Raw genomic sequence first — 243,793 nt, forward strand, 5'->3', positions numbered from 1 at the left:
GGGCGTATTTGGGCTCTGCTGAGAGTCCTGACATGTTTTTAGAACGTTTCCCGGCGCTCCTTGGCCCAAAAGTGTTTTTTGACCGTTTTTGAAAAATGAGTAAGTACCCCCCCTTACATAAAAGTCAAAAATTGACTTTTCTCAAAAGTCAACTGTTTTGGCAAATTTGGGCAGTGCCGAGAGTCCTGACATGTTTTTAGAACGTTTCCTGGCTTTCCTTGGCGAAAAAATGATTTTTGACCGTTTTTGAAATTTTAAAAAATGCGTAAGTACCCCCCCTTACAAAAAAGTCAAAAATGGACTTTTCTCAAAAGTCAACTTTTTGGGCATATTTGGGCTCTGCCGAGAGTCCTGACATGTTTTTAGAACGTTTCCCAGCGCTCCTTGGCCCAAAAGTGATTTTTGACCGTTTTTGAAATTTTGAAAAATGCGAAAGCACCCCCCCTTACAAAAAGTCAAAAATGGACTTTTCTCAAAAGTCAACTGTTTTGGCAAATTTGGGCTGTGCCGAGAGTCCTGACATGTTTTTAGAACGTTTCCTGGCGCTCCTTGGCGAAAAAATGATTTTTGACCGTTTTTGAAATTTTAAAAAATGCGTAATTACCCCCCCTTACAAAAAAGTCAAAAATGGACTTTTCTCAAAAGTCAACTTTTTGGGCATATTTGGGCTCTGCCGAGAGTCCTGACATGTTTTTAGAACGTTTCCCAGCGCTCCTTGGCACAAACGTTTTTTTTGACCGTTTTTGAAATTTTGAAAAATATGTAAGTACCCCCCCTTACAAAAAAGTCAAAAACTGACTTTTCTCAAAAGTCAACTTTTTGGGCATATTTGGGCTCTGCCGAGAGTCCTGACATGTTTTTAGAACGTTTCCCGGCGCTCCTTGGCCCAAAAAATGTTTTTTGACCGTTTTTTAAATTTTGAAAAATGCGTAAGTACCCCCCCTTACAAAAAAGTCAAAAATGGACTTTTCTCAAAAGTCAACTTTTTGGGCATATTTGGGCTCTGCCGAGAGTCCTGACATGTTTTTAGAACGTTTCCCGGCGCTCCTTGGCCCAAAAGTGTTTTTTGACCGTTTTTGAAAAATGAGTAAGTACCCCCCCTTACATAAAAGTCAAAAATTGACTTTTCTCAAAAGTCAACTGTTTTGGCAAATTTGGGCAGTGCCGAGAGTCCTGACATGTTTTTAGAACGTTTCCCGGCGCTCCTTGGCCCAAAAAATGTTTTTTGACCGTTTTTGAAATTTTGAAAAATGCGTAATTACCCCCCCTTACAAAAAAGTCAAAAATGGACTTTTCTCAAAAGTCAACTTTTTGGGCATATTTGGGCTCTGCCGAGAGTCCTGACATGTTTTTAGAACGTTTCCCAGCGCTCCTTGGCACAAACGTTTTTTTTGACCGTTTTTGAAATTTTGAAAAATATGTAAGTACCCCCCCTTACAAAAAAGTCAAAAACTGACTTTTCTCAAAAGTCAACTTTTTGGGCATATTTGGGCTCTGCCGAGAGTCCTGACATGTTTTTAGAACGTTTCCCGGCGCTCCTTGGCCCAAAAAATGTTTTTTGACCGTTTTTTAAATTTTGAAAAATGCGTAAGTACCCCCCCTTACAAAAAAGTCAAAAACTGACTTTTCTCAAAAGTCAACTTTTTGGGCATATTTGGGCTTTGAAAAGAGTCCTGACATGTTTTTGGAACGTTTCCCGGCGCTCCTAGGCTCAAAAGTGATTTTTGACCGTTTTTGAAATTTTGAAAAATGCGAAAGCACCCCCCCTTACAAAAAAGTCAAAAATGGACTTTTCTCAAAAGTCAACTTTTTGGGCGTATTTGGGCTCTGCTGAGAGTCCTGACATGTTTTTAGAACGTTTCCCGGCGCTCCTTGGCCCAAAAGTGTTTTTTGACCGTTTTTGAAAAATGAGTAAGTACCCCCCCTTACATAAAAGTCAAAAATTGACTTTTCTCAAAAGTCAACTGTTTTGGCAAATTTGGGCAGTGCCGAGAGTCCTGACATGTTTTTAGAACGTTTCCTGGCTTTCCTTGGCGAAAAAATGATTTTTGACCGTTTTTGAAATTTTAAAAAATGCGTAAGTACCCCCCCTTACAAAAAAGTCAAAAATTGAGTTTTCTCAAAAGTCAACTTTTTGGGCATATTTGGGCTCTGCCGAGAGTCCTGACATGTTTTTAGAACGTTTCCTGGCGCTCCTTGGCACAAACGTTTTTTTTTACCGTTTTTGAAATTTTGAAAAATGCGTAAGTACCCCCCCTTACAAAAAAGTCAAAAATGGACTTTTCTCAAAAGTCAACTTTTTGGGCATATTTGGGCTCTGCCGAGAGTCCTGACATGTTTTTAGAACGTTTCCCAGCGCTCCTTGGCCCAAAAGTGATTTTTGACCGTTTTTGAAATTTTGAAAAATGCGAAAGCACCCCCCCTTACAAAAAGTCAAAAATGGACTTTTCTCAAAAGTCAACTGTTTTGGCAAATTTGGGCTGTGCCGAGAGTCCTGACATGTTTTTAGAACGTTTCCTGGCGCTCCTTGGCGAAAAAATGATTTTTGACCGTTTTTGAAAATTTAAAAAATGCGTAAGTACCCCCCCTTACAAAAAAGTCAAAAATGGACTTTTCTCAAAAGTCAACTTTTTGGACATATTTTGGCTCTGCCGAGAGTCCTGACATGTTTTTAGAACGTTTCCCGGCGCTCCTTGGCCCAAAAAATGTTTTTTGACCGTTTTTGAAATTTTGAAAAATGCGTAAGTACCGCCCCTTACAAAAAAGTCAAAAACTGACTTTTCTCAAAAGTAAACTTTTTTGGCATATTTGGGCTTTGCCAAGAGTCCTGACATGTTTTTGGAACGTTTCCCGGCGCTCCTAGGCTCAAAAGTGTTTTTTGACCGTTTTTGAAAAATGAGTAAGTACCCCCCCTTACATAAAAGTCAAAAATTGACTTTTCTCAAAAGTCAACTGTTTTGGCAAATTTGGGCAGTGCCGAGAGTCCTGACATGTTTTTAGAACGTTTCCCGGCGCTCCTTGGCCCAAAAAATGTTTTTTGACCGTTTTTGAAATTTTGAAAAATGCGTAATTACCCCCCCTTACAAAAAAGTCAAAAATGGACTTTTCTCAAAAGTCAACTTTTAGGGCATATTTGGGCTCTGCCGAGAGTCCTGACATGTTTTTAGAACGTTTCCCAGCGCTCCTTGGCACAAACGTTTTTTTTGACCGTTTTTGAAATTTTGAAAAATATGTAAGTACCCCCCCTTACAAAAAAGTCAAAAACTGACTTTTCTCAAAAGTCAACTTTTTGGGCATATTTGGGCTCTGCCGAGAGTCCTGACATGTTTTTAGAACGTTTCCCGGCGCTCCTTGGCCCAAAAAATGTTTTTTGACCGTTTTTTAAATTTTGAAAAATGCGTAAGTACCCCCCCTTACAAAAAAGTCAAAAACTGACTTTTCTCAAAAGTCAACTTTTTGGGCATATTTGGGCTTTGAAAAGAGTCCTGACATGTTTTTGGAACGTTTCCCGGCGCTCCTAGGCTCAAAAGTGATTTTTGACCGTTTTTGAAATTTTGAAAAATGCGAAAGCACCCCCCCTTACAAAAAAGTCAAAAATGGACTTTTCTCAAAAGTCAACTTTTTGGGCGTATTTGGGCTCTGCTGAGAGTCCTGACATGTTTTTAGAACGTTTCCCGGCGCTCCTTGGCCCAAAAGTGTTTTTTGACCGTTTTTGAAAAATGAGTAAGTACCCCCCCTTACATAAAAGTCAAAAATTGACTTTTCTCAAAAGTCAACTGTTTTGGCAAATTTGGGCAGTGCCGAGAGTCCTGACATGTTTTTAGAACGTTTCCTGGCTTTCCTTGGCGAAAAAATGATTTTTGACCGTTTTTGAAATTTTAAAAAATGCGTAAGTACCCCCCCTTACAAAAAAGTCAAAAATGGACTTTTCTCAAAAGTCAACTTTTTGGACATATTTTGGCTCTGCCGAGAGTCCTGACATGTTTTTAGAACGTTTCCCGGCGCTCCTTGGCCCAAAAGTGTTTTTTGACCGTTTTTGAAATTTTGAAAAATATGTAAGTACCCCCCCCTTACAAAAAAGTCAAAAATGGACTTTTCTCAAAAGTCAACTTTTTGGGCATATTTGGGCTCTGCCGAGAGTCCTGACATGTTTTTAGAACGTTTCCCGGCGCTCCTTGGCCCAAAAAATGTTTTTTGACCGTTTTTGAAATTTTGAAAAATGCGTAAGTACCCCCCCTTACAAAAAAGTCAAAAATGGACTTTTCTCAAAATTCAACTTTTTGGGCATATTTGGGCTCTGCCGAGAGTCCTGACATGTTTTTAGAACGTTTCCCGGCGCTCCTTGGCCCAAAAGTGATTTTTGACCGTTTTTGAAATTTTGAAAAATGCGTAAGTACCCCCCCTTACAAAAAAGTCAAAAATTGACTTTTCTCAAAAGTCAACTTTTTGGGCATATTTGGGCTCTGCCGAGAGTCCTGACATGTTTTTAGAACGTTTCCCAGCGCTCCTTGGCCCAAAAGTGATTTTTGACCGTTTTTGAAATTTTGAAAAATGCGTAAGTACCGCCCCTTACAAAAAAGTCAAAAACTGACTTTTCTCAAAAGTAAACTTTTTTGGCATATTTGGGCTTTGCCAAGAGTCCTGACATGTTTTTGGAACGTTTCCCGGCGCTCCTAGGCTCAAAAGTGATTTTTGACCGTTTTTGAAATTTTGAAAAATGCGAAAGCACCCCCCTTTACAAAAAAGTCAAAAATGGACTTTTCTCAAAAGTCAACTTTTTGGGCGTATTTGGGCTCTGCTGAGAGTCCTGACATGTTTTTAGAACGTTTCCCGGCGCTCCTTGGCCCAAAAAAATGTTTTTTGACCGTTTTTAAAATTTTGAAAAATGCGTAAGTACCCCCCCTTACAAAAAAGTCAAAAATGGACTTTTCTCAAAAGTCAACTTTTTGGGCATATTTGGGCTCTGCCGAGAGTCCTGACATGTTTTTAGAACGTTTCCCGGCGCTCCTTGGCACAAACATTTTTTTTGACCGTTTTTGAAATTTTGAAAAATGCGTAAGTACCCCCCCTTACAAAAAAGTCAAAAATGGACTTTTCTCAAAAGTCAACTTTTTGGGCATATTTGGGCTCTGCCGAGAGTCCTGACTTGTTTTTAGAACGTTTCCCAGCGCTCCTTGGCCCAAAAGTGATTTTTGACCGTTTTTGAAATTTTGAAAAATGCGTAAGTACCCCCCCTTACAAAAAAGTCAAAAACTGACTTTTCTCAAAAGTAAACTTTTTGGGCATATTTGGGCTTTGCCAAGAGTCCTGACATGTTTTTGGAACGTTTCCCGGCGCTCCTAGGCTCAAAAGTGATTTTTGACCGTTTTTGAAATTTTGAAAAATGCGAAAGCACCCCCCCTTACAAAAAAGTCAAAAATGGACTTTTCTCAAAAGTCAACTTTTTGGGCGTATTTGGGCTCTGCTGAGAGTCCTGACATGTTTTTAGAACGTTTCCCGGCGCTCCTAGGCTCAAAAGTGATTTTTGACCGTTTTTGAAATTTTGAAAAATGCGAAAGCACCCCCCCTTACAAAAAAGTCAAAAATGGACTTTTCTCAAAAGTCAACTTTTTGGCCGTATTTGGGCTCTGCTGAGAGTCCTGACATGTTTTTGAACGTTTCCCGGCGCTCCTTGGCCCAAAAAATGTTTTTTGACCGTTTTTGAAATTTTGAAAAATGCGTAAGTACCCCCCTTACAAAAAAGTCAAAAATGGACTTTTCTCAAAAGTCAACTTTTTGGGCATATTTGGGCTCTGCCGAGAGTCCTGACATGTTTTTAGAACGTTTCCCGGCGCTCCTTGGCACAAACGTTTTTTTTTACCGTTTTTGAAATTTTGAAAAATGCGTAAGTACCCCCCCTTACAAAAAAGTCAAAAACTGACTTTTCTCAAAAGTCAACTTTTTTGGCATATTTGGGCTTTGAAAAGAGTCCTGACATGTTTTTGGAACGTTTCCCGGCGCTCCTAGGCTCAAAAGTGATTTTTGACCGTTTTTGAAATTTTGAAAAATGCGAAAGCACCCCCCCTTACAAAAAAGTCAAAAATGGACTTTTCTCAAAAGTCAACTTTTTGGGCGTATTTGGGCTCTGCCGAGAGTCCTGACATGTTTTTAGAACGTTTCCTGGCGCTCCTTGGCGAAAAAATGATTTTTGACCGTTTTTGAAATTTTAAAAAATGCGTAGTTACCCCCCCTTACAAAAAAGTCAACTTTTTGGGCATATTTTGGCTCTGCCGAGAGTCCTGACATGTTTTTGGTACGTTTCCCGGTGCTCCTTGGCCCAAAAGTGTTTTTTGACCGTTTTTGAAATTTTGAAAAAAAAGTAAGTACCCCCCCCTTACAAAAAAGTCAAAAATGGACTTTTCTCAAAAGTCAACTTTTTGGACATATTTGGGCTCTGCCGAGAGTCCTGACATGTTTTTAGAACGTTTCCCAGCGCTCCTTGGCCCAAAAGTGATTTTTGACCGTTTTTGAAATTTTGAAAAATGCGTAAGTACCCCCCCTTACAAAAAAGTCAAAAACTGACTTTTCTCAAAAGTAAACTTTTTTGGCATATTTGGGCTTTGCCAAGAGTCCTGACATGTTTTTGGAACGTTTCCCGGCGCTCCTTGGCTCAAAAGTGATTTTTGACCGTTTTTGAAATTTTGAAAAATGCGAAAGCACCCCCCCTTACAAAAAAGTCAAAAATGGACTTTTCTCAAAAGTCAACTTTTTGGGCATATTTGGGCTCTGCCGAGAGTCCTGACATGTTTTTAGAACGTTTCCCGGCGCTCCTTGGCCCAAAAAATGTTTTTTGACCGTTTTTGAAATTTTGAAAAATGCGTAAGTACCCCCCCTTACAAAAAAGTCAAAAATGGACTTTTTTCAAAAGTCAACTTTTTGGGCATATTTGGGCTCTGCCGAGAGTCCTGACATGTTTTTAGAACGTTTCCCGGCGCTCCTTGGCCCAAAAGTGAATTTTGACCGTTTTTGAAATTTTGAAAAATGCGTAAGTACCCCCCCCTTGCAAAAAAGTCAAAAATTGACTTTTCTCAAAAGTCAACTTTTTGGGCATATTTGGGCTCTGCCGAGAGTCCTGACATGTTTTTGGAACGTTTCCCGGCGCTCCTAGGCTCAAAAGTGATTTTTGACCGTTTTTGAAATTTTGAAAAATGCGAAAGCACCCCCCCTTACAAAAACGTCAAAAATGGACTTTTCTCAAAAGTCAACTTTTTGGGCATATTTGGGCTCTGCCGAGAGTCCTGACATGTTTTTAGAACGTTTCCCGGCGCTCCTTGGCACAAACGTTTTTTTTGACCGTTTTTGAAATTTTGAAAAATGCGTAAGTACCCCCCCTTACAAAAAAGTCAAAAACTGACTTTTCTCAAAAGTCAACTTTTTTGGCATATTTGGGCTATGCCGAGAGTCCTGACATGTTTTTAGAACGTTTCCTGGCGCTCCTTGGCGAAAAAATGATTTTTGACCGTTTTTGAAATTTTAAAAAATGCGTAAGTACCCCCCCTTACAAAAAAGTCAAAAATGGACTTTTCTCAAAAGTCAACTTTTTGGGCATATTTGGGCTCTGCCGAGAGTCCTGACATGTTTTTAGAACGTTTCCCGGCGCTCCTTGGCACAAACGTTTTTTTTGACCGTTTTTGAAATATTGAAAAATGCGTAAGTACCCCCCCTTACAAAAAAGTCAAAAATGGACTTTTCTCAAAAGTCAACTTTTTGGACATATTTGGGCTCTGCCGAGAGTCCTGACATGTTTTTAGAACGTTTCCCGGCGCTCCTTGGCACAAAAGTTTTTTTTGACCGTTTTTGAAATTTTAAAAAATGCGTAAGTACCCCCCCTTACAAAAAAGTCAAAAATTGACTTTTCTCAAAAGTCAACTTTATGGGCATATTTGGATCTCTGCCGAGAGTCCTGACTAGTTTTTAGAACGTTTCCCGGCGCTCCTTGGCACAAACGTTTTTTTTTACCGTTTTTGAAATTTTGAAAAATGCGTAAGTACCCCCCCTTACAAAACAGTCAAAAATGGACTTTTCTCAAAAGTCAACTTTTTGGGCATATTTGGGCTGTGCCGAGAGTCCTGACATGTTTTTAGAACGTTTCCCAGCGCTCCTTGGCACAAAAGTGATTTTTGACCGTTTTTTAAATTTTGAAAAATGCGAAAGCACCCCCCCTTACAAAAAGTCAAAAATGGACTTTTCTCAAAAGTCAACTGTTTTGGCAAATTTGGGCTGTGCCGAGAGTCCTGACATGTTTTTAGAACGTTTCCTGGCGCTCCTTGGCGAAAAAATGATTTTTGACCGTTTTTGAAATTTTAAAAAATGCGTAAGTACCCCCCCTTACAAAAAAGTCAAAAATGGACTTTTCTCAAAAGTCAACTTTTTGGACATATTTTGGCTCTGCCGAGAGTCCTGACATGTTTTTAGAACGTTTCCCGGCGCTCCTTGGCCCAAAAGTGTTTTTTGACCGTTTTTGAAATTTTGAAAAATGCGTAAGTACCCCCCCTTACAAAAAAGTCAAAAATGGACTTTTCTCAAAAGTCAACTTTTTGGGCATATTTGGGCTCTGCCGAGAGTCCTGACATGTTTTTAGAACGTTTCCCGGCGCTCCTTGGCCCAAAAAATGTTTTTTGACCGATTTTGAAATTTTGAAAAATGCGTAAGTACCCCCCCTTACAAAAAAGTCAAAAACTGACTTTTCTCAAAAGTCAACTTTTTTGGCATATTTGGGCTCTGCTGAGAGTCCTGACATGTTTTTAGAACGTTTCCCGGCGCTCCTTGGCACAAACGTTTTTTTTGACCGTTTTTGAAATTTTGAAAAATATGTAAGTACCCCCCCTTACAAAAAAGTCAAAAATGGACTTTTCTCAAAAGTCAACTTTTTGGGCATATTTGGGCTCTGCCGAGAGTCCTGACATGTTTTTAGAACGTTTCCCGGCGCTCCTTGGCCCAAAAAATGTTTTTTGACCGTTTTTGAAATTTTGAAAAATGCGTAAGTACCCCCCCTTACAAAAAAGTCAAAAATGGACTTTTCTCAAAAGTCAACTTTTTGGGCATATTTGGGCTCTGCCGAGAGTCCTGACATGTTTTTAGAACGTTTCCCGGCGTTCCTTGGCCCAAAAGTGAATTTTGACCGTTTTTGAAATTTTGAAAAATGCGTAAGTACCCCCCCCTTGCAAAAAAGTCAAAAATTGACTTTTCTCAAAAGTCAACTTTTTGGGCATATTTGGGCTCTGCCGAGAGTCCTGACATGTTTTTGGAACGTTTCCTGGCGCTCCTAGGCTCAAAAGTGATTTTTGACCGTTTTTGAAATTTTGAAAAATGCGAAAGCACCCCCCCTTACAAAAAAGTCAAAAATGGACTTTTCTCAAAAGTCAACTTTTTGGGCATATTTGGGCTCTGCCGAGAGTCCTGACATGTTTTTAGAACGTTTCCCGGCGCTCCTTGGCACAAACGTTTTTTTTGACCGTTTTTGAAATTTTGAAAAATGCGTAAGTACCCCCCCTTACAAAAAAGTCAAAAACTGACTTTTCTCAAAAGTCAACTTTTTTGGCATATTTGGGCTATGCCGAGAGTCCTGACATGTTTTTAGAACGTTTCCTGGCGCTCCTTGGCGAAAAAATAATTTTTGACCGTTTTTGAAATTTTAAAAAATGCGTAAGTACCCCCCCTTACAAAAAAGTCAAAAATGGACTTTTCTCAAAAGTCAACTTTTTGGGCATATTTGGGCTCTGCCGAGAGTCCTGACATGTTTTTAGAACGTTTCCCGGCGCTCCTTGGCACAAACGTTTTTTTTGACCGTTTTTGAAATATTGAAAAATGCGTAAGTACCCCCCCTTACAAAAAAGTCAAAAATGGACTTTTCTCAAAAGTCAACTTTTTGGACATATTTGGGCTCTGCCGAGAGTCCTGACATGTTTTTTGGACGTTTCCCGGCGCTCCTTGGCACAAAAGTTTTTTTTGACCGTTTTTGAAATTTTAAAAAATGCGTAAGTACCCCCCCTTACAAAAAAGTCAAAAATTGACTTTTCTCAAAAGTCAACTTTATGGGCATATTTGGATCTCTGCCGAGAGTCCTGACTAGTTTTTAGAACGTTTCCCGGCGCTCCTTGGCACAAACGTTTTTTTTTACCGTTTTTGAAATTTTGAAAAATGCGTAAGTACCCCCCCTTACAAAACAGTCAAAAATGGACTTTTCTCAAAAGTCAACTTTTTGGGCATATTTGGGCTGTGCCGAGAGTCCTGACATGTTTTTAGAACGTTTCCCAGCGCTCCTTGGCCCAAAAGTGATTTTTGACCGTTTTTGAAATTTTGAAAAATGCGAAAGCACCCCCCCTTACAAAAAGTCAAAAATGGACTTTTCTCAAAAGTCAACTGTTTTGGCAAATTTGGGCTGTGCCGAGAGTCCTGACATGTTTTTAGAACGTTTCCTGGCGCTCCTTGGCGAAAAAATGATTTTTGACCGTTTTTGAAATTTTAAAAAATGCGTAAGTACCCCCCCTTACAAAAAAGTCAAAAATGGACTTTTCTCAAAAGTCAACTTTTTGGACATATTTTGGCTCTGCCGAGAGTCCTGACATGTTTTTAGAACGTTTCCCGGCGCTCCTTGGCCCAAAAGTGTTTTTTGACCGTTTTTGAAATTTTGAAAAATATGTAAGTACCCCCCCCTTACAAAAAAGTCAAAAATGGACTTTTCTCAAAAGTCAACTTTTTGGGCATATTTGGGCTCTGCCGAGAGTCCTGACATGTTTTTAGAACGTTTCCCGGCGCTCCTTGGCCCAAAAAATGTTTTTTGACCGTTTTTGAAATTTTGAAAAATGCGTAAGTACCCCCCCTTACAAAAAAGTCAAAAACTGACTTTTCTCAAAAGTCAACTTTTTTGGCATATTTGTGCTCTGCTGAGAGTCCTGACATGTTTTTAGAACGTTTCCCGGCGCTCCTTGGCACAAACGTTTTTTTTGACCGTTTTTGAAATTTTGAAAAATATGTAAGTACCCCCCCTTACAAAAAAGTCAAAAATGGACTTTTCTCAAAAGTCAACTTTTTGGGCATATTTGGGCTCTGCCGAGAGTCCTGACATGTTTTTAGAACGTTTCCAGGCGCTCCTTGGCCCAAAAAATGTTTTTTGACCGTTTTTGAAATTTTGAAAAATGCGTAAGTACCCCCCCTTACAAAAAAGTCAAAAATGGACTTTTCTCAAAAGTCAACTTTTTGGGCATATTTGGGCTCTGCCGAGAGTCCTGACATGTTTTTAGAACGTTTCCCGGCGCTCCTTGGCCCAAAAGTGAATTTTGACCGTTTTTGAAATTTTGAAAAATGCGTAAGTACCCCCCCCTTGCAAAAAAGTCAAAAATTGACTTTTCTCAAAAGTCAACTTTTTGGGCATATTTGGGCTCTGCCGAGAGTCCTGACATGTTTTTGGAACGTTTCCCGGCGCTCCTAGGCTCAAAAGTGATTTTTGACCGTTTTTGAAATTTTGAAAAATGCGAAAGCACCCCCCCTTACAAAAAAGTCAAAAATGGACTTTTCTCAAAAGTCAACTTTTTGGGCATATTTGGGCTCTGCCGAGAGTCCTGACATGTTTTTAGAACGTTTCCCGGCGCTCCTTGGCACAAACGTTTTTTTTGACCGTTTTTGAAATTTTGAAAAATGCGTAAGTACCCCCCCTTACAAAAAAGTCAAAAACTGACTTTTCTCAAAAGTCAACTTTTTTGGCATATTTGGGCTATGCCGAGAGTCCTGACATGTTTTTAGAACGTTTCCTGGCGCTCCTTGGCGAAAAAATGATTTTTGACCGTTTTTGAAATTTTAAAAAATGCGTAAGTACCCCCCCTTACAAAAAAGTCAAAAATGGACTTTTCTCAAAAGTCAACTTTTTGGGCATATTTGGGCTCTGCCGAGAGTCCTGACATGTTTTTAGAACGTTTCCCGGCGCTCCTTGGCACAAACGTTTTTTTTGACCGTTTTTGAAATATTGAAAAATGCGTAAGTACCCCCCCTTACAAAAAAGTCAAAAATGGACTTTTCTCAAAAGTCAACTTTTTGGACATATTTGGGCTCTGCCGAGAGTCCTGACATGTTTTTAGAACGTTTCCCGGCGCTCCTTGGCACAAAAGTTTTTTTTGACCGTTTTTGAAATTTTAAAAAATGCGTAAGTACCCCCCCTTACAAAAAAGTCAAAAATTGACTTTTCTCAAAAGTCAACTTTATGGGCATATTTGGATCTCTGCCGAGAGTCCTGACTAGTTTTTAGAACGTTTCCCGGCGCTCCTTGGCACAAACGTTTTTTTTTTACCGTTTTTGAAATTTTGAAAAATGCGTAAGTACCCCCCCTTACAAAAAAGTCAAAAATGGACTTTTCTCAAAAGTCAACTTTTTGGGCATATTTGGGCTGTGCCGAGAGTCCTGACATGTTTTTAGAACGTTTCCCAGCGCTCCTTGGCCCAAAAGGGATTTTTGACCGTTTTTGAAATTTTGAAAAATGCGAAAGCACCCCCCCTTACAAAAAGTCAAAAATTGACTTTTCTCAAAAGTCAACTGTTTTGGCAAATTTGGGCTGTGCCGAGAGTCCTGACATGTTTTTAGAACGTTTCCTGGCGCTCCTTGGCGAAAAAATGATTTTTGACCGTTTTTGAAATTTTAAAAAATGCGTAAGTACCCCCCCTTACAAAAAAGTCAAAAATGGACTTTTCTCAAAAGTCAACTTTTTGGACATATTTTTGCTCTGCCGAGAGTCCTGACATGTTTTTAGAACGTTTCCCGGCGCTCCTTGGCCCAAAAGTGTTTTTTGACCGTTTTTGAAATTTTGAAAAATATGTAAGTACCCCCCCCTTACAAAAAAGTCAAAAATGGACTTTTCTCAAAAGTCAACTTTTTGGGCATATTTGGGCTCTGCCGAGAGTCCTGACATGTTTTTAGAACGTTTCCCGGCGCTCCTTGGCCCAAAAAATGTTTTTTGACCGTTTTTGAAATTTTGAAAAATGCGTAAGTACCCCCCCTTACAAAAAAGTCAAAAATGGACTTTTCTCAAAAGTCAACTTTTTGGGCATATTTGGGCTCTGCCGAGAGTCCTGACATGTTTTTAGAACGTTTCCCGGCGCTCCTTGGCCCAAAAGTGATTTTTGACCGTTTTTGAAATTTTGAAAAATGCGTAAGTACCCCCCCTTACAAAAAAGTCAAAAATTGACTTTTCTCAAAAGTCAACTTTTTGGGCATATTTGGGCTCTGCCGAGAGTCCTGACATGTTTTTAGAACGTTTCCCAGCGCTCCTTGGCCCAAAAGTGATTTTTGACCGTTTTTGAAATTTTGAAAAATGCGTAAGTACCCCCCCTTACAAAAAAGTCAAAAACTGACTTTTCTCAAAAGTAAACTTTTTGGGCATATTTGGGCTTTGCCAAGAGTCCTGACATGTTTTTAGAACGTTTCCCGGCGCTCCTAGGCTCAAAAGTGATTTTTGACCGTTTTTGAAATTTTGAAAAATGCGAAAGCACCCCCCCTTACAAAAAAGTCAAAAATGGACTTTTCTCAAAAGTCAACTTTTTGGGCGTATTTGGGCTCTGCTGAGAGTCCTGACATGTTTTTAGAACGTTTCCCGGCGCTCCTAGGCTCAAAAGTGATTTTTGACCGTTTTTGAAATTTTGAAAAATGCGAAAGCACCCCCCCTTACAAAAAAGTCAAAAATGGACTTTTCTCAAAAGTCAACTTTTTGGCCGTATTTGGGCTCTGCTGAGAGTCCTGACATGTTTTTGAACGTTTCCCGGCGCTCCTTGGCCCAAAAAATGTTTTTTGACCGTTTTTGAAATTTTGAAAAATGCGTAAGTACCCCCCTTACAAAAAAGTCAAAAATGGACTTTTCTCAAAAGTCAACTTTTTGGGCATATTTGGGCTCTGCCGAGAGTCCTGACATGTTTTTAGAACGTTTCCCGGCGCTCCTTGGCACAAACGTTTTTTTTTTCCGTTTTTGAAATTTTGAAAAATGCGTAAGTACCCCCCCTTACAAAAAAGTCAAAAACTGACTTTTCTCAAAAGTCAACTTTTTTGGCATATTTGGGCTTTGAAAAGAGTCCTGACATGTTTTTGGAACGTTTCCCGGCGCTCCTAGGCTCAAAAGTGATTTTTGACCGTTTTTGAAATTTTGAAAAATGCGAAAGCACCCCCCCTTACAAAAAAGTCAAAAATGGACTTTTCTCAAAAGTCAACTTTTTGGGCGTATTTGGGCTCTGCTGAGAGTCCTGACATGTTTTTAGAACGTTTCCCGGCGCTCCTTGGCCCAAAAGTGTTTTTTGACCGTTTTTGAAAAATGAGTAAGTACCCCCCCTTACATAAAAGTCAAAAATGGACTTTTCTCAAAAGTCAACTGTTTTGGCAAATTTGGGCAGTGCCGAGAGTCCTGACATGTTTTTAGAACGTTTCCTGGCGCTCCTTGGCGAAAAAATGATTTTTGACCGTTTTTGAAATTTTAAAAAATGCGTAGTTACCCCCCCTTACAAAAAAGTCAACTTTTTGGGCATATTTTGGCTCTGCCGAGAGTCCTGACATGTTTTTGGTACGTTTCCCGGTGCTCCTTGGCCCAAAAGTGTTTTTTTACCGTTTTTGAAATTTTGAAAAAAAAGTAAGTACCCCCCCTTACAAAAAAGTCAAAAATTGACTTTTCTCAAAAGTCAACTTTTTGGACATATTTGGGCTCTGCCGAGAGTCCTGACATGTTTTTAGAACGTTTCCCAGCGCTCCTTGGCCCAAAAGTGATTTTTGACCGTTTTTGAAATTTTGAAAAATGCGTAAGTACCCCCCCTTACAAAAAAGTCAAAAACTGACTTTTCTCAAAAGTAAACTTTTTTGGCATATTTGGGCTTTGCCAAGAGTCCTGACATGTTTTTGGAACGTTTCCCGGCGCTCCTTGGCTCAAAAGTGATTTTTGACCGTTTTTGAAATTTTGAAAAATGCGAAAGCACCCCCCCTTACAAAAAAGTCAAAAATGGACTTTTCTCAAAAGTCAACTTTTTGGGCGTATTTGGGCTCTGCTGAGAGTCCTGACATGTTTTTAGAACGTTTCCCGGCGCTCCTTGGCCCAAAAGTGTTTTTTGACCGTTTTTTAAATTTTGAAAAATGCGTAAGTACCCCCCCTTACAAAAAAGTCAAAAACTGACTGTTCTCAAAAGTCAACTTTTTTGGCATATTTGGGCTGTGCCGAGAGTCCTGACATGTTTTTAGAACGTTTCCTGGCGCTCCTTGGCGAAAAAATGATTTTTGACCGTTTTTGAAATTTTGAAAAATGCGTAAGTACCCCCCCCCCTTACAAAAAAGTCAAAAATTGACTTTTTTCAAAAGTCAACTTTTTGGGCATATTTGGGCTCTGCCGAGAGTCCTGACATGTTTTTAGAACGTTTCCCGGCGCTCCTTGGCCCAAAAGTTTTTTTTGACTGTTTTTGAAATTTTAAAAAATGCGTAAGTAACCCCCTTACAAAAAAGTCAAAAATTGACTTTTCTCAAAAGTCAACTTTTTGGGCATATTTGGGCTCTGCCGAGAGTCCTGACATGTTTTTAGAACGTTTCCTGGCGCTCCTTGGCACAAACGTTTTTTTTGACCGTTTTTGAAATTTTGAAAAATGCGTAAGTACCCCCCCTTACAAAAAAGTCAAAAATGGACTTTTCTCAAAAGTCAACTTTTTGGGCATATTTGGGCTCTGCCGAGAGTCCTGACATGTTTTTAGAACGTTTCCCAGCGCTCCTTGGCCCAAAAGTAATTTTTGACCGTTTTTGAAATTTTGAAAAATGCGAAAGCACCCCCCCTTACAAAAAGTCAAAAATTGACTTTTCTCAAAAGTCAACTTTTTGGGCATATTTGGGCTCTGCTGAGAGTCCTGACATGTTTTTAGATCGTTTCCCGGCGCCCCTTGGCCCAAAAGTGTTTTTTGACCGTTTTTGAAATTTTGAAAAATGCGTAAGTACCCCCCCTTACATAAAAGTCAAAAATTGACTTTTCTGAAAAGTCAAATTTTTTGGCAAATTTGGGCTGTGCCGAGAGTCCTGACATGTTTTTAGAACGTTTCCTGGCGCTCCTTGGCGAAAAAATGATTTTTGACCGTTTTTGAAATTTTAAAAAATGCGTAATTACCCCCCCTTACAAAAAAGTCAAAAATGGACTTTTCTCAAAAGTCAACTTTTTGGGCATATTTGGGCTCTGCCGAGAGTCCTGACATGTTTTTAGAACGTTTCCCGGCGCTCCTTGGCCCAAAAAATGTTTTTTGACCGTTTTTGAAATTTTGAAAAATGCGTAAGTACCCCCCCTTACAAAAAAGTCAAAAATGGACTTTTCTCAAAAGTCAACTTTTTGGGCATATTTGGGCTCTGCCGAGAGTCCTGACATGTTTTTAGAACGTTTCCCAGCGCTCCTTGGCCCAAAAGTGATTTTTGACCGTTTTTGAAATTTTGAAAAATGCGTAAGTACCCCCCCTTACAAAAAAGTCAAAAACTGACTTTTCTCAAAAGTAAACTTTTTGGGCATATTTGGGCTTTGCCAAGAGTCCTGACATGTTTTTGGAACGTTTCCCGGCGCTCCTAGGCTCAAAAGTGATTTTTGACCGTTTTTGAAATTTTGAAAAATGCGAAAGCACCCCCCCTTACAAAAAAGTCAAAAATGGACTTTTCTCAAAAGTCAACTTTTTGGGCGTATTTGGGCTCTGCTGAGAGTCCTGACATGTTTTTAGAACGTTTCCCGGCGCTCCTAGGCTCAAAAGTGATTTTTGACCGTTTTTGAAATTTTGAAAAATGCGAAAGCACCCCCCCTTACAAAAAAGTCAAAAATGGACTTTTCTCAAAAGTCAACTTTTTGGCCGTATTTGGGCTCTGCTGAGAGTCCTGACATGTTTTTGAACGTTTCCCGGCGCTCCTTGGCCCAAAAAATGTTTTTTGACCGTTTTTGAAATTTTGAAAAATGCGTAAGTACCCCCCTTACAAAAAAGTCAAAAATGGACTTTTCTCAAAAGTCAACTTTTTGGGCATATTTGGGCTCTGCCGAGAGTCCTGACATGTTTTTAGAACGTTTCCCGGCGCTCCTTGGCACAAACGTTTTTTTTTACCGTTTTTGAAATTTTGAAAAATGCGTAAGTACCCCCCCTTACAAAAAAGTCAAAAACTGACTTTTCTCAAAAGTCAACTTTTTTGGCATATTTGGGCTTTGAAAAGAGTCCTGACATGTTTTTGGAACGTTTCCCGGCGCTCCTAGGCTCAAAAGTGATTTTTGACCGTTTTTGAAATTTTGAAAAATGCGAAAGCACCCCCCCTTACAAAAAAGTCAAAAATGGACTTTTCTCAAAAGTCAACTTTTTGGGCGTATTTGGGCTCTGCTGAGAGTCCTGACATGTTTTTAGAACGTTTCCCGGCGCTCCTTGGCCCAAAAGTGTTTTTTGACCGTTTTTGAAAAATGAGTAAGTACCCCCCCTTACATAAAAGTCAAAAATGGACTTTTCTCAAAAGTCAACTTTTTGGGCGTATTTGGGCTCTGCTGAGAGTCCTGACATGTTTTTAGAACGTTTCCCGGCGCTCCTTGGCCCAAAAGTGTTTTTTGACCGTTTTTTAAATTTTGAAAAATGCGTAAGTACCCCCCCTTACAAAAAAGTCAAAAACTGACTGTTCTCAAAAGTCAACTTTTTTGGCATATTTGGGCTGTGCCGAGAGTCCTGACATGTTTTTAGAACGTTTCCTGGCGCTCCTTGGCGAAAAAATGATTTTTGACCGTTTTTGAAATTTTGAAAAATGCGTAAGTACCCCCCCCCCCCTTACAAAAAAGTCAAAAATTGACTTTTTTCAAAAGTCAACTTTTTGGGCATATTTGGGCTCTGCCGAGAGTCCTGACATGTTTTTAGAACGTTTCCCGGCGCTCCTTGGCCCAAAAGTTTTTTTTGACTGTTTTTGAAATTTTAAAAAATGCGTAAGTAACCCCCTTACAAAAAAGTCAAAAATTGACTTTTCTCAAAAGTCAACTTTTTGGGCATATTTGGGCTCTGCCGAGAGTCCTGACATGTTTTTAGAACGTTTCCTGGCGCTCCTTGGCACAAACGTTTTTTTTGACCGTTTTTGAAATTTTGAAAAATGCGTAAGTACCCCCCCTTACAAAAAAGTCAAAAATGGACTTTTCTCAAAAGTCAACTTTTTGGGCATATTTGGGCTCTGCCGAGAGTCCTGACATGTTTTTAGAACGTTTCCCAGCGCTCCTTGGCCCAAAAGTAATTTTTGACCGTTTTTGAAATTTTGAAAAATGCGAAAGCACCCCCCCTTACAAAAAGTCAAAAATTGACTTTTCTCAAAAGTCAACTTTTTGGGCATATTTGGGCTCTGCTGAGAGTCCTGACATGTTTTTAGATCGTTTCCCGGCGCCCCTTGGCCCAAAAGTGTTTTTTGACCGTTTTTGAAATTTTGAAAAATGCGTAAGTACCCCCCCTTACATAAAAGTCAAAAATTGACTTTTCTGAAAAGTCAAATTTTTTGGCAAATTTGGGCTGTGCCGAGAGTCCTGACATGTTTTTAGAACGTTTCCTGGCGCTCCTTGGCGAAAAAATGATTTTTGACCGTTTTTGAAATTTTAAAAAATGCGTAATTACCCCCCCTTACAAAAAAGTCAAAAATGGACTTTTCTCAAAAGTCAACTTTTTGGGCATATTTGGGCTCTGCCGAGAGTCCTGACATGTTTTTAGAACGTTTCCCGGCGCTCCTTGGCCCAAAAAATGTTTTTTGACCGTTTTTGAAATTTTGAAAAATGCGTAAGTACCCCCCCTTACAAAAAAGTCAAAAATGGACTTTTCTCAAAAGTCAACTTTTTGGGCATATTTGGGCTCTGCCGAGAGTCCTGACATGTTTTTAGAACGTTTCCCAGCGCTCCTTGGCCCAAAAGTGATTTTTGACCGTTTTTGAAATTTTGAAAAATGCGTAAGTACCCCCCCTTACAAAAAAGTCAAAAACTGACTTTTCTCAAAAGTAAACTTTTTGGGCATATTTGGGCTTTGCCAAGAGTCCTGACATGTTTTTGGAACGTTTCCCGGCGCTCCTAGGCTCAAAAGTGATTTTTGACCGTTTTTGAAATTTTGAAAAATGCGAAAGCACCCCCCCTTACAAAAAAGTCAAAAATGGACTTTTCTCAAAAGTCAACTTTTTGGGCGTATTTGGGCTCTGCTGAGAGTCCTGACATGTTTTTAGAACGTTTCCCGGCGCTCCTAGGCTCAAAAGTGATTTTTGACCGTTTTTGAAATTTTGAAAAATGCGAAAGCACCCCCCCTTACAAAAAAGTCAAAAATGGACTTTTCTCAAAAGTCAACTTTTTGGCCGTATTTGGGCTCTGCTGAGAGTCCTGACATGTTTTTGAACGTTTCCCGGCGCTCCTTGGCCCAAAAAATGTTTTTTGACCGTTTTTGAAATTTTGAAAAATGCGTAAGTACCCCCCTTACAAAAAAGTCAAAAATGGACTTTTCTCAAAAGTCAACTTTTTGGGCATATTTGGGCTCTGCCGAGAGTCCTGACATGTTTTTAGAACGTTTCCCGGCGCTCCTTGGCACAAACGTTTTTTTTTACCGTTTTTGAAATTTTGAAAAATGCGTAAGTACCCCCCCTTACAAAAAAGTCAAAAACTGACTTTTCTCAAAAGTCAACTTTTTTGGCATATTTGGGCTTTGAAAAGAGTCCTGACATGTTTTTGGAACGTTTCCCGGCGCTCCTAGGCTCAAAAGTGATTTTTGACCGTTTTTGAAATTTTGAAAAATGCGAAAGCACCCCCCCTTACAAAAAAGTCAAAAATGGACTTTTCTCAAAAGTCAACTTTTTGGGCGTATTTGGGCTCTGCTGAGAGTCCTGACATGTTTTTAGAACGTTTCCCGGCGCTCCTTGGCCCAAAAGTGTTTTTTGACCGTTTTTGAAAAATGAGTAAGTACCCCCCCTTACATAAAAGTCAAAAATGGACTTTTCTCAAAAGTCAACTGTTTTGGCAAATTTGGGCAGTGCCGAGAGTCCTGACATGTTTTTAGAACGTTTCCTGGCGCTCCTTGGCGAAAAAATGATTTTTGACCGTTTTTGAAATTTTAAAAAATGCGTAGTTACCCCCCCTTACAAAAAAGTCAACTTTTTGGGCATATTTTGGCTCTGCCGAGAGTCCTGACATGTTTTTGGTACGTTTCCCGGTGCTCCTTGGCCCAAAAGTGATTTTTGACCGTTTTTGAAATTTTGAAAAAAAAGTAAGTACCCCCCCTTACAAAAAAGTCAAAAATGGACTTTTCTCAAAAGTCAACTTTTTGGACATATTTGGGCTCTGCCGAGAGTCCTGACATGTTTTTAGAACGTTTCCCAGCGCTCCTTGGCCCAAAAGTGATTTTTGACCGTTTTTGAAATTTTGAAAAATGCGTAAGTACCCCCCCTTACAAAAAAGTCAAAAACTGACTTTTCTCAAAAGTAAACTTTTTTGGCATATTTGGGCTTTGCCAAGAGTCCTGACATGTTTTTGGAACGTTTCCCGGCGCTCCTTGGCTCAAAAGTGATTTTTGACAGTTTTTGAAATTTTGAAAAATGCGAAAGCACCCCCCCTTACAAAAAAGTCAAAAATGGACTTTTCTCAAAAGTCAACTTTTTGGGCGTATTTGGGCTCTGCTGAGAGTCCTGACATGTTTTTAGAACGTTTCCCGGCGCTCCTTGGCCCAAAAGTGTTTTTTGACCGTTTTTTAAATTTTGAAAAATGCGTAAGTACCCCCCCTTACAAAAAAGTCAAAAACTGACTGTTCTCAAAAGTCAACTTTTTTGGCATATTTGGGCTGTGCCGAGAGTCCTGACATGTTTTTAGAACGTTTCCTGGCGCTCCTTGGCGAAAAAATGATTTTTGACCGTTTTTGAAATTTTGAAAAATGCGTAAGTACCCCCCCTTACAAAAAAGTCAAAAATTGACTTTTTTCAAAAGTCAACTTTTTGGGCATATTTGGGCTCTGCCGAGAGTCCTGACATGTTTTTAGAACGTTTCCCGGCGCTCCTTGGCCCAAAAGTTTTTTTTGACTGTTTTTGAAATTTTAAAAAATGCGTAAGTAACCCCCTTACAAAAAAGTCAAAAATTGACTTTTCTCAAAAGTCAACTTTTTGGGCATATTTGGGCTCTGCCGAGAGTCCTGACATGTTTTTAGAACGTTTCCTGGCGCTCCTTGGCACAAACGTTTTTTTTGACCGTTTTTGAAATTTTGAAAAATGCGTAAGTACCCCCCCTTACAAAAAAGTCAAAAATGGACTTTTCTCAAAAGTCAACTTTTTGGGCATATTTGGGCTCTGCCGAGAGTCCTGACATGTTTTTAGAACGTTTCCCAGCGCTCCTTGGCCCAAAAGTAATTTTTGACCGTTTTTGAAATTTTGAAAAATGCGAAAGCACCCCCCCTTACAAAAAAGTCAAAAATGGTCTTTTCTCAAAAGTCAACTTTAGGGCGTGTTTGGGCTCTGCTGAGAGTCCTGACATGTTTTTAGAACGTTTCCCGGCGCTCCTTGGCCCAAAAAATGTTTTTTGACCGTTTTTGAAATTTTGAAAAATGCGTAAGTACCCCCCCTTACAAAAAAGTCAAAAATGGACTTTTCTCAAAAGTCAACTTTTTGGGCATATTTGGGCTCTGCCGAGAGTCCTGACATGTTTTTAAAACGTTTCCCGGCGCTCCTTGGCCCAAAAAATGTTTTTTGACCGTTTTTGAAATTTTGAAAAATGCGTAAGTACCCCCCCTTACAAAAAAGTCAAAAATGGACTTTTCTCAAAAGTCAACTTTTTGGGCATATTTGGGCTCTGCCGAGAGTCCTGACATGTTTTTAGAACGTTTCCCGGCGCTCCTTGGCCCAAAAGTGAATTTTGACCGTTTTTGAAATTTTGAAAAATGCGTAAGTACCCCCCCTTACAAAAAAGTCAAAAACTGACTTTTCTCAAAAGTCAACTTTTTTGGCATATTTGGGCTGTGCCGAGAGTCCTGACATGTTTTTAGAACGTTTCCTGGCGCTCCTTGGCGAAAAAATGATATTTGACCGTGTTTAAAAATTTTAAAAATGCGTAACTACCCCCCCTTACAAAAAAGTCAAAAATGGACTTTTCTCAAAAGTCAACTTTTTGGGCATATTTGGGCTCTGCCGAGAGTCCTGACATGTTTTTAAAACGTTTCCCAGCGCTCCTTGGCCCAAAAGTGATTTTTGACCGTTTTTGAAATTTTGAAAAATGCGTAAGTACCCCCCCTTACAAAAAAGTCAAAAATGGACTTTTCTCAAAAGTCAACTTTTTGGGCGTATTTGGGCTCTGCTGAGAGTCCTGACATGTTTTTAAAACGTTTCCCAGCGCTCCTTGGCCCAAAAGTGATTTTTGACCGTTTTTGAAATTTTGAAAAATGCGTAAGTACCCCCCCTTACAAAAAAGTCAAAAATTGACTTTTCTCAAAAGTCAACTTTTTGGGCATATTTGGGCTCTGCCGAGAGTCCTGACATGTTTTTAGAACGTTTCCCGGCACTCCTTGGCACAAACGTTTTTTTTGACCGTTTTTGAAATTTTGAAAAATGCGTAAGCACCCCCCCTTACAAAAAAGTCAAAAATGGACTTTTCTCAAAAGTCAACTTTTTGGGCATATTTGGGCTCTGCCGAGAGTCCTGACATGTTTTTAGAACGTTTCCCGGCACTCCTTGGCACAAACGTTTTTTTTGACCGTTTTTGAATTTTTGAAAAATGCGTAAGCACCCCCCCTTACAAAAAAGTCAAAAATGGACTTTTCTCAAAAGTCAACTTTTTGGGCATATTTGGGCTCTGCCGAGAGTCCTGACATGTTTTTAGAACGTTTCCCGGCGCTCCTTGGCCCAAAAGTGATTTTTGACCGTTTTTGAAATTTTGAAAAATGCGTAAGTACCCCCCCTTACAAAAAAGTCAAAAATTGACTTTTCTCAAAAGTCAACTTTTTGGGCATATTTGGGCTCTGCCGAGAGTCCTGACATGTTTTTAGAACGTTTCCCGGCGCTCCTTGGCACAAACGTTTTTTTTGACCGTTTTTGAAATTTTGAAAAATGCGTAAGCACCCCCCCTTACAAAAAAGTCAAAAATGGACTTTTCTCAAAAGTCAACTTTTTGGGCATATTTGGGCTCTGCCGAGAGTCCTGACATGTTTTTAGAACGTTTCCCGGCACTCCTTGTCACAAACGTTTTTTTTGACCGTTTTTTAAATTTTGAAAAATGCGTAAGCACCCCCCCTTACAAAAAAGTCAAAAATGGACTTTTCTCAAAAGTCAACTTTTTGGGCATATTTGGGCTCTGCCGAGAGTCCTGACATGTTTTTAGAACGTTTCCCAGCGCTCCTTGGCCCAAAAGTGATTTTTGACCGTTTTTGAAATTTTGAAAAATGCGTAAGTACCCCCCATTACAAAAAAGTCAAAAATTGACTTTTCTCAAAAGTCAACTTTTTGGGCATATTTGGGCTCTGCCGAGAGTCCTGACATGTTTTTAGAACGTTTCCCGGCGCTCCTTGGCACAAACGTTTTTTTTGACCGTTTTTGAAATTTTGAAAAATGCGTAAGCACCCCCCCTTACAAAAAAGTCAAAAATGGACTTTTCTCAAAAGTCAACTTTTTGGGCATATTTGGGCTCTGCCGAGAGTCCTGACATGTTTTTAGAACGTTTCCCGGCACTCCTTGGCACAAACGTTTTTTTTGACCGTTTTTGAAATTTTGAAAAATGCGTAAGTACCCCCCCTTACAAAAAAGTCAAAAACTGACTTTTCTCAAAAGTCAAATTTTTTGGCATATTTGGGCTGTGCCGAGAGTCCTGACATGTTTTTAGAACGTTTCCTGGCGCTCCTTGGCGAAAAAATGATTTTTGACCGTGTTTAAAAATTTTTAAAAATGCGTAACTACCCCCCCTTACAAAAAAGTCAAAAATTGACTTTTCTCAAAAGTCAACTTTTTGGGCATATTTGGGCTCTGCCGAGAGTCCTGACATGTTTTTGGAACGTTTCCCGGCGCTCCTTGGCACAAACGTTTTTTTTTACCGTTTTTGAAATTTTGAAAAATGCGTAAGTACCCCCCCTTACAAAAAAGTCAAAAATGGACTTTTCTCAAAAGTCAACTTTTTGGGCATATTTGGGCTCTGCCGAGAGTCCTGACATGTTTTTAAAACATTTCCCAGCGCTCCTTGGCCCAAAAGTGATTTTTGACCGTTTTTGAAATTTTGAAAAATGCGTAAGTACCCCCCCTTACAAAAAAGTCAAAAATGGACTTTTCTCAAAAGTCAACTTTTTGGGCATATTTGGGCTCTGCCGAGAGTCCTGACATGTTTTTAGAACGTTTCCCGGCGCTCCTTGGCACAAACGTTTTTTTTGACCGTTTTTGAAATTTTGAAAAATGCGTAAGCACCCCCCCTTACAAAAAAGTCAAAAATGGACTTTTCTCAAAAGTCAACTTTTTGGGCATATTTGGGCTCTGCCGAGAGTCCTGACATGTTTTTAGAACGTTTCCCGGCACTCCTTGGCACAAACGTTTTTTTTGACCGTTTTTGAAATTTTGAAAAATGCGTAAGCACCCCCCCTTACAAAAAAGTCAAAAATGGACTTTTCTCAAAAGTCAACTTTTTGGGCATATTTGGGCTCTGCCGAGAGTCCTGACATGTTTTTAGAACGTTTCCCAGCGCTCCTTGGCCCAAAAGTGATTTTTGACCGTTTTTGAAATTTTGAAAAATGCGTAAGTACCCCCCCTTACAAAAAAGTCAAAAATTGACTTTTCTCAAAAGTAAACTTTTTGGGCATATTTGGGCTCTGCCGAGAGTACTGACATATTTTTAGAACGTTTCCCGGCGCTCCTTGGCACAAACGTTTTTTTTGACCGTTTTTGAAATTTTAAAAAATATGCGTAAGCACCCCCCCTTACAAAGAAGTCAAAAATGGACTTTTCTCAAAAGTCAACTTTTTTGACATATTTGGGCTCTGCCGAGAGTCCTGACATGTTTTTAGAACGTTTCCCGGCACTCCTTGGCACAAACGTTTTTTTTGACCGTTTTTGAAATTTTGAAAAATGCGTAAGCACCCCCCCTTACAAAAAAGTCAAAAATGGACTTTTCTCAAAAGTCAACTTTTTGGGCATATTTGGGCTCTGCCGAGAGTCCTGACATGTTTTTAGAACGTTTCCCAGCGCTTCTTGGCCCAAAAGTGATTTTTGACCGTTTTTGAAATTTTGAAAAATTCGAAAGCACCCCCCCTTACAAAAAGTCAAAAATGGACTTTTCTCAAAAGTCAACTTTTTGGGCATATTTGGGCTCTGCCGAGAGTCCTGACATGTTTTTAGAACGTTTCCCGGCGCTCCTTGGCACAAAAGTTTTTTTTGACTGTTTATGAAATTTTAAAAAATGCGTAAGTACCCCCCCTTACAAAAAAGTCAAAAATTGAGTTTTCTCAAAAGTCAACTTTTTGGGCATATTTGGGCTCTGCCGAGAGTCCTGACATGTTTTTAGAACGTTTCCTGGCGCTCCTTGGCACAAACGTTTTTTTTGACCGTTTTTGAAATTTTGAAAAATGCGTAAGTACCCCCCCTTACAAAAAAGTCAAAAATGGACTTTTCTCAAAAGTCAACTTTTTGGGCATATTTGGGCTCTGCCGAGAGTCCTGACATGTTTTTAGAACGTTTCCCAGCGCTCCTTGGCCCAAAAGTGATTTTTGACCGTTTTTGAAATTTTGAAAAATGCGAAAGCACCCCCCCTTACAAAAAGTCAAAAATGGACTTTTCTCAAAAGTACACTTTTTGGGCATATTTGGGCTCTGCTGAGAGTCCTGACATGTTTTTAGAACGTTTCCCGGCGCCCCTTGGCCCAAAAGTGTTTTTTGACCGTTTTTGAAATTTTGAAAAATGCGTAAGTACCCCCCATTACATAAAAGTCAAAAATTTACTTTTCTGAAAAGTCAACTGTTTTGGCAAATTTGGGCTGTGCCGAGAGTCCTGACATGTTTTTAGAACGTTTCCTGGCGCTCCTTGGCGAAAAAATTATTTTTGACCGTTTTTGAAATTTTAAAAAATGCGTAAGTACCCCCCCTTACAAAAAAGTCAAAAATTGACTTTTCTCAAAAGTCAACTTTTTGGGCATATTTTGGCTCTGCCGAGTCCTGACATGTTTTTAGAACGTTTCCCGGCGCTCCTTGGCCCAAAAGTGTTTTTTGACCGTTTTTGAAATTTTGAAAAATATGTAAGTACCCCCCCTTACAAAAAAGCCAAAAATGGACTTTTCTCAAAAGTCAACTTTTTGGGCATATTTGGGCTCTGCCAAGAGTCCTGACATGTTTTTGGAACGTTTCCCGGCGCTCCTTGGCACAAACGTTTTTTTTTACCGTTTTTGAAATTTTGAAAAATGCGTAAGTACCCCCCCTTACAAAAAAGTCAAAAATGGACTTTTCTCAAAAGTCAACTTTTTGGGCATATTTGGGCTCTGCCGAGAGTCCTGACATGTTTTTAAAACGTTTCCCAGCGCTCCTTGGCCCAAAAGTGATTTTTGACCGTTTTTGAAATTTTGAAAAATGCGTAAGTACCCCCCCTTACAAAAAAGTCAAAAATGGACTTTTCTCAAAAGTCAACTTTTTGGGCGTATTTGGGCTCTGCTGAGAGTCCTGACATGTTTTTAAAACGTTTCCCAGCGCTCCTTGGCCCAAAAGTGATTTTTGACCGTTTTTGAAATTTTGAAAAATGCGTAAGTACCCCCCCTTACAAAAAAGTCAAAAATTGACTTTTCTCAAAAGTCAACTTTTTGGGCATATTTGGGCTCTGCCGAGAGTCCTGACATGTTTTTAGAACGTTTCCCGGCGCTCCTTGGCACAAACGTTTTTTTTGACCGTTTTTGAAATTTTGAAAAATGCTTAAGCACCCCCCCTTACAAAAAAGTCAAAAATGGACTTTTCTCAAAAGTCAACTTTTTGGGCATATTTGGGCTCTGCCGAGAGTCCTGACATGTTTTTAGAACGTTTCCCGGCACTCCTTGTCACAAACGTTTTTTTTGACCGTTTTTTAAATTTTGAAAAATGCGTAAGCACCCCCTCTTACAAAAAAGTAAAAAATGGACTTTTCTCAAAAGTCAACTTTTTGGGCATATTTGGGCTCTGCCGAGAGTCTTGACATGTTTTTAGAACGTTTCCCAGCGCTCCTTGGCCCAAAAGTGATTTTTGACCGTTTTTGAAATTTTGAAAAATGCGTAAGTACCCCCCCTTACAAAAAAGTCAAAAATTGACTTTTCTCAAAAGTCAACTTTTTGGGCATATTTGGGCTCTGCCGAGAGTCCTGACATGTTTTTAGAACGTTTCCCGGCGCTCCTTGGCACAAACGTTTTTTTTGACCGTTTTTGAAATTTTGAAAAATGCGTAAGCACCCCCCCTTACAAAAAAGTCAAAAATGGACTTTTCTCAAAAGTCAACTTTTTGGGCATATTTGGGCTCTGCCGAGAGTCCTGACATGTTTTTAGAACGTTTCCCGGCACTCCTTGGCACAAACTTTTTTTTTGACCGTTTTTGAAATTTTGAAAAATGCGTAAGCACCCCCCCTTACAAAAAAGTCAAAAATGGACTTTTCTCAAAAGTCAACTTTTTGGGCATATTTGGGCTCTGCCGAGAGTCCTGACATGTTTTTAGAACGTTTCCCGGCGCTCCTTGGCACAAAAGTTTTTTTTGACTGTTTATGAAATTTTAAAAAATGCGTAAGTACCCCCCCTTACAAAAAAGTCAAAAATTGAGTTTTCTCAAAAGTCAACTTTTTGGGCATATTTGGGCTCTGCCGAGAGTCCTGACATGTTTTTAGAACGTTTCCTGGCGCTCCTTGGCACAAACGTTTTTTTTGACCGTTTTTGAAATTTTGAAAAATGCGTAAGTACCCCCCCTTACAAAAAAGTCAAAAATGGACTTTTCTCAAAAGTCAACTTTTTGGGCATATTTGGGCTCTGCCGAGAGTCCTGACATGTTTTTAGAACGTTTCCCAGCGCTCCTTGGCCCAAAAGTGATTTTTGACCGTTTTTGAAATTTTGAAAAATGCAAAAGCACCCCCCCTTACAAAAAGTCAAAAATGGACTTTTCTCAAAATTACACTTTTTGGGCATATTTGGGCTCTGCTGAGAGTCCTGACATGTTTTTAGAACGTTTCCCGGCGCCCCTTGGCCCAAAAGTGTTTTTTGACCGTTTTTGAAATTTTGAAAAATGCGTAAGTACCCCCCATTACATAAAAGTCAAAAATTGACTTTTCTGAAAAGTCAACTGTTTTGGCAAATTTGGGCTGTGCCGAGAGTCCTGACATGTTTTTAGAACGTTTCCTGGCGCTCCTTGGCGAAAAAATGATTTTTGACCGTTTTTGAAATTTTAAAAAATGCGTAAGTACCCCCCCTTACAAAAAAGTCAAAAATTGACTTTTCTCAAAAGTCTACTTTTTGGGCATATTTTGGCTCTGCCGAGAGTCCTGACATGTTTTTAGAACGTTTCCCGGCGCTCCTTGGCCCAAAAGTGTTTTTTGACCGTTTTTGAAATTTTGAAAAATATGTAAGTACCCCCCCTTACAAAAAAGTCAAAAATGGACTTTTCTCAAAAGTCAACTTTTTGGGCATATTTGGGCTCTGCCGAGAGTCCTGACATGTTTTTAGAACGTTTCCCGGCGCTCCTTGGCCCAAAAGTGATTTTTGACCGTTTTTGAAATTTTAAAAAATGCGTAAGTACCCCCCCTTACAAAAAAGTCAAAAATTGACTATTCTCAAAAGTCAACTTTTTGGAGATATTTTGGCTCTGCCGAGAGTCCTGACATGTTTTTAGAAAGTTTCCCGGCGCTCCTTGGCCCAAAAGTGTTTTTTGAACGTTTTTGAAATTTTGAAAAATATGTAAGTACCCCCCTTTACAAAAAAGTCAAAAATGGACTTTTCTCAAAAGTCAACTTTTTGGGCGTATTTGGGCTCTGCTGAGAGTCCTGACATGTTTTTAGAACGTTTCCCAGCGCTCCTTGGTCCAAAAGTGATTTTTGACCGTTTTTGAAATTTTGAAAAATGCGTAAGTACCCCCCCTTACAAAAAAGTCAAAAATGGACTTTTCTCAAAAGTCAACTTTTTGGGCATATTTGGGCTCTGCTGAGAGTCCTGACATGTTTTTAGAACGTTTCCCGGCGCCCCTTGGCCCAAAAGTGTTTTTTGACCGTTTTTGAAATTTTGAAAAATGCGTAAGTACCCCCCCTTACAAAAAAGTCAAAAATTGACTATTCTCAAAAGTCAACTTTTTGGGCATATTTTGGCTCTGCCGAGTCCTGACATGTTTTTAGAAAGTTTCCCGGCGCTCCTTGGCCCAAAAGTGTTTTTTGAACGTTTTTGAAATTTTGAAAAATATGTAAGTACCCCCCTTTACAAAAAAGTCAAAAATGGACTTTTCTCAAAAGTCAACTTTTTGGGCATATTTGGGCTCTGCCGAGAGTCCTGACATGTTTTTAGAACGTTTCCCGGCGCTCCTTGGCCCAAAAAATGTTTTTTGACCGTTTTTGAAATTTTGAAAAATGCGAAAGCACCCCCTCTTACAAAAAAGTCAAAAATGGACTTTTCTCAAAAGTCAGCTTTTTGGGCGTATTTGGGCTCTGCTGAGAGTCCTGACATGTTTTTAGAACGTTTCCCGGCGCTCCTTGGCCCAAAAGTGTTTTTTGACCGTTTTTGAAATTTTGAAAAATGCGTAAGTACCCCCCCTTACAAAAAAGTCAAAAATGGACTTTTCTCAAAAGTCAACTTTTTGGGCATATTTGGGCTCTGCCGAGAGTCCTGACATGTTTTTAGAACGTTTCCCAGCGCTCCTTGGACCAAAAGTAATTTTTGACCGTTTTTGAAATTTTGAAAAATGCGAAAGCACCCCCCCCTTACAAAAAGTCAAAAATGGACTTTTCTCAAAAGTCAACTTTTTCGGCATATTTGGGCTCTGCCGAGAGTCCTGACATGTTTTTAGAACGTTTCCCGGCGCTCCTTGGCACAAAAGTTTTTTTTGACTGTTTATGAAATTTTAAAAAATGCGTAAGTACCCCCCCTTACAAAAAAGTCAAAAATTGAGTTTTCTCAAAAGTCAACTTTTTGGGCATATTTGGGCTCTGCCGAGAGTCCTGACATGTTTTTAGAACGTTTCCTGGCGCTCCTTGGCACAAACGTTTTTTTTGACCGTTTTTGAAATTTTGAAAAATGCGTAAGTACCCCCCCTTACAAAAAAGTCAAAAATGGACTTTTCTCAAAAGTCAACTTTTTGGGCATATTTGGGCTCTGCCGAGAGTCCTGACATGTTTTTAGAACGTTTCCCAGCGCTCCTTGGCCCAAAAGTGATTTTTGACCGTTTTTGAAATTTTGAAAAATGCGAAAGCACCCCCCCCCTTACAAAAAAGTCAAAAATGGACTTTTCTCAAAAGTCAACTTTAGGGCGTGTTTGGGCTCTGCTGAGAGTCCTGACATGTTTTTAGAATGTTTCCCGGCGCTCCTTGGCCCAAAAAATGTTTTTTGACCGTTTTTGAAATTTTGAAAAATGCGTAAGTACCCCCCCCTTACAAAAAAGTCAAAAATGGACTTTTCTCAAAAGTCAACTTTTTGGGCATATTTTGGCTCTGCTGAGAGTCCTGACATGTTTTTAGAACGTTTCCCGGCGCCCCTTGGCCCAAAAGTGTTTTTTGACCGTTTTTGAAATTTTGAAAAATGCGTAAGTACCCCCCCTTACATAAAAGTCAAAAATTGACTTTTCTGAAAAGTCAACTGTTTTGGCAAATTTGGGCTGTGCCGAGAGTCCTGACATGTTTTTAGAACGTTTCCTGGCGCTCCTTGGCGAAAAAATGATTTTTGACCCTTTTTGAAATTTAATAAAATGCGTAAGTACCCCCACTTACAAAAAAGTCAAAAATTGACTTTTCTCAAAAGTCAAATTTTTGGGCATATTTTGGCTCTGCCGAGAGTCCTGACATGTTTTTAGAACGTTTCCCGGCGCTCCTTGGCCCAAAAGTGTTTTTTGACCGTTTTTGAAATTTTGAAAAATATGTAAGTACCCCCCCTTACAAAAAAGTCAAAAATGGACTTTTCTCAAAAGTCAACTTTTTGGGCATATTTGGGCTCTGCCGAGAGTCCTGACATGTTTTTAGAACGTTTCCCGGCGCTCCTTGGCCCAAAAGTGATTTTTGACCGTTTTTGAAATTTTGAAAAATGCGTAAGTACCCCCCCTTACAAAAAAGTCAAAAACTGACTTTTCTCAAAAGTAAACTTTTTTGGCATATTTGGGCTTTGCCAAGAGTCCTGACATGTTTTTGGAACGTTTCCCGGCGCTCCTAGGCTCAAAAGTGATTTTTGACCGTTTTTGTAATTTTGAAAAATGCGTAAGTACCCCCCCTTACAAAAAAGTCAAAAACTGACTTTTCTCAAAAGTCAACTTTTTTGGCATATTTGGGCTGTGCCGAGAGTCCTGACATGTTTTTAGAACGTTTCCTGGCGCTCTTTGGCGAAAAAATGATTTTTGACCGTTTTTAAAAATTTTTAAAAAATATGTAAGTACCCCCCCTTACAAAAAAGTCAAAAATTGACTTTTCTCAAAAGTCAACTTTTTGGGCATATTTGGGCTCTGCCGAGAGTCCTGACATGTTTTTAGAACGTTTCCTGGCGCTCCTTGGCGAAAAAATGATTTTTGACCGTTTTTAAAAAATTTTTAAAATGCGTAAGTACCCCCCCTTACAAAAAAGTCAAAAATTGACTTTTCTCAAAAGTCAACTTTTTGGGCATATTTGGGCTCTGCCGAGAGTCCTGACATGTTTTTAGAACGTTTCCCGGCGCTCCTTGGCACAAACGTTTTTTTTGACCGTTTTTGAAATTTTGAAAAATGCGTAAGTACCCCCCCTTACAAAAAAGTCAAAAATGGACTTTTCTCAAAAGTCAACTTTTTGGGCATATTTGGGCTCTGCCGAGAGTCCTGACATGTTTTTAAAACGTTTCCCAGCGCTCCTTGGCCCAAAAGTGATTTCTGACCGTTTTTGAAATTTTGAAAAATGCGTAAGTACCCCCCCTTACAAAAAAGTCAAAAATTGACTTTTCTCAAAAGTCAACTTTTTGGGCATATTTGGGCTCTGCCGAGAGTCCTGACATGTTTTTATAACGTTTCCCGGCGCTCCTTGGCACAAATGTTTTTTTTGACCGTTTTTGAAATTTTGAAAAATGCGTAAGTACCCCCCCTTACAAAAAAGTCAAAAATGGACTTTTCTCAAAAGTCAACTTTTTGGGCATATTTGGTCTCTGCCGAGAGTCCTGACATGTTTTTAGAACTTTTCCCGGCGCTCCTTGGCCCAAAAAATGTTTTTTGACCGTTTTTGAAATTTTGAAAAATGCGTAAGTACCCCCCCTTACAAAAAAGTCAAAAATGGACTTTTCTCAAAAGTCAACTTTTTGGGCATATTTGGGCTCTGCCGAGAGTCCTGACATGTTTTTAGAACGTTTCCCGGCGCTCCTTGGCCCAAAAGTGAATTTTGACCGTTTTTGAAATTTTGAAAAATGCGTAAGTACCCCCCCTTACAAAAAAGTCAAAAATTGACTTTTCTCAAAAGTCAACTTTTTGGGCATATTTGGGCTCTGCCGAAAGTCCTGACATGTTTTTAGAACGTTTCCCAGCGCTCCTTGGCCCAAAAGTGATTTTTGACCGTTTTTGAAATTTTGAAAAATGCGTAAGTACCCCCCCTTACAAAAAAGTCAAAAACTGACTTTTCTCAAAAGTAAATTTTTTTTGGCATATTTGGGCTTTGCCAAGAGTCCTGACATGTTTTTGGAATGTTTCCCGGCGCTCCTAGGCTCAAAAGTGATTTTTGACCGTTTTTGAAATTTTGAAAAATGCGAAAGCACCCCCCCTTACAAAAAAGTCAAAAATTGACTTTTCTCAAAAGTCAACTTTTTGGGCATATTTGGGCTCTGCCGAGAGTCCTGACATGTTTTTATAACGTTTCCCGGCGCTCCTTGGCACAAATGTTTTTTTTGACCGTTTTTGAAATTTTGAAAAATGCGTAAGTACCCCCCCTTACAAAAAATTCAAAAATAGACTTTTCTCAAAAGTCAACTTTTTGGGCATATTTGGGCTCTGCCGAGAGTCCTGACATGTTTTTAGAACGTTTCCCAGCGCTCCTTGGCCCAAAAGTGATTTTTGACCGTTTTTAAAATTTTGAAAAATGCGAAAGCACCCCCCCTTACAAAAAGTCAAAAATGGACTTTTCTCAAAAATCAACTTTTTGGGCATATTTGGGCTCTGCCGAGAGTCCTGACATGTTATAAGAACGTTTCCCGGCGCTCCTTGGCACAAAAGTTTTTTTTGACTGTTTATGAAATTTTAAAAAATGCGTAAGTACCCCCCCTTACAAAAAAGTCAAAAATTGAGTTTTCTCAAAAGTCAACTTTTTGGGCATATTTGGGCTCTGCCGAGAGTCCTGACATGTTTTTAGAACGTTTCCTGGCGCTCCTTGGCACAAACGTTTTTTTTGACCGTTTTTGAAATTTTGAAAAATGCGTTAGTACCCCCCCTTACAAAAAAGTCAAAAATGGACTTTTCTCAAAAGTCAACTTTTTGGGCATATTTGGGCTCTGCCGAGAGTCCTGACATGTTTTTAGAACGTTTCCCGGCGCTCCTTGGCACAAAAGTTTTTTTTGAACGTTTTTGAAATTTTGAAAAATATGTAAGTACCCCCCTTTACAAAAAAGTCAAAAATGGACTTTTCTCAAAAGTCAACTTTTTGGGCATATTTGGGCTCTGCCGAGAGTCCTGACATGTTTTTAGAACGTTTCCCGGCGCTCCTTGGCCCAAAAAATGTTTTTTGACCGTTTTTGAAATTTTGAAAAATGCGAAAGCACCCCCCCCTTACAAAAAGTCAAAAATGGACTTTTCTCAAAAGTCAACTTTTTCGGCATATTTGGGCTCTGCCGAGAGTCCTGACATGTTTTTAGAACGTTTCCCGGCGCTCCTTGGCACAAAAGTTTTTTTTGACTGTTTATGAAATTTTAAAAAATGCGTAAGTACCCCCCCTTACAAAAAAGTCAAAAACTGACTTTTCTCAAAAGTAAACTTTTTTGGCATATTTGGGCTTTGCCAAGAGTCCTGACATGTTTTTGGAACGTTTCCCGGCGCTCCTAGGCTCAAAAGTGATTTTTGACCGTTTTTGTAATTTTGAAAAATGCGTAAGTACCCCCCCTTACAAAAAAGTCAAAAACTGACTTTTCTCAAAAGTCAACTTTTTTGGCATATTTGGGCTGTGCCGAGAGTCCTGACATGTTTTTAGAACGTTTCCTGGCGCTCTTTGGCGAAAAAATGATTTTTGACCGTTTTTAAAAATTTTTAAAAAATATGTAAGTACCCCCCCTTACAAAAAAGTCAAAAATTGACTTTTCTCAAAAGTCAACTTTTTGGGCATATTTGGGCTCTGCCGAGAGTCCTGACATGTTTTTAGAACGTTTCCTGGCGCTCCTTGGCGAAAAAATGATTTTTGACCGTTTTTAAAAAATTTTTAAAATGCGTAAGTACCCCCCCTTACAAAAAAGTCAAAAATTGACTTTTCTCAAAAGTCAACTTTTTGGGCATATTTGGGCTCTGCCGAGAGTCCTGACATGTTTTTAGAACGTTTCCCGGCGCTCCTTGGCACAAACGTTTTTTTTGACCGTTTTTGAAATTTTGAAAAATGCGTAAGTACCCCCCCTTATAAAAAAGTCAAAAATGGACTTTTCTCAAAAGTCAACTTTTTGGGCATATTTGGGCTCTGCCGAGAGTCCTGACATGTTTTTAAAACGTTTCCCAGCGCTCCTTGGCCCAAAAGTGATTTCTGACCGTTTTTGAAATTTTGAAAAATGCGTAAGTACCCCCCCTTACAAAAAAGTCAAAAATTGACTTTTCTCAAAAGTCAACTTTTTGGGCATATTTGGGCTCTGCCGAGAGTCCTGACATGTTTTTATAACGTTTCCCGGCGCTCCTTGGCACAAATGTTTTTTTTGACCGTTTTTGAAATTTTGAAAAATGCGTAAGTACCCCCCCTTACAAAAAAGTCAAAAATGGACTTTTCTCAAAAGTCAACTTTTTGGGCATATTTGGGCTCTGCCGAGAGTCCTGACATGTTTTTAGAACTTTTCCCGGCGCTCCTTGGCCCAAAAAATGTTTTTTGACCGTTTTTGAAATTTTGAAAAATGCGTAAGTACCCCCCCTTACAAAAAAGTCAAAAATTGACTTTTCTCAAAAGTCAACTTTTTGGGCATATTTGGGCTCTGCCAAGAGTCCTGACATGTTTTTAGAACGTTTCCCAGCGCTCCTTGGCCCAAAAGTGATTTTTGACCGTTTTTGAAATTTTGAAAAATGCGAAAGCACCCCCCCTTACAAAAAAGTCAAAAATTGACTTTTCTCAAAAGTCAACTTTTTGGGCATATTTGGGCTCTGCCGAGAGTCCTGACATGTTTTTATAACGTTTCCCGGCGCTCCTTGGCACAAATGTTTTTTTTGACCGTTTTTGAAATTTTGAAAAATGCGTAAGTACCCCCCCTTACAAAAAAGTCAAAAATAGACTTTTCTCAAAAGTCAACTTTTTGGGCATATTTGGGCTCTGCCGAGAGTCCTGACATGTTTTTAGAACGTTTCCCAGCGCTCCTTGGCCCAAAAGTGATTTTTGACCGTTTTTAAAATTTTGAAAAATGCGAAAGCACCCCCCCTTACAAAAAGTCAAAAATGGACTTTTCTCAAAAATCAACTTTTTGGGCATATTTGGGCTCTGCCGAGAGTCCTGACATGTTATAAGAACGTTTCCCGGCGCTCCTTGGCACAAAAGTTTTTTTTGACTGTTTATGAAATTTTAAAAAATGCGTAAGTACCCCCCCTTACAAAAAAGTCAAAAATTGAGTTTTCTCAAAAGTCAACTTTTTGGGCATATTTGGGCTCTGCCGAGAGTCCTGACATGTTTTTAGAACGTTTCCTGGCGCTCCTTGGCACAAACGTTTTTTTTGACCGTTTTTGAAATTTTGAAAAATGCGTTAGTACCCCCCCTTACAAAAAAGTCAAAAATGGACTTTTCTCAAAAGTCAACTTTTTGGGCATATTTGGGCTCTGCCGAGAGTCCTGACATGTTTTTAGAACGTTTCCCGGCGCTCCTTGGCCCAAAAGTGAATTTTGACCGTTTTTGAAATTTTGAAAAATGCGTAAGTACCCCCCCTTACAAAAAAGTCAAAAATTGACTTTTCTCAAAAGTCAACTTTTTGGGCATATTTGGGCTCTGCCGAGAGTCCTGACATGTTTTAAGAACGTTTCCCAGCGCTCCTTGGCCCAAAAGTGATTTTTGACCGTTTTTGAAATTTTGAAAAATGCGTAAGTACCCCCCCTTACAAAAAAGTCAAAAACTGACTTTTCTCAAAAGTAAAAATTTTTTGGCATATTTGGGCTTTGCCAAGAGTCCTGACATGTTTTTGGAATGTTTCCCGGCGCTCCTAGGCTCAAAAGTGATTTTTGACCGTTTTTGAAATTTTGAAAAATGCGAAAGCACCCCCCCTTACAAAAAAGTCAAAAATGGACTTTTCTCAAAAGTCAACTTTTTGGGCGTATTTGGGCTCTGCTGAGAGTCCTGACATGTTTTTAGAACGTTTCCCGGCGCTCCTTGGCCCAAAAAATGTTTTTTGACCGTTTTTGAAATTTTGAAAAATGCGTAAGTACCCCCCCTTACAAAAAAGTCAAAAATTGACTTTTCTCAAAAGTCAACTTTTTTGGCATATTTGGGCTTTGCCAAGAGTCCTGACTTGTTTTTAGAACGTTTCCCGGCGCTCCTAGGCTCAAAAGTGATTTTTGACCGTTTTTGAAATTTTGAAAAATGCGTAAGTACCCCCCCTTACAAAAAAGTCAAAAATGGACTTTTCTCAAAAGTCAACTTTTTGGGCATATTTGGGCTCTGCCGAGAGTCCTGACATGTTTTTAGAACGTTTCCCGGCGCTCCTTGGCCCAAAAGTGATTTTTGACCGTTTTTGAAATTTTGAAAAATGCGAAAGCACCCCCCCTTACAAAAAGTCAAAAATGGACTTTTCTCAAAAGTACACTTTTTGGGCATATTTGGGCTCTGCTGAGAGTCCTGACATGTTTTTAGAACGTTTCCCGGCGCCCCTTGGCCCAAAAGTGTTTTTTGACCGTTTTTGAAATTTTGAAAAATGAGTAAGTACCCCCCCTTACATAAAAGTCAAAAATTTACTTTTCTGAAAAGTCAACTGTTTTGGCAAATTTGGGCTGTGCCGAGAGTCCTGACATGTTTTTAGAACGTTTCCTGGCGCTCCTTGGCGAAAAAATGATTTTTGACCGTTTTTGAAATTTAAAAAAATGCGTAAGTACCCCCCCTTACAAAAAAGTCAAAAATTGACTTTTCTCAAAAGTCAACTTTTTGGGCATATTTTGGCTCTGCCGAGAGTCCTGACATGTTTTTAGAACGTTTCCCGGCGCTCCTTGGCCCAAAAGAGTTTTTTTCGACCGTTTTTGAAATTTTGAAAAATATGTAAGTACCCCCCCTTACAAAAAAGTCAAAAATGGACTTCTCTCAAAAGTCAACTTTTTGGGCATATTTGGGCTCTGCCGAGAGTCCTGACATGTTTTTAGAACGTTTCCCGGCGCTCCTTGGCCCAAAAAATGTTTTTTGACCGTTTTTGAAATTTTGAAAAATGCGTAAGTACCCCCCCTTACAAACAGTCAAAAATGGACTTTTCTCAAAAGTCAACTTTTTGGGCATATTTGGGCTCTGCCGAGAGTCCTGACATGTTTTTAGAACGTTTCCCGGCGCTCCTTGGCCCAAAAGTGATTTTTGACCGTTTTTGAAATTTTGAAAAATGCGTAAGTACCCCCCCTTACAAAAAAGTCAAAAATTGACTTTTCTCAAAAGTAAACTTTTTGGGCATATTTGGGCTCTGCCGAGAGTCCTGACATGTTTTTAGAACGTTTCCCAGCGCTCCTTGGCCCAAAAGTGATTTTTGACCGTTTTTGAAATTTTGAAAAATGCGTAAGTACCCCCCCTTACAAAAAAGTCAAAAACTGACTTTTCTCAAAAGTAAAATTTTTTTTGGCATATTTGGGCTTTGCCAAGAGTCCTGACATGTTTTTGGAATGTTTCCCGGCGCTCCTAGGCTCAAAAGTGATTTTTGACCGTTTTTGAAATTTTGAAAAATGCGAAAGCACCCCCCCTTACAAAAAAGTCAAAAATGGACTTTTCTCAAAAGTCAACTTTTTGGGCGTATTTGGGCTCTGCTGAGAGTCCTGACATGTTTTTAGAACGTTTCCCGGCGCTCATTGGCCCAAAAAATGTTTTTTGACCGTTTTTGAAATTTTGAAAAATGCGTAAGTACCCCCCCTTACAAAAAAGTCAAAAATGGACTTTTCTCAAAAGTCAACTTTTTGGGCATATTTGGGCTCTGCCGAGAGTCCTGACATGTTTTTGGAACGTTTCCCGGCGCTCCTAGGCTCAAAAGTGATTTTTGACCGTTTTTGTAATTTTGAAAAATGCGTAAGTACCCCAAGTACCAAAAAAGTCAAAAACTGACTTTTCTCAAAAGTCAACTTTTTTGGCATATTTGGGCTGTGCCGAGAGTCCTGACATGTTTTTAGAACGTTTCCTGGCGCTCCTTGGCGAAAAAATGATTTTTGACCGTTTTTAAAAATTTTTAAAAATGCGTAAGTACCCCCCCTTACAAAAAAGTCAAAAATTGACTTTTCTCAAAAGTCAACTTTTTGGGCATATTTGGGCTCTGCCGAGAGTCCTGACATGTTTTTAGAACGTTTCCCAGCGCTCCTTGGCCCAAAAGTGATTTTTGACCGTTTTTAAAATTTTGAAAAATGCGAAAGCACCCCCCCTTACAAAAAGTCAAAAATGGACTTTTCTCAAAAGTCAACTTTTTGGGCATATTTGGGCTCTGCCGAGAGTCCTGACATGTTATAAGAACGTTTCCCGGCGCTCCTTGGCACAAAAGTTTTTTTTGACTGTTTATGAAATTTTAAAAAATGCGTAAGTACCCCCCCTTACAAAAAAGTCAAAAATTGAGTTTTCTCAAAAGTCAACTTTTTGGGCATATTTGGGCTCTGCCGAGAGTCCTGACATGTTTTTAGAACGTTTCCTGGCGCTCCTTGGCACAAACGTTTTTTTTTACCGTTTTTGAAATTTTGAAAAATGCGTTAGTACCCCCCCTTACAAAAAAGTCAAAAATGGACTTTTCTCAAAAGTCAACTTTTTGGGCATATTTGGGCTCTGCCGAGAGTCCTGACATGTTTTTAGAACGTTTCCCGGCGCTCCTTGGCCCAAAAGTGAATTTTGACCGTTTTTGAAATTTTGAAAAATGCGTAAGTACCCCCCCTTACAAAAAAGTCAAAAATGGACTTTTCTCAAAAGTCAACTTTTTGGGCATATTTGGGCTCTGCCGAGAGTCCTGACATGTTTTTAGAACGTTTCCCAGCGCTCCTTGGCCCAAAAGTGATTTTTGACCGTTTTTGAAATTTTGAAAAATGCGTAAGTACCCCCCCTTACAAAAAAGTCAAAAACTGACTTTTCTCAAAAGTAAACTTTTTTGGCATATTTGGGCTTTGCCAAGAGTCCTGACATGTTTTTGGAACGTTTCCCGGCGCTCCTAGGCTCAAAAGTGATTTTTGACCGTTTTTGTAATTTTGAAAAATGCGTAAGTACCCCAAGTACCAAAAAAGTCAAAAACTGACTTTTCTCAAAAGTCAACTTTTTTGGCATATTTGGGCTGTGCCGAGAGTCCTGACATGTTTTTAGAACGTTTCCTGGCGCTCCTTGGCGAAAAAATGATTTTTGACCGTTTTTAAAAAAATTTTAAAATGCGTAAGTACCCCCCCTTACAAAAAAGTCAAAAATTGACTTTTCTCAAAAGTCAACTTTTTGGGCATATTTGGGCTCTGCCGAGAGTCCTGACATGTTTTTAGAACGTTTCCCGGCGATCCTTGGCACAAACGTTTTTTTTGACCGTTTTTGAAATTTTGAAAAATGCGTAAGTACCCCCCCTTACAAAAAAGTCAAAAATGGACTTTTCTCAAAAGTCAACTTTTTGGGCATATTTGGGCTCTGCCGAGAGTCCTGACATGTTTTTAAAACGTTTCCCAGCGCTCCTTGGCCCAAAAGTGATTTCTGACCGTTTTTGAAATTTTGAAAAATGCGTAAGTACGCCCCCTTACAAAAAAAGTCAAAAATGGACTTTTCTCAAAAGTCAACTTTTTGGGCATATTTGGGCTCTGCCGAGAGTCCTGACATGTTTTTGGAACGTTTCCCGGCGCTCCTAGGCTCAAAAGTGATTTTTGACCGTTTTTGTAATTTTGAAAAATGCGTAAGTACCCCAAGTACCAAAAAAGTCAAAAACTGACTTTTCTCAAAAGTCAACTTTTTTGGCATATTTGGGCTGTGCCGAGAGTCCTGACATGTTTTTAGAACGTTTCCTGGCGCTCCTTGGCGAAAAAATGATTTTTGACCGTTTTTAAAAATTTTTAAAAATGCGTAAGTACCCCCCCTTACAAAAAAGTCAAAAATAGACTTTTCTCAAAAGTCAACTTTTTGGGCATATTTGGGCTCTGCCGAGAGTCCTGACATGTTTTTAGAACGTTTCCCGGCGCTCCTTGGCACAAACGTTTTTTTTGACCGTTTTTGAAATTTTGAAAAATGCGTAAGTACCCCCCCTTACAAAAAAGTCAAAAATGGACTTTTCTCAAAAGTCAACTTTTTGGGCATATTTGGGCTCTGCCGAGAGTCCTGACATGTTTTTAAAACGTTTCCCAGCGCTCCTTGGCCCAAAAGTGATTTCTGACCGTTTTTGAAATTTTGAAAAATGCGTAAGTACACTCCTTACAAAAAAGTCAAAAATTGACTTTTCTCAAAAGTCAACTTTTTGGCAAATTTGGGCTGTGCCGAGAGTCCTGACATGTTTTTAGAACGTTTCCTGGCGCTCCTTGGCGAAAAAATGATTTTTGACCGTTTTTGAAATTTAAAAAAATGCGTAAGTATACCCCCTTACAAAAAAGTCAAAAATTGACTTTTCTCAAAAGTCAACTTTTTGGGCATATTTTGGCTCTGCCGAGAGTCCTGACATGTTTTTAGAACGTTTCCCGGCGCTCCTTGGCCCAAAAGTGTTTTTTGACCGTTTTTGAAATTTTGAAAAATATGTAAGTACCCCCCCTTACAAAAAATTCAAAAATGGACTTTTCTCAAAAGTCAACTTTTTGGGCATATTTGGGCTCTGCCGAGAGTCCTGACATGTTTTTAGAACGTTTCCCGGCGCTCCTTGGCCCAAAAAATGTTTTTTGACCGTTTTTGAAATTTTGAAAAATGCGTAAGTACCCCCCCTTACAAAAAAGTCAAAAATGGACTTTTCTCAAAAGTCAACTTTTTGGGCATATTTGGGCTCTGCCGAGAGTCCTGACATGTTTTTAGAACGTTTCCCGGCGCTCCTTGGCCCAAAAGTGAATTTTGACCGTTTTTGAAATTTTGAAAAATGCGTAAGTACCCCCCCTTACAAAAAAGTCAAAAATTGACTTTTCTCAAAAGTCAACTTTTTGGGCATATTTGGGCTCTGCCGAGAGTCCTGACATGTTTTTAGAACGTTTCCCAGCGCTCCTTGGCCCAAAAGTGATTTTTGACCGTTTTTGAAATTTTGAAAAATGCGTAAGTACCCCCCCTTACAAAAAAGTCAAAAACTGACTTTTCTCAAAAGTAAATTTTTTTTTGCATATTTGGGCTTTGCCAAGAGTCCTGACATGTTTTTGGAATGTTTCACGGCGCTCCTAGGCTCAAAAGTGATTTTTGACCGTTTTTGAAATTTTGAAAAATGCGAAAGCACCCCCCCTTACAAAAAAGTCAAAAATGGACTTTTCTCAAAAGTCAACTTTTTGGGCGTATTTGGGCTCTGCTGAGAGTCCTGACATGTTTTTAGAACGTTTCCCGGCGCTCCTTGGCCCAAAAAATGTTTTTTGACCGTTTTTGAAATTTTGAAAAATGCGTAAGTACCCCCCCTTACAAAAAAGTCAAAAATGGACTTTTCTCAAAAGTCAACTTTTTGGGCATATTTGGGCTCTGCCGAGAGTCCTGACATGTTTTTGGAACGTTTCCCGGCGCTCCTAGGCTCAAAAGTGATTTTTGACCGTTTTTGTAATTTTGAAAAATGCGTAAGTACCCCAAGTACCAAAAAAGTCAAAAACTGACTTTTCTCAAAAGTCAACTTTTTTGGCATATTTGGGCTGTGCCGAGAGTCCTGACATGTTTTTAGAACGTTTCGTGGCGCTCCTTGGCGAAAAAATGATTTTTGACCGTTTTTAAAAATTTTTAAAAATGCGTAAGTACCCCCCCTTACAAAAAAGTCAAAAATTGACTTTTCTCAAAAGTCAACTTTTTGGGCATATTTGGGCTCTGCCGAGAGTCCTGACATGTTTTTAGAACGTTTCCCGGCGCTCCTTGGCACAAACGTTTTTTTTGACCGTTTTTGAAATTTTGAAAAATGCGTAAGTACCCCCCCTTACAAAAAAGTCAAAAATGGACTTTTCTCAAAAGTCAACTTTTTGGGCATATTTGGGCTCTGCCGAGAGTCCTGACATGTTTTTAAAACGTTTCCCAGCGCTCCTTGGCCCAAAAGTGATTTCTGACCGTTTTTGAAATTTTGAAAAATGCGTAAGTACACCCCCTTACAAAAAAGTCAAAAATTGACTTTTCTCAAAAGTCAACTTTTTGGCAAATTTGGGCTGTGCCGAGAGTCCTGACATGTTTTTAGAACGTTTCCTGGCGCTCCTTGGCGAAAAAATGATTTTTGACCGTTTTTGAAATTTAAAAAAATGCGTAAGTATACCCCCTTACAAAAAAGTCAAAAATTGACTTTTCTCAAAAGTCAACTTTTTGGGCATATTTTGGCTCTGCCGAGAGTCCTGACATGTTTTTAGAACGTTTCCCGGCGCTCCTTGGCCCAAAAGTGTTTTTTGACCGTTTTTGAAATTTTGAAAAATATGTAAGTACCCCCCCTTACAAAAAATTCAAAAATGGACTTTTCTCAAAAGTCAACTTTTTGGGCATATTTGGGCTCTGCCGAGAGTCCTGACATGTTTTTAGAACGTTTCCCGGCGCTCCTTGGCCCAAAAAATGTTTTTTGACCGTTTTTGAAATTTTGAAAAATGCGTAAGTACCCCCCCTTACAAAAAAGTCAAAAATGGACTTTTCTCAAAAGTCAACTTTTTGGGCATATTTGGGCTCTGCCGAGAGTCCTGACATGTTTTTAGAACGTTTCCCGGCGCTCCTTGGCCCAAAAGTGAATTTTGACCGTTTTTGAAATTTTGAAAAATGCGTAAGTACCCCCCCTTACAAAAAAGTCAAAAATTGACTTTTCTCAAAAGTCAACTTTTTGGGCATATTTGGGCTCTGCCGAGAGTCCTGACATGTTTTTAGAACGTTTCCCAGCGCTCCTTGGCCCAAAAGTGATTTTTGACCGTTTTTGAAATTTTGAAAAATGCGTAAGTACCCCCCCTTACAAAAAAGTCAAAAACTGACTTTTCTCAAAAGTAAAATTTTTTTGGCATATTTGGGCTTTGCCAAGAGTCCTGACATGTTTTTGGAATGTTTCCCGGCGCTCCTAGGCTCAAAAGTGATTTTTGACCGTTTTTGAAATTTTGAAAAATGCGAAAGCACCCCCCCTTACAAAAAAGTCAAAAATGGACTTTTCTCAAAAGTCAACTTTTTGGGCGTATTTGGGCTCTGCTGAGAGTCCTGACATGTTTTTAGAACGTTTCCCGGCGCTCCTTGACCCAAAAAATGTTTTTTGACCGTTTTTGAAATTTTGAAAAATGCGTAAGTACCCCCCCTTACAAAAAAGTCAAAAATGGACATTTCTCAAAAGTCAACTGTTTTGGCAAATTTGGGCAGTGCCGAGAGTCCTGACATGTTTTTAGAACGTTTCCTGGCGCTCCTTGGCACAAACGTTTTTTTTTACCGTTTTTGAAATTTTGAAAAATGCGTAAGTACCCCCCCTTACAAAAAAGTCAAAAATTGACTTTTCTCAAAAGTCAACTTTTTGGGCATATTTGGGCTCTGCCGAGTGTCCTGACATGTTTTTAGAACGTTTCCCGGCGCTCCTAGGCTCAAAAGTGATTTTTGACCGTTTTTGAAATTTTGAAAAATGCGTAAGTACCCCCCCTTACAAAAAAGTCAAAAATGGACTTTTCTCAAAAGTCAACTTTTTGGGCATATTTGGGCTCTGACGAGAGTCCTGACATGTTTTTAGAACGTTTCCCGGCGCTCCTTGGCCCAAAAGTGATTTTTGACCGTTTTTGAAATTTTGAAAAATGCGAAAGCACCCCCCCTTACAAAAAGTCAAAAATGGACTTTTCTCAAAAGTACACTTTTTGGGCATATTTGGGCTCTGCTGAGAGTCCTGACATGTTTTTAGAACGTTTCCCGGCGCCCCTTGGCCCAAAAGTGTTTTTTGACCGTTTTTGAAATTTTGAAAAATGCGTAAGTACCCCCCCTTACATAAAAGTCAAAAATGTACTTTTCTGAAAAGTCAACTGTTTTGGCAAATTTGGGCTGTGCCGAGAGTCCTGACATGTTTTTAGAACGTTTCCTGGCGCTCCTTGGCGAAAAAATGATTTTTGACCGTTTTTGAAATTTAAAAAAATGCGTAAGTACCCCCCCTTACAAAAAAGTCAAAAATTGACTTTTCTCAAAAGTCAACTTTTTGGGCATATTTTGGCTCTGCCGAGAGTCCTGACATGTTTTTAGAACGTTTCCCGGCGCTCCTTGGCCCAAAAGAGTTTTTTTCGACCGTTTTTGAAATTTTGAAAAATATGTAAGTACCCCCCCTTACAAAAAAGTCAAAAATGGACTTTTCTCAAAAGTCAAATTTTTGGGCATATTTGGGCTCTGCCGAGAGTCCTGACATGTTTTTAGAACGTTTTCCGGCGCTCCTTGGCCCAAAAAATGTTTTTTGACCGTTTTTGAAATTTTGAAAAATGCGTAAGTACCCCCCCTTACAAAAAAGTCAAAAATGGACTTTTCTCAAAAGTCAACTTTTTGGGCATATTTGGGCTCTGCCGAGAGTCCTGACATGTTTTTGGAACGTTTCCCGGCGCTCCTAGGCTCAAAAGTGATTTTTGACCGTTTTTGTAATTTTGAAAAATGCGTAAGTACCCCAAGTACCAAAAAAGTCAAAAACTGACTTTTCTCAAAAGTCAACTTTTTTGGCATATTTGGGCTGTGCCGAGAGTCCTGACATGTTTTTAGAACGTTTCCTGGCGCTCCTTGGCGAAAAAATGATTTTTGACCGTTTTTAAAAATTTTTAAAAATGCGTAAGTACCCCCCCTTACAAAAAAGTCAAAAATTGACTTTTCTCAAAAGTCAACTTTTTGGGCATATTTGGGCTCTGCCGAGAGTCCTGACATGTTTTTAGAACGTTTCCCGGCGCTCCTTGGCACAAACGTTTTTTTTGACCGTTTTTGAAATTTTGAAAAATGCGTAAGTACCCCCCCCTTACAAAAAAGTCAAAAATGGACTTTTCTCAAAAGTCAACTTTTTGGGCATATTTGGGCTCTGCCGAGAGTCCTGACATGTTTTTAAAACGTTTCCCAGCGCTCCTTGGCCCAAAAGTGATTTCTGACCGTTTTTGAAATTTTGAAAAATGCGTAAGTACCCCCCCTTACAAAAAAGTCAAAAATTGACTTTTCTCAAAAGTCAACTTTTTGGGCATATTTGGGCTCTGCCGAGAGTCCTGACATGTTTTTATAACGTTTCCCGGCGCTCCTTGGCACAAATGTTTTTTTTGACCGTTTTTGAAATTTTGAAAAATGCGTAAGTACCCCCCCTTACAAAAAAGTCAAAAATAGACTTTTCTCAAAAGTCAACTTTTTGGGCATATTTGGGCTCTGCCGAGAGTCCTGACATGTTTTTAGAACGTTTCCCAGCGCTCCTTGGCCCAAAAGTGATTTTTGACCGTTTTTAAAATTTTGAAAAATGCGAAAGCACCCCCCCTTACAAAAAGTCAAAAATGGACTTTTCTCAAAAGTCAACTTTTTGGGCATATTTGGGCTCTGCCGAGAGTCCTGACATGTTTTTAGAACGTTTCCCGGCGCTCCTTGGCACAAAAGTTTTTTTTGACTGTTTATGAAATTTTAAAAAATGCGTAAGTACCCCCCCTTACAAAAAGTCAAAAATTGAGTTTTCTCAAAAGTCAACTTTTTGGGCATATTTGGGCTCTGCCGAGAGTCCTGACATGTTTTTAGAACGTTTCCTGGCGCTCCTTGGCACAAACGTTTTTTTTGACCGTTTTTGAAATTTTGAAAAATGCGAAAGCACCCCCCCTTACAAAAAGTCAAAAATGGACTTTTCTCAAAAGTACACTTTTTGGGCATATTTGGGCTCTGCTGAGAGTCCTGACATGTTTTTAGAACGTTTCCCGGCGCCCCTTGGCCCAAAAGTGTTTTTTGACCGTTTTTGAAATTTTGAAAAATGCGTAAGTACCCCCCCTTACATAAAAGTCAAAAATGTACTTTTCTGAAAAGTCAACTGTTTTGGCAAATTTGGGCTGTGCCGAGAGTCCTGACATGTTTTTAGAACGTTTCCTGGCGCTCCTTGGCGAAAAAATGATTTTTGACCGTTTTTGAAATTTAAAAAAATGCGTAAGTACCCCCCCTTACAAAAAAGTCAAAAATTGACTTTTCTCAAAAGTCAACTTTTTGGGCATATTTTGGCTCTGCCGAGAGTCCTGACATGTTTTTAGAACGTTTCCCGGCGCTCCTTGGCCCAAAAGTTTTTTTTGACCGTTTTTGAAATTTTGAAAAATATGTAAGTACCCCTCCTTACAAAAAAGTCAAAAATGGACTTTTCTCAAAAGTCAACTTTTTGGGCATATTTGGGCTCTGCCGAGAGTCCTGACATGTTTTTAGAACGTTTTCCGGCGCTCCTTGGCCCAAAAAATGTTTTTTGACCGTTTTTGAAATTTTGAAAAATGCGTAAGTACCCCCCCTTACAAAAAAGTCAAAAATGGACTTTTCTCAAAAGTCAACTTTTTGGGCATATTTGGGCTCTGCCGAGAGTCCTGACATGTTTTTGGAACGTTTCCCGGCGCTCCTAGGCTCAAAAGTGATTTTTGACCGTTTTTGTAATTTTGAAAAATGCGTAAGTACCCCAAGTACCAAAAAAGTCAAAAACTGACTTTTCTCAAAAGTCAACTTTTTTGGCATATTTGGGCTGTGCCGAGAGTCCTGACATGTTTTTAGAACGTTTCCTGGCGCTCCTTGGCGAAAAAATGATTTTTGACCGTTTTTAAAAATTTTTAAAAATGCGTAAGTACCCCCCCTTACAAAAAAGTCAAAAATTGACTTTTCTCAAAAGTCAACTTTTTGGGCATATTTGGGCTCTGCCGAGAGTCCTGACATGTTTTTAGAACGTTTCCCGGCGCTCCTTGGCACAAACGTTTTTTTTGACCGTTTTTGAAATTTTGAAAAATGCGTAAGTACCCCCCCTTACAAAAAAGTCAAAAATGGACTTGTCTCAAAAGTCAACTTTTTGGGCATATTTGGGCTCTGCCGAGAGTCCTGACATGTTTTTAAAACGTTTCCCAGCGCTCCTTGGCCCAAAAGTGATTTCTGACCGTTTTTGAAATTTTGAAAAATGCGTAAGTACCCCCCCTTACAAAAAAGTCAAAAATTGACTTTTCTCAAAAGTCAACTTTTTGGGCATATTTGGGCTCTGCCGAGAGTCCTGACATGTTTTTATAACGTTTCCCGGCGCTCCTTGGCACAAATGTTTTTTTTGACCGTTTTTGAAATTTTGAAAAATGCGTAAGTACCCCCCCTTACAAAAAAGTCAAAAATAGACTTTTCTCAAAAGTCAACTTTTTGGGCATATTTGGGCTCTGCCGAGAGTCCTGACATGTTTTTAGAACGTTTCCCAGCGCTCCTTGGCCCAAAAGTGATTTTTGACCGTTTTTAAAATTTTGAAAAATGCGAAAGCACCCCCCCTTACAAAAAGTCAAAAATGGACTTTTCTCAAAAGTCAACTTTTTGGGCATATTTGGGCTCTGCCGAGAGTCCTGACATGTTTTTAGAACGTTTCCCGGCGCTCCTTGGCACAAAAGTTTTTTTTGACTGTTTATGAAATTTTAAAAAATGCGTAAGTACCCCCCCTTACAAAAAGTCAAAAATTGAGTTTTCTCAAAAGTCAACTTTTTGGGCATATTTGGGCTCTGCCGAGAGTCCTGACATGTTTTTAGAACGTTTCCTGGCGCTCCTTGGCACAAACGTTTTTTTTGACCGTTTTTGAAATTTTGAAAAATGCGTAAGTACCCCCCCTTACAAAAAAGTCAAAAATGGACTTTTCTCAAAAGTCAACTTTTTGGGCATATTTGGGCTCTGCCGAGAGTCCTGACATGTTTTTAGAACGTTTCCCAGCGCTCCTTGGCCCAAAAGTGATTTTTGACCGTTTTTGAAATTTTGAAAAATGCGAAAGCACCCCCCCTTACAAAAAGTCAAAAATGGACTTTTCTCAAAAGTACACTTTTTGGGCATATTTGGGCTCTGCTGTGAGTCCTGACATGTTTTTAGAACGTTTCCCGGCGCCCCTTGGCCCATAAGTGTTTTTTGACCGTTTTTGAAATTTTGAAAAATGCGTAAGTACCCCCCCTTACATAAAAGTCAAAAATGTACTTTTCTGAAAAGTCAACTGTTTTGGCAAATTTGGGCTGTGCCGAGAGTCCTGACATGTTTTTAGAACGTTTCCTGGCGCTCCTTGGCGAAAAAATGATTTTTGACCGTTTTTGAAATTTAAAAAAATGCGTAAGTACCCCCCCTTACAAAAAAGTCAAAAATGGACTTTTCTCAAAAGTCAACTTTTTGGGCATATTTTGGCTCTGCCGAGAGTCCTGACATGTTTTTAGAACGTTTCCCGGCGCTCCTTGGCCCAAAAGAGTTTTTTTCGACCGTTTTTGAAATTTTGAAAAATATGTAAGTACCCCCCCTTACAAAAAAGTCAAAAATGGACTTTTCTCAAAAGTCAACTTTTTGGGCATATTTGGGCTCTGCCGAGAGTCCTGACATGTTTTTAGAACGTTTTCCGGCGCTCCTTGGCCAAAAAAATGTTTTTTGACCGTTTTTGAAATTTTGAAAAATGCGTAAGTACCCCCCCTTACAAAAAAGTCAAAAATGGACTTTTCTCAAAAGTCAACTTTTTGGGCATATTTGGGCTCTGCCGAGAGTCCTGACATGTTTTTGGAACGTTTCCCGGCGCTCCTAGGCTCAAAAGTGATTTTTGACCGTTTTTGTAATTTTGAAAAATGCGTAAGTACCCCAAGTACCAAAAAAGTCAAAAACTGACTTTTCTCAAAAGTCAACTTTTTTGGCATATTTGGGCTGTGCCGAGAGTCCTGACATGTTTTTAGAACGTTTCCTGGCGCTCCTTGGCGAAAAAATGATTTTTGACCGTTTTTAAAAATTTTTAAAAATGCGTAAGTACCCCCCCTTACAAAAAAGTCAAAAATTGACTTTTCTCAAAAGTCAACTTTTTGGGCATATTTGGGCTCTGCCGAGAGTCCTGACATGTTTTTAGAACGTTTCCCGGCGCTCCTTGGCACAAACGTTTTTTTTGACCGTTTTTGAAATTTTGAAAAATGCGTAAGTACCCCCCCTTACAAAAAAGTCAAAAATAGACTTTTCTCAAAAGTCAACTTTTTGGGCATATTTGGGCTCTGCCGAGAGTCCTGACATGTTTTTAGAACGTTTCCCAGCGCTCCTTGGCCCAAAAGTGATTTTTGACCGTTTTTAAAATTTTGAAAAATGCGAAAGCACCCCCCCTTACAAAAAGTCAAAAATGGACTTTTCTCAAAAGTCAACTTTTTGGGCATATTTGGGCTCTGCCGAGAGTCCTGACATGTTTTTAGAACGTTTCCCGGCGCTCCTTGGCACAAAAGTTTTTTTTGACTGTTTATGAAATTTTAAAAAATGCGTAAGTACCCCCCCTTACAAAAAGTCAAAAATTGAGTTTTCTCAAAAGTCAACTTTTTGGGCATATTTGGGCTCTGCCGAGAGTCCTGACATGTTTTTAGAACGTTTCCTGGCGCTCCTTGGCACAAACGTTTTTTTTGACCGTTTTTGAAATTTTGAAAAATGCGTAAGTACCCCCCCTTACAAAAAAGTCAAAAATGGACTTTTCTCAAAAGTCAACTTTTTGGGCATATTTGGGCTCTGCCGAGAGTCCTGACATGTTTTTAGAACGTTTCCCAGCGCTCCTTGGCCCAAAAGTGATTTTTGACCGTTTTTGAAATTTTGAAAAATGCGAAAGCACCCCCCCTTACAAAAAGTCAAAAATGGACTTTTCTCAAAAGTACACTTTTTGGGCATATTTGGGCTCTGCTGTGAGTCCTGACATGTTTTTAGAACGTTTCCCGGCGCCCCTTGGCCCAAAAGTGTTTTTTGACCGTTTTTGAAATTTTGAAAAATGCGTAAGTACCCCCCCTTACATAAAAGTCAAAAATTTACTTTTCTGAAAAGTCAACTGTTTTGGCAAATTTGGGCTGTGCCGAGAGTCCTGACATGTTTTTAGAACATTTCCTGGCGCTCCTTGGCGAAAAAATGATTTTTGACCGTTTTTGAAATTTAAAAAAATGCGTAAGTATCCCCCCTTACAAAAAAGTCAAAAATTGACTTTTCTCAAAAGTCAACTTTTTGGGCATATTTTGGCTCTGCCGAGAGTCCTGACATGTTTTTAGAACGTTTCCCGGCGCTCCTTGGCCCAAAAGTGAATTTTGACCGTTTTTGAAATTTTGAAAAATGCGTAAGTACCCCCCCTTACAAAAAAGTCAAAAATTGACTTTTCTCAAAAGTCAACTTTTTGGGCATATTTGGGCTCTGCCGAGAGTCCTGACATGTTTTTAGAACGTTTCCCAGCGCTCCTTGGCCCAAAAGTGATTTTTGACCGTTTTTGAAATTTTGAAAAATGCGTAAGTACCCCCCCTTACAAAAAAGTCAAAAACTGACTTTTCTCAAAAGTAAAATTTTTTTGGCATATTTGGGCTTTGCCAAGAGTCCTGACATGTTTTTGGAATGTTTCCCGGCGCTCCTAGGCTCAAAAGTGATTTTTGACCGTTTTTGAAATTTTGAAAAATGCGAAAGCACCCCCCCTTACAAAAAAGTCAAAAATGGACTTTTCTCAAAAGTCAACTTTTTGGGCGTATTTGGGCTCTGCTGAGAGTCCTGACATGTTTTTAGAACGTTTCCCGGCGCTCCTTGACCCAAAAAATGTTTTTTGACCGTTTTTGAAATTTTGAAAAATGCGTAAGTACCCCCCCTTACAAAAAAGTCAAAAATGGACTTTTCTCAAAAGTCAACTGTTTTGGCAAATTTGGGCAGTGCCGAGAGTCCTGACATGTTTTTAGAACGTTTCCCGGCGCTCCTTGGCACAAACGTTTTTTTTGACCGTTTTTGAAATTTTGAAAAATGCGTAAGTACACCCCCTTACAAAAAAGTCAAAAATTGACTTTTCTCAAAAGTCAACTTTTTGGGCATATTTGGGCTCTGCCGAGTGTCCTGACATGTTTTTAGAACGTTTCCCGGCGCTCCTAGGCTCAAAAGTGATTTTTGACCGTTTTTGAAATTTTGAAAAATGCGTAAGTACCCCCCCTTACAAAAAAGTCAAAAATGGACTTTTCTCAAAAGTCAACTTTTTGGGCATATTTGGGCTCTGCCGAGAGTCCTGACATGTTTTTAGAACGTTTCCCGGCGCTCCTTGGCCCAAAAGTGATTTTTGACCGTTTTTGAAATTTTGAAAAATGCGAAAGCACCCCCCCTTACAAAAAGTCAAAAATGGACTTTTCTCAAAAGTACACTTTTTGGGCATATTTGGGCTCTGCTGAGAGTCCTGACATGTTTTTAGAACGTTTCCCGGCGCCCCTTGGCCCAAAAGTGTTTTTTGACCGTTTTTGAAATTTTGAAAAATGCGTAAGTACCCCCCCTTACATAAAAGTCAAAAATTTACTTTTCTGAAAAGTCAACTGTTTTGGCAAATTTGGGCTGTGCCGAGAGTCCTGACATGTTTTTAGAACATTTCCTGGCGCTCCTTGGCGAAAAAATGATTTTTGACCGTTTTTGAAATTTAAAAAAATGCGTAAGTACCCCCCCTTACAAAAAAGTCAAAAATTGACTTTTCTCAAAAGTCAACTTTTTGGGCATATTTTGGCTCTGCCGAGAGTCCTGACATGTTTTTAGAACGTTTCCCGGCGCTCCTTGGCCCAAAAGAGTTTTTTTCGACCGTTTTTGAAATTTTGAAAAATATGTAAGTACCCCCCATTACAAAAAAGTCAAAAATTGACTTTTCTCAAAAGTCAACTTTTTGGGCATATTTGGGCTCTGCCGAGAGTCCTGACATGTTTTTAGAACGTTTCCCGGCGCTCCTTGGCCCAAAAAATGTTTTTTGACCGTTTTTGAAATTTTGAAAAATGCGTAAGTACCCCCCCTTACAAAAAAGTCAAAAATGGACTTTTCTCAAAAGTCAACTTTTTGGGCATATTTGGGCTCTGCCGAGAGTCCTGACATGTTTTTAGAACGTTTCCCGGCGCTCCTTGGCCCAAAAGTGATTTTTGACCGTTTTTGAAATTTTGAAAAATGCGTAAGTACCCCCCCTTACAAAAAAGTCAAAAATTGACTTTTCTCAAAAGTCAACTTTTTGGGCATATTTGGGCTCTGCCGAGAGTCCTGACATGTTTTTAGAACGTTTCCCAGCGCTCCTTGGCCCAAAAGTGATTTTTGACCGTTTTTGAAATTTTGAAAAATGCGAAAGCACCCCCCCTTACAAAAAGTCAAAAATGGACTTTTCTCAAAAGTACACTTTTTGGGCATATTTGGGCTCTGCTGTGAGTCCTGACATGTTTTTAGAACGTTTCCCGGCGCCCCTTGGCCCATAAGTGTTTTTTGACCGTTTTTGAAATTTTGAAAAATGCGTAAGTACCCCCCCTTACAAAAAAGTCAAAAATTGACTTTTCTCAAAAGTCAACTTTTTGGGCATATTTGGGCTCTGCCGAGAGTCCTGACATGTTTTTAGAACGTTTCCCGGCGCTCCTTGGCACAAACGTTTTTTTTGACCGTTTTTGTAATTTTGAAAAATGCGTAAGTACCCCAAGTACCAAAAAAGTCAAAAACTGACTTTTCTCAAAAGTCAACTTTTTTGGCATATTTGGGCTGTGCCGAGAGTCCTGACATGTTTTTAGAACGTTTCCTGGCGCTCCTTGGCGAAAAAATGATTTTTGACCGTTTTTAAAAATTTTTAAAAATGCGTAAGTACCCCCCCTTACAAAAAAGTCAAAAATTGACTTTTCTCAAAAGTCAACTTTTTGGGCATATTTGGGCTCTGCCGAGAGTCCTGACATGTTTTTAGAACGTTTCCCGGCGCTCCTTGGCACAAACGTTTTTTTTGACCGTTTTTGAAATTTTGAAAAATGCGTAAGTACCCCCCCTTACAAAAAAGTCAAAAATAGACTTTTCTCAAAAGTCAACTTTTTGGGCATATTTGGGCTCTGCCGAGAGTCCTGACATGTTTTTAGAACGTTTCCCAGCGCTCCTTGGCCCAAAAGTGATTTTTGACCGTTTTTAAAATTTTGAAAAATGCGAAAGCACCCCCCCTTACAAAAAGTCAAAAATGGACTTTTCTCAAAAGTCAACTTTTTGGGCATATTTGGGCTCTGCCGAGAGTCCTGACATGTTTTTAGAACGTTTCCCGGCGCTCCTTGGCACAAAAGTTTTTTTTGACTGTTTATGAAATTTTAAAAAATGCGTAAGTACCCCCCCTTACAAAAAGTCAAAAATTGAGTTTTCTCAAAAGTCAACTTTTTGGGCATATTTGGGCTCTGCCGAGAGTCCTGACATGTTTTTAGAACGTTTCCTGGCGCTCCTTGGCACAAACGTTTTTTTTGACCGTTTTTGAAATTTTGAAAAATGCGTAAGTACCCCCCCTTACAAAAAAGTCAAAAATGGACTTTTCTCAAAAGTCAACTTTTTGGGCATATTTGGGCTCTGCCGAGAGTCCTGACATGTTTTTAGAACGTTTCCCAGCGCTCCTTGGCCCAAAAGTGATTTTTGACCGTTTTTGAAATTTTGAAAAATGCGAAAGCACCCCCCCTTACAAAAAGTCAAAAATGGACTTTTCTCAAAAGTACACTTTTTGGGCATATTTGGGCTCTGCTGTGAGTCCTGACATGTTTTTAGAACGTTTCCCGGCGCCCCTTGGCCCATAAGTGTTTTTTGACCGTTTTTGAAATTTTGAAAAATGCGTAAGTACCCCCCCTTACATAAAAGTCAAAAATTTACTTTTCTGAAAAGTCAACTGTTTTGGCAAATTTGGGCTGTGCCGAGAGTCCTGACATGTTTTTAGAACATTTCCTGGCGCTCCTTGGCGAAAAAATGATTTTTGACCGTTTTTGAAATTTAAAAAAATGCGTAAGTATCCCCCCTTACAAAAAAGTCAAAAATTGACTTTTCTCAAAAGTCAACTTTTTGGGCATATTTTGGCTCTGCCGAGAGTCCTGACATGTTTTTAGAACGTTTCCCGGCGCTCCTTGGCCCAAAAGTGAATTTTGACCGTTTTTGAAATTTTGAAAAATGCGTAAGTACCCCCCCTTACAAAAAAGTCAAAAATTGACTTTTCTCAAAAGTCAACTTTTTGGGCATATTTGGGCTCTGCCGAGAGTCCTGACATGTTTTTAGAACGTTTCCCAGCGCTCCTTGGCCCAAAAGTGATTTTTGACCGTTTTTGAAATTTTGAAAAATGCGTAAGTACCCCCCCTTACAAAAAAGTCAAAAACTGACTTTTCTCAAAAGTAAAATTTTTTTGGCATATTTGGGCTTTGCCAAGAGTCCTGACATGTTTTTGGAATGTTTCCCGGCGCTCCTAGGCTCAAAAGTGATTTTTGACCGTTTTTGAAATTTTGAAAAATGCGAAAGCACCCCCCCTTACAAAAAAGTCAAAAATGGACTTTTCTCAAAAGTCAACTTTTTGGGCGTATTTGGGCTCTGCTGAGAGTCCTGACATGTTTTTAGAACGTTTCCCGGCGCTCCTTGACCCAAAAAATGTTTTTTGACCGTTTTTGAAATTTTGAAAAATGCGTAAGTACCCCCCCTTACAAAAAAGTCAAAAATGGACTTTTCTCAAAAGTCAACTGTTTTGGCAAATTTGGGCAGTGCCGAGAGTCCTGACATGTTTTTAGAACGTTTCCCGGCGCTCCTTGGCACAAACGTTTTTTTTGACCGTTTTTGAAATTTTGAAAAATGCGTAAGTACACCCCCTTACAAAAAAGTCAAAAATTGACTTTTCTCAAAAGTCAACTTTTTGGGCATATTTGGGCTCTGCCGAGTGTCCTGACATGTTTTTAGAACGTTTCCCGGCGCTCCTAGGCTCAAAAGTGATTTTTGACCGTTTTTGAAATTTTGAAAAATGCGTAAGTACCCCCCCTTACAAAAAAGTCAAAAATGGACTTTTCTCAAAAGTCAACTTTTTGGGCATATTTGGGCTCTGCCGAGAGTCCTGACATGTTTTTAGAACGTTTCCCGGCGCTCCTTGGCCCAAAAGTGATTTTTGACCGTTTTTGAAATTTTGAAAAATGCGAAAGCACCCCCCCTTACAAAAAGTCAAAAATGGACTTTTCTCAAAAGTACACTTTTTGGGCATATTTGGGCTCTGCTGAGAGTCCTGACATGTTTTTAGAACGTTTCCCGGCGCCCCTTGGCCCAAAAGTGTTTTTTGACCGTTTTTGAAATTTTGAAAAATGCGTAAGTACCCCCCCTTACATAAAAGTCAAAAATTTACTTTTCTGAAAAGTCAACTGTTTTGGCAAATTTGGGCTGTGCCGAGAGTCCTGACATGTTTTTAGAACATTTCCTGGCGCTCCTTGGCGAAAAAATGATTTTTGACCGTTTTTGAAATTTAAAAAAATGCGTAAGTACCCCCCCTTACAAAAAAGTCAAAAATTGACTTTTCTCAAAAGTCAACTTTTTGGGCATATTTTGGCTCTGCCGAGAGTCCTGACATGTTTTTAGAACGTTTCCCGGCGCTCCTTGGCCCAAAAGAGTTTTTTTCGACCGTTTTTGAAATTTTGAAAAATATGTAAGTACCCCCCATTACAAAAAAGTCAAAAATTGACTTTTCTCAAAAGTCAACTTTTTGGGCATATTTGGGCTCTGCCGAGAGTCCTGACATGTTTTTAGAACGTTTCCCGGCGCTCCTTGGCCCAAAAAATGTTTTTTGACCGTTTTTGAAATTTTGAAAAATGCGTAAGTACCCCCCCTTACAAAAAAGTCAAAAATGGACTTTTCTCAAAAGTCAACTTTTTGGGCATATTTGGGCTCTGCCGAGAGTCCTGACATGTTTTTAGAACGTTTCCCGGCGCTCCTTGGCCCAAAAGTGATTTTTGACCGTTTTTGAAATTTTGAAAAATGCGTAAGTACCCCCCCTTACAAAAAAGTCAAAAATTGACTTTTCTCAAAAGTCAACTTTTTGGGCATATTTGGGCTCTGCCGAGAGTCCTGACATGTTTTTAGAACGTTTCCCAGCGCTCCTTGGCCCAAAAGTGATTTTTGACCGTTTTTGAAATTTTGAAAAATGCGTAAGTACCCCCCCTTACAAAAAAGTCAAAAACTGACTTTTCTCAAAAGTAAAAATTTTTTGGCATATTTGGGCTTTGCCAAGAGTCCTGACATGTTTTTGGAATGTTTCCCGGCGCTCCTAGGCTCAAAAGTGATTTTTGACCGTTTTTGAAATTTTGAAAAATGCGAAAGCACCCCCCCTTACAAAAAAGTCAAAAATGGACTTTTCTCAAAAGTCAACTTTTTGGGCGTATTTGGGCTCTGCTGAGAGTCCTGACATGTTTTTAGAACGTTTCCCGGCGCTCCTTGGCCCAAAAAATGTTTTTTGACCGTTTTTGAAATTTTGAAAAATGCGTAAGTACCCCCCCTTACAAAAAAGTCAAAAATTGACTTTTCTCAAAAGTCAACTTTTTGGGCATATTTGGGCTCTGCCGAGAGTCCTGACATGTTTTTAGAACGTTTCCCGGCGCTCCTTGGCACAAACGTTTTTTTTGACCGTTTTTGTAATTTTGAAAAATGCGTAAGTACCCCAAGTACCAAAAAAGTCAAAAACTGACTTTTCTCAAAAGTCAACTTTTTTGGCATATTTGGGCTGTGCCGAGAGTCCTGACATGTTTTTAGAACGTTTCCTGGCGCTCCTTGGCGAAAAAATGATTTTTGACCGTTTTTAAAAATTTTTAAAAATGCGTAAGTACCCCCCCTTACAAAAAAGTCAAAAATTGACTTTTCTCAAAAGTCAACTTTTTGGGCATATTTGGGCTCTGCCGAGAGTCCTGACATGTTTTTAGAACGTTTCCCGGCGCTCCTTGGCACAAACGTTTTTTTTGACCGTTTTTGAAATTTTGAAAAATGCGTAAGTACCCCCCCTTACAAAAAAGTCAAAAATAGACTTTTCTCAAAAGTCAACTTTTTGGGCATATTTGGGCTCTGCCGAGAGTCCTGACATGTTTTTAGAACGTTTCCCAGCGCTCCTTGGCCCAAAAGTGATTTTTGACCGTTTTTAAAATTTTGAAAAATGCGAAAGCACCCCCCCTTACAAAAAGTCAAAAATGGACTTTTCTCAAAAGTCAACTTTTTGGGCATATTTGGGCTCTGCCGAGAGTCCTGACATGTTTTTAGAACGTTTCCCGGCGCTCCTTGGCACAAAAGTTTTTTTTGACTGTTTATGAAATTTTAAAAAATGCGTAAGTACCCCCCCTTACAAAAAGTCAAAAATTGAGTTTTCTCAAAAGTCAACTTTTTGGGCATATTTGGGCTCTGCCGAGAGTCCTGACATGTTTTTAGAACGTTTCCTGGCGCTCCTTGGCACAAACGTTTTTTTTGACCGTTTTTGAAATTTTGAAAAATGCGTAAGTACCCCCCCTTACAAAAAAGTCAAAAATGGACTTTTCTCAAAAGTCAACTTTTTGGGCATATTTGGGCTCTGCCGAGAGTCCTGACATGTTTTTAGAACGTTTCCCAGCGCTCCTTGGCCCAAAAGTGATTTTTGACCGTTTTTGAAATTTTGAAAAATGCGAAAGCACCCCCCCTTACAAAAAGTCAAAAATGGACTTTTCTCAAAAGTACACTTTTTGGGCATATTTGGGCTCTGCTGTGAGTCCTGACATGTTTTTAGAACGTTTCCCGGCGCCCCTTGGCCCATAAGTGTTTTTTGACCGTTTTTGAAATTTTGAAAAATGCGTAAGTACCCCCCCTTACATAAAAGTCAAAAATTTACTTTTCTGAAAAGTCAACTGTTTTGGCAAATTTGGGCTGTGCCGAGAGTCCTGACATGTTTTTAGAACATTTCCTGGCGCTCCTTGGCGAAAAAATGATTTTTGACCGTTTTTGAAATTTAAAAAAATGCGTAAGTATCCCCCCTTACAAAAAAGTCAAAAATTGACTTTTCTCAAAAGTCAACTTTTTGGGCATATTTTGGCTCTGCCGAGAGTCCTGACATGTTTTTAGAACGTTTCCCGGCGCTCCTTGGCCCAAAAGTGAATTTTGACCGTTTTTGAAATTTTGAAAAATGCGTAAGTACCCCCCCTTACAAAAAAGTCAAAAATTGACTTTTCTCAAAAGTCAACTTTTTGGGCATATTTGGGCTCTGCCGAGAGTCCTGACATGTTTTTAGAACGTTTCCCAGCGCTCCTTGGCCCAAAAGTGATTTTTGACCGTTTTTGAAATTTTGAAAAATGCGTAAGTACCCCCCCTTACAAAAAAGTCAAAAACTGACTTTTCTCAAAAGTAAAATTTTTTTGGCATATTTGGGCTTTGCCAAGAGTCCTGACATGTTTTTGGAATGTTTCCCGGCGCTCCTAGGCTCAAAAGTGATTTTTGACCGTTTTTGAAATTTTGAAAAATGCGAAAGCACCCCCCCTTACAAAAAAGTCAAAAATGGACTTTTCTCAAAAGTCAACTTTTTGGGCGTATTTGGGCTCTGCTGAGAGTCCTGACATGTTTTTAGAACGTTTCCCGGCGCTCCTTGACCCAAAAAATGTTTTTTGACCGTTTTTGAAATTTTGAAAAATGCGTAAGTACCCCCCCTTACAAAAAAGTCAAAAATGGACTTTTCTCAAAAGTCAACTGTTTTGGCAAATTTGGGCAGTGCCGAGAGTCCTGACATGTTTTTAGAACGTTTCCCGGCGCTCCTTGGCACAAACGTTTTTTTTGACCGTTTTTGAAATTTTGAAAAATGCGTAAGTACACCCCCTTACAAAAAAGTCAAAAATTGACTTTTCTCAAAAGTCAACTTTTTGGGCATATTTGGGCTCTGCCGAGTGTCCTGACATGTTTTTAGAACGTTTCCCGGCGCTCCTAGGCTCAAAAGTGATTTTTGACCGTTTTTGAAATTTTGAAAAATGCGTAAGTACCCCCCCTTACAAAAAAGTCAAAAATGGACTTTTCTCAAAAGTCAACTTTTTGGGCATATTTGGGCTCTGCCGAGAGTCCTGACATGTTTTTAGAACGTTTCCCGGCGCTCCTTGGCCCAAAAGTGATTTTTGACCGTTTTTGAAATTTTGAAAAATGCGAAAGCACCCCCCCTTACAAAAAGTCAAAAATGGACTTTTCTCAAAAGTACACTTTTTGGGCATATTTGGGCTCTGCTGAGAGTCCTGACATGTTTTTAGAACGTTTCCCGGCGCCCCTTGGCCCAAAAGTGTTTTTTGACCGTTTTTGAAATTTTGAAAAATGCGTAAGTACCCCCCCTTACATAAAAGTCAAAAATTTACTTTTCTGAAAAGTCAACTGTTTTGGCAAATTTGGGCTGTGCCGAGAGTCCTGACATGTTTTTAGAACATTTCCTGGCGCTCCTTGGCGAAAAAATGATTTTTGACCGTTTTTGAAATTTAAAAAAATGCGTAAGTACCCCCCCTTACAAAAAAGTCAAAAATTGACTTTTCTCAAAAGTCAACTTTTTGGGCATATTTTGGCTCTGCCGAGAGTCCTGACATGTTTTTAGAACGTTTCCCGGCGCTCCTTGGCCCAAAAGAGTTTTTTTCGACCGTTTTTGAAATTTTGAAAAATATGTAAGTACCCCCCATTACAAAAAAGTCAAAAATTGACTTTTCTCAAAAGTCAACTTTTTGGGCATATTTGGGCTCTGCCGAGAGTCCTGACATGTTTTTAGAACGTTTCCCGGCGCTCCTTGGCCCAAAAAATGTTTTTTGACCGTTTTTGAAATTTTGAAAAATGCGTAAGTACCCCCCCTTACAAAAAAGTCAAAAATGGACTTTTCTCAAAAGTCAACTTTTTGGGCATATTTGGGCTCTGCCGAGAGTCCTGACATGTTTTTAGAACGTTTCCCGGCGCTCCTTGGCCCAAAAGTGATTTTTGACCGTTTTTGAAATTTTGAAAAATGCATAAGTACCCCCCCTTACAAAAAAGTCAAAAATTGACTTTTCTCAAAAGTCAACTTTTTGGGCATATTTGGGCTCTGCCGAGAGTCCTGACATGTTTTTAGAACGTTTCCCAGCGCTCCTTGGCCCAAAAGTGATTTTTGACCGTTTTTGAAATTTTGAAAAATGCGTAAGTACCCCCCCTTACAAAAAAGTCAAAAACTGACTTTTCTCAAAAGTAAAAATTTTTTGGCATATTTGGGCTTTGCCAAGAGTCCTGACATGTTTTTGGAATGTTTCCCGGCGCTCCTAGGCTCAAAAGTGATTTTTGACCGTTTTTGAAATTTTGAAAAATGCGAAAGCACCCCCCCTTACAAAAAAGTCAAAAATGGACTTTTCTCAAAAGTCAACTTTTTGGGCGTATTTGGGCTCTGCTGAGAGTCCTGACATGTTTTTAGAACGTTTCCCGGCGCTCCTTGGCCCAAAAAATGTTTTTTGACCGTTTTTGAAATTTTGAAAAATGCGTAAGTACCCCCCCTTACAAAAAAGTCAAAAATTGACTTTTCTCAAAAGTCAACTTTTTGGGCATATTTGGGCTCTGCCGAGAGTCCTGACATGTTTTTAGAACGTTTCCCGGCGCTCCTTGGCACAAACGTTTTTTTTGACCGTTTTTGTAATTTTGAAAAATGCGTAAGTACCCCAAGTACCAAAAAAGTCAAAAACTGACTTTTCTCAAAAGTCAACTTTTTTGGCATATTTGGGCTGTGCCGAGAGTCCTGACATGTTTTTAGAACGTTTCCTGGCGCTCCTTGGCGAAAAAATGATTTTTGACCGTTTTTAAAAATTTTTAAAAATGCGTAAGTACCCCCCCTTACAAAAAAGTCAAAAATTGACTTTTCTCAAAAGTCAACTTTTTGGGCATATTTGGGCTCTGCCGAGAGTCCTGACATGTTTTTAGAACGTTTCCCGGCGCTCCTTGGCACAAACGTTTTTTTTGACCGTTTTTGAAATTTTGAAAAATGCGTAAGTACCCCCCCTTACAAAAAAGTCAAAAATAGACTTTTCTCAAAAGTCAACTTTTTGGGCATATTTGGGCTCTGCCGAGAGTCCTGACATGTTTTTAGAACGTTTCCCAGCGCTCCTTGGCCCAAAAGTGATTTTTGACCGTTTTTAAAATTTTGAAAAATGCGAAAGCACCCCCCCTTACAAAAAGTCAAAAATGGACTTTTCTCAAAAGTCAACTTTTTGGGCATATTTGGGCTCTGCCGAGAGTCCTGACATGTTTTTAGAACGTTTCCCGGCGCTCCTTGGCACAAAAGTTTTTTTTGACTGTTTATGAAATTTTAAAAAATGCGTAAGTACCCCCCCTTACAAAAAGTCAAAAATTGAGTTTTCTCAAAAGTCAACTTTTTGGGCATATTTGGGCTCTGCCGAGAGTCCTGACATGTTTTTAGAACGTTTCCTGGCGCTCCTTGGCACAAACGTTTTTTTTGACCGTTTTTGAAATTTTGAAAAATGCGTAAGTACCCCCCCTTACAAAAAAGTCAAAAATGGACTTTTCTCAAAAGTCAACTTTTTGGGCATATTTGGGCTCTGCCGAGAGTCCTGACATGTTTTTAGAACGTTTCCCAGCGCTCCTTGGCCCAAAAGTGATTTTTGACCGTTTTTGAAATTTTGAAAAATGCGAAAGCACCCCCCCTTACAAAAAGTCAAAAATGGACTTTTCTCAAAAGTACACTTTTTGGGCATATTTGGGCTCTGCTGTGAGTCCTGACATGTTTTTAGAACGTTTCCCGGCGCCCCTTGGCCCATAAGTGTTTTTTGACCGTTTTTGAAATTTTGAAAAATGCGTAAGTACCCCCCCTTACATAAAAGTCAAAAATTTACTTTTCTGAAAAGTCAACTGTTTTGGCAAATTTGGGCTGTGCCGAGAGTCCTGACATGTTTTTAGAACATTTCCTGGCGCTCCTTGGCGAAAAAATGATTTTTGACCGTTTTTGAAATTTAAAAAAATGCGTAAGTATCCCCCCTTACAAAAAAGTCAAAAATTGACTTTTCTCAAAAGTCAACTTTTTGGGCATATTTTGGCTCTGCCGAGAGTCCTGACATGTTTTTAGAACGTTTCCCGGCGCTCCTTGGCCCAAAAGTGAATTTTGACCGTTTTTGAAATTTTGAAAAATGCGTAAGTACCCCCCCTTACAAAAAAGTCAAAAATTGACTTTTCTCAAAAGTCAACTTTTTGGGCATATTTGGGCTCTGCCGAGAGTCCTGACATGTTTTTAGAACGTTTCCCAGCGCTCCTTGGCCCAAAAGTGATTTTTGACCGTTTTTGAAATTTTGAAAAATGCGTAAGTACCCCCCCTTACAAAAAAGTCAAAAACTGACTTTTCTCAAAAGTAAAATTTTTTTGGCATATTTGGGCTTTGCCAAGAGTCCTGACATGTTTTTGGAATGTTTCCCGGCGCTCCTAGGCTCAAAAGTGATTTTTGACCGTTTTTGAAATTTTGAAAAATGCGAAAGCACCCCCCCTTACAAAAAAGTCAAAAATGGACTTTTCTCAAAAGTCAACTTTTTGGGCGTATTTGGGCTCTGCTGAGAGTCCTGACATGTTTTTAGAACGTTTCCCGGCGCTCCTTGACCCAAAAAATGTTTTTTGACCGTTTTTGAAATTTTGAAAAATGCGTAAGTACCCCCCCTTACAAAAAAGTCAAAAATGGACTTTTCTCAAAAGTCAACTGTTTTGGCAAATTTGGGCAGTGCCGAGAGTCCTGACATGTTTTTAGAACGTTTCCCGGCGCTCCTTGGCACAAACGTTTTTTTTGACCGTTTTTGAAATTTTGAAAAATGCGTAAGTACACCCCCTTACAAAAAAGTCAAAAATTGACTTTTCTCAAAAGTCAACTTTTTGGGCATATTTGGGCTCTGCCGAGTGTCCTGACATGTTTTTAGAACGTTTCCCGGCGCTCCTAGGCTCAAAAGTGATTTTTGACCGTTTTTGAAATTTTGAAAAATGCGTAAGTACCCCCCCTTACAAAAAAGTCAAAAATGGACTTTTCTCAAAAGTCAACTTTTTGGGCATATTTGGGCTCTGCCGAGAGTCCTGACATGTTTTTAGAACGTTTCCCGGCGCTCCTTGGCCCAAAAGTGATTTTTGACCGTTTTTGAAATTTTGAAAAATGCGAAAGCACCCCCCCTTACAAAAAGTCAAAAATGGACTTTTCTCAAAAGTACACTTTTTGGGCATATTTGGGCTCTGCTGAGAGTCCTGACATGTTTTTAGAACGTTTCCCGGCGCCCCTTGGCCCAAAAGTGTTTTTTGACCGTTTTTGAAATTTTGAAAAATGCGTAAGTACCCCCCCTTACATAAAAGTCAAAAATTTACTTTTCTGAAAAGTCAACTGTTTTGGCAAATTTGGGCTGTGCCGAGAGTCCTGACATGTTTTTAGAACATTTCCTGGCGCTCCTTGGCGAAAAAATGATTTTTGACCGTTTTTGAAATTTAAAAAAATGCGTAAGTACCCCCCCTTACAAAAAAGTCAAAAATTGACTTTTCTCAAAAGTCAACTTTTTGGGCATATTTTGGCTCTGCCGAGAGTCCTGACATGTTTTTAGAACGTTTCCCGGCGCTCCTTGGCCCAAAAGAGTTTTTTTCGACCGTTTTTGAAATTTTGAAAAATATGTAAGTACCCCCCATTACAAAAAAGTCAAAAATGGACTTTTCTCAAAAGTCAACTTTTTGGGCATATTTGGGCTCTGCCGAGAGTCCTGACATGTTTTTAGAACGTTTCCCGGCGCTCCTTGGCCCAAAAAATGTTTTTTGACCGTTTTTGAAATTTTGAAAAATGCGTAAGTACCCCCCCTTACAAAAAAGTCAAAAATGGACTTTTCTCAAAAGTCAACTTTTTGGGCATATTTGGGCTCTGCCGAGAGTCCTGACATGTTTTTAGAACGTTTCCCGGCGCTCCTTGGCCCAAAAGTGATTTTTGACCGTTTTTGAAATTTTGAAAAATGCGTAAGTACCCCCCCTTACAAAAAAGTCAAAAATTGACTTTTCTCAAAAGTCAACTTTTTGGGCATATTTGGGCTCTGCCGAGAGTCCTGACATGTTTTTAGAACGTTTCCCAGCGCTCCTTGGCCCAAAAGTGATTTTTGACCGTTTTTGAAATTTTGAAAAATGCGTAAGTACCCCCCCTTACAAAAAAGTCAAAAACTGACTTTTCTCAAAAGTAAAAATTTTTTGGCATATTTGGGCTTTGCCAAGAGTCCTGACATGTTTTTGGAATGTTTCCCGGCGCTCCTAGGCTCAAAAGTGATTTTTGACCGTTTTTGAAATTTTGAAAAATGCGAAAGCACCCCCCCTTACAAAAAAGTCAAAAATGGACTTTTCTCAAAAGTCAACTTTTTGGGCGTATTTGGGCTCTGCTGAGAGTCCTGACATGTTTTTAGAACGTTTCCCGGCGCTCCTTGGCCCAAAAAATGTTTTTTGACCGTTTTTGAAATTTTGAAAAATGCGTAAGTACCCCCCCTTACAAAAAAGTCAAAAATTGACTTTTCTCAAAAGTCAACTTTTTGGGCATATTTGGGCTCTGCCGAGAGTCCTGACATGTTTTTAGAACGTTTCCCGGCGCTCCTTGGCACAAACGTTTTTTTTGACCGTTTTTGAAATTTTGAAAAATGCGTAAGTACCCCCCCTTACAAAAAAGTCAAAAATTGACTTTTCTCAAAAGTCAACTTTTTGGGCATATTTGGGCTCTGCCGAGTGTCCTGACATGTTTTTAGAACGTTTCCCAGCGCTCCTTGGCCCAAAAGTGATTTTTGACCGTTTTTGAAATTTTGAAAAATGCGTAAGTACCCCCCCTTACAAAAAAGTCAAAAACTGACTTTTCTCAAAAGTAAACTTTTTTGGCATATTTGGGCTTTGCCAAGAGTCCTGACATGTTTTTTGAACGTTTCCCGGCGCTCCTAGGCTCAAAAGTGATTTTTGACCGTTTTTGAAATTTTGAAAAATGCGAAAGCACCCCCCCTTACAAAAAAGTCAAAAATGGACTTTTCTCAAAAGTCAACTTTTTGGGCGTATTTGGGCTCTGCTGAGAGTCCTGACATGTTTTTAGAACGTTTCCCGGCGCTCCTTGGCCCAAAAAATGTTTTTTGACCGTTTTTGAAATTTTGAAAAATGCGTAAGTACCCCCCCTTACAAAAAAGTCAAAAATTGACTTTTCTCAAAAGTCAACTTTTTGGGCATATTTGGGCTCTGCCGAGAGTCCTGATATGTTTTTAGAACGTTTCCCGGCGCTCCTTGGCACAAACGTTTTTTTTGACCGTTTTTGAAATTTTGAAAAATGCGTAAGTACCCCCCCTTACAAAAAAGTCAAAAATTGACTTTTCTCAAAAGTCAACTTTTTGGGCATATTTGGGCTCTGCCGAGTGTCCTGACATGTTTTTAGAACGTTTCCCAGCGCTCCTTGGCCCAAAAGTGATTTTTGACCGTTTTTGAAATTTTGAAAAATGCGTAAGTACCCCCCCTTACAAAAAAGTCAAAAACTGACTTTTCTCAAAAGTAAACTTTTTTGGCATATTTGGGCTTTGCCAAGAGTCCTGACATGTTTTTGGAACGTTTCCCGGCGCTCCTAGGCTCAAAAGTGATTTTTGACCGTTTTTGAAATTTTGAAAAATGCGAAAGCACCCCCCCTTACAAAAAAGTCAAAAATGGACTTTTCTCAAAAGTCAACTTTTTGGGCGTATTTGGGCTCTGCTGAGAGTCCTGACATGTTTTTAGAACGTTTCCCGGCGCTCCTAGGCTCAAAAGTGATTTTTGACCGTTTTTGAAATTTTGAAAAATGCGAAAGCACCCCCCCTTACAAAAAAGTCAAAAATGGACTTTTCTCAAAAGTCAACTTTTTGGGCGTATTTGGGCTCTGCTGAGAGTCCTGACATGTTTTTAGAACGTTTCCCGGCGCTCCTTGGCCCAAAAAATGTTTTTTGACCGTTTTTGAAATTTTGAAAAATGCGTAAGTACCCCCCCTTACATAAAAGTCAAAAATTGACTTTTCTGAAAAGTCAACTGTTTTGGCAAATTTGGGCTGTGCCGAGAGTCCTGACATGTTTTTAGAACGTTTCCTGGCGCTCCTTGGCGAAAAAATGATTTTTGACTGTTTTTGAAATTTTAAAAAATGCGTAAGTACCCCCCCTTACAAAAAAGTCAAAAATTGACTTTTCTCAAAAGTCAACTTTTTGGGCATATTTTGGCTCTGCCGAGAGTCCTGACATGTTTTTAGAACGTTTCCCGGCGCTCCTTGGCCCAAAAGTGATTTTTGACCGTTTTTGAAAATTAGAAAAATGCGTAAGTACCCCCCTTTACAAAAAAGTCAAAAATGGACTTTTCTCAAAAGTCAACTTTTTGGGCATATTTGGGCTCTGCCGAGAGTCCTGACATGTTTTTAGAACGTTTCCCGGCGCTCCTTGGCCCAAAAGTGATTTTTGACCGTTTTTGAAATTTTGAAAAATGCGTAAGTACCCCCCCTTACAAAAAAGTCAAAAATTGACTTTTCTCAAAAGTAAACTTTTTGGGCATATTTGGGCTCTGCCGAGAGTACTGACATGTTTTTAGAACGTTTCCCAGCGCTCCTTGGCCCAAAAGTGATTTTTGACCGTTTTTGAAATTTTGAAAAATGCGTAAGTACCCCCCCTTACAAAAAAGTCAAAAACTGACTTTCCTCAAAAGTCAACTTTTTTGGCATATTTGGGCTGTGCCAAGAGTCCTGACATGTTTTTGGAACGTTTCCCGGCGCTCCTTGGCACAAACGTTTTTTTTGACCGTTTTTGAAATTTTGAAAAATGCGTAAGTACCCCCCCTTACAAAAAAGTCAAAAATTGACTTTTCTCAAAAGTCAACTTTTTGGGCATATTTGGGCTCTGCCGAGAGTCCTGACATGTTTTTAGAACGTTTCCCGGCGCTCCTTGGCACAAATGTTTTTTTTGACCGTTTTTGAAATTTTGAAAAATGCGTAAGTACCCCCCCTTACAAAAAAGTCAAAAATGGACTTTTCTCAAAAGTCAACTTTTTGGGCATATTTGGGCTCTGCCGAGAGTCCTGACATGTTTTTAAAACGTTTCCCAGCGCTCCTTGGCCCAAAAGTGTTTTTTGACCGTTTTTGAAATTTTGAAAAATGCGTAAGTACCCCCCCTTACATAAAAGTCAAAAATTGACTTTTCTGAAAAGTCAACTGTTTTGGCAAATTTGGGCTGTGCCGAGAGTCCTGACATGTTTTTAGAACGTTTCCTGGCGCTCCTTGGCGAAAAAATGATTTTTGACCGTTTTTGAAATTTTAAAAAATGCGTAAGTACCCCCCCTTACAAAAAAGTCAAAAATTGACTTTTCTCAAAAGTCAACTTTTTGGGCATATTTTGGCTCTGCTGAGAGTCCTGACATGTTTTTAGAACGTTTCCCGGCACTCCTTGGCCCAAAAGTGTTTTTTGACCGTTTTTGAAATTTTGAAAAATATGTAAGTACCCCCCCTTAGAAAAAAGTCAAAAATGGACTTTTCTCAAAAGTCAACTTTTTGGGCATATTTGGGCTCTGCCGAGAGTCCTGACATGTTTTTAGAACGTTTCCCGGCGCTCCTTGGCCCAAAAAATGTTTTTTGACCGTTTTTGAAATTTTGAAAAATGCGTAAGTACCCCCCCTTACAAAAAAGTCAAAAATGGACTTTTCTCAAAAGTCAACTTTTTGGGCATATTTGGGCTCTGCCGAGAGTCCTGACATGTTTTTAGAACGTTTCCCGGCGCTCCTTGGCCCAAAAGTGATTTTTGACCGTTTTTGAAATTTTGAAAAATGCGTAAGTACCCCCCCTTACAAAAAAAGTCAAAAATTGACTTTTCTCAAAAGTCAACTTTTTGGGCATATTTGGGGTCTGCCGAGAGTCCTGACATGTTTTTAGAACGTTTCCCGGCGCTCCTTGGCCCAAAAGTGATTTTTGACCGTTTTTGAAATTTTTAAAAATGCGAAAGCACCCCCCCTTACAAAAAGTCAAAAATGGACTTTTCTCAAAAGTCAACTTTTTGGGCATATTTGGGCTCTGCTGAGAGTCCTGACATGTTTTTAGAACGTTTCCCGGCGCCCCTTGGCCCAAAAGTGTTTTTTGACCGTTTTTGAAATTTTGAAAAATGCGTAAGTACCCCCCCTTACATAAAAGTCAAAAATTGACTTTTCTGAAAAGTCAACTGTTTTGGCAAATTTGGGCTGTGCCAAGAGTCCTGACATGTTTTTAGAACGTTTCCTGGCGCTCCTTGGCGAAAAAATGATTTTTGACCGTTTTTGAAATTTTAAAAAATGCGTAAGTACCCCCCCTTACAAAAAAGTCAAAAATTGACTTTTCTCAAAAGTCAACTTTTTGGGCATATTTTGGCTCTGCCGAGAGTCCTGACATGTTTTTAGAACGTTTCCCGGCACTCCTTGGCCCAAAAGTGTTTTTTGACCGTTTTTGAAATTTTGAAAAATATGTAAGTACCCCCCCTTAGAAAAAAGTCAAAAATGGACTTTTCTCAAAAGTCAACTTTTTGGGCATATTTGGGCTCTGCCGAGAGTCCTGACATGTTTTTAGAACGTTTCCCGGCGCTCCTTGGCCCAAAAAATGTTTTTTGACCGTTTTTGAAATTTTGAAAAATGCGTAAGTACCCCCCCTTACAAAAAAGTCAAAAATGGACTTTTCTCAAAAGTCAACTTTTTGGGCATATTTGGGCTCTGCCGAGAGTCCTGACATGTTTTTAGAACGTTTCCCGGCGCTCCTTGGCCCAAAAGTGATTTTTGACCGTTTTTGAAATTTTGAAAAATGCGTAAGTACCCCCCCTTACAAAAAAGTCAAAAATTGACTTTTCTCAAAAGTCAACTTTTTGGGCATATTTGGGCTCTGCCGAAAGTCCTGACATGTTTTTAGAACGTTTCCCGGCGCTCCTTGGCCCAAAAGTGATTTTTGACCGTTTTTGAAATTTTGAAAAATGCGAAAGCACCCCCCCTTACAAAAAGTCAAAAATGGACTTTTCTCAAAAGTCAACTTTTTGGGCATATTTGGGCTCTGCTGAGAGTCCTGACATGTTTTTAGAACGTTTCCCGGTGCTCCTTGGCCCAAAAGAGTTTTTTGACCGTTTTTGAAATTTTAAAAAATGCGTAAGTACCCGCCCTTACAAAAAAGTCAAAAATTGACTTTTCTCAAAAGTCAACTTTTTGGGCATATTTTGGCTCTTCCGAGAGTCCTGACATGTTTTTAGAACGTTTCCCGGCACTCCTTGGCCCAAAAGTGTTTTTTGACCGTTTTTGAAATTTTGAAAAATGCGTAAGTACCCCCCCTTACAAAAAAGTCAAAAATGGACTTTTCTCAAAAGTCAACTTTTTGGGCATATTTGGGCTCTGCCGAGAGTCCTGACATGTTTTTAGAACGTTTCCCGGCGCTCCTTGGCCCAAAAGTGATTTTTGACCGTTTTTGAAATTTTGAAAAATGCGTAAGTACCCCCCCTTACAAAAAAGTCAAAAATTGACTTTTCTCAAAAGTCAACTTTTTGGGCATATTTGGGCTCTGCCGAGAGTCCTGACATGTTTTTAGAACGTTTCCCGGCGCTCCTTGGCACAAACGTTTTTTTTGACCGTTTTTGAAATTTTGAAAAATGCGTAAGTACCCCCCCTTACAAAAAAGTCAAAAATTGACTTTTCTCAAAAGTCAACTTTTTGGGCATACTTGGGCTCTGCCGAGAGTCCTGACATGTTTTTAGAACGTTTCCCAGCGCTCCTTGGCCCAAAAGTGATTTTTGACCGTTTTTGAAATTTTGAAAAATGCGTAAGTACCCCCCCTTACAAAAAAGTCAACTTTTTGGGCATATTTTGGCTCTGCCGAGAGTCATGACATGTTTTTGGAACGTTTCCCGGTGCTCCTTGGCCCAAAAGAGTTTTTTGACCGTTTTTGAAATTTTAAAAAATGCGTAAGTACCCCCCTTACATAAAAGTCAAAAATTGACTTTTCTCAAAAGTCAACTGTTTTGGCATATATGGGCTGTGCCGAGAGTCCTGACATGTTTTTGGAACGTTTTCTGGCGCTCCTTGGCGAAAAAATGATTTTTGACCGTTTTTGAAATTTTGAAAATTGCGTAAGTACCCCCCCTTACAAAAAAGTCAAAAATTGACTTTTCTCAAAAGTCAACTTTTTGGGCATAATTGGGCTGTGCCGAGAGTCCTGACATGTTTTTGGAACGTTTCCCGGCGCTCCTTGGCGAAAAAATGATTTTTGACCGTTTTTGAAATTTTGATAAATGCGTAACTACCTCCCCTTACAAAAAAGTCAAAAATTGACTTTTCTCAAAAGCAGAGGTTGCGCTGGACATTTTCGTTGTCTGTCATTTTGACTGACAGGGTCATAAAAATCCGGTCATAGTCTATTTTTACCCGTCACTTAAATTTTCAAAATGATAATGATGACATATTCAATAGTATTTAGTTTACATTCATTTTTAATTAATATTGTAACGCTTGCTTGGCGGCGAAAAATTAGACACGGAAGTCGTGGTATTTTTCTCCCTTTTTACTCTGCATATCGCCAACAACTCCGCCCCCAATGAAAAGGAGGCAACGATATAGACCCCAATCACCAACGTCACACAATGATCTTAATTGTGGTTGTCAGCCCAAAATCTTCTAAATATATATTAAATGCATCTTACCAGATATAAAAAGACTACTACATAGTCTGTGGTGATCGTTTGGTGCACAGATTTCATGTCGAATTACAGCAGTCCATCTCGCTCTCATCTTCGCGTCTCTCAGAATACGGTAGAACTTCAAGTCTCTCCGTCTATCTTCTCTGTTACAGCAACCAACCGCCACACACGCCTTCACCATTTTGATTATTAATATTAACGAGCAGAAAAACACGCCGTAATAGGAGGCATGTACGTAGCGGTAATGTATAAACATGACGGGCTGACACACAATATGGCGGCTCCGGTCAGGGGGGCGGAGTTGTGACGTCATGTGATTGGGGTCTATACACAGGCGGCAATCTTGTCCATCAATTGGATGACGCGCTGGCACACCGGGTGCACCAATAAGAACCTCGCGTTGATGTGTCAATCACGGTGCCGCCGCCAGACCCCGGTTACATTACAATATTCTGACAGAATAGCCAACGACGTCATGCATTAAGAGAGACAATAGCTAATTAATATGCTAACTCGCCACCCTGTGGTCTGGGGTGTGAATTGCAACCTGTCAAAATGACTGACGGACTTCAGTTTTTTCCGTCACCGTTTTAAAAAACCGGTCAACGACGGAAAATTTCCGGTTAACGCGACCCCTGATCCCAGGCAATAGTAGGTGGTTTATTTACCTGACATGCTTCAAATCATAAAAATAATAACAGCCTATGTCTTACCAATCTTGTAATCACGATGGGCCTTGTCTCCATTCCATGTCAGGTAGTCTGGGCACATTGTTTGCATCCTGATTAGCGTCTGGCTAATACATGTACGGTCCAACATAAAATTCCAACCTCCTCCTCTTCCTCCAACTCTTCAAAAACTTGTATCTCCTCACTTGCGCTCGATCTATCGCTTATATCGCTGTTTGAATCATTGTTTGAAGGGCTTTGTATGACGGCCGTATGGAGCGCTGCCATCGCTGTTCTCGGTGTGACGTTTCACTTCCGGGTTCGTCCCCTTTCAGGGTCGAACTTCGGAAACGCGATTATTTTATCAAATATACAACATATAAATTATTTTTTCATGCTTTATTTGTTGGACAATGTTTAATTACTTTAATTGTGACCCTTTTTGGCATTTTACGAAATTACTTCACATTTGGTCTTTAACACGACAGGGCTAAATACAAATGTTATTTTATATTTTCTGTATTTTTCCGCCGCACATTGCCGGTGTTCTGACAAATTAGGCATGTGCATAATGTTAAAAATGACTGCGAATGCAGCGATTCCAAAGTACACACGACAAACTTTCTTTAAAGAAAGGAATATTGACTTACGTTTGCCATGTTAGCTGAACACAACAACTGCACGCATCTCTCTCACTTAACAACTTCACCATGTCGTTAAGCATTAATTTACACCATTTTCGTGTTGCACATGTATGTTTATGATGTAAATAGTTTTTTAGCACCGTTGGAGAACATTGAGAGTCCAACTGAATATAAAAGAGGTTTCTTTTCACCGCCACAAAAGCTTTGGGAGCAAAATTTTTTAAGGGTGCAAAATTTGACAACACCGGTCCGGGAAAAAAAAGACCCAAATCACACCGGTCCGTGGTGCAAAAAAGGTTGGGCACCCCTTTGCTAGGGCATCAATTCAGTGTCAGTCTGCCAAGTGGGTTGACTGCAGGGGATTTTAATGTCCAGCAGGTGTCAGTATTCAATGACACAGTTTCAACACAGTGTGATTGTGTCGAAACGCTTCAAGAGGCCTCAAAGACCCATCGCAGCGATCAGACCCATCGCAGATAAACATGGCGCCCTCTGTAGGTCAAAACATGTAAAGTACTACCGTAATTTCCTGAATATAACGCGCACTTTTTTTTCCCCAAAATCAACTTGTAAAATCATGGGTGCGCATTATACACGGGTACATGGATGGAGACAGAAATATATATATATATATATATATATATATATATATATAAAGACAGATTTTATTTGATCTTTATTGACACGGCCATGTTGTGTTGAAGAAAACGTATGCGGCCATCCGTTGCCGACCATTACGGTACATGACGTCACCATTTTGTTTCGGTAATACTTGTTTCGGTAATACCACACAGATTGGTCGAATGACTTCGTCTGTGTTAAATTCTGCTTTTTTCACTCGTTATAAAGCACAGAATTTAGTTTCTTGAACTCATTTGAGTCAACGTTTATTGCAAATCGGCAACTCTGACCATAACAAACGTAACACAACACTGAGTTCCTGTGTCCGTCAACTATATCTGTCCCTTGGGAAACAAACCCAAATAACAATAGTTCCTCTTGTTACAGTCCACAGCGATGCGCTTTTTCTGTTTTCCGACTTCAGTCCCCACTTTTATTTTACCGTATCAATCCATGGAAGAAACATTTATTCATCATGATGAAACAAGCAAGTTATACAGCAGCCTTTGAAAGAAAAGTCACATCTGTTTTGTTTTCTCCTAAATTCTGGTAAGTTGGAGAAGTTGTCAAATCATATTATTACCGTAAATATTGTCAGTTTATGGTAATGTTTTGAACTACCAATGTGCTATGCTAGTGCTGTGTTTCACCAGTCAGTAAAATGACATTTCTGTATCTGTACACGAGCTCTGTTTTCTTGTATTCTTCTATTTATTGGTGCTAAAATTAGGGTGCGCGTTATAAACGGTACAATAATTTTCCCTTGTTTTTTCAAGTAAATTTGGGGTGCGCATTATACACGGGTGCGCCTTTTATTAGGGAAATTACGGTAAATATTATACATTTTTAAAACAGTGCTAGCCCCTTCCATTCAAACTAGATCTGACGTCGTGTGGTCCCTCAAATTGGTGGGGGAAAAAGAAAAAAAACAAACAAAATTAGAAAAAAAAAAAAACTAGAATCATACCTTGTTCTATTTCAAATCAGTTGTAATGTTGTCTTTAAACAAAATTATAAAAATGGATATGTGCCCTCTTATAGCATGATTTTTTTTATCCATATGTTGACAATGTTGCATTAAAAAGTATGGCCGGGCAATGGTTACTAATTTTAATCATGATTAATCACATGAGAATAATGAATCCAAAAATGGTAATCGGCACACTTTTGTTTTCAATGTACTGCCAAACAATAATCTATATTGACACGCTGGCTGTCATTGACGGCCAAGGACGTCCAATCTATTTGAATAACTGTGATGAGAGACAATGACATCTTCAGCCTCTAACATATATTTTTAATCTTTCTAGGTCATAATACAAATTGTACAAAAGGTAAATAATGTCAGGGTGGCAATTCAAACTTGTAAACAAAACCAAGTGTACTCAAAACAAAGGAGGGTCTCCAATGCAAACAGAACTCAACCAGACATCACAAGGACAGATAATCTTCACGACATGGAACTGGTAAATTGGCCACTGAGTGCCCTGGCCAAGATCTTACAATGCGGCCAAAACCTGGATCGAATCAACTGAATAAACTACCCGCTGAATTATGAACTAATCTACTGGATCTAATCAACATAACGAGCACATGGACACGATCGACATGGACTATTGGGAAAATGAACAATCAAGGAGGATGGTTAAATACCAAAACAAAAAACTAAAAAAAAGACCTTGTAATCACTACGCAATCTGAATGTCAAAAATTATTATTCGATATTTTCTGTGTCCTAAGGTATACTGGGGGCGGGTTTAAATAAGCTTCGGCTTCTCCCGTCTGCCCTTGTCTCTTCAGGTTGAATTAATTGGAAACACATATAAATGCTGTATGCTTGTTGGATTTGTCATGCCTGAGGGGAAACAAATAAAATAAAATAAAAATAAAAAAATGATTTGATTCGCAAATAAGAGAATTCACTGAGTTTAATTGCGATTACTTGCATTCTGTAAAATAATGAATTCAAAAGCAGTGTTAACCACTTATTCCAAAAGTTCTGTCATTTATTGAAATATTAATCGATATTACCTCACAATCAGATAATGTGTTAATGTGCAGTTAAAATAAGTAACTGTGTTGTGACTTCACTCTGAGTTAACGCACCCGTTTGAATCTAGGTAAATGGTGATTGTAATTTTAACTCAAGAGTTTGCCACCAATTTATGATGTTTTTTTTTTTTTTTTAATTTAATGGAAGAGTGGTAAGACTTCGGTATTTAAGAGGTCATGACTTGACAGCGACGCTCACTAAAAATCCTGAAGGGGGCAGTAAGCCCAAACAGTGTTTGTCGGCATGAATGGTCCTCGTATTTCTGAAATGATAATTTGACACATTTGTGACCTCGACACTCATGTTCCACACCACTCGTCCTCCTGCGGCTCAGAATGGCTCCTGTGGTACGCTTCCGTCCCATTGTGGTGGTCCCAGGAGTTTGTCTTGAGAGCCAGAGGTAGATCCTCGTTGTGATCTCTGCTGCAGATCTCAGCGCATTTGTCTGGAGATTGAAAATACTGTACTGTCAATGTTGACTTACATGACTTATGATGCCACTGCATAGGACATGCTATTTTCATGTTTTAATGAAAAAACAAACCACATAATAAACAATAATGACATTTTTAATAGACATAGGAATAAGTGGTGTGAAAAATAAAATTAATGATGTATGAAATAATGTATCTTATTATTAAAACTAGGGTAGTCCGCATTTTTACACCTGTTGTCAATGGCAGGAAATGGGTTAAGGAAAAAAAGCGCACCCAAATGTAAAATAGTTATCATGCTTGCATGATGCTATCTTACCCCTGGCTTCCCACAACAACTAGCACGATGTTCTCCTACCAGCTGTGTTTATTTCCACTGTTTCCGGCTGTGTTTGGATGTTGCGTAGTATAAAACATCTTTTGGTTTCTTTTTATAATATACTTGTGCATGTTGATTATGTTGTTGCTTTTCAGTTTTTGAAAATTTGAAATAAAAATGAAGACCAATCTTTCTTCTCATATTAAAATAATCACATCTATGCAAATTTTATTGTCCTTTATAGGGATCCACGGATAGAAAGACTCGTAGTTCTTTAAAGATAAACGTTATTATGAGTTAAAATAATTTGATATTGAAACCCCTCTTGATGCTTTCGTTTTTATACAGTTTGTAAAATTAAGTTTTACTAGTAGGTTGCCATTGTTGTTGATGACGCAGGGCAGTGACGTCACATGGTTACGCTACCGGGCTTCCACAGTATGACTCTAGCGACATAAACATGTCATCTGTTCAACCCTTTCAATTTGAACCCGAGAGGAACATTAATGAGCATGACAGGACAGTCGATTTTTCACAAAACGATTAGCAAAAGCAAAATGAACTGCAAAGACGGGATTAGACGAGAAGAGAGTAGGGGGAGAAAACGGCGTTCTGCCAAATTGTGCTACACCGGTGAAACGTCTACAAGAGGCAAATTTGACACTCAAAGTACTACCGTGCGCTTTCAGCTTGTTTTATTTGGATGCATACAGACAGAACATACTAAAGATGCCTTAAGAAAATACTTAAACGTAATAATATCAAATAAGGGTGGTTTAAATATGCTACGGGCCTAATGTGGTCAACAGATCAACTATCTGCTTTAAAGCTACCACAAGAAAACACAATGTTTAAAATTATAAGAGGGATACACATGCAAAAAGTATTTTGAGGCAATGAAAAGGTAATAAAAGACTCAATAAAAACATAAATAGTAAGTACTCGCCACTTTTAAACGATGAGCGCATGTGTTGAACGCGTAGAAGGAATTGCAATAACCTCTAGTAATCAAGTGACAGTGACAATCTACGTCATCACCCCGAGCGTCCATTGCGCAGATAAAACATGGCCCCCTCTGAAGGTCAAAACATATACTAAATATTATAGATTTTTAAATCAATGGCAATCTTTTATGTGTTTTTAATAACATATTTTAGTAAAAGAGATCAATTGTATTTTATTAGAGCCTACAAGTTTTTAAGTCCGAGGTTCCATTTAAGGAATGCCACTTTATTTTAAGCCATTTTATTATATAATTTACAGAATGTTGCATCTAGATTTAAGTGTGAGCTGTTGTTTTATATATACCGTATTACACTTCATCTTCTTTGAAGTAACTTCTCCTGTTTGTCAATGTTTATGACACATTTTGGTTTGAATCAAAATATGGATGAGTAAATTAACAAATTGGTGGTATCATATATTTTACCCATGTTGAGCAGCGTAAATTGGCAGGCCTGTGTGAAGTCGCTCTTTTGATCCTGATCAAAAATTTTGGGAGTCGGTGGAGGAGGTTCCGGCAGGCCCTCAGGTGTGTTCCTCACATCATGAATGGCAGCATTTGATCTGCCTTTGGACACAACATGCATAATTACAGTCATTTATTTATTTATAAAAAAAATTGAATCAAAAATGGCAATTTTATGCATTATTATTTACGCACATACAGTGGGGAGAACAAGTATTTGACACACTGCCAATGGGAAAACCCATTGGCAGTGTATCAAATACTTGTTCTCCCCACTGTACATGTAGCTCTACCTAAATACAGTGTAAAAGTACTTACAACCCTTATGACAACCGTACAGTGCTGCTCGAAAGTTTGTGAACCCCACAGCGATGGTCAGATTTTTTGTAAAAAAAACTAAAATAACCTTATTAAATGTTAAGTTATACCCAAATCCACAATACTGACATTCCAAATAATGGACTGAAACAAAAGAAATAGTTATATTGTCATTCTTTATTTAACAAAAGTGGTTGATTTAAGAAAAACTCAGATATCATGTGTGCAAAACTATGTGAACCCCTTCAGTTAATAGGATATTGCGCCTCCTTTTGCAGAGATTACCTCAACCAAACGGTTTCTGTAGTGACTAATCAGCCTCTCACATCTACTTTGGGGGATTTTTGCCCATTCTTCCTTGCAGAACGCAGTCAGTTGAGAGAGGTTTGATGGGCGTCTGGCATGAACTGCTCGCTTCAGGTCCCGCCACAGCATTTCAATGGGATTTAGGTCAGGACTTTGACTGGGCCAGTCCAGAACACAAATCTTCTTCTTTTTCAGCCATTCCTTGGTTGTATTGCTGGAATGCTTTGGATCATTATCATGTTGCATGATCCACCTTCTGCCAAGCTTTAACTTCAAAACAGATGGCGGCAGGTTATGTTCTAGGATTTGACAATATTCCTCAGAATTCATGATTCCCTGGACTATGTGGAGTTGTCCAGGTCCTGAGGATGAAAAGCAAGCCCAGATCTTGACATTCCCACCTCCATGCTTCACTGTTGGGAGAAGGTTCTTTTGGTGGTATGCAGTGTTGACTTTTCGCCAGACATGGCGGTTTTGGTTGTGACCAAACAGTTCAATTTTGCACCTACATCAGTTGATGAAAACTCTTTTTAATTTAGTCTCGACAACACAACTGTTAAAAAAACAAAAAAAAACTACTGAATTGATTGATTAGGAAATCAGGTTGAAACAATAGAAAATTCCAAAATGTTGAGGGGGTTCACAAACTTTTGAGCAGCACTGTATATGATAAAATCCCTAAACTCCTTGCAATTGTGCGTGGAGGAACAGTGTCTTTAAACTGTTAAAATTATTTTCTCACGCACTTGTTCACAAAAAGGTGAACCTCACCTGATGAAAATTCAGGAAAGCTTCTTTAAACCCAATTACGGTTAAGTAATTTTACGAGATTAAAGTAGTTATATCACATTTCTTTACGGATGGATGCATCTTGGCTAATTTTGCTAAATTAGCTACTACTAGATTCTTTACATGGCAATACAATGAGGCTGTATTTTAGAATCATTTTCATAGATAAATGGTAAAAATCTTTTGATGCAGATAAATCAGTTATAATCAATATAAGGATATATACTAATGCGTCACATAGCTCTGAATTTATTTGTCCATCTTAACGGAGCCAGTCCAGCGCTAAGTAAAATACGTAGCAGCTAATTTAGCCACAATGCCACCATACAGTACATACTGTATTATGTCATAGACTTCATAGTGGTATTGACCGGTCACATCCGTCAGGCACTGCGCAATGCCTTCAAGAAGGGTGCCGTCCACCAGTCCGCTTCTGTTATTCGCAGTCGGTCACAGTTAGTCAACACATGCAGCTGTCCAACGCCGGATTTAGGATGAAAAAGTACGAAAGCTGTACCCCATACAAACAGGGTGGATTGTCTCAGGAGTGATTTGTTCGAGGATTCAAGGTAATTATTACATTTTTGTACCATGCATGCATTTGTAAACGTTGTGGAAAAAAAACAATGGGAAAAATTACCTGCTACGGACTAGCATCATTCTTCGACATATTTACGTTAAATAAATGCTAACTGCACTTTTTTGGGGGGTTTTTTTTTTTTTTGCTTTTAACCAAGAATTTAGACTGTTTTACACCCATAGCTATAAACAATTTAGGGATTTAAGCATATATTCACAAGAATTTTCACCGAAAAAGCTCTGTTTACATATGGCGGCCGCCACAATGACTAACAGACTAGCATCATACTTCGACATATTTACGTAAAATAAATGCTAACTGCCCGTTTTTTTGCTGTTTTAACAACGAATCGAGACTGTTTTATGTCCATATCTATAAAGAATTCAGGGATTTAAGCATTTATTCACAATAATTTTCACCAGAAAAGCTCTGTTTACATAAGGTGGCTGGCTGCCACATTGACTAACAGACTAGCATCGTACTTTGACATATTTAAGTAAAATAAATGCTAACTGCCCTTTTTTTTGCTCTTTTAACAAAGAATTGAGACGGTTTTACGTCCATATCTATGAAGAATTCAGAGATTTAAGCATCTATCCACAAGAATTTTCACCAGAAAAGCTCTGTTTACATACGGCAGCTGCCACATTGACAAACAGACTAGCATCGTACTTCAACATATTTACGTAAAATAATTGCTCACTGCACAGGTTTTTTTTTTTTTTTTTGACACTGTTTTACATCCATATCTATAAAGAATTCAGGGATTTAAGCATTTATTCACAAGAATTTTCAACGAAAAAAGCTCTTTGTCTGTGATTCCACTCTGTCAGCTTTGACGGCCAAGCCAACAATCCAGGCCCCCTATAATTCGGCCCCGTGTCCTGTCAATGCAAAAATACCTACAGTAACGACCAGTGTTGTTAATAACAGCGTTAGAATATAACGGCGTTACGAGCGGCGTTATTTTTTTCAGTAATGAGTAATCTAATTAATCACTTTTCTCATCTTGGCAACGCCGTTACTGTTACTGAGGCGGGAAAGGCGTGCGTTACTATGCGTTACTAAGTTGGTTGAATAAAAAAAGTGAGAGAGACGGACGCACGGAGACGAGAGAGCACAGCAGGAGTGGGGAAGACCCAAACGCGATGCTAGGTGTCTCCAGCCTCCAATAATACCTGACTGTAGCCATAGCTTACAAACTACGCCCACATGATACGGTAGATATCAATTATTATAGAACTAGATGCAAATGACAGACACGGCTGCATTGGCAACATGTCTTAAGGAGTACATGCGTTAGTAAACAGCCGCCATCTTAAAGCAGTAGACCTCTCAGGAAGGCTCTGATGTAGAGATCCTCCTAGCGGACCTAAGTAACTTTTTTTTTTTTTTTTTTTTAATCTAAAATGATCCTAAATCGGCAAAATCTTGACTTAAATCTATCTTTAAATGATGAAACAATTTTAAAACTTACACATGTTGAAAGTAGACAGAAGGGACCTAATGCAATAACGGGAGAAATTTTAACAACTTTAACGGTTGATTCACAACTTTAAATGACTTCCACACATAGCAAAGGTTACTATCTAGTTATCACAATACCATTGTGTCTAGTTAAGTGGAGGGTAAAGAATTGGGCTAGGGCCAATTGTCCCCAAAACCCTTTAAACTTCACATTGTGTGACCTGTTTTTTGTGTGTGTGTTTTTTTTGTTTTTGTTTTTTTTTTTGAGAAAAAAAAAAAGAAACTTATCACTAGTTACTTTGCCAAGTAACTAATTACTTTTACATTCAGGTAACTGAGTTACTAACGCACTTACTTTTTGGGAGATGTAATTTGTAACTGTAATTAATTACTTTTAAAGTAAAATTAACAACACTGGTAACGACTTTAATCTTGTTGCATTATGACTTATTTCTCGTAATATTATGACACGAATCTCATATTTTTTTTCCCTCACAATATTGCGACTTCAAATTCAGAACATTACGACTTCTATACTGTAATATTACTTTAATTTCATAATATTACAATGTATGACTTCATTCTCGTAATATGATGACTTTTTTCTTACAGCGTGTGACTTATTTCTCGTTCAACTTTAATCTTGTAATATAACTTTCTTCTTATGGCCCTTTTTTTTTTTCATTCATTGTTTGGCCCTAATACTCTGTTGTATTTTTGGAACAAGCCTCAGCCATAACATTTTAAGTAAAGGATTATTTTTTAAAAAACATTATAATATTGTTCTCCAAACAGAATCAAAGACAACAGGTATGTAAGCTTCTTCACACACACAAATTCTCTTGCGTCTGTAATTTCCAGACTGGTTACATGTACACGTTAAATGTCAATTAAAACAACCTTTGGCACACATGTAGGTCGATATACCGCCGTCAGGTGCTGGTGACGTGTAAATCATCTGACTGCTGCGTTATTGTGTTAAACTGAAAATGTGCCGGATGTGGTTTTCTTGGTATTTATTGTACATCGACCGCGAGAAAATGCATATTCAATGTTAACCTTAGTGACAGTGTGCTGATTTGCTGTTGACAATACTGACAAACAGTAAAGGAAGCAGTGGGAGGAGTATTGTCACTTAAAAGAATGTTTTCGAAATAAGCAAGTGTATGAAAAATTTGCAGGCACATACTCATTTTGTGTGATTTGCGTTTGGTCATCCAGCACATCAGTAGTAAAACAATGAGTAAGGTCAGCACGAAGCCCAGCCATAAGCCAGCAGGTAAAATCCATGGGCACCCTGCAAAAACAAAAACTATGACCTTAAGATCAAGTATTTTAAGGCATTAGTGACAAACTTGCAGCCAAAGGGCCACTTCCGGCTCGCAACATCATTTTCTCTGGCGCACCAAAGTAAACCATGTGCAATGATTATATGTTTTAATTTATGTAAAATTTCTGTAGTCCGCAATGTAAAATCAAGCACTACAGAAATCAGAGAATATTTACTGTTTTTCGCCCTTTTTTTTTTTTTACTTTTAAAAAAACCATTTTTCAGAAACTAAAAATTAGAGCCTGACACTGTTTTTGATTATTATAATTTTTCAAAAAGTTTTTACCTTTTTTGTTTAATGAAAAAATCATTCACAAATAACGTTTTTTTTTTTTTTTTTTTTTTTTTTTTTTTTTTTTAACCTTCATATAGGGCAGTGGTCTTAAACATACAGCACAGGGGCCAATTTTGGCCAACAGGACAATATTTGGGGCCACCATTTGACATCTAATTGTAGGGTTAGTGTTTAAAACAAAAAACAAACAAACAAAATAAAAACAAAAAAAAAACTAATATATTTATATAATTTTATTTAAAAAGAATTAGTTAACTGAAAGATCTATTTTGGAAAATATTAAAATTAAAAAAGGTAACAAAAAAAAAAACAATGTGAGTAGTAATGATATGGATTAGTCTTCATAAAAATAATTGTAAAAACTGGAAAAAAAAAATTTTTTTTAAGATTTGTGGCGGGTGTGTATTTAGCTCTAGGAATTTTATTTATAGTTTGTTTTCATTCATTTATTTTCTGTACTGTTTATCACAGGTGTGCTGTAGCTTATGGCATATATTTTTGTCCCTTTTTTTTTATTTAAAAACAAAAAAATAAACAAATACAAAGACAATATTTACTTTTGCCTCTTTTAAATGTATGGGAAATTTAAATTAATACAAAAAATAAATAAAAATTTTAATAGAAAAGGAACCAAATATTTACTGTCCCCACTTTTTTTTTTAAATGAAAAAAAAAAAAAAAAAAAAAAAAAAAAAAAAAGAATAAAGCTCTCGGAAGGAACCAAATGAGTTTGACACCCCTTGTTTGAAAATGACACTGAAAGTGAAAGCATTTTACCAGATTTGAACTCCCCACAGATGGCATCACTGGTGGAGGTTCCTGCAGTTCTTAACACTCGACCCAAGTCCTCACATCTATCAGCAATAACACACAATATCAAAAAACTGCATGTACACTATTAGCGGCCATTGCCGGCGATAGATGCCAGTCGATACTCCTCAGTCGAAATGGATTGAACATCTATCGCCACCAACGACACTGATCATCCAAATTTTGACCTGGTGTGTGTTTGGCAAGCCGAGTAGGAGTCAGAAACGTTGCTGTACGTTCCATTTACACACGGAGTGCAGATCGTATCGTTTGCCCCGCTCGCTATAAAAAAAATAATAATAATAATTTCATTTCACTTGTAGAAATTGAACTTAAAACACATGTTTAAAAGAGTCTTACGTTCAACCTTAACCCCTGAACCTAAAGGACAGGAGGTACCCAGCATGCAGTGGTCGCAGGTATCACCACTGCAGAAGTAGCCTGATGCACACTTGCACACGGTGTCCTTGTTGGGAGCGCATTCTTTCTGCGTAATCTGGTTGTTACCTACAGCAGAGATATAACGCTCACACTAAGCTTCTTTCAGAAAAGTACTCGTCAGGGAGAACAGGGTTGGTTGAAATTCTGACGGTATGATAACCTTAAGCCAAAATATCACGGTTTCACAGTACCACTGTATTGCATACAGCTCTAAAATGTGTTAAACACATCTAGGTTTAAAAAAAAAAAAAAAAAAATCCAGTTGAAGAGGATTTTTATTTTTCAAAACATATTAGAAAATTGGAAAATAAGTATATATGTTAAGAAAATAATTTTTAAAATGACAAAGTATTCCAAATAAAATCAAAATAAATGCACTCCTTTTGGTGAGCCTAAACCCACAGCCACATTTCAACATTATTACCATCAGAACAAAAACAATTGAATTTCTTTTCATAAAACGCACGTGTGTATGACTTGTATCATGTTTACATTATACACACACTCTCTCTTTCTCAACACAGACAGTTGCCAGAGAGAAAAAAAACATATGTTTGACCATGGCTAGACACACTAAGCACGCTGGAGTTAACTCTAGTAGCTGGAGGAAACATTCACGACAGTTTTTACTAACCTTTAATTTCGTATAAATACCAAATCATATTGGAAGTATTGCCTCCTCGGCAGCCACCCTCCTCAAACATGCTTTACATGTCGGTTGGCCCTCCTCATTTAAGCCGCGGACCTCTGTAACTTTTCTGTAGCTGAAGTATTCCCATACCAGAGATTTTGTTTTCTTCAATTGGGGGAAAAAGTTCAGGAGTTTCACCAACTCCAGCCATCGTGGTGCACAGCTGACTCACTGACACGGAGAAACAACCAGTAGGGGAGAGTTGACCTTGCAAATGCAAGCGAGGGATTTCTCCTTGTATTTTTGGGACATAAAAAATAGCAAATACCCTAGGGACGGTATGACGGAAAATTTTTACGGTTTTGAAACCGTGACGTTTTCATTCCGCGGTATACCTTGAAACCAGTAATCGGCACATGTCTAGTTGGTTGTCACAATTTTTACTGTTTGCTGATTATTCATATTACAGGAAAGCTGAATATCTTGGGTTAGATTTGACATCCTTTTAATTTTTCAACTTTTATAATAGTAAATGATTAGTTACAGTGAATTATCACTGCCAACTCTGCCAGTCAAAATGGATTGGACCGGATGACAAGTGCCATTGATAGCACTGAAACATGAGCATTCACAACTAGTCTTCCTGGTTTAAATGAATCGGACGTCTACCGCCCTGACTGGCATGCAATGAGTTAAAAGCAACTCTTCGTAACTTTTCAGTTTTGGTCGATTTTAGCGACGCCCGTGGACAAAAGCGGCAGTGTTTTGCCTTAAAGAAGACTGCGTTTCCCATGAGGACCAGCGCACACCCGCATAGTGTCATAAGATCATGATGGTCGCCTGCAGATGGATTAAACAACATTTCTGTTTCCAGCAGCAGTGTGAAAGCTGAAATGTATTAAGGTAATGAATCCTGTTTTGGCTAAACAATATCATATGACAGTTACCAACTGTGAGGCTTAGTGTGGCCAACTACCCCACCCCACCCGAACTCATCAGCACTCGGTTGGCGAGCGGGGGGTTGTCACGCCAGCGCATTAAAGCCAGGCTAATGTTTCTTCTGTACTTCCTGGTAGACTCACTTTTTCCTCTTTACACAAAACTTTTTGTCTCTGTTGCGTTAGCATTGACTTCCGTCTTTATAATGAATAGTGAAAGGGGGGATTTGACGTATGCTGTAAAGCAGTCAGCACATCTGGAGTTTTTTTTGTGTGGAACCATCCTCCTCAAAGTTAATTAGCGCCAGTAAAAGCTATACAGAGCCCCTCGAGATATAAAAGAGGTGTCATTCAACTAGTTGTCAGTCGACATATCATCATAAATGTTATGAAAATATTTTATAAAGGTTTAAAAATTTACCTAGTGTTCTTTTAAAAACTATGAAAAAAAAGTCAATTTTACAAAGTTACTTGGGGCTGTAGTAATTTTTTTTCAGAATTTTTGTTTTTATTAACATTGTATGAATTTCTAAAAGTATTTATTTTATTAAAAAATACAATAATGATTCATGATTCATCTTCTGAACCTTATCTTCAAGAGGGTCGCGGAGATGTTGGAGCCTATCCCAGTGAACAACGGGCAGGTACACCCTGAGCTGGTTACCAGTCAGTCGCATGGCACATAGAGACAAATAGCCATGCACGTACACGCTCACACCTACAGACAATTTGGAGTGTCCACAATAATGAATAATAATTAAAATTATAACAAGAATGGCTCATATTATTTTTTTTTTCAAATGACCAAAAATAGTCACTTGCCCAGAAAGTATTCAATTTCTTAGAATTAAAGAGTCCAAATTTTTTTTTTTTTTCAAGATTACCCAAAGTTTTTACTTGCTCCATAAAGGGTTAATGGATTTAAGTGTTAAAAAAAATAATAATAATACTAATAAGGGTTAAAGGTCTTACGTGTCATATTCCGAATAGCGGTCCACCGTAGTGATCAGTCCCCGAAAGGGTTAGGTCGAAGCTTGGTTTGATTTAGCTCTAGAGATGGGTAGTTTTAATTTTGACAGCACAATTTGCATATTTAATATACTGTATAGTACTGTATATACAGTATAAATCAGAGCATTAATACAGTATGTACATATTTGTATATATATGTATGTACAGTATATTGTATACTAATATTAAGGTCTCAAACAGTCAAAATGGAGCATGACTGTCTTTCGAAATGCCACTTTTCATACAAATTACTTTGGAATGAGACCCTGGAGAGCGTAACTTACTGGCACTACACGACCTGCACACACGGCACTGACGGAGGTGATTTTTGGTGGCTGTGTAGAGCCCCTGTCTGCAGACTTCACACCAAGTCTTGTTGTTGTGATCGCAGTCGGCTGCCACAAAGCTCCCTGGCAAAGGTGAACATAATGTGGGTCACCGAAAAACATGAGAAGATCCCGTCGGACAGATGTTCCGTGATCTCCAACTGACCTGGTGGGCAACGATTGCAGCATTTTCCAGCTTGACTCCGGTACATGTCCTCTACGTTGCACTTTAACATTTTCACTAAGATCTCCACAAGTGTTGTTCTCTGACTTGCTCTCAAGCTTTGGTTAAAGTGCTTCCCTGAACTCGACTTCTAATGAACAAATTTTCCCTCCTCACCTTAGTCATCCCACACAGTGGAACTCCTACTGACCCCTCATCTTGCCATTTTGCAATCTCATTTACTGTCTTTTTGCCATCCCTCCTCTTATTTCCTTCCTGTCCCTCTGTCCTCCCCCTTTGCTTGTACGGTGTAACCTGCAAGTGTTTCCTCCACTGCTGTAGACTTTGTTGATGTTGGCTGCATAATACAATGAGGCTCTGCTACACCCTCTTCCTCTATCGCCATCATCGCCCATTGTATTCCCTGCACCTTTGTCCCAAACAGGGTTACCAGATCGGAAAGACTGTATCAAACCCAATCACACAGTAAAACCCGCCCAATTCAATAAAAAACAGCCCAAATTACAACGTCCAGTTGAAGATGAAAGGTTTCCCTTTTTACTACATACGCGGAGATTACAATGGGGCCGAAAATGTCATTGCATGTAATTCATTTTCCTATATATGAATTTAAAATTAAGACTTCTCTGGTAAAAATGCTGTCTATATAAGATGTAAAACATTGAAATAAACAACAAAAATGAATGAAATTAACAAAAAAATATATTTTTATAATGGGTCCAAATTATTTTTCAAACAGATCATGTGACTAGCACCTTAGACACGATCATTTGCTTTGCTTAGCCCAAAAAAAACCCACCTGAGGACAGAAGCGGCAAGATGGGTATACGTAATTTTTTCAAACCTAAGCTCTCAGCAGCGACAAAAACCACTGAGCGAGAGCCAAGGATTGAAGATGTGGACCATGAAACACCGGAGAGCACCGCCAAAATGGTGAGCGGAGTTTCAGTTTGCCCCACTAAAGACGTTAATTGTATAACAGAGCCACCACCGGGCGTACCATATCCAATGGACCCGATCTTGGCCAAAATCAAGTGAGTACACCCCTCACATTTCTGCAGATATTTAAGTATATCTTTTCATTGGACAACACTGACAAAAATGACACTTTGACACAATGAAACATACGGTAGTCTGTGTGCAGCTTATATAATAGTTAATTTATTTTCCCTCTAAATATAGCCATTAATATCTAAACCCCTTCCAACAAAAGTGACTACATCACTTAGAAACTACATCCCTAAATGTCCAAATTGAGTACTGCTTGTCATTTTCCTTCCAAAATGTCATGTGACTCGTTAGTGTTACTAGGTCCAGGTGTGGGAGTAGGTGTTGTTTAAATTTGTAGTGCAGCTCTCACACTCTCTTATACTGGTCACTGAAAGTTCCAACATGACACCACATGGCAAAGAACTCTCTTGGGATCTTTAAAGACGTATTGTTGCACTACATGAAGATGGCTAAGACTACAAGAAGATTGCCAACACACTGAAACTGAGCTGCAGCACAGTGGCTAAGATCATCCAGCATTTTAAAAGAGCAGGGTCCACTCAGAACAGGCCTTGGGTTGGTCGTCCAAAGAAGCTGAGCGGACGTGCTGAGCGTCACATCCAAATGCTTTCTTTGAAAGATCGTCACAGGAGTGCTGTCAGCATTGCTGCAGAGATTGAAGAGGTGGTGGGTCAGCCTATTAGTGCTCAGACCATACACCGCACTCTACATCAAATTGGTGTGCATGGCTGTCACCCCAGGAGGACGCCTCTTCTGAAGACGGTACACAAGAAAGCCCTCAAACAGTTTGCTGAACGCATGTCAGCAAACCAATTGGATTACTGGAACCATGTCCTATGGTTTGATGAGACGAAGATTAACGTAATTTCCCGAATATAAGGCGCACCCAAGTATAACGCGCACCCCAAATTTACTCGTAAAATCTAGGGAAAATTATTGTACCCCTGTATAACACGTAGCCTAATTTTAGCACCAATAAATAGAAGAATACAAGAAAACAGAGCTCGTATACAGATACAGAAATGTCACTTTACTGACTGGTGAAACACAGCACAAGCATAGCACATTGGTAGTTCAAAACATTACCGTAAACTGACAATATGTACGTATTTATAATATGATCTGATAACTTCTTGAACTTAGCAGAATCCAGGAGAAAACAAAACAGATGTGACTTTTCTTTTAAAGGCTGCTGTATAACTTGCTTGTTTCATCATGATGAATAAATGTTTCCTCCATGGAATGATACGGTAAAATGAAAGTGAGAACGTAAGGCGGAAATCCGAGAGAGCTCATCGCTGTCGACATGACAGTAACAATAGGAACTATTGTTATTTGGGTTTGAGTTTCCCGAGGGACAGATATAGTTGACGGACACACACATGAAGTCTGTGTTGTTACGTTTGTTATGGTCCGAGTTGCGGAGCTGCAATAAACGTTAACACAAATGAGTTCAAGAAACTAAATTCTGTGCTTTATGAAGAGTGAAAAAAAGCAGAATTTAACACAGACGAAATCATTCGGCCAATCAGAGTGAAATATTACCGAAACAAAATGGTGACGTTACGTACCGTAATGGTCGGCAACAGATCGCCGCATACGTTTCTTCAACACCACATGGCCGTGTCAATAACAAAAAAAAAAATCCATTTTTATTAGAGCTGTCAAAATTATCGCGTTAACGCGCGGTAATTAATTTTTTTAATGAATCACGTTAAAATATTTGACGCAATTAACGCATATGTCCCGCTCAGACAGTATTCTGCCTTTTGGTATGTTTTACAGCAAGGCTTTTTTTGCTGTCTAACAGCGAACTCTTGTGGTCGCTTTGCGACATGGTGTATTGTGTTCTTGCCAGTTCAATATGGCTGCACGACGTCTCGGGCTGACGCCTACGTTGTAATATTGTGCTTATATGATCCTTGGACAAGATTTGTCCGTAAGTATGGTTGTTGTAAAGAATGTACATATTATGTTAGTAAGCGAAATGTTATATTTTTTGTATGAGACGCTTTTTGTTTATGTTTAGTGAACCTGTATAGCGTGCTAAGCTAACGTTGTTGCTAATGCAATGCTTGTGTACTTTTTTTTGTAGTTTTACAATGGTCTAAAGAGGACAATTGTTTGAGACCATTTTATTAATAAATCAGATGAGAAAGGAAGAAGTCTGATTATTAAGGCGTCGTTCACTAGCTGTCTAGCTTTGGAAAAAGTAGACGCTTCGGAGTGAGGACAGCATAGACAGATTTAAATGACTGTAGAGTGAAATGCCCACTACAGTCCTTATGTACCGTAGGTTGAATGTATATATCCATCTTGTGTCTTATCTTTCCATTCCGACAATTTATTTTACAGAATATATATATAATTTACAGAAAAATATGGCATATTTTATAGATGGTTTGAATTGCGATTAATTGCGATTAATTACGATTAATTAATTTTTAAGATGTAATTAACTCGATTAAAAATTTTAATCGTTTGACAGCCCTAATTTTTATACATATATAATATATTTCTGTCTCCATCCATGTACCCGTTTATAATGCGCACCATGATTTTACAAGTTGATTTTGGGGGGAAAAAGTGTGCGTTATATTCGGGAAATTACGGTAATTTATTTGGTTCCGATGGTCTCAAGGATGTGTGGCGGCGACCAGGTGAGGAGTACAAAGATAAGTGAGTCATGCCTACAGTGAAGCATGGTGGTGGGAATGTCATGGTCTTGGGCTGCATGAGCGCTGCAGGTGTTGGAGAGTTACATTCCAATTGAGGGAAAAGTGAACTCCAACATGTACTGTGAAATAATCCCTCTGGTCAACTCCATGCCCAAGAGAGTAAAGGCAGTTCTGGATAATAGAGGTGGCCACACAAAATATTGACAGTTGACATGTTGTATGTTAATATTGACAACTTTCACTAAGGGGTGTAGTGTACTCACTTTTGTTGGCAGGGGTTTAGATATCAATGGCTATATTTTGAGGGGAAAATAAATTAACTCTATTATATAAGCTGCACACAGACTACTTTTCATTGTATCAAAGTGTCATTTTGTCAGTGTTGTTCCATGAAAAGATACACTTAAATATCTGCAGAAATGCGAGGGGTGTACTCACTTTTGTGATACACTGTAGCTGTCCTAAGCAGCCTGATTTAGAATTCCCTTAAAAAAATGATAGGAAAAAAACCTGCTCATTTCCAACGTATTATTATCAATATTCCTTGCTGGAATATTCAGTCAAAAAGGATGCGGTGTCTACTTCTCCACTAGGTAAGAAAAAAAAATGTGCGCGCTCACACACACAAGCACACCCCCACACACACAGCTGGGATGCCTGTATGTACAAGCGTGGGCTAAGCTACTATCCGAGCATATACCTGTATCTTGCAAGTTAATTTTATTGCTGACACTGCGTTTCGGGGTCATCAACATGTTTTACCCCCCCACCACAGAAGTCAAACTCCGCCTATGTTTTACTATCCTATGTATTATTTTGTTATTTTTTACATTGTCATGACTGGAAACTTTGCTGTTTCGCTGATAAGCAACATGGGAGATGTAGTTCTTCTAGAAAATGTTAAAACAATTGTGTTTTTGTTAAAATTAACAAATGAAAAATTAACTATGTATGTATTCATTGTTAAATAACCAAAAATGCATGTTTTTCAACAGATATTACTGTCCAAGTACAAGAGACAAACATTCAATTCCACCATTCTGTATGCTCAAGCAGGGGGTAAAGGCCACGGCAGCGTTGAAGTCTCTGTTTTGCGTTCAATAAATGCAAATAAACATTCAGTGGACAAACTGGCGAATGTTTACGCAGCCAACAGCCAAAGACTGAGAGCAGGAGACTGACATCAGGGCCTCACTTTGTTTTCTAATAGCAAATGACAGAATGGAGTTGACTTCCTCAATCATGGGGTGAGTTCAGATTAATATTTTTTTATTTTAAATCCACACAAATTTCCCTATGCCTAGAACAATATGGTCAAACTTAGTGCTGCAACAATTAATCGATTAACTCGAGTGTTTAGATTGGGGAAAAAAGCTTCGAATCAAATTTTGCTGCTTAGAGGATTCATTCAGTTAGAGTGACTTTGTAATGGTTTGTTTGGAAAATGTTGCATTTAGTTTTATAGATTTGGGTGGATAGACTGCCCTCTAGTGACAACAGTGAATGTGCCATAACTTGTCTAATATTGCTGAATCCAGCTGCTCCCTGTTAGGACCAACATAAGGTATTTTTTTGTTAGCTAATATGATTTTTTTTATGCATTCGTTGTTTAGTTTAGAAGTATATTTAGCAGTGTTTTGTTTGAATGATTTGTTAAGAACATTGTAAAGAAACGTTAGCATTTTATCGCATTTAAGCTAAGGGACTTCTGCTGTGCAAGTTAGCCAATTGTGTTCCTATGTTGTACTTTGATCCTCATTTATAATTTTTTTTATACCATTTGAGGCTAAGATAGGGTATTTCATTTTTAAATGCATTTATTGTTCTTGTGAAATGAAAGTGCAATTCTTCAACGTTTGGAAAATCACAACAGATTTTTTTTTTTTTGTATTAGTATTTAATGCTCTTTTGAAAGTGCAGTTCTAAAATTTATTTTGCAATGCATTAAATGTTCCTAATCGATTACTCTATTATTCGAACTAACTAGAATAGATTAATCGATTACTTAAATCAGGGGCCCCCAAACTTTTTCCTGTGAGGGCCAGTTTGTAACAGAAAAGGTCTGACGATTGCAGGAGTGCCTAAATTTAAAAAATTATTGTTTTTCAGAAAGCCACTATCAAATAACTCTTTCTGGATTCTTCACGGAACAAAAGTAAATGAAAAAGAAATATATATAATATAATATAATATAATATAATATAATATAATATAATATAATATAATATAATATAATATAATATAATATAATATAATAATAATATAATATAATATAATGGTGTTATACTTATATAGCGCTTTTCCACCTTTCAAGGCGCTCAAAGCGCTTTACACTACATCGCCATCTACCTACTAGTGACGCAGCACCAGGAGCAATGTGGGGTTCAGTAACTTGCTCAAGGACACTAAGGCGAGTTCATCAGGGCAGAGAATCGAATCCACAACCTCTGGGTTGGGGGACAACTACTCTACCACTGAGCCACGCCATCCCCCGCCAAATAATAACACTATTAATTAAATAGATAATAACCAAATAAGCCTTTCAGGGTTCTTCACAGAAAAAAAGCCAGTAAAAAATAATTATTTTTCAGAAAGCCACAATCAAATAACTCTTTCTGGATTCTTCACGGAACAAAAGTAAAAACAATTAAAAAAAAAAATATATATATATATATATATATATATATATATATATATATATATATATATATATACAGTGCTGCTCGAAAGTTTGTGAACCCCACAGCGATGGTCAGATTTTTTGTAAAAAAAACTAAAATAACCTTATTAAATGTTAAGTTATACCCAAATCCACAATACTGACATTCCAAATAATGGACTGAAACAAAAGAAATAGTTATATTGTCATTCTTTATTTAACAAAAGTGGTTGATTTAAGAAAAACTCAGATATCATGTGTGCAAAAGTATGTGAACCCCTTCAGTTAATAGGATATTGCGCCTCCTTTTCCAGAGATTACCTCAACCAAACGGTTTCTGTAGTGACTAATCAGCCTCTCACATCTACTTTGGGGGATTTTTGCCCATTCTTCCTTGCAGAACGCAGTCAGTTGAGAGAGGTTTGATGGGCGTCTGGCATGAACTGCTCGCTTCAGGTCCCGCCACAGCATTTCAATGGGATTTAGGTCAGGACTTTGACTGGGCCAGTCCAGAACACGAATCTTCTTCTTTTTCAGCCATTCCTTGGTTGTATTGCTGGAATGCTTTGGATCATTATCATGTTGCATGATCCACCTTCTGCCAAGCTTTAACTTCAAAACAGATGGCGTCAGGTTATGTTCTAGGATTTGACAATATTCCTCAGAATTCATGATTCCCTGGACTATGTGGAGTTGTCCAGGTCCTGAGGATGAAAAGCAAGCCCAGATCTTGACATTCCCACCTCCATGCTTCACTGTTGGGAGAAGGTTCTTTTGGTGGTATGCAGTGTTGACTTTTTGCCAGACATGGCGGTTTTGGTTGTGACCAAACAGTTCAATTTTGCACCTACATCAGTTGATGAAAACTCTTTTTAATTTAGTCTCGACAACACAACTGTTAAAAAAACAAAAAAAAACTACTGAATTGATTGATTAGGAAATCAGGTTGAAATAATAGAAAATTCCAAAATGTTGAGGGGGTTCACAAACTTTTGAGCAGCACTGTATATATATATATATATATATATATATATATATATATATATATATATATATATATATATATATATATAAAATATAATATAATAATAACACTATTAATTAAATAGATAATAACCAAATAACCTTTTCTGGGTTCTCACAGAAAAAAAGCCATGGATTAAATAACACTATTGGGAAAAAAAAAAACAAAAAAAAAATTATTGTTCAGGGGGCCGGACCAAATGGGAGGGCCGTAGTTTGGGGACCCTTGACTTAAATAATCAATAGCTGCAGCCCTAGTCTAACTTTATAGATTTAACACTCTTATGTTCTAGGTTGATGGTTTGGTTGGGCTTTGAGTCCTGGAAACAAATCAATTTGGAGCCTTTAATGCATGGCAAAGTCCAGTCACCCTGTTACCCGCAACCCTACCCGCCCAATATAACGAAGCAGTGGAACCTGAGGGTGCCAGAAGGTTATCAACTACGTCTCACCTTCACCCACCTGGACATTGTTGCGTCTGCACGCTGCTGCTACGACAGCATTACAGTCAGGAACCTTGTTTCAATAAAAATGTAGCTATTCATTGATAGGTTACTTTCTAATCAGGAACTATTAATAGGTATTTTATGGCAAAAGGATCCTCGGGAAGTTTTGTGGCCATGAGAACTCTACAACTATCTTGTCTCCGGGAAATAGACTCACCCTCGTGTTCCAAGCAGGAAGCAGCAACAACAAAGGACAGAACGTGGGCTTCTCGGCTTACTACCAGGCTATGGGTAACACTTGGAGTGTTAGCAATGTTTGCAAATATCTCATAATTTCCTCCCAGATGGATGTGAAATATTACAAGAGAGTTCAAAAGCTGTGCGTTCAATTCCTTTCTCAAGCTTTCCTTGTAGTGTTCATCTCCTTTGTCCATTGCAAGTATCCTGCGGCAGGGATATATTTCACGAAGCAGAAGGGCACCTGTCCAGCCCAGGATACCCCAACTCACCCCCTCACACCGTATCCTGTCAGTACGTAATCTCTGTGAAACCTGGCTTCGCAATCTCTCTCAACTTCAACGACAACTTCCACATTGAGAGCACATCAATAGCACAGGACGTAGTCTGTCATCATGACTGGCTTCAGGTAAGTGGAGGGCGTAGCTTCCATGGCTGTTGACTGCCTTTTGGATTTGAACTTCCTCTTGTTAGGTGACCATCTCAGGCAGTGATCCCTTCAGGGTGTGTGGTATGAGGAGCCCAGCAATGATAGGTACAATGTCCAACAGGGTCACTCTGGACTACCACTCGGATGGCAAAGCCCCAAATACCAGCTGGAGTTTGGACTACAGGACACACAGTTAGTTGGTTCATGCTCAACTACACAAGGCTTCTTCATGCATTTATTTTGGTTTATGGGGTATCCAGGAGTCAGGTGTCAGCATCCTGGAAGGGTTACCAATGGTATAGTCCCACATATATGGACAGACTTCTTCTATGGCGATTACATCATTGTGCAATGTGACCAAGGACACAAGCTGATGATGGTATGATCTAAATCTTGCAATTCCTAGATTAGCTTGATACCTTCACATAAGAGGTTATGGTTATCATTGTCAGGATGGTCAAGAGTTGCAGAGTTTCTCAACAAGGTGCCAACAGAATGGAATGTGGGATCGCCGCCTGCCAGAATGCCAACGTATGCCCACGACAAAACTGTCTAGAGTATTTTCATGTGATGTCACCACACTTCCACCCATATAGTATGCCGCCATATTGGCCGTCAAACAAAGCATACGGTACACAGTACATTAAACACTATGATGTATATAGTACACAAATACACATTTATCATGCTACAACAGTGGTCTTTAAACTATTCCACATAGGGCCGCAGTGGGTGCGGATTTTGTTCCAATGAACCAAAGCTACGTCTACACTAGGACAGATAATTTTCCCCAGGCTATTTTGCCGACTATTTTTATACCTGTCCACACTTTGTTTAAGATGCATTTAAGGGCCTCCCCTCTTCTGCAAGATACGCCTGCATTTGGGCAAACTACGCATGCGTAAAAACGAGAAGCCTCATGTGTAACGTCACGCCCGCGTGGTTTACCTCTGAAACAGAAACTCATTCCTAGCCCACGGCAAATTTTGAAATTACTACACCTTCTTCTAGACTGTCATTATTTTTTATCCCTGTTTTTTTCGTGATCGCAATTAAACGCATCACACAGGAGCGAGAGTGGAAGGGAGAGCGCGCTCTGCATTTATGAGCAGGCGCCGTGTTGTGATTGAAATAAATCTTTATAAAACAACGAAAGCCTGACATTATTACTTGGAATGTTACAATCGATGCTCAGTTGCACTCTCACCACTTGGAATATAACAAATAGAAGCATATGGTGTGTCGCTGCGTATATTTCCTGGAAGCCGCAACGAGGACTGCTTGTGCATAAAAGTGGCGATCCTCGAAGTGGCAACAGTTTTGACAGGCAGAAATGTCTGGGGGAAAAAAACTGATCGCGTGCCTCTTTGAATGGGGGGGGGGGGGGGGGGGGGGGTTGTGCCACTCAGGTCACTTTTCAGGGTTTAATTTTCCTCTACGCATTTTCATATACAGTACTCATCGGTATTGAGTTGGGAGGGGCCAGCCCAGCAGCTGGCTGATCGGAGACAACTCGGAAGACGAGCTCTGTAAAATATGCTCATCTTCACCTCATCCGCGATGGGAGGACCCCAAATGGGCACTGAATTTAAGCATATTATTGAGACGTAGTTTGAAGTTTCAAGAAAAATGTGTGGAAAAGAGCAGGAATGCCACGTCTGGATCGTCCGCCTTCATTGTTTACGATGCTGTCATGCCGAACTAAAAACAGTGACGGCATGATGTCCCTTCCCGAGTATCCGAATGTTGTACGGAGACAGCAGTCCATATTAGGCGGCGCATACGGCGGGTAACATTACCCGCCTACATTATAGTTTATTATCATAGTCTATTATTATATTGATAATAGGCATACTAGTGTAGCCGACATGCTGTATAGTCCAACTAATTACACGTTTAAGGCCATTATCCGTCCTCGTGTAGACGTAGCCCAAGACGACACCTTTGCACCAATCTGGTGTGTTACAAGTGTAATCAGTTGATTGTAGTCAGGTGCTGCCAGTGGCGCGGAAGGTGGGGTGCTGAGGGTGCTCCAGCACCCCCTGGTGTTGGGGAGAAAAAAGTTGGTAGATTCTTTTTTTTTTTGAATAAATCAATATATAAAACATTTTGAAACAATAGCGTCTTTAATTTTGGGGATTAAATAAATATGTTGAAAAAGGTTTTTTTGTTTGTTAATAACATGGTCACAACCTGACAGCTTGCTTGTGTAACCCCTTTTTCTTTGTCTACTGCGATTTGGACTCCTGGACTCTGCGTTGTGTTTTAATATAGTTCCAGGAGACGTGGATGGTTTCGACTTTTTATTGTCTGCACAACACATGGACACGATGCGAGCTGGTCACTCTCACAGGCCACGCCACAATGTGTTAAAGAACAATTGAAATGGTTAGCTCTGTGGCTCTAAGCTAATAGCAACTTAGCAATGCTATCCAACTCATCTTTGCTGATGACAAATTACAACTGGCGCAATCTGTGAAGCACCCAATTTATAGTCACTACATGAGTTGGGGGCGCTATTGTGCCTTTCAATGTGGACAAGTGGAATCACACATATCCATAATAACATTTGCAACCTGGTCACGTTCAATAAGGCGCTATTGGAACGGATAAGTTAACTGTTGACGGCGGGGGCGTTAACATGGCGCAAAAAAAATTTGCAATAAGCTGCAGATTTACACCGGGGAGAAACTTCAAATACCATGCATTGTAGCCATATTATTGTTTGTTGTTGCTGTTGAGCTGCCGTCGTGCAGAGTGCCGTTGGAAATTTGTGTGCAATTTATTTTGAGTGTTGTGAAAAGAGGGTGTTAAATAGAGGCTTACTGGACCTTTTAGTTTTCAGATGTGTTTGTGTCATTATGTCGTCTGGCTGAGGGAATTTGCATTATAATACACAGGCGCTTATTTCCAATACAAAAAACTGCAACACACACTGTAAGTGAAATAGAAAGCAGTCTTTGTAGTAGCCTAGTAGTAGTACGTAAACTATCCAGCACGTGTGTGTACTGCCATTGTGCACACCTTGTATGGAGAAAAAGCACGCGCATGACAAATCTGGACCGAAACGATAAAATGAACGACAAAATAAGATCCTACGCATCCGCTGCTGTGAGTGACTTCCAGCGCCCCTGGGTGCTGCTTGTTTTAGCAGAAACCTCATTGGTTAAACTGTCTGTGCTCGATCGGTAGGCACAAAACCCAGGACACACAGCAGCCCCTTGAGGACTGGTTTGGAGACCCCAGTGCCAGAACATCTAATTTTTTCATTCTTACTGACATAAAACAACAAAGAAGGGGCATCGCGCTACACATTACGACAGTCTTCAAAAGTTCATCAGCTTTAGAGCCTTTCAAATTTTTATTTCCCCAAACATTGGGTGAGTCGGAAGAACATAAGGTGGGCAAGGACTGTCTTGCAGAAATTGGGAGGATAATATAAAAATCTGTTCTTTTATCATAATTATTCATGGTATTTATACCGGTAATTATAAATGTCTGCGTATACCAAATCTAGCACTTCGTAAGCCAGCAAAATGTCCTTCAAACACGTTTTCGGCAACAAATACGGATTTGTCGACCCAATCTGGTTAATTTTGGAAAAGTCCCACTGCCGATACATAAACGTTACCCGACCTGTATTGTCCGATAACACGATATTCTTCATTTTTTTCCCCCAGTCTTGATTGCTTGATTGATTGATTAGCTGCTTGTTCTGCTCTCACTCAGAAGTAGTAACATGTGAAAAACCGGAAACATTGCAGAATGGATGGATGAAGTACTTATCTGGTTCTCACAATGAGTACCAGTCTGTCATCCAATATGGCTGTAATTCACCATTTTATACTCTCCAAGTTGACAATAATGGTGAGATGCTTGCATATTATGACAAATATTATTTCCATTCATTTTTGACATCAAGTAACTCATTTCACAATATGATATAAGATTGTTGTTATATTTGTTCCTGATGCTAAATTCCTACATTCCTGACTATCTTACTCTATCTCTGTTTCTCAGTTACATTCACGTGCCAAGTGGACGGACAGTGGAAGTCAAATATGGGAAATATTGTCACCCCTATATGCACATCAGGTATTGTTTGCATACAAATCCACAATTCGAAGAGAATACCTAGTTTAGAGCAGGGGTGTCCAAACTTTTTTCACTGAGGGATGCTATAAAAAAATCGGTTTTTAAAAATGTATTTCCCTTTTTTAAGTACTAACTCATTGATTGAAATTGACTGATTTTTTTTTTTTTTTAAGTTTTTAAGCACTTCAAATGTAAAAAAATATAAGTTTGAAACATGTTACTGTCCATCCGAATTATTTTTAAACAATAAAGTAGAAAAATACTTTTCTTTATCATACGCTTCATTGCGTGAGTCCACTCAAATCCGCTCAAACTGCTCACTCACACACAATGAGATGACACAGCAAGTGTTTAACAAGCTAAACGATGATTGACGCATGCGGCGCGTTGAGATTTCGGCTTCCAAGCATCTCTGGCAAGATCAAACCTTAACATCTGTCGATCATCGTTAACTTTAGTAAGCAATTCCAGTGCACTGCCTGACCAAGAAAAGCAGCAGGAGGGAGAGTGAGACTATGTGATCAGATCGGGACAACTCATTTGTAGTTATTAACTTTTTTTTTAATTGAAAAAAATACGTGATGGACTGAGGGTGCGAAGTAGCGAGGGATCACCGTCAAACGATTAAAATTTTTAATCGAGTTAATTCCAGCTTAAAAATTAATTAATCGTAATTAATCGCAATTAATCGTAATTCAAAACATCTATAAAATATGCCATATTTTTCTGTAAATTATTGTTGGAATGGAAAGATAAGACACAAGACAGATATATACATTCAACACATGGTACATAAGTACTGTATTTCTTTATTATAACAATAAATCAACAAGATGGCATTACCATTATTAACATTCTGTTAAAGCGATCCATGTATAGAAAGACTTGTAGTTCTTAAAAGACAAGTTATAGAAATTTCATATCAAAACCCCTCTTCTTGTTTTTGTTTTAATAAAATTTGTAAAATTTTCAGTCAAAAAATAAACTAGTAGCCCGCCATTGTTGATGTCAATAATTACTTACACAATGCTCATGGATGCTGAAGCCTATAAAATCAGTCGCACCAAAGCGCCAGCAGAGGGCGGCAAAACTCCGAAAAACACAACAAGTACACCTTTCACTGTGCATTTTAATCTGTTTGAGCGGGGCATTTGCGCGTTAATTGCGTCAAATATTTTAACGGGATCAATTTAAAAAATTAATTACCGCTCGTTAACGCGAAAATTTTGACAGCCCTAATATATATATATATATATATATGTATATATATATATATACATGAACACACAGTATTTATATTACATATTATATACATTATATATTACACAACTAACAAAGTTTGCAGAACAAAGAGAAAATGTCAATGAAATCACAACCAAGATAGTTATTATTGGTTATTTTTTTAATATCAGTTTGTGAACGTAAAACAAAATGCAGAATTTTTACATTTTCTTACATTAATTTCAATTTGTTGTCAAGTTTTGACTCCTGAGCTAATTTAGGAGCACTGTTTAAGTGACTAGCTCCAGCAAGTGTTCAAGATGAGAAGTGCAAAAGGTTGTAGGCTGAATTTGAGCATTTTGTGCAAGCAACATTTAATTATATTTGCATAATTTGCTGCGGGCCAGTAAAAACTGGGCGGCTTCAAGTAGTTTGGACACCGCTGGTTTCCACTGAGAAGCAGTTTACTAATACATGGACACAGTGCCACATTTTCAGTCATGGAAAAGCTTCCTAATTGTTTTAATTTTAATACGTTCTCATTTTTGGGGGCTTGTTTGTCATCAAGTGTGTGGGCGGCCTACCACGTCCATCCTTGCTAATCCAGGTAATGTTGGATTGGCTCCTGAAGGCTCCATTCCGTGGCAAGTGCACATCTCTTCACATGGATCGAGAGCAGGTGCAGTGGTGATTAGTGACCGCTGGCTCATGACTGCAGCACACTGGCTGATCCATTTTGAAGAAGAAGATCTGAAGGTAAAGTAGGCTTCCTGACAAGTACAAAATGCTTTCTTACTTCACTCAATGTTAAGCTATCTGTATTTTTACTTGTGTGTTTCTTTTTTGGACATTTGTTCTGCCCTCCATGTGTGTGAGCTGCAGATATTTATTGGACATACGGACATATACTCAATGCTGGGCTCACCTTTATCGGCTGCTTCATTCCACATCCACCCTGGTTTTGACACAAGTGACAGGTTCAACTTCAACAATGACATCGCCTTGATCAAACTGAACGACGCACTTACTTTCAATGGATCTGTAATGCCGTTGTGCTTACCAACAGATGAGGCCCTATACAACAGCGGCAATTTGGGGTAAACACTCTATTGCTTATGTGCTATAACCCCAGCTCAGGGCCAGCACTGCGTGACAAGGTGCCCTAGGCAAAAGTAGCTATAAGAGCCCCCCCCAAAAATCACAATACAGTATTTTTTTTTTTAATAGTGTATATTTGGTAAATATTGTATTGTCACAACTTAAAGGTTGTACGTCCGTCGCTGTTTATGGTTCACCATAGACTCCGCAATCAGTTGATAAGACAGCTCCCACAGACATTGTGCCACGCTTTCTCATAGGAGGCCGACCAGGCTGAACGTTGAGGTGGTTTTCACTGTGATAAACTCAAACACACGCTCCGCTCTAACGCCGGATTTAGGTAAATAGGACAAAGGTTATACTGCAAACGAGCAGGCAGGAGTGTCTCAAGAGTGATTTGGTTGAGGATTCAAGGTAATTATTAAATTAAATGGAAAAAAACTGAACCATGCGTGCACTTTAAAACGTGAAAAAAAAAAAAAAATCAATGGATAAAATTTGTATAGCTTTGGCTTGAAATATTTACGTAAAATGAATTATAACTGCCCGTTTTTTGCTTTTAACCAAGAATCCAGACTGTTTTACGTTCATATCTATAGAAATTCTGCGAGTCGAGCATTTATTTACAAGAATTTTCTACTTAAAAAGCTCTTTGTTTCGTGACGGCGGCCATGTTGGATTACACAATACCGTAACTTTTGCTTGAAATATTTACGTACAATGAACGATAACTGCCCGTTTTTTGCTTTTCACCAGGACTCTTGACTGTTTTATGTTCATATCTGTAGAAATTACGCAATTTAAATATTTATTTACAAGAATTTTCAAATTAAAAAGCTCTTTGTTTCGTGACGGCAGCCATGTTGGAATTTGTACTTCTACACAAAAGTGGAATCCTATCTAAATAAGTTGATTGATGTATAGAAAGATTTAGCTTTTGTTGAGTAAAATTAAAATGATTCTGCATTTTTTCCACAAGCATTAAGTTTCAGATGTAAAAATTGAGTGATTTATTAGCTGTTAAAAACAAAAACAAAAAAAACATTTTGGGCAAAAACTTATATGTTAAATATTGCTATTGATCCTGAAAATATAGGTGATTATCTCTTTATTTTGTGATTTTTGTGGATCTAGCGTAAAATTAGTAAGAATTCTATCGCCATTTTAAGTTTTGTTATACTTGTGTCAAAAATAATCGGGATTTCATTAGGAAACGACTTTGAATTTTTTTTTATGTCACTGCTCATGGACACTCATATATGCCAAAGGGAGGTGCCTGTTTTGGTTTTTGGTCACTAGCGGCTTTGGCTTTAAAAATATTTGAATTTTAAGTTTTTGAAAATAGGCCCCAGACGGAACGGCCCTGAGCCTCGTGTCCCGCTAACTGATAGTGAAGTCTATGGGTTCACCTAAAACAAGTGATTAAAAGTTCCACCCCATGCAATAAAGTCCCATTTAAAGAATTGAGATATTTATTTATCGATAGCGCTATCAGCTAACACAGTGAGATGATGCGCAAACCCTCCCCTAACCTTTCAGTGTCATCAAGAGCGCAATAGAAAAAAAACAAGTGCAACAAAAGGTTCAGAGCGCCAGGTCATAAGCTGACTCAAAGTCGCAGATTCAGACCAGAAGTCATTATGTAAATAATTAATATCATATATATTTTTATATGTATATTGAAATGTACTTGATATGTTAGAAAAAGTTTGGGAAGTGAAGCTTGAGTGTGTGTCCCCCTGAGTATAATTTGAATTCCGAAAGCGAATTGGGTGCCCCTTCCACTAGATGGGGCCCAAAGCAACTGTCTACCTTGTCTATGCTGATGGCTGGCACTGCTCTAGGTTGGACAACCAACTTCGTTATTTTTAAAGTTCAAATTTGTCCGCTGGTCAGATTTTAAGGGAGGTCAAAGACAGAATCTTACTTATTTATAATTATTACAATAATTTAACATGGCTATGGTATTTGAGGTTAAAGGAGGAAACACCACTGATGTGCATACCAGCAGAAAGAATCTTGTTTAATAAATTGAAAAAAAAAAAAAAAAAAAACACAGGCCGTAAGTATGTACGTACGTACTTAAGTACAGGATAAGGCGCAAATTAACCACTGCATGAAGTTGACTTTTCCTGGCTGTTGTCTTTCCCTTTAAATCTGTATTATGCTCTTTTTTATAAGTCTTAGCTCATTTTCAGCTGATGTACAATCATTTGGGGATTTGTGTGTTGTTTTTCCCCCCAGAGTGACTTCAGGCTTTGGCATGATCATGAGTGACAGTAAGTTTAGGATTTCAAATGAGCTAGTGTACACGCACATCCCCGTGGTTGGCCAGGACACGTGTCAAGATTCATTCAAAGAGATCTTCACACGGAAACGCTCGGACCTCTTCCCATCACTGACCAACAACATGTTTTGTGCTGGACACCCTAACCGTGGGAATGACTTGTGCCATGCTTTCAGTGGTGGACCCTTCGCCGTGCAATACAACGGCTCCTACTGGGCTGCAGGCATTATCAGCTGGGGGGTTGGCTGCGGTGTGTCGGGGAGCTATGACGTACATACCAAAGTTATCAACTATATGGACTGGGTCAGAAGAACAATGCAGGAAAACTGAAAGGATCCATGTTCACAAATGTTGATAGTGGTAATGATAGACAAAAATAAAGGATGTGACCTCTGCTACAATTTTTGTGGGAACCTGAGAGTACATGCTGATTTCTATGTTTTTTGTTACCCTCACTCACTACACTTTAATAGAGAATGACAATGTCTCAGCAACAATGTTGACTTTGAATTAGAGTCCGATAATTACTTTTTAAATGATAACCGATACCTTGATGCTGTCCCCTAACCCTAACCCTAACTCCAAAATCCGCTACCAATATATACGGTCTTGGATTTAACATATTATTGCTAATTGTATAATTGCAAATGCCCCACTGGATGCTTAAATAGTGATAAAGTGACAAAGAATTGCAAATACGGGCAGGAAAACATAGGACATACACTGCTGGCCAAAAGTATTGGCATCCCTGCAATTCTGTCAGATAATGCTCAATTTTTCCCCAGAAAATGATTGCAATTACAAATGCTTTGGTAGTAATATCTTGTTTGCAATGAAAAAACACAAAAGAGAATGGTTTGGCTTAAAGTTTACTCAAACTCTGTCCTTTGTCCTTGTGTGTACCACATTGAGCATGGAAAAAAGAAAGACCAAAGAACTGTCTAAGGGCTTGAGAAGCAAAATTGTGAGGAAGCATGGACAATCTCAAGTCTACAAGTCCATCTCCAAAGACCTTAATGGTCCTGTGTCTAGCGTGCGCAGTGTCATCAATAAGTGTAAAGCCCATGGCACTGTGGCTAACCTCCCTAGATGTGGACGGAAAAGAAAAATTGATGAGAGATTTCAACAGATTGTGCAGATGGTGAATAAAGAACCTTGACTAACATCCAATTAAGTTCAAGCTGTCCTGCAGTCCAAGGGTACAACAGTGTCAACCCGTACTATCCGTTGGCATCTGAATGAAAAGGTACTCTATCGTAGGATACCCAGGAAGACCCCAATTCTGACCCGGATAAATAAAAAAGCCAAGCTGGAGTTTGTCAAAACCTACCTGTGAAAGCCAAAAACGTTTTGCAAGAATGTTCTCTGGTCAGATGAGACAAAATTAGAGCTTTTTGGGAAAAGGCATCAACATAGTTTACAGAAGAAAAAAAAACGAGGCCTTCAAAGAAAAGAACACGGTCCCCACAGTCAAACATGGCAGAGGTTACCTGATGTTTTGAGTGTGCTTTACTGCCTCTGGCACTGGACTGCTTGATCATGTGAATGGCATTATGAAGTCTGAAGACTACCAACAAATTTTGCTGCATAACGTAGGGCCCAGTGTGAGAAAGCTGGGTCTCCTCAGAGGTTATGGGTCTTCCAGCAGGACAATGACCCCATAACACATTAAAAAGCACTAGAAAACGGTTTGAGAGAAAGCGCTGGAGACTTCTAAAGTGGCCAGCAATGAGTCCAGATCTGAATCCCATAGAACACCTGTGGAGAGATCTGAAAATGGCAGTTCGGAGAAGGTACCCTTCAAATCTCAGAGACCTGGAACAGTTGGCCAAAGAAGAATGGTCTAAAATTCCAGCAGAGCATTGTAAGAAACTCAGTGATGGATACCGGAAGCGGTTGTTCGCAGTTACTTTGTCTAAAGGTTGCGCTACAAAGTATTAGGCTGAGGGTGCCAACACTTTTATCCAGCCCATTTTTGAAGTTTTGTGTAAAATGATAATGATTTAATTTTGTTTTCATTCTCTTTTGTGTTTTTTCATTGCCAGCAAAATAAGGAAGATATTACTACCAAAGCATCTGTAATTGCAATCACTTTCTCGGAGAAATCGAGCATTATCTGACAGAATTGCAGTGTATGGATTAAAGTGAAAACAGATTTATTTATTTTTTAATTATGTGTTTAGTTACTTAGTGATTATTTCTTTCTGGTGACGCAGTACTTATATGTGATGAGTTCATAACTCGTTATTTTTCATTTATTGTTCATTTTTATTTGAGCACCATGAGAGTCTTACCTCAGTTAACAAATCCCAAGTATCCCAATTCACCCAGGACCAGCCTGTTGTTCCATAATACTGGATGTTGCTGCCATCTATTGGGGAAAAGTATTTACTAAATAGTATATACTAAATACTATTAGACAGTGTTTTTACCTTAACCCTTAGAAGTGACTATTTTTGTTATTTGAAAAATTTTTAAACACTTAAGACCTTTTAGAGGGCAAGTGACTATTTGTAGTCACTTTTAAAAAAAATCTTAAATATTAGAAATTAATATCACATCAATTTTTAAATTATTAATCATTATTATTTTTTCATATTAATATTTTTTATCATAAACAAATACGTTTTTAAATTATTACAATCTCAATAAAACTGAATGAATGAAAACAAAAATCCACACCGGTTACAGCCCCACTAAAGTTTTTGTCCCTAACCCCCACCCACCCCCCCGCCGCCCACCCATCGTGTCTCATTGATGGCGAAAGACGGGAAATCTTGGTGTGAATGCTCATTTTGTGAGTGCCATGGGCGGCGGTAGAATACAATCCAAGTCAAAATGGATTGGACGTCCACTGCCGTCAATAGCAGCCAAAGATTTAAATGAGTGTTCTGTTAGGGTAAAACAAAACACATACTTTTTGCTTGAAGGGGTTGTTTTGGTAATAAACAAATGTATAAGAAGTTTTGGGTTGATTAAAGTTCAACATTTGCTCTAAACCTGTAACGAGTAAGTACATCAAGTTAAGAAATACCGGCGTACTTGATGATTTAACCAAGATTCAGTTACACTTTTTTGCACGCATCCAACTTTGACTATCTTGCTGTGGAAAAACTGTGATGAAATACCCAAACATTACACTTTGCTAACATAATGCACAAAACAAGACGAGCTACATGTAAATATTTTTGATGATGGTGATACAAGAATGCTTGTAACTGTAACATTTTAACTAGCATTTAGCCACACTGTTAGCTCTTAAAATATGCCTACAACTAGGTATTTTTCTTTTAACATTTCATTTGTCATATCACTTAAACCAACTCTTAAAAATTCATTTGTGTGAGTTTTTGAGAGGCCGGTAGGAGGCGCTCGTCGGTCTCCAGACCGACTAACCGGGTGTGAGACTGTGAGTCTTTCACTTTCACTCTTTCCTCTGCTTATGTCAAACAATACAAAGTTTTCTTGTCATCCCTCGTCTGTATCAGGTTAGTAACTATTGCTGTACTGTACTATAAAAATATGTCGTCTGACTTAAAAACTGCTATTTGAAAGTTCTGACGTGTAACTGAGTTCATTTAACATAATTTTGCATTGTGTTCATAGGCTATCAAAAGTGAAAGAATGAAAACGCATTTCTCATGGTGCTCTTATTTACCAAGAAGAGACGCCATGACTGTTACCGGAATTATTTTGTGTGGATTCTTTACTACCTACGTGTGCGGTAAGATGTTTGTATCAGTCACCAATTCAAACTTGAAAGATTTTGGCTAGCATGAATGAATGGAAACCAATCTTAACTTTCTATCACTGTGAGAGAAAGACAACACCTAGTATAAATGACCTTCCAGGTGTAGACAATGAGGGAAATTAGCTTTTGTAGTTCACTGGCCTCTAGTATCCAAACCAACGCATCAGATATTGATCCCATTAATCACGAAAAAGAACAATTTGCTTGAATAACATGAATAACATTTATTTATTTTTTCTGTTAGATTTAATGAAACGTGCAGCAAAACGGTGCAAAAACGTGAATCTAGTGCAAATATATGATGTACAAACAAGAACCAGCGGAGTGCTGTCATCCCACACAGATTTTGAGTCCATTGGTCACATGACCAGGGAGTTTTTGCACTAAAATGATGTTGACAATATATTAGGGCTGTCAAACGATTAAATTTTTTAATCCAGTTAATCACAGCTTTAAAATTGATTAATCACAATTCAAACCATCTCTAAAATATGCCATATTTTTCTGTAAATTATTGTTGGAATGGAAAGATAAGACGAGATGTATATATACATTCAACATATTGTACATAAGTACTGTATTTGTTTTTTATAACAATAAATCCACAAGATGGCATTAACATTATTAACATTCTTTCTGTGAAAGGGATCAACGGATAGAAAGACTTGTAATTCTTAAAAGATAAATGTGAGTTTGTATATTGTGACTAAATATTGCCATCTAGTGTATTTGTTGAGCTAAACGAAATGTTTGAATAGAGTTTGACCATAGTCTCAGTATTATTTTGCATAGCTATTTTGATTGGGAATGCCAGTTCTCTTTGCATTGATTGCTTTTCTGTTTGTGAACATTATTTTTATGGAGAGATAGGAATATTATTTTTGTTGTGCTTTCAGTAAATGATACTGTAGCGACTTAACTGTTCTGCCCAAATGCATGATGGCAAGTTGGGCAACCATGACTGTTAGTGGTGGCTGCAAATGGTATATCTTCTCTGCGCTGTGTTCAATACAGGGTGTGAAGAAAAAGCTCATCTCCTGTCATTCTCCCCCACGTCGCTCGCCACAGTAGTTATAATTGTTGTGGAAGAGAAGCCAAAGTTTTTCCAATAAATAGCATGGCCCCAATGAATGCCTGTGTCCACTCCACTCGCTTGTCTCTGCCTCTTAGCTCTCAATATACGTTAAACGGCGCCATTGTAGTCTGTTTGCGGCAATGTGTGAGTGGCGCATGCGTTAAATGCGTTAAATATTTTAACGTAATTAATTTAAAAAATAATTACCACCAGTTAACGCGATAAATTTGACAGACCTAATAAATATAAATATATATGTTTTTTTTTTTTTTTTTGGATAACATTTGTGTGTAACAAACTGGTGTGTAGTGTCAGCATTTACCTGTTTTCAACTTCACGGCGTGGGAACACAAATAACACAACTATAATGACCACTTACACATATTTTAACGTTTTCGGGAAATAAACACGTGTAGGGCTGTCCCAAACGACTAATTTTCTCCCGATTAGTCAGCCGACTATTTTTACGATTAGTCGACTAATCTAATAATTAAAAAAATATATATATATATATATTTTTTTTTTTGTTTTGTTTTGTTTTTTTTTTTTGTTTGTTTGTTTGTTTGTTTACTAATTTAGCAATGAAATTTTTGTTGACGCTTATCAATTCACAAAAAAACATACTGGAACACTTAAATTATTTATTAAAGTATAAATAAACACGTAAATAACAATAATAAATCACAAATAAACAATGAGTTCAAATGCTGATAGAATTAACTAGTGTAGCATCCCGATTGAAAAGATGGTCTCTTAAACTGATAGTTTACAACTTTTATTCCATCCTTGATATAATCACACCGTAAGAGCTACGGTGCACACAAATAAAACAACACAATTAGAAATTAACGAAAACTTTTTACCTTTTTCCTTTTAAACCTTATTTATATATCAATGAATTGCCTATATGAATTGCCTTTACCTTAATTTATTACCTTATCATTGACAATCTCTCCCTTGAGTGCAATCACTGTATATACTGTTTATATTTATGACCTTTTAACCTTATATAATTTTCTATACCATAACATGAAATAAACCTTTCAGTTACCATTAAGAACAATACTAACAGCACTTCACTTATAGGCCCAATGTCAATGAAACATTATTATTTAGTAAGGCGACAGCACCCTCTGGTGTACAAAAAAAAAAAAAAAAAAAAATTACAAACGGTGACGGCGCTTGAGGTGTTAATTCACGGCCGACGTGCCGCCAAGCTTGGCATTGAAGAGACAGGACAGAAGAGTGTACCCTCCTTTGTTTCTTTGAAATAAGTCAATGTTTTGGACACTCTGGTGCGCTTTTTTGGCTTTGTGCCGCTTTCCCCGATTGCATACAGAGCATCCGACATTCTGAACTTTCCGCGCGTATATTTTTTTAACCCTTCATTAACCGTCGACGGGATGTTGTGCTCGTCGACGGATTTACGTCATCGATGACGTCGACTATGTCGACTAGTCGGGACAGCTCTAAACACGTGCCTGGGTGAAGCTTTCATGTCTTCTCCGTACTGCCCTTTGGAAGTCTCGCCCGGCTTGGCTGTCGTGGCAACAATTTAGAAGTCAAAGGGAGGACTAAAGCCCCTTTCATACATACCTGAACTCTGGTTAAAAAATATGAGAAAGCAATTTCATGGGTCGACTGACACGGACATTTACCGGGTCGCGTCCTAGTATAATGTCTGGGACTTACACGGGATGCTGCATGTGTGAAAGCATGCGTTTAATTCCCGGGTCAAAGCGCGAAGGCTGATGACATAAATATCCTGGTGGGTTGATCATCATTTCTTTTTTTCGCAGTAAGACGAAAAGTGGTAAACAAACATAGCAATTATCAACATGGCAAACTGGATATAGCTAAATTAAACTGGAAACATGAAGAAATTAAATTGCTACTGGATCGTACAGCCGATGTGTGGTTTATTTTGGTGCAGATGTTACGCTCCGCAACTGCGGAAACAAGGTTGAACCTCAAAGCAGACAGCAACTGAGGGATGCGTTTAAATACAAGCAAAAATACATGCGATCGCAGAAAAGGGGGAGTAGTAAAATGGGTCTGTCGACAGTAGGTCGACAGGGATATAATAATACTAACCTAAGCGGTAGGCAGAAACTGATAAGACAACAAAACAAATACACTCAAATACCAGCACAATGTAGGGGATTTCAAAACAAGGGTGTCAGACAAACAAGCTAGCAAATGCACGAGATTTGAGAGTACGAGGTGCAGAATGGCGACCAGCAAGTTAATATCTCAGCACCCTTCTCTTGGATCTCCTGGGCGTAAATACAGTCTTAATGAGCTTGAATTGGCTGCAGGTGCGACATCAGGAACACTTCCACAACTGGCTCTGTAACAAAACACAATCTGACCAAAAAAGAAGTAATGTCCGGGTTATGAAAATCTCGCCAGCCGCCCTCCCCACACAGAGAGCAGTGAGTCGCCAACACGGGACAAGTCTGTAAAAGTCTAACCCGGGTTATTCCTCTGACATTTCTCCATGTCTGAACGCCATGATGCGGTTAAATCCAGCATCACTTTACGCAGGAATTTACCGGGATATACGTCTGAAAGGGGCTTAAAGCAGTTATGGCTGATCTGCACACCTCACAGTAAACCTTGTTTTTTTGTCTCATCGTAGCTGAGCCTGTTCCAGCGGTCTCGCCATTGGGTTTAAACTTTCTCTCGCTTTTCTTTTCATATTGGATTTCACTTTCCCTCAACTCCTCCAGTGACTTTCGCTTCCTTAAGTGGTCGTTTTTTTCCCAGTGCTTGGCAAGGTGCTGGGGGTTTCAGAAACATGTCGCCTTGTAGTATAACGTTCATGTGTTGGTGGGTACTGAGATACTGACAATCAATTAGCAGCAGTAATCAGGTTGCGTGCGTTCATGTGCGAGCAAGCGAGCAAACGAAGTGTGTTTACGCCCCATTGAGAGCAACGGCTGCTGCAGAGACTTTATAGCGTAACATCATCAAAACACCGAACCACTGGGAATTAATGTGAAGTAAGATTTTTTTTTCACCCGATCTTCTAAAAATGTTTTAATACATTTTTGTGTTTCTTTTGACGGTGTCATTGTACTATTGTACATTGTATTATTTTGTTGCTTTGTGCCCTTGAAACAAAAAAAAGATCTTAAAAATTCAATCATTTTTACCCGATTCCAAGCTTCTAAAAATGACATGTCCCGGTCTGTTTTCCGAGCATGTGATTGGATCGGGGACATCCTTAGTATTGAGTATTGTTTTGCCTATAGATAGTGACATTAAAATTTTAGGATCCTGACAACAGTACGACTGTGTATAAGTAGTGTTCCCGATTGGCTCACCATGTCAGTCTAAATATCTGTCATCTCTTCGTGCAGCATCTGAGGTTGCAGATGTGGTTTTGTCCTGTGAGTTCATGGAAGACTCAATCGAGCCGCAAGCGAACTCTGCCTTCACCAGAATTCCTGCAACTCTCATCTTGAGGGAAGTCTTCATTGGTCCAGATGAATCCCTTGAATCGCTCACTCCATTTGTCCCGCCGCCCAACCCAGATCTTCGTGCCATTATATTAGAATCCAAAGGTTCTTCTTCACTGTTGCCACCAAACAAACTGAATTCAAGTCTTAACTGTCCCTCCATCTGTTTTAGCATCATCATTCGAGATTCCCAACGCAAACGTTCTCCTCCATGCGGACTGCAACGAACAGGAAGTGTTGTGTGAAATTAGCAGGTACGCCCCCAACGGCTTAAGGGAAAGGTCCGGATCGGACCATTTCCTGGTGTCCCTCGATGTGAAAGGTGGGGATTTCGGCGCTTTGTTGATACTGCGTGCTGTTTCGCCGGTGGACGGACAGTTGGGCCTGACACACAACGAATTGGGCTTGCCTCTCAGCAACACCGGAACACTGCTGACTGAGGGTAAAATACAATCTGCCTACAATCCATAAACAATTTAGTACACAAGTAGTGATGCACGATAATGCATTTTTCAACCGATACCGATAACCGATAATTTCCTCCTCATTCCAAACGATAACCGATAATGTCAAGCCGATAATTCTATTAAAAGATTTATGTAAAATTTTAAAGTATACACAAAAGAAAATATTACTGTGCAAAAATATAATTTATTGCTCTTTTTTTTCAACATAAAGTATGAACAAGTCGTCAATTCAAACATCTGAATAATGACAGATTGTCTGACATTGTGTAATGGTAAACCTTTGGCAACAATTACAGAGTAAATACCTAAGTTACACAAAAATGCGTTTAAAAGTAAGCCATTCCTAACATATATAACATTAATCCGCTGCAAAACACACCTCCTTAAAACTAGTCAGTTTTAAGTGTAAATCTATTGGCAATAAGTGAAATTATCTGCGATCGCTTCAAGTGTATTTCAGATTTCTTGGAAGAAAAATAGCTAGCTGAAAATAATCTTAACAGCCTTGTTTTAAGCAATACATTATTATACTTAATCCTAAAAAAAAAAAAAAACGAAGAAGGAAAGATTTTGAATAATATTTGTGGCTACAGAATATTGATTTAAGAATTTGATTATCTACTGTGACTGTAATTGAGCAGACAAATAAGTTAAATAATTTGAAAAGTGATTGCTAATGTTATATGCTTTGTTGCACACTGTGAAAATGATCACCTCAAAAGAGCGAGATGTCATGTACCCAATCTGCAGCGCTTTGTTTACATTTGCGGCTTTCACGACATTTGCGTTACAGCAGCTAAACTGCTACACGGCAGTACTATTTGGACGGAGTTGGAGCTCGCATCCGCGTGCGTGTTGTTTTGTGCCTGAGTTTTATTAAGCCGAAAATAAAGGCAGCGTTACAAAGTCATCTGACCGCTCGTCATTTCACATTCTGAATGCATTATTGACTGGCTGACTTCGTTTTCTCCATGTTTAAATGATCTTATAACCACTGTGCCGTCATGATAAGCTTGCTTACCGGACATCACTTTTTCATGAAGAATGGTGGTCGTATAAACTGCATTATTTCTTTTATCCAGGGCTTTGGTTCTCGGGTCATTAAGGTAAAAAAACAACAACATGTGTCTCGTCTTGGCGGCGGCGGCGGCAGCTACATTCGTACCAGATAATCCGCCCGCCCTGGCCGGTTCACCGCGGCGTATTCGGGTCCTGGCTCTGCTCGCACGCCGTGGGGGAACGCCGGAGGTCCAGAGGCCGGGGAACCGGGCTCGGCCCGCCCCGCCTATGGCGAGGCGGCGGCGGCCTGCCAGACTGGCCAGAGCGGCGGGCTCCGTCGGAAGACGGCTGCTTGCCGACTATCGGTCTCCAGTAGTGCCGGTGTTTAGCCTTAGATGCGGATTTACCACCCGCCTTGGGCTGCATTCCCAAACAGCCCGACTCTGTATCGTCACAAGCCCTGTAGTTTAACTTAGTGTTTACAATAGCTTTAGCATTCCTGCTAGCAGCAGCCTCGTATTTGTTCCAAAATTCTTTATGATGCATTTTTAAATGGCTGCTGGGTTAGTGGTTTTGAATGAGGACGCGTTCTTTCTGCCTCGTGGAACTTATACGGTACATGTTTCGCAGATGGCGAGAGCGTCGTTTTTTTAGTAACAGCCGCCATAATATTCAACTACTTCTTGTCTTGTAACTCCGCCTCCTCAACCCCTCCTCCCTCAGGGTCTTCAGAGAGGGGAGGGGTTGAGGAGGCGGTGTGCTGAATTCTTTGGTTGCGCACATTTGGAGGCAAAATCAAGTATATAATTATCGGACTGCATTATCGGTTGAATTTTTTTATTATCTGGATTATCTGTGTGACGTCATAATTGCCATTATCGGCCGATAATTATCGGTGACCGATATTATCGTGTATCTTTATATACAAGCCAACTGTCCCATTTTTATTGCCCGCAGCGAATTATGAAAATATTAAATATTGCCCGCACGAGAAGCTTCAGTTCAGCCTACATTCTGTTGCTTTTTTCAGCTTCAACATTAGATAGAGCTAGTCACTTAAGTGCCGTGGTACCTCGACATACAATCCTTTCAACATCCGATGTAAAATTTGACTTGTCATTTGTCGCAACATAGGACGACATGCTCGGAATTCGACGATTTACAACAGCATCGCAGTTTCATTGTTTTCCCGCAAGACAGCTGTACGGCGGATTTTCTTGTGAGAGAAATTAACGTGGGTTAATGCTGGTGGTAAAAAAAGGTGACGCTTACCATTGAAATTAAAGATTAAATATGTCTACGATCTCAACCAGTCTTCATAAGTTAAGGTTGCAATTATTATTATTGTAACATATTGTAACAAAAGTCGGCGGCTTCGTCAGGTTTTTAATCATTTATTTCAGAACTTGTGCAACGCAACATGGCTGCTGTCCGCTGTAGCCATCGCTAACAACAACAGAACATGAAAAGTAAAAGTTAAAACTCTTCTGCACCTCTCTCATTGCCTGGCACGGCCAGACTGTTCTCCCTGTATTTTTCAAACACTGAGAGAAAAGTCTGGGAACCAGCCCATTAACGGCCTCTCGAGCAGGTACAAAATCAATCGACAAATCAGATTCGTTTATTTGCGTGACGTGTTCTTAACGAGCAACGTCACTCTTGCGCGTCGGAAGTCGTCTCCACAACACACAGATGGTGAACAGGAGAGCCGAGAATATGTTCCAATCCAAGGCAAAATCAGTTTTAAATTACCAAAAACACATCGACACGAGTCATTGACAACAGTCTGTCTCGCGCTAGCCATGTTGAATAAACTCCGCTCTCCGCTTATGTTTCCTTTCGCGCGCAAGTCCCTCGTCCTGCCCTAGGCGTTTTACTAACGTCACGTCTGCCCGTCGCTGATTGGTCCACTCCGCTGTCTGTTTGCTGTGGCTTGCTCCACCCTGGAAATTGTATCCGCCGAATGGTGGCCAGACTCAGTAGCTGGAACAGCGGTGAGTCTGGTGTACCAGGCAACCTCTATCACTCTTGTCTGTCGTCGTCTGTGCTGTTCAGGAACAGCATGCAAGACACAACTGCCACATTAGAGTCGGATTCGTTAGATTATTATTATTGTTATATCTTTATTGTTCGGATTTGCATTTGTTTGTTTTGCTATGTGTAATTGCTATTCGTAATCGTACCTGCATTATTTATAAAGGATTTAGCACCGGTTTTTGGGCTGTGGAACTAAATAATCTAATTATAATTATTCTTATGGGAAAATCCCGCTCGACATATGACCATTTCGACTTACGACCCAGGACTGGAAAGAATTAAATTCGTATGTAGAGGTACCACTGTAGTTCCTCTCCATTAGCTCAGGGGTCAAAAACTGACATGCTGAAATCAATAAAGGAAATCGTGTAGAATGTCAGTATTATTTTGTACACCAATTAATTTATGTATAAAAAAAACAATAATACAATGTGATAAATTGAGTTAAATTGCTTATATATAAATATTAGGGCTGCAGCTTATTTAAGTAAACGATTAATATATGAATTGGTTCAAACAATCGCGTAATCGGATTAGGAACATTTAATGCGTTGCAGAATAGATTTTAGGAGATGTAAAACACAGGCTTGCTCAGATTGCACTTTCAAAAGAGCATTAAATGCAAATACAATATAAAATTCCTGAATGTGTTTTTCCAAACTATGCAGAATTGCACTTTAATTTCACAAAAACAATAAATGCACTGAAAATAAAACACCTGATCTGTGATTTTTTTTTTTTTTTAACAAGTTACAATGCTCATCACAAATCGTTCATACACATATTCCCCACAAAAAAAAAAACGCTAAATATACCTCTAAACTAAAATTTCGAATGCATAAACAATCATATTAGCGCAAATAAAAACTTACAATCTTATGTTGGTCTTAACAGGGAGCAGTTGGATCCAGCCATGTTAGATGAGTGATGTCATATTCATTGTTGCCACTAGAGGGCAGTGCATCCACCCAAATCAATACATCTAAATGTGAACACTTTCAAAACAAAATCATTACAAAGCCACTCTAACTAAACGAATCCTCGAAGCAGCAAAATTTGATTCGAGCTTTTTTCTAATCGAATTACTCCAGTTAATCGATTAATCATTGCAGCACTAATACTTAATAGGGGCATCCCTAAATTTGAACACACTTGATGTCGTGGAAGTTGACTTTTAAAGATGCCTCTGTCTAATAGCTGTTGTCATTTCAGTCAATTTTCTAGTGTTTTCCACCCTCAAATCTCTATCTGCGCCTCTGAGAGGTGCCGGTCTCCTCACTTGTGGCTTCAAGCATAAGGACATGCCGCTTGATGAGGAAGTGCAAATCGAGTGGAGGCAACAGCATCGGGGACAAGGACAGAAAGTCATGGAGGTGATGGCGAAGTTAAACGATCTGGAAGGGAGCGCAGTGGGTAAGCCAGGCGTAAACACCGTCGACCGAAGACAAAAATGTCGTGTTGACGGTTGTGATATTTCCGGCTCGCCAGTGCATCACGTGAGCAGGGACTCAAGCATCGACACCACCCGAATTTTAAGTGAGGGGAACGCTTCTGTGACTCTGAACAACTTAAAGGTTACGGATGAGGGCTCCTACATCTGCGCCATCAATATTGGTTCTTTCTACGGTCAGCAGGTGGTCAATCTCAACGTGGTTCGTAAGTTTCACCCAAATATCAGCTCGAAAAAAGTTGTAATATTACGAGGGGAAAAAGCCGTAACATTACGAGATTAAAGTCGAAATATAGTACAAGAAAAAATGTAAGATTACGAGATTGAAGTCAGTATCCGAAGTGTCTGTTTCTTCTTCTTTTTGCAGAACCACCAAGTGTTTCACTCTCAGAGGAGAAGATAGTTTTAAAAGCAAATACCGAACAAACCCTCAGCTGCCATTGCAGTAAATACTATCCTCTGGATGCTCAGGCAAGTCTACAATTAGAAAATACAGCTATACCTTGACTTACGAGTTTTTACTTATTACTTGACCGTTTCTTTACACTTCGCTAAAATGTCTCGAAAATAGGTACCAAACCCCCGGCCCTGGGGCGAGATCCATCCCGCCAGAGTAAAACAAATGCATCAACTTTTTCATTAAAATAAAATTGGAAATCAAATTTATGTTGTCCTCAATGACAGATTGAGATCATTTTTCGAATTTTAATAAACTAAGAGATGATGAATAATTTTTTTTTTTTTTTTAATGTAAAATAATAATAAATTGTTTAATTAATCCAAAATTAAATGGATATTTTTAAACTTTTTCCCCTTTTTGTTTTTCAAATTAAAAATGTAAAACTATAATGAAAAAAAAAGAATATTTCTAAATAACGTTTTGATTAAAAATATGTGCATAAACATTAAAAAATGAATGAAAAAGTAAGTTAAGTAAATTTTAACTAATAAAAAGGATATTTACATTTTTCCTTTTTAAATTAAAAACAAAAAAATTAAAAAGAAAAATGAAAAGAATATTACCCCTTCTTTAATTTTTTTTCTTTTTTTTTTTTTTTTTTTTTTTTTTTTTTTTTTTTATTAAAAGCAATAGACAAATAAGAAAATGCTTGCAATAACAGGCCCTGTTTAGCTCCACAAAGTCTTTAAAGGAACCACGGATAGAAAGACTTGTAGTTCTTAAAAGATAGTTAGTATGAGTTAAAATAATTTGATATTTGAAAATCCTTCTTGACGTTTTTGTTTTTATGCAATTTATAAAATTGGTTTAACTAGTAGGTCACCATTGTTGTTGACGTCGCAGGGCGCTGATGTCACTTGACTACGCTGCCGGGCTTCCAGAGTATTACAAGTGACATAAACATGTCATCTGTTTAGCCCTTTCAATTTGAACCCAAGAGGAACGTTAATGAGCAGGCCAGCACTGTCAATATTTCACAAAATGAACAGGAAAGAACGGATGCCACGAGACGAGAGTAGGACTAATCTGGTGTTCTTCCAAAGTGTGCTGCACCTGCAAAATGTCCTACAAGAGGCGAATTTGACACCCAAAGTACTACCGTGCGCTTTCAGCTTGTTTTATTTAGATGTATACAGGCAGAACATACTAAAGATGCTTTAAGAAAATACTTAAACGTAATATCAAATAAGAGTGGTTTTATATACGCCATGTGACTAATGTGGTCAACAGATCAAAAATCTGCTTTCAAGCTACTACAAGAAAACACAATGCTTAAAAGTATGAGAGGGAAACACACAAATATTTTGAAGCAATAATAAGGTAATAAAAGACTCAAGCAAGCAAGCAGGCAAGCAACGAAGGGATCGAGAATGCAAACTGTCAAATGGCAGCAAGTCAATATCTCGGCAACCTGCCTAGGATCGGTTTAAAGGCACTGCTGATGAGCTGGAATTGGATGCAGGTATGACATCAGGAACTCATCCCAATGCTCTGTAAAAAGCCAATCTGACCAGCAGCGGAATGTGACAAAATCATGCCAGTTGTCATACTAGCTTCGCTTGCTGGCAAGCACAGCTATAGACCCTACTCACATGACGTCACAACCACGCCTCCGCGCCATATTGCCCGTCAACTCATCATGTTGACACATTACCGCTACGTAAATTCCTCCTATTATGCCGTGTTTTTCTGCTCGTTAACATTAATCAAAATGGTGAAGGCGTGTGTGGCGGTTGGTTGCAATAACAGAGAAGATTGACGGAGAGACTTGAAGTTTTACCGTATGCCAAGAGACCCGGAGAGGAGAGCGAGATGGACTGCTGCAATTCGACGACAAAACGATTACCACAGATTATGTAGTAGTCGTTTTATATCTGGTAAGATGCATTTAATATATATTTAGAGGGTTTTGGGCTGACAACCACAATTAAGATCATTGCGAGGCTAATCGCCGACAACATAGTTTCAAATTCAAGATGCTTATTTCTTCCACCATCATTATATTTTGAATAATATATAGCTGGTACCAAGTGAAAGAAGCTGGCCTCGTCTACGGATCATCAGTTAAACAGGTGTGTCCAAATCTTTTGCAAAGGGGGCCAGATTTGGTGTGGTAAAAATGCGGGGGGCTTCCTTGGCTGATTTACATAGAACAATATATTTAAACAAATTTTAGCAAGCCCTTCTGTGTGTCACATTTGCTTTATTATTTTTTTTAATTCATAATTTCAACAGTCTCTTCTTTGTGGCGTTCTCTTTTGACACTCGGGCTCTTGCGGAATACTGCTGCTGTGAAATTAAACTAGCTTCAGGTTGCTATAATTTCTCGCTGCGTATCTTCCCTATAATGTCGTACATGTCAGCGTGTCTTGTTCGGTAATATCATTATCGCGTCACATTGAACTCTTTGAAAACAGCGCCTGTCTCTTTGCAAATGAGGCAGACACAGTTGTTGCATGTTTTATTGAAGAAATAGTCCAATATCCACCTATCCTTGAAGCGTCTGCCATCGCAGTCAACTTTTTTTTTTTTTGATTGTCGCCATTTTAGAAAATTGGAAGTAAAGGGTCACACGGGGTAATGTTGCTTAGAGTGCTGCTCTTAAAGTTTATCAAACTTTCGTGAGAATAGGCTAATTTTGTGTGGACAAGATAGTTGTAGATATCAGGGTAGCAGATGTCAGGCAGAGAGAGCGAAGACAGCGGGTCGAAAAGTATCGATTTAGGCATCAAATATGGATCTGGCGAATGGATAGACAGAAGGTTTTCCACATAACGCCTTTTATGCAACGCATCCAATGAGTTTACAGCGTCTGAAAGCACCGGGGCTTCCATGAATTGCACTATAAATAGCACGACAAATTGAAACTATTGAGAATACGGATAAACAATGACGGACAATATGGCGGCCGAATACAGCGACACGTCATTCTGTGACGTTGGTGAGTAGGGTCTATTCTCCCAGTCCAGGCCAAGTATGTTATCACCCCGAGCGTCCATTGCGCGCATAAACCTTGGTGCCCTCCATAGGTCAAAACCTGTATTAAATATTATAGAAATTTAAATCAATGGCAATATTTTATGTGTTTCTAATAACATATTTTAGTAAAAGAGAACAATTGTGGCTTATTAGCGCCTACAAGTCTTTAAGTTCCCTTTAAACGATTATTTGACTATCAAAATAGTTGTTGATTCATTTGATCGTTTTTCGATTAATTATGTCAGCCCAAGTTTGCAGATATAATATTCCTATAACGGGAATCAAAATTACAATGTGGTCGTCAAATATGAGTTTGAAAAAAAAAAAAAAAATCCAAACACCCACATCTGTGTCCTTTATGTTACTTCAGATGGAGTGGCTTTCACAATCGCCCACTGACGAGGAGCCCATCGTCTTCCCGCATCAAGGCTCACTATCCAGCCACCGGAAGCAAAGCGACGGCACTTACTCACTCTCATCCCACCTTGTTGTGCCTTCTGACCTCACCCCGGGAACACGAATCATCTGCAAGGTGTCCCACCCAGCCCTGGACTCGCCGGTTTCTGTCAGTCTGCTGGTGGAACAGCTAGAACCAGGTACAGACTCGGTCATCAAATGAGAGAAGGGTCCAGCTGCGGCCTGCAGTACAAACCAACTGTACCCCCTGCTTTCAACAACCAATCAGATCAAGCGTTCGTCATCCGTTAACAGCACCCCTTGCTTTCAACGACCCTAACCGTTATATAAGATTGAATACATGTGTGGATTATGTATTATTATTGTATGTATTATGTATTATTATACATGTAAAAGCTTTTTATTAAGAACCTGATTACCCACAATTCACTATAAATTTAACTAGTTATCCTTATAAATACCAAATTATTTATTTATCTAGCCCTAAACTTAGCTAGCCTTCCTTATAAATAGAAAATTATATATTCTTTTTGCCCTAAACTTAACTAGACCTTGCAATATTATGATTTATATAATCCCATCGAATTTTACTATATATCTGTAAAGCATTAAAATATCTAAATCAGTGGTTCTCAACCTTGCTAAAGGTACAGAACCCCTCAAGTTTCACATGTGGATTCACCGAACCCTTCAGAATTAGATAATAAAGCAATTTTTTTTCAAATTCAAAACATATATCAAAGCTAGCAAACTAATAATTTGGCAAATTCCCATTCAAAACACTTCTCATTTTGATAGCATGTTTTATAAACACAAAAAATTTGAGACCACGCTGCCCATTGGTCTATTGTATTCCCTCATACCAAGTGCGAGTCAATCTTCCACTGAGCAAACCAGTTTCTCTTCCCATCAGATTGAGGACTAGCAGTTAAAAGAAATTGAATAAACCTGTAAATTGTAAGCAAACCAGTCCAAAACCTGGGCTAAAAAGCCACTTTGCCTAGAATTAATCGGCATGCGAAATTAGGACTCTGCGTTTCTTTACCTTCACCGAACCCCTGGGGTTCGATTGAATCCAGTTCAAGAACCACTGATATATATCTAAATCAGGGGTCTCAAACCGGTCCTCAAAGGGCCGCAGTGGGTACTGGATTTCATTCCAACCAAACGAGAACAATCCCTTTTCACCAATCTGGAGTCTAACAAGTGTAATCAGTTAATTGCAGTCAGGTGCTGCTTACTTTAGCAGAAACCTCATTGGTTGAACTGTCTGTTTTGGATCTGTTGGAACAAAGACCAGGACCCACTGCGGCCCTTTGTGGAATCGGTTTGAGACCCCTGATCTAAATATATCAAGCTCTTGCTTTCAACGACCAATCAGATCAAGTTTTCGCCATCCGCCAACCATGTCCCCTGCTTGAGTACTGCACGCCGCAGCTGGACGTACTTGTCAAATGACAGTAAGCGTAAGGTGTTTTTTCCATAAATTGAGCAATGTTTGTAATTCTTTAGATGACTACCGGTGGATGTTGTCACTCCTGGGCATCACTGTTGTGTTCTTCTACCAACTCATGAAGTAGAAACACTTATTTTTTCACCTGGTTTCACTTAAAGTGGGTCATTTGCTGTATTTACTATAAAAGTGAGATATAATTTACTGTACACTGTAAGGTCGCTCTGTCTACAATCATCTATGTTATTTCTTACCAGTTACGTGTCATTGAGACCAAATCATTGCCCAACTTAGCACAATAGTGGGGATCATTGGGGTGTAAAAAATATTTTGGAACAATTTTGAATCTGAAAAAGACATCAGTTTCTCTTGTTCAAGTCACACATTTAAGCTAAGTTTATGATCTTTGGACTGTTTGTTTATTTCATCTACTTCAAAGCAAAAATACCCATTCATATGAACCAAAACATTTTTAATGTAGCCTCAGTTTGACCCTTTAATGCAAGAACTATATTTTCATTACATAGGACAGGTATTTCAAAACTGTGGCAGAGGGGCCGATTGTGGTCCGCAGGACAATGTATTTGGGCAACCATTTGACATCCAATTGTAATATTACTGTTACATGCATTTATTTTGCAATGGGCATTAGAAAAAAAATAAATATATAAGGTTAAGTAACACAATTGAAGGATCCATTTTTTGAGGAAAAAAAACAAAAACTTATTTAAATAGTAATAAATAAAGAATGAACAAACTCATAAAATATAAATTAAAAAATGAAATTTAAGAAAAATTAAATATTCAAAAAATAAATTAAAACTTTGTAGTAAATTGGGAAAAAAATAAAAATTGAGACACAAATTCTAATAAGTGTGGCCCATGTGTATTTTGCTCTGAGAATTTAATTTTTTTGCATTGTGACCTCATATAGCTTAAAGTGCCCATGACACCAAAAAGCATGTTTATTTCATACTTTCCGCGGTATTTTATGCTCCTGAATGAAACAGACCGCTTGGATGTGTGTGGAAGCGATCGTTATATTTATTCAGTTTTTTGAATCCCGCGCTACGAAAATGACAGACTTCCGGCTGTGATCTCGGATTTAGGAAGAAGGCGGATGTGACGTGTACGGTAGAAGACCTCTTCGCTAGCTACCCGTGCTGTTGTGTGAGAAGGACTGCGGATTCGTCTAATTTAGCAGAGTATTTCCTTTATTTTTCGCACCATGCCGAAACGATGCGTTGCAGGCTTTTGTTCCAACGTCACGGGGAGTGATGTGAGCCTTTTTCGGTTCCCAAGAGATCCCGTTCGCCGGGAAGCATGGGTAAAGCAAGTACAACGAACGAGGGACAATTGGTCACCATCCAAATCCTCAGCGTTGTGTTCGGATCATTTTACTGAAGACTGTTTCGACCCTGTTCCTCTGCGGAAAGTTGAGATGGGACTTTCAGTGCAACATGCCAGAACCCTACTTGACACAGCTGTGCCAACAATTTTCCCCCGTCCTCAACATGGAGCTAGCGGCAGTGGGCAAAGCGCTCACAAATCTCTGAAGAGGAAGTCCGCTGCCATTGATAAGCGGACGAAAAAGGCTGCAGTTGAAGTAAGTAAGCGTTGTGTTTTATATAATGTAAAATACTGTAAACCCATTTCAGTGTGCTGCCAATAAATTAGCTTTAATTAAAAACCATCAAACAAAAAAATCACATTTGTTGCTGCTGTAATTATTTGCTGAATTATTCGCGCTTTACTATCAAACAATTCGTCTTGTTGACCTCAGAGGCTAGTGGTTATGGTACCTCATTTCATGCTTTAAATGATTTCTCTCATCACGTTTTGTGAATTTTGCGGGCTGCTAGCGCTAGCTGCGGGCTACTAGCGCTAGCTAGCGCTAGCTAGCGCTAGCAGCCCGTCTCCTACAATTGTAATCGCGCGGCGTTTATTCGAGTGATTGAATTGTGTCCTTTTCTTTTCAGTCGATGATACAAGAATACCAGGCCCATTCAAAGACACAGTGCGAAAGTGTTAATCCAGACGCGGATAATCCTGAGTTGGAAGAATTTGCCGCTGGGCCAGCTCCTAAATCGGTACGTGTAATGTGTTTTACAAAATGTTATAAAACATTTCCACTCAAAATATGACTTTTGACACCTGGTGTATGTGTCATAATAACATTCCCTAAACCTTTCTGTCTTTGGTTTTGGGGAAAATTCTTATTTTGCCATCTAGTTATCAAAATATGATTACATAGTCAATACATTTGAGGCTAATGAATAACTATAAACTTGATGTTGTCTGTGTACCCATAGGTCGACGAGTCCTGTCAGGTTTGTCTTTTGCCACCAAGTCAGACTGTTGCTGTTAGTGCTGCTTTGCAACCTCAAAGACGACATAAAGGTAATTCGAAGTACATTTTCAGTTGCTTCTAATTTAAGGAATTACCTATCGTTGCTATTAACAAACTTTCAAAACATCCATTTGACTTGTGCTTATTGAATTAATATAATACAGATTAAAGAAACATTTTTTTTTTAATATATATATATATATATATATATATATATATATATATATATATAAAATACCGAGTAAGGGCAAAGTGTTTACTATCATTATAATGTTTAAATGATTAACCTATAATAGGTTGGAACTTATCCAGTGTAAGTTTTTCATTGTCATAGCTGCCTTCCAAAATACATCACAGGCCAAATGTTTGGACACACCGTCTCTCATTAGTGCGTTTTCTTTATTTTTGTCACTATTTACATTGTAAATTCTCACTAAAGGTAATAAAACTATGTGCAATTATGTACTCAGCCAAAAAATGTGAAATATAACTAAAACATATAATATTCTAGTATCTTCAAAGTAGCCACCCTTTTCTCTGATTATTTTATTTTATTTTTTAGAATATAAAATAAAAAATAATAATATAATTTTCAAGTCTGATTGTTTTCTAATTCATTTGTTTGACAGGCTTACATAAAATCTAAACTCTACTGCGGTTAAAATGAAAATTTTTATTGGGTTTCTCACACAATCATCAACATGTTATAGCAATAGGGGGAAGAAGATTGTGATCTATTGTGTGTATCTTTCAGGTGTCCAGACAACATCCGGGCCCCTCATGATGACTGTGGGTACCCAAACCTGCGTTGTTCACTCAGAGCTGAATGTTACCATCGACAGCTGGGACTCGGATGAAGAAATGTTGGTGTGCGAGGCTGATTCTGAGTATGACCTACCCACCGCACCTTCTGACTGCGAGTCCAGCGAGTCCGATTGTCCTGATATGGCTGCGGCCGACCCTGCGCCAGTTCCCAGCCGGGTATATCTAATCTACTGGGTCGCCCTCATTCAGCTCATTAGCCAGTGGGTCAGTTGTCCTGCGTGTGCCTGCAAGAAGGTCAACTGGGTCCCTTCTGAGGTCGGTACCATGTTGGTGCTGGCCTTGAAGTGTGCTGAGCCTGGATGTGGTCACACCGGAACATGGAACTCCCAACCATATGTCGGCAGAATTGCTGCTGGAAACATATTTCTTTCTGCAGCCATTTTATTTGCTGGTGCAACTGTGGGCAAAGTTCTGCGTGTGTTATCTCACATGGGTGTAGCTGTTTACTCCACTCGGTCGTACTTTCGCCATCAAGAACGCTACCTTCACCAAGCCATCAAAAGCGTGTGGCGAGAGCGGCAAATCTGGCTGTTGAGCCATCTACAAGCTGAGGGAGAGGAAATTGTTTGTGGTGGCGACGGACGAGCTGACTCACCCGGTCACAGTGCAAAATACGGGACTTACACGATGATGGAACTGCGGAAGCTAACCATCTTGGATGTGCAGATTGTGCAGGTAAATTAAACTTGTGAACAAAAGATGTTCGATATAAGCCTAATTCTTTATATATCATACTGTATGTTGCTTTGTTTTTTCCCAAATCTCAGAGTAACGAGGTAGGAGGTAGCTACCACATGGAGCCCGAAGGACTGGTTCGGTCACTGCGTGTGCTCGAGGAGTTTGTGCGTGTGGGAACTCTGGTGACAGATCGACATGTGACTGTCAACAAGCTCGTCCGAGAACAGTTCCCACACATTGAGCATCTTTTTGACATCTGGCATATTGGCAAAGGTAATAAGATTCATTATCACAGCTTTATTTCTAGCATATTTTACACACCTACATAATTGTCTTTCCAAGGTTTGAAGAAAAAGTTGCAGAACCTCTCTAAGCTGCGTGGATGTGAAGCCCTAAAACCCTGGATTGGCAGTATCATCAACCATTTATATTGGTCCGTGGCGTCAACGCGACCTGGGGACCCCAGACTCATCCTCGACAAGTGGGAGTCAGTACTGAGCCATGTTCAGAATGATCACTCGGGCTTCAAAGGCAGTTTCCCCAGGTGCAGCCATGGTCCTTTGGAAGGTCGGGAACGGAAAAAGCCTTGGCTCACGCCTCGTAAGTTTGCATTCCATTACAATAAGCACACTTATACTATTTCGCAAAATGCTTCTCTGTTCAAGTACAAATTTGATTCTGTCTGGTATTTTGCAGACACCAAGTTGACCAATGAGCTGGAGAAGCTGATCTGTGGCTCCAAACTGTTGGCTGACATTCGCCGGCTGTCTCCAGTCTACCAGACTTCCCACCTGGAAGCCTTCCACAGTCTGGTGAACCATTTTACACCCAAAATGTTCGCCTTTTCTTACGAGGGGATGCTCAGCAGGTATTATTGTAACAATTTTCTGCTGATTTATCCAGTATATTATCTCATGTCTTTGTTTTTTGTTGTCCCAATCACAATCTGATCGATTAAGACATTTTCAATATGAATATTAATATGGAAATACTATTCCATCCATGTTTTTTTTTTTTTTTTTTTTAAGGACGATTGTGGCTGCTCTTCACTTCAATGAAAACGCCCATCGAGCCCACAGCTTAACCCGAGACGGAGTGGGGATTTATAGCATCCACTTTCCAAAATCAAAACAAGGCGGCCATGTTGTGCGCAAAGTTTTGGAGAACCCTACATTTGGTAAGTACGCATTACTAATCCTGTCAATTGAACTCATTGTTGTAAATTATTGGGTGTCATCGTAATGTACAAACCTTTGGACACTTTATTACTGGATACAGTGTCAAGTGTGTTTTTAGAATCTGTCCCATTTTTGCTTGATATTTGCAAGATAAATGGAATGGATTTCATGTGGAATTATCTCTGTGCATTTGTCAGTACCATTTGCTTCCCTTGTTATCAGAGTATGTTAGCGAGCTGATGTCGGCGGTGGAGAGGCTTGTGCAGGACGCGAGTGATGTAGAGCCGGATGAATTGGAGGCGATACCGGCTGTGCCCGAGGCCGGGAGGTTATCCCTCAGCAGCAGCTTTCAGCGACCTGACAAAGAACAGGCGGTCCGGGATCATGTCACACGTTTTAATGTGCCATGATTGAACCTTTAATTTTGTATAATTGTGTTCCCCAGTTCTTTCGTTGTCATCTTTTGAAAATGTGAGCTAGTTTTTTGAATTTATAAGGTATTATTGGTTCGAGCCCTGTGTAAATATGTTGGTATATATAAAATATAATGGCACACTTAAATTCCGGTGAATAAAACCATTTTGTGTATTTTTCCAAATCATTGTCTTGAGCTTGATACAGTAGCAATTGTTTTTTACTTGTATCAGCATGTCAGAAATAAGTATCTTATAACGTCCTTGCATTTGTCATATTTCCATATTCCATTCAGTACAATACTTTGTCATGGAAATATAATTTTTGTATTGCACTTAGCAAATATGTAATAAGACTAACCACTGAGGCTTGCAAAAATATTGAAGTAGAGATATTCTTTTAAAAATCACATCAGGATGACTGTATAATGAAACGATTACAATATTTTATTCAACTTGGAGTTTTAGGGAGGATTACAAGGTTGGTATCCAACAAACTCCGGTGATGGGAAGCTTGTCCTGATCTGCGCGACCACACAGGCTGGTAGAGGAACCCTGATCCTCCGCCCCAGGAACTCGTACACCCAGCGCACAAACTGGCGATACGCCGTGTAACGTTTCCAGCTGAAAGCACAATAGGATGGGGTCATTCATTTCCTTTTCCATTTGAAAACCAACACAGTAATGCAAACCGTTATTTTACATTGTAATTTGTGAGACAATGCTAACTAGCCTAAGTCACTGCCGATCACAAAAAAGGTTGGTTTATGAAATTCTGATCAGTGCATATATATGACACATACTTGTTTCCTGACTGGTCCTCATAATTTTGCCTGTAGGCATAATAGGCTGTCTGAAGGACGTCTACGTTCAGGCACACGGGCTGAAATCCAGGGTGCTGGGTAATACATTGGACCCCAGCCCCCTCCATCTTCTCCCTGACTCGCTCCTGTTCACCACAGCAAACGCACTCATCTACTGTGGGCATCACTGCACAGCATTCACATGAACACCTTCAGAAAAATAAATGAAATTTTAAATCTAAATGCAGAACATGGATTGTAGTGAAAGACTCCTTGCAAGAAAAATGTATTTTCTCAGGTCTCCACAAATTAAAACTAATAACAATGAAAATGTCACTATAAAAAAATGAAGAGATACAGTAGGGAGAACAAGTATTTGAGACACTGCCAATGGGTTTTCCTATTAGCAGTGTCTCAAATACTTGTTCTCCCCACTGTGTATGTGAATAAAACAGAATATACCAAAACCGATTTAATTTTCAGCCACTCACCATGCAGTGTTGCCCAGTCTGCTGTGGTCATCCTGGGAGTTTGGCTCAGTCTCGTCTGTGTCGCTGCTTTCTGATTCCATATCTTTTTCCTCCAAATATGGCTCAAACCTATATGGCTGTATGGCACATACTTCCTCTGGATCGCCAATTATGTTTGAAAATTCCAAACTTGAACCAGAATCGCTGGAAAATGTTTCCTCCTCCATTGGGCTCAATGCTAAAGCTGCCTGAAATCGTTCTACCGCTGACGTCATCAGCAAGATGGCGGCGCCAGCGGGCTTTAACAGGAGGAGGGGCCTAACAGCACATTAAAAGTCTAATTTCTCGTTATCTGTGCTTTGCAAATTTGCTGTATATAGTCGAATCGTCTCAAAATATGATTCTAATTCACACAATAATGCTATTTAAGACTTTTTTTCTCGTGTCATATGCTCTTTAACTCTCTGGCTGCCATTGAAATGGATTGGATGCCTATTGCCTCTTTTACTAAGTACCACAACAGATCTGTGACCATTTATGGTTAAACGGTGTTTTTAACCTGTGATATCAATTTTTTACTTATTTTAACCTGTGATATCAAATTTATTTTACTTATTTTCACCCCCCTCCTCCCCCTTTATTTACAGTCTTTTTTTTTTTTTTTTTACTACGGCACTATAAAGAGGGCTATTTCGGGGAACAACACGTAGTTTTAAATCACCTTTAATGTGAAAGACAGTGGCTCTAAGTATCTAAGTATGTAATTTGCAAATTTCATGAGCCTCTGATAATGAATGAAATGATATTTACACACACACAAAATGACTCCGCTTACGGGCGCAGCCATTTTTTGACATCATTTATACCCACGCACATAAACACTGATAAGCACAGGTACAGTGCCTTGCAAAAGTATTCGGCCCCCTTGAATCTTGCAACCTTTCGCCACATTTCAGGCTTCAAACATAAAGATATGAAATTTAATTTTTTTGTCAAGAATCAACAACAAGTGGGACACAATCGTGAAGTGGAACAACATTTATTGGATAATTTAAACTTTTTTAACAAATAAAAAACTGAAAAGTGGGGCGTGCAATATTATTCGGCCCCTTTACTTTCAGTGCAGCAAACTCACTCCAGAAGTTCATTGAGGATCTCTGAATGATCCATTGTTGTCCTAAATGACCGATGATGATAAATAGAATCCACCTTAGTGTAATCAAGTCTCCGTATAAATGCACCTGCTCTGTGATAGTCTCAGGGTTCTGTTTAAAGTGCAGAGAGCATTATGAAAACCAAGGAACACACCAGGCAGGTCCGAGATACTGTTGTGGAGAAGTTTAAAGCTGGATTTGGATACAAAAAGATTTCCCAAGCTTTAAACATCTCAAGGAGCACTGTGCAAGCCATCATATTGAAATGGAAGGAGCATCAGACCACTGCAAATCTACCAAGACCCGGCCGTCCTTCCAAACTTTCTTCTCAAACAAGGAGAAAACTGATCAGAGATGCAGCCAAGAGGCCCATGATCACTCTGGATGAACTGCAGAGAAATACAGCTGAGGTGGAAGAGTCTGTCCATAGGACAACAATCAGTCGTACACTGCACAAATCTGGCCTTTATGGAAGAGTGGCAAGAAGAAAGCTATTTCTCAAAGATATCCATAAAAAGTCTCGTTTAAAGTTTGCCACAAGCCACCTGGGAGACACACCAAACATGTGGAAGAAGGTGCTCTGGTCAGATGAAACCAAAATTGAACTTTTTGGCCACAATGCAAAACGATATGTTTGGCGTAAAAGCAACACAGCTCATCACCCTGAACACACCATCCCCACTGTCAAACATGGTGGTGGCAGCATCATGGTTTGGGCCTGCTTTTCTTCAGCAGGGACAGGGAAGATGGTTAAAATTGACGGGAAGATGGATGCAGCCAAATATAGGAACATTCTGGAAGAAAACCTATTGGTATCTGCACAAGACCTGAGACTGGGACGGAGATTTATCTTCCAACAGGACAATGATCCAAAACAAAGCCAAATCTACAATGGAATGGTTCAAAAATAAACGTATCCAGGTGTTAGAATGGCCAAGTCAAAGTCCAGACCTGAATCCAATCGAGAATCTGTGGAAAGAGCTAAAGACTGCTGTTCACAAACACTCTCCATCCAACCTCACTGAGCTCGAGCTGTTTTGCAAGGAAGAATGGGCAAGAATGTCAGTCTCTCGATGTGCAAAACTGATAGAAACATACCCCAAGCGACTTGCAGCTGTAATTGGAGCAAAAGGTGGCGCTACAAAGTATTAACGCAAGGGGGCCGAATAATATTGCACACCCCACTTTTCAGTTTTTTATTTGTTAAAAAAGTTTAAATTATCCAATACATTTTGTTCCACTTCACGATTGTGTCCCACTTGTTGATTCTTGACAAAAAATTAAAATTTTATATCTTTATGTTTGAAGCCTGAAATGTGGCGAAAGGTTGCAAGGTTCAAGGGGGCCGAATACTTTTGCAAGGCACTGTACATGTGATAATGGGTATTAATGACATCACAAGAAAGGGCAGGCAATCTGGGATGCTGAATTTAATTGGCTCTAATACTACTGGCTTTGATAAGGGAGGCCATTTCCTGGAAGTACTGGCTTTGTTTTGTTTTTCTCACTATCTGTCACTATCACACGTCTGAAAAATCAAATTCTGTGAAGCACTGGGAAGCGAATGATAAAGGCGTTGTATGTCCTTTTAAATAAAAAACAAACTTGAAAACCATCCCGAGAAGTTTCGTTCACTTCTTTTATTGGCATCAGCAAAATTGTCAAGCATGCAATTATTCTTGCAAACATTTTCACCCTTGCTGCATTTTTCCTGTAAAACACAAAATGTGCTCACTGTCAAATAATACCCTTTTTTAAGTTGATTAGTTTGTCAGCTAAAGCTAAGCAGAAATGTATGTAACGTGATCCACTTGAAATTAGTCTTAGATGGGGGGAAAAAAGGAGCCTCTTAACTATAGGTTAACTACTTCACACAGAAATATCTTGAAGATAGATCTAAATGTACTGCTTTTTTGTCAGCACGGTCTACGCTACATGATGTTAACAGTTCAAAATTGTCGACTTTTGGCACTCGTGAGTTTTTATCGGATGGAGAGCGTGTGAAACTCACAAAAACAGTTAGACAAATAAAGACTCGATGCAATAATGTCGCGATTAGGACAGAAAACGACCACGTTTGCCATGCAAATAGGAAACAAACATCAGTTTGGACTTTGTGTTAGTGCAAGTGATATGGCAGCAACATTGTCGTTGACGTTGTTGAATTTCTATCGGAGTGTAAATGTAGAAATGTGATTAAATGCTTTACTCTAACCTTGACCATTAAAATACTTCCTCTTCCATACAAAACAATCGTATCTATGGCTCATATAATTTTTGCATTGCAATCGTGTAGATTGTCTTTTAGTGGCTGTAACTCTCTGTATAAAACTATTAATCACGGATGTAAACTATGTAAATGCTCAAACAGCTTTCTATACGTGCTTCAATTTCTAAGTCGGGGGTGTCCAAACTAGGGCTAACATTAACCACCATTTATTGGCTCGCAGAAAATTATGAAAAAGAATAATTGAATATGACCCACACAAGAAGCTTGAGTTCAGCCTAAATTCTGCTGCACTTCTCAGCTTTAACACTAGATGGAGTTAGTCACTTAAAAAATTGCCTTTTCTATCACCGTCAGTGGCAGCCAATGAGTTATTACTTGGGGGGGGGGAACCCTTTTTAAAAACCTGATCATTTTTACCCTAATCCAATCCACTGATAGTGATGTAATCGTGCCCGATTCCCAATCGCGTGCTCTGGTGGGGACATCCCTAACATCTGAAAGTACAGGAAAAAAATTGGACACCCCTCCTCTCAGCAGATGTTCTTCTTTCTCCTTTCCTTCAATAATACATGAGTGATGATGAACCCAAGCGGAGTTTAAACTGAAAACTGAGGCGGAAAAAAGAGGACAAGCAAGTCAAGAAGAAGGTCAGGAAAAAAAGACGTTTAAGGAGAGGACGGTTAAAAGGGTGGATTTTTTTTTAACGTTCTGTCATCCATCTCATCAACAATCTCGAAGTCCATATTCATCCTTTTGACGGGCCAAGCTCAGTAGAAGAAGTACACTGCAGAGAAGAGAGGAGAGAGACGAAGTCATTACTCTAATGGTCTCTTGCAATACATCAAATCCCCTCACACAATAAACAAGCCAGATAGGCAGACAAAAATCCAACTGGAGATGCGGTCATGTGTACTTACAGAATATTATTCCCACCACGATGACGCCAATGATGCCCATCATAATCATCATCTGAAAGGAGAAGGCATTACTAGTAATGTCACCAATAAGCAGTGTTGAACATTATCAGTACAGTGATTCCTCGCTACTTTGCGCTTCAAACTTCGCGCCCTCAGTCCATTGCGGATTTCTTTTCAATTAAAAAAATCAATGCAGTATTTTATAGAGCTGTCCGGATTTGATCATGTTTTCTCACTCTCCTCCTGCCGCTTTTCTTGGTCAGGCAGTGCACTGGAGTTGCCTATTAAAGTTAACGATGATTGACAGACGTTAAGGTTTTATCTTGCCAGAGACGCTTGTAAACCGAAACCTCAAAGCGCCGCATGCGTCAATCATCGTTTAACAGGTTAAACAGTTGCTGTGGCAACTCATTGTGTGTAAGTGAGCAGCTTGAGCAGATTTGAGTGGACTCACTCATTTCAGCATTTAATAAGTATAAGCATTTTTATACTTTATTAATTCAGTGGGACAGTAACATGTTTAAAACTTATCATCATTATTACATTTGAAGTGCTTAATAACGATTTAGTAAATAAATGAATAAATATATATATACCGTATTGGCCCGAATATAAGATGGCCCTGATTATAAGACGACCCCCTCTTTTTCAAGACTCAAGTTTGAAAAAAGACTTTTTGAACACTAAATTAATTTTTATACAGAAAATAATTAAAGTACATCTGAAACATGATTATAACAATATATTTGAGAGAAAAAGCATGTTATATTGCCTCATTAAAATCTTAATATCTGAACATTTAAATATGTAAACTAAAGTGCAATCACATTCATAAATGAATGGCTTCTGGTTTTTGAAATGTAAATAAACCAATCTATTGTGATAAAACAACAAAATTGCAATAACTGCATGAACCATCAAAGTGAAGTCTTAACTGTAGCTGTAGTCTTGAAACAAATCTGAATAAGGAAAAACATTGCAATAAAATAATGCAAATTGGTTAAACTTGAGAGTAGCTGAGATCTTACATGACAGAACATCGCTTCAATTATATCTGGCGCCATTTAGTGTCGTGAATGGGTATAACGTCTAGACCGCGAATATAAGCCGACCCCCACTTTTTCAGCCTTATTTCAATGCAAAAAAACGATATATAAAGGGAAAAATGAAAAAACGTCTTATATGTATCTTTTTCCAATGATAAATTTGAATAAATACATTGAACACAAACAAATGTTAGGTTCATGGCTTTCAGGTGGGGACAATTAATTGAAAATAATTGTTTTCCTTCCTGTTCAGTATGCATTTTCATCACCAAGTGAGCATTGTCCTTGTAAATGCTACAATATAATAACAATTTGTTTTAGTTTTTTATTAGCAAAAATAATCACTTGCCCTAAACTTTTCTTGTATGACGTATCCATAAACCGTGTGTCATTTTTTATTTTATTTTTTTTTTTTTTTATCAAAACAACTAACGCAAAGATAGAAGAGGGAAGACATTCAGAGCCTGGATATTGAAAAATATATATTAGGGGTGTGATGGTACACACAAGTCATGGTTCAGTACAACAGGCAAAAGGCTTTTTTTCTCTCACAGCGTTTGAAACTTGTATACCAGTAACTCATATTAGGGCTGGGCGATATGGCCTTAAGTACGTATCACGATAAATTGAGCAGATTTACCTCGATAACGATAAATGACGATAAATTCGCCCAAGTGGACTGTTATATAATTTGAATCAATGCATGGAATACAAATTAACCGTTTCTCATTAAATTTATTTAACCAGCTTTCAATTTAACAATTGCACATGCAGTCTAAACATTATTTAAAAAAATCTTGTAAACAATAAGAATTCTAGTGTGAACATCTATAACAGCTTGTATGACTTGAAAAATGTACAACATTAAAAAATCAATATAACGACTGTGCAAACATGTCATTCTAACACAAATGACTTGCAGCTTTAACAGTACACTTCAGACAACTTATTGGTAATGGCTGCTGTGACATAATTATTCAACACAAGTGTTTACGTCAAGGTTTCAGTACCCCCCCACCCTGACCCCCCTGAAATTTTTTTTTAATACATGCACCCCCACACAGACACAACCAGATTAAAGCTGTATTGCTCTGATTCCAATGAAACATTTAAGGTTTTATGATGGCAGAATAAAGCAAACACATACAGAAACTAGTTGTGGCCATTAAACTGTCCTATTTATATATAGGCTTCACTGTTGGATTATACTTTACACTGAGTGCTTTACCATCATGAAAGCTTTCAGAGAAATCACACAGAGATGCCAAATAACGCGACATGATGATTGCTACATGAAGTCCGTGTCCAGTCCACTCATTAATTTCAGCCGTTTCGACAAGGTTAGAGCCGCTGTCCGACTCTTTCACGTTCATTTGTAGCCGTTGTTAGCTGCTAGCGTTAGCCTGTGGCTTGGCTACCAGAAGAAAGCACTGAAAGCATCCTCTCCTAATATCGTGAGAACCAGGGAGGACAGCGGATGAAAGCCCGTCTGGAACCCGCCAAGAGTTTACTTAATGTCGGGTGAAAGTTTGGCGAAGCTAACTTAAGCCCGACTCCATCCCGTTTACTTGTAGCGTTAGCCGCTAGAGTTAGCCTACCGGGCTTCTGTTTGATTGGCTTCCTGAAAACCACGTGACTCCATACGTAAGCACACTGTCTGCTTTCTTAAAGGGGCATGAACATAGCCAAACAACACAGCGTCAAAGCGGGATAAAAAGACTATTTTCTTGTTTTATTAAATTACCGAATTTACCGACATGGTCAAAATTACGTCGGTCATCGTGAAGAATTTCGGTGACGGTAAATTTTCGGTTTACCGCCCTGCTCTAACTCATATAGGTGAAATTTTTAAAAATGGTAAAGTCTGACCTGTTTTTTTTAAATGAAAAAGACAATTCCGTTCAATCAGCTACTATAAACATATTAGATGTGAAAGACGTTATAGAATGTGTTGAGCCGCCTGGTGTCGGGCTGTTCATCTCTCACCTCGAACGCGACGTCATGATCTCCATCTTCAGCAGTTTTTCTCGCTCTGTCCGGTTTGTCCTTGTGTCTGCAAGTGGCGTCTTTGTGCGTGTCAGTTTTGCAACGACTACACCATGTCTGTTGTCGACATGATTTCGCACGGTGGCCTTTGATCCCACATTTGAAGCACACCAACTCTTGGTCACGAGCGTTTGCTTTTGTGGTTTGCTTTGAAGCTCTTGCTTGAGTCTTCATCACTCTGTATAATTCTTCAGTTTCTCCAAAACTTCGGAGTTTGGTTTTGAATTCAACAAATGTCATGTTCTCATCGGTATGCGCCACATTAACTGCAAATGGCGTGTAACTTTCTGGCAGCCCCTTCAAGACCATTGCGATAAGTAGACCATCTCCCATTGTTTCACCTGCATTTCGCAATGCTGTGATGGCGGTCTCAGCTCTTATTATGTAGTCCACTATGCTTTCTTTGTTTCCCTTTTGAAGAGATGTTAGCATGGTGTACAAATTTATAATCCTGGGTTTTCCCTTCCCAGCATAATATTCTCTTAATATTTTCAGAGCTTTTCTTCCATCATTTGGCGCATCTCTCATTATTAACGAGAGGCTTTTATCATCAAGAAGTTGTATCATTTCAGCATAGGCGTCCGCATTTTTCATTTGATCATTTTCTCTCTCGGCTTCAGTGGTTGGTCCTACCAGCACTGTGTTCTTTAGCCCGATTAGATGAAAATGTACCAGCATTTTAGTTTCCCACAGTTTATATTTAGCTTCATCTCCGTCAAATGCCAGTCGAGTCAACCTACTTGTTCCTCGTGGATCCATGTTTCTTGTTAGCTTTTTCCGCTAATCAGCAGTCCGTGAGCACGCTGTCCTTCACGACCTTCTACACGGAGGAAACTTGACTTTATTTTCGAATGACTCCTGGGCCAATAACCTATTGAGGTGGTTGCAGCTCAACGTTGCATTCGTAGGAAAAATTGACGGAGAATAAGTTGTCTTTCAGCCAAAACTCGGCGTATTTAATTTTCATCGACATGCGGATGCATCCTCTCTCATTGCTGTCTTCCTAGGCAATCCCACAAAATCAAAGTCGACATTCGGATGCATCCTCTCTTTGCTGTCTTCATAGACAATCCCACAAAATCAAAGTTATCAAAGTCAAACAAAAAGAAGTAATAAAAGTAGCACTTCAGACAATTAAGTCCCATCCTGCCATCTTGTGGCGAAAAGATGATACGTCAATAATAACAAGCAATAGGAACATTATTTCAACATCAACTGAGGACACATTTATGAATACAAAACATTTCTTCCAACATTTCTCTCAACACCCCCGCTTGTTCTCATGTTGACGCCCTTTTTAACAAACAAATGAACTTTTACATTTCAAATTCCAAAAATAACACTGTCAAACCTCCTCAATTTTAACTTTGTTACAGGTTTTGTCATGATATCAGCTATCATGTCATCTGTTGGACAATACGTCAATGTTACTCTTCCCTGATTCACAGTATATCTAATAAAATGATATTTTATATCTACGTGCTTGCATCTCAGTCTATTAACAGGATTTTTGTCAAGAGCGATTTTCCCTTGGTTGTCATCGTGTACAGTTGTTGGAGCGTACTGATAATGATCAATGCTACCTAGTAATTGTTCTAAATATAGGCATTCTTGTATGGTTGAAGCCAGTGCCATATATTCAGCTTCACAGGTAGACAGTGCGACGGTAGGTTGTTTCTTTGTTTTCCAAGAAATTGGAGAACTATTCTTGCTGAAGAAAACACAGTATCCTGAAGTACTGCGCCTGTCGCTAGTATCATCTGCCCAGTCAGCATCACTATATGCCTGTATACCAAGTTTCGCATTGTCGTCTCTTTTGAAACTAAGGCTCTTTTCGGAAGTACCTTTTAGGTATCGTAAGACATGTTTCACAGTAGTCCACTGCTCTTCCGTGGGTTCAGTAAAGTACTGCGATAACCTGCTTACCACATAGCTTAAATCTGGTCTTGTGCAAACCAAAGCTATTCCCATTCTCTGGTTAAATCTCTTAGCCACAAATCGTGCTTTGTACTTGTCTCTCCCATCTTCATTCTTTTTGAGTGCGTAACCCATTTAACCCCCACTGTTTTCTTGCCTTTTGGCAGTGTTGTCAAGGTAAATGTTTTATTTTCGTTTAGTGACTGAATTTCTTCATCCATGGCTTTTGACCAATCTTTTGAGTTATTTGAACTCATGGCCTCTCATATGTTTGAGGTATACCAACTACCATCCTGTAACAGTGGTATACAGTAAACTCCATCACTATCTCTGGCTTCTGTTATGAAGTCTTTTAAATGACTCGGTTTTGTCCTCTCTCTTGAGGGATACCTTCTACTCTCAAGTTCACATTTTGTCACTTCTTTTGGACTCTCTCTATGTGCACTTGGCTCTACAGGATCTTCAATTGTTTTTGACCTCTACATTTGTTTGATCAGAATTTGGTAACCTTATCATGTTCTATTCTTCATCTTGATCCATGTCACATGTCTGTGTCTGTTTTTCTATGACTTCCTTGTTCACAAATTTTACCAGCCTATGGTTATTGTACTCTCTTTGTGTCTGGATAGTAGACTAGATATGCTGGACTGTTTTTTTGTCATAGCCAACAAACTGTCCTTGGTCACACTTAGAATCCAATTTTCCCTTGTCTTGTTTGTATCTGTAACATACAGACCCAAATTTTTGCATTCTGGAAATATTTGGTTTCTTGTTTGTCAACATCTGGTAAGGAGTTTGCCCTGTACGTCTATTATAACATCTGTTGCAAACCATTGCTGCAGTTTGTACTGCATAGTTTCTATTGACATGCGGATACATCCTCTCTCATTGCTGTCTTTACAGGCAATCCCACAAAATCAAAGTAATCAAAGTCAAACAAAAAGAAGTAATAAAAGTAGCACTTTAGACAATTAAGTCCCATCCTGCCATCTTGTGGCGAAAAGATAATATGGCAATAATAATAAGCAATAGGAACATTATTTCAACATCAACTGAGGACACGTTTATGAGTACAAAACATTTCTTCCAACATTTCTCTCAACAGAATGAATCATGTAATAATTTGTAGAACATGAAATGTAACGTGAGTTACTTTGCCAAGTAAGAGTTACTAAATTACTTATTGGGATAAGTAATTTGTAACTGTAATTTTTTTTTTTTTTTTTTTTTTTTTAGGTAATATTAACAACACTGATTGTGCGAATAGCAAACTTGCATTGTCTTGACGGTAAAACGTCACATCACTTTGAGGTAAGAGACAATTACTTTTATTAAGGTCAGTTTCAAAATGTTAAGATCTTAAATATTCTTTTTATGGACTTATACACAAAAAGGTTTCTAGTTATGAAAAGGTTGCTATTACTATTAAAAAGCATGAAGACAATGCTACAGTTTTAATTGTTATTAATCTAGCTAATTTCTTGCTAGCTGTTAGTTTAGCTTTTAGCCAGAAACAAGTGTTGAGGTTTGTTGTAACAATTCGAATTTTTAACGGTTGCTTCCATCTTTTAGATTTTTGGTCACTTCCTAATATTTTTGAGGGCATTTTTGGGGTCGCTTCCATGTTAACTAATTGGCTACCGTTGATGGCGCTAGACGACCAATCCATTTTGACTGGAAGGGGGTAAATGAACAAATGCGCTCAGTAAAAATGGATTGGGTGTCTAGCACCGTCAATGGCACTGAACGATGAGAATTCACAGCCAGTCCTCCCAGTTTAAATGAATTGGATATCTATCGTTGTAACGAGTTAATTTTGGGTCACTTCCTTGTTAATTTTAGGATATTTACAGGTCAATTCCTATTGATTTTGGGTCATTTTTTTACTCATTCCGGAGTCACTTCTACTTTTTGGGTTGTGTCCTGTTTATTTCAGGGTATTTCTGCACCACCTCCTGTTCATTGTCACTTCCTGTATATTTTGGGGCTTTTTTTGGTCACTTTTTGTTGATATTTGGTCACTGTTTCCCACTGGAAATGAATTGTGACAGTGGAATGTTTTTGACGAATTTTTGTGCAATAGTACATTTTTTTGGCAAAATAAATGAAAGTCTATTCTAACAGTAAAAACTGTGACAATCAATCCCGTTCTCCCCTAAAGCCTGCTCAATAGACTTGCACTAGTGTGCCTACCTTGCAGTTCTTCCACCAGTACTTGTTCTTGAGCTTAGCCGCGCAGCTTTCGAACTGCGACGCGCCCGCTTGGAGAGCATCCGCTCGGTCGTCCAGCTCTGAGAGCTTCTGGTCCCGTTCCAGAACCTTGTCCACATTCACCCTCATGATGTCCACCACCTTAATAGGTAAGCATTTGGTGAATTGGGGAAAAATGGGAGTTACTGAGTATGTTGTACCTCCTCCACTTGGGCCTGCGTTTGCTGTAGCCTACGGTTGCTGGAGGTGTTGGGTGGTGCAGGAGGTCCACCTCCTGGGGCGGCACCATCTGCACCGGGGGCTCCTGGGGCGCCAGGAGCTGCGGCATCTGGGGCGGACCTAAAAAAAAAAAAAAAAAGTAGGGCTGTCAAACAATTAACATTTTTAATCGAGTTAATCTCAGCTTAAAAATTAAATAATCGTATTTAATTGCAATTCAAACCATATATAAAATATGCCATATTTTTCTGTAAATTATTGTTGGAATTGACAGATAAGACACGAGACGGACATATACATTCAACATACTGTACATAAGTACTGTATTTGTTTATTATAACAATAAATCAAGATGGCATTAACATTAACATTCTGTTAAAGCGATCCATGGATAGAAAGACTTGTAGTTCTTAAAAGATAAATGTTAGTACAAGTTATAGAAATGTTATAATAAAACCCCTCTTAATGTTTTAATAAAATTTGTAAAATTTTCAAACAAAAAATAAACTAGTAGCTCGCCATTGTTGACGTCAACAATTACACAATGCTCATGGATGGTGCCATAAAATCAGTCGCACCCAAGCGCCAGCAGAGGGCAACAAAACACGAAAAAACACAAGTAACAAATGGACATTACACTGTCATTTTAATCTGTTTGAGCGGGGCATGTGTGTTAATTGCATCAAATATTCTAACGTGATTAATTTAAAAAATTAATGACCGCCCGTTAACGCGATAGTTTTGACAGCCCTAAAAAAACGTTTTTTAAATCAATCAAACTAGAGACAGACTACTTTCCTTGGCTTCTGATAACACTTTCATGCACAAAATATGATTATGAAAATATGAAGGGAAAAAAATCCATTCGTATACGACAGGGATCTCAAACTTCAGTCCAGGGGCCAATATCGGGACAATATTTTGCGGCCCCCAATTGATGTCCAATTGTAGTTTGACGCCATTTTGGAGGAAAAAATTATTTAAATAGTAATGAAACAGAATTTTAAAAAATACGCTAAATAAAAAAAATGTCCTGAGTTTAAATTTTTGGCTGCGATTGACTGCAATAGACGTCCAATCCATTTTAACTGGTTGAGTGATATTTCCAGCTCCTCCCAATTGAAATGCCATCAATAGGTATTTTCAATATCAATCTTCCTCTTTTTTTAACTACCACAGCACAGACTCTGTGACCTGGGCTGGCAGTGAATGAGTTAAGCTAATGATAACTGTTGAATCGATGTCCACTGTCATGAAGACTATTCTTGAACGGGTCAAAAATATCGTTTTGCTGTCCAATGAATCGATAATGTATCAGCACGGTATTGTATATTTACTGTATATACAATAATTGTAACTCCTAGTATCTATTAATTTGTTATATGTCAGTGCTTCTCAAACTTTGGATACCAAGTACAGTAAAAGTACCACCGTCATTGCCTACTGCATGTGACCTAAATACTTTAAAACCTACTGAAATATTCCCTAAAACTAATCAAAATACTTAAAGCTGTACCACAAAAAAAAAAGTTAGCAGAACACACAGGGATCTCCTCAATGCTTCTTAAAAGTTAGCGCACATCCCTAGTATTTAGGTATCTCGTTTAACCGCCAGCTCATAATCAGACGTTTCATATTTTACTAGTTGATTAAACGGAGCATCATGCATTTCAAGCCCCTTTCAGACATACGCTGAACTCCGGGTAAATCCCGGGATTTAAACGGGCCACCTATATGTCCGAAAGCAATTTCCCGGGTCGACTGACACGGACTTTAACTGAGTTGCGTACCAGTATAATGTCCGGGACTTACCGGGGACTTGGTGTGTGAAAGCAGCCTTTTAATTCCCCGGTCACAGCGCGAAGGCTGATGACGTAAATATCATGGTGGGCCGACATCGCAATTATCAAATGGCAAACTGAAAACAAATCAAAATTGAACTCGAAACTACAGCCCAGCCCAACATCCATCTTTGCAAATGTGAGGTCAATTTTGTTGCTGATGCCGACCAAAAATCACGTAATGTCCGGGTTATAAAATCCCGGCCCTTGGCTTCCACTCACAGAAAGCGCCGAGTCGCCCACACGGGACAAAGTTTGGGGAAGTTTTGGCGAACATATCAGGAATGTATATCTCTTTCAATTGTTTACCTTTATTCAGATAGTGTTTTTTTTTTTACATCAATAGAACTGAAATAAACAACTTGTCCTGAATGTTTGGGCTAAAATAGCTCATAAATACACGAAACATTTTAAACTTTTTATTTAATATGTGTATTAAATAGTGACTTTTCTTGCTCATAGACTAATCGGCAGGGAAATTCCCATCCCAACTGAAAACACATATCTGAATATAGAAAATGTAGATTTAATTCTGTGGTGTCTTCACGTACCGCTAGAGGGAAGCAGCGTACCATCAGTGGTTCTCATCACCCTTTGAGAACCAAATATTTATATAGTTTCAGTCTTCTGAGAAAAAACGCAACTACAATGTTCAGGCCCTCATTAACTCACTGCCAGGCCAGGTATATGCATAGTATTTAAAGTATGTGTTATGGTAGTTACTAAAAGAAGAAAGTACTATTCATGAAAAACACCTTTTAACGGCAATAGACGTCGAATCAATTTTGACTTTCGCTCACTGCCAACCCTTCCAGTCAAAATGGATTGGACGTCTTTTGCTGTCAAAGGCAGCCAAAGAGTTAAATAGCACTCATACAATGATGCTCAAAGTGACTTCAGCACTATCATAGTACACGTTCAAGGTTTTCATACTGAAGTCAGCAAAGAAAGAAAGCAAACCGGAAAAAAACAAAGTTGAGAAAAATGACCTAAGCTTTTAATTCAGTACATTAACCCTGCTTCTTAATAAATCAATCCAAATCCGCATAAACACTCACATTTTCTATGCAGCTGCTCGTGCTGACTCAGCAGAGAAGGAGGTACTGGGAGGTTCCAAAGTCCAACGATGAAGCCAAACGCACAAGAATCAACCCAAAACAACACAAAATAAAGAAATCTTAGAGAACTTCCCCCCCAAACAACATCAAAGTGCCGCAGTGCAGCAACCCCCCCAAAACAAGCGAGTCAGCAAATAGAAGTGAGCTGAGTGATCCTGAGTACTTCTCCTCAGCATCCACTTCCTTAAGGAAGAGGGGGGAAAAAGCAAAAAGCCACTGACTCAGTGTACGAATATCCTCTCTAGAAGCTTGTGAAGATGATTTGTTGTTTGCTTCTTTCGTTCTGAGGCTTGTGTGCGCCTGCGTGGAAAAGCGAGAGTGATGCGCCGGCTGCTGCTGCTGCAGTAATGCGTCGAGTTCCTCTACCACCTTTCCCCACTTGGATTCAGAAGCTACAGTGCGGTACTACCCCCACTCACACGTTCCCTCCTCTCCTTCCCCTTCCCCCACCTGCACACTTTGCAGTACTGCAGCTACACTTCTTGTGAAAGTGGACATCACTGCAGTGCATGTTTGGAAGAGGGGTCCTCGCTTTACGACGTTTTGAGCTGATAGTAAATCAATGTTATTTTTGTGAACAAAAACTAACAAGAAGAGGAACATTTGTATTCAAAACACTTTTTGTTAACTAAAATAAAAACTGATTAAAAACGGGTGGAGGGTGGGGGACACAAGCCCGTCGACGTGGGGGGCAACTGGGTATGTTATCCCGGGCCTCAGGACCATAGGGGCCCCTAAATGACTCTTAATTTTTTTTTTTTTTTTTAACATTCATAATTTCACATATTTCTTTTTTTATTTAAATCATTGTCTGATTAAATATTATGTTGTACTCGATATATACTTAAAAACTTTAACATATTAAATATTTCAAATACCGTATTGGCCTGAATATAAGACTGCCCTGATTACAAGACGACCCCTCTTTTTCAAGACTCAAGTTTGAAAAAACACTTTTTGAACACCAAATTAATATTTATACAGAATATAATTATAGTACATCTGAAACAAAATATTATAACAACACATTTGAAAAAAAAGCATGTTATTTTGCCTCATTCAAATCTTTATATCTGAACATTTAAATATGTAAACTAAAGTGCAGTCACGTTCGTAAATGAATGGCTTCTGGTTTTTAAAATGTAAACAAACCAATCTATTGTGATAAAACAACAAAATTGCAATAACTGCATCAACCATCAAAGTGAAGTCTAACTATAACTGTAGTCTTGAAACAAATCTGAATAAGAAAAAACATTGCAATAAAATAATGCAAACTGGTTAAACTTGAGAGTAGCTGAGATCTGTCATAACAGAACATCGCTTCAATGATATCTGGTGCCATCTAGCATCGTGAATGGGTATAATGTCTAGCCCGCGAATATAAGACAACCCCCACTTCTTCAGTCTTATTTCAATGCAAAAAACACAGTCTTATATTTGGGCCAATATGGTGTATATTTCTTTCTTTTTTTGCCCCCCCCCCCCACCACACACACACATACTTTTTTGCAGGGAATGGTTTGCCCCCGCTGTGGCGCACTCAAGTGCAACGCATTTTCTTGTCTTTGCAAGTGACTAGCTGGAGGAGCGCGAGCCTTCAGAAAAATGAAAATAATACAAAACTACCTATGCTCCACCGTATCACAGGCAGGCTTAACAACCTAGCCATGCTCTCCAGTCTCCATTGAGTGTGAGCTTGCTCAAAAACTGCATTTCACTGATGTTATAAATGACTTTGCCGTCAAAAAAATCTAGGCGGATCACTGAGGGCTTGAAAACCCCAAGGATTTGGAGGGGACAGGCACAGGGTGTTTAGTAGAGATGTCGGGTCCGATCACGTCATTTTCAAAGTATCGGAATTGGCAAAAAAATATCGGCCATGCCTTTTTTTAATATAGAAATTAAAAATCTGTAACAACGCCACTTTACCTATAAAATGAGATAAAAGGCAGCGCTAAATGAGTAGAGTGAATTTTGGCAGCCTTTGGAGCATTTTTTCAATTGGCTAAAACTTTGCAATCCCTCTCCCAATGATTAGAATTATCATGGGAAGCAATGTGGGGAAGTAAGGTGGCAACTGATCTTTGTCTTAACACCTTAAGTTATTTCCCAAAGCAGAGAAGATATATCCATTGGTAGCACGACGCACAGTCATGGTTTTACTTCCCATCATGGTTCCACTTCCCATCATGCATTGGGGCATGGCTGCAGTATCATTTACTGAAAGCTCAACAAATACACTAGATGGCAATATTTAGTCACAATATACAAAGTCACAAGTCTTTGTATCCGTGGATACCTCTCACAGAAAGAATGTTAATAATGTAAATGCCATCTTGAGGGTTTTTTGTCATAATAAACAAATACAGTACTTATGTACTGTGTGTTGATTGTATACATTCGCCCGAGTTTTATTCATTTTTTTCTTAATGCATTGCCAAAATGTATATGATGGGGAAAAATTATCGGGAATGATTGGAATTGAATCGGGAGTAAAAAAAAAGCAATCGGATCGGGAAATATCGGGATCGGCAGATACTCAAACTAAAACGATCGGGATCGGATCGGGAGCAAAAAAACATGATCGGAACATCCCTAGTGTTTAGTTATACTGTTTTGATGCTTAGCAGGCAGGCATAGCACTCTCAGTTGTATTGTATTGTAACCTACGTGGGACAATAGATCGAAATTGTTTATATTGTGTCACATCACATATTTGTCTGTTAAATTTAACTGTCCATCTCAAATTAAATCATTTGAAAATTTGCACTGTCATTGCTTGCAAAGCGTTAAAGTACTGCGTACTGTATGTTGTCCTGACAAGCCGGTGGCAGGGATGTGATGGGGGGGGCTATAGAGCTCTCTTGTCCCCGGACCCCAGCAAGTCTGTTGACAGCCCTAGGGGGGACACAATAAAAGTAACTAAAACATTTTTGCATATTATGTCCGGAAGCAGGATTTACTAATGGGTGGGAACCTCTGGCTACCCCTCAATACAAATTGCGATAAACATCTCACGATCAAGGGCGTAGGTTTGCATAGAGACGGTAGAGACATAACACTACCAACTTTTCAGGATGCTCAAATTGTCCCCACCTACTTTTAAGCAACCTTCCCAGATAGCAGACCGCCATTGAATAAACGTTGATTTTCCATCAAAATCATCAGTATGCGGTTGACATTGAAATTTTCGATGTCAAGTGACGTTGAAACAACTTACTTCTATGGTATGTCAGGCAATGATTGGATTAACATTGTTTTATAGTTGATTAACTAATGTTGACAAATAGTTGATTTATGATTGACCGGGAAATATGATTGAAAAGTCATTAAATTATGGACGAGCGGGCGTTTTGGTCGAAAACATAACATTGATTCAGCGTTGTTCCAATATTATTAATAATCGAAATGACGTTTAGGTTTCGTAAGGATTTGAAGGTTGAAACAACATTAATAGAGGGTGCAAAAGTGTCGTCGATTCAACGATATAAGATCGACAGCGGAATGTTGATCCAACATCTTTTCAATGTCGGTCTGCTGTCTGAGTTATATTCATTATAATTACTTCAGTTATATAGGTAAGTTAGAATATCTTCTCATATTTTGTAAGGATAGAATTGACCCTATCATTATTAATCGAATTATTTTCATTATGTTCACTTACATATTTTGACTTGCTGAATGTGCCAGTCTGTTTTTCCCCTTAAACACACGTTTGATTGGCTGATGACTTGACCTCCGCAACACACGCACTCACAGCCCTGAAAGAAATACAACACGTCAACAACATGCCACCTCCTCCAACCCCTTCCAAGTTTTTTTTCCCGAACACCACCAGTAGCAGCAGCTGCAGCCACTGAAGGAATGTAAAAAGACATCAATGTTGTGGAGGTGGGGAACACACCACTAATTTGGTACTGAAAGTCCAATCCCAGAGTTAGCATAACATTAAACTATGTGAATTTGCTAGCCTGCAAAACTCGAGTAGGAAGCTGCTTAGAACGACATGTCGTCCTGTATGTTTTCTACTGTTAATGTTAGACTTACTAACTTCTATTTTTGTTATTCACTGACTAAGAACTTTTTTCAGTTATATTTAATTTCTTTATTTAGACAGACAACGTTGAGTGATCTTAAGACAAATGTTTATTTTTTTGCATTCCTGGATAGTTAAGAGATTATTAGCAAATGTATTTTAATATAATTTATGTTCAAATATTGCAATTTAAATTTGCTAATAAAATCCAGACATTTATTCTGGAAGTTTTCAAAATGTTTCTCTAGATTTGAAATCAAAGGTTTGAATCGAACGGTGTATCACCTGAACCAATACACATGAAATTTAGTTAAAGTCATTACAGATTTATCTTGCATTTATAATTTAGCCTATCAGTTAATTAGGTTCATATTCGTGAGAAATATAGCCCTGACCCCAATTCGGTCAATCTGTTTGGTCTTATTAATGTCCTGTCCCCAGCAAAAAGTGTACATGTCGGTTATGCTTTTATATTGTCCCTACCAATATTGAGACCCGCCCTTGCTCACGATAAATTTCTAACAATATGGCAATACAACAATTGTCGATACAAGTCAGTTGAAAATTGTAATTTCCCATTAAAGAGGAAAAACTATTTCTAAATGTGAAAATAATCGGGTTGTTTGCCCCGTCACGGACAATCTGTCAAAACCTTTTGTCCATTTAAGACTTTGACAATATTTCTGTAAAATTGATTGCCACTAGGTGGCGGCAAACGAATACTTAAATAACAATGAGTGAGTTTTTTCCCCCCCATACTACAGTACCCTACTGGGAAACAATTTTTACCGACTTAAGTCTGACAACTGGTTATATCGAATTTTGGGTGCTGAATCCAAACCTGATCTCATTTTCCCCCTTCTATCATGTTTAACTACTGCATCACCGTTTTCTTCTAAAAAAAAAAAAAAAAAAACCTAACACATGCATTTTATTAAAAATAATAATAAAAATAAAACATATGGTCATACGATGAAATATGAAAAAAAGACAGAACTGAAATTTCAAACACTATTATATATTTCATATATTTATATATGGAGTGTCATAATAGTGTCCAAATAGTAACAACATAAAAATAATCAACTTTACTTCCTCTAATTCCATAATTCAGAGCACATGTACATTGTCAGGCAAACAATGTTTCACAAGAAGTGCTTCCTTGTCAACACGTGTTTATTGATCAACATACAATTATAAAATAAAGTCAAATACACGACAGCATCAGATGCCTTTGCGACATGTTAGCGATGTTTGCCATAACGGTTGAAGCGTCTATAGAGGAAGCGGATCCTCTTCTCCATGTTGTGTTTTTCCAGGGTCATCATTCGGTTTCCCACCATCCTCTTCTTCCTGATGAGACGCTGCAGCTCGTTGCCCTGGAAACCCTTCAGCCAAACGGGGGCGATGATAAGGTCTTTGGGGTGAGCTTTGAAATCTCCTGCAGAGACAAAACAACGAAAAACAATTTTGATTTGTTCCCTGAACAAGTTCTAAACCAAAAGGACTTGGAAATAAAACACACACAAATCCCTATATATATTACCATGCTGTGTGAGCGCTGAGAGTGTGCAACCATAAAAACATAGCCTAGCTACCTCGTCAGGACGCAAACAATGAAAGAGGCAGGCTAGATACCACAAACGGCTGCATTTGCCCACTGGAAATACAGCAATTACTTCCTAATTTTGTCCAGTAAAGATGACAAAAATATTTCCGTGCATTGCAAACTTTGCACTGGCTCAAAAACACAGTCGACCGCTAAAAACTCCCCATCCAATTCAAGGAACCACTTGGAATTACAGCACAGCACGACACAACTCGAAGCAACGCCTACAGTTAACAAGACAGTCAGCTCTTCTACAGTTTGTTACCAGCCTTTCCGTACATTTAATAGAGCTTGTAACCATAGGCGGAGTTTGACTTTTATGGGGGGGGGGGGGGGGGGGTCACAAAAATATGTTGAAGACCCTGAAACAATGTGTCAGCAATAAAATGAATATACAGTGGTACATAAAAAGTATCGGAACCTTTTGGAATTTCTCACATTTCGGCATAAAATCCCTATCAAATGTGAGCTGATCTTTGTCAAAATCGCACAGATGAAAAAACTGTCTGCTTTAACTAAAACCACCCAAGCATGTATAGGTTTTCATATTTTATTGAGGATGGTATGCAAACAATGACAGAAAGGGGAAATAAGTGAACCACCACGTTTTATATGTTGTGGCTCCCCTCTCGCAGCAATAACTTCAACCAGACGCTTCCTGTAGCTGTAGATCAGTCTGGCACATTGATCAGGACTAATCTTGGCCCATTCTTCTCTACAAAACTGCTGTAGTTCAATCAGATAAGATCAGCCACAGCATCTCAATGGGGTTCAAGTCTGGACTTGACTTTGCAACTCCAGAACGTGTATTTTGTCCTTCTGAAACCATTCTGAATTTGATTTACTTCTGTGTTTTGGATCGTCTTGTTGCAGCATTCATCCTCTTTTTAGCTTTAACTGTCTGACAGACGGTCTCAGGTTTTCCTGCAAAACATCCTGATAAACTTTTGAATTCATTCTTAATGATTGCAGGTTGTCCAGGCCCTGAGGTAGCAAAATAGCCCTAAATGACGATGCGCCCTCCACCATACTTCACGGTGGGGATGAAGTAGAGCAGGGCGGTAAACCGAAAATTTACCGTCACAGAAATTCTTCACGATGACTGACGTAATTTTGACCATGTCGGTAAATTCGGTAATTTAATAAAACAAGAAAATATAGTCTTTTTATCCCGCTTTGACGCTGTGTTGTTCGGCTATGTTCATTCCCCTTTAAGAAAGCAGACAGTGTGCTTACGTATGGAGTCACGTGGTTTTCAGGAAGCCAATCAAACAGAAGCCCGGGAGGCAAACGCTAGCAGCTAACGCTACAAGTAAACGGGATGGAGTCGGGCTTAAGTTAGCTTCGCCAGACTTTCACCCAACATAAAGTAAACTCTTGGCGGGTTCCAGACGGGCTTTCACCCGCTGTCCTCCCTGGTTCTAAATATAGTCTTTTTATCCCGCTTTGACGCTGTGTTGTTCGGCTATGTTCATTCCCCTTTAAGAAAGCAGACAGTGTGCTTACGTATGGAGTCACATGGTTTTCAGGAAGCCAATCAAACAGAAGCCCGGTAGGCAAACGCTAGCAGCTAACGCTACAAGTAAACGGGATGGAGTCGGGCTTAAATTAGCTTTGCCAAACTTTCACCCGAAATAAAAGTAAACTCTTGGCGGGTTCCAGACGGGCTTTCACCCGCTGTCCTCCCTGGTTCTCACGATATTAGGAGAGGATGCTTTCTTCTGGTAGCCAAGCCACAGGCTAACGCTAGCGGCTAACAACGGCTACAAATGAACGTGAAAGAGTCGGACAGCGGCTCTAACCTTGTCGAAACGGCTGAAATTAATGAGTGGACTGGGCACAGCTATTTTTCTGTATGTGTTTGCTTTATTCTGCTATCATAAAACCTTAAATGTTTCATTGGCATCAGAGCAATACAGCTTTAATCTGGTTGTGTCTGTGTAGGGGTGCATGTATTAAAAAATGTTTCAGAAAAGTAAGTAAATAAATAAACTGAAACCTTGACATAAACACTTGTGTTGAATAATTATGTCACAGCAGCCATTACCAATAAGTTTTCTGAAGTGTACTGTTAAAGCTGCAAGTCATTTGTGTTAGAATGACATGTTTGCACAGTCGTCATATTGATTTTTATAATGTACATTTTTCAAGTCATACAAGCTGTTATAAATGTTCACACTAGAATTCTTATTGGTGGTGTAGTCCTCCCATGAACACCATTCTTGGCCATAGTTTTACATATAGTTGATGTGTGCTCAGATATATTGGACTGTGCCAGTGATTTCTGTAAGTCTTCAGCAGACACTCTAGGGTTCTTTTTTTAACCTCTGAGTATTCTGCGCTGAACTCTTAGCATCATCTTTGGTGGACAGCCACTCCTTGGGAGAGAAGCAACAGTGCCAAACGCTCTCTATTTGTAGACAGCTTCTCTGACCTTCGTCTTTTAGAGTTGGTTTTGTATCCTTTCCCAGCTATATACAAATCAACAATCCTTGATCACAGGTCTTCAGACAGCTCTTTTGAGCGAGCCATGATGCACATTAGACAACGCTTCTCATCAAGACAATTCTTACCAGATGTGTGTTTTATAGTGGGCAGGGCAGCTTTAAACCGTGCATCAGTGACTGGGCACACACCTGACTTAAATTGTTTGGTAAAAATTGGATTCAATTACTTTAAGTCTCCTTAGACAGAGGGTTCACTTATTTTTTCCCCTTCTGTCATTGTTTGCATGTTATCCTCATTAAAATCTGAAAACCTATAAATGTTTGGGTGGTTTTACTTAAAGCAGACAGTTTTTACATCTGTGTGATTTTGACAGAGATCACATTTGATGGTGATTTTATGCAGAAATATGAGAAATTCCAAAAGGTTCAGATACTTTTTCATACCACTGTACACATAAGTATATGTATATACTACAGTACAGGCCAAAAGTTTGGACACACCTCATTATTTGTGTTTTATATTTTCACTACTATTTACATTGTAAATTCTCACTGAAGATATCAAAACTATGAATGAACATGTGGAATTGTGTACATGGCAAAGAAAATGAAATAACTGAAAACCGTTTTTATATTCTATTTTCTTCAAAGTATCCACCCTTTGCTCTTATTACTTTTTTGCACACTTCTGGGACCCTCAATATGCTTCAAGCTGCAGACACCTGAAGAGGCAGCCAATAGCTCTAAATAGTATAATAAGGAACAATACACATATTGAAGTATATCTGACACACTTACCTAAAATTCCTATATTGTCATATACTCCATACATGCTTCTTTTCTCATTCCACCTGTCTACCACTTTGGGCTTGGGCATGGCATCCATCTTTCTGTGCTGACATGTACCTGCAGATGTCACAAGAACCCATTTAATAACGAGTTTGGATATAAAACAAACTTAACCAACACTGGTCTTAATATACGCCATTTGAATTAAAATACAGTACGGACTGAGCGTGCATTTTCTCAACTCTTACATGTTAAAACCGTCGTAAATTGATGTTCAGTACTTACCGGTGGAAAAGCTTCGAGATGCGTCCAGCAGAGCACCCGCCGACCGACAGAAAGAAACTCCAGCTCGTAACAAGCCGCACACGGCAAACATGTTTTGTGCTTGAAAAAAAAAAAGTGTTAAACTTGTGGTTTAACACTGTACTAGTAGTTTACCACTTGAGAATAGCACGTGATCTTTAAGGTCTGTGCCCTAGGATGTACATTGAACCTACTTGTAGGTCGAGCTAGCGCGCTAAACAAACGTTTGAGTATTAGTAGGAAAAAAAGATCGCAGTGTCACGCTGCAGAACGTATTTACCTCTTCTCAATTGCACTCCAGTTGAATATTTAGTTACGAGAACGATAAACACGACAATAAGTAAAGCTCGACGCTTTAGAAGCTACGTTATTGACATTTTAGCATGCTGTTCAAGGATGCAGCCATCTTTACTCATTGTCCCACAATGCATTGCGTTCGTTAGTGGCAAACTGTTAAATTACAGTTAATATAAAAAGCCAACGCACTCCTGTTTGAATGCAATGTTTATGTTATAAATCTAAAAAAAAAAAAAAAAAAAAGTTAAATTAATATGCATTAATCAGTGAAATGCATGATCAGTCACGACAGATAGATAAAGTTTATTAAAGACTAGATGTCTCGGTTGGCGTAAGGTGAGTAATTTTTGCTATAATTCTTGATAGGTTTACAAATAGTGTGGTTAACTGCAGAAAAAACCGTACCGACGTCGCTATGGTTCAGGCGGGATTTTAAGATAACGTTATAAATATTTTTGATTACACAATTATTATTAGGCTCGAGCGTATGACGTGGCACTCGCGAGGTTTCCGCCGCTATCGCCATTGTGGAAGATAAACTGAGGCATTTCAACACAGGTCGCTCTTTAAAAATGGTTGGAAATTATTGTGCGGTAAAGAATTGCAACAACCGATCGAATAGAAAAAGGAGAATGTACAGCTCGACGGAACACCATTGAGTTTCTTCCGGATCCCTACATGGAGAAAAGGCGAGGGAAAGCTCATATCTGAACTTACCAAACGTCGAAGAATGGCATGGGTGGCCTCGATTAGAAGGAAGGGCATAACGTTTGATTCTCCAGTTACACACTGAGTTTGCTCTATGCACTTCCACTCCGGTAAGTTAATTTCGTTTGTTTACGCAAATTTCAGTAACTTTACGCCCTAAGTCGGCCTGTTGTTAGCTATTGCTACAGCTAAACAACTAGCATGCATACATGTGCATTGTCTTCATAAGACATAATTCATGTCGTTGCTAAATGAAAAAGCTGTAATATTTTGACGTGAGAGAGTGGCAAAGAATTTGTACACAGGCTACATTTTATGCAGCAAAAGTTTTGTACATCCGTGGTCACAGACTAATGTAAACACACATTGCCTACCTTTGCTAGAAAGATGGTGTTGCCGTTTGCTATGGTCATAAAGTGAAGATCCTGCACCCATCCGCAGCAAAACTGTTCGTAGCTTTGTAGCGATTTGTATTTTCGGAATTGCTGATGAGTGTAGTAACATATACCAAACACTAAATACAGCATGATGTCCATTTCGCGTAGTGGTGGAAGCTTGTCGACATCTTTATTCCATTTGTGTTCGGCTTGCTCGTGAGGGTCAACATTGTTCACATCCTTAAAACTGCTCACATATCTGTCCTTCGCCGTGGTAACAAGTTTGTCTCTGTATCGAACTGGCAAGTATTCCTTACTTTTTTCCATCTTTGGTTGCCGCTAAGTTTAAATGTCCCGTGATGCTTCCGCAATGGTTGCGTTGTCGCAAATCTCGCATGATCCCGTGCTGCTGTGACGTAAACGCTCGAGCCTAATTATATAAAATTGTTGCATCTCTAACGTTTAAAACAATGTCACTGACGCAAAATGACCGATAAGTGACGACGCCCGTCTCTGTTGGTAGACAGCGTGCACCTGACATCTAGCAGCATATGTTATAACATTTCACATATCCATCAATCCAGTGGCGTTGTTAGGGGCGTTTTAGGGGGGGTTCAGCCCCCCTGAAATATTGTAACCCCCCCCCCCCCCCCCCAAATAATTTGGTGTTGTTTTATTTAAAAAAAAAAATGCTGACATATTCACTATGAAGTTGACAGAATATTAGTTGTATTTAGTTCATTTTGTCTACACTTATAAATTATGAATCTTGTTGTTTTACCTGACATGTTTGGACGACTACTTCCGGAAGTAGTCGCCAAAACGTCAGGTAAATAAAACAACAGAAAAAACAATTAGTCTGGGATAAAAGAAAAAATCATAATCATTTGTCAGGATATTAGTTTGAATCAATAATCATATAACCTGTCATTATTAACGTAAATATAATTATAAATCTGTCAGTTTCCCCTTCACAGAGTAAGGTAGAGAGCCCCTTCAGTGCGTCGCTATCCAATCCACGCCACTTGTTCATATAGAGAACGCCCACATCTCTAAAAATTCAGTCCGCATTTTCCCTGTGACCTACCTAGCAGTCAGTACTACATTTTCTTTTTCGCAGTCGACCCCTGCGCACATCTTACTTTTGTTGTTTTGCGGTCTAAAGTTCTATCCCAGCTCAAAAATAAAGCTGCTACATAGCTGCTGCTAGCTAGTTAGTCTGAAATGCATTATAAAGGTCCTATTTAAGTGTGCAATCTTGGTACAGCTATCTTTGAGGTGACTTTCTTCTGGAGCGTCAGGTGTGTTTCTCACTTTACACAGATGAGTACAGGAGCTGAGCTATGATTATCATAAGTGATTTTCATCAGTGAATAATCATAATAATACAGTAATAATAATCAGTCCACCACCTTTATTTACATGGAGCAGTCAGAGCAGAGGAGCAAAGAGGGTGACGGGAGAGACCCTTACTAAAAAGGTGAGTAGGAGATTAATGATTAGAAAGTGGAGAAAGCACAGAAGACGATTATATATACATACATACATACATATATACATACATACATACCCCCTCCATCCCTACACCACACATACACACACGCACACACACACCCCTTCACACACATACACAGTACAGGCCAAAAGTTTGGACACACCTTCTCAGTAGTGGGTTTTCTTTATTTCCATGACTATTTACATTTTAAATAAGCCCCCCCCCCCCCCCCCCCCCCCCCATTCTTAACACCCCTGTATACGTTTATCTTTGTTAGCTGTTTGTGAAGTTTTGTGCATATAAGCTACCTTCACTTACATCCTGTGTAACTCCTGGCTCCCTGTGCTTAAAACCTTGTGATGCCCTGCATCAATCCATCCATAATCTACCACTTAATCTAAGGCAGAGTGTTTTTGAACAGTTCTGATTGGTTTAAAAGAAAAGCAGTAAAGCAGGATGATGCAGCAGTGGCATGAGAGTAACATTACATGGAAGCACTAGAGTAATATTGTAAAATAAAGTAACATTATTATGGAATGTGTTTTTTCCCCTGATGGAAATACACATGTACTCCATCCATTCCATTAGTAAGAATATACTGGACTGTCTCAGAAAATTAGAATACACAATATTCTAATTTTCTGAGACAGTCCTGTACATTAATCCACCATTTAAAGCAGGGGTGTCCAAACTTTTTGCAAAGGGGACCAGATTTGGCGTGGTAAAAATGTGGGGGGCCGACCTTGGCTGACGTCCTTTACATAGAACAATATACAGGACTGTCTCAGAAAATTAGAATATTGTGTATTCTAATTTCCTGAGACAGTCCAGTAAATATGCAATACTAATGCTGGTTTAAAGTGGCAGTTTGAGGAGAGGTTTCATATCCTCCACATAATTGACTAACACTAACCATAGTTTGAAACCCTAATTACAAACCCTAAACTGTGTATTAAACCCTACTTCGAAACCCTAACCCTAGTGTCAGACGTTAATTTGAAACCCTAACCTTAGTTTGAAAATTTTATTAGGGAATATAAATTTTAAACACTACTTTGTAACCAAATAGTGTTTTTTAAACCCTACATTAAAAGCCTACAGTGGGGCAAATATTTAGTCAAACACTAATTGTGCAAGTTCTCCCACTTGAAAATATTAGAGAGGCCTGTTATGGTCAACATGTGTAAACCTCAACCATGAGAGACAGAATGTGGGAAAAAAACAGAAAATCACATTGACTGATTTTTAAAGAATTTATTTGCAAATCATGGTGGAAAATAAGTGTTTGGTCAATACCAAAAGTTCATCTCAATACTTTGTTATGTACCCTTTTTTGGCAATAAGTGAGGCCAAACGTTTTGTGTAACTCTTCACAAGCTTTTCACACACTGTTGCTGGTATTTTGGCCCATTCCTCCATGCAGATCTCCTTTAGAAAAGTGATGTTTTGGGGCTCCCTCCTCACCCCGTGGCGTCAAAATGATAACAAGAACGGTGAGCAAAAATCCCAGAACCACACGGGGGGACCTAGTGAATGACCTACAGAGAGCTGGGACCATAGTAACAAAGGCTACTATCATTAACACAGTGCGCCACCAGGGACTCAAATCCTGCACTGCTAGACATGTGTTCCCCTGCAGAAGAAAGTACATGTCCAGGCCCGTCTGCAGTTCGCTAGAGAACATTTGGATGATCCAAAAGAGGATTGGGACAATGTGTTATGGTCAGGTGAAACCAAAATAGAACTTTTTGGAGATACACAGATTCTCCTGTTTGGAGGAGAAGGAATACTGAATTGCACCATACCCACTGTGAAGCATGGGGGTGGAAACATCATGCTTTGGGGCTGTTTTTCTGCAAAGGGACCCGGACGACTGATCTGTGTAAAGGAAAGAATGAATGAGGCCATGTATTGAGAGGTTTTGAGTGAAAATCTCCTTCCATCAGCAAGGGCATTGAAGATGAGACGTGGCTGGGTCTTTCAGCATGACAATGATCCCAAACACACAGCCATGGCAACAAAGGAGTGGCTTCGTAAGAATTTCAAGGTCCTGGAGTGGCCTAGCCAGTCTCCAGATCTCAACCCCATAGAAAATCTGTGGAGGGAGTTGAAAGTCCGTGTTGCCCAACGATAGCCCCAAAACATCACTGCTCTAGAGGAGATCTGCATGGAGGAATGGGCCAAAATACCAGCAACAGTATGTGAAAAGCTTTGTGAAGAGTTACAGAAAACGTTTGGCCTCTGTTATTGCCAACAAAGGGTACATAACAGAGTATTGAGATGAACTTTTGGTATTTTCCAAATACTTATTTTCCACCATGATTTGCAAATAAATTCTTTAAAAATCAAACAATGTGATTTTCTGTTTTGGTTTTTTTTTCTCCACATTCTGTCTCTCATGGTTGAGGTTTACCCATGTTGACAATTACAGGCCTCCAATATTTTCAAGTGGGAGAACTTGCACAATTAGTGGTTGACCAAATACTTATTTGCCCCACTGTAAATCTAGATTGAAATCCTCATTTAAAACCCTAACCCTAGTTTGAAACCCTAATTGCTAATCCTAGGCTGTGTTTTTAAACCCTACTTTGAAAGCCTAACCCTTGTGTAAAACCCTAATTTGAAACCCTAACCCTAGGTTAAAATTCTCTATTAAACCTTAATTATCAACCCAATGTTTTAAACCCTACTTTGAAACACTAACCCTAGTTTGAAACCCTAAACTGGGGTTTTAACCCTAATTTGATACCATACCCCTTGTGTAAAATGCTAATTTGAAACTTTAACACGAGTTTGAAAACCTGATTTGGAGTACTCGTACCACAATTTTGTTTTTTAGAAAATGGAAAAAAAAAAAAAAAACAATGTATCATAGACACACATCAACATACGAAAGTGCTGACATGACTACAAAATGTTTTCTGTGCCAGGAACTGTCAGTGGAACATTTCATATCATCAACATCAGTTTCTATTGAGTACTAGGTGACATACACCTGATTAGCATATCACTCGTGTAAAGTTTCTGCAAGTTCAAAGCCCAGCCCTTTCCACGTGAGGGTATTTTTCCTCTCCCACTCTCATGAGCAGTGCTTAAAACGCCCCCCTTGGGCTGGATGTCATGAATTACTGTAGCTGAAAGTTCCAAAACAATAATAACATGGGCAGTGATTTAAAAAAAGATCACTCTGGTAGTTTTAATTTTGTAGCATATTTATACTATCAGACTGAGCAGTTGGTTATGGTCACCATAATCTGACAAAGGGTCCTTTGTTGCATATATTACATATACTGTATTACATCCACTGTAGATTACTTGACATTTAATAGACAATGGAGTTGATGAATCACTTATGATTATATACGTAACCGCAACGCACTTGTTTGTTGTTTTGGAACTTCAAGGCTTTACTGGTGATGATGTCGGGTCTTGTGAAAGACTGCGGGTCGACAGTGACGGAGGACACATGAGGGTGACAGATTTGTGAAACTGAGGTGTGAACGCTAAGTTATGTAAGTGACGTATTTGAGACAATGTTGCATCTTATGAGTCTAATTGTAAGTGGAAACAAAAGCTTGGCACAAAAATAATTTGATTTATCTTATTTTGAATTAAATAATTTAATTGGTATTTTTCTAGGAATATATAGCATATTGTACGTACTGTATGCAGTAGTTAGTTAAAGAATAACTAAAAAATACATAATGTATTTTATTGAATAAAAAAACATTATTAAACATGTTTAACCCCCGTGTTAGTTTAGTATTTTGTTGATTTATACATTTATTTCATTGTAAAACAATTTTTTTTTTAGTTATATATATATGTGGTATATAAACACAGACGAGGCTGAAAAAGCAGTTTCTGCTCTTGCACCCCTCTTTAAAATAAACTGCTGTATTTTAAGCCAAAAGAACTGTTGTGTTTGATAAAACAGTATCTTTATGCTGCAGTAGCAGTTTCATAGCGCATTAAGCTACCAAAATATTTTTAATTTGTCCGTTTTACCCTGGAGACCCCTGTTTACAGACACTGCGCAACCGCTTTTGTTTCACCCCAGCAATAAAAGAAGGTAAGTAGATATATTTATTATTCGGAATGTCAATCATTTTTAGCTTAGAATGATTAATTGATGTCTAATATTGTTAAAAAAATATATATATATATATAATTATTCACGCGCATATTTTAAAAAAAATTACGTCACGATCAAAAAATAGTGTCTGTAAATAGGTCACGGATATCTACCTCATAACTATCTCTTAATTGTATTTTTTGTTACTGTCGCATTTTCCCTGATATTTTAGATGATAAATAATTGATCCAAACAAATAAAAATTGGGGGAGGAACATTTAAAAGGGTAAATGTTTGAAAAAGAAAATCTTGACCACTCCTTGATGGTTGCAAATTTGTATAGGTTTTTTTCTGAGCTATAAGGCGCATCGGAGTATAAGGCGCACCTTTAATGAGTGGCCTATTTTTTTTTATTTTTTTTCTTCTTTTTTTTCTTATTTCTTTATTTCTTATCCTATTTTCTTTTTTTAAATTCATATATAGGACGCACTGCATTATTGTTTTTTTTATTTCGAGCAGTTATAAAAGAAATACATCAACAAGAGAAGAAAAACATTACTAATTACAGCCGAATAATGATCACAACAAAATATATTTGGCGGAAAACGCTCAGGTGACTTGAAGTTATGCTCTGAGACCCCCAATTTGGCCAAATTTCCAAATTGTCCGATATGCATGTGTGATACATCATTAGAAAGCTTAAAATCTATTTTCTGGGGGAAGAAAATTTTTGAACAGGAGGGCGTTAAAAAAAAAAAAAAAAAAAAAACCTAACTAGAGGTGAGAGCATGAGAGAGCATAATTAAAGACACCATGATTTTAACGAAATATTATCGCGTATTTACCCTTGTTTCGATCCAAAAACTCTGTGTAGCATGTCTCACCGGGTGTCAAGACACTGCTGCGAATGGCCACAGCCGGACTTTTTGGGGATTTTATGGGTGAAACACGGTAATATAACAAAGGTCGCAATGCAGAAATCGCAGACATCAAGGAGTGGTTGAGATTTTCTTTTTCAAATATTTACCCTTTTAAATTTTTATTTTTTTTTTCCAATTTTTCTTTGTTTGGATCGATTATCATCTAAAATATCGGGGGAAATGCGACAGTAACAAAAAAAATACAATTAAGCGATAGTTATGAGGTAGATATCCGTGAGCTATTTACAGACACAATTTTTTTATTGTGACCTAATTTGTATAAAATATGCGAGTGAATAATTTTATAAAGTTTCTTTTTTTTTATCTAAATATTAGACATCAATTAATTATTCTAAGCTAAAAACAATAGACATTTCGATTAATAAATAGAATTACCTTCTTTTTATGACTGGGTGGAAACAAAAGCGGTTGTTGCGGTGTCTCTAAACGGGGGTCTCCACAGTGAAACGGACAAATCAAAAATAGTTTGGGGGCTTAATGTGCCATGAAACTGCTATGGCAGCATATAGACATATTGTTCTATCAAACACACGAGTTCTTATGTCTTAAAATACAGCAGTTTATTTTGAAGTGGGGTGCAAGAGCAGAAACTCCTTTTCAGCCTTGTCTGTGTTTTCTGCCATACAGTATATGTAAATATGGCAGAAAAAACTCAGGGGACTTGAAGTTCCGCTCTGAGACCCCAATTTGGCCAAATTTTAAAATTGTCCTATATGCATGTGTGATACATCATTGGAAAGCTTGAAATCTCAATTTTCTGGGGGCAGAAAATTTTTGAACAGGAGGGCATTTTGAAAAAAAAAATTTTTCTTTCAAACAGCAAAACCTTAACTGGAGGTGAGAGCACGCGAGAGCAGAATTAAAGACGCCACGATTTTAGCAAGATATTGTCGTGTACTTACCTCTTTTGGATCCAAAAACTCCATGTAGCATGTATCACCAAGTGTCAAGACACAGCTGTGAATGGCCAGAGCCACATTTTTTGGGGATTTCATGGTTGAAACATGGTCACATAACAAGGGTCGCGATGAAGAAATCGCAGACATCAAGGAGTGGTCGAGATTTTCTTTTTTCTATATTTACCCTATAAAACGTTTTTTTTTTTTTTTTCATTTTTCTTTGGATCGATTATTTATCATCTAACATATCGGGGAAAATGCGACAGGAACAAAAAAAATACAATTCAGCGATACTTATGAGGTAGATACCCGTGACTTTTTTACAGACACCATTTTTATCATTGTGACGTAATTTGTTTAAAAGTTTAAAATATGCACGTGAATAATTTTTTAGTTGTTTTTTTAAAAAAAAAATTTTAAACGAAATATTGGACATCGATTAATGATTCTAAGCTAAAAATGACAGACATTTTGAGTAATAAATAAAATTACCTTTTTATGGCTGGGTTGAAACAAGCGGTTGTGCGATGTCTGTAAACGGGGGTTTCCAGGGTAAAAGGGACAAATTAAAAATGGTTTGGGGGCTTAATGCGCCATGAATCTGCTACAACAGTTTTTTGGCTTACAATGGAGCAGTTTATTTTATAGAGGGTTGCAAGAGCAGAAACTGCTTTTTTAGTCTTGTCTGTGTTTTGGGCGGAAAACACTCAGGTGACTTGAAGTTCCGCTCTGAGACCTCCAGTTTGGCCAAATTTCAAAATTGTCCTATATCCATGTGTGATACATCATTGGAAAGCTTAAAATCTCAATTTTCTGGGGGCAGAAAAATTTTGAACGGGAGGGCATTTTAAAAGAAAAAAAACAAATAAATTAAACAGCAAAACCCTAACTTGAGGTGAGAGCATGCGAGAGCATAATTAAAGACGCCACGATTTTAACTAGATATTATTGTGAACTTACCTCTTTTCGATCCAAAATCTCCATGTAGCATGTATCACCGAGTGCCAAGACACAGCTGTGAATGGCCAGAGCTGCATTTTTGGGGGATTTCATGGGTGAAACATGTTAATATAGCAAGGGTCGCGATGCAAAATCGCAGACATCAAGGAGTATTCAAGATTTTCATCTTCATATATTTACCCTTTTAAACGTTTTTTTTTTTTTTTTTTTTGGATCCATTATTTATCATCTAACATATCGGGGAAAATGCGACAATAACAACAACAAAAAAATACAATTGAGCGATAGTTATGAGGAAGATATCTGTAAATTTTTTTACAGACACCATTTTTTTCATCGTGACGTAATTTGTTTAAAAGTTTAAAATATGCGAGTGTATATTTTTTAAAGTCGTTTTTTTTTCTTTAACTAAATATTAAACATCAAATAATGGTTCTAAGATAAAAATGACATTTCAAATAAATACGATTACTTACCTTTTTATGGCTAGGTTGAAAAAAAAAGTGGCGTCTGTAAACAGGAGTTTCCAGGGTAAAACGAACAAATTAAAAATAGTTCGGGGGCTTATTGCGCCATGAATCTGCTATGGCAGCATATAGACATATTGTTCTATCAAACACAACAGTTCTTTTGGCTTACAATACAGCAGTTTATATTATAGAGGGTTGCAAGACCAGATACTGCTTTTTCAGCCTTGTCTGTGTTTTCCGCCACATACATATATATGCAGCTCGAAAAGGGTGGGAAGAAGCCGAGCTTTTTTGGGTCCCACGCCCTATTCAGTCCTTAAAATTTTCAAGGGGGCACAGTCACTTTTCAGTATCATCATCATCATGACCACTGTCATCACTACCACCACCAAAATCATCGTCATTGTCCCCATATATTGATTGTACATTCAAAGTATTTATAATAACAAATTGACTGGTGCTCATGGTGATAACCATTGTTCTAGAGGTGTTTGTTACCCATTGTCCAATGTTATTTGTGGACCTGCTGTCATAGGGAGGCAACCCCCAGGCAACAGGACCACCCATTACTTAATGTCCTAAATGTGCAATAAAAGACTAGATTTGAGGTGCTGTCCTGTTTTTATCATTTTTCACATTTTACAGTCCATTTGACATCCTTTGATTTTATTTCATTTGAAGGTTTCTCTTCTACTGTGGATTTCAGACAGAGAGCGAGAGAAAATCCGTGGGTGGAAGTGAGTCTCCTAATATGTGTCTTATAGTTTCCATGTTACCAAAACCCCTCCCCCTCTACTATATTAAACACCTATTCACGCAACATTACCAAAAACCTCACACGTTAAGAAAAGATTTGACAAAGAGCAACTCGACATGCTGCTGCTGTGTTGGATCTTTACTTTCATGATGTTTTCAGGTATTGCTTAACTTTTCAAATGTTGCAATTTTTTTTTTTTACAATTTTCTAATGCTTGAATTTTGAATTTCATCCAGAGGGTCGTTATGAAGTACAAGAGATTTTTGCAGAATTCAAATCCCAGGTTGTTCTTCCCTGTGACTGCCACGCGTGGTCATCACTCTCCATCACCTGGACCAAAGATGATCAAGGGTGAGACAAAATGAAATCTACATTGCCATTGACGCCGATATACCTGAATTCATTTTGAACTGGAGAGCCTGGTAGCGAATGATTGCATTAGTAGCAATAAAGTAGTAAAGTGATAATGAAAAAAAAAAAGGATTTATCCAGATCACATGCATATGACAGAATAAGACGTTAAAGTGTCTGTGACAGCATTAAAAAAAAATTTAAATAGCATTCTTATATGAATTAGAATCATATTTTGAGACGATTCGACTATATACAACAATTTGGTAAAGGCAGATGACGAGAAATTCTTTTAATCTGACGTTTAGACCTGCCTGTTATAGCGCTTTAGCATCCCCAGCTGGATGACGTCAGCAGGGTCATGATTTTTTCTGATTTAGAATTCAGCCCATTGAGGGGGAAGATTAGGAACGAGGAAAATACGACAGAGAGCAGCAAAATGTCATTATTGTTTCAATCCCTCTACTCCAATATTTTCATTGGATATTCTTTTTATCTAAGTATTTTTACCCAGTTGCGAAATAAATGGTATGGTCATGACAAATAACAGTCTTGTGCTAAATGGAATATGAAATTTAAAAAATGCATTTATTCAGTACGACAGGGCAAAATTACTGCCGACTTCTTAAACCTCCCGAACAGTATTTTATGCCACCGTAGTTTGTCTGGCAGGGCAAAATTACTGCATAATGGTCAAAACTGCCGACTTCTTAAACCTCCCGAACAGTATTTTATGCTACCGGAGTAAGTCCGACCTTTGTCATTTCCCTGCCCCGGCTTCGGAAACGGAGGAAAGAGCGTAAACAAAACAGGAGGCGAGACAGGTAGCCAACATGTTAACCCGAACCGAGCAGCTTTTCCAAGTCTTATTCTCGCCTTTCGAAAACGGAAAATCACACAAAACTACCCCGACTCATGTCACACACAGCGGTAGGGTTGATTATCTTCACCGATCAGCCAGCCCCTTGCGGCGAGCAAGTTGCGGCTCATTGTACTGCTGCGGCCACTGCGGACTGGCAGTGCTCGTCACCGGGAATGAACGCTGAAAATTACCCATTCTCGGTGGACAAACTGGCCAACATCGGAGTTACGGGGCTGCTCGTGGCAAAGCTGAAGAAAGCGCATTCTCAGAGAGCACGCGAATAGGACCGAGGGGGCGGAAGTGACCATGGTGTGACAAGCCGCCAGTCATCGGCCGAGTGGCCTTCTCGGTGGACATTAAGCATTGTCCCCCCAAAAAATGCAAGCCACCTCCTTATTAAAATGTGTGCCACGATTCAGTGTTTGACATGATATAAAACACGTAGCTTACTCACTTCCTCATCAGTTTTATGGTCCCACAGTTGTCACACTTGTTTTGGCCATTATCCGCGGTCAACAGGAACTTTTTGAAACCCAAAAAGGCTCATACGTCTCTCCCTGGTGCAGCAACAAAAGCCTGCAGCACATTGGGCTGGCATAATACGAAAAATAAACGAAATAATCCGCAACATCAGTTGAATCCGTAGTCGTTCTGCATACTGTAGTATTGGCTGTATACTGAAGATGATTAACCCGCTGATATCACATTTGCATTCTTCGTAAATCCAGGAAGTCATTCATTTTAATGGCGCGGGATTCAAAAAAACTAAATAAATATATGGATCGCTTCTACACACATCCAAGCGGTAATTGTCTCCACCGATCGGCTAGCCCACGGCAGCTGGCAGGCAGTGCTCGTTGCCGGTGAGAGAAGTGAAAATGCCGAAAATGACAAATCACACAAAAATTCCCCAATTTCATGTCACACATGGCGGCGGGGTTGATTGTCTCCACCGATCGGCCAGCCCATGGCGGCGGCCAGGCAGTGTTCGTCGGCGGCGAGAGAAGCGAAAATGCGAAAAACGACAAATCACACAAAAATACCCAAACTTATGTCACACACGGCGGCGGGGTTTATTGTCTCCACTGATCGGCCAGCCCATGGTGGCTGGCAGGCAGTGCTCATCGCCGGGAAGAGAGGGGGAAACACCGAAAATATAAACAAAACAGGAGTAGTATTATCACCCACTAAATGCAAGTCACCTCCTCATTAAAACGTTTGCCATGATCCCAGTATTTGACATAAATTAAAACAAAACACCAAGCCTACTCACCTAGTCATCCGTCCAATAGTCTCTTGATTGTCAGACTTGTTTTGCCCATCACGGTGAACAAGAATCTTTTGGAAATCCATAAAGCCTCACACCACTCTCCCTTGTGCAGCAACAAAAGCCTGCAGCACATTGGGCTGGCGTGATGTGAAAAATAAACGAAATAATCCACAAAATCAGCTGAATCCGCAGTCCACCTGCATGCTATAAAGTTGTGAGATACTGACCCGGGTGACGTCACATTCGTATTCTAGCTCAACCCGAGACTGGACCCGGAACTCACTCATTTTCATTGCGCGGGATTCAAAAAATTGAATAAATAAAACGATTGCTTCCACACACATCCAAATGTTCCCAATGTTACAAGAGACAGGAGTGAATACCCGTCCCCAAATATGTCACTAAGAGGAGTTTAATGTCGCTGAAGCTCAATGTGAACACCCTGCATTCTCTTCATCCGCAGCACCGTGTGGAGACAGGAAAGAAGCGGCTTGCAGTTTTGGGGCTTCAGATGGCTGCAGAGAGGTCAGCAGCGTGTCCGATGCCCCCGCTGCCAGCTACCGGGAGGTGACTGCAGCTTACTAATGAGCAATGTCAGAGAGCATGACGACGGCGTCTACACGTGCAAGTTTAAGAGCGGGGGACAGTTTTTCTCGCGCTCTCTCAGACTGAGGGTCATCAAAGGTGACAAACAGTAACTTCATTAGGATTTATTAAGGCCATTGGATGGTATTGACGGGGATAGACGTCAAATCTACCTAAAGAAAAGTCTTGAATATTTTTTAAAATTTTGTACTCGACTGAATGCCACAGTATTCTTCAATCCTGCTTTTTATACTGACTCCAGTGGTAGGGTCATTTTATAATGTCAAACTTTGGGGGTTATGATTATTGATGTAGTGTATATTGTTTTGTCAATTCAAATGAAAACCTGATCCATCATTTCCAATGACAGATCTGTCTGTCAATTCTAATGACAGAAATGTCCCTCAGTTTTATTGAGAGCTATAGCCATTCATTTTGAAGTGGTTTATATATATCTGTCTAAACAGATTTTGGACCAATGGAAATGGTCAAAATAAGTGGAAACAGGGTGTTATCAGGCTGGGGGGAAAACCTGTTACCTTTCCCCCCCCCTCCTGTTACTGATTTACAGGTTTTCTAATTTTTTTTCTGAGAAAGGCATGTGGAACGCGAGTGCACATTCGAGCTAAGTGTAGCCACCTGTTGAGATGTGCAAGGAAGTGTTGATCATGAACGAACATAGCAATAGGTTGGAGACCCTACATGTGCGGCCGTTTCGTAGCTTTGCCGTTGCAACGGCAAGTAGTCATCGCTCCTGATTGTCCTTGCGAAGTCGGCAAGCATTGTTTACATCATATTCGTGTTGCACATTTAGGCCATGAGGTGACGTGTACGTTTCGCATCTTTGGGATGTGTTGTAAGTCCGAATGAGTGTGAAACCATTGTTGCCGACACGTTTTGTAGCCAAATTGACCGCGTGTGTGCACTGCGTACTTCCGGGGTGTGCGTGCGCATTCGCGCCCGCCCCCGCCTTTGTGTTTATTGCACTATGCAATTCATTTGTGTGTTGTTGATTATTGTGCAGCGAATTTGTATTGTTTTAAATTGGCACTGATATGCTGTTAACCCCTGAACCGTAATTTGACATTAGGCTTAATCTTTGATTTAGCGGGGGGGGGGGGGGGGGGGGTTGAATTCAATTATCGGAAAGTCAATTATATGTGATGACACTTTTTGGTTGTCATTCTTATGTTAAGGCAGCAAAGGGAGAAAAATTGGTAAAATTTTACCCATAAATTACTTTTAAAATAACAATTACTTTGATGATAAAGTGATCAGTAAAGTAACTAGATTACTTTGTTAAGGCTGAATTAGTTATCAGTAATTAAATTACTTTTTCAAGTAATCTGTGACAACACTGCTGGTTTTGTTTTGTTTGTTTTTTTCCATCCGGTTACCGATTTTTCTACCGTTACCAAAATTTGGTGGTGTTTTTTTCAGCCTGTTAGCAGTTTTTCCATCCCGTTATCGTTTGTTGTTGTTTTTCCCACTATTTTCACAGGGTTAAGGCCTGTCAAGTCGCAGCACATGTTTTTGGGGATGTGTACACTATCTTTTTTAAAATCAATTCCTCTGTGATTTGTGGACGGACAATGAAATTTGGTGTGTATATTCTAGACATGTATACGCAACAATCCTTGGAGTTCGATTTTTGATTTTTTTGATTTTTTTTTGTGTCACGGCAGATTAATTAATTGGGGTCTTATATTTGGCTGTAGGTTAGTAGTTAGAGTTATCTAATAGAGGGCATGCTTATTTTTCATCATTCCACTCTGTTACAGTTTATTTTTTACACCGTTATTGTATTTTTAGTTTTTCCACCGTTACTGGTTTTGTGTTATTTTTGCCAAGTGTTTATATTTAAAATTTGCCTCCTCACCTAGGAATCGTCCACCCATCCAGAGACAATACAAAGGTCTATGCAGCTGTGGGATCAGCAGCCACGCTCCCCTGTGTGTTCTCTCCGGGTTTTAACCCCTCTGAACCCACCTGGCAGAAACTGAAGCCTGGCTCTGCGGTCCAGTTCCTCCCTTCCTCTGATTCATCTTCTCAGCCTATTCTGGATAAGTCAGCCAACTTAAAAGACATCAGCCTCGAAGATGAGGGGACATATAGATGTTCCGGGTTAGTTGAAGGACAAAACCTGTCTCGGAAAGTACAGCTCGTCGTGGCTAGAAGTGAGTCAAATCATCTTCTCGTCAGTTGTCTTTCCCAGTAAATCATACTCAATCGACTTACTTGTCTGCAGTTGACCGAAACATCGAACCTTCAAAGAAATCGCACACGCTGACCTGTCAGCTGACAGACACAAGCGAGGTCACCCACTACCAGTGGGTTCGCGTTAGATACGACTTAAGTGGCACCCAGTTGGTGAAGTCTATTCAGGAGGGAAAGACTCTACAATTGAGCGAAGCGGCTCTTCAGGATGGGGGCGAATTGGTGTGTCAGTTTTACAGCATGGAAGGACTAGTAGGAAACGTAACATTATGCATTACGCCTCAATCAGGTAAATCATTTCATATTATCCGAGAAAAAAAAAAAAAATCCTCTAATTTTAGTTCAATTTAGTATTTCTTTTTTAAAATCTTATTGTTTTCTTTCATATCACAGATGATGTTGTTGATGATGATGTGAGTGACTCAGCAGGCTCGTCGTATATCACTCCTGTTGCACTTAGTGCTAGTGCTCTGCTGGTTCTTCTGCTTTTGTTTTTGGCTCAGACATACAAAAATCATCAGAGGGTAAGACAAGAATTGAGATTTAAGGACAGCATGTTTTTTTTTTCGCCTTTAATTTTGTTGAATATGAAAAAGACGACAGTTTAAATGTAAATCTTATGTCATGAAATAAAAGTAGAAATGTATTCATCCACATCCTCGTCAAAGAAAGAAAGCTTATGTCAGAAATGTTTCAGGATTAGCTGAATACAATGAAAACATTGAGAATATTTCTTGAAATTTAAAGTACCGGTAACCTAATTTTTGACGGTTTTCTGCCTTTCTCTTATTCAGAGAAAAAGAATCCTTCAGTTCATCACACTGGAATCTATTCTCTTCATGAAGACTAGTGAACGTGAGGCAAGAGAACACAATCAAATGAAGAAAGGAAACCCTTAAGACCCGCACAACTTTTTTTTTTTTTTTTTTTAACCTTTTCACATTTTAAATATCTATAATTTGTTACATAGTTAAAAAAGTTTTGCGTTGGGATGATGTGACTCATTTAAAAAAAAAACTATATTTACAAAATGACAAGACATACCAATTTAAATAAGTTAAATGAATTTACACCCAAAACTGCTTCAAAAAGTAAACCTAATGGGAAAAAGTGAAGTTATGTCTTGTAACAAGTGGTGCTTTTGGCAAACCGCTCACACTTCACTCCAATAGTTGTCTTCCTGCTCGGAAAGATTCCCCATTGTCAAAGACTGTTCAATGCCGTCCAGTAGACCTTTAGTCTCTGGTTTCACACAATCCGTCAACTCTTCGTCCTGTAAACACCAGCCGGGCCAGTCCACGTTGATGCCATTTGTAAACAGAGGACTGACATGACAAACACAGAGAAGGACAGCATTAAACATCCTGTAGTGATATATGTGTCATTTTAGAGTTCAAGGAAATTTTAAATTCTTTTACATTACAAATATGTATATACGTATATATATACAGTGGGGCAAATAAGTATTTAGTCAACCACTAATTGTGCAAGTTCTCCCACTTGAAAATATTAGAGAGGCCTATAATTGTCAGCATGGGTAAACCTCAACCATGAGAGACAGAATGTGGGGGGGAAAAAAACAGAAAATCACATTGTTTGATTTTTAAAGAATTTATTTGCAAATCATGGTGGAAAATAAGTATTTGGTCAATACCAAAAGTTCATCTCAATACTTTTTTATGTACCCTTTGTTGGCAATAACGGAGGCCAAACGTTTTCTGTAACTCTTCACTAGCTTTTCACACACGGTTGCTGGTATTTTGGCCCATTCCGCCATGCAGATCTCCTAGAGAGCAGTGATGTTTTGGGGCTGTCGTTGGGCAACACGGACTTTCAACTCCCTCCACAGATTTTCCTTTCAACTCCCTCCACAGATTTTCTATGGTGTTGAGATCTGGAGACTGGCTAGGCCACTCCAGGACCTTGAAATGCTTCTTTCGAAGCCACTCCTTTGTTGCTCTGGCTGTGTGTTTGGGATCATTGTCATGCTGAAAGACCCAGTCACGTCTCGTCTTCAATGCCCTTGCTGATGGAAGGAGATTTTCACTCAAAATCTCTCGATGCATGGCCCCATTCATTCTTTCCTTTACACAGTTCAGTCATCCTGGTCCCTTTGCAGAAAAACAGCCCCAAAGCATGATGTTTCCACCCCCATGCTTCACAGTGGGTATGGTGTTCTTCGGATGCAATTCAGTATTCTTTCTCCTCCAAACACGAGAACCTGTGTTTCTACCGAAAAGTTCTATTTTGGTTTCATCTGACCATAACACATTCTCCCAGTCCTCTTCTGGATCATCTAAATGCTCTCTAGCGAACCACAGACGGGCCTGGACGTGTACTTTCTTCAGCAGGGGGACACGTCTGGCAGTGCAGGATTTGAGTCCCTGGCGGCGTATTGTGTTACTGATAGTAGCCTTTGTTACTGTGGTCCCAGCTCTCAGTAGGTCATTCACTAGGTCCCCCCATGTGGTTCTGAAATTTTTGCTCACCGTTCTTGTTATCATTTTGACGCAACGGGGTGAGATCTTGCATGGAGCCCCAGATCGAGGGAGATTATCAGTGGTCTTGTATGTCTTCCATTTTCTAATAATTGCTCCCACAGTTGATTTCTTTACACCAAGCGTTTTACCTATTGCAGATTCAGTCTTCCCAGCCTGGTGCAGGTCTACAATTTTGTCTCTGGTGTCCTTCGACAGCTCTTTGGTCTTGGCCATAGTGGAGTTTGGAGTGTGACTGACAGGTGTCTTTCATACCGTTAATAAGTTAAAACAGGTGCCATTAATACAGGTAACGAGTGGAGCCTCGTTAGACCTCGTTAGAAGAAGTTAGACCTCTTTGACAGCCAGAAATCTTGCTTGTTTGTAGGTGACCAAATACTTATTTTCCACTCTAATTTGAAAATAAATTCTTTAAAAATCAGACAATATGATATTCTGTTTTTTTTTTCCACATTCTGTCTCTCATGGTTGAGGTTTACCTATGTTGACGATTACAGGCCTCTCTAATCTTTTCAAGTAGGAGAACTTGCACAATTGGTGGTTGACTAAATACTTATTTGCCCCTCTGTATGTATATGTATCAAAGTATTTCTGTTTAATTATAATTTGAGGAAAAAAACGTGAAAAAACATGTCTTTTATGTATCTCTTTCCAATGCTAAATCTGAATAAAAACACACACACAAAAAATAAAATAAAATAAAATTGGGGAGGGTTCTTCTTTGCGGTTTTTCACTTATCGCAGTGGGTTCTGGTCCCCATTAACTGCAAATAACAAGGGATCTGTACTGAGGAAAGCTAACATTGGTACAGATTTGCAACTATGTTTCTGTGACTAAACAAAGTATTGTTTTCTAAAAGAATGGGGACAGCAAATATCCTCCATTGTACATTTTATACTTTCATGAATCAGTTAGCCTCGCTCGAGTGTCTCCGTCTACCTCATTCAACTCTGTTATGCCTATGATCAGAATAAGACATTAAAGCCTTTCATGTACGAAATATGTTTAGGTTTACAGAATTTTGAACCGCAAATGTCCTCCAATTCTAGAATGACCCAAAACGCTGGGAAACAAGACACCTTAACCCAGGGGTCGGGAACCTTTTAGACCAGAACTTTTCAAATAGTGGGGCGCCCCCCCCCTCCCCCCCAGGGGGGCGCAGAGCGATGCCAGGGGGTGGCGCGTGTGACCTCGGGGAACATGCTTTTTTTTTTTTTTTTTTTGCCGTACGAGAATAAAGTGTACTTGCACATCCACTCAGTGGGTGGCAGTGGCGCTCTCATTTTCAAAGTGCGCGCAGTATTTTTGAAGTAAGCAAGAGCACATGGAAGAGACTCACGAAGAGCTGGAGAGCTGTACGCCGTTTTCGAAAGCCGTTTTCCTGCCGGACTCACGCAGCGACCCACTGTCTTCTCCGGTTCTCACGTGTCGGCCCAAGAAGTGCCATTTTCGGCTTGGGATCGTCACGACGACCGCCCTCACCTACGGTTCTCCCTCGGCCGCCGAGAATGCGCTTTTTTCGGGCCGTTTGCCTTCTGGCTTTGACATTTAATACAGTGGTAGATGAGGAAAGACAACTGTTTACTGTGTCTAAAAATGATTATAGCGGACAGCCAGAAGCCAAATATATTAAGACGCTACTTAAAGACATTAGACCCCAATCTCATTGATAAGCTGCTTGGTTGTTTTTCAGCGAAAACATGCCGAACAATCGTCCCGCTTTGTCAGTGTTATATCAGTAAACCAGAGAGCACTGTTAGCATGCTCAGTGCAAAATAACCCCACACCATTGCAAACTGGAGGTGATATTGTGAGCAGCAAAAATAAAAACTGTCCTTCTGTCCAAAGACACTTTTTTTTTTCCTTTCTTCAATTCAGTTTTGTTTTTTCGGTCAAATTTTTTGGCATATTGTCCTCATGAGTTAATCTTTCTAATCAATTTGAATTTGTTATTATTTACTGATTTTATTTTTCAGTATCAAATTGTAAAAAATGTACCTTGAGTGTATTTTTACAGTTTGGATGTGACTTTTTTTTTTTTTTTTTTTTAATTCAGGCAAAATGATGCGCATTAAGTCTTTTCTGTTACAAACAAAACAATGTTAATAAAGTTATACTTTACAAGTTGATCTCTGTTATTTTCTCTAATAGAAAAAAAAAGGATACAATGTGAGGCAGAGGCGTACTTATAATAGTAATATTATAGACAAATGATACTATTTACAGTGGCGGCAGAGTTTGGGGGGGGCGCAAAACATTTACGTCTTCCTTGGGGGGGCGTAACAGAAAATAATTGAGAAGCACTGTTTTAGACAGAGAGAGCCAAAACCCAACATATTTTAAAATGTGATTCCACATGAGCCATACAGTGTGTGTGTATGTATGTATGTATGTAAACACACACTGTATATTCTACATGCTTACAATACATACATACATACATACAAGCCAGCTTGTCCGAGTCCGTTTTGTAAGCACTGTTTCTTTCGTAAACGCATTTGAATGCATTACACGGGAGGCACAGGGTGGTCACGCTCTGCTTTTACGAGCAGTCGCCGAGTTGCGATTTAAATAAATCTTGGGAAAACGACAAAGAAAGTCTAACATCGTTATTTTGGTTGTTACAATCGTTGCGCAGTTGTGCACTCACCGCAAGGAAAATAACAAATAGAAACACGGTGTGGTGCCGCGTACAATTCCTTGAATAGGAAACCACAATCGAGGACGACCAGGGGGACGCGTGCGTAAAAGTGGCCGAGACGTCGTCAGTCTCGCGCTCCTGGAAGTGGAAACAATTTGACAGTCCAAAAAGTCACAAAAGTGAAGCGCCTGTGTCTTTTGGGGAACTACGCAGTGTATTTTATATACTCTAGTTCGCTCGGCATCAAGTCGGGAGGGGCCGACCCCGCTGCTGGCCGAGTGGTGACTTAACGCACAGGGCGATCTCCCCTATCTCCGCGCTACCCGACCTGAAGCATATCATTGCGATGCATATTTGAAGTGTCAAAGATTAATATACGTACAAATGCGCCATCAGCTCATCATAGCTGGTTCATGTCAAGCGAGCGGGCAGGTTCCACATTTAAGATCACGGGTTGGCAGAGAGCCATATGTGCTAATCAAAAGAGCCATATATGTCTCACGAGGCATAGGTTCCCGACCCCTGCCTTTACCCCTTCAGACCAGCATTTTTTCTGCTGGGCAAAAAAAAAAAAACTGGGCTGATATTTACTCGACTCAAACACCAGAACAAAGTGCAGTTTTTTGGTTGTAGACATTTCATGCTTTTATTGGTTATTTTTTATGTTAATGTAAGAAATCAGCACTTTACGGTGTCCTTTTTCAAGTTGCAGTTGGTCAGCCATTTTTAAAGAACCAAAAATAGCAAAGCCAATCCTCATGATTTGATTTTGATGGGTAAGGTTCCATCCAATCATCTCTCAGAAGTGACAATAGCAACTTAATTCAGTGTATTTATTGGTTTAGAGACACAAACGCGTAATTTCCTTTGCAGCAGGCTTAGGTCTGAAGGGGTTAAGCAACAAACTTAATACCAAAACAAAACACAGACCTAGATAATATTGCAGTTTTGTATGTTAGAGACGTATTTCTCACCTGTCCAGCTTGTCGCTGTCGTTGTCTACTGGCTGCTCCCTCCATCCTTCACTCACCTTTAGTGCCTCTAAAGAGGGCCAAAACTGCCAAAATTAAAAACAAAAAAAAGTAAAAGTAGGGGTGTATAAAATACTAAAATAAGAATTAAAACTCAACATTTAAAATATTCTATTAAAAAAATTCGATCAGAAATGTGAAAATTTGAAAATATTGTAATTGTTTGGCGAATCTCTTGATGCCAGAATCGTGTGAATGATATGAAAAAGCATTGGCAATGATTTGAAGCTGAAATATTAAATGAGCAATTGGAATTTGGTGAAAATTGTTATTGTGTAAAATGGTGAAATTTTGGTAAAAAATGAACTGAAAATCTGTGAAATTGTTCAAATCACGTGAATTTCATGAAAATGGAATGGGAATGTTTTGAAGCGGAAATATTTAATGTGCCATAGGAAATGAATGGGACTTTTTATGTAAAATATATATATATATATATACTATATATATACAATTTTAGAAGAACAGTGATTTAAAAAAAAAAAAAAAAAAAAAAAATGAATAAAGCCCATGAGCCATGAATTCTTGGAATATATTGTGAAGTTGTGAAAGCGTGGAAGGAGTGGCGAACCGAAAAAGGAGAATAAGATTAAGAAGAAGAATCAAGGAAGGAATTTTATCCTTCATAGCTACAATCAATAAGATGGTAGCTGTTCATTAAATGCATAGCTACCATCATAAATATGGAAATATTATATAAAACAATTTAAGGGAAGAAAGGCACAGCTATAAATTTAAAAAATGAGAAATACAAAAATAAATGCAAAAATGCATAAATTGAATTACGGTAAACATCAATCAATATATAAAAGTGCTTTGCCCTCGTAGTGATTCATTTCATTGTCAGCGTGAACATGCATATATTCAAATGAGGGGGCGGTCATGTGTATGCCTTGAGTTGAACTATTCACCTATCGCTGCACATGCATGTCGATCGACCAATAGGTGAATAGTTCAACACACTTGCGCACCCCCCCCCCCCCTCCATCATTTGAATAAGATTTTCTTCTGCATGTTCAAGAGTGTTGTTTTTGGAAGCCCTATTAATTTTCATCTTAGTCTTTTGGACGATAATACTTATTAGTCTTAGTCATATTTTAGTAATATCAAAATGTGTTCGTCTTCGTCTAGTTTTTTTGTTAACGAAAACTCGACTAATTTCGTCTAGTTTTAGTCGATGTTAACTAAAAATGTTTTCGTCTGTAATTTTTTTTTTTAAAATTACTCCAAAAATAAAATAAATAAGTACGTTTCAAACTATTTTGAAGGAACATTGACAGATAAGAACATATTGTAGCGTCTACAAGGACAAGGACAACTTGGTGATAATACACACTCAGCAGGAAAACATTACATTATTTTCAATTAATTTTACCCATCTGGCCGCCACAAACTGTATGTTAACAAAATTTGTTCGAGAGTTTAAGAGCGTCCGCCATTAGCATTAGTCTAAAGCAGTGGTTCTTAACTTGGGATCGGTGAGTAAGCCTCAGGGGTTCGGTGAAGGTTAAGAAATGCAACGACCTATTTTGTATGCTGACTAAATCTAGGTAAAGTGGTGTTTTAGATCAGGTTTTGGACTGTTTTGCCCTCAATCTATAGGCTTTATTCCATTTCTTTCAAATGATAGCCCTCTATATAATAGGAGGCGAAATCGGTTTGCTCAGTGGAAGGTTGACTGGCACTTGGTATGACGAAGTATAACAGACCTACAGACAGCGTGAACTGCGTAGATAATTGAACTAAAAAAATAATAATAATTTTATCATTTCACGTCATGAAAATAGCATGTGATGCAAGGATGCGACAAAAAAAATGAGAATGTAGACATGAAAACAAAAAAAGGAACAATGGGAAATGAAATGAGTTCAATTTCATTTACCAATGTCCAAATCAACAGCAAAAGGCAAAACTATTTGTAGAAAATTTTAAAGCTGGAAGAAATTTGAACAGGAATTCTCTTAGATGTAAGCTTGCTAGGTTTTGAATTTGTAAAAAATAGCTTTATGATTAAATTCCGAAGGGTTCAGTGAATGCACCTGTGGGGTTCAGTACCTTTAGCAAGGTTAAGAACCACTGGACTAATGCTAACGCAAATGCTATGCTAATGCTACGTGTCACATTTAGTGTGTGATGATCACTCAGGACAGACCTGTAAAGGATAAAGCAACTTTGCATATTCTCTCTGGAAAATATAAGAAAACAAATCTTACCATGTGTGCCAGCGTGGAGAGTGGAGAGGACATTGCATGGTGAGACGGAGTGGGTGGGGAATACACCACGTCATATGAGTGACACAACCAGACACTGCTACGATGCAGGCTAACTACACATAAAATGTCACATGTTGTGAACATGTGAAATTAAAATGATTGCACATTTTTGTCTCATCCGAAAAACACTTGCATTCGTCTAGTTTTTTTTTGTCACCCAAAACATGTTTTTCGCACATTATCGTCTCGTCGTCGTCATGAAAGAAAATTGCGCGTTGACGAAATATTTTCGTTCAGTCATCGTTGACAAAAACAACACTGAGTTCAAGCTGACAATGAAAAAAAAAAAAAAAAGCAAAGTGCTTTTACAGACTGATTTTGGTTCATATTTATATTTTTGTTTTTATTCTAATTTTTCAAATGCAATTTCTTATTTTGTATTTAGTAATTTTTACTTCTATTTAATTTATTGATTTATCTTTTATCTTGGCAGCTTTGGTCCTTTATATACCTCCTCTATCTCATCTCTGTCTCCGTCGCTCGTAGACGGAGAAGAGGATGTCAGCAGAGGAGCAGGAAGTTGCAGATGTGAGAGTTGCCCGCTTTCGTTGCTCGTATCTCGATCTCGCGCTCTTCCTTTTGCTCTTTGCAAAAGATTCTCGACTGTGGCGGGGGATGCAGATCCTCCAGAAGAGTTGTCCTGATAGTGAAATCGTTGTTCCTCATTTAGATTGGAAACACTCCTCTGGGTTTTCAGTCTGGGTTTTTTAGTCTCAGAGTTAAGAACCGTCAACTCTGGTTCGGAATAGACCTCAGTGTCTGACGAGGCTCTGGGATCGTTATTCCAAAAGGTCCCCTTGGTGGGCTTCAGGGCGCTCAGTGTAAGCACGATGTTAGAGTTCTTGGTATTCAGGCTGCACTCAGAGTCAGAGTTGGACGATGAGGTGTTTGATTGCGACCATCTTGAATTGGGCACCATTTGAACTGAAGGGCTCTGATGGGCCCTTCTTAAAATTGGAGACTTTGGCAAGACTTTGGTCTCAGGTTGTAACGCTGTGCCTATAAGGTTTGTAGGACTCTGGTTTCTCACCTTGGGTGGTTGTGTCAGTTCTACTGTTGGGTAGTCGACATCCGGATAGCCACCTGGTACCAGATTATACAGGCTGCTGGTGGTTCCTCGTAATGGATCCTCTTTCTTTACAGAAGCACCAGAGTGATCCGTATGGATCAGACCGTTTCCTAAAGACTGACTCAATTCCTCAGCTGGATTGATCCTAAATTCATGGTCTTTGGTGGCAAATCTCTGACTTGATCCTTCAATGTGATTGTTTTCAGTTGCATTAGGACCATTTGCCAACTGAGTGACTAAGCGTTCAAAGGCGGCATTGTCCACCAAAGTCTGTTTTTCAGAGATAAGAGCTTGTTTGATCGGATCCGTGTTACTTGTTCTTTCAGCCTCGGTGGATCTTTTGTTCGCCTCCCTCAAATTTCTCAGTGTTACCTGGGGAAGTAGATAAGATGGTCAGCAAGTAGTGAATAATTCATCTAAATGAAACAAAGTGACAAGTCTTGAGTTGAGAGCAATGGTTTTTAAATATTCTTCGGATCTTAAGTTGCACCTCAGTATATGTTGCGCCGGCCAAAAAAATGCACAAAGAGGGGAAAAAATGTTTTTTTCTTTGGCCAGAATGTTGTCAGAATTCGTGCTGATTGGGTGCGATCCCAATGAGACTTTGTTACCTCTGTATTGGAGTTCCTGAATGATGTGCCCTCAATCAGCTTTTGATTCTTTATTGTGTTTGGGAATTTTTACGTTCTAGACATCAAATGTTGAATAATCCACATGCAAAAATACTATACCATGCAGTCAGAGATGGGTAGTAACGCGTTATATGTACTCCGTTATATTTACTTGAGTAACTTTTTGAGAAAAATGTACTTCTAAGAGTAGTTTTACTAAGCCATACTTTTTACTTGAGTAGATTTGTGAAGAAAAAACACTACTTTCACTCTTCCACTTTGGGCTACACAAGTCGTTACATTTTTCCTCTTTATTCTACATTCTACATTTTAGATTTTTTTTTTTTTTTTTTGCCAGCGATGCCTAGAGTAGTGCTACTAATCTCACCAGCCTGTTCAATCACTTGGCGTCTTTAAAGCACCGTAAAAAATGAAGTATTTGACATAGAGCGCTGCCCTCAACATGACTCGAAAGCCTAGATTTAAACCTCTCACCCAGTTTTTATTTAGCACCGATTGATCACAGAAAACCAGAGATATGATCCTTTTCATTTCATAATAGTAACTGAAGGAACGGCAAGATTCACTGTTCCAACTAGGAACTATTTTCTCCACTAGAGGGCGGGGCACTCAAGCTCTTTGTACGAATAATGCTTGATTTCTGTCTTTCTTTTTTTCTCTCGCTTTGATTTTTTTTGTTTTGTTTTTTGTTAGTATTTCTTTGGTTTAATGTGATTATGTCATGAGTTATTGTACAGTATCATTATAACAACAGTTCATATAGGTAAGTTTGTGCTGGGAGAAAAAAATACTGTTGTTTAAAAAAAAAAAAAAAAAAAACAGTTACAACATTACTCATTATTTGAGTATTCTTTTCTCTGGATACTTTTTTTACTTGTACTTGAGTACATTTTTAGAATGACTACTTTTACTCTTACTTGAGTAATATTTTGAAGTAACGCTACTCTAACTTGAGTAAAATGTTTGGCTATTCTACCCACCTCTGCATGCAGTTCATGCATTTGCTTGTTCTTAGTACTTGTCCTGAGACCAATATAACCCCTTGGAATTAATGTGGTAAATTAAGATGAACGGCAACAGATAGTGATGGGGACTATAACTTGTGTTTCACCTATATATTTCTAATGATTAAGACCAATTGCTTAAAAATTTAAACTTCTTCTTCCCTGGTCAACGTGCATTCCCCCCAGCAAGTTGGACGAAAGACTCACAGAGAGACATGAAGCGATTCTGATTCTTCTGATTCAGACAGACAGATGCAAATGATTTTTGTACATAACAATAAAATTAAGAACAAGAGGCTAAACAGAAGTTTATTAACGTTATTCAGATAAATATAGCCGAAACAATACAAGATAACTTGATTATCAAACGCTCGAGCTCACTCCATACCACTACCATTAACTCATTGCCGGGCATTGACAACAATAGACGTCCAACACATTTAAACTGGAAGAACTGGCTTTGAAAAAAGATCATTCGATGCCAGCATCACCCAGTTAAAATGGATTGGCTGTCTAACGTTCTCAATGGCTACGTTTACATGGACAAAACTTCTTTATTCTAATCAGCGCGCAGATCAAAATTATGATGGGATGCTCTCTTTTCATGGACATTCAGACATGACACTTTTGGTCGGAAAAATCTATTTTGACACGCGCAGATTGACCAAATATACTGGAAATAATACTAGAAGAAGTCAGAGAGTCACTTCTGTGTCAAAAATACATTGCCAATACCAATTCGACTTAAAACATTGGCCTAAATTAGCGATTTTTTAAACGCTTTTCTACTGTCAGATCTTTCAACAATTCTAAGATCTTAGAATATCTCAAGCAACATATTTGTCTCGGATACTGACCAGTCTTCTGCTCGCTCTGCTTCTACTGGCTTCCAGTTATAACAGAAGCGCATATGCAGTGATAGTGATCCCTCGTTTTTTCGCAGTTAATGGGGGCCAGAACCCGCCACGATAAGTGAAAAACTGCGAAGTAGCCGCCCCCAAAAAATATTTTTTGTGTGTGTTCAATGTATTTATTCAAATTTATCATTGGAAAAAAATACATATGCCGTGTTTTTTCACCTTTTCCCCAGAATTAAAAAAAAAAAAGTAAAAAAATTTTTAAAAAGTATATTTTTATTTTAATAAATGGTTTTAAAGCACTTCAAATGTAATAATTATGATAAGTTTTAAACATGTTAATGTTCCACGGATTTTTAAACAACAATAAAGTAGAAAATGCTTGACTTTATTAAATGCTTCATTGAGTGAGTCCACTCAAATCTGCTTAAGCTGCTCACATACAAAAAATGAGTTGCCATGGCAACTGTTTAACAAGTTAAACGATGATTGACGCATGCGGTGCTTTGAAGTTTCGGCTTTCAAACGTCTCTGGCAAGATCAAACCTTAACATCTGCCAATCATAGTTAAGTTTAATAAGCAACTCCAGTGCACTGCCTGACCAAGAAAAGCGGCAGGAGCGAGAGTGAGACTTTACTTTATCGGATCGGGACAGCTCTATAAAATACTGCATTTATTTATGTATTTTTAAATTGAAAAAAAAATCTGCAATAAACTGTGGTCGCAAAGTTTGAAGTGCGAAGTAGCGAGGGATCACTGTACTCACGTCACAGACATGCGCTGTAAAGATGGTTTGATCTGAAATTTTGGAATGTTTCATGCCCTCCAATCTGATTATCAATCGATATACTGTAAATCATCCCTCTCGTACGGGATAGAATCTTAATTGAAACGGACTGGATTGAGTTAGAATATTCCGAATGGGGTGTGTACATGAAGCATTTTTATTCCAAACAGGCTTTTATTCTGAAAAGAAGTGTCATTGTAAACATAGCCAACGTCAGAGAGCTTTCATCTTTATGATCACGCCATCTGTGGTGCAGTGCAGTCCTAAGAGTTCTGAAGCATTTGTTCGAATACGCGAAACATGAACTTGAGTCTACCTGTGCTTGTTGAATGGTGGACACCCAAGTCGAGCAGCTTTCAGCGGTACTTGCTGTAAATGTGTAAACATTGACAGGACACAATAGTTCTCCCACCTCCACCAGAAGAAAAGAACCTGTAAGAAAAAAAGTCATGTCTTGTGAATCCACATTTCAAGCAAGTTTATATTGCCTTAAAATGGCTTGGACTCACAGTTATCCTTCAGTGCGATACAGTGCATTCTGTCAAGGGCTAAAGGAGGCCGGACCACCTTCAGTCTCTCATCTTTCTTCTGCACTTTGGTCACGAGCAACACATCGGAGAACAAGAGAATCACCACTTCCAGCTGAGTTAGGTGAAATGACATACTTTACTTCCGTACTGCATGAGCACTTTTTATTTTTCGAATGGAAAACGAACAAAACAAGGACGGACCTTGCTGTCTTTTCTACCGCGGATTTTCAGGTTTTCCTCTAGGAGCAGCTTGCGTACGATGCCACGGCTAACTCCTCTCATTGGACACGTCAGGTCGAACTGGCAGATCTCTCGAACGTACTGTACAGGAAGTGCGTTCACATTCGGATTACCCATAACGTTTACAACTACATCTATGCACTTACACCCAGGTTATCAATGTTATTTACCTTGTCAATTTCCTCGTTTATTCCCTCTATCTGGTATCCCTCCACCCGCTGGGCGGACATAGAGAGCGCCACGTCCTCGTCCTTCCGCCTCAAGTATTCGTTGATACGCTCCAGAAAACTGTTCACGCTTGATAACTAAGAGAGGAGAACAGATTTTTCCAGGGTTGACAGTAGCTAGAATTTCTTGCCGGAACTCCCTGACATAAAGGTTGGCCGGAGTCCTTTTTTTGGGGGGGGGTTACATCTCCTAAAACCACCGAAATGCTGTTATAAATTTAACACAATAAAGCAGATAATATTTCACACAAACAGTGGTTAACACGCCCGCCTCACAGTTCTGAGATCAAGGGTTCAATCCAGAGCTCCGGCCTTCCTGTGTGTAGTTTGCATGTTCTCCCAGTGCCTGCGTTGGTTCACTCCAGGTACACCGGTTCCCAGCAAATCCCAAAAACATGCACGGTAGGCTGATCGAACACTCTAAATTGTCCCTCGGTAGGAGTCTGTGCGCGAATGGTTGTTCATCTGCGTGTGCCCTGCCATTGGTTGGCAACCCATTCAGGGTGTACACAGCATACTGGCCATAGTTAGCTGGGATTGACTCCAGAGCCCCCATGACCCTCGTGAAGATAAGCGGTTCGGAAAATGAATGATTGAATGAAAGGCTTCACACATGCATAAATGACAATCTGATTTCCATTCAAAATTGTATTTTTTTCACTGATTTACAGTGGGACAAATAAGTATTGGGGTCAACCACTAATTGTGCAAGTTCTCCCACTTGAAAATATTAGAGAGGCCTGTAATTGTCAACATGGGAAAACCTCAACCATGAGAGACAGAATGTGGAAAAAAAAACAGAAAATCACATTATTTGATTTTTAAAGAATTTATTTGCAAATCATGGTGGAAAACAAGTATTTGGTCAATACCAAAAGTTCATCTCAATACTTTGTTATGTCCCCTTTGTTGGCAATAACGGAGGCCAAACATTTTCTGTAACTCTTCACAAGCTTTTCACACACTGTTGCTGGTTTTTTGGCCCATTCCTCCATGCAGATCTCCTCTAGAGCAGTGATGTTTTGGGGCTGTCGTTGGGCAACACGGACTTTCAACTCCCTCCACAGATTTTCCTTTCCACTCCCTCCACAGATTTTCTATGGGGTTGAGATCTGGAGACAGGCTAGGCCACTCCAGGACCTTGAAATGCTTCTTACGAAGCCACTCCTTTGTTGCCCTGGCTGTGTGTTTGGGATCATTGTCATGCTGAAAGACCCAGCCACGTCTCCTCTTCAATGCCCTTGCTGATGGAAGGAGATTTTCACTCAAAATCTCTCGATACATGGCCCCATTCATTTTTTCCTTTACACAGATCAGTCGTCCTGGTCCCTTTGCAGAAAAACAGCCCCAAAGCATGATATTTCCACCCCCATGCTTCACCGTGGGTATGGTGTTCTTCGGATGCAATTCAGTATTCTTTCTCCTCCAAACTCTTTTCTCCTCTTTTGGATCATCCAAATGCTCTCAAGCAAACCGCAGACGGGCCTGGACGTGTACTTTCTTCAGCAGCGGGACACATCTGGCAGTGCAGGATTTGAGTCCCTGGCGGCACATCGTGTTACTGATAGTAGCCTTGTTACTGTGGTCCCATCTCTCTGTAGGGCATTCACTAGGTCCCCCCGTGTGGTTCTGGGATTTTTGCTCACCGTTCTTGTTATCATTTTGACGCCATGGGGTGCGATCTTGCATGGAGCCCCAGATCGAGGGAGATTATCAGTGGTCTTGTATGTCTTCCATTTTCTAATAATTGCTCCCACAGTTGATTTCTTTACACCAAGCGTTTTACCTATTGCAGATTCAGTCTTCCCAGCCTGGTGCAGGTCTACAATTTTGTCTCTGGTGTCCTTCGACAGCTCTTTGGTCTTGGCCATAGTGGAGTTTGGAGTGTGACTGACAGGTGTCTTTCATACCGTTAATAAGTTAAAACAGATGCCATTAATACAGGTAACGAGTGGAGCCTCGTTAGACCTCGTGAGAAGAAGTTAGACCTCTTTGACAGCCAGAAATCTTGCTTTTTTGTAGGTGACCAAATACTTATTTTCCACTCTAATTTGGAAATAAATTCTTTAAAAATCAAACAATGTGTTTTTTTTTTTGTTTTTTTCGCATTGTCTCTCATGGTTGAGGTTTACCCATGTTTACAATTACAGGCCTCTCTAATCTTTTCAAGTAGGAGAACTTGCACAATTGGTGGTTGACTAAATACTTATTTGCCCCTCTGTACATACAAAGTTCCATCTAAAACTCAATCTTTTTTTTATTTTCCCTCATTTCCTCAAATCTAAATGCAAAACCTCAATTTGAACTGTTCAAGAACATAGGATGTCCATTAAATTGAAGATATGTATGGGTTTGTTTGTTTTTTGTTTTTGTTTTTTTAAATAATAAAGATATAAGTAACACACATTAACAAAAAATAAGTACAAATTACAAAGTACAAAGACTTATATTATGCACAGTGAAATGGAATATATTTTGAAGCTCACGCAAACCTTTTTTTATAAGGAAATAAATAAGTAGCCTTTAAAAATGAACAAAAATAGGTCCAAAGTGCACATTAACATGGAGGATGTTCTGAACCTCCCAAATAAAAGAAAATAAACCTCAACAACTGTTTCCTTTCTCTAAAAGATCTGATCAATTTTCCTTTGTATTGCCCTTTTAATTCAACAAACTTGTTTTTTCCCCTCTATTAGTTGTTCCAAAAAACATGCATTTGAACTAATCAGAGCTAACTATGCCTGCTGATCACATGTCAGCCAATTGAACAGACAGCAGAGTCAATTTATTTATTTATTTTTGCTGCCGGCATGCGCACAGCGACACGACTTATCAGATACAGAGAGACGCTGGGAAGAACTACATAGAATGAATAAATGAATAATAAATATCGGTGGAAACGGACTACGCGACACGAGCACTTTATGAGGCTTGTTGTTAACAGTTGTGTATATAAATCTGACATCAGTAGATTGTTCTCATTGGAGATGCGTGTGTGGTAGTGTTGCTGTTTTTTTTTTTTTTTTTTTTTTATAAACATGGGGTTTTAACAGTTGGCGTCACATTTTCTGGATAAAAGCACCGTTCCGCCCTCTTCAGGCCCCGAATCCTTTACCAGAAAGGTGTTCCGGACCGTTCCGGCCCACTTTCACCCCTGGATTTCTCACGTTTGAACAAGTCCATACTGCAATTTCTCACCATGCTTTGGAGGCTGCGTTGTGCATGAGGGTCAAGGGTGGTCTTGAGCAGCGCCTTGAGAAGAAGGGAGTACTTGGTGATTCTCTGGTGGGGTTTGGCCTGCATTTCACCCAAGCGCATCCGTGCGCCCTGCGGATGGGTCTCAAGCCACTACGTACAAGAAACACTAGCTATTATTTCTCTTATTGTGTTTCAACTGAGCACATCATCAAAACAAAAAGAGCATTGAAACGTTTTTTTTGTTGGTTTTTTTTGTGACTAATGACATAGTTTGAATGCTAGGGAGACCACATTTTACGAAACACAATGGGGGTGTGTTACGTAACAAACCACAAAATGTTGACACCATGGAAAGATGCCATCCACTCCTTCATGTTTAACATAGGCTGATATTTAATAGAAACTTGGAGTATTGCTTGTTTTTATGTGGTGGGGGATTCCAGAATTGGTGGACATCTTAGCTTTAAAATTCTTGAAAAATAAGCTTTCACTTTCCTGATTTTCTGCTCAATCATCAACAATAGGTGATAAAGTATCAAAGCTTCGATTAGCTCATCTTACAGATAATTTTATCTATATATTAGCTTGATAGAAGTTAGCGTATTAGCTAGCTTGTATTGTTGACCAAAATGACAAATTTACTGAAGAAATTAATGAAAGAAAAAAAAAAGTCTTTATCCGACAGGGTTGCATGAGGTAGAGTGAGTCATTTAATCCATTTTAGAATCAGAAATTCTTTTTCTGGCCTCTGTAACCTTTTATCTAATTACTCCAAAATCTAGTCACCTCTTACCTTTCCTATTATAAATATATATAAGTTTGATAATAATCCTTTCATTCATTCTTCAGATCTTGAACGCAAACATATAAACTAAAAAGGTATTACGAAGTTCCTTTTCTGACCTCTGTGACCTTTCACCTTTAACCTCACAACCCCAAAATTTAAAAATCTCTGGCGTTTCTTATTCAAAATATATCCTGTATATTTCCTAACAATTCCTTTATCTGTCCTTGAGTTATCTTGAACACAAACATACAGACAGACATATTGAACTGAATACATAACTTTTGCTTCCGTAGGCTTCACCTCGTGTACTGGTGAAGGTAAAAATATGAAAAATTAAAACCAAGGATATAAATTTGCTTGACCAGTTCTTTTGGAAAACTGTCTGATGTCGCTGCTTTCTTCTACCATGATAAAAAGGCTATGGTAATAGGCTTGTGTTCCACAAATAATCATTAATAATTGAAATATTGATTTTATTAAAACATTTTTTTCCAGTTTTAAGAGACAGCAATGAAACGATTGATACCCCCCAAAATAAAAATTTAATGGAGGCTGAAGCAAGAGAAAGATTTTTGAGACAATAATAATATTTTAGAATAAAAGATTTAAGAGGTATTCCAGACTTATTTGCTATTAAATATATAGGTAACACTTTATTTGACAGTGGCGTCATAAGACTGTCATAAAAACGTCATAATTGTACATTGACATTGTCATGAGCATTAATGAATGCGTATGACAGATGTCATTAAGTGTCATCCAACAAATTTTTTCCCTAACTCCATTTATGTCCAGTCCGCATCTTTTACATCCATACAAAAGTGACATAATTTGCCAGATGACACTTAATGACATCTGTCATAAGCATTCATTAATACTCATGACAGTGTCATGTCATAATTGTTACAGTCGTATGACAGTCTTATGACGACATTGTCAAATAAAGTGTTACCGATGTTTTTAATTGAAAATAAATCTGGAATACCTCTTAAATCTTGTTGTAATCCGTACAATGAAATCTGTCATAAGCATTCATTAATGCTCATGACAGTGTCATGTCATAATTATGACTGTCTTAAGATAGTCTTATGACGCCTCTGTCATAATAAAGTGTTACCAAAATATATATATATATATTCAAGCATTCCTCTATCTTAGTTTTTTTCTCTTTAAATTTACTCTTAGGACAAGTTCATTTAATCAGAAAAAGCATGTTTTAGGATTTTGTTTATGGCCTTTTTAAAATTTGAAGGTTTGGATGTAAAATATGCTTCAATTCTGGGATGACTCTTGCATTGTTATAAATGGTTTAAAATAATATACTTTAACATATCCCCCCCCCCAAAAAAAAAAATCATTGCAAATGAGCAAATCCACGGAGCCTGAACCATGAATATAAATAGGAGTCTGACCTGCACGAATGTGACGAATTGTGGGTTGCTTTCCATCTGTTGGCGTGCAAACTCAAAGCTATTTTCTTCTTCGGCACAGTAATGGTAGTACGAAGAGAAGCGTTCACTAAACTGCAGAGACACAACATATCATGTCTCGTTTACCATTCATGTAATCTATTTGTTTTTTGTTCTTAAAGTTGATGGCAGACAAGATCATTTGTTTTCAGCAGTTTAATTCAAAAAGTGATTGTCATGGTTTAGGACAAATTGATTAAACACATTGGAAAATACTTTAAAATACTCACCTGGAGGAAGCCCGCCTCCATTTGTATTGGGTTAAAAGGTTTGCCTGTCAAGCGCACTAGTTCTAACATGGGATAAATCACTTCCTGCCAGAACAGCTGGTGTGCACTGAGGATGGTAGGAAGGTTGGAGAAAAGTAGCTCGGGGGTCACCTGAAACTCAAACAAGATGAAATTAAGTTATCAACTACTGTTTTCAGTATTTTTGTCATCTCATGATAAAGTAGTGCTGTACGATATTACAAAATATCGCTAAAATGATATAAAATTTTCAACTAACATTTTACGCCAATTGTCATTATCGGCATATATAGACCTGGTTCTCCAATGCATATTTTGTCCAGCTGGTGGCGTGGCAGCCAAATTGTAATGACAGCCGCATTTAAGGATTCCATATACCATAGTAATACCGCCAATCGGTCTCAAGATGTACCTATCTCCAGTCAATACTTAGCCATTTTACTCCCCTTCCCAACCGTAGGTGAGTAATGCATGCAAGACCATTGAAAATGGCAACAGGCACGTACAGAATACAGACAGCATAATTTATTCCGATATCAAGATGAATGAATTTATTATCAAAAATATTATACTAGCTAGTGTTGTTTTCGTCAACGATGACAATACCGAAAATATTTCATCAACGAACAATGTTTTCATGACAACGACGTCACGATGACGCACTGAAAACGTGTCTTGGGAGACTAAAACATAACGAGACGGATGCCAGTTGTCGTCTGATGACACAAGAACTAGATGAAAATTTGCCATAGTTTCCGTCATAAATTCACAATGTGTGATATTTTCATAGGCGGAGTTTGACTTTTGGGGTGGGGGGGCACAACATGTTGATGACCCTGAAACGCAGTGTCAGCAATAAAATTAACTTACAAGAATATTTAGAACAATAAGTTGTCAATGAGCGTTTTTGTTTCCCATCATTCTTGAGGGGAATTCTAAATCAGGCTGCTTAGGCAATACTTTTCGCCAAGATCGTCATCCATTGAGTATGGTACGCCCGCCGATGTCGTGCCAATGTAGTTACCCAAGTCAAAAATTGTATCCCCTGGGCGGAGCCAAATGGAGGTAGATTTGTGTCTTTATTATTCATCAAAAAAAAGGTTGCTTCAATCAAAAAAAAAGTTGCTTCAATCAAAATATATATTTTCAACCAAAAAAAATGTCGCTTCAATCAAAAATAAATGTGCTTGAATGTAAAAATAAATTTGAAACTCAAAAAACTAAAAAAAAAAAATAAAAAAAATGCATGTGAAAGCTATTTTTCTTTGATTTTTTGTTTGTTTGGTTGGTTTTGGTTTTTTTTTTTTTTTTTGATTGAAGTCAATTTTTTTTTTTGATTGAAGCAACTTTTTTGATTGAAATAATGTTGATTTGTGATTGGGCCACATTTTGGCAGGGACATTGTCGTCTGTATTATTCAATCAAAAAATAAGTTGCTTCAAAAAAATATAGATTTTCAAAGAGAAAATCACTTCAATCAAAAAAAAGAAACATTTTAATCAAAAAAAAGTTTTTGAATGCAAAAAAATATGTGAGATTTGCATTCTTTGATTGAAGCAATCCTTTTTGTGTTAGGACATTTTTGTGTCATTTAGACACAAATGCCCTAACACAAAAATCCCCCTAAAAGTTGCTTCAATCAAAAAAAAAAAAAAAAAAAAAAAAAAAAAAAAAAAAAATTCAATTAAAGAAAAAGATCTTTAAATTTTTTATTTTTTACTTTTTTTTTATTACATGCAAAGCAAATGACCACCTAAGGTGCTCGAAAAACAGTTTTGACCCATTATAAAAATATATTTTGTTGTTAATTTCATTCAATTTTGTTGCAGTTTTAATGCTTTACAAGCATTAGCGCGGTGACTCGGTGTCCTCTTAAATTCTTGGAAAACATTTTATATACAATTTGTGGCATCCAGGTGAGTTTAATTACTTGCAAATACTGTGCTGTTTTCCTGCTGAGTGTGTATTATTATAATAAAAATGGTGATGTCCTTGTAGACTCTACAGTTATGTGCTTGTCTGTCATGTTCATTCAAAATTGTTGGAAACCTTTTATTTATATATATACATATATATATATATATATATATATATATTCATTCTTTGACTAAAAACGTTGGAAGTTTATAGACGAAAACATTTTGAGAATTGTCAACTAAAACTAGATGAAATTTGTCTGGGTTTTCATTTTCGTAAAACTAGATGAAGATGAACACATTTTGAAGTGACTAAAACTAAGACTAATAAGTACAGTATTTTCATCCAAAAGACTAAGACGAAAATTTAAATGGCTGCCAAGAACAACACTGATGCTAACTTAATATACAGCATTCTTAAAAGTCAAAAACATTTGGCACAAGTATTAGTAGATAATTACTACAGATATATTTACATTTGAGCAAAAATATGTAAGCTATTTTGCTGCTTCTGTTTACACTGGATAATTTTAGGTTGCAGCACTACTTGATACATTTAACATTTGTGGCAGGTCTGTTTAACACCAAGTCAAAAATAAAGTGGAGGAGGCTGTTAATTGCTGTATATTTTTTTACCAAATAATGAAAACTATTATGTATCATGGCATATAGATATTTTAATGGTCCAATTTTTTCCATATCCAACAGCAGTACATTTTCCGTATATGCATAAAAATCTTTCCTTAATGTGTAAGTGTGGGAGTTTTGTGGCCCAGAAGAGGGCTGGACTGACCTCCTGGAGGAAGCCACGAAGGCGCATGTTGACCAGAGCTGAGATAGCCAACTATAACAAAAAAAAACAAAAACAAAAATGGAAGTGTGATGTAATCGTAGCAGACGCCTTGTTTGGATATTGACTGAAAACCCAGTATCTTCTTACATCCTTGGTAATAATGAGTTTGTTGATGTAGTTGAGTTCGGTGAGCACAAACTCCCACATTGCTTCCTGTTGGTGCCTTTGCATCCGAGACATGGTCTGGCAAGAAATGGAAATGGGGAAATTATAAAGCTATCTTAACAATGTTTTTTTTTTTTTTTGATACAGTCAAAATGGGTGGCATTATCAGAGGGGGGCGAGTTTTAACTTAAAGTGATCCTCGATCTTTAAGACAAGTAATTCTTAAAAGACAAATGTTATAATGAGTTATAATAATTTGATATTATAACCCCTCTTAATGTTTTTGTTTTAATAAAATTTGTAAAAATATTTTAACTGATAGGTCGCCATTCTTGTTGACGTCGCAGTGCGGTGACATCACCGGGCCCGCTGCCGAACTTCCAGCGCGTCTCGGCAAGTGCGTCTCAATGACAATGGAGCGAAAGAGTGTATGCAGTTGAGAACTCCGGTTTTTGTTAGCAGATCTTCAAGGTAAGCTATTGCGTTTTCAAACTTAATTATGTAGCTTGTTAGCATCCAGAGCTGTCATGTACTTTACATACAGTACACGCCAAATGTTTGAACACACCTTGTCATTCGTGCATTTTTATTTTCATGACTATTGATTATAAATTCTCACTGAAGGTAATAAAACTATGAATGCACACATGTGATAGTCAGGATCGGAGTCATGTCGTGGCTGGCTGTCCTCATTAAATTCGTCATCTGACGGGTACAAATCCTGGAATCGAGTGTATTCCATGTCTTGGACATTGTAACGCGTGGTAGGTAGGATACGTGCATAAAAGTACCAAAAACGGGGAGATGCTTCCACTTATGCACATTTATTCACAAAAAATAATATTTCCACTTTGACCACTCGTCACTCGAGAGCTCAGCGGTACGCACACACGCGTTCCCAGACGAACTCCAACATAAAAGCAAGGTCCATGTCAGAGTCACTGTCGTCACTGTAGCGTGCCATAGTGCTTTAATTATTTGGTATGATTTGGGGAAAACTCCTACGAAGAAGAGTCCACAAAAAAGACAGCAATAGTAATACAAACCCGCGTTTTTTCACTCACTCGAAGATCCAGGAATTAGACCGAGCAGGAATTACACCAATCCCATGGCAATGTTGCAGCCGCGATCAGTCCGTCGAATCCACTAAATAGACTGATCCGAAAAGCCGATGTGGGACCGATGAATCGAGAAAATAGACAGATCCGAAACCAATATTGTAGCCGCGGTGGGATCGTCGGATCCAGGAAAAATGTTCGGGTGCCAGTTGTAACGCGCGGTAGGTAGGATACGTGCATACAGGGACCAAAAAGGGGAGAAGCTTCCACTTATTCACATTTAGTCACAAAAAATAATAATTCCAACTTGACCACTCACGTCACTCCCCTTGTTTCCATTTGACTGGAAATTGCTTCCAAAAGCAGCACATCGTGGCATTTTACTTGGCAAGTTTAGGCAGCAATACGCAATTGTTGTGCACTCATTTGGAAACATCCCATTTACATCGTCACTGCGAGCCCGCAAAACATGGCGCCAACTATTAGTCAAAATATGTACTAAATATTATAAAATATTGCCATTGATTTAACATTTTATCGGTTTCTAACAACATATTTTAGTACCAGAGAACAATTGTGTTTTATTAGAGCCTACATTTATTTAAGGTAGAGGATCCCTTTAAATAGCTCGTTGGCTGCCAATGACGGTGCTAGACATCCAATGAAATTGAACTGGGAGGGCTGCATTCAGAGTTCAAATGCATTGTACATCTACTAGTGACAATTTCAATTCACAGCAGAAGCATGAAAAAAAGCCACATGATTGCACATCTATCAGTGTCAATGGCTCTGAAAGTGTTTACATTTTTCTAAGATTATTATCATAATTCAGAAAAAAAATTTTTTTTTAGAAACCCCACATCCCTGACAGCAGTGTTTCTTAAAGTATGGTACGAATACCACTGGTGGTATATGTACTCCCTCTAGTTGTACACGAAGCAATCACTGGTTACAAAGGATTGCGCAATGGTAAAGTGGCTTAAAGTGATCCTCTACCTTAAATACATGTAGGCTCTAATAAACCACAATTGTTCTCTTGTACTAAAATATGTTGTTAGAAACACATAAATTGTTAAATCAATGGCAATATTTTATCATATTTAGTACATATTTTGACCAATAGTTGGGAGAGGAGATTCTTGGGGATAGTTGGCGCCATGTTTTGTGGGCTCACAGTGATGACGTAAATGGGATGTTTCCAAATGTGTAGCGTGTACAACAATTGCGTATTGCTGCCTAAACTCACTTAGTAAAATGCCACGATGTGCTGCTTTTGGATGCAATTTCCAGTCAAATGGTAACAATGGAAGTGACGTGAGTGGTCAAGGTGGAATTATTATTTTTTGTGAATAAATGTGCATAAGTGGAAGCTTCTCCCCTTTTTGGTCCTTGTATGCTCGTATCCTACCTACCACGCGTTACAACTGGCGCCCAAAAATTTTTCCTGGATCCTCAGTCAAGTAAGGGATCCGTCAAATTTCTGGATCCGACGGTCCCACCGCGGCTGCAATATTGGTTTTGGATCTGTCTAGTTTCTGGATTCGTCGTTCCCACAGCGGCTTTTGGTATCAGTCTATTTTGTGGATTCGACGGCCTGATCGCGGTTGCAACATTGCCATGAGATCGGTCTAATTCCTGGATCTTCGAGTGAGTGAAAAAACGCGGATTTGGATTACTATTGGTATCTTTTTTGTTGACTATTCTTCGTGGGAGTTTTCCCCAAATCATACCAAATAATTAAAGCACTATGGCACGCTACAGTGACGACAGTGACTCTGACATGGACCTTACTTTTATGTTGGAGTTCGTCTGGGAACGCGTGTGTGCGTACCGCTGAGCTCCCGAGTGACGAGTGGCCAAGGTGAAAATATTTTTTTTGTGTGTGAATAAATGTGCATAAGTGGAAGCTTCTCCCCTTTTTGGTACTTTTATGCACATATCCTACCTAACCACGCGTTACAATGTCCAAGACATGGATTACACTCGATTCCAGGATTTGTTCCCGTCAAACTGTTGGCTTGTACTGTATGTAAAGCATACGACAGCTCTGGACACTAACAAGCTACATAATTATACTGGGATAAGTTTGAAAACGCAGTATCCTACCTTGAAGATGTGCCAACAAAAACCGGAGTTCTCAACAGCATACACTCTGTGCTCCGTTATCATTGAGACGGACTTGCAGCGAGTACATCACCAGTTTTGCCCAATTCTTCTCTTATAAGGTGCTGTATTTCCTGTTCTCATTTTGCCTTTGCTGCTCGTCTTGTGTACGACCGACAGTGCTGTCCAGCTCTTCACTTTTCCGATCTGGTTCAAATTGGAAGGGCAGAACCAACGACATGTTGGGGTAGCTAAGAAAGACACGCTGGAAGTTCGGCCCGGTGACGTCACGCACTGCGACATAACAAGAATGGCGACCAATCACTTAAAATAATTTTACAAATTTTATTAAAACGAAAACATTAAGAGGGGTTTTAATATCAAATTATTATAACTCATACAAATATTTATCTTTTAAGAATTACTTGTCTTAAAGATCAGGATTACTTTAAATTTTTCCTTAAAATGGAGTACAGTGCAGGTGTATTTAACTATTGTGTTTGACTTTTAAGTTCACCACATTTGCAAATATGCATTGAGAATGGTTTTCAAATATTTATGTGAAAAACGTTTGAAATATTCTTTTATTCATATTAAAGTTTATCTGAGATTCAATTATGTTTTGTTAACTTTTAGGGAGTATTTTAGTAGATTTGATTGTAAGAGTGTTTTAGGTAATATTTTTGTACTATACTGTTTGATTACATCTAGAAGCATTTACATAACTTTTAATGAGTATATTTAAAAACTTTAATATTTGGTTGACTTTTTAGGGAATATTTTTTGTAAATTGAAGACAGTCTCAATAACCTTTGGCAGTATTTTAGAAGCTTTAATAGTATTTTGTAAACCTTTAGGAAGTATTATAGTAGCTTTGATAGTACGTGGTTAACCTTTAAGATGTTTTTTATTTTTGTATGTGTGTCAATTTAAGAGCACTGAGATAACTTTAATGGAGTGTTTGTTGACATCTATTGGTATTTACACAACTTGTGAGTGGGAATGTTAGCCAAGTCACATGTATTTAGATAATTTGTAGTGATTAGTATCTTTTAACTTTTAGGGATTTTTTTTTTTTTTTTTTTTTTTAATATAAGAGTGTTAGTACTATATAAGTTTTGCAAAGTATTTTTGCAGAGTTAATAGTATTTTTTTTTTTTTTTAATCTTTTAGGGAGTATTTTAGTATATTTAATAGTATTTAACTTTTACGGAGTATTATATTTGATTAAGGAGTATTTCAGTAATTTTTAAGGATTTGATTACATCTAGGAGTGCTTTAGTAACATTATGTACATGAACACTCAACCATATTTTCATGTTGGTCATTATTTTTGCAGGTGTTACTTGAGAAGCACTGCTTTAGAAGTTCCACTGTATTTGTAACCGAGATAATATATTGTGTGTCAAGGAAGTAGTCTTACAGAGTGAGACTTGACAATGTCGGTCCAGTTCCTCTCCAGCAGGCTTCCACGTTTCTCCTCTCTCCATCTCCACCTCAGGCTGACAGGCACAGCGAAGGCCTCCAGCTCCAGCTTCAACACGTCCAACTGATTCTTCTCCTGAAAGAAAGAGAAAGTGAAGATGAAGCTGTGTTTCTTGTTCTCTCCACATGACATGACAAAATGGTACCTCTGTTGTCAGGTTCCTGTCAACCACACCCTGATTGAGAAAAACTTGTTTAAGTGCAGCTCTGGGTTTGGATGATGAGGACGCTCCCTTAGTCACAGTTGAATAGGAGCTCACAACTTTCTGTCTTTTGTGCATCTGGAAAAAAGATGAATGGCGACAAGAGTAAGTATTTATTTTTATTCGAAAAGTGGAGTTTTAAAAATGGTCAGAATTGGGATAGCTATCTTTGTCAGTCTACTTTGTCAGCTTTTTTTGTATTGTTCCTCGGTGGACCAGCTGCTGCTGACTCTCAACTTGAAACATGGATTTAATTAGTTGGTCCCTCAGCATTTTTGTCAAGATTTTTTTCAACAAAACACGGCTCAAGGAGAGACGTTCTGCCAAGAGGGGGACCTTTGCGGCGGGCTACGTGCGAGATTCACGGACGCACTGGCAGCCCGCCTGTCTCACAGTCCTATCTGTGGAAGACGTCGAGGATATCTGGCTTATTGGTATGATGATCGCGGAGGTCCTCCTGTTTGGCTTGGGAGGTTACCTACTCTACCGGAAAGTTTCCAAGACGGCAGCTTTCAGGGAAATTGGCAAATTGACCACTGATCTAACGGCGCAACTCAGGACTCCAGAGGACCGGTTGGAGGCCCGTTTGGAGGCCTGGATCGGGACCTTATTCACGGTCCGGCCTGGGGATAGCAGAAGAGAGGATGATTTAATCGGGAACCAGCTTACGGAGCTGTCTCGTCGGACCGCTAATGTTGGTAGGGAACTGGGAGACCTGCGATCTGGACTATGTCTTGATGATTTATTCAAGGCTTCGGAGGACAGGCATTAGGCCCAGATTGGAACATTAGTCTGCGCTTGCACGGCTCAATCCGGGGAGGGATGGAGACGTATGGAGAACATCGCGTTTCAACTGGCGGAATTGTCAAGACAAACTGCAACTGTTGGGAGAGACTTGCAGGAGCTGAGGTCTGCGTAACTGACTGAGGACAACTGCACTTTTTTAGACATCTAAATTCCGATTCGGATTAAAATCTCCTTATCTGACTCCCCTCTGCCCCCCCCTTCTTCCTCCTGGGAGAGCCACGCAGATGGTCCTTATCTGACGCCCTTAATCTCTCCTCCCAAGGCCGGTCGCAGGGTCCTGTGACTCTTATTTTGTCTGCATGCACACACAAATACTGATATACAAACACATTCTGAAGTCCCTCCAAATCCGCTTTCGTCTTTTCAAAGTATCACTGCCCCTTCTACCAGCCATGATTGAGAAGTTCCTTATTCTCGTATAAAAAATTCCTGCATGTGACCTTTGCATCGTGTCATATTCCTGCTATGTTGTATGATATACTGTATGTGTGTTCACTGTAACTTTCCTAACTGCAACTGCTCTATCATTTCTGAAGAAGAGAGAGAGATCGTTGGTGGCGCTGTTCATCTGCAGCGGCCCGATGCTCACTCATCGAACTTAATTCGAACGTAATTTCGTTGTCATGTCTGTGTGTTAATGACTGTTAAAGCTCTGTATTCCCTGTGTATTCCCTGTATCAACAGGAAGATCCCATATATTGTCCATAAATCATCAGGAAGTCACCCAAAACCAATAAGAAGTGATCAGGCATTGTCCCAAAATCAATAGAAAGTGACCCGAGATCAAGACGAAGTGACCTAGAAAATGTCCAACTATCAACAGCCAACACCAATAGGAAGAAACCCGAAATCTTACCAAAATTAACAGGAAATGACCTGAAATCACCAGGAAAAAAACCCAGAATTGTCCCAAAATTAGTAGGATGTGACCTAAAATCAACACGAAGTGATAAAAAAAATGTTCTATAACCAACTGGACGCAACCTGAAATAATCAGGAAGTGACACATAATTACCCCCCCCAAAAAAAGGAAGAAAAATCCACACGTTTACCCACTAGCTTGAACGCATTTGTAGGAGCCTAGATAACGTTTGGTTGATTGTTCATGTTCATTGTGAATAATTTGATTGATTCAATGTGATAGGCTTGTGATTTTTTTATTTGATTTATAAAACGAGCTCGTGACGTCACGTTTTACGACCTAGGCGGACGGAAATGTTTGTGCGAGCAGGTGTGCTAAGGCAGAAGGAAGAGAGCCACACAGTTTTTTGACCTCTCTCTCTATAACGTTCTATATTTCTCTCTTTTACGGTCAAAGTGGATAATTTTACGTTTTCTCATTATTCTCTCTGTTTGTTCCTTTGTTCACATTTTGGATATCGCTCTGTGGAGTCGTTTTTTGTTGGATTAAATGAATGAACTCAATATGAGCAGTGAGAGTCCTTTTTGCCGCTGTCCGGCGGGCTTGTGAGGAAGCGACAGAGAGAGCGTCTAGCTGGGCCTTTTTTGTTGGTTGGAACTTACAGCATTCCCAAAACATTTCTCCAAAAATTGCATTTTCTATTTATTCGTAGTAACAGTCCTTTATAGGTAAAGTGGCAGTAGTAGTAGTAGTTTTTTAGAAGAATGAATTCCAAACATGCAAAGTGTGACGTGTTAATATATTGTATGAAGTCTTAAATGTGTTTTTTTTTTTTTTTTTTGTACAGATATTTTAAAAAAATACGTTTTGAAAGAAAATGAGGAGTAATAATTTCATGAACTTAGTTTAAAAAGGAATAAACATAAAAAGGACACACACGAGATGTTTAAAATGTGTGCGTTCCTAATCCCTTTGAACATACAGTGGAACAAATAAGTATTTAGTCAACCACTAATTTTGCAAGTTGTCCCACTTGAAAATATTAGAGAGGCCTGTAATTGTCAACATGGGTAAACCTCCATCATGAGAGACAGAATGTGGAAAAAAAACAGAAAATCACATTGTTTGATTTTTAAAGAATTTATTTGCAAATCATGGTGGAAAATAAGTATTTGGTCAATACCAAAAGTTCATCTCAATACTTTGTTATGTACCCTTTGTTGGCAATAACGGAGGCCAAACGTTTTCTGTAACTCTTCACAAGCTTTTCACACACTGTTGCTGGTATTTTGGCCCATTCCTCCATGCAGATCTCCTCTAGAGCAGTGATGTTTTGGGGCTGTCGTTGGGCAACACGGACTTTCAACTCCCTCCTCACCCTGTGGCATCAAAATGATAACAAGAACGGTGAGCAAAAATCCCAGAGCCACATGGGGGGACCTAGTGAATGACCTACAGAAAGCTGGGATCACAGTAACAAAGGCTACTATTTGTAACACAATGCACCGCCAGGGACTCAAATCCTGCACTGCCAGACGTGTCCCCCTGCTGAAGAACGTACACATCCTGGCCCGTCTGCGGTTGGCTAGAGAGCATTTGGATGATCCAGAAGAGGACTGCGAGAATGTGTTATGGTCAGATGAAACCAAAATAGAACTTTTTTGTTAAAACACAGGTTCTTGTGTTTGGGGGGAAAAGAAAACTGAATTGCACCATACCCACTTTGAAGCATGGGGGTGGAAACATCATGCTTAGGGGCCGTTTATCTGCTAAGGGACCAGGACGACTGATCTGTGTCAAGGAAAGAATGAATGGGGCCATGTATCAAGAGATTTTGAGTGAAAATCTCCTTCCATCAGCAAGGGCATTGAAGATGAGACATGGCTGGGTCTTTCAGCATGACAATGATCCTAAACACACAGCCAGGGCAACAGAGGAGTGACTTCGTAAGAAGCATTTCAAGGTCCTGGAGTGGCCTAGCCAGTCTCCAGATCTCAACCCCATAGAAAATCTGTGAAGGGAGTTGAAAATCCGTGTTGCCCAATGACAGCCCCAAAACATCACTGCTCTAGAGGACATCTGCATGGATGAATGGGCCAAAATAACAGCAACAGTGTGTGAAAAGCTTGTGAAGAGTTACAGAAGACGTTTGACCTCTGTTATTGCCAACAAAGGGTACATAACAAAATATTGAGATGAACTTTTGGTATTGACCAAATACTTATTTTCCACCATGATTTGCAAATAAATTCTTTAAAAATCAAACAATGTGATTTTCTGTCTCTCCCCCCCCCCCCCCCCCCCCCCCCATTCTGTCTCTCATAGTTGAGGTTTACCCATGTTGACAATTACAGGCCTCTCTAATATTTTCAAGTGGGAGAACTTGCACAATTAGTGGTTGACTATATACTTATTTGCCCCACTGTATATGCTGTCATTTAGCACTCCTCCTTCCATCATTGTGTCATCTGTCACTCCTGACTGATCAGATGACAGCCTATCTTGTTTCCTATTACAAATTGTAACTCAAGAATTTCCCTTTAGGCATCAGTAAAAATCTCATCTCAGTTCTTCTGAGTTTGAAGTTCCACAAATTAAACTATTCCTAAAGCAAACAGTCGACTCTCTCTGAGGATAGATTGTTCTGTACTTACCCGATGGCTATAAGTGTAGAACTTGACTATTTCAGGTGACAACTTGTGGAAAAAACTGAAGTCTGCTGGGGTTTCAGTGTTGCTCTCTGGCTCCGTGAGGTCCATATCCCCTCCATCACTTGACTGTACTGAAGCTGCATCCATTGCTGATAGGTGTCAATGCTCTCCAAAGGGGATGACTTGATGTTTTAGGGGAAGTCCGGGGACTGGGTCGGTCATTGCCAGTTCAGCTGAGGGAACGAAAAGGGAAACAATTAGCAAAAACTCAGTGACAGCAATAGACGTCCAATCCATTTTCACAGTTATGTACTCCTAGTGAAAATGCATCGAACATCTATTGCCAATCGACGGTAGTGAAACATCTTCAATTAAAATGGATTAGATCAGGGGTGTCCAATATGCGGCCTACTGCCCAGTTTCTATTGGCCTGCAGACAATTGTGATAATATCATTGAATATGGTCAGCACAAGAAGCTTAAATTCAGCCTGCATTCTGTTGTACTTCTCATCTTTAACACTAGATGGTGCTAGTTCCTCAACCAATGCCTTGCTATTAGCTCAGGGGTCAAAACTAAGCTTGAGAACGATAAACAGATACAACCGGATATCCGGTTTTACAGGTGAGAGATACAGCTGTATCGATAGTAAAGTTACCATTCGACAGTAAATAGCCATTAAATATTCAATGAACCGATTGTAGAGATAGAATTCGGCTATCGCGAGCACAAGAATCGGCTTCTAATGCCTAGTTCAATGCATTGCTTAATATGATAATAATTTAGCTTTCACTTCACATGCTGCGCTTGTGTCATTCACCACACAGCGCACTTAGATTGAGACCACACGCTTGATATAATATGGACAAGCACCACTCACAGTCGTGGTTGCCTCAACTTTCCATGCATTTCGGCAAACCCGCTACTAGTTGCCGTCATTACCCGATCGTCACGGGCGTGTCATAACAACGCAAGAGCTAACAAAACCACTGTAACGCAGTGGACAGTTTGTGCTTTGACGCCAGCGACGTGCAGCGATTGATTTTCAACGCACCCTGGACAACAAAAGTCGGACTTTGAAGTGATGAATGCAGCCAGATCTGTTCGCATGGGACAGAGCTAGCTAGTGTGAAGTCTGGAGCGGTACAGAGATCGTGAGTTTTTAACACTTAAAAATAACTCACTACAATGGTGGAAAGGGCAGCACAACCCACTGGAGATTTTGTTTCCACGAAACGCAGTCTACTTAAACATGAACATGTGGATTAGTTGATCTTCCTCAAGAAAAATCTGCCCTTCAAAAAAAGATATGGACAGTGATGAGGAATAAAAATGTGGAAGCACAGGCATAAGTGAATGACTTTGCTGTGTATAAGGTTAAAGTAATGATTATTGACCTGTCCATCTAAATGCTATGTTTTTATTTCCCCAATTATACCAGTGGTAAAGCATAATTTATTATTTATTAATGATAACACTAGCAGGTTTAATTTTTTTTTTCTAGAGCTGCTGCATATTATTAATATTTTTTGTTTGTAAGATGTTTACGTTGAAAGTTTGCACTTAAATTACTTACCTCTTGTGTTCAAAACACCAGGAAATACAGTGATTGATTTACTGCACTTTGTTGTCTGTCACTGGAGTTTTATTTTGTTATCAATCCCATCCAACAAAATGACGGTCATCTCGTAAGCCTTATTTTTTTTATTTTTTATTTTTTCCATTAAAAAATAAAACATGACATTGGTATGAAATTTTGTTTAATTTTGCTATTAGAAATGTGGTCTTTTTTATATTTTTAAAATACTGTACGAACACATGCAAATAAAGGTTTACTATCGTATTGTTTTCACTCTGTATCGAATCGTATCGAATCGCTCGGCCTTAAAAATGTATCGTTTTTTAATCGAATCGTAATTGTGTATCTAGATACATATCGAATCGGCTTCATGCCAGAGATTCCCAACCCTAGTCAAAACCTGACATGTTGAAATCATTGTAGGAAACTGTAGAACTTAATATTTTACATATGTAAATTTATATAAAAACTGAGAATTATACATGTGTATATGAATTTATACATTTCGTGGGTTTTTTCACGATACTCTCATACTTCGAGATTACTTACTGTTGCTTGTAGCCCTTCTAAACTCATTCACCGCAATTGAAAATTACAGGATAAACATCGAAACCGTTTCAGCTGGGAAGGCTAGCGATCATGTTTCACTTCCATTGACGGCAATAGACGTCCAGCCAATGAGTTAACACTTTGAAAATGTGTTTTAAAAACCCGATTTGAAAAAAGAAAAACCTGATTCCGATCCTCCATTTATCAAATGAAAGTCAATGATTTCAAATTGGCCCTTCTTCACTCCCGCATCAGACATTACTATCACAATGGGTAGATTATATTGACATGGCAACACATAGGTGCTGATATTTGACTGGTAAACTAAACGTAACATCATACAAGCAACAACAAGCAATAAAACAAGTCTGAGCAACAAGTCAAAAAGACAAAAATAGATCTGCTATTGTTTTTCAATGTTTTACACTGTATTACATCTTAATATTGCAAAACCAGAACCAGTAACGCAACATTTGTTCACATCGTACGTTAAACCACAACACTGACGTCAGCTACTCTGCACTTAAAATATGCTATTAAAAGTATTGTTTGTTAGTTATCAGAATTACATGGAGTAGGCACTGGTGAATATTGAAAATAATGCCAAAAGATGAATTTTATTTTCCATACAAACTTTCCTCGTGCCAAAACCAGTGGCTCCACTAAAAAGTGGCCAGGGGTGGCCACGACCCCCCCCCCCCCCCATAAAAATTTGCTGCTTGCCAGGATATCGTTAGATTGTAGTAGCATCAGTTATCCATTTCATCCCAAATAAACAGCCAGGCAAGCCGCTGCTCCTCTCCTTCACAGTAGTCTCTCCTGTGTGCCACTCCAAGATTTTAAGTGGGCCCCATCTGGCCACCCCTATGAAAAATTTCTGGAAGTGCCACTGGCCAAAACTCGCAAGGGAAGCATTCCTCACACTTCCCAATCACAAAAAGGTTATGTCTATGTGTTATTGTATTAATGTTGTTTCTGCTGAGTTGTTTAGTGGTTTTAAAACATTTAACCAATTTAACCTTGAATGCCAGCTATTGTTTGTACGTAATTTAATACAAAATGAAGAATTCAAATTTAGGACCAGCACGTCATCTTTTACTTACCTCCCCCGCACTTTTGTCACATTCCGATAACATTTCTCAAATTGAATGTGAGGTTATTTTTAGACTCTTGAATTATTAACGAGCTGGAATTTGAGCATGAATAGTTGTTCGTTTATCTTACGTTTGTCAAAAGTCAGTTGGAAAATGCTTTACAGTCCAAGGTTCCAGCTGAAACGTTACCCAAAATGAGGACCAAGTTAAATACCCACGCTTATTTCTATTGTCATCTGCACTGTCAAGATGTGACTCAAGCAGAATTTACAACCACCCTGTCATGTGAGTATCACTGTGATTTTCACATGATTCGAGCTTGTTTTTTTTGTTTGTTTTTTTTCCACCCATAAACAAAGATAAATAGTAAATAGTACAACTGTGTATTATGGCAAAACAAATAGGAAAAAAGGGCAATAAAGTCACAACAATAAAGTCATATTACAAGATTAAACTTGTAATATCAAGAGAAAACTATCACTTTATTCTTGTAACCTTACAACTTTAATCTCCTTATATACTTTTTTCTTTCTTTGCTTTAATACTCTGTCATAATAAAAAGGCACACTTCATTGAAGACTTTTTATAGAACTGCACTGTATGACACTTTCGTTATGGGTTTAGAAGCCAGGTTTTAGACAGTTATTTGATTTTTTGCACCAACACAAACTTTTAGGCTTGCTTACAGAACATCACTATATCACACTGAGGGAAAGTGGCGGTCATAGTTTAAGTGGCGTCCTGTACAAGAGCCCCCTTTAACTTCCATCTAACCCAGATCTTAACCCCATCAGATTGAATTTTACAGATTCTGTAAACTATATTGAATTATAATATACCAAAGAATAAACCTGAAATTCAGCTAGACAGCAAAACCACCCATTTTTGCCTTTGTCACACACATACTGTCGGTAAGTGAAACATTTTTGATTCAAACTTCCTGGTTACAGTTTCCCTGTACGCTTTCAATCTCAGTAAAACGGGAACTCTTTATCAACAAAGTCAACCATCTTTATATGTGAGAACACCAAGTGACAACTTAAAGAAAGAAGGAAAACCAAACTTTACCTTGAGTGTGATTGTATCCATTACGTGTTGGACTGTCACGTTGGGTTTGCATTCAATTCCTTCCGTCTGGCTGGGTTGTTTCCTCCCTCCGTCTACGCGACTTTCACCTGCGCCTACCTGCGCGCTCTGAAAACTGGGCTAACGGGAATGACTGGATTGTGACAGCCAACGAATCGTTTCTCGGCTTTAACCCTTTCAGGGACAGTGGTCACTGCAGTGGACATTCAAATGTTATCATCAGGGGTGAAAGTGAGCCGGAACGCACCGGATCGGCGTTCCGCCAAGAAATACGATGGCGGAACGCCGATCCAGCATACGGTGCTTTGATCCCGCAAATATGACGGCAACTGTCAAAACCCATTAAAAAAAAAAAAAAAAAAAACTGCCACAGCTGCCACACACGCATCACCAATAAGAACAATCTACTAACGTCAGATTTACATCCACAAGTGTTAACAACAAGCCTAATAAAGAGCTTGTTTAGCGTTGTCCGTTTTCACTGATTTTTATTATTCATTTATTCCACATAGTTCTTCCCAATATCTCGATCTGACAAGTCTCGTTGCCTGCAGCCCTTTTCACACATATATCCAGGGTTTAGGGGTTTATCAGGTGACGCCGGATCTACTCTCGTCATTGGTTTCACATGAATAGATGTCTCGAAAATGAAGCAGGTTGGAGGCTTTCACGGACTTGTCCCATGTTGCCTACTGGCGCTCTCTGTGCGTGGAGGGCTGCGGGTGCAATTTTATAACCTAGACATTACGTCATTTTTGGTCAGCATTGGTTGTCACAATGTTGGTCAAATCGTGTCGTGTTTTGTTCCAGAGGGAGCGTTCCCGACATGTAACTGCAACCAATTTAAGGTCATCAAGAGGTGAGATCGGAGCTGAAAAATCCAGCCCGACCCGACACGGGTCCGCGGGTATTGTGGCCCAACCCGGCCCGAGCCCATTCAATTAACCGGATTTGCAAGCCCGAGGCCAAAAAAACCCCCAAAATGTTATGTTTTATTTGTAGGCCTGAGCCCGGAAAAAAACCAAATGTTATATTTTATTTGTAGGCCCGAGCCCAATAAAAACCTCAAAATTCTATGTATTATTTGTGAGGACTCAGGAGGAGAAGGAGAGGGAAGGGATGGGCCAGTCAGACACTAGCCACGTTTACATGGAGCCAAATATTCCAATTGCAATCGGTTTAGATGTTCAAACCGAATAAATGTGTTCCATATAAACACCTCATTCGGAATGAACAGGCCCAAACCGAATGGAATTTCATTCCGTTTCACAGGGGTGGAATATTCCTTTTCCCAAACCGATTAGAAGTAAAATGATATCATGTAAACAGGGAAGCGGAATGGTGTCTGGTTGCGTTCTTTCTGCACATGCTCCGTACTGACGTGGTGACGTCACTTGGTGACGTAAGTAACGTCACTTGCAACATGGCTTCCAAGCACACGCACAGCGCACCTAATTAGAGTCCAGCGGAAACTCCATGAATCCCTCCACCAGCCCACACAACTTTTTAAATGAACGGCGTGTCATTCTGAAGTTTTGTTTCCACTCGAAAAGTTAAAACAGCAGCTGATCTGACGATCGATCTCCATGTTTTGTAACGTGACGCTTTGTTTTGATTAATCTGCGCATGTCAGACGGCAGTTGTCAAACGTCCTTTCGGAATAAAGGCAGACACATGTAAACGCTGGATCGGAATAGATGAAGTGACGTGTAAACAGATGATCTGAAATTTCCATTCAGAATTATTTGAATCGGTATGAATAAAAGTCAGCATGTAAACGTGGCTACTGACAAAGCACTGCTTGCTGCTTGGAAAAACGGACTGGTTGCATTTTGTGTGATCACATTTGGTGACAATGCCTATGCATAAACGCCTGTCTTTTGTAACGAATTCTCAGTTGGCAGTGAAAAAACGCAACTTTTCTTAATGTTTAAATAGTCTACATATTTTTATGATCATTATAAATACATTTACACAACGAAATAACGCTGGAAAAGTTGGCTAAATACAAATAAAGAGACGCGGTATTGCCGTCTTGCAGAGGTGAATATTAAAAAGAGGGCGCATGGCACGCTCTGGCTCTGCAATGACCATACAGCGCCTTCTCTTTTTTCCAAATTATTTATTTGATAACAAGTATTCCTTAGTTAACATTCATATATCGTTTTAGTAATATATATTTATTTTAAAAAGTTAGCGAGAACCCTGGACTGAACCGAACGTATAATTTCGTTATGTTTTCAGTTTAATTTAGCTATTTCCAGCTTGCCCTGTTTCCTGTTTAGTTTAGCCCTGCTTTCACGCACACCAGGAGAAAACCAACGCAGGTGTGGTGAGAACATGCAAACTCCACACTGGAAGGGTTGGAGCCCGTGATTGAACACTTGTTGATCTCAGAACTGTGAGGGGAACGTGCAAATCACTGTGAAACCTGTTGTTTTTTTGTGTGTTATATTTGTAACTGTGCCAAAAGCAGTTTTAGCATTTCGGTGGTTTTAGGAGGGTTCACCCCCCCCCCCCCCCCCCCCCCCCGTTCCGGCAAGAAATTCTAGCCACTTTCACCCCTGATTATCATTAATTCATTCTGGTCAAAGAGTATGTGTTGTTGTAGTTAGTAAAATAGGTAAATTGATATTGAAAACGCCTATTGATGACAATCGACTTTCCAGCCCCTCCCATTTAAAATGATTTGGACGTCTGTTGACGTCAATGGCAGCCAAAAAGAAGCTTTTTTATGTCACAAGAGGTTAAAAAAAAAAAGTCAAAGAATGGATAAAATTCCCAGACTAAAAATCTACATGGGCCATACTTATTTGAATGTATGTGTTTATTGTGTTTTTGTTTCATGTATTACCTTTTGTTTTCATTTAGTTTTTTATTTTTTTTATTTTTTTTTTTACTGATTTTATTTTATTTTTTTTAATTATTATTATTACTGTTTGAATAATTGATTTTTTTTTTCACCCAAAACGGATCCATCAATTGATGCATTTATTTCATTTGAAATCGTATTGGTTCAATTAGATGTAAAATATTACAATGTCAAGTGGGCCGTAATTGGCCCATGGGCCACAAATTTGAGACAAAGGAGATACATGAATTTAGTAAAAAAAAATTAATTAATTAATTAATTAAAAATAAAAAGTAGTAAAAAAAACATAATTTATTGCCTCCTTGGTGACCGACGCATGATGTCAAGAGTGTCTCGCCAACAAACGAGAGAAAATTGTTTCTGTGATTGTATGAATTGCTCAACTGTATACAGCATAACAGTGATGTGTAATAAAGCCTCACTAATCCAGACTGATTTGTCAGGTATGTACTTATTACACAAGTGATTATTTCCTTTTTTTTCCCCCGTCAAACTTGTCAGGTGTCATCTGTATACCATTTTCTTTCTTTCTTCCGCTATTATTCAACATTTCTGTTTATGTTTTTATTTTCTAATGAAGGATTATTCAACATTTCTGTTTATATGTTTTTATTCTCTAATAAAGGAATGTGTCATTTATTTATTTTTTGGATAGAATGAACTAGCTTCTTTGGACTAATTAGATCACCCGTCCATCCAGTCACCACTGATCATTTTCAAGAATTTCCATTATGAATAATTGTTAGCAGTTTTAGTTCATCATTGGCTGCCGGTGACGGCGCTAGACGTCCAATCCATCTTGATTGGGAGGGGCAAATGAACATTCATTCAATAGCAGGTAATGAGTTAATTGTAGATCACTCCCTTGTTAATTTTAGGGTGCATATAAGTCACTTTCTGTTTATTTTGGGACATTTCCCGGTTACTTCCTAACACTGGCAAGCACACATAGACGCCAGGTGGTGCTCAAGCACTGGTCCCTACCCTCTTAACCGAAGAAGTGCCCTTATCAAGGTTATTAGGTCATGATCACTATTGTGTTAGTAATGTGCGTGCCCCCTAAGTGCTGCGGCCATAATCACTGTGAGAGCGCTTCTGTCCTCCAAACTGTGCGCTCAACTGCCCATCATTTGTCAACATGAATGCGCAGCGCGGACACGAAGGCGGCACATTACTTGCAGCAGGAGCAGCATTCTAAGGGGGTCAAATTGAGCTCAAAGGGGCTGCGGAACAAAGAATAACTATAATAATAATAATAAAACCGAGGAACCACAATAGGTTGCCTAAAAAAAACATTGTCACCTGCATGTCCATACTGTTCAGTTATGGATGTGTTCTAAGTCAAATGAAATCAGATCAACTTTTATTTGCTTAGACCAAATCACAGCAACAGTTATCTCAAGGAGAAAACAAAACCTGTTTTAAGGTGCAGTAGCCGACTGGATTTCGACCTACTTGAGCATTGCAGCCCCCCCACCCCCCCAGGTAAGACTAATGCCCACCCACACCTGGCATCCTAGTAACACCACTGCATGGCAGCCATGCTGGCAGTTACTTACGATGCAAAAGGTGTGCTTTTTACCACTCTGAGCACCTGCCTCCCAAATTGTCTGTGTACGCCACTGCTTCCTGATGACATCGGGTCACTTTTGGAAGATTTTGAGGTATTTCTTTTAATTTGGGGGCAATTCGAGGATGTTTGACCACCTACAGTATGGCGGAACACTGACGTTATTACAATAATATTATAATTTGTGTCGTATCAAAAATATTTTCCCCTTTTTAAGTAACTATCGATATAGAAAATTGTAGTCTATCGCGACAACAGTGGAAAAACAATGAGTCCAGCATTACTGCTTGAACGCCTCTAGATGGAAGTATAGAACTGCAAACTACACTTTGTCATCCCATTAGTGGAAATTTTTCTTTTCTTTTTTATTTTATTTTTGGCAATGCTGCTTACTTCACTAGCATACCTTTTTTCAAATGTAACATAAAATTTCATGGTTTTCAATCTAAGACTTTTTTTTTTTCTCAAGTCAGTAGTGCCATTTTCTGAGCGAATTCAGTAGAAAAACTGGGACGTAAAATAAAGCCGTCAAGTACCATTTTAAGACATCGTAAAAGGGTTATTGAAACAACGACTTACAATTGACCACACTTGACCTTTTTGTCAAACAATCCACGAGAGCAGGTCTTCACATGTTGCCGCCATTTTGTCCAAATATATAACGCACCAGGTGGCTAGTAATGAACTTGACACACCTTAACACTTAATTGTAGGCTGTCATGACTCACCACCAAATGGGTGAGATGGGTTGTAAGCAAGGTGTGTCCCTTTGAATAACAATGTCATTATGGAGGTTTAAGGAATGCTGAGGTCATAATGGAAGTGTTACCTAAGAATCTCTCCAGTGACAAAACCAATAAAAATAGAGGGAAATTTCCCCAAAAATTCAATTGGATTGGTACAGCGAAATTCAGTCACTGTCATTGACAGTGATAGACATCAAATCCATTCATACTGGCATTGAGTGATCATGTGATCACGTCGACAGACGACCAATGCAAGCGATCAAATGATCATATATCTTGTTTAAAAATGCCCAAAATGGAAAACTCTTGTAAACGGTGTGAAATGGAATTAATCCAATACAGAAAAAAAAAAAAAAAAAAATTCTCATTGATTTCCCGAAAACTTGTTAAGAGAGAAAAGAAACTGTACACATCCTGTAAAATCCACTCAAAACAGGAAACGATCAGTTTAGCAGTCCAAGCACGCTGGAACAAATATTTATTCCAGAATGGTTTACGTAACCTTTTACATTTTGAATGTGCTTTTTTGTGTGTGTCACTAGTGATGGTGACTATGTTAAAGCAACACTAGGTAACTTTTTAGTTTTGGTCAATATTAGCGACGCCGGTGGACAAAAGCGGTAGTGTTTTGCCATAAGGAAGACTGTATTTCCCATGAGGACCAGCCCACACAGGCATAGTCAAAAAATCATGATCTTCCGGTCGCCTGCAGATGGATTAAACAACATTTCTGTTACCAGCGGCTGTGTGAAGGATGAACAGTAATAAGGTAATGAAACCAGTTGTGGCTAAACAATAGCATATGACGGTTAGCAACCATGTGGCTAACCCCCCCACCTCACCCGAATTCGTCAGCGCAAACGAGTTTGGTTGATGGTGTCACGCCAGCAAGTGAAAGCCAGGTTAATGTTTATTCTGTATATCCGGGTCAGCACATTTGTATTTTTTTGTATGGCAGGGTTCCTGCCACCCGCCTTAAAGTGAATTAGTGCCGGTGAAAGCGATACAGAACTCAACACATAAAAAAGAGGTGTTATTCAACTAGTTGTCAGTCGACATATCATTACAAATGTTATGAAAATATTTTATAAAGGTTAAAAAGTTACCTAGTGTTGCTTTAAGCAAAGGATTCCCTGCCACATGTATCCAAATTCACTTAATTGTTGGAAAACATATTTATAGGGCAATGTGGGGCGACCATCTCTTCCCCTCCAGGTTCGGGTATCTGAACCCGACTCCTTTTCGATCGGCTAGGGGCAACGTATGCCATCACCCCGCGCTTCAAAATGGCGTCCGCCCATCCCTTAGGAGCGACTGACCCATGTTCAATAAAGATAAAGTGTCAAAGTGCTTTGAGTGCCTTGGCGGTGGAATAGACCCTACCCACGTGACGTCACAACTCCGCTCTCCTGACTGGTGCCGCCCACTTGTCCGTCAACACATCGTGTTGACCTGTTACGGCTACGTACATTCCTCCTATTTACGGCGTGTTTTTCTGCTCGTTAACATTAATAATCAAAATGGTGAAGGCGTGTGTGGCGGTCGGTTGCAATAACAGAGAAGATAGACGGAGAGACTTGAAGTTCTACCGGATTCCGAGAGACACGGAGAGGAGAGAGCGAGATGGGCTGCTGCAATTCGACGAGAAAACTGGGCTCCAAACGATTACCACAGATTATGTAGTAGTCATTTTATATCTGGTAAGATGCATTTAATATATATTTAGAGGGTTTTGGGCTGACAACCACAATTAAGATCATTGCTAGGCTAATCGCCGACAACATACACGTATGTATGTAGTAAAGTGCTATCGCTAAACCATATAAACATTAAAAGCCCTAGCTCCATTGACAAATGACATGAAATACATTAGACTTGACAGTGGATGTTAGCAAGAACAAAAGATTTTGAATTGAAAATTTCGTAACTCACCTTCCGAGCACAAGATTCCTGCCGAATTTTCGTGTACGAGGACCTGTTTCACCCAACCAGCAACGTAGCATTTATAAGCCTCCAAGCTCTTAAGTTTTTCAAACTTTCGTGAGAATAGGCTGATTTTGTGTGGACAAGATAGTTGTAAATATCAGGGTCAGGCAGAGACGGCGAAGGCAGCCGGTCAAAAATCATCGATTTAGGCATCAAATATGGATCTGGCGACTGTATAGAACGAAGCTTTTCCACATAACGCCTTTTATGCAACACATCCAGTGAGTTTACGGCATCAGAAAGCACCGGGTCTTCCATTAAATGCATTTTAAATTCCTCGATCAATTGAAACCAATGCTAATACAGAGACAAAATGACGGACAAGTGGGCGGAACCATACAGCGAGCACGTGGTTTTGTGACGTCGGTGGGTAGGATATATAGCACTGTACAAGTCCTTTTACCATTATTAACTCCTAAATATTTTTTCTTTAAATCTTCGTATGTTAGCCATGTGTACCAACAAAGAATCCTTTCATACATACACTGCTGGCCAAAAATATTGGCACCCCTGCAATTCTGTCAGATAATGGTCAATTTCTCCCAGAACATGATTGCAATTACAAATGCTTTAGTATTAAGTAATATTTTCATTTATTTAGCTTGCAATGAAAAAACACAAAAGAGAAAAAAAAATTATATCATTATCATTTAACACAAAACTCCAAAAATGGGCCGGACAAAAGTATTGGCACACTCAGCCTAATACTTGGTAGCACAACCTTTAGACAAAATAACTGCGAACAAACGCTTCCGGTATCCATCAATGAGTTTCTTAAAATGCTCTGCTGGAATTTTAGACCATTCTTCTTTGGCCAACTGCTCCAGTTCTCAGATTTGAAGGGTGCCTTCTCCTAACTGCCATTTTCAGATCACTCCACAGGTGTTTTATGAGATTCATGTCTGGACTCATTGCTGGCCACTTGAGAAGTCTCCAGTGCTTTCTCTGGAACCATTTTCTAGTGCTTTTTGAAGTGTGTTTTGGGTCATCATCCTGCTGGAAGACTCAGATTTCTCACACTGAGCCCTATATTATGCTGCAAAAATTTGTTGGTAGTCTTCAGACTTCATGCACACGGTCAAGCAGTCCAGTGCCAGAGGCAGCAAAGCAAGCCCAAAACATCTGGGAACCTCAGCCATGTTTGACTGTGTGGACCGTGTTCTTTCTCTGAAGGCCTCGTCTTTTTTTTCCCCTGTTAACTCTCTGTTGATGCCTTTTCCCAAAAAACTCTACTTTTGTCTCATCTGACCAGAAAACATTCATCCAAAACGTTTTTGGCTTTCTCAAGTAGGTTTTGGCAAATTCCAACCTGGCTTTTGTATGTCTCTGGGTCAGAAGTGGAGTCTTCCTGGGTATCCTGCCATAGAGTCCCTTTTCATTCAGACGCCGACGGATAGTACGGGTTGACACTGTTGTACCATCAGACTGCAGGACAGCTTGAACATGTTTGGATGTTAGTCGAGGTTCTTTATCCACCGTACGCACAATCTTGTTGAAATCTCTCGTCAATTTTTCCTTTCTGTCCACATCTAGGGAGGCTAGCCACAGTGCCACAGGCTTGATATTTATTAATGACACTGCGCACGGTAGACACAGGAACATTGAGGTCTTTGGACATGGACTTGTAGTCTTGAGATTGCCCATGCTTCCTCACAATTTTGCTTCTCAAGTCCTCAGACAGTTCTTTGGTCTTCTTACTTTTCTCCAGGCTCAATGTGGTATACACAAGGACACAGGACAGAAGTTGTGTCAACTTTACTCCCTTTTAACTGGCTACAAGTGTGATAGTTATTGCCACCATCTGTTATGTGCCTCAGGTAAGTAACAGGTGCTGTAATTACACAAATTAGAGAAGCATCACATGATTTTTCAAACGGTGCAACTACTATTGTCCGGCCCATTTTTGGAGTTTTGTGTAAAATGATTATGATTGAATTTTTTTCCCCATTCTCTTTTGTGTTTTCCATTGCAAGCAAAATCAATGAAGATATTACTACCAAAGCATTTGTAATTGCAATAATTTTCTGAGAGAAATTGAGAATTATCTGACAGAATTGCAGGGGTGCCAATACATTTGGCCACCAGTATATACAGTATGCTATTCATTCAACAGGATATATTTGTGTTGCAATCCAAAGTGATGATGCATTACAATGTGTCCTCATTCAATAAATGTTGGGAAACGCACATGGAGCATTTTGAAGCTACATACAAAATTTTTAAATCAGGTTCCCACACTTGGCTTTTTGAGCTGCTTTACAAATTACAACAATGTACTATGATTACAGTATAAATCACAGTTTATTTCATACATTGTTTTCCTGATACAGTCGTACCTTTACTTAGGAACGTCTCTACACACAGAATTTTCAGGTAAAGACACGCCTCATCGGGAAAATATTGTCTCGTTGCAAAAGAAATTTCAGGATACGAAAGGCAAAAATATAGTATGGCTGGTACTCAAAGCTCCGAGTTTACTGAACATAGCATACTTGTAGCTGCTCTGCCATTGGCTAATGCCTAGCATTCCAATTGGCTAAGAAGGACCTCTACTGTATGTGCATGCGTGTATCCCGGCGTCTTTTTCATTCGTCCCTCTTGTTCCAACAGGTTTACATGAATGTATTAAAACTTTGATTCTTTATTCTTGGTTTTTATATTATGCACAACTCTGAGTTTATGTTTATTGTGCAATAATCTAATTGTAAAATGTATGTTACATGTTTTGATGCCTTATTAATCATAATAAAAGATTTATGTCTGAATTTGGGGGGGCTTGGAAGGGCATTTGCATGTAAAACGCGTCTCTGCTTACAAAATTTCCAAATTACAAAACTACTTCCGGAACCAGTTAATTTTGTAAGTAGAGGTACCACTGTATAGCCGATCCATTGTGGCACTCAAAAAAAAAAAAAAAAAAATTTTTTTTTTAACAGTTGAGAATATTTTGGTTATATCTCACTCTTTTTCACTTGAAATTCACTTGTAATGAAGTCTTTGCAAGAGATTTACAGTAGGATTTTCACTCTTTTTTACCTTACTCCATCTCAGCTCCCTCTTCATGGGTGCTTAGTGTCAAAGTGTTAGGAAATAATACGACAAAACAGTGTTGCGCCGATAAAGCACTAAAATCACGTCATCGGTTTCAGGGAGAACTAAGAAATAACATGCAAATGCTCTTTGAGATCTAGTTTCCAACCGCCGCTTGCTCTACCCAAGATGGCTGCCACTTACGCACACCGCCGTAAAAACTTTACAAAGATGATGATAGATGTCAATTTTAATGAGTTTATCACTTGTAGACGTCCAATCCATTCCAGTGCCAGACAATGAGTTAAATAAAAATAACATTTTGTCCGTCCTCTGGCTGAGATACGCCCTCCCACCAATTAGTTTATTCCTGGGACATCTAGTGCCATTAACAGCAGGCAATTAGATAAGCAGTGCCTGATCAATAGTGATTATATATTCAAGCAAGTATGCCGAAATTTAGTTCTAAAAGAAAAATATATATCTTGTATATTTTCCAATAAACTTTATCAGTACTGTATCGGCCAATACCTCACGGTTGGAATCTGAAGCCAAAAAGTTGTATCAGTGCAGCACTAAAAGCAACTCACTCAAGTGGTAAGTTTGAGGAACTTTACTAAATTTGGCCCAGGCTTTACGTATTCAAATCAGGTCAGTGCAATAGCTTTCATTACTCTACTCGCAGGGCGTATGATTCCCTTTAAATGGAAGAAAGCTGAGCCTCCATTTTTTTTAGGTGCTTGATTGAAGAAGTTGTGTCCAATCAAAAATTGGAACATTTAAGACACGTTGTGAATGGCTCTCTCCAGTCATTCAAAAAAACATGGCAGCTATTTTTAACCATTTTTAAAACTGAATTTAAAATATAGCTCTGACTCATTTGCCCTTTCAGTTTCCCATCTCTTCTCTGTGTGCTTTTCACCTCAATAATAATGCAGTCTCTTTTAATAATTGCCAGCCAAATTTCAATTTACAGTGATCCCTCGCTACTTCGTGGCTCAACTTTCGCACCCTTAATACATTGCGAATTTTAATAAAAGTTCTAAAACATATTCATCTACACTATTTACATCTACCTATGTATGTACACTTACTCACATATCATACTATAAGAGAATGAATGTACAGTATTTTTCTATACATTATATGTATGATATTTATATTCTTAATATTTTATTTACATTTCAAATTATTCTTTAATGTCGTAATAATTACATATGCATTTATAGGGCTTTACATAGACTTATTGATATTATATATACACAAAAGATATATGTTTAAAAAGGGGGAGAAGGTGACATTAATTTGCGGTTATTCACTTTACGCGGCCAGTTCTGGTCCCAATTAACAGCAATAAGTGAGGGATCACTGTATTCTGATTTCCATATATTGTTTTGTAAACAATGTTGAATTTGTATCTCCCATATCAGTAGGTGCTGTCCAGTTTTATCTTCCTATAGTGGAAACGCTGAACTAAGTAGCCATATTTCGTATCCCAGACTACGTACCTGTGTATTGTTTGCCCATGTTGTTTTCCTTGTGTTTTTCCCGTCATTGTGTGTGTCATAGACTTCATCGTGATATTGACGGGTCAGGTTCGACCTTCATTGCGCCACGCCTTCAAGTAGGGGGCCGTCCCACAATCCACTTCAGGATTTCGCAGTCGGTCGCAGCAACACATGCAGCGAACGAACACCGGATTTATGTTCAAAAAGTACGAACAAAGAGGAAGGATTTTCTCAGGAGTGATTTGTTCGAGGATTCAAGGTAATTATGATAATTTTGTTTTTTCACAAGAATTTTGAATGTACAAAGCTCTTTGTTGTAAGGCTGCCGCCACATTGTCTAAGAGTCAAGCATCATTCTTCGACATATTTACGTAAAATAAATGCTAACTGCAGTTTTTTTTGCTTTTAACCAATAAATGAGACTGTCCTTCATTCATTTCTATAAAGAATTCAGGGATTTAAGAATTTATTCACAAGAATTTTCACCGGAAAAGCTCTGTTTACATATAGCGGCCGCCACATTGACTGACAGACTAACATCGCACTTTGACATATTTACGTGAAATAAATAAGAGTTACGTCCATATCTATAAAGAATTCAGGGATTTAAGAATTTATTCAAAAGAATTTTTGCCGGAAAAACTCTGTTTACATTTGGCAGCCACCACATTTACTAACAGACTAGCATCGAACTTCAACATATTTACGTAAAATACAGTAAATGCTAACTGCACTTTTTGAATCGAGACTGTTTTGCGTCCATATCTATAAAGAATTCAGGGATTTACGCATTTATTTACAAGAATTTTCAACGAAAAGAGCTTTTTGTCTGTGATTCTACTCGGTCAGCTTTGACGGCCACACCAACAATGCAGCCACCCTATTAATCGGCCCCGTGCCCTGTGTGGCGTCAATATCATTATGAAGTCCATGTGTGTGTTTTTACCAACTGCTACTGTCATCTCAATTTGTGGATATCAATCAGGTTATGTTGTTGTGTTCTTTTTTTTTCCTTTCTAGTATTTTGTTCTGTTATAATTAAAAAATTTTTTTTTTAAAGTTTTGACTACTTTTGTGTTTTTAGTCGTGCAAAAATTACATCTTACTTGCTGTTCTGAATGTCAATCAGACACCAGGAAAGGTGGGTGATAGGCTAAAGAGGCTCTGACATCGGTTCCGAAATCAAAAGTTCAATGGAATGGAACGATGGACTGGACGAGTAATTTTTTTTTTCAAACGAGGACGCACGATCTGAGATGCACCAGTCGAAACAATCGACATGTTGGTCACCTCCTATTTGACCTTTGATGGGTTTCTACTAGCTGAGCATTGGTCACAGTTTCCCCATCCAGCAGGTAGCAGTGTCACGTTGACTGCAGCAGGATAGTAAATAATAATCCATTCGCTCTCTCAGTAGTTAAAAGTCAGGATGAGAGGTAGAGTTACAGTGGTCCGCCACCAGCAAGGACCGTGTCCGTTTTACAAAGCTTCCAGGCTGTCCTTGAGATCCAAACCTGAGAACAATACTTGCATTTAGGTGCATTTCGTTTTTTTTTTTTTGGAATCCCACTTGGCACACATTAGTATCCTAGTGAATGCCGTACTGTGTCTCCAAAACTTCGGCCACTCCCCCAAGGTGCATCTGGTTCAATTTGTGCATAAGTTCTTGCAGCGAGGCCCGGTTTAACATTCCGCCTTGACCACCGCCGGCATGCGAGCCATCCTCCGCCCACGCTTTCAGCATCTGGTAGTGGGCCTCTTTGCTTTTGTGGTCCTGTTCGGCCCATTGAATGACACTTTCAGGCACGCCGAGTGAACGTACCAGCTGCTTGATTTGCTGTACGGGAACCAGGTCCAGCACCGAGTAGATGAGGTCGTGGGCTGGTAAAAGGAGAAGAGGCCATACATCATCATTACTTAATTGGAGTTAATACATAATCATTACTTATTGCAGTTAACAGCAAGAATTTCCTGCTATTATTGCAAAGATTTTTTAATTGTTGCCGAGCACTGATATTTATATTAGGGGTGGGACTCAAGGTTAATCCATTTTTAATCGCATAACAACATGTCACAAAAAAACTATTATTTTGTAATTTGAAAGAGCATGATTGAATCAAATAAATAATTATTAAGATGTGAAATACATTATAAGCCGCCACCCACAGAATTTGGCACGAAAACGGCATTTGTTCATAGATAAGCCGCAGCTGTCCTCACTGTGTTATGGGATATTACAATAGAAGATATTAACCGGTAACACTCTATTTGAAAGCAGCATCATACGACTGTCATAAGAAAAAATGAACCACCATGAATCTCTGAACCAATTGGCTGCAAAGCATCGTTGCTTCAAGAAGCTTATTTGGCCATCACTGCTCCCTTGGGGTAGACAGTCAACCTCTGCTGCCACCTACTGTCAACACTGTTGTTGTCCAACGTGCCTCCTAGCATGCATTGCAGTTCTACAGATGTATATACCAATCCAAACTCATGTTCTGTGCTAAATATTTCTTCAGTTACTGTGCCAATTGTTTCATTCATCACTAATTTTGGTATTTGGTAACACTTTATTTGACAGTGGCGCCATAACACTGTCATTAGACAATCATCATTATGACATGACACTGTTATGAGCATTAATGAATGCTTATAACAGATGTCATTAAGTGTTATCCAGCAAATTCCCGGGTAGTTCCAAACATGGCTTCGACGAGGGCGGACCGCATTCATACGAATGGCTGGCTGTCAAGTATATTCGGAGGTAAACTGATGATAAAAATGGTCCCTTTTGAATTTTCAACAGTCTATATTCTCTAAGAGGCGCTTTATAATGTATATGTTGAGCTTTATTTGCATGTGCGCAGCATAATTATACATACATTTTATCTTGGTTGACAAGCGACTTCTCCTACTTTTTAAGCTGAGTCTGCTGACTAGGAATGTATCACCACGGATAAATTCATTAAGTCACTACCTCTTTTAAATTGTCAACTCTTGGAGAGGCCGTTTGTGACGTACACACTTATCTGTATTTGTGAATATTGGTAGACGACCGGATTTCACGTGCTTATTAGCTCGATTTTGTAAGCTTTGAACTAAGGTATCCCCCACATGAAAGAGTACTAAGTCAATGCATGACAACCTGTATTCTTTACACCAAAATGTTTGACATTATTATATTTTAGAGATCTGTATAGATTGAAAAGTGATGTCAACAAATAATAAACACAAATTTATAATAGAAAACTAATGTAATGTTTTTTTAGGTCACATTTTCATGATCTGCTTCTGCTGGTTCCTGCTGGCTGTGGGCACGAAGCCCATTTTTCAAAAAGCAAAAGACATATAAAAAAAAAAAAAAAAAAAACTTTTATTTCATGTTTTGACAGCTGACCATTGCCATCAGTTTTTTCTGCTGCTCTTGTTCTTTTGGGGAAACCATGCTGCACAACCAACCATCACAGGCCACTGATCTATAAAATGTTAGGTGTAAACAATGAACCATGACACCAATTTCACCAATTGTTCAATAAAAAATGTTTTTCTTTATCAGAGGGTAATAAGTTGTTATTGTTATACATTACGCCATGTTACAGTAAATAATAAAATTTTGTTCCGGTCATGTAATCATTTTATTTGTGTTGTTTGGGTCCAAACTAAATGAAAAATGCCTCTAAAAAGGTACAGGTTTGGTTTTGCTAAAATTCGAGCCTATCTTCAAAATTTGAGTTAAGCGGGAAATATTTGTTAAACGTAATTTCTGTGTGTTTCAGGTCAAACAGTCAATAAAATAAGGAATATGTACACACACACACACACACACACACACACACACACACACACAAGCATTAGAACGTACAAAAGTAAAGAAAATTGGAAAAAAGAATTTAAAAGTCGTGATCTCAAACTTTTTGGGAAACAAAAGAGTTTTTATATGTCAATGCGACGAAACAAACTAGAATGTGCCATTTAGAACTTGGGAACAAAATATGTTATACATGGTGCTATGATTAATATATTACCACAGGTAGGTGAATCAAGGAAATCTAGACATTCTATGGAAAAACAGTATTCTTGTTGTGAAAAAAGAAAACCCTAAATCATCTTGCATTTCAATGTAAAAGTCGATTTCTCGTGCTAATGCTAACACAAACATGAAAATCGCTCCAAATGGGAAAGTTCCCTTCTCCATAACAGTTTACATTGTTTTCAGTTGTCGCCTTACCCCTCCAAATGTTAAACTATCATTTAAATATACGTATGTTATAATGCAATGACATAATCAAACTAGTACTTAGATAGGCGATTTTTTCCATTTTCCCAGAAATGTTGCAATTGCCGCTGTCAGTTCCATTGAAAACCACTACAGCGCTGCTTGTGCTTGGAATTACCCACACCCTACAAGAACCACGTGACAACCGGCGGCAAAATCAAAGAGTGTCGCGACTCTCTTTATACAGCTCTGGTGTTACTTATTAACCCAAATAAATCAACAAATAAGCCGCACTTGACTATAAGCCGCAGGATTCAAAATGAAGGAAAAAAGCTGCTTATCGTCCGAAAATTACCGTATTTCTTGACACTACCACCACCGCTATAAATGATTAATATATTGTGCCACTGAAGGAGTTGTAACATGAAACAGGAAAACTGGACACACTGCTGAACAATCCCAGAACCATTAGTTTCAAGGGTGAATTGGGTGAAGACATACATAACATTATATTATTGCGCAAACTCACTTTTTGCACACAAAAAAAATAAATAAATAAAAATAATTTTTTGTTTTAGTGTAGGTTAACGTTCGAAACACTCACTCTTAATCTCCGGAGGGACACAATCAGGCAAATTGGGCTCCGTCACAAGGAGTGCGCTCTCAGGACATGCAGGAACGCATATTGCCATGTCTTTTTGAATTAGGGACTGCAAAATGGATAGGTGAAAATGGCGTTAATGACATGACATGACATATATTTGCTTCGTCACACACTTAACAGCTGTACCTTTTCTGAATCCAGCGAAACGTTGCTTTTTTGTGATCGTGGCTTGCGCAGCACCATTTTGGTCAAGCGCTTGGTGGCCAAGTAGCAGATGATCAGCATCAACAGCACCACGGTCACAACCACAGCTGCAATCAGGATGTGAACGAGAAACCCATTTCCACTCTCTGAATCTATACGAAGAACAAGGATGGAAGCATGAGGTTAAAAATACAGCTATCAAAACTGGAAAAAGAAATAAAAACACGAATAAATGAATAAAAAGCAAAAGTAATACAACTGGGTATTTGAACAATAGGGGCTGTACTAAACAATAGAATTTTCAGCCCTGATTTAAAGGAGCTAATCATTTGAGCACAACTCAGATCATCAGGTAATTTGTTCCAGAGGTAAGGGGCATATTAACGAAATGCCGCCTCACTCTGCTTGTTTTTTGTTCTTGCAATACAGCAAACCTCCAGATGACCTAAGGGGCCTAGATTCTTTGTTAGGGTCAAGCAAAAACAAGCATCTATTTTTTTGCAATTCAATAAGTGTTTTGTTGGCCAGCAGTAAGATTCTATAGTCCATCCTTTGACTCACAGAAAGCCAGTGTAATTATTACATGAGCAGTGCAATATGGCCCAGTTTTTATTTTATTTTTTTCTGTATTTATAAGGAGTCTAGCAGCACTCTGGATTAGCTGCAGTATCCTGATTGATTACTTTGTTAAAACCTGTAGATACTCCATTGAAAAAATCCAATCTAATAAAAATAAAAATGCAAGGATATGTTTTTCCATATATTGTTTGGACAGAAGCTCTGATTCAGTTTTTTAGGTGGTAATGGGCAGATTTAGTGATGATCTTAAGTTGCTTTTCAAGTTTAGGTCTGAGTCAATAATTACACTAAGATTTCTGGCTCGATTTGTCGTTGACATTGAGCCAAGGTAAGCACTTATCTTTGACTTTTCCTTTTATGGGCCTAAAAGGATGACTTCTTTCTTTACGGCATTTAGCTATAGAAAGTTCTGGCACATCCTTTCATTGATTTGATGAAAACATTTACTCAATGAGACTAAGGGACTATAGTCATATAGGGACACAGAAATGTCGAGTTGCGTGTCACCTACATAAGAAAAATAGGATATATTGTAATGTTCCATAATCTGAGCTAGAGGTAACAGATGTTTAAAAAAAAAAAAAAAATTACCAGTAATCCGAAAATGTACAATTGAGGAATCACACGTGTGATTTTGGTTTGATGTTTAGACTCATGGTTTCCAATTGAATTCCTATCTTGTCAATAAAGTGAGTTTGGAACCACTAAAGCACATTGTCGGTGAGCCGTACCCAATGTTCCATTCTGCTGAGTAGTATGTTATGATCAACCGCATAAAATGCGGCACTAAGATCCAGTAATACCAGAACAGATTAGTTGCCTGCGTCATTGTTCCGACGACTATGTTACAGTTTGTTCCCTCCTGGTGTGACTTGTCCCCGTGATTACTAGAGGAGGGAATCTTGGGGCACCTAACGATTTGATTACGATTCAGAGGCTAGGATTCGATTCTAAATCGATTATTGACCCCCCCCCCCCCCCCCCCAGCTATAAGCTGCTTTTAATGTTTCGTGCATTAGTTGCAAAAATTGTACAAAAATCCTCTCATGCTTAAATAAACTACTATTTCAGTACCAAGTTAACAGTTCAAAACAGTAAATAAAATACTCAAGTCCCCATTCTGTATCAGCAGCTTTAAAGTGCATGTGAAATCAAAAAGCATGTTTATTTCATAATACACGCGGTATTTTATGCTCCTGAATGATATGGACCGCTTGGATGTGTGTGGAAGCGATCACTATATTTATTTAGTTTTTTTGAATCCCGCGCCATGAAAATGAGTAGGAGGGTGCTGTGACGAGTACAGGAGAAGGACTCCTCTTCACTATACAGACTACTGTTGTGTATGAGGACTAAGGATTCAGCTGATTTTTCGGATTAATACGTTTATTTTTCGCATCAAGCCAGCCCAACGGCTGCAGAAAAATCTTGCTGTATGAGGGAGAGGCGTGTGCGCCTTTTTGGAGTTTCAAAAGGTTCCCATTCACCGTGGATATTGGCCAAAACAAGCCTTACTACTGTGGGACTATTGGACTTACGAGGAAGTGAGTAAACATCTTGTTTTGTATTATGTCAAATACGAATACAGCGATTACAAAGTAAACACTACAAACTTTCTTTAAATAAAGGACTACTTACGTTTGATCATTCATAGGCATCTAAAAAGCTCTCCTCCTGCACATTAGCTGCACGTTAGCTGCACAACAACTGCAGCCGCCCTCCTCCGGGGACCGAGCTGTAAATTGCTCTCCGCCGGGCGGTTTGCCGATCCGCGAAGACAATTGACAACCCAGTCGTCATGTCAAATAATCCGGGCTAGTTATGTGTGATGTTCCGCTTCGAAGACTTTGAAACATCACTCGGTTCGGGTTAGCATGTCGGCTAGCTGTCACGCCTCTTGGTTTGTTTACATTCTCCGAAGCCGGGGAAGGGAAATTGCATATGTCCGATTTAGGTGTCATAAAATATCGTTCGGGAGATGCGACAGTAAAGGTGAAGTCGACAGTTTTGACCATTATGGAGTAATTTTGCCATGTCGTCCTGAATAAGTGCCTTATTATTTCATATTCCATTTAGCACAAGACTGTTATTTGTCATGGCCATGCCATTTATTTAGCTGTTGGGGAAAATACTTGGATAAAAAAAATATCCTGTAAAAATATTGAAGAGACAGAAACAATGACATTTTGCAGATCTCTTCGTCACGTTTTCCTCGTTGTGAATAGTTCCCCCTCGACGGGCTGACTGGTCCTTCTCAAGCCATTTATTTAGCTATTGGGGAAAAATACTTGGACAAAAAGAATATCCTGTAAAAATATTGGAGTAGAGAGACTGAAACAATGACATTTTGCGGCTCTCTTCGTCGCGTTTTCCTCGTTCTGAATAATTCCCCCTCAATTGGCTGTATAGTAAAACCGATGAGCCCAGTCTCCCGCTGACGTCATCCACCTGTTCGGGACGCTTGAGTCCTATAATGGGGGTGGCGCGGCTCAGTGGTAGAGTAGTTGTCCCCCAACCCAGAGGTTGTGGGTTCAATTCTCCACCCTGATGAACTCGTCTAAGTGTCCTTGAGCAAGACACTGAACCCCACGTTGCTCCTGGTGCTGCGTCACCAGTAGGTAGATGGCGAGATAGTGTAAGGCGCTTTGAGCGCCTTGAAAGGTGGAAAAGCGCTATATAAGTATAACAACATAACACCTACAATGGTAGGCGTGGCTAATCGGCAGATTAAAAAACTAATTTCTCTTCATCTGCGCTTTGCTAAATTGTTGTATATAGTCGAATTGTCTCAAAATATGATTCTAATTCACATAATAATGCTATTTAAGACTTTTTTTCTCCTGTCGTATGCTCTTTAAACTACATTCTATTAATTTAATGTTGTGAATTAACCATTAAAGTTGATAAAAATGCTGCCGTTATTTCATAATTTCCCTTTCGTCTACTTTCCACATGTGAAAGTTTTAAAACTGTTTTATCATTTAAACAAAGATTCAAGTCAAGATTTTGCCGATTTAGGAGTATTTTAGATAAAAAGTTAATTAGGTTCGCTTGGAAGGTTCGCTACAAGAGCCTTCCAGAGAAGTCTACTGCTTTAAGATGGCGGCTTTTTACGAACGCCGGCGAGTCTGTCATTTTGCATCTAGTTTTCTATACATATGCTGTTAACGCCACAGAGTCTGTCATTTTGCATCTATTTCTTTAACAATGCGATATCTACCGTTGCATTATGTGGGCACAGTTTGTAGCAGCTGTCGGCCGCAGTCAGGTATTATTGTTTTTTTTTAATCTAGCGGCATGAGTTCAGCCAGAGCCGTGAGTTAGCATGATGTTTACTCTCTGTCCATTCCTCATTGCATCCCGAAGACCGCGCTGACTGTGTTTTAGTTCCGCTTTACTTTGCATATTTCAATAATCGAAATTTGAATGTTTGTGAATTGTTCTCTAATATTCCACGGCCGAATCGCGAATAATCTAAGAATCGGAAATTTCGCACAGCTCTAGTGATTACCCATTAATTTCACGTGTTGTGCCTGCTCCTTGTGTGTTGACCAATCCGCTGCCTCTTGTGTCACCCACCCCATTGTCTCGTTATCCCATGTCTGTATTTAAGTTCCCCATGTCCTGTCTGTTCTTGTTGCGTCATTGTCTATTTGTACGCCCAAGCCCTCGTGTTCGAATTCCTATAACAAGTAAGTTTTGAAACCTTTTTGTAGTGATGGCGAGATGCAGCTTTGTGAGGCATTGAACCACCTGAGCCAATAGGTTGCATAATACCTGACTGCGGCAGACAGGCGGGACAAACAACGCCACGTTGCTACAAACTACGCCCACGTTGCTAAAAACTACACTCACATAATGTAGATATCACATGTATATAGAACTAGATGCGAAATGACAGACTCGGTGGCGTAAGTAAACAGCCGCCATCTTAAAGCAGTAGATTTCTCAGGAAGGCTTTGTTGTAGTGAACCTTCCTAGCAAACCCAATCAACTTTTGGCAAAATCTTGACTTGTATAAATAAATTTGATTTGATTTTGAATCTATCTTTAAATGATGAAACAGTTTTAATACTTTCACATGTCGTAAGTAGACTGAAGGGAATAATGGAATAACGGGAGAATTTTTAACAACTTTACCGGTTAATTCAAAACATTAAATTACTTCCAAACATAGCAAAGGTTACAATCTTAGTTATTGCAATATCCCTGTGTCTAATTTAGTTCAGGGTAAAGAATTGAGCTAGGGCCTATTGTCCCAAAAACCTTTTGAACTTCACATAGTGCAGTAAACGAATTCTTCTCGCACAGTACCAACAGCAGGTGTGGTTTGGAGGGGCGTAGTTTGGATGGGGCGTGGTTTGTAGTGTGGCTGCGGCTACAGTCAGGCCCTTTTCAATTGGTGCGAGAAAGGGTTCATTTCGCGAAGCTTCATATGAGAACGGTAACACCTACTGCTTAAGTGGTTGATCGCAGTCAGTTGTCTCAACCACATAAGTGAATAATAGATTTTTGGGGGGCTTTTTTGTGTGTTTGTCTGTTGGGAAGGAAATAATTTTGAAATATTGTTTGACCAAATCCTCTATGTACATAGAGTACCACATATATACGTATATGGCGGAAAACACTCAGGTGACTTTAAGTTCCGCTCTGAGACCCCAATTTGGCCACATTTCGAAATTGTCCGATATGCATGTGTGATACATCATTCATTGGAAAGCTTAAAATCTCAATTTTCTGGGGGAAGAAAAATTTTGGACAGGAGGGCATTTAAAAAAAAAAAAAAAAAAAAGTTTTTTAAACAGCAAAACCGGATCTGGAGGTGAGAGCACGCAAGAGCAGAATTCAAGATGCCATGACTCTAACGAGATATTATCGCGTACTTATCTTGTTTCGATCCAAAAACTCCATGTCGCATGTATCACTGAGTGTCAAGACACAGCTGTGAATGGCCACAGCTGGATTTTTTTTTTTAGGAGTGGTCGAGATTTTCTTTTTCATATATTAACCTTTTGAAACATTTTTTTTCTTCAATTTTTCTTTGTTTGGATCGATTATTTATCATCTAACATATCGAGGAAAATGCAACAGTAACAAAAAAATTCAATTTAGCGATAGTTATGAGGTAGATATCCGTGCCTTTTTTACAGACGCCATTTTTTTCATTGTGACGTAATTTGTTGTGTTAGGTTGTGTCATTTTGTTTGATATGAGTGTTTGTTCTGGAGTTTACTTCACCTTCAATGTAAAAAAACAAAACAAAACAAAAAAAAACGAGAAAACCATCTTGTGCCGCTGCCAAAAAACTAACATAATAGATTGGCTTCCAAATGTAGTTTAAAATAAACTAAATGAAAAGATGAAGATAATGTGTGAACGTAAAAAGCTTTTTCAATGCTATCTACACCCTATCATGATGTGTCTGAACAAGGCAGACAGATGTTGTGATACACTTTGCGCAACCTTTTATGTTGGCTGTGAATTTGCGGGGGAGCCCCAGAAAGCCTAAATGCACGACATGACACAGACTCTAAAAAAAAAAAAAAAACGTCATATTAGTCATGCTAACTAAAGAATTTCAGTAGACATAAGTCCAATTCTTAAAGGGAACCTCGGACTTAAAGACTCTAATAAGCCACAATGGTTCTCTTACTGAAATATGTTGTTATTGGAAACACATATGTTATTGCCAGTGATTAAAAATATATATATTTAGTACATGTTTTGACCTACGGAGCGCGCCATGTTTTGCGTGCGCAATGCAAGCTGGGGTTGATGACGCGGTTGGGCTGGACTGGGAGATTAGCTGTGCTAGCGAGCAAGCGAAGCTAGTATGATGACTGGCAGGATTTTGTCACATTCTGCTGCTGATAAAATTACAGAGCTGTGGTATGAGTTCCCAACATCGTATCTGCATCCAATTCCAGCTCATCAGCAGTACCTTTAAACCGATCCTAGGCTGCTTGTTGAGGTATTGACTTGCTGCCATTTGACAGTTTGTATATCCCTTTGTTGCTAGTTGCATCACTGCCTTGTTTTTTGCGTTTGTCTGCCTCTTACCGTGGTTTTCCCAAGCAACAAACATCATTAGGGATCCCTTTCACCTATATTACCCTGCTGGCCTCTGGTATGAGGTTCTGCAGCATCCGACGTAATACCACCAGGTTCTTGAATAGTTTTGTCTCCGTGACCATGAGACTGCTAAACTGCAAATCCCTCTCCACATAACATCTCTGCCTTGCTTGCACTTTGCACATTTCTTTTTCTCTTCACTCCTGTACAGCATTCAGACAGTTTACATTATCTACCTATCACTGCATATTGAAATATTGTGTCTTGTTGTAAACTTCCTCCTGGCTAGACATGTGCCAATTACCGGTTTTAAGGCATTCCATGGTAAAACGGCAAGGTTTCCAAACCGCAAAAATGTTCCGTCACATCGTCCCTACGGTATTAGCTATTTTTTTATGTCCCAAAAATGCATGGAGAAATTCCTCGCGTGCAGCTGCAAGGCTCAACCCTCCCCCACCGGTTGTTGCTCAGTGTTGTGAGTCAGCTGTGCTACACGATGGCCGGAGGAGGTGAAACTCCTGAACTTTTTCCCTCATCGAACAAAACAAAATCGCTGGTTTGGGAATACTTCGGCTACAGAAAAGTTACAGACTGACGCGGCTTAGAGGAGGGAGGCCAACCGACATGAAAACATGTTTGCGGAGGGTGGCTGCCGAAGATTTCACATTTGCACTAGGCCTGTCGCGATAACAAATTTTAGTGTGCGAATTATTGCGATATGCGATATTATTGCGCCCCCCCCAATTTTTTTTTTTAACCAATTTACAATAACACAGTGCGAATACAGTATATATTAATAGATCAAGTACACCCATTTAAACGCGATAATTACTTACTCTTAAATTCAAAAATACTTTTTAAGAAATCACAACTAAAAACAATAGACCATGCCTCTTAAGTAAAAAACAACAATATTGATAACGCACAGAAACACAGAATAAATAAAATGTGTTTAAAAAAAAAAATAAATTGCACTTAATAACTTAAGCATTTAGGCAAATGAAAACTTTTCCTGTCATAGCTTCTGCAATGGTGTTCCATAGGGATGCAACGATACAGTTAAGTCATGGTTCGGTACGATTTTTTTGTTTCGTTTTTTTGTTGTTGTTGTTGTTGGTGGTGGGTTTTTTTTTTGCTAACAAGCAAAAATTAAATTGCCATCATATAAACATGCATTTTAGTGCATAATATTTATGTGCTTACTACTTACTGATCTGAAAAAAAATTGTATAAAAGTGCTGAGAACAATCTTTACTGAAATATGCCAAGTAAAGCGGAAGTACAACACACTCAGCGCGCCGCGCGGTCAATGAGGAACGAAGCGAGAGTAGTTAAACATCATGCTTCTCATTACCCGGCCCCTCGGGTAATGCCAATGCTCAACTCACGGCTCTCGCTCAACTCATGCCACGAGATAAAAAAACACAACAACATACCTGACTGCTGCCGAAAAGCTGCAACAAAGTACATCCACATAATGTTACGGTAGATATCATTTATATAGGACTAGATGCAATATAGATTTGGTAGCGTAAGCAGCACACCTACAAAAAGCTAGATGCGGGTGTTAGTAAACGGCCGCCATCTTAAAGCAGTACACTTCCCTGCAAGGCTGTTGTAGGGAACCTTCCAAGCAAACCTAATGAACTTTTTATCTAAAATACTCCTAAATCGGTAAAATATTGACTTGAATCTATCTCTAAAATAGTTTTAAAACTTTCACATGTCGAAAGTAGACAAAAAGGTTTAAAGCTGCTGATACAGAATTGGGACTGGAGTTTTTTATTTACTGTTATTTTTGTATATTTGTTTACTGCTATATGTTAACTTGATACTGAAATAGTAGTTTGGTTTAGCCTGAGAGTATTTTTGAACAATTTTGGAACTAATGTACAAAACATTTAAAAAAAAAAAAAAAAAAAAAAAAAAAGGGGGGGTGCATCAATAATTGTTTTATAATCGAATGGGAGCCTCTGGATTGTAATCGTAATCGAATCGTTAGGTGCCCAAAGATTCCCAGCTCTAGTAAACACTGTCATGAACGTTTCCCACCAGCTACGAGCGTTAACTCCAGCGTGTTTAGTGTGTCTAGCAGTGGTAAAAAGTGGGGTTTTTTTCTCTCTGGCAACTGTCTGTGTTGAGAAAGAATGTGTATAATGTAAACATGATACGAGTCATACACACGAGCTTTTTATGGAAAATAAATCAAATATTTTTGTTGTGATGGTAATAATGTTGAGTTGTGGCTGTGAGTTTAGTCTCACCTAAATGACTACATTTATTTTAATTTTAGTTTGAATATTTAAATATATATATTTTAATATTTTAACTTAACATTATACTTATGTTCCAATTTGATGTTTTGAAAAATAAAAATCCTGTTCAATGGAATATATATTTGTTTATCTCAGAGTTAACACTTTTTAGAGTTGTAATTACAATACCGTGATACCGTGACATTTTGGCTTCAGGTTATCATACCGTCAGAATATCATACCAGCACATGCCTACTCCTGGCTTGTTTGTTTTGTACATCCGATTGCATTACTGTACAGTACTCAAATTCCCAGATTTTTTTTCACATTTTATTATTTGATACATATATTTTTTTTTTCTTTCATTATTCTCAACAATGTGTGAGTCATATGCAACGACATTTCATTCTGTATTCACTGTGCATACCAGAACGACAAAGTTTATCTATCTCACTCAATATTTTGACTTCAAACTACAGTACTTAAAATTTTGAGTTAAAGCCATGAACTTGATTTTTAGTTTATTTTTTTTAGTTTTCCATCAAAACTTTGAAAAAATGTTTTGAGTGACATTGGTTGACTACAGCTTTTTTTATGTCATACAAATACATGAAACCTTCAAACACACCATGATAATTGTACACATTAATACAACCCATTTAAAAGCCAGTTAACACTGGCATTGACAGCGATCATTTCCAGTAAACCCTCCCGGTTCAAAGTATTCAATGATTTAAGATTTACGTATAACTCAAAAATAGCGAAACTGACACATTTAATGAAATGGTTGGAAAGCATTCTTGCAATCTGGTAATTTTTGCGCTCACCTTTGTGGGAAGGAAGTGGTGTGCAGAGATGCTTGCATTCATCTGTGCAACTGTGGAAGGACAGACAGAGGAAGTCTGACTTCAATGTACAGTATAAAAAAAGGTATATAAATAACATATTAACATACTACGATCTTCTAAATACATTACTGCTACTTTATAGGACTGACATCGAGAAGAAGACCATTTCACAAAGTTGGGGCTCGGCTGGAAAAGTTCGTTTTAACCGAAATCGAGGGCACAACTGGCAGCCTTGTTCTTAAAATGTGATAGATGAATGAGAAAGGGCATTAAGCCCATACAAGTGAACATTTCAGTAAGCTTAGTGTCAAAATGCGAACTATATTTAGGATGGAAAAGCTTCTCTTTTTTCAATGGAAAAAGTTTCAGTTCATCAAAACCACTTCCCTGTACGTCTGGAATGCAAAAGCGATAGACTGCACACCTCAAAACGCACAACAAGACATACTCACTTATCGCATAGCTGGCTTTTAGGGTCCACTGGTCTGAAGTTCTCCTTGGGTCTGCACATCGTGTTGGTCTCTGGAGTACCTGTAGACATGTTGACAGATTGACATAGCCGCAGTTATGAAAACACAGTATTATTTAGTCATTTGGAGGTTAAAAAGAAAAATAGACGCAAATTTGCTACGGGCAGTTTCCAAATGGCGCTGGGTCATGAAACCTCTCATGGTTTCAAACTCGTAGCTCTGGGGCCAGATCCAGTCCGAATTTCATTTTTATGTGGCCCGTGAAAGTAAATCATGTGCATTGACTTCATGTTTCTTGCTAAAATAAAATGTATATATAATTTCTTTCTGTAGAAATCAGAGAATACTATTTTTAAATTTCTCAAAGACAACATTAATACTTAATTTAAAAAAAAATTATTTTAAAAAATGTGAATATGTACTAGGGCTCCAGCTATCGATTATTTTAGTAGTTGATTAATCTATGAACTAGTTAGTTTGAATAATCGAGTAATCGGGATAGGAACAAAAAAAATTAATATGCCTGAGCTTAGCTTCAAATGGTATTTAAAAAATGGATTAATGAGGATCTAAGAACGACAAAAGAACAATTGGCTAACTTGCATAGCAAAAGATCGCTATCTTAAATGCTATAAAATGCTGACTTTTCTTTTTTACAATGCCCTTAACAAATCATTCAAACACATATTTCCACAAAAAATAGCTAAATATACCTATAAATTAAATTAAGAATGCATTAAAAAAAAAAAAAAAAAAAAAACTTGCCTTATGTTGGTCTTAACAGGGAGCAGCTGGATTTAGCCATGTTAAATGAGTTATATTCACTGCTGCCATTAGAGGGTAGTGTATCCTCCCAATCAATAAAAATAAATGCAAACACTTTCAAAACAAACCATTACAACGCCACTTTAATTAAATGAATACTCGAAGCAGCAAAATATAATTTGAAGCTTTTTTTCTTAACCGAATCACTCGAGTTAATCGGTTAATCGTTGCAGCACTAATATGTACTCTTTTTAATACATTGAAAAGTATAAAATATAAAATAAATGTAAAAAGACAATATTTTCTCGTTTTACCTGGGTTGTTATTTTTAATTTAAAAAGGCAAATCATAAAAAAAAAAAAAAAAAAAAAAAAAACGCAAAAATAAGTTTATATATATATAAATATATATATAATGTTTTCCCACTTTTTTTGTTTTTCTTGACTGATGAATGAAAAATAAGAAAATATTGGCTATAAAGAGGCTGGAAAAAGATTTAGACAATTTTCAATTCATCGATTCAATTAAGATTTTAAAAATTTATAGTTCCCCTTCCCCATTTTTTTAATTGAAAAGACAAACATTACTGATAAAGAAAATAATAAATGTTTAGTTGTTGATTAGCTAATGTTGATTAATTACGGCAGCCCTTGTTTCACTGCCACTGATGGTGGAAGAGGACGAAGTGAATGGCAGCCAATGAGTTAAATATTTATATGTGTTGCAGAAAGCCATAATTGCAATTTGGCTCGTAGCATAAATGAGTCTGGGCTAAACTATTTTTAAAAACTCTTAACCACACTTATGTTTGGTTGGGAAAACTTACATTTTCGGATTACCACATCATCAGGGCTGCAGGTTGTGCATTTTAAACACTCTATCGTCTCAGAGTTGATTTTGTTAGCATAGAAGGTGTCGTTACAGCGGCACTGGGTGTCACGGTAGTGTTTGCATTCAGAAACAGTCACCTCATGGCGCTCTTCTGTGAGAGAAATTTACAAAAATTGTGTTAAGAATGGTGTGTATTTCAACGCTGTTATTTAAAGCTGCTTAGAAATTTTAACGCCTTTAAACTTACCTTTGCATGTCTTACATCGGAAGCAGGTTGGTGAGTAGTTACTGCGGTTTATAAACTGCCCCTTTGGACACTGCATGCACGTAGTCTTCGTGTCTTCGGAAACGCAGTCTTTCACCAGTTTGAAACCTGGACAAATAGAATCAAAGATTGATCTTAACTATGATTAAACCTTTAGAGCAGGAGTGTCCAAACCCCAGCTAACAGACCTGCTGCAGCCCACTGACTAATTTTATTGGCCCAAACTTTGTTCACACAAGTAGCTTAAATTCAGTCTACATTCCGTTGCAGTTCTCAGCTTTAACACGAGATGGAGCTAGTCACTGAAACAGTGCCTCTAAATTAGTTCAGAGGTCAAGAGGTGCTGGAGCCTATCTCAGCTAACTACGGGCAGTAGGCGGGTACAAACAGGGTGTTGAAATCAATGTAGGAAACAGTAGAATTTCAGTATTTTGTTTTACATAAACAAAATTACAAATACAGTGCCCTCCATAATTATTGGCACCCCTGGTTAGGATGTGTTTTTTAGCGTCTAATATTTTTTTTAATTCAAATAATATGGGACCTTAATGGAAAAAAAGAGACGAATCCAACCTTCAATACAAGTGCATTTATTCAGTGGGGAAAAAAATCCCACATAAAGAAATAATTATTTGACATCAAATAAGTGTGTCACAATTAGCAACCCTGGTGTTAATACTTTGTACAGCCCCCTTTTGCCAACAAAACAGCACCTAATCTTCTCCTATAATGTTTCACAAGATGGGAAAAGACAGAAAGAGGGATCTTCAGCCATTCCTCTTTGCAGAATCTCTCTAAATCATCCAGAGATCTGTACTCTCCTCTTAGGCTCACCCAGCAACAAATTTTGATTTAAAATGTCCTGGTATTTCAAAGCATTCATGATGTCATGCACCCTAACAAGGTTCCCAGGGCCTTTGGAAGCGAAACAGCCCCACAGCATCACTGACCCACCCCCATACTTCACAGTGGGTATGAGGTGCTTTTCAGCATGCGCATCTTTCGTGGCACACCAGACCCACTTAGAGTGTTTGTTGCCAAAAAGCTCAATCTTGGTCTCATCTGACCAAAGCACACGGTCCCAGATGAAGCCTGGGAGACCATTTGATGTCAAATAATTATTTCTTTATGTGGGATTTTTTCCCCACTAAATAAACACACTTGTACTGAAGGTTGGATTTTTCTCTTTTTTTCCATTAAGGTCCCATATTATTTGAATTAAAAAATATATTAGAAGCTAAAAAACACATCTTAACCAGGGGTGCCAATAATTATGGAGGGCACTGTATTTAAAAACAATCAATCAATGTGATAATTGATTTATCTTAGTTGAAATTTTTTTGTTTATTTTCTGCTGTTGCTGGACTGGAAGTGTGTTTCAGTAGCCGTAAATATATAAATTAGGGCTGTCAAATTTATCGCGTTAAAGGGCGGTAATTAATTTTTTGAATTAATCACATTAAACTATTTAACGCATGCGCGGAACGACCCACTCACGCATTGCCCCAAACAGACTACAATGGCGCCATTTTACGTATACTGGACTGTCTCAGAAAATTAGAATACACAATATTCTAATTTTTTGAGACAGTCCTGTGTATATATACAGGACTGTCTCAGGAAATTAGAATACACAATATTCTAATTTCCTGAGACAGTCAGGAAATTAGAATATTGTGTATTCTAATTTCCTGAGAGATATATATACACAGGACTGTCTCAAAAAATTAGAATATTGTGTATTCTAATTTTCTGAGACAGTCCAGTATACAGAGCTAAGAGGCAGTGACAAGTGAATGGAGTGGATACAGGCATTCATTGACACCTTGCTTTATATTGCCAAAAGCTTTGATATCTCTTCCAAAAGAATTATAACTACTGAGGCGAGTGACGTGAGGAAGAATGGTAGGAGTTGATCTTTTTCTTAACACCCTGCATTGTACACAACGCAGAGAAGATATACCATTTGAAGCCACCACACACAGTCATGGTTGCCCCACTTCCCATCATGCATTTGGGCAGAACAGTTAAGTCACTACAGTATCATTTACTGAAAGCTCAACAAATACACTAGATGGTAATATTTAGTCACAATATACAAACTCATATTTATCCTTTAAGAATTACAAGTCATTCTATTCGTGGATCCCTTTCACAGAAAGAATGTTAATAATGTTAATGCCATCTTGTGGATTTATTGTTATAATAAACAAATACAGTACTTATGTACAGTAAGTTGAATGTATAGATCCATCTTGTCTTATATTTCCATTCCAACAATAATTTACAGAAAAATATGGCATATCTTAGAGACGGTTTGAATTGCGATTAATTATTTTTTAAGCTGTGATTAACTCGATTAAAAAATTTTAATCGTTTGACAGCCCAAACATAAATATACAGATTTTGTAATATTCTTTTACCTTTGGATTACGGTATTTTGTTGCTTGTAGCCCTTAACTCATTCTTTACCATTGAAAGTTATAGACCTCAAATCAATTTCAACTGGGAAGGCTGGCATTGAGCTGGCAGCAATCAAATGAAGGCTGCTAACCCTCCCAGTCCAAGAAGTTATGTTCAACACATGTGTCCAAACTAAAGTTTTTTTTTTTTTTTTATTTTTATTTTTTTTTGACATACTGCATGATTGTTTTACCGCATTGTTTTGGGGCATTTTGTTGTTACTTTAATTACGTGTTTGCTGATAAAGTATGCGTGCATAAATGTGTAGGTGGCAGCACTACCAAAACGTGATTCCTCTGTGTAACCCTTCTGCTCTGCGATTTCCTATTCCATCCCGAGATCACCAAACTCAGTTTTGTGCTTTAAAGCGTTTAGACAGCAATGACAGAGTAGAGCATCGTAAAGATTCCCACTCTGGAAGGACTTTTCAGATTTTTGCGATTTCAGTCCCTCAAAATGCTGGCTTCATCTAAACAATATGTATATCTGGGAACGTTTTTGTATCCATACTGTCCACCCCCCTTTCCTTCCCTTTTCTATCAACAGCCCCTTAGAGCTGTAAACACAGTACCATGATACTGTGAGGCTTATCTTACAGTCAGAATCTGATATCATCCCATGATTGGTATGCGTGAGTCATTCTACCAAAACCAGATAGTTGGGCCAAAATTCAACAATTATATAAATGTCCTTAGCTGTTGGCAAGCTTTCCAAAATTGCAAAGATATTATGAATCCAATCAGAATGGTTGAAACACCAATTTTTTTTTTCTTTTGAGGTTTTTTTTCTTTGTTTTTTTTTTCTTTAACCTGTTCTGTTCAGCTGCTTAGACGTGGAAACTTGGAATCTGCGTGTACTTATGAACTAAACTGTTTTAAAAAGCCACATGGTAGTTTGATATACAAGGTTATATTAATTAGAATAAAGCAGTGGACAGGGAGGGAATTTAGTGGTACAGAGAGAAAGGAAGCAGACAAAAGAGGAGAAGAACAGACAAACACAAACATCATGAAACATCTATGACCATAGTGGTGCTTGAGTTGTTTTCTTAATGCTTAATATGGGTCTGCTTACAAAAGCAAAGTCAATCAGAAACTTTAGGATTCTCAAACATTGAAATCAACATTTCTGCGTCAGAGTTTGTTCGATAAAATAATTCTGAAAAAATGCCCAACAGGAGGGCGTTATTTCTCATTATACACTATGTGAGAATCATCTGGTTTAGAAGGAATGGCTTACTTTTATTTAAATAAATAAAAACTTGTGATTGATAAGTAAACCTCAACTTACCAGCATGGCATTTATTGCAGCATATTCCATTTACAAGATAGTCACTTGAAGGACACGTCTTGGTCTCCAAAGTTGGACCAACCGAAAATGTGGGCATGGCCAGGCACTGCGGAACAAAGCAGATGATGCTGATGCTGGTCAGACTACATTCTGCTACACCAATTATAAAAATGTGCAACTTTTTTGGTCTGAAATACTACCAATAAAAAAAAAAAAAAAGCTACTCACAGCTACTGTCAGTAGTACGCCATACACGATGATCTCACTGTGCCTGTTGCTCGCCATGAGCATTTTCCACTTCAGCTTACTCCATTAAAAAGAGACACCTATGAGCAAAATTGTCATCATTGAACACCTTTTTACTGCAGGTAGTGAAAACTTGAGAAATGGTTAAACTACTTTCCTACAGGGTTTTCTTATGATATAACATCAGTTTGAAGAAATTAAAAAAAAAACATTGTCCCATTTCTAAAATGTAATTTGCAAAACCAAAACTTAACTAATGGACCAATAACCATTCCAAGGCAATTTATTCACCTCAATACCTGAGCAATACTTAAACTGGGTTTTAATTGTCATTTACAAAGTTTAAATTAAGTGAACAAAACAAAGCGGTAGGCTACGCCCAAGCAATTAAGTCATGTTAAAGAGGAAATTCTTGCCAGGCTAGTTCAAAAGACATGTCAAACTACATACTTGGGTAAAAACAACTCATGAGGAGTTTCCTTTGGCAGCTGCTTATTGCTACTATATTTAATGGTTTGCATGTTTTTAAACTGTATTGATCTTAGTCAGAATCCGAAAAACGTGTTTTACATATTTTACTTTTTTTTCACAAGCATGGGTGAAGGAATGCACAAGGGTGGTCTAAAATTCCAAGTATTTAGAGAAGGATAATTGACATCGACAGTGATAGACGTCCAATCCATTTGGACTGGGAGGGCTCACAGCGAACATCCATCACACTCAGCAATTTCGTGACAATGCGATACAATAATGTTTGTTTTGGACAATAATACGACATTTGCAGAAAGACTCTTTTCAGTTCGATTCAAGTTCATCTCATCAATTGAATAAAATATTTATGTAAACATTTATCGCAATCGGTTACATTTCTATGGGTTTCACCTAAAACCACAAAAAACACCAAATAATTTAGTTGTTTTTAAAAATTTTGTTGCAAAAATAGCTTAGGCATTTGAAACAAAAAATCATTTTCTGTTAGTGTAGATTTGATTGGGTTATTGCTTAACCAATAAATCCATACCGATGTATCCTTACACCTCTATTGAACATTAACATTTTTCCATTATTACTTTACTCTCTACTATCCTGTACAGGTTCCTGTTTTACAAATCATTGGTCTTTCAGTTCAATTTGATTTCAGCAATTTAAATTTCCACAAATGGAAAACTCATAAACAGCTTTTAACTTCATTTAATTAGTTTGTTGACAACTTAAATTGCTTTAGAGTTTCGATGTGCTTTAAATAGACAAAAACGTGTCTGACCAAGGAAAAAAACAATTAAACGTGCAACAATAACATCGCTGAAATACATTATTTAAAGGAAAATAGAAACTGAAACGCATTCAAAGAAATTAATTTGAATTTAATTGTCATGCGCGTAAAGACGCACATACATGAAACGGTGTTTGGCGTAACTTAAATTCTCAGGTTGACCAAAACGCGAACACTGGGAACGTAGGCTTAACCTCCGACAGTTTAATTCGGTTCTACGTCGCCCACACGATTTTCGGCAGTAACCTGCCCACCTGAGCCCACCGATTTCATGCGTAGATGCGGCTTGCAAAACTCGACGCTTTGTTTAACTTCACTTACCACCATGAGCGGTGCGCACGGGCATGTTCGACCCGGCTCCTCGGAGTAAAATCCATAAAAAGATAAATAAGACAGGCCGAAACCTGCGGCGAAGGAAGTCAAACCTCAACTGGCTGGCGAAAGGAGGAGGCGGTCTCAAACGGGAACTAGTTGAGTCAGAGGATCATTTCAAGGAACTCCTTGTTGGGCACTTAACCCTATCGAACCAAGAGATAGGTAGCTAGCTCAGTAGGTAGGTAGTTAGGAAGGTTGTTTGCTAGCTTGATAGCTCGGTAGTTTGTTCTTTTAAGTAAAAGAATTCAACCGCTAATCGTCCCTCTCTTTCCCTTACACTTTTATATGGCAAGTTACTGTTTTTAGTTATTTAAAATATAATAATATCCCCATAAAGACCTAGCATCCACACGTGGATTTAAAAAAAAAAAAAAAAAAATTTATTATTATTTTACACCCACACGTGGATATGAATATTTTGGGTCATGTCTGTGATGTCACAAGATCTCAATTGCAATTATTTATTTTTAAAATTATTTTATTTTTATTTTATATATTTTTGAGAACGAAATAACAATATAAATTATGCCTTTAATGCATGAAGTTAGATTTTTTTCTGAACTTTTTATTGCGTTCATATAGACAGGGGTCTTAAACTTGCGGGGTAGGGGCCGATGACGGCCCATGGGACAATATTTTGCGGCCGCCGTATGACATCCAATTTTCTGAATTAGAGTTGCCAGCAAGTATTTTGCAATGGGCAATTTAAAAAGATAAAAAATATCTACCGTATTTGCCCGAATATAAGACGATGTGTTTTTGCATTGAAATAAGACTGAAAAAGAGGGGGTCGTCTTATATTCGCGGTCTAGGCATTATACCCATTCACAACGCTAGATGGCGCCAGATATCATTGAAGCGATGTTCTGTCATGACAGCTCTCAGCTACTCTTCCCATTCACGACGCTGGATGGCACCAGATATCATTGAAGCGATGTTCTGTCATGACAGATCTCAGCTACTCCCAAGTTTAACCAGTTTGCATTATTTTATTTCAATGTTTTTCCTTATTCAGATTTGTTTCAAGACTACAGTTACAGTTAGACTTCACTTTGATGGTTAATGCAATTATTGCAATTTTGTTGTTTTATCACAATAGATTGGTTTATTTACATTTCAAAAGCCAGAAGCCATTCATTTACGAATGTGATTGCACTTTAGTTTACATATTTAAATGTTACGATATTAAGATTTGAATGAGGCAAAATAACATGCTTTTTCTCTCAAATATATTGTTATGATCATTTGTTTCGGACGTACTGTAATTATTTTCTGTGTAAAAATTAATTTGGTGTTCAAAAAGTCTTTTTTCAAACTTGAGTCTTGAAAAAGAAGGGGTCGTCTTATAATCAGGGCCGTCTTATATTCGGGGCAATACGGTATATATTTACAGCTGAAAACAACCAGGTGACTTGAAGTTCCGCTCTAAGACCCCCAATTTGGGCAATTTGGCCAACTTTTAAAATAGTCTGTTATGCATGTGTGACACACCATTGGAAAGCTTAAAATCTCAATTTTCAGAGGAAGAAAATTTTGAACAGGAGGGCATTTAAAAAAAAAAAAAAAAGTTTTTTAAATAGCAAAACCCTATCTGGAGGTGAGAGCACGCGAGAGCAGAATTACAGACGCCATTACTTTAACGAGATATTATCGCCTACTTACCTTGTTTCGATCCAAAAACTCCATGTTGCATGTATCACTGAGTGTCAAGACAGCTGTGAATGGCCAGAGCCCGATTTTTGTGGGATTTTGTGGGTGAAACATGGTAATATAACATGGGTCGCGATGCAGAAATCGTAGACATCAAGGAGTGGTCGAGATCTTATTTTTCATATATTTGCCCTTTTAAACATTTTTTTTTTTTCGATTTTTCTTTGTTTGGATTGATTATTTATCATTTAACATATCGCAGAAAATGCGACAGTAACAAAATAAAAATACAATTAAGAGATAGTTATGAGGTAGATACCTATGACTTTTTTACAGATACCATTTTTTTCATTGTGACGTAATTTGTTTAAAAGCTTAAAATATGTGAGTGAATAATTTTTTTAAGTTTTTCTTTTTTTTAAACGAAATATTAGACATCAATTAATGATTCTAAGCTAAAAATGACAAACATTTTGAATAATACATATAATTAATTACCTTCGTTTTACGGCTGGGTTGAAACAAAAGTGGTTGCGCGACATCTGTAAACGGGGGTTTCCAGGGTAAAACAAACAAATTAAAAATAGTTCGGGGGCTTAATGCACCTTGAATCTGCTATGGCAGCATATAGACATATTGTTCTATCAAACACAACAGTTGTTTTGGCTTAAAATACAGCAGTTTCTTTTAAAGAGGAGTGCAAGAGAGTGCAACTGCTTTTTCAGTCTTGTCTGTGTTTTCCTCCATATATATACATATAATATTAAATAAAATGAATTAATGAAGTTCCTCCCTAAAATAGGTATTTTCTTGGGTGGGTGGGGGGATTATTTAAAATTAAAAAAATTTAAAAAATTCAAAATAAAATTCTAATTAAAATAATATAACTAATGATAATACTAATCAATAAAAAATAAAACTACAAAATAAAACACATTGTAATAGATTAAAAGATAATAAAGAAGAATAAAGACAAAAATTCAAATAAGTGTGGCCCATGTATATTTGGTCTGGGTATCTTATTTTTTGTTTGTTTTGTTTGTTTGTTTGTTTGATAAGTCTCTTGTGACCTCATATAGCTTAACTCTTTGGCTGCTATTGACGTCCAGTCCATTTCAACTGGAAGAAATCGAATGATCGCTTACACCCCACCACCCAGTTCTTTTGCCATCAATTGGTGTTTTCAATATCAATATCCTTCTTTTTCCTTCTTTGACACATACTCAGTGACCTGGACTTGCATTGAATGAGTTAAACTAATGGTACAGTATCTTTTGAAAAGAGGTCTACTGTTGTGAATGCTGTCTCTAAAAGGCTTAATAAAAATGTAATAAAACGTAATCATCAATAAAATGAATAAAAAAACAAACTCTGGTTATGGCTCGCAATAACACTTTTAAAAAATCTTTAGTATTCAACTCATTGCCTACCATTGACAATGATATATCTCAAATTCATTTAAACTAGGAGGACCCCCTGTGAAGGCTCACGTTTCAGTGCCACTGACAGCGTTAGATGTCCAATCCATTTTGCCTGGGAGAGTTGATAGCAATTATTTACTGCCAGCTCCTCCTGGTTAAAATGGATTGGACGTCTATCGCTGTCAAAAGTTACAATTACTTAAATGAGTAGGATTAAACGTGTCACTGTGAGTGGTACACGTGATAAACAGGCGGCAAGCTCCATCAAGTTGGTGCACAATTGTTGAGTCATGTCAGTTCTCTGTCTTGACACTTCCTGTTTCGCACTCCTCGTGCTGTGCTCTCAATTTTGGTGGGAACAAGTTCATGCTAGCTGCTGCATCGTCAGCAGTTGTTTGACACAAGTTAGTGAAAATGGGGTATTGTAAGTAACAAATCATGAGTCGAAAACATACAAAAGGATAATTCGGTTTGCGTTTATCACCACGAAACTCATGTCATAACAAATGAAGTCATAGTGGTCAGATAGTGGCGAGATAATCATTTTCTTTGTCAACCACACACTCTTACAACTTCAGTTTCGCTATATCAGAGGATGAAACTCTACTCTCACCCAATACGCTTTTATATCAGGAAAATACACAATGTGGAAATTGAAAAATTTTGAATGCTATATTTTTCTAGCTTTACCCTTCCCACATATAGGCGCTTTGAATACATTTACCGTACATTCCGGACTATTAAGCCGCTACTTTTTTCCCTCCCTCAGTATCCTGCGGTTTATAGTCCAGCGCGGCTTATTTGTTGATTTATTTGGGTTAAAAGGTAACACTTTATTCGAGAGCGGCGTCATAAGACCGTCATAATTATAACACTATCAAGGCCATTAATGAATGCTTATGACAGATGTCATTGTCATCCGGCAAACTATGTCACTCACTCCATTTATGTCCAGCTCGGATCTTTTAAATCTATTCAAAAGTGAGATAATTTGCTGATGACACAAAATGACATCTGTCATAAGGATTCATTAATGCTCATGGCAGTG

The 243,793-nt window shown here is 38.7% G+C and overlaps 10 protein-coding genes and 1 long non-coding RNA gene across 29 annotated transcripts; 4 read left to right on the forward strand and 7 right to left on the reverse strand.

Moving 5' to 3' along the window:
- Positions 1–73,281: 73,281 nt before the first annotated feature.
- Positions 73,282–87,281, reverse strand: LOC130914699 (tumor necrosis factor receptor superfamily member 5). 3 transcript variants are annotated; one of them, XM_057834131.1, is made up of 8 exons: positions 86,742–87,281; positions 86,534–86,659; positions 83,589–83,735; positions 83,417–83,510; positions 83,196–83,272; positions 81,983–82,090; positions 77,295–77,435; positions 73,282–75,557 (listed from the first exon to the last, which is right to left on the reverse strand). In XM_057834131.1, exons 1-8 carry the CDS (start codon positions 86,809–86,811, stop codon positions 75,412–75,414), a joined length of 909 nt encoding a protein of 302 aa, XP_057690114.1. In that variant the 5' UTR covers positions 86,812–87,281; the 3' UTR covers positions 73,282–75,411. The 3 variants fall into 3 exon arrangements, with proteins under 3 accessions (XP_057690114.1, XP_057690115.1, XP_057690117.1); XM_057834132.1 differs by having other exon boundaries at positions 84,304–86,659; XM_057834134.1 differs by having other exon boundaries at positions 84,304–87,281.
- c1s.2 (complement component 1, s subcomponent .2) lies at positions 85,092–104,628 on the forward strand. 5 transcript variants are annotated; one of them, XM_057834125.1, is made up of 14 exons: positions 85,092–85,203; positions 86,641–86,781; positions 91,444–91,695; positions 94,424–94,637; positions 94,711–94,867; positions 95,017–95,222; positions 95,288–95,435; positions 95,504–95,622; positions 95,696–95,774; positions 98,973–99,110; positions 99,264–99,338; positions 101,128–101,315; positions 101,442–101,656; positions 103,902–104,628. In XM_057834125.1, exons 3-14 carry the CDS (start codon positions 91,670–91,672, stop codon positions 104,272–104,274), a joined length of 1,938 nt encoding a protein of 645 aa, XP_057690108.1. In that variant the 5' UTR covers positions 85,092–85,203; positions 86,641–86,781; positions 91,444–91,669; the 3' UTR covers positions 104,275–104,628. The 5 variants fall into 5 exon arrangements, with proteins under 5 accessions (XP_057690108.1, XP_057690110.1, XP_057690109.1 ...); XM_057834127.1 differs by having other exon boundaries at positions 91,502–91,695; XM_057834126.1 differs by having other exon boundaries at positions 91,505–91,695.
- On the reverse strand, positions 100,755–101,750 carry LOC130914701 (uncharacterized). Its single transcript, XR_009062983.1, has 3 exons — positions 101,588–101,750; positions 101,485–101,514; positions 100,755–101,329 (listed from the first exon to the last, which is right to left on the reverse strand). It is a non-coding gene; the product is annotated as an uncharacterized LOC130914701 (long non-coding RNA).
- Positions 104,629–107,139: 2,511 nt separating the features above from the next.
- tapbpl (TAP binding protein like) lies at positions 107,140–123,408 on the forward strand. The gene is made up of 9 exons (XM_057834130.1): positions 107,140–107,432; positions 107,551–107,668; positions 112,136–112,339; positions 112,407–112,676; positions 116,950–117,150; positions 117,226–117,393; positions 117,555–117,653; positions 120,992–121,222; positions 122,556–123,408. Exons 2-9 carry the CDS (start codon positions 107,569–107,571, stop codon positions 122,621–122,623), a joined length of 1,341 nt encoding a protein of 446 aa, XP_057690113.1. The 5' UTR covers positions 107,140–107,432; positions 107,551–107,568; the 3' UTR covers positions 122,624–123,408.
- Positions 123,409–123,566: 158 nt separating this feature from the next.
- Positions 123,567–128,125, forward strand: LOC130914696 (uncharacterized). The gene is made up of 9 exons (XM_057834124.1): positions 123,567–124,102; positions 124,476–124,586; positions 124,809–124,896; positions 125,601–126,346; positions 126,439–126,622; positions 126,692–126,949; positions 127,046–127,217; positions 127,378–127,526; positions 127,750–128,125. Exons 1-9 carry the CDS (start codon positions 123,725–123,727, stop codon positions 127,935–127,937), a joined length of 2,274 nt encoding a protein of 757 aa, XP_057690107.1. The 5' UTR covers positions 123,567–123,724; the 3' UTR covers positions 127,938–128,125.
- LOC130914700 (uncharacterized) lies at positions 125,449–130,137 on the reverse strand. The gene is made up of 3 exons (XM_057834135.1): positions 129,235–130,137; positions 128,744–128,953; positions 125,449–128,564 (listed from the first exon to the last, which is right to left on the reverse strand). Exons 1-3 carry the CDS (start codon positions 129,486–129,488, stop codon positions 128,405–128,407), a joined length of 624 nt encoding a protein of 207 aa, XP_057690118.1. The 5' UTR covers positions 129,489–130,137; the 3' UTR covers positions 125,449–128,404.
- Positions 130,138–131,663: 1,526 nt separating this feature from the next.
- LOC130915376 (vesicle-associated membrane protein 1-like) lies at positions 131,664–144,305 on the reverse strand. 2 transcript variants are annotated; one of them, XM_057835356.1, is made up of 5 exons: positions 143,853–144,305; positions 140,935–141,073; positions 140,717–140,875; positions 133,515–133,566; positions 131,664–133,381 (listed from the first exon to the last, which is right to left on the reverse strand). In XM_057835356.1, coding segments are annotated over exons 1-5 (369 nt in total). In that variant the 5' UTR covers positions 143,855–144,305; the 3' UTR covers positions 131,664–133,364. The 2 variants fall into 2 exon arrangements, with proteins under 2 accessions (XP_057691339.1, XP_057691338.1); XM_057835355.1 differs by lacking the exons at positions 140,717–140,875; positions 140,935–141,073; positions 143,853–144,305 and adding an exon at positions 136,547–140,671 and having other exon boundaries at positions 131,667–133,381.
- A 4,672-nt stretch (positions 144,306–148,977) lies between these two features.
- On the reverse strand, positions 148,978–153,536 carry mrpl51 (mitochondrial ribosomal protein L51). Its single transcript, XM_057833874.1, has 4 exons — positions 153,380–153,536; positions 153,082–153,180; positions 152,806–152,913; positions 148,978–149,392 (listed from the first exon to the last, which is right to left on the reverse strand). Exons 2-4 carry the CDS (start codon positions 153,170–153,172, stop codon positions 149,196–149,198), a joined length of 396 nt encoding a protein of 131 aa, XP_057689857.1. The 5' UTR covers positions 153,173–153,180; positions 153,380–153,536; the 3' UTR covers positions 148,978–149,195.
- Positions 153,537–153,553: 17 nt separating this feature from the next.
- LOC130914567 (lymphocyte activation gene 3 protein-like) lies at positions 153,554–170,830 on the forward strand. 10 transcript variants are annotated; one of them, XM_057833863.1, is made up of 10 exons: positions 153,554–154,214; positions 155,910–155,961; positions 159,381–159,488; positions 164,003–164,058; positions 164,315–164,429; positions 167,025–167,245; positions 169,030–169,323; positions 169,395–169,652; positions 169,757–169,887; positions 170,158–170,830. In XM_057833863.1, coding segments are annotated over exons 3-10 (1,182 nt in total). In that variant the 5' UTR covers positions 153,554–154,214; positions 155,910–155,961; positions 159,381–159,486; the 3' UTR covers positions 170,263–170,830. The 10 variants fall into 10 exon arrangements, with proteins under 10 accessions (XP_057689846.1, XP_057689851.1, XP_057689856.1 ...); XM_057833868.1 differs by having other exon boundaries at positions 153,556–154,214; positions 164,003–164,237; XM_057833873.1 differs by having other exon boundaries at positions 153,556–154,214; positions 167,025–167,128.
- plekhg6 (pleckstrin homology domain containing, family G (with RhoGef domain) member 6) lies at positions 169,751–214,519 on the reverse strand. Of its 3 annotated transcripts, XM_057833859.1 has the most exons (17): positions 210,228–214,519; positions 205,189–205,399; positions 200,903–201,132; positions 196,523–196,657; positions 196,315–196,452; positions 191,713–191,808; positions 191,566–191,616; positions 188,839–188,988; positions 188,552–188,662; positions 186,353–186,502; positions 183,098–183,232; positions 182,889–183,008; positions 182,667–182,799; positions 182,474–182,589; positions 178,259–179,248; positions 175,478–175,560; positions 169,752–170,688 (listed from the first exon to the last, which is right to left on the reverse strand). In XM_057833859.1, the coding sequence occupies exons 3-17, from the start codon at positions 201,044–201,046 to the stop codon at positions 170,517–170,519; spliced, it is 2,724 nt and encodes a 907-aa protein (XP_057689842.1). In that variant the 5' UTR covers positions 201,047–201,132; positions 205,189–205,399; positions 210,228–214,519; the 3' UTR covers positions 169,752–170,516. The 3 variants fall into 3 exon arrangements, with proteins under 3 accessions (XP_057689843.1, XP_057689844.1, XP_057689842.1); XM_057833860.1 differs by lacking the exon at positions 205,189–205,399 and having other exon boundaries at positions 169,751–170,688; XM_057833861.1 differs by lacking the exons at positions 205,189–205,399; positions 210,228–214,519 and adding an exon at positions 204,251–205,173 and having other exon boundaries at positions 169,751–170,688.
- Positions 214,520–217,953: 3,434 nt separating this feature from the next.
- On the reverse strand, positions 217,954–239,779 carry tnfrsf1a (tumor necrosis factor receptor superfamily, member 1a). Its single transcript, XM_057833862.1, has 11 exons — positions 239,621–239,779; positions 238,009–238,106; positions 237,781–237,886; positions 234,010–234,135; positions 233,758–233,913; positions 232,149–232,227; positions 231,676–231,725; positions 221,925–222,094; positions 221,739–221,844; positions 218,523–218,799; positions 217,954–218,432 (listed from the first exon to the last, which is right to left on the reverse strand). Exons 2-11 carry the CDS (start codon positions 238,069–238,071, stop codon positions 218,336–218,338), a joined length of 1,230 nt encoding a protein of 409 aa, XP_057689845.1. The 5' UTR covers positions 238,072–238,106; positions 239,621–239,779; the 3' UTR covers positions 217,954–218,335.
- Between the last annotated feature and the right edge of the window lie 4,014 nt (positions 239,780–243,793).

Source organism: Corythoichthys intestinalis, chromosome 4 (assembly GCF_030265065.1).
Source record: "Corythoichthys intestinalis isolate RoL2023-P3 chromosome 4, ASM3026506v1, whole genome shotgun sequence".
NCBI classification, from domain to species: Eukaryota; Metazoa; Chordata; class Actinopteri; order Syngnathiformes; family Syngnathidae; genus Corythoichthys; species Corythoichthys intestinalis.

Bases quoted from the DNA above. Each gene is read 5' to 3' on its own strand.
- LOC130914699 (XM_057834131.1), bottom strand. From the start codon at position 86,811: ATGTTAAAGTGCAACGTAGAGGACATGTACCGGAGTCAAGCTGGAAAA. The intron at 86,660-86,741 runs GTCAGTTGGAGA...CACCTTTGCCAG, and splicing joins CTGCAATCGTTGCCCACCAG to GGAGCTTTGTGGCAGCCGAC. The intron at 83,511-83,588 runs GTAAGACTCTTT...TTTTTTTTATAG, and splicing joins TTCAGGGGTTAAGGTTGAAC to CGAGCGGGGCAAACGATACG.
- c1s.2 (XM_057834125.1), top strand. From the start codon at position 91,670: ATGGAGTTGACTTCCTCAATCATGGG. The intron at 91,696-94,423 runs GTGAGTTCAGAT...CTTATGTTCTAG, and splicing joins TTGACTTCCTCAATCATGGG to GTTGATGGTTTGGTTGGGCT. The intron at 95,623-95,695 runs GTATGATCTAAA...TATCATTGTCAG, and splicing joins AAGGACACAAGCTGATGATG to GATGGTCAAGAGTTGCAGAG.
- tapbpl (XM_057834130.1), top strand. From the start codon at position 107,569: ATGAAAACGCATTTCTCATGGTGCTCTTATTTACCAAGAAGAGACGCC. The intron at 112,677-116,949 runs GTAAAATACAAT...TTGTCATTTCAG, and splicing joins CGGAACACTGCTGACTGAGG to TCAATTTTCTAGTGTTTTCC. The intron at 117,151-117,225 runs GTAAGCCAGGCG...CCGGCTCGCCAG, and splicing joins TCTGGAAGGGAGCGCAGTGG to TGCATCACGTGAGCAGGGAC.
- LOC130914696 (XM_057834124.1), top strand. From the start codon at position 123,725: ATGCCGAAACGATGCGTTGCAGGCTTTTGTTCCAACGTCACGGGGAGT. The intron at 126,950-127,045 runs GTAAGTTTGCAT...GGTATTTTGCAG, and splicing joins AAAGCCTTGGCTCACGCCTC to ACACCAAGTTGACCAATGAG. The intron at 127,218-127,377 runs GTATTATTGTAA...TTTTTTTTTAAG, and splicing joins TACGAGGGGATGCTCAGCAG to GACGATTGTGGCTGCTCTTC.
- LOC130914700 (XM_057834135.1), bottom strand. From the start codon at position 129,488: ATGACGTCAGCGGTAGAACGATTTCAGGCAGCTTTAGCATTGAGCCCA. The intron at 128,954-129,234 runs GTGAGTGGCTGA...ATTTTTCTGAAG, and splicing joins AGACTGGGCAACACTGCATG to GTGTTCATGTGAATGCTGTG. The intron at 128,565-128,743 runs GTATGTGTCATA...TTGTGCTTTCAG, and splicing joins GAGGACCAGTCAGGAAACAA to CTGGAAACGTTACACGGCGT.
- LOC130915376 (XM_057835355.1), bottom strand. From the start codon at position 137,365: ATGGATCCACGAGGAACAAGTAGGTTGACTCGACTGGCATTTGACGGA. The intron at 133,567-136,546 runs GTGAGAGATGAA...TTCTCCTTTCAG, and splicing joins ATCATGACGTCGCGTTCGAG to ATGATGATTATGATGGGCAT.
- mrpl51 (XM_057833874.1), bottom strand. From the start codon at position 153,172: ATGTTTGCCGTGTGCGGCTTGTTACGAGCTGGAGTTTCTTTCTGTCGG. The intron at 152,914-153,081 runs GTAAGTACTGAA...TGACATCTGCAG, and splicing joins ATCTCGAAGCTTTTCCACCG to GTACATGTCAGCACAGAAAG. The intron at 149,393-152,805 runs GTAAGTGTGTCA...TTGTCTCTGCAG, and splicing joins TGACAATATAGGAATTTTAG to GAGATTTCAAAGCTCACCCC.
- LOC130914567 (XM_057833863.1), top strand. The intron at 164,059-164,314 runs GTGAGTCTCCTA...AATTTCATCCAG, and splicing joins GAGAAAATCCGTGGGTGGAA to AGGGTCGTTATGAAGTACAA. The intron at 167,246-169,029 runs GTGACAAACAGT...CTCCTCACCTAG, and splicing joins CAGACTGAGGGTCATCAAAG to GAATCGTCCACCCATCCAGA.
- plekhg6 (XM_057833860.1), bottom strand. From the start codon at position 201,046: ATGGATGCAGCTTCAGTACAGTCAAGTGATGGAGGGGATATGGACCTC. The intron at 191,617-191,712 runs GTAAGAAGATAC...TTTTTGTTATAG, and splicing joins AACTCATTATTACCAAGGAT to TTGGCTATCTCAGCTCTGGT. The intron at 182,800-182,888 runs GTCCGTCCTTGT...CACCTAACTCAG, and splicing joins GCGGTAGAAAAGACAGCAAG to CTGGAAGTGGTGATTCTCTT.
- tnfrsf1a (XM_057833862.1), bottom strand. From the start codon at position 238,071: ATGCTCATGGCGAGCAACAGGCACAGTGAGATCATCGTGTATGGCGTA. The intron at 231,726-232,148 runs GTGAGTATGTCT...GTCCTTCCACAG, and splicing joins AAAAGCCAGCTATGCGATAA to TTGCACAGATGAATGCAAGC. The intron at 218,800-221,738 runs GTGAGTGTTTCG...TCCTTTTACCAG, and splicing joins TGTCCCTCCGGAGATTAAGA to CCCACGACCTCATCTACTCG.